Source organism: Heloderma suspectum, chromosome 1 (assembly GCF_057233095.1).
Source record: "Heloderma suspectum isolate Gila_16-S chromosome 1, 16-S_ref, whole genome shotgun sequence".
NCBI lineage: Eukaryota > Metazoa > Chordata > Lepidosauria > Squamata > Helodermatidae > Heloderma > Heloderma suspectum.
In genome coordinates this window covers 18,044,325-18,332,682 of record NC_139458.1, presented here as the reverse complement: position 1 = coordinate 18,332,682, position 288,358 = coordinate 18,044,325, and the positions used below count along the sequence as shown (strand labels likewise).

The 288,358-nt window shown below is 45.7% G+C and overlaps 4 protein-coding genes across 8 annotated transcripts; 1 reads left to right on the top strand and 3 right to left on the bottom strand.

The window, feature by feature from the left end:
- Positions 1 to 9,470: 9,470 nt before the first annotated feature.
- ZBTB42 (zinc finger and BTB domain containing 42) lies at positions 9,471 to 20,958 on the bottom strand. 2 transcript variants are annotated; one of them, XM_084837455.1, is made up of 2 exons: positions 20,422 to 20,958; positions 9,471 to 18,786 (listed from the first exon to the last, which is right to left on the bottom strand). In XM_084837455.1, exon 2 carries the CDS (start codon positions 18,770 to 18,772, stop codon positions 17,339 to 17,341), a length of 1,434 nt encoding a protein of 477 aa, XP_084693581.1. In that variant the 5' UTR covers positions 18,773 to 18,786; positions 20,422 to 20,958; the 3' UTR covers positions 9,471 to 17,338. The 2 variants fall into 2 exon arrangements, with proteins under 2 accessions (XP_084693581.1, XP_084693590.1); XM_084837464.1 differs by having other exon boundaries at positions 9,471 to 18,805; positions 20,422 to 20,955.
- A 67,654-nt stretch (positions 20,959 to 88,612) lies between these two features.
- Positions 88,613 to 229,201, top strand: AKT1 (AKT serine/threonine kinase 1). 2 transcript variants are annotated; one of them, XM_084837429.1, is made up of 14 exons: positions 88,613 to 88,909; positions 122,411 to 122,558; positions 175,257 to 175,385; positions 190,909 to 191,020; positions 192,873 to 193,020; positions 195,540 to 195,671; positions 196,488 to 196,553; positions 198,445 to 198,513; positions 200,481 to 200,606; positions 204,884 to 205,012; positions 214,078 to 214,292; positions 215,951 to 216,038; positions 225,146 to 225,248; positions 227,242 to 229,201. In XM_084837429.1, the coding sequence occupies exons 2-14, from the start codon at positions 122,513 to 122,515 to the stop codon at positions 227,319 to 227,321; spliced, it is 1,443 nt and encodes a 480-aa protein (XP_084693555.1). In that variant the 5' UTR covers positions 88,613 to 88,909; positions 122,411 to 122,512; the 3' UTR covers positions 227,322 to 229,201. The 2 variants fall into 2 exon arrangements, with proteins under 2 accessions (XP_084693555.1, XP_084693566.1); XM_084837440.1 differs by having other exon boundaries at positions 204,884 to 205,016; positions 214,082 to 214,292; positions 227,242 to 229,199.
- Positions 229,202 to 238,090: 8,889 nt separating this feature from the next.
- On the bottom strand, positions 238,091 to 244,009 carry SIVA1 (SIVA1 apoptosis inducing factor). Of its 3 annotated transcripts, none has more exons than XM_084837394.1 (4): positions 243,732 to 244,009; positions 241,131 to 241,343; positions 239,822 to 239,963; positions 238,091 to 238,721 (listed from the first exon to the last, which is right to left on the bottom strand). In XM_084837394.1, the coding sequence occupies exons 1-4, from the start codon at positions 243,847 to 243,849 to the stop codon at positions 238,664 to 238,666; spliced, it is 531 nt and encodes a 176-aa protein (XP_084693520.1). In that variant the 5' UTR covers positions 243,850 to 244,009; the 3' UTR covers positions 238,091 to 238,663. The 3 variants fall into 3 exon arrangements, with proteins under 3 accessions (XP_084693520.1, XP_084693541.1, XP_084693530.1); XM_084837415.1 differs by having other exon boundaries at positions 239,897 to 239,963; XM_084837404.1 differs by lacking the exon at positions 243,732 to 244,009 and adding an exon at positions 243,272 to 243,658.
- A 12,260-nt stretch (positions 244,010 to 256,269) lies between these two features.
- Positions 256,270 to 285,847, bottom strand: ADSS1 (adenylosuccinate synthase 1). The gene is made up of 13 exons (XM_084826594.1): positions 285,603 to 285,847; positions 277,145 to 277,247; positions 275,418 to 275,480; positions 273,339 to 273,389; positions 271,159 to 271,225; positions 266,998 to 267,105; positions 266,527 to 266,608; positions 264,557 to 264,683; positions 263,508 to 263,662; positions 260,627 to 260,751; positions 259,715 to 259,812; positions 258,793 to 258,942; positions 256,270 to 256,840 (listed from the first exon to the last, which is right to left on the bottom strand). Exons 1-13 carry the CDS (start codon positions 285,813 to 285,815, stop codon positions 256,788 to 256,790), a joined length of 1,395 nt encoding a protein of 464 aa, XP_084682720.1. The 5' UTR covers positions 285,816 to 285,847; the 3' UTR covers positions 256,270 to 256,787.
- Positions 285,848 to 288,358: the final 2,511 nt, after the last annotated feature.

Sequence of the window (288,358 nt, the reverse complement as noted above, 5' to 3'; positions counted from 1 at the left end):
TCCACCTTCAGAAAAGTTGTAATTACCACCTTGCTTCATTGGGCTTTGCCCGATATGCTCAATACGCAGGGGGTGGGGGGGTCTCTGTGCCATACCTGTCAGTTTGAGGGCAGAGTCCACCTCCCATAGCAGGGAAGGAGATCCTTTCCCCAATGGCAAGAAGCCAACGCAGCCTCTCTCTTCAGTAGTTGGCAGTTCTGGTCTTTTGCAGAGACACCTTTTTGGGACCCTTGAGTGAAACTTGTCATGCCTACTTGTGCTTCAGATGCGGTTATGAAAAAGTCTTTGTTGCCTCAAATATCTCCTTGTTCATCCACGTTGGTATCTTGATGATGTTTTCCTATCGGCAGTGGAGGCTGGTGACTCTGATGCCAGTGGGGAAACAAATCAGCTCTGGGTTTCAGTCAGAACTCCTTTTAAAGAAGTTCTGGATAGCTTTAGAGTACTGACTGAAACCAGTGTGGTGTAGTGGCTAGTGTTGGACTGGGAGCCAGGAGATCCGGGTTCTAGTCCCCACTTGGCCATGGAAGCTCACTGGGTGACTTTGGGCCAGTCACAGACTCTCAGCCCAGCCCACCTCACAGGGTTGTTGTTGTGAGGCTAAAATGGAGAGGAAGGTTACGTACGCTGCCTTGGGTTCCTTGAGGAGGAAAAAAGGCAGGATATAAATGTAATAAATGAACGAATCCCAAAGCGGATTCACTGCCCCACTGACATCGGAGCCACCAGCCTCCACTGCTGTCAGGGCACCGCTTGGGGAGGACAGAGAGAGACCGTTGCCCTCCTGCATTTTACACCATGCAAGATCTTCTGCCACGTCCAACTAGCCTTCTTTTGAGGAAATAATTTTCCAGTTTACTGGGTTGGCACAGGCTGAAATCTTAAGGCTTATATACCAGGGGTGCACAACCTTTTTGGCCCCGAGGGTTGCATCTAGATGTTCATAGGCCGCACATGCATGCACACATACATACACACACATATATACAATACACATTTAATTCTTACTAACTTAAGACATTTTCTCACTAAGCATGCAAAGCACAGCTCAGTTCTATGCATGTCTGCGCAGAAGTCAGCCCCAGAATTATTTTTTTTTGGGGGGGGAACCCCAGACCTCTTAAGATACAAGCCTCTGATTTCCACATCTCCTTGAGCAACTGGTTTAAATACCCTGACCTTTAAATACCTTTAAAATGTAAGCCTTATAGGAACCTGCACAAGATTGCTGGGTAACTCCAAAACTGCCTCCGTATGCCAGTCACTGGGGAACCTGAGTGGGAGGGTCTGTTGCACTCAGGTCCTGGTTCACATAGGGGCATCTGGTTGGCCACTGTGCAAAAAGAATGGTGAACGGTGTTGGCAGTAACCTTTAAAGCCCTAAATGGCTTCCGGCCTGGTCATCTCCCTATCTTGGTATGAACCTCCTCGGTTAGTAAGATCCCAGGTCATAGTCTGAAGGCACATGAGGCAGCCACCTTGCTGAAGCGAAGCAGGTCTGGGTCTGGTCAGTGCTCAGAGGGGAGACCACCTGGGAACCACATGTAGCCACGAAAGGTGGGGTATAAATGTAATGAATGAATGAACGAAGATAAGCAGGAGGAGCCCTTTTAAAGACTCCCTCACTTACAGAGGCCAGCTTTGGGGGCATGTGGGTAGGGGCTTTCTTCTGTGTTGCTCCCAAACTCCAAACCCTTGGAGAGCCTGGTCCCTCTGTGTGCGTGTTCAGGAAGGTGGTCAAGACACATCTTTTTAACTTGACCTTTCACATTTTTAAGGTTTTTACTGTTCTGCTATGGTTTTATCTATGGTTTTAATGTTTGGGGCCTTTGGTAAACTGAACATAAGAGCCATGCTGGATCAGATCAAGGGTGCATCTACTCCAGCACTCTGTTCATGCAGTGGCTAACCAGCTGTTGCCCAGGAACACACAAGCAGGACACGAGTGCAAGAGCACCCTCCCACCCATGTTCCCCAGCAACTGGTGTACATAGGCTCACTGCCTCTGGTACTGGAGGTAGCACATAGCCATCAAAACTGCTTTGATTGGTCTTAGAAAGGGAATATAGAAATGCTAGGAACAGGCACACAGAGCAGGGAGGCCTTTAGTCTGCTCCAACAGGGCTGTCCTTCTGTTCTTAAAACAAGTGCAGTGACATCCTACCAAGGTGCAAAGAAGCCACTTGGCATCTAAGCATTTGTCATGTCTCCCAAGGCACCCTAATCAATGACATTGCACTGCATTTGTTTAAATTTTCTTACTATCTTAGAGCCCTAACACCCATTTGCAAAGAACAGAGGACTGACTGGAAGCAAAAGGAAGCCGGGGTGGGTGACGTTCGGAGGAAGGGAGATGCAACTACAGTTTACCGGCAGCTCTCGAGGAACCAGAACCATCAGACCATCGAGAGAAGTAGCCCTCCGGCAGAGGGCAAGAGGAAGAGGCCCGCGATGAATTCAAGCAGGTGGCTGAATTTTACTTTGCCACAAGTGACCCCTTATTCTTTGGAAACGCTGGCCAACATAAATTGTTTTTGGCTGGGGACTTGCTGCTGCCTCAGACTTTCCTCCTCCTCCGGCTTGTGCCAGCCTCCTCTTATGGAGACACGGCAGAAGCCGTCACTTTCAAGCACATAAAGGCCCAAGAATATTAATGGTTCCCTTTGCTGTTGTTTTGTTGAAACCAGGTTGGCAAGTCTTAATTTTCTATGGCAAATCCCTCTGAAAGGACACGAGCGCCAGCTGTGTATGCAAAAGTGTGCAGCTGTGCTAAAGGAGGGGTGGAAGACCCAAACAGGGGGGAGGAAAGATCACAATAAGCAAATTGTTCGGCTCCCTCAATTAAAACCGGGTTAGCAAATATTTTTAATGTGTGATGAAAGAAGCTAGTCAGTCGCTTGAGGAGACCTTTGTCTGGCTGCAGGGTTGAGAGTGGTGGAGTTCCCAGTGTTTTGGGGCAGTGCCTAACTGCCCTGCCATCCCAAGATAATAAAACAGCCTCTACAGCTTCAACTGATGAAGGCAAAGCTCTCTGGGGTTGAGCTCTTAACCTATCTAGAATAACATGTGTCAGTCTGGGAAGATAGGAAGTTGCAGCCATAAAGAAATAATGGTTCCTCGAACATGTGCAAAGTGATTTTTCCTCACCACTGAAATATCACAACCGGCCCCATCTTGTTTTTCAGACTGGCCCCTCCCAAGCAAGCAACTTCAAGAGTGGCAACTATCCCTCTTGTTATGGCATCAGCTTAACAGGAAACCTAGAAATTGCTTACATCTCATCTATGTATTTATTTATATGTAGGGAAAACTACAATGGACCCCAAGAACAAGATCTCGTAACCACAAATCTGCAATTCTTTCCAAAAAAATGGAGCAACCTGTTGCAAGACATTTCAACTCTCCTGCACAAAGTTTCTTGGATTTACGGTTGTTACCAACAGAACAAACAAAAGACCCTGATATGCTTGACAAAAGGGAAAATTTCTGTAGCTAGACAGAACTCTTAGTCCCAATGGCCTTAATCTGGAGGACAATTCGTAAACATTACAGCAATCATATCTCTGTTTTTTCTCCTAAGGAACTTTCAACTCCAGGCATTCCAAACTGCCACTCCTGATATCCAATTAACAGCACAGCTACTGATGAGGGCGGAAACTTTTAGCTTAAATATATTTTTGAATACTCTGTTGTTAGTTTATCGTGTGTGTGTGTGTGGGGGAGTGTGTGTGTGTGTGTGGGGGGAGTGTGTGTGTGTGGGGGGGGGAGTGTGTGTGTGTGTGGGGGGGGAGTGTGTGTGTGTGGGGGGGAGTGTGTGTGTGTGTGGGGGGAGTGTGTGTGTGTGTGTGGGGAGTGTGTGTGTGTGTGGGGGGAGTGTGTGTGTGTGTGGGGGGGGAGTGTGTACGTGTACACACACACACACCTGAATGTACTGAAAAATGTCTCTAAGCGGTATTTGAAAACACTTAATATTTAAAAATATCCCATTGATTGATTGATTGATTGCATTTATATCCCGCCTTTTTTCCTCCTTAAGGAACCTTTTAGCTACTTTCTCTGGAGGTCCACCCCACCAAGTTATTTCTGGAATTCTATGAGGATGGGATCCCATGTTGTAAAGAAAACATGCTTTTCTGAACCCCAAATTTTCCTCATAAGACAAATGCAGTGGGCATGTGCATGGGACAATCAGCAGTTGAAGGTGCTTAGCCCTTTCCCCACCGCCACTTTCTCTCCCCTACAAACAGACCCCACCCAGAGCATCTATAACCATTTGTAGTGCCTACTCCTATGATATTATGGCATGCAAGGCATGGGAAGGAAAGGGCCTAGAATGTTGGGGGAGGAATGGTGGTTAGGAGGGGAAACAGAAGAAAATGAAGCTGTAAACTGTTACTAATTTGTGTCCTCCCCTGTTTGTTTTTCAATGCTATATGGTATTATTGTGTTTTATTGATTGTAATCTGCTTTGGGATTATTTTATAATTAAAAGCTGGCAATAAATACATGAGGATGAGGATGGAAAGACAAAATGGAGGCGCAACCTGAGGGTGGAAAAGAAAGGAAGAAGTTGATAAGCAAGATATCAGAAAATGTATTATTTTAAACATGCATACCCCCACGCTTCAGAGATACTTTCTCAGGGCAGCTTACAAGAATAAAAGCAATGAAAATACAAAAAATTAAGTGTCAAAGCAGCAGCATAAAAAACAGCCATCAGGAACTAAAGTTTTTACTTTCCCAGGCCTTTGAAGTGTGAAAATGAAAAGGTCTTCCGCTGGTGGCGAAATGACATCAGAGTGGGCACCAAACCAATCTTCATGGCAGGGGAGCAGGGAGTATTTCGCAAAGGTGTGGCACCACTACCAAAAAGGCCCTTGTACCACCACAACTTGTAGCAGCAAGGCGGAGCGGGCGGGGTGGGGGAGACTTTAGAAGATGATCTCAGGTTGCTTCCAGAGGGATTGCTCCTAGCACTAACAATCAAAAGACATGCAGCTATTCCACCTTTTCTTCCTTAAAGGATTTTCTGCGGTAAGAAAAAAGAAGGAAGCAGCGGTGGGGAAACATGGGAGGGTTACAAGTGGAAGACGCTGCCCTCTGAAACCCCCCCCCCCCAATTCCCTGGATGAGACAGGATGATAGTGCAATAAAAGCCTCGTCTAGAAGCACTCTCAGTGTAGGAGGAGGCTGATGTGGTACCACAGTCTCAAGTTGTGTAGGGCCATATAGGTGAGCCCCAGCTGTTAGAGCTGAACCTGAAAATGAACAGGGGAGCCTAATAGATGGAAAAGAACTTAGAGCCAGGACTGACTGCTATTCAACTACCAACAGTTAAATGACGTTGTTGCCCCATAACCAGATGTGATTTGGGTCATGTATGTGTATATAGGATAGGAGTGGGCAATTTTGGGAGGTCCAGGGGCCATTCCCAAAAAAATATTTTTAAAAATAGATTACAAAAAAATGGGATAGAGTATACAGAGCACAAAAAAGTCAAATTGAGCTTGTAGTGCTGCGGACATCATTTTTGTCGTTAATTTTTTTTTAAAAAAAATGGGTAATGGCTGGCAGGGGCCATATGTGGCCTGCATGTAGCCCACCCCGATATAGGGATTATTAATTGTTATGCAATGGCTGACTGATTGTGTTAACTATTTTTAATTTTTAGAATTGTTCATATTCATTGTTCAATATCGAACAAATAGGACCTGTACTAAAACGTCACAGTGTAAAGCGTTCCTGTTCGGTGTTCCTGTTCAGGGTTCCGTCCAGCCATGCCCTCTTCCAGGATACTCCATTCCATTCCCCCTCCCCTTCCAACCGTCAGCCAGCATTCCACAGCCACTGAGTATGCTCAGTTGTCAATGGGCTTCCCCCCCCCTTAAGATTTTATGTACTTCTGCAAACCTTGAGCGTCCCACCCCCACCCCATTAATACCTCCTTCCTGCATAAGATGCATTCCTACAGCTTTCATTACATAAGGATCCATGCTCAGAGAACTGAGTTCACTATTAACACATCTGTGTCCATTGCACATTTTCCCCCTGAGGTACGCCAAAACTGGAAATAGGCCTCCCTCCTGCCACCCATTCCTCCCCATTTGCATTCGTCACCCTCCTCCCCGCCCCCCCGGGTTGTATTTAGGAACCTGCATTTGCCAAGATAATATTTAGTTCTACCCTGAAAATGTCAACAGACATATACGTGGGAGAAATTCAGGAGGCTCACATACTTGAAGTTTCAAAAAGCTTTTGACAAAGGCCTTTATCCAAGATAGCTAAGAACTCATCCAGTAGTGACAGGTGCTCAAAAACAGGAAGCAAAGAGTAGAAACAAACAGTTCATGCAGTTGAGGGAAGTAAACACTGCCCCTGTCCAATGATACTGAGAACGTTTCTATTTCACAGTCATAAATTCAGAGCTGCCATCAAGGGTGGGCATGGCTGAGCACCTGCCAAGGGCCCACACTCCAGCAGGGGCCCACTGGCACGAGCTCCCTGGACTTGCTCCTCTTCACCATTGCAACCTGCTTGCTCACCTGCCTCTTGCTCTGGCTCAGACAAGGGAGGTGAGGGTGAGCAGGAGATGCCACGGCCTGCTTGCTCCCTGGCTCTTTGCCTATCAAGCAAGCAAGGGGTAGCAAGGATGAGAAAGAGGAGGAGTAGCTGGTGAAAGCGGCAGTGAGAAGGTAGGCTCAGGAAGGGAGCGATACATTGAGGGTGTCTTGCCCAAGGGCCCTCCAAAACGTGGAGCCTGCACTGCATAAATTATCAGATATCTAGGGTGAACAACGAAGTAGCCAAACCCAACCGTTTCTTAGTAGTGTCTATAGCGGAAGGCAAAAAGGGTTAATTTTTCACTTGGTGCCTAGGGTGGCCATTTAGGATTTGCCCCGAAAGAGGAAATGCATCACCAAAAAAGAAGACAAAAGAGGATTGCATTTTGCATAAAGCGCAAAAAGTATGGCCCATCATGCCATTTCTGGCAACTCGCCAGAATTTGCCACTGTGGTGGCACTGCCTGGGGTTTCCATGCTAGCAAGAGAATCCCTTCCCTTATCTTCCATCTGGCACTACCAAGGAAGTTGCCAGGCTTGTGTGTGTGTGTGCGCGTGTGGCCCCCTGATCCTTCCCATGCAGCCCCCTAGGGCCAAAAAGGTTTTGCACCTCTGCTGTGAAAACTACCATGCAATCAATAGTTACGTAGATAGGTCCCCAGCACCTGATTTTTAAGTAATGATTTGCCTTATTGTGAACTGTCTGAATAGGGGAGGTAAGCGCAGATTTAAATCTCCCGTGCTAAAATTAATGAAACCATGTAAGCTTAACTGGATTACGCCCGTAACTTGTTGTGGAAGGAAAAGGAAAAAAAACCCTAGTACAGCCTTTCCCAACCTGGGAACTTCCAGATGTGTGAGACTACAACTCCCATAATCTCATACCAGCATGGCCATGATGGTGGGATGGTGGGACTTGTAATCCAAGGCACTGGAGGGCAACAGGTTGGGCAAGGTTTGTTTATTCCATCATTCTGTTGAAGCAGATAGGAAAGGATATAGGAGAGAAACAGACAGATGGTCAAGAAAAAATGAAAAGGTGGAACAGTGAAAGCAAAAAGGAGGTTTAGGTGAAACAAAATATTAAAACCTGAAAGTTATCAAATGTGTATTTGATACACATTTGTGGCTATATGGAAAAGAGTTGCTGAAATCAGATAATACCACCACATAAATTAGAGGTGAGGAGCCTCAGTCGCAGCAGCCACATCCGGCCCTCCAGGGTTTCCCAGATGTCTATACCCCCTTTCCCTGGCCCTGCCCCCTTTGCCCCAACCACCTATTGTATGGTGGTCGCCTGGTTTTTCCGCAATTTTTTTCCTATTCCAATAGGTTGAAATGTCTCTAAGGCTTAGTAGCTGGCAGTAAGAGTTTTAAGCTAAAATATGCTAGTATTTTTTTGCCCTGCCCCTTCTGCCTTTAGCCCCACCTGCCACCGGAGCGCAACCCCCGAGAGGTTCTCCAAACCGGAATTTGGCCTTCAGGCTGAAAGAAGTTCCCTACCCTTGATATATTCTTATCACTAAGGATCAAGTATTTGATCCAAAGAGAGATGTTGCAGCTGCACAATGACCTTAGTAAACGTAGAGCAATGCTGCATTTTCAGTCTAATATACTTAAGTTGTCCTCTGTGGAAGTAGTTTTTCTGACAACGGATAGTCTAGAAATGTAGTGGGGAGCCTTCCACCCACTCCCACACCCTAAGGACCAGAGTTGCCGCCAGTGCCCCCCCCCGCAACCTTCCACATATACCCCATCCATCGTTCTCACACACAGATAAAAAGGGTCACATCTAACAAAAGGTACACCTCTTGAAAGTACTTTTAAAGCACTCAGCTCTCCTCGCCCACAGAAGGAAGCCCCCCCCCCCCCCGCTCAGCTGCTCCTGACCAATCAGCAGCAGGGAAGAGCCGTCTGTGGAGTCTTGCTGCTCAGCTGACTCTGCAATCACACACCCTCTTCCCCAGTTCAACTCCCCCACTCCCCCATCAGCTGAGGCATGCAAGGTGGGGTGCTGTTGGTTTAAGTGGGATCGGAGGAGGTGGGCTTCAAACATGTCCTTCCCTCCCCCCCCAACAATCCCAAAGAAACCCCCACCCTAGACAGCTGATCAGAGAGACTTTGCAGCCACACTCCCTTTTCCCTGTTGCTAAGACAGGGATGCTGCAGGCCACGTAAATGCAGGCAGTGGCTGCAAATTCCCCACTCCTGCCCGATAAATGTCTCAGATTTATTAAGTCCTGGAGAACTCGGAGGAATAAATTTCTCAGCTGCACCTATGCCCCAGGTTTTACTGGACCGCTGTTTTGGAGAGGAAGGTTTGAAATGTGCTTTTCACATGTCAAAGCTAGCTGCAAGACTTCCTGGGACAGGAGTAGGCAGCCTGGTGCTCTCCAGCTGTTTTGACCTACAACTCTCAGAATCCCTGACTGGGGCTGATGGGAGTGGCAGGCCAACACATCTGAAAACGTGCAGAGGCTGACACAATTCAGGGGCCTGATCGGCGGTGGGGTCTGTGTGTTAAGAGGAGCAAAGGAGCTTTGGACCAGTGGCACAGTGGTAGATTTCAAAGCGCAGTCCCTCATCATAAGAACGTAAGAACGTCGGAGGAGCCCTGCTGGATCAGACCAAGGGTCCATCTAGACCTGCACTCTGTTCACACAGTGGCCAACCAGCTGTCGACCAGGAACCCACAAACAAGGCATGAACGCAACAGCACCCTCCCACCCACGTTCCCCTGCAACTGGTGTACATAGGCTCACTGCCTTTGGTATTGGAGGTAGCGCACAGCCATCGAGACTAGTAGCCTCCAGGAATTTGTCCAACCCCCTTTTAAAGCCATCCAAATGGGTGGCCATCACTACATCTTGTGGGAGCGAATTCCATAGTTTGACTATGCGCTGTGTGAAGAAGTCTTTCCTTTTAGATGTCCTGAATCTCCCACCAATCAGCTTCATGGGATGACCCCACTGGATTCTAGTATTTTGAGACAGGGAGAAAGATGTCTCCCTATCCACATTCTCCACACCATGCATAATTTTGTGCCCCTTTATCATGTCTCCCCTCACCCTCCTTTTTTTCAAGCTAAACAATCCCAGCTGTTGGAACCTTCCCTCATAGGGGAGATGCTCCAGCCCCTTGATAATTTTAGTTGCCCTTTTCTGCACTTTCCCCAGCTCTACAATATCTTTTTTGAGGCATGGCGACCAGAACTGTACACAGTATTCCAAGTGTGGTCGCACCATAGCTTTGTACAGGGGCTGTATGTTATTGGCAGTTTTATTCTCAATTCCTTGTCTTGTCATTCCCCGTAGCCATGCCCCCAAAGAGGGTCCAAAATTGCAGGTAGCTGTGTTGATCCATATCCGCAAACAGGTTCTAGGAGTTTGTGTCTGCTAGGAGCAAGTCCTCTGAAAAGCAAATGGGTTTTAACTACCCATTCAAGCCAGCCCAAAATACTTTATGCAACAATAGGGAATTATATATTGTTGCTGGAAAAATCCATCCCCATCAGCTACTGTGAGAACTGCAGCCAAGATGAGAGGGAACAGGGAATTCTGAGGGGTGGCGGTGGCAGATGACATCAACGTCCCTGCTAATCAAAAGGTGCTGGTGCTGCATCCCTACAAGTTCTGGCTCCAGTACACCACTGCTTTGGATCCAGGCCATCAAAGACTGCCCCTGCCCCCATTTTTCTCCAACTGCCCATACAAACACTATCGGTGGCGCTCCCTACAGTTGCAGACCTTTCCATGGGCGCACTAGTGGTTTCTAGCGTGGATGGGCTGCCCTGTTGGCACAGCGGTCCTCCCGGCTCACCCGAACACCCCTCCAACGTAGGGGAGTTCTCGGGGTCACACAGGCTAGCCCTATCCACTGCTCCAACGGCATGACACCTCCCCTGACAAATGGCAGCATCCTTCCTCGACTATAGATGCTCTCCACGCGTACGTCAGAATGTGCAGAGAACACTCACAAACCTCCAGCAGATGTTCATCGGGGAGGACACAGTTTTGGGGGGCAGGATTAGCTCACATGGCTCTGAGACCCCCTCAAAGGTTAGCAGCGAGTGCTGGGTTTGCAAACTGCAACAGAATGCAGGCCACGTCACACACATCTTTAGGCATACACCTAACACATGTCAATTATGAACGAGACAGACATGGGTTTGCAAGCACCTGCATCATACAGGTAGCCAGCCAATCAGGGAGCTGTGGTTGGCTGTAACCTCCTCCAGAGTGTATGCTCAGCAACAAAACCAGCATGGTGTAGCAGTTTGCATGTTGGACTGGGAGTAAGAGATCCATGTTCTAGTCCCAACTCGGCCATGAAACTCACTGGGTGACATTGGGCCAGTCACTGACTCTCAGCTTGACCCACCTCACAGGTTTATCGTGAGGATAAAATGGAGAAGACAGCAACCATGTAAGCCACCTTGGGTACCCTGCAAGAGGAAAAAGGCGGGATATAATAAATAAAACCAGCCTTGCTTCCAGATAATGTGTGAAATGGCCCATCTTTATACGCTGGCTAGGGGCAGTTAAGTATGTTCAATGGGGAAGTGTCAAAGTCGCCATGGCTCCCAACAGTTTTTCCTCTGTTTTAAAGTGTTTCTGGGCCAAAACATTAACCTTTATAGTCCTAAATGGCTTGAGACTGGGTTACTTTAAGAACTATCTTCACTTGTATGGTACTACACATAAACTGACATCTTCAGAGAGTCTGTTTATGTGCCCACTGGCAAAACTATTTAGGCTGGCAAGCATGAGAAATTGGGTCTTCTTGGTGGCAGCCCCACAGTTATGGAACTCCCTTCCGGTTGACTTACACTTACCCTTCTGCACAGACCTTTATGCAGTTCTTGAGAACTCTTCACTGCAGCAATTCCTTAAGAACGTGAATCGCTTGTGTGTTCACAGGAGTTTCTCTTAGTACACCTCTCTGATGTAACCAATGTATCTTCTGCCATTCCTTTTTGTACGTCACTTTGTGAGGGCTTAGGCCTTACAAGTTGCTTATAACTACTTTGAACAAATAAAACAAAAAGAAAAAGGATTTATAACTCTAACTTGTTTTATTTAATAGACAGCAGTTCTAATCACGATTGTCACAGTTTTTTCTCTTTTTTAAAAAACAGCACATACCAACACACAACTGCAAAAAAAAAAAAAAAAAGGAAGCGAATGAAAAAGTCTCCACACAGAAACTAAACACTACGGGAAGTTTGTCCACGTCTTTCTTTTTAGGCGATTGTCAAACCAAGCCTAAACACAGCATACAACTAACACTGAGGGAGATGGGGGAATAGTTCACTATAAAACAGTGAAAGAACATTTTTTAATAAAATATAGTTCAATCCAATAGCTTTTCTACATACTGTATACTATAAAAACTCTCCCACAAAAATTAGTGTCTTTAAATATACATATTTTAATCTGAACTGTGCCAAGATTAAAAGCAATTAAAAATAACTGATTTCGCTCTTTTTGTTTTTCCTTTCAAAACATTAACTTCACAGTATCGGTTTGGAGTAGAAGACAAATCCAGTGTTTTGTTTAAGTAAAGCAGTATTAAGGTAAAATCCCGACTCCAGTAAAACCAAAATCAAAATGGAGCCAAAAGTTTTCCAATTATGCTCTCTGCAAGACACAGCATCTGCTGCATAATAATGAGCAAACCTAGTGTGCAATGTTTTAGTACTTTTCTGTAAAGAACCTTTAAAAAAAATGCTCAGAACTATTGCAACCTTTTAAAAAAACCAAAGGACAAATAACAAAAGTTCTGAAAATAAAAGTGCAAACTTTTTTTTTAAAAAAATCAACCCACAAAGGTTGAGAAAGAACGATACAAAAGACGATGCTTCAACAACGCACTTAAGCTGAACACATCTGCCACCTTTTTCATTGCAGGCCAGACCATCACTAAAGTTTAAATGTCTACACAAAACTCAAGATGCAAACTTGTTTGAACTTTCTATTACACCAAGCCACTCCAATGGTGCGATATGGCACTTAACGTTTTTTATTTTCATTTAAAAAAAAAAATCCTTCTACAAGTAAAAGTAAAAGGAAGAACAAACCAGAGGCCCAATCTGGAGACCCAGGCATGTAAGCTCTTGCACACGCTGCCCCATTCTTTACAATAAGAGGAGCACATCTGCTCAAGCACCACTTCCTCCAATGCAATTAGTAGGGTAGCTCTTGCAACACCCAAATTCCCAGGTGCATATGGGAGTTCCTCCATCCATTATACTCACTGGGATCAGCACACAAAAAAAGTGTGCCACATTCTATGCACTGTTTCACACCTTCACTCACTCCATTTTTAAACATGTAAAGAAATAAAAGTAAAAATTACAGAGATTTCAAGCTTGTTATTCTGAAAAGCTCTGAAGTATGCATTCCATTAACCAAAAAAATCTAATAAATACTATATCAAGTATCATCAGGAGGAAACAAATATATAACTTAAAATTTAAACAGAAAAGAAATAACTTAATTTTTGAAGGTTTTGTTCAGTGCTATTTCCAATCCAAAGGAAAAAAAAAAAAACACACGAAGTAAGACCACAGTACCAGTTACATATCTAAGGCATATAGTGCTCTGACATGCCTTGCATGTGTTACCAAGATTTGTACAGTAACAAATGAATTCAATTTAGACGTACTATAAATAGAAGTAAAACTTCACATTTTATGTGCACTCATCATTTAAGAGGAAAAGAGGAGCTAAAAACAAAGCAGTTCTTATTTGAACAAAAAGGAGTTGGTTTCCCCACCATTCCACCTCCTTTCTACAAAAAATAGCATTGCTACATTGCTGTTAATATTGCTCCTTCATAGCAGTACTTCCTACATGCACTGATTAGGAACCAAAGAGGGAAAACATGTGCGGGTGGGTGGGTGGGTGGGTGGGGGAATCACATACACAGCTCTGCGTTAATTCCTATAGTTGAAGAGGCAAGTCTCTTAAGCTAAGAGGCTTGCCTCTTCAATAGCGGGAACCATTGTGGCAAAAAACGAACAGGACTTTGGCTGGGCACATTATTCTCCTATGGCAACATATCCCTCCCCCCTTTTGTGGGGATCCCAGTAATTGAAGAAAACTGCTGGACAATGTTTTCTTCTGTAGCATAAGATAACCTGCCCTTTAGGACAAACTATTTCAGTGCTTCCAAAATTTTAAAATCTAAAAATTGCAAAAAAAGATTGCTTCACTTTAAGATAACCTGAATCTGTCAGTAAATTTGATTTAGCGCTCCTTCAGTCCCACTCACTGGACATCAATCCAAAATAAATATATTCAACCAGTGATGTTTGTTTTTAAATGGATATCAGAAGGCATAACCTGATATTTAATGATGTATGCAGACTAAGACACACTCTGGAATTATCAGGCAGAAATATGTGAATACTCCAAATTTGTTCTAACTGTACAGCATTTCAATCTCTCTTGACAAAACTGTACTACACACACAACCCAAACACTGTGACAATACTTCACTTGTCTGTAGTGAAGCATGTGAATGGCCAAGTTTATCTACTTTTATAAGGCAGCATGCCTTTTACAGATCAGAACTTGGCTAAATTTGACATGTAAAAAATGAACAATTAACACCAACAAGAACAAAAGCAGTTTTATGCTGGAGAAAACTGCTGGGGGACTTAAAATTTTACAGTGCAATCTTATCAATGCCTACTCAGAAAGAAGCCCCACTGAGTCCAATGGAGCTTACTACTGGGTAAAATGTGTATAGGATTGCAGCCTTAGTGTAGCAAAAACACTTCATTTAACGTGATTTCTAGTGTTGGGGAATGGTACTGTGCAACATGCAAGACTACACTATCCGGCATACAACAGACCATCCTAGTCATTTGAAATGTGAAGGCTTCTCTTTGAAAGTATTATTTAACTGCCTGCATATTACAAAAACCTTATACTTTTTTTCCTGGAGGAAATTATATTGTTATGCAGCTCTCAGCTGTCACCTCCACTTGCTCATCTTGATCCCCTTAAAGCTTCCTTGAGGCCCCATTCTTCCTTGAAACCCCAGGCTGGCCTCTGCCAGCTGTTCCAGCCAGATGTGCTCTCTTCTCAGGGTCAGGCATGGCCCAACTATTCAGTGAGTTTCCAACACGTGGTGAAAAGAAGACAGAGACAGGAAAAGCCATGTTCTGCTGCCTATTAGTGCCCTATTTCCATACTCCCAACTTGCAGGTACTTTTAGAGATCCAACCCAAATGGGTGTTAATGAACAGAAAGTGTGTGTGTGTGTGTGTGTGTGTATGCACAGGCAGACAACTGCGCATGTGTGCATAAGAAAGAACATGCATGCTTAGTGTAAGCATACCTATGCATATCTGTATGAACAGGAGCACACCAACATACATCAATGCTTAAGTGCGTGCAGGGGGATGTTCATTGATCTGGCTCACTGCTGGAATTTCACCGCTGGAATTTCACTTGTGAACCTAGACTTGGGTTGCTCAGCTGGCCAGGAAAAAGAACAGCCTCTTCCTGAGCCTTTAGCATACTCTTCTCCAACCTGGTGCCCTCCAAATGTTTTAGACTTCAGCTCCCATCAGCCCCAGACTTCAGCTCCCATCAGCCCCAGCCAGCATGGCCAATGGTCAGGCATCCTGGGAGTTGAGGTCCAAAGCATCTGGAGGGCACAAGGTCAGGGAGAGAAGGCTGCTTTCTCAGAAGTCTGAAATTAAGGCATCAGCCAGGGCATAAGCTAACCATTACTACCGGCTAATCGATCAAGATGCTGTTAAAGAGAACCAGAGCAATAGCTCAACGCTGGCAACCATAACCTAAACCCCAGGAAAGGAGTTCACCAGCAAGTCACCTCACTATCTGCAGCAGTGGTGAACAACCCACAGTGGCAAAAAAAAGATAGGTGGCGAACCGCTAGAGATTCAAGCGTGCCACATATTGCTTGAAATAAGCTAAATTCGGCAGTTTTGAGTCTCTGTAGTCAGAAAGCTCTGGGTTGTTGTTTTTTGTCACTCTGCTGCCAAATTTCAGCAGGGCTGTGGCAGCGGTGGCAGGGACCACACTCAAGGTTATGCGGGGCTGCATGCTCCCCACCCGGGACCTACAGCAATGGAAAGCAGGAGGGGGCTAGAGTGGCACTCCACACGCAACACAATATAGCAAAAGAGTGGAAATGGTCTGCACTCAGTCCCACCTGTTGCCAAGGACAAGGCTTCAAGATACCACTATTGCTGAATGAACAGCGCTCAGCAACATCTTGGCTGTGAAGCTTCCCCTACCTTTTCCTCCCTTCGCTACGCACACCATGCTTGTCATTCATGATGAAGGGAAGTGGGGAAGAGGGAATCTTTTGTGGATTGGTGCTGTGGAACATCCCCAATGGACAACCAGGGCCTGATCTCACTCCCAGTGGGAATTTACTTGCAAACAAATTGCTTTTGTTGGAAGCCGAATTAGGAAATTCACTAAGGATAGCGGGTTTGTTTGTTTTACCCATGTGGCATGTCTGCACTTCACCAAGCACTGTCTTCCACTGGACGCTGAACTTTTGGAGAAAAGCAAGGCCTACAGAGGTAGGCTTCTCACACCATCTGCACGCCCCTTTTCTGCAGTGAACAGATCACAACAGCAAGACCTGGATGCGTGGGCTTTTGCGCATGGAGGCCTAATTTCACACTGAAAGTTTTATATGGTGGGGGTGACAGGGGCATCCCACTCCACATAAAACCTGCACTCCGGGGCCACGTGTAAACCAGACACTCCATAGGTGGAGAAAAATATTTCAGTGTGATTCACAAGAACGGCAAGTTCATCTGGGAAACAAAACAAGAATTTGTAAAGGCAAAAGAATAGCAGCAAGGTGAGGTTGATCCAGCAGAAAAATTTCAAAAGACAACAAACTTTTACAACCTGCTGATAAAAGGAATTTTCAAACTATCCTATACTGATCTCAAGGCCTGAGTTATAATAAGAATTCTAGATCACCCCATGAGGCACACAAAATTTAAGATTTCTCTTCTGACATATGTTATAAATAATGTGAGGTTTGTTCTGGAGATCACACACACACACACTGGGGTTTTGAAAGTCTACATATCAGGAGCATATTAAAATAAAGAAGCTGAATTAGGGCGCAATTCTATGCATGCTGGCTGGGGAATACTAGAAGTTGTAGGACATTTTTCTGCCTAAACATGCTTGGAATTGCACCCTTAAAGAAGTTACAGCCAGAGCGGGAGGGAAACTGAGGCCATTAACATCCAAAAATGCTATTTGAGGCACTTGTAATGCAGACATGAGTGATAATTTGGTGGGAAGGGGAGGCTGCAGTATGTCTGTCCCACTCAAGGTGCGCTTTTGGTTAAGGTTCCTACCTTCTCTCTCAATGGGACTCCTTTACTACACTTCCAGCTTTGTGAGAGAGCACCCTCCAACCCAGATGCACACAAAGTAACCTTAGCATCAGAACACTCCATTCCATACACCAATTAAGTCAATCAACAGGATTAAATCAGCTTCTATCCAAGGATTTTGGATTAAGTAATTTGCAGATCAAGATTCGTCTTACCTGTCACACAGAAACACACACACAACACTAAGGGTAAGTAGTTGCAGGCCTACAACAGGCCAGGGGACAGGAGTGGTGGGGTCAAGGTTGCTCACCCCCATGAAATGTAGACCTACATTTCCCCACCCACCCCCTTTTACAATATCATTTGCCCGAAGTTAATCAGCAGAAAGTCAAACGTTGACGGCATGTCTTTTGCAACACAACCTCCTTCAAACCACCATCGACTTTACAAGGCCGCAATGAAACTTGCGGATGTGTCTGTATAAGTCACCAGACTGCGTGAACCGCCTCTCGCACCACTTGCAGCCGTGTGGCTTCTCCCTTGTATGCACCACTGCATGGCGGCTAAGGTTGTGAGAGTACTGGAAGCTCTTGCCACACTGGCCACAGGTGTAGGGCTTCTCGCCCGAGTGAGTCCTCTCGTGCCTTTTCAAGGTGTACATGCAGGAGAAAGTCTTGCCGCAGAGGGTGCAAGTGGGCACCGAGCCGTCGGGGGACAGCCTGGTCCTCGAGCCGTCTTTATCGCGGAAGTGAGAGCTGAGATGCAGCTGCAGGACATGCGGAGTAGGGAAGACTTTGCTGCAGAGCGGGCAGATACAGATGTGGCCCGGGGGTACCAAGAGACCCGAGGACGAGATGTCGGAGGAATCCAGGTCGTCTTCGCTCGCCTCCCTCTCTGGATCAAGGTCTTCGTCAGGCACGCGGGGGTCACCATTCGCCGCAAACACGCTCCCTAGCCCCGCCATCAGGGTCTTGGCAGAACTCCCGAAGTGCTGGCTTTCCGGGCTCCTCGCATCCTGGTCCTCCCCATCCGACAGAGGCTCCGGTTCCTCTTTGACGAGGGGCTTGCCGCCCTGCTGCAGGCTGTCGGAAGCCAGCTGTCCAAAGACATAGGAGGGGTGGAAGGAATCTCTCCCGGTCACAGGCTTGAAAGACAGATCTAACGCACACTCTACATCACTCGGAGCCAAGGGGCGTTTAAGAGACCTTTGGGACAAAGGTCCCACCGAACTACTCACATTTGCTCTTGTTTTCTCAGCTGCCGCGGTGTCCGATTCTGCCCCAGCTAACCCCGAGTCAATACTTGCAAGATCAGAGGACCAGCCAGGGTAACAACCGCTGCCTTTCTCTTTCCCGGCCAATCTCTCATATTCCGTTGCAATTGATTGCTGTTTATTCCCCGGGCTGAGCTGGAGCCCCAAGGGCGCTCCACTATCCAGGACCGGTGCATCCTTTTCCAAAAGGGCCCCGCTGCCATTCATCTTCTCGTCCACGGACAATTCCTTATCTTTCAGCTTGCCCTTGCAGACTTTCACAATGTCGTACATGTGAAGGTAGCTGGCTGCAGCCAGCACATCTTCGACCGGAAGGCTCTTGAACTCCAGCTTGCCTTCGTACATGAATTCAAGCAGCAAGCCAAAGGCTGGGGCCGTGACAATGTCACTGTTCAGATGCACAATGTCCCTTTTGTCTAGCTGGTCTCTGTAGAAAAGATGGAAGTACATGCTGCAAGAGGCGAGAACAGCTCTGTGGGCTCGGAACTGAGCGTCTCCAACTAAAACAGTACAGTCACACAGGAAGCCCTGGTGACGCTGCTGGCTCAGACACTGCAGCAACTGCCGGCTATGGTCTGGGAACTCCATTCTTCCTTCATAACCTGTTCAAAACAGGAAAAACTTGAATGCTATTATAAACCACAGGGCCTCTAAGCAGCTGTTAACAAGCAAACAGATTGGCTTTGGGGGTAACTGGAGCCTTGGAGATAACAGTCCAACTGTTCATTGCCTGTAATTTTTGTTCATTTTTTTTTTTTGAAAAACAACAACATGCAGCCTCCCCACGCCAGAACACCTGCTTCAAAAACAGGAAAAACTTGATTCTAAGTAAATCAGAGCTTCTAAGGAAGTAACTCCAAACCTTTTGTCTTAACATTGCTCAAAGCTCTACAGAAAAAGACATCAGAGTTTCATGCATTCCTGGAAAACTTAACTCGAGGGCACCGTGGTGGCTACTGTAGAAGAACAAAATGTATTTTGCATGCCCCCTCCCTCTACACACACACACACACACACACACAGAGAGAAACGCTTAACTTCATACATTAATAATAATAAATGTACTGTTTTCGTCTTTTTAAGAATACCTGGTCTTTTGAAAAAGAAAGTGTGTGTGTGTGTGTGTGTGTAAAGAGACTGCCCTGGCAGTTATTAAAAGGAAAACACATCCCAAAAAAAGTCTACACGTTCAACTACCTGCAGTCAAAGCTCCTCTTAAATTGGGGGTAATTTCTCAGACACCTTACCTTGAACAGCTGCAGAGCAGGGATTGAAGGGCTCATGGGGGAAGAAAATGTACCCTCCTCCCAAAAAAAGTTCTGGAAGAGGTCAAGCGCCCCCCCTTCCCCTCTTTGTTTTGCAGTGGGGGTGGGGTGGGGGATCAACCCAGGGACCGGGAAGCAAAGGGGCTTCTGCTAGCCAGTAACGGAAGAATGCTTGTATGTGTGTGGAAAAGGGAGAGCGAGAGGAAAGAGTGGATGGGAGGGAGGGAGGGAGGGGAGAGCTCCGTTTGCTAATTACACCGCAAGCTGGAGACTCAGCTGCTCTGACTTCACTGCGATGAAAATGCTACCTCCAGCTGTGCCCCTTTTAATGCCATATGTTACTTCAAATCTCGCTACCAGCCAACCACAGCTCGCTGCCTTTTAAAGTTCCAGCAACCCCCCCCCCATTTATAGCCATCTATTAAATCCCAAACTTAAAGGGAGTCCTTCTTCTAAACCCTGCCCCTGCCGCCGCCGCCTCCCCCCCCCCCCCGGGAAAGTTGCTTAAATAACTATCTTATTACTTGTTGCTCTTAATGGAGGACAACGCAGCTTGACCTTTGGATGGATGGAGGGAGGGAGGGAGGGAGAGAAAAAGAAAGTTTGGAACTCGCAGTTTTGCAAACTCCCCCCGCCCCCGTTTTGGTAAATCCCCCCCAATCGCATCCCAGATTTGGAATTCCTTCGGATGCTCCCCTCCCTTGCGCACTCCCCATGTACACTGCGGACCCCCCCTCCCCCCCGTTCTTCACAACTTTGGAAGACAATCCGCTTGCCCCCCCTCCCCCCCCTTTGTGATCAGAGTCTAGTGGCGCTCGGGGGGGAGCCACACGCATCCAAACGGCCGTCCAAAAATAGCGTGGGACCCAAACTCCCAGGAAAGGGGGGGCAAGCTCAAACCCCCGCCCACACACCCACACACTTTGAAAGCGAGGGAACGTGCAGGCTTCGCAAGCGGGGTCTGCTACTCACCAGCCCGCCCGGGTGTTGCTCAGGGGTGCCGCTGGGGCGCTGCATGTGCTCGAGTCTCCGCTCTCCCTCCGCCAGATGTAGCTCTCGCCTCTCCCCACGCCACCCCCTTCCCGGGCTTCTCCGTGGGCTGCTTCTTGTTGCTGGCAACCCAGCAGCAGCGCTCCCGTGTGTTGTGAAGCAGGTTGTTAGCCAGGGCGCTCTCGCGATACTTTCCCCTCGGGGTGTGTGTGTGTGTGTGTGTGTGTCCATGCGTGTGCGCGCGGTTTCTTTTTCGCCTTCTCAGGGCGCGCACAATAGCGCAGCTCCCGGCCGAGCTCGCGGCTCTGGCGGCTGCTACCGACGTCTCTGCGGCCGCTGTACGCGTCTCTCGTCTGGCTGCTGCTGGCAAATCCCCCCTCCCCGGTGGGGTTATCCCCCCCCCTTCTTCAACAACCCACCCCAGTCGCCAGCCTGCCAGGGCTTCTGTTCTGGGCAGCGGCGGGAGCAGCTGCCGCTGTTGCGTCCTCAGCTGCTTCTTTGCATTTGTAAATCCTTTCCCCTCCTCCCCCCCCCCCGTCCCGATCCCAACTCTCCGGCTGCTGCAGCGACTGGAGGAGGAAGGCGGCTGTGTGGCCTTGTGGGTACTACGTCCGCACAGCGAGCGAGCGTTCGTTCTTTCTTTGCAAACTCCGCCAAAGCTTTGCAGGAGCCCCGCGTTAAGGCGCGCGCGCGGCAATGCGTTCGTCGAGAATGGTTTTGCAAACGGATCATTAAAAAATCGACCGTGCCCACCCCCCCCCCCAAAAAAAGAGGTGTTGTATCATGCCAAAACAAATGGGTTTTTGCAACGTTCGGAACTATTGCCACAAGGCTTCGCAAAGGGAAGCCCGCATTAAAGCGTGCGCGCGCAGCAATGCATTCGTCGAGAAGTATTTTGCGAAGGAGTAAAACAAAATCGGCCATCCCAAAAAAGAAAAGCTTTGTATCATGCAAAAAAAAAAAAAAAAGCAAACACCGCCCCAGCGGAGTTTTGCAACGTGCAAAAATAATAAAAGTATTATTATTAATTTCCACTGGCGCCCAAGCCAAATGAAAAAGAAGGGGAACAGCTACCCTCCTCTTCCTCTCTCCAGAGACTTCGGAAAGAAACGGGTGCTTGTTTGTAAACACAAAGGGAAGGAGGAGACGAAACGCCGAGACGAGTTCTTGTTTTTTCGCCCTCTTCCTCCCCCGTAAGCGAGGAACTGCAAGGAAACGTGCCGCGAAATGATATAGGTGGGCGAAGGGAAGTTGATTCCAAAGAGTCTGTGCTGTGTGGCTGAGGGGCGGTTGGTTGCTTGGCTTGTTTATTTGCATTTCAATTGGCTTTTCGTATCGAGGATCTGGCTGCGGATTCAGATTAAGGTTTTGCGCGCCGGGGAACGCTGGAAAAAACCTGCCAAGTGTGAGGTGCACTTAGTCGTGAGGCAGTATTTCGGGGAGCTCAAGGCTGTGACCCTGTGTGCGTGTATTCGCGAGGAGAAGGCCCATTCAAGTCAAGTGCGGCTTACTTCCGCGCAAACCTGCGTACCGATCCTAACCAGCTTTGCATTTCTTAGCAAGGCGGCACACCTTCCTTACCTGGAAGTAATCCTCGGTGAAATCGGTGAGGTTCAGACGTACTTCAAAGGAGGCAGGTTTAAGGATGGTAGAATAAACATAAAGCATCCCGTAATTGGGAGTAGGCCTGACAGACCACAGTGGCAGTGAGTTCTGAGTAAACGTGCCTAGGGTTGTGCTGCAAAGTTGCAATCCTACGTACACTTACCCTAAGAGTAAGCCCCATCCAAAACAGGAGACTGACTTCCAAGTAAATACATACCAGGTTGCACAGCAAGGTGGGAGCTCATGCATAAGAACGTAAGAAGAGTTAAGTTGGATCAGACCAAGGGTCCATCTAGTCCAGGATTGTGTTTACACAGTGGCCAACCAGCTGCCCACAGGACATGAGCGCCCTCCGCCCATCTTCCCCAGCAACTGGTGTACATAGGCACCCTGCCGCAGATACTGGAGGCCCCATATAGCCACCAGGACTAGAAGCCATTGATAGCCTTCTCCTCCATGAATTTGTCCAATCCCTTTTTAAAGCCATCCAAGCTGGTGGCCACAGGCTACCTCTTGCCGTTGTTGTTGTCGTTCAGTCGTGTCCGACTCTTCGTGACCCCATGGACCACAGCACGCCAGCGGTAACAAATTCCATAGTTTAGCTGTGCGCAGCGTGAAAAAGTCCTTTTATCTGTCCCGAATCTCCCCCGAGTCCGCTTTATGGGATGACCCAGGGATCTTAATATTACGACAGGCCGTGTTCCCTGAAACCTGATCCATGTGTTTACTTGAAAGTAAGTGTTTCTGAGGATAAAGCTTTGTGTAATACCCTAACCCAATTTACAATGCTGATGACTGTCAGCAGTTCGAGGCAGTTAAGAGTCCCTTGGAGTAGAGACACGCCTGTGAGGCTGCAATTTTTAAACACCCTTTCCTGGGAGTAAATCCCGTTGACGTCAATGGGGCTTACTTCTGAGTAGACATGCACGTTGCACTGTTAGAGGTGAGGACATACACCAGGAAATATAATACTTAATCATTCTTAATCATTTGCAAAAAAAATTATTTGCAAATTCTTCAGCAGCAACTGTATTTGGGCCAAAAGGGTGCATTTAATTTAACGTTTGTTCCTTTTTACTCTAGTGTAAGCTCAGAGGCCCCGATTTGAAACGAGGCCCGAGCGTGGGTAGGGGGCTTTAACACCCCCCTGCAGGTCCCGATCCGAATCGGAACTGCAGTTTATAGTGCAAAATAGTGACCTATTTGGTTTGCTTTTTCAAATCTAGGAGTTTGAAGCAGTTTCTACAGGACTTCCTGTAGCAACCCGTTTTCTTCTGGGGCTCGTTTGAGTTGGCAATTGCTCCAAACTGCGCACAAAATCTTGGCTATCCTGCAGTCCTAGGCACACTCCTAGGCACGTTTACTCGGGAGTAATCCCTGCTATTGAGTTGAGCTGCAAACATTCCATGGGACTTATCCCCAGGAGGTGGGGCTGTGTATCCATTCTGGGTTTCAGTCAGAACCAGCCAGAACTCTAAAGGAACTATCCAGAGCGCTGAACTCTAGTCCCAAAATGGGTTCAGCGCCTTGGATAGCTCTGCCTGAAACTCAGAATGGATTCCCAGCCTTCTGACTAATCAACGCGCACCGGGTCTGGTCCACGGCTGCGATCCTGCATGTTACTTGGGAGCAAGCGTCATTAAGTTGGGCTTGCTTCCGAGTAAACACGCTTAGGACCTCGCTGCGAGGCTGTCTCACGTGGAACCATCCCGTGGGATTTGCAACGAAGCGTCCATTCAGAAAAACTGGGGCCTTGAGGTGCAATCCTATACATTTCTACACAGAAGCAAGTCTCGTCGAGTTCCGTGGGCCTTACTCCGAGTAAGTGGGTATCGGATTGCAGCCTGACTTTCTCTCTCCTCGCCGCCGTTTTCCACCACCAGGCACGAAGCGCAAGAGTTTTGTTAAACTTTTGACACGCACGATCCGAGCGCTCTGCGCGTTTCCGCTACGGTTGAATTAGACACCGGGAACAGGGAGCGACTCGAAGCCGCCCGCGAGCGACTTTTAACTAGCGTGCCAAGCTGGCCACTTCCATTGTTCTTTTGCCCAGGAGGGAGGAGCGAAGAGGCCGGGCCGTGATCCGCCATTGGCTGCCCCAACGTGCCCCCTCGCCTGTCTCCCCTGGAGGAGAACCTCGTCTGAAAGAAGAGCGCTGCCTCTTTGGCACGGGAGAAGGGAAGTCGAACAGGCGCCTTGGGAGGAAACGACGGGGAATATCGGCAAACGGGGCCATGTGGCTGGGATTGCGCCATGTGGCTGTCCTCGCACAGGGCTGGCTTGCCGGCCGGTTGAGACAGGCATCTGAGAATAACCGGGATGCAAATTCGAGATCATCCCGGTGGTGGGTTTGCTGGCTGGCTGGCTGTCTGGCTGGCTCGTTCGTTTATTTGGCCCAATTGCTAGGCGCATTTGATTGCACGGCTGAAGTTGCGTTTACCAGGTCAGGCTAATTGTCCCTCTAGGGCACTCTTCCTCAACGTGGTGGCCTCCAGATGTGTTGGACCACAACTCCCAGCATGCCTGCTTGGGGCATGCTGGGAGCTGTACTCTGCGTGCAAAGTATGTGCTTTACCACTGACCTACAGACCATCTGTAAAAAATGGGCTTGCTCTTCCCCAGCTCCCACAGGCTTTAATTAGAGGGGAAGCTGAGCGCTTTCCATCTCTATATTAGGGGAAAGCTGCACCTGTTGAATTTCTGTTTCTCTTCTGCTTCAGGAGCGCTACTAAAGAAAAGGAGGCAATCCTCTTTCAATTGCATTAATCTTACCTTCTCCTCAGCAGAGCTCCTTTAACTTTGCAGCTCCTTGGCAAGCGGAAAATTCAACAGGTGCAGCGCTTTCCAGCATAGCGATGACTACGAAGCCTTCAGCCACTGCATTTCAGCCTATCACGCAGTCGTTAAAGGCAGAGGAGCCCTACTGGAAAAAGAGGTAGTGACAATACATTTGCTGTATTTGTGGAACATAGATTGTTTTTACAAGGTATGAGAGAAATTAATGCCGAAGAGCAGCTTTCATTTAACAACTTGCCTGATCACCATAGGTGAGCAGAAATTCTATGCAGGCGAGTGAGTGGGCTGATGGAGGAGAGACTTTTGCTGAATGCTGGTCTAGATGAATCTTCAGTCAGATCCAGCAGCACAATTTTGATGTATTGATATACATGGAGACTTCTTTTTTTTAGCAATTACACTTTCAGCTTGATCCTCCCTGTATTTCCTTAGAAGTAACATTCCATTCATAGGACTTATAAGTTAGTAAGTTAACTTTACAAAAAGAAGCCACAGCTTTTATCTCTCCCACACCCCCTCTCTACTTGAACTGCCCTAATTTTCTCGCCGCCTCTTCTGATTGTCACTGCAGGATTGGCTGAAACTTTATGCTTGAAAGGATGAATTTTCCTGACTTTCTCTCAGTAGCTGATAACTACCAGTTGCCTAGGGATTTGTGTAGGGATGACTGTTTTAGATAGGTAACTTGAATTTTACATTTGGAATAACTAATCCCATCCAAAGAAGGGACTCATTCAGAAGTTCCTTTTGGGGGGTCCTTGGCTGCTATGCATGGTGCTCCTTACCCCTGTGCATGCAACTGAGTGTTTGGAATGTAATAATGCACTATTTTTAAAGTGCTACCAGCCCACAGAGCAGGTTTTCTACAACAGGCCAATATGTGCAAAGTTTTTGACTTGCATATTTCCAAGTATACACCAGGAGATGCACTGTGGTGGCATAGTCTTGTACTGGATCACAGCTTTTAACTCTAACCAGCAACACAGAACTCACTTTGTGTGTGTTTTCCTCTCTTCCATCTTGTCCCCCCCCCCCCTTCAGCAAGGGAGATTTGCATGCAGAGGCCAGCTTGTGTATCGATGATGCAGACACGGATGTTATTATCCACATTGAAATGTGGATAATAACCACATCCCCATCCAGGGTCGTAACACGTTACGTGTGCGAAGCACTGAGCTACTGGGCACATGTAAGGATTTCATTATGGCGATCACTCGTAACCGAGTAAGATTGTCTTCCAGGGGTAGAGTCTTAGCAGTGGGTCTGCAGGTGGCTGTAAAGGCCGATTCTGGATCCACACAGCCTCCCACGGTGAGGACATAGGTTTCCAGGTAGAAGGCAATCACGATGAGGATTTGCTTGACGTGCCTTCCATTGAGCTCGTTTCTCCCTTTCGCCCTGTATTCATGCTTCTTCAAAGTCCACAGCGCCTTTAATATAGGCTGACCTCCAGTTGGAATGCTCATGGGTTAGAGCTTCGCAATTCTCAATGCTTATGTTACAATTTTTTAGATTAGCTTTGAGAACATCGTTAAATCTCTTTTGCTGTCCACCAATATTCCGTTTTCCATTCATAATTTGGGAATAAAGTAGCTGCTTTGGAAGACGATCAGGCATTCGAACAACATGGCCAGTCCAGCGAAGTTGATGTTGGAGAATCATTGTTTCAACGCTGGTGGTCTTTGCTTCTTCCAATACGCTCACATTAATCCGTCTGTCTTCCCAAGTAATTTGAAGAATTTTTCGGAGACAGCGTTGATGAAATCTTTCGAGAAGTTGGTAGGGATGGCGGAGAATTTCTCCCCGAAACTTCGGGGGGCCGAGCACCAACGTGTTCGGCCCCCCGAACAAGTTTTGGGGAGAAATCCTCTGCACGCCCCCCGGGACAGGACTTACCTTTGCTGAATGTCCCTCCCGGCGGCGGGTCCGGCCGGCGGTTCGGCGGGTGTTCGTGCGGGGCGGGAGCGACAGCCGCCATTCCAATAAAAGAAAAAAAAAACGCCTCCATGATAGGCTACGTGACGATTAACGTAGCCTATCACGGCTAGATTTGCAAAGTCAGCCGTGATAGGCTACGTAAATCGTCACGTAGCCTATCACGGGTGACTTAAAAAAAAAAAAAGCGCATACGGATAATGGCGGCCCCCATAGGGAGCCGCCATTCCCATTCCTTATTTGGTCGCTGTAGTCTACGTAAAAATTTACGTAGACTACAGCGACCAAATAAGGAACGCGAATGGCGGCTCCCTATGGGGGCCGCCATTAGCGTACGCGCTTTTTTTTTTTTTTTAAAGTCACCCGTGATAGGCTACGTGACGATTAACGTAGCCTATCACGGCTGACTTTGCAGATCTAGCCGTGATAGGCTACGTGACGATTAACGTAGCCTATCACGGCTGACTTTGCAGATCTAGCCGTGATAGGCTACGTGACGATTAACGTAGCCTATCACGGGGGCGTTTTTTTTTTTTTTTAAACTTTCGAGTTCGCGGCCGGGTGAGGCGGGAAGCCTCCCCCCCGGCCTGAATTTCGGCCGGGCGAGGCGGGAAGCCTCCCCCCCGGCCTGAATTTTGGCTGGGGCGAGGCGGGAAGCCTCCCCCCCCGGCCTGAACTTCGCTGCTCCCCCCCCCACCGCGAACAAGCTTCGACGAAAGGTAAGTGACTTTCGTCCACCCCTAGAAGTTGGAGGTGGCGTTTATAGATGGTCCATGTTTCACAAGCATACAGTAAGGTTGGTAGTACAATGGCTTTGTAAACAAGCATTTTGGTCTCCCTGCGAATGTCCCGATCCTCGAACACTCGACACTTCATTTGGGAGAATGCTACAGTTGCAGAGCTCAGGTGATGCTGAATTTCAGCATCGATGTCAGCTTTTGTGGAGAGATGGCTGCCAAGATAAGAAAAGTGATCGACATTTTCCAGCATCACACCGTTAAGCTGGATTGATGGTGCCACAGAGGGGTTGGTTTGTGCTTGCTGGTAAAGCACTTTGGGTTTTGAGGCCGAGCTTTTCATATGCTTCTACAAAGATGTCTAGGATAGTTTGGAGATCTTCCTCTGAATGTGCGCAGATTACGTTATCATCAGCATATTGAAGTTCTATGGCAGAGGTTGTAATTACTTTTCTTTTTGCTTTCAGCCTACTGAGATTAAAAAGTTTTCCATCTGTACGATACATGATTTCTACACCAGTGGGAAGTTTCCCTTCAACAAGGTGCAGAATCATAGCGATGAAGATAGCGAATAAGGTTGGAGCAATGACGCATCCCTGTTTAACGCCTGATCCCACTTTGAATGGATCTCTTTGGGAGCCATTGTTATCCAAGATTGTTGTTGTCATCAAGGAGCTGCAAGATGTTCACAAATTTATTAGGGCATCCGGTTTTCAGAAGGATGGTCCAGAGAGCATTTCAGTTTACAGTGTCGAAGGCCTTAGTCAGATCAATAAACGCCATGTACAGAGGTTGGTTTTGCTCCCTGCATTTTTCTTGGAGCTGTCGTGCGGTGAAGATCATATCCACTGACGCCCTGGAGGGGCGGAAGCCATTTTGGTATTCAGGGAGGATGTCTTCTGAGATAAGTAAAAGGCAATTTGTGAGGATCCTTGCCAGGATTTTGCCTGCTGTAGCTAGAATTTTACCTGCCATAGGCCTTTGTGGCATTAAAAAAGCCCTGTACATCATGGGCATCTGCAAAATGCTGGATTTCTTGAGCTTTCTTTATCCACCAGGTGTTCTTAAGTTCTCTAGTTCTTCTTTGGACCTCAGCCTTTGCACTGGCGTTGATTTTTTTCTTAGCGGCACAGTTGATGTCTTTTTGCCATATTTGGAAGGTTTTCCTTATCAATAATATGTTCAATCTCCCTATCATTCTCATCAAACCAATCCTGATGTTTCTTAGTTTGGTATCCGATAGTTTGTTCAGAGGCTGTGATAATGGAGGTCTTCAGTTCATTCCAGTGTTCCTCGACATTTTCAGGGGTTTCCATAGGTAGGTGTTCCTTAAGAGTTGTTTGAAAGCAGGCTTGCTTAATAGGATCTTGAAGGGCCTGGGTGTTGATTTTACGCCTTACTTTTCTTCCTTGGAGCCTATGTTGAGGGACAATCTTAATGGCCATCATGGAACGAATTAATCAGTGGTCTGTCCAGCAGTTGTCAGCACTCGTCATGGCTCTGGTGAGGAGTACATCACAGCAATCTCTGGCACGGACAATTACATGATCTAGGAGATGCGAGTGCTTCGACTGAGGGTGCTTCCATGATGTTTTAAATTTATTTTTCTGGCGAAAGAGTGTGTTGGTAATAACAAGATTATGCTCTGCACGTTTAGTCAGAAGTAGAATTCCATTCTGTTTGCTCTTGCTGACTCCTTCTTTCCCGGTGGTCCCCGGCCACAAATCAAAATCACACCCAACTCTTGCATTGAAATCACCCAGGAGGATAATTTTGTCGTCCTCAGGTATCTCTGATAAGATGGTGTCCAACTGGGAGTAAAAATTTTCTTCATCAGCATCTAAAGTTGGTGCATAAGCACTTAAAATAGTTGCCTGCTGGTTTTTGGCGAGTTTTATTCGAAGGGTTGAGAGTCGTTCGTTAATGCTAGTAGGAACTTCTGACAACAGCTTCATAAGATCATTTTTAATAGCAAAGCCTACTCCATGTATTCATCATTCTTGTTCAGGCAGTCCTTTCCAGAAGAAGGTGTAACCTCCTTTTTCTTCCTTCATTTGTCCCTATCCTGCTCTTTGGGTTTCTTGGAGTGCTGCTATGTCAATGTTAAAATGTCTCAGCTCCCTTGCAATGATGGCAGTCCTGCATTCAGGGCGTCCACTATCTGTATTGTCCAGCAGTGTCCGTATATTCCATGTTCCAAAATTCATTTGTCTTTTGCGACCGTTAAGCGGTGACCCCACTGGATGCGGTAATCCAGTCAGGGAAGTGGTGAGGCAGACTATGTTTAGGGCACCTTTTCTGGCCCCCTCCCCATACGGGGTGAGCAGAGTGGATCCTAAATAGGACTGCTCAGTCGTGGATACAGCGCCTGAACTACTCAACTGCCTCAGTCCTTGAGTCAGAGGTCTGTATCCACCGCCCATGTGCCGGTCCATGACTAGGGGCTTCCGGATTTCACAGTCGTGCCCCCGTTGCCATTCACCGATCGCCACAGGGCTTTTGGTTGTTTGGGTTTGGTTTGGATTGGAAGACGCCTGTGCGTGAATTTGTTTTATGTGTGGAGATCAGTGCACACAAATTTACCTGTGTAGGCTTCCCATGTGGCTAGTTCCACATTCTGAAGTGTTCTTAATCCATGTGCCCAATATGTGCACAGCATTTTCACATCAGCGTGGCTTCCATTCAGGACAAGAATTCTAGCATGTGAGCAGTGCAAGTATAGGAGCCTGTACACAGGTTAAGAATCCTTTGAGTACAATGACTTGGATTCCTGCATTGAGCAGGGGGTTGGACTCGATGCTCTTGTAGGCCCCTTCCAACCCAACTATTCTATGATTGTATGATTCTGTGATGAGCAACATAAGCAACAGTAAGAACCAGACATGGAACAACTGAGTGGTTCAAAATTGGGAAAGGAGTACGACAAGGCTGCATATTGTCACCCTGCTTATTTAACTTATATGCAGAGTACATCATGAGAAACACCGGGTTGGATGAATCACAGGTCGGAATTAAGATTGCTGGGAGAACTTTATCAACAACCTCCGATATGCAGACGATACCACCCTAATGGCAGAAAGCGAAGAGGATCTCAAGAGCCTCTTGTTGAGGGTGAAAGAGGCGAGTGCAAAAGCTGGTTTGAAACTCAACATTAAGAAAACTAAGATCATGGCATCTGGCCCTATCACTTCCTGGCATATAGAAGGGGAAGAAATGGAAGCAGTGACAGATTTTACTTTCTTGGGCTCCAAGATCACCGCAGACAGTGACTGTAGCCATGAAATTAAAAGACGCTTGCTCCTTGGGAGGAAAGCTATGGCAAAACTAGACAGCATAGTAAGAAGCAGAGACATCACCTTGCCGACTAAGGTCCGCCTAATCAAAGCTATGGTTTTCCCAGTAGTAATGTCTGGCTGTGACAGCTGGACTATAAGGAAGGCTGAGCACCGAAGAATTGATGCTTTCGAACTGTGGTGCTGGAGAAGACTCTTACGAGTTCCCTGGACTGCAAGGAGGTCAAATCAGTCCATCCTCAAGGAAATCAACCCTGAGTGCTCATTGGAAGGACAGATCCTGAAGCTGAAATATTTTGGCCACCTAATGCGAAGAGAAAACTCTCTGGAAAAGACCCTGATGCTGGGAAAGACTGAAGGCAAAAGGAGAAGGGGACGGCAGAGGATGAGATGGCTAGATAGCATCACCGATGCAATGAATATGAACCTGAGCACGCTCCGGGAGAGAGCGGAGGACAGGAAGGCCTGGCGTGCTATGGTCCATGGGGTCACGAAGAGTCGGACACGACTGAACGACTGAACAACAACAATGATTCTATGAATGCCACGGATCTAAACTGGTTTTGAACCTTGATTCAATTAAGACGCGGTACTTTGTGGTTTTAATTTTTGTGAACTACGGCTATTGGCCGGTATACAAATGAAATAAATAAGTAAATAAGAAATTTGTGATTCTACAAGTCTCAGTACACTGGAAGCCGCATTATACCAAGTCAGACTCTTTGTCCATCTAATATAGTATTATCTACTCTTGCTGGCAACAGGTGTCCAATGCCTTGGTTAGAGAAGGGTGTTCCCCATCACCGGCTTGCCTGTTCCTTTTACCTGGAGATGCTAGGGATTTATGTTCTGCACACAACCATGTACTCTGCCACTGAGCTATGGTCCCTTCTGGTATAGCTCTAATTATTCTGGGATTGAGACCACTGTTTTGTAATATGCTGTGTCTGGCCAGGGGTAATAAGGGAGGAACTTAGAGGTAACCGGAACCTCTTCCTTACAGCTTCACTTAGTTCCATGTGTGCTTGTTGCAGTCCAGTGCAGCACAGGGAGTTCCCATATGAGCAGCCCTACATCTTGTGTAGAGACTTTTATCCAAGCTGTTGCAGCAGGGGTAGGCAACCCGTTTTGTAGTCCTGATGTTTTGGACTACAGCTCCCATTATCCCTACCCATTTGCCATGCTGGCTGGGCCTGGTGGGAGTTGTGGTCAAAAACATTTGAAGGAGACTGTGTTGCTTAGCTTTGTGTGAGCAGTGATGGAGAGGGAGGATCCATTTTCCTCAGGGTACTCAGGGCTTCTCCACATGGAGCTTTTATCCCGTGATTGAGATTGGTTACTCACGGACGTTTGCGGGTCCTTTACATGGCATTGTCAACCTCCAGGGCGTCTCCTGTGCTAAATGACCTTTATCCCATTTTTTAAAAGATCGGAGATAATGAGCTATCAAATTACAGTGTGTTGAGTTCCCTTGTGAAAAGAGGAAATCTCACAATAAGAGGCGCTAGACCACAGCACCATCTAGTGGTTATATAGTAAAACTTATAGAACGCAGATAAGGGGGGAAAGGTGTAGGGGGGAAGGAAGCGCGTGTAAAGGGACCCCATCACGATCCTGCATTTAAAACGGAAGCAGAAAGCCCCGGTAAAGTTGCGGGAGTTTAGCCTGGTATAGAAACTCTCTCGGTGAACTGGCAGGCTTGGGGGCCTTCCTCCATTTCACTGCTGCCCTTTGCAGAGGCAGGCTGATCATCTCAGTAGATTGCCTCGGCACCAGGCCATGAGTGAGGATGGTGTGGAGATTAGAGTGAGGTGGGCTTGGCGGAATATGGGACCTTCCACTGGGCCAAGGGTAGACAATGGGGAAGTTGGATCATGAGCCTTCCTCCCACCCTCTGTCTGTCACGGACAGCAGTATTGATTATCAAAGTCAGGTAGTCGCGGAGGCCTAAGCCTAGCTGGTCTGCAGGGAGTGGTTCCTTTATTTGCCTCTCCCTGTGAGGAGGGGGGAGCTGGGGAAGACATTCAAGGAGGCATTTTGGCTCCACCAACTCACAGCTACACCAACCATTCTGGCATTTCATGCACAAACGCGCAGCAGAAGTGCAGCGTGTCCAGGGCTGGAATCAAGGGTAGGCATGGTTGGACAGCTGCTGAGGGCCCAAGCCCCCGCAGGGGCCCACTAACAAGAGCCTCCTGGGCTTGCTCCTCCTCTTCACCATTGCAGTCTGCTTCTTCCCCTGCCTCTCACACTGGTCCAGACAACAGTGGTGGTGAGAAGGAAGAGCAGTAGATGCTGCTGCCTGCACGGCTCTCTGCCTGGCAAGCAAGCAAATGGGAGCAACGAAGAGAAAGACGATGAGGAGAAAGAGCAGTTGTTCACAATGGTGGAGAAGGCATATCCACTGAGGGAAGGGACCCACTGAGGGTGCCTTGCCCAAGGGCCTTCAAAAACCTGGAGCTGGCACTGAGTGTGACTAAGTCCCAGGCCATGGTCTGAAGGCACATGAGGCAGCTGCCTTGCTGAAGCTAAGCAGGTCTGGGTCTGGTCAGTGCTTGGAGGGGAGACCGCTTGGGAACCCCATGTAGCCACCTTGAGTTCCACGATGGAAGAAAGGTGGGATATAAATGTGATAAATAAATAAAATAAATAAGTGACGGAACTGCTGCACTGCCTTTTAGATGACGTGGGACCCACAACAAAATATTACAGTAGTGCAGCGCTGTTGTTAGGGATCCAGCCAGCCATAACTTCTTCCAGGATGCTCCATTCCATTCTTCCTTCCACCCCCTCCATTCCATTTTTCCTCCTCCTTTCCATTTTCCAGGTTTTTACTCCTCCAACAGCCATTCTGCTTTCTATGGCTGTTGAGCACGCTCAGATCTTATTGGGCTGTTTGGGGGGTTTCTTCCCCACCCCTCTTAGGGTTTTTTCTCTTAAATTTTTTTTTATGCTTCTGCAAACGTTGGGTTTCTCCCAAAGCTGCTAATATCTTCCTGTTGTGCGTGGATGGTGCTGTTTTGTCTACATATAAGGATCCCGGCTTAGAGAATTAAGTTTGGCATTAGGTATATAGGATTGGTTCCATGATTGCCACTGAATGCCAAATGGAAGAAGTATTCAGTAAATTTTTAACATTTGATTAATTTGCCACTTTAAAATGCCACCTGTTGGGACCTGGGATTTTGTTTATTTACCCTTCATCATGCAACTGAGATTAAACAATCAACATTTCTCTGATTTAACACCAGGGAACACTCAATTGAATGGATAATAAAGTGTACAGATGATGTGAACAAACAGCAATAATGAACAAATAAGTGAATAATGAACATCTGTTTCTTAGAGCTGCAAAAAAAAACCCAAACACTCAACCCTTGGACTCCAACCAATTTGAGATGAACATTCAAAAAGTGGCAAATTCAAAGTTGCATCAAATTAATGTTAATTTCAGCGTCATTTGGGGAAAGTCTTTTATTATGTCTCTGTGGTTTCTGAAGCTTCAGTGAAATACTATTTAATTTATGATAAAAGCAATAGAAGGGCTTACCCTCCTCCTCCTTCTTCTTCTTCTTCTTCTTCTTCATCTGAAATGGTTGTGATATGTTGGTGCAGTAGAGTACTGGACTTTGGAGAGATCTGGGTTCAAATCTCAACTCAAGCCATGAAGATTATCAGGTGGCCTTGGGCAAGCCATCTCTTAGCCTGTTTGTATTTATCTTACCCTTACTCCAAAGAGCTCAGGGCAACATACATAAATTTTCCTGCTTTATGTCCTCACAACGACCCTGTCAGGTAGGTTAGGCTGAAAGAGAGAGAATGAGCTATTGGCTCAAAGTCACCCCATAAACTACCTCATTGAGTAGAACCTGGACCCAACTTTTCCCAGTACAAGTCTGATACTCTGCTCACTACAGCAAAATGTCTCAGTGGCTTGAAATGATAAAAGGCATTTCCCATATGAACCTGCCCGCCCACTAAGATCTTCATCAGAAGCCCTTTTACAGGTGCCCCCATCATTGAAGGTTAGTCAGGTTAGGCTGTCAGAAGGAGGGCCTTTTCTTTGGTGGCACCCTGCCCTGTGGAACTCCTTATCCGGCACCAACATTATTGTCTTTTAGACACCAGGCGAAGTCTGTCCTGATTGTTTGAGCCTTTATTAGCAACTGATTTTAATGAGGCAGAATCATCTTTTATTTATATCTTAGACAGCTTTTACTGCTGCAGTTTTGTTGTTGTTGATTATGGTTTAGTTGGCTCTGAATGATTCAGCGTGATATTTCCGATTGGTTTAACTGATCCATGAGCTGCCCTAGGGTGACATCCTATGGGGATAGGCGGCCGCCTCCGAACTCGTAGGTGACCGCCTATCCAATGCAGGGCAGAAGAAGCACAGAAGGGATTGTTCCCTCCCCACTTCTCCTGTCCTGCATTTGCAGCTAGACAGCCAATTTTGGCTATCTAGCCTCAGGAAAGTGGAACAGGGGAGGAGGCTGCTGGACAACACATCGGATGTGTCGTACTGGCAGTTCCGCCTTCCCTGCTGTGGAATGCCCGCTGGAATGCTCCGTTTTACGGGGCTGTTCCGCGCTGTCTGCAAGGCAGTGTGGAAGGGGGTGGGGGAAAGTTGGTTCTCTGGGAACCAACCTCGGAGTGTGGGCTCTGAGGTCAGTACCCGGAAAACCAGGTATCCTATGGCCGTTTAGCCGCTGACTAGTGGCCATAGGATTGCTCTCCCCATTGCTGAAGTGCAATTTTAGCAATTGTTTAATGGGAAAAAACGTTGCATAAATAAAAAAAGGTCCTCCTCCTCCAGTCTTTCCCAACCTGAACCCCTCCAGATGTCTTAGACTACCACACCCATGCTGGATGGGGGGTGCTGGGAGTTGTAGTCCATCACATCTGGACAGCACCAGGTTGGGGAAAGCTGACACATATGCTGTAGGCATCATACTGGCAGTATGTTTCACAGAGCCGTGGGGATAAAAGGGGATAACCCCAGATACATCACCATCTCGGAGGAAGAATGGGATAGAAGTGTGATGATATATACATTTTGAAAGCCCGACATAGCAGGTGCAATAAGTGCCCCAGCCTCATTTACTGCTTGTTTATTGATGTTTTATTATATAATACTAAGATCAGATTAATGCCAAAGGAAAGGAAAGAAACAACCAAAAACAAAAAGATAAAAAGGCAAGGGAAAAAGAGATAATTTACAAGCAGAAGCTTCAACAAAATGTTGCCGTGTGGAATGTTCAGGGTTCCATTGACTCCATTCCATTCATCCTCCCCACCAATCCCTGCCGGTTCTCTGTTTTTTCTTCCCAGAAGCAGGCAGTCCCACATTCTGTGGCTGCTGAGCATGCTCAGTCTCCACTGAGCTGTTTTGCGGTTTCCTCCGTAGGTTTTGTTTCACAAATATTTTTTTTCTACTTCTGCAAACCTTGGGGATCCCCCAAGCCTGCTGATACCTCCCTCTTGTGTGTGGGTGGTGCCATTTTGTCTACAAATGCAATGGCACGCACGCCTGAACATCTGAAATAGAGGGAATGACAGGGAAAAGTACATCTGAGGTTGAGTATTTGTCCATATACTTACTGTTCCAGAACTTTGCAAACAAAGTCTGTCTTTCAGTCACTCCCATTACGTTGCCATTTTCTGGGCTCTGTAATGCTGGTAGTGATATTACCAAGTGCTTCTGAAGTCATATAGTGTGGTTGAGCAGGCTGGTATCATGATGCTCCCAATATCCTTGGGCATCTCCTAGGGCCCCAGAACCCTGAGAGGGCCCACTCCTGATGGCTGCCCTGCGCGCGTGCACACACACACACACACACACACACACCACTTTACATTTTTTTTCAGCCTAGCACTCAGCACCAGGCACCATTTAAATTCCTCACAATGCCCCGACATCGCATCTCTCCATTAGGGTGTAGGACTAGGGAGACCTGGGTTCAAATTTCCCACTCATCTCACTGGGTGACCTTGGTTCTGTCAACCTAACCTACCTCGCAGGGTTGTTGTAAGGATAAAAGGGGGAAGAGTAAATGCCTCAGACAAAGGGCAGGATAAATTGTGAAAAATGATATGGGTATTAAGGGTGCAATCCTATGCATCTTTAGACAGAAAAAATCCTACAATTCTCAGCATGTTCCAGCCAGCCATGCGAGCTGGGGCATGCTGGGAGTTATAGGACTTTTTTCTGTCTAAACATGCATAGGTTTGCACCTGAATGACTGATGGTTTTGATTATGGTTCAAATGACTTATTGCTTTTCCCATTGACAGTGTTGATATTTATTTATTTGATTTGTACCCCACCTTTCTACCAAAAATGGCACTCAAGTCAGCTTACAATCGCTAATAAAACTTGATAAAAAATAATAATAAGCAAATAGATTAAAGGTGCAATCCTATGCATGTTTAAACAGGAAAAAAAATCCTATAACTCCCAGCATTCCCCAGCCAGCCGTGTTGCTTAGGGCATGCTGGAAGTTATAGGACTTTTTTCTGTCTAAACATGCATAGGATTCTGCCCTAAAGGTGCTGTCCTATGCAAGTTTAGACAGGAAAAAAGGCCTACAACTCCCAGCATGCCCGAGCCAGCCTGACTGGCTGGGGCTTGCTGGGAGTTGTAGGCCCCTTTACTGTCTAAATTTGCATGGGATTGCGCCCTAAAACAATTAAAAATAATTTAAAACACAACAATAGAAGTGTAAAAATAGCATCAATATAGCTGATCTCAATACATCTCGCAGGTGCTTTCTCCTGATGTGCACACCCCTTGCTGTATCTGAGCACCACATCATTTTGTTCTGGCTTCTGTGTTGCTTTTGGTCCGCCAGTACCTACCTGTCATGACACAGGTGAGCAAATTTGGCTCATTGCTGCAGTTTGTCCAGGTGTGCCACGTAACTGTGACTTTCCATGGCATTTCATTTTCGGGACACATCCTGTCATGGTCTGAGGCTACTAGTCAGTGGTGCTGACTTGAGAACCATAGCCATCCAACTTCTGTTCAAACTACAGCAGTGTGGCCTCTCAAAATTCTCCACCCTATTTGTTGGCAGAGAAATTGGGGGGATCTTTTCACCAAATTCCTCCAGGGGGATGAGAAATTCTCCAACAGTTTCTTGGAGTGGGGCTTACCATTAACGGTTGTTGTAGCACAGCTTCTTTTCATCGAAGGATTTTTGGTTTTTGCGCCGCCACCTATTTGCACTGTTTTTGAACATCATTGTGAGGTGGCTGAGCTTCCTTCCTTCCTTCCTTTCTTTCTTTCTTTCTTGGTTTCTGCTTCATCACACTGTAACCTCTTGGCTACCTGATCTGAAAAGCCCCATCGGAGTGGAGTTACCTCATAATGTCTTCCCTTCCCTTGGACTTTAATTGAAGTGAAGGAAGCCAGGGAGGCTGCCCGATGCCAGAGATTGTACAATGAAAGATGGGACACTCACACACACTCCTTGGCCCCTTCCTAAGCAAGGGAAACACAAGAACCCCGAACCCCACCCATGAGAATTTCTCCAAAATGTTCTTCGTCGTTTTCCCAAAAGCAATTTCTTTTCTATCAAATTGAATGAGAATGGCCAAAGGAAATTTGGAAGAAATGTTCTGCACCACACTAGTTCAAACCCATGAGCCAAGTTCCTCAAGATCCTGACTTTGCTTTGGAAAGAATAAGATTTAAAGCTGTAAGCGCTAAACACACTTAGAGAGCAATCCAGTGGCCCCTAGACAGTGTCTGGGGGCCATATGATAGTTTGGATTCCTGGATCCAAGGTTGGAGACAGTGCTCTGAGCTTGGAGACAGGAGTCCAAGCTCCCCTCCCATCCTTGCAGCCGGTGCAGAGAGAACCACGCCGGCTGCCTCTCCAAGGTCATGAATGCAATCTTGGAGAGGAGTGAAAGGGAGAGGTTCTGTGGATGGGGAGGGAACTCCTTCCCTCCCCACCGCAGAGCCCTAGCTAGACAGGCGAAAACACCCGTCTAACTTAGGATGCTGTTCTGCATGGGGTGTTCTGCACTGGATGTCAGTCAGTCTCTGGGTTCAGAGGCTGACAGGCATCCGGATAAGATTGCACCCTTACTGTGGTGTAAGACCCGTTGAGCTCTGCTGGACTTACTTCTGAGCCAACATGTTTAGGAAGTGTCAAAACAGTTTTATTTATTTCAAACATTTCTTTCCCGCCCTATATCATTAAGATCTCATTCAGTTGCTTGTTTGAGAGAGAGAGAGAGAGAAAGAAAGAAAGAGCCATTGCAGCGTTAATTGAGCCTCCCCCCACTCCCCACTCCCGTGGTCTCGTCTACAGACTGGATGTTCTTGGCTTAAGTGCAGGGGGATAAAAATACATCCCAAGAGAAGGAAAAATATATAATTGGTTTGAGTAACAAATCAAAGACCAACCACAGTCTTCTCAACTTCCTAACTAAGTAGTTATTTGGGGGATGGATTGGGGGGGTGGCGCCCTGGTAGTTATCTTAAGGCGAAAAACCACACCTTTCTCTCTGAGTGGAGACAACCTTTAAACATGACAGAACATGGTGTCTGGAACAGATTCACACAAGTGAATAAGCTGAGGGTTACCTCCCCTTTACACCTGTATGTAAGTGTGTAATTCTGAGCCTGTGTTCTGCTTCAGGAACACATTCTTATTAGCCAATCATCTCTGGGCCCATTTCACAAGTGACAAGTTATTTATTGGTTAGTTACCTTATAAAACAGATCCTCTAGGTGCTGTATAAATTGTAAAATAAAAAGCAAATCTCCTAAAAAATAATCTCCAGAGTCAGTACAAAAAACACAACTACCAGCACACTATGTGTGGTTTGCACAATCAGTCAAGCCATGGTGGCTTGTTTAAATCGGCAATGAATGCCGTGCACCATTAGCCTAATTACCTGTCCAGGTGGGGCTTGTTGTGTTGTCCAAACCCGGGCAGCATGGCTTGTTGGAGGGAGAAACAGTAGGCCCAACAATAGGCCATGGGTCAAGCCACCTTGGCTTAAAATATGTATGTATGTATATATATATATAGAGAGAGAGAGAGACCCGGTTCGCACAATTTAAAAGAACCCACCGTGGCTGTGGCTTATTTTGATCGCGCGAACCAGGTTTCTCTCTCTCTCTCTCTCTCTCTCTCTCTATATATATATATATATATATATACACATACATATATAGCGGCTCTTCCTCGTGAGCCCCTGTCAGAGGAAGTGAGGTGGGTGGCTACTAGGAGGAGGGCTTTTTCTGCTGTGGCACCCCGGCTGTGGAATGAGCTCCCTAGTGAGGTTCGCCTGGCACTGTATTCCTTTCAGTGCCAGGTGAAGACCTTTTTATTTTCCCAGGCATTTTAGTTTTCTAGACTTTTAGCTTTGCTGTTTTAAATCTGTATTTCAAATACCTGCACTGCTGCTAGGTTTTATTGTGGCTGTATTGTTATATTGTGGTTTTAATGTTCTATATATTTTATATTGTTTTATTGTGTGCCATTTGGTTTTAATTTTTGTGAACCGCCCAGAGGGCTTCGGCTATTGGGCGGTATAGAAATGAAATGAATGAATGAATGAATGAATAATAAAATACACAGGCACATGCTAGTGAATGGTCCTAGCTTCACATGGGTAGAAATAGTCCTTAGTTTGATACAGCAGAGCCTTCAAGCAAACTTATGCAGCTGTTAGAGTTGGACATGTTGTGCCCGCCCTATTTGAACGTAGGCACACCCGCTGGCACCTCTAGGCATATACCCTGCCATGATCCACCCCTGAGGGAGGGGGCTGTCTACTCCATTCCCCTAAGGGGGGCTGCCCTACAACAGTAAGGAGGGGGCAGGCATAAAACTCAGTCCCTCGGCCTACTAATCCGAGTAATCCCCCCAGCTTCAGACTGTATGGACTGCAAAGTTATGTACTAGTTAAGGAAGTCACCCCCCAGTGGCTGAAGGTGTTATTGCAGGCTTCAACCACACTGACACATTGACAATTAATGTGTTTTAAAAGCAAAATAACGCCAAGGCGCACACCCCTAGGGCCCCCTTAGTATGCTTGCCAAGTTTCAGGTGTCAACGTTTTACGGTCTTGGCAATATGGCACTGACAGACAGACACAGATAGACATCCTATGGGGAGAGGCTGTGACTCAGTGGTGGAGCACGTGTTTTGTGTGCAGAAGGTCCAGGTTCAATCCCCAGCGTCTGCAGGTACAGCTGGAAAAACTCCTGCCTGAAACCCTGGAGAGCCGCCGCCAGTCAATGTCAACAATAGTGAGCTATATGGACCAGTGGTCTAACTCAGTATAAAGCAGCTTCCTGTGTTCCTGTCCTCTTTTATTACTATAAATAAATATCCACACAATACATATATCCACACACACAAGTCATAGGAGTTCAAACCATTGAAGCAAATAACAGGAGAGAGAGAGATAGCATTGTATGCACTTTGGTGGGGGTTTTTTTCTCCAACACTAATGCAAACCTCATCTTCAAAAAGGTACCAGGGACGTGGATAACAGGATCAGAAATTGTGTAACAGGCAGAAATTCAACAAGGGAAATTTCCCCCTCCATGCAGTGACAGAAAGTTTAGGGAGCAATCCTATGGCCTGTAATCAGCGGCTAGACGGCCATAGGATATGTGGGTTTCCAGGAACTGACCTCGGAGCGTTGGTTCCCGTAGAACTGACCTTCCCTGCCCTTCCGCACTGCCTCACAGGCTGCGTGAAATGGCCCTGCACTCTGCGCGCGGAAGAGGAGCCTGGAGTGGCCAAAACAGGGTGTTCCGGGGCGGGGAAGGCGGAAATGCCAGTACGACACATCCTACGTGTTGTCTGGCAGCCTACTCCCCCGCTCCACCTTCCCGTGGCTAGACAGCCGAAATGGGCTGTCTAGTCGCAAATGCAGGGCAGGAGAAGCACAGAAGGAACGACCCCCTCCGTGCTTCTCCTGCCCTGCATTGGATAGGCGGTCACCTCTGAGTTTGGAGGCGGCCACCTATCCCCATAGGATTGCGCCCTTAAGTGCTGAAACTTTTGGCATGCAACGTAACTATTAAAAGGCACAGTTGATTAAAAGGTGTACTCCATGTCAGTGAATGCTACGTGACAGCAACAGGTTGATGATTTAAACCTGGGAAGCAGATTTAGCAAAACAAGCCCAAGCAATTAATTATTTTATTTTTATATATATATATATATATATATATATATATATATATATATATATGGCTTTCCAAATAAAGTTTTGACTGAGTTTATTTTTAAAAAATCATGAAAAAACAGAATACGTGAACAAAGTCCAGTGCATAGACCCATGTGTAAAATCAAAAAAGCTGGCTTAAAACCTTGCACGCCTCAAAACAAAATTCAGATTTAAATAAGAAGGCAGAAGTACAACATCTAAAATGGGGCTAAAAAAGTCTTCTCTAGGAGGTCCAGAAAAACGTAACAACAGAGAAGGTCTTAATCTAGCCTGAGATTCCCTCAGCCTAGCTCCCCGAAGAGGTGGGGTCAGTGAGAGCTTCAGGTGTTTTTTTTTTTGAGGGGGGTGGGTGCAGCTTGGGAAAGATATCTGCAGGGGACACGTCCCTGAATAGCCCTGCTTCTCCTCATTGCTGTTGCTGCCCATTCACTTACTCTGTTCCTCTGGGCCAAATCTGCACCACTGTCGAGAAGGACAGGGCCAGGTAAGCCTGTTTCGGCTACATAAGCAGTGGGATGGCACAAATGACCCGAGCATTGGAAATAGAGGGGGATGATAAAAAAAAACAGCATCTTAAGTTGAATCATGCCCAGAGTATCACAGGTGGGAGATGAGAACTTAAAAGAACTGGTTTTATATATTCACCCCATAGCCAGCTATAATAATCATTTATATGATTTGACCCTTAGACAAGGGGGTCCCCAATGCAGTGTCCGTGAAGGGGTCCCCAACGTAGCACCCACGGGCACCAACAAAACTTCGTTTGTAGTGGTGCCCAGTGCAGTTTTTCAAATTCCCAAATGTGCCCACAGGCCCAAAAAGGTTTGGGACCCTTGCTCAGACTGCGATCCTAACATTCCCTTGGGAACAAGCCCCATTTTGTGTAATTTTTATCTTGTATGCTGCCTTGAGGGGGTGCCATCCTTAAAGGCAGCCTAGAAATAATCTTAGATAGATTGGAGACACAGTGGCACTTACTTCTGAGTAAACATCCATAGGATTGTGCTGTTTGCCACACTGCGGCACTAGCTCTCTGCTAGCAAACAGCTGCATTTTGCACCGGCTGAAGCTTCCAAGATCATTTTTCAAGCACAGTCTCAAGCAGAACACTCTGCAAGAAAGACCTTTTACATTATATGGCATAACATGTGCAAATCAGCTAAGCAATAAAGAGAGACATGACGAACACATCCTGTTGAAAGACGAGCTCTTAAAGCGGTGTTGCTATATTTAAAAATTGCATAATGCATTGTGTTAACAATTCCCAGGAGCCTTTTTTAAAAAACAAAACAAAAGGCGTCAGGCTGGATGGAAGATGCTACGGTGTACGCGGAGGAGTTCAGCTGTCTCGGTAAGTGTTTTGCCATTCCAGAACTATGTGATCTTCTGAAAGGTGTGTGCTTCAAGAGCACTGATGCTATTCCATACTGCACTTCTTAAACCCCTCTTATACTCTCAGACTGCATCGAGATAAGGCGGAGGAGGAGGAGGAAGGGGGCAAGAAAAGAGAAAATGCAAGCAACGGCTGTAAGAAAAGATAATACAAACTGGGGGGAGGGGTTTGCAGGAAAAGAGAGAATGCAAACAGGGTGGGCAAGAAAAGAGAGAATGCTGAAAATTAGGGGTGCACGAAAGCCACTTACCTGGTCTCGCAGCTTGCTTCACGGTGGGGGGGAGGCGCTTCGCTGCTCCCCCCGAAGTTCAGGCCGGGGGGGGGGGGAGGCTTCCCTCCTCGCCCGGCCGAAATTCAGGCCGGGGGGGAGGCTTCCCGCCTCGCCCGGCCGAAATTCAGGCCGGGGAGGAGGCGCCTCGCCTCACCCGGCAGTGAAATAAAAATTAAAAAAAAAACAAAAATGCCCCCGTGATAGGCTACGTGACGATTAATGTAGCCTATCACGGCTAGATCTGCAAAGTCAGCCGTGATAGGCTACGTTAATCGTCACGTAGCCTATCACGGGTTACTTAAAAAAAAAAAAGCACGTACGCAAATGGCGGCCCCCGTAGGGAGCCGCCATTCGCGTTCCTTATTTGGTTGCTGTAGTCTACGTAAATCTTTACGTAGACTACGGCGAAAATAAGGGAACACTATTTGCGTTGCCCTTATTTTCGCCGTAGTCTACGTAATCTTTACGTAGACTACAGCGACCAAATAAGGAACGCGAATGGCGGCTCCCTATGGGGGCCGCCATTAGCCGTACGCGCTTTTTTTTTTTAAGTCACCCGTGATAGGCTACGTGACGATCTACGTAGCCTATCACGGTTGACTTTGCAAATCTAGCCGTGATAGGCTACGTTAATCGTCACGTAGCCTATCACGGGGGCGTTTTTTTTTTTTTTTACTTTTATTGTAATGGCGGCGGTGGCAGCCGGTCGAAAGACCAGCTGCCGCCTCTGCCCCTGTCGAAGACCTGCCGAACCGCTGCCGGGACCCGCCGCCGGGAGGGACATTCAGGAAAGGTAAGTCCCATCCCGGGGGCGGGGGCGGAGAAACTACTTTGGGGGGCTGAATACGTTGGCACTCGGCCCCCTGAAGTTTCGGGGAGAAATTCTCCCCCATCCCTACAAATAAATGTCTGTGGTTACAAATGACTGTGGGACAAATTTGGAAATTTGGAAAAAATGACAAATGTGCCCAGGGGGCTGAAAAGGTTGCCTGCTCCTGATGTAAGTAGGGATGTTAGAGAATTCTGCCACGGATCCCAGGGAGGCCGAATTCCAGTGAATTTGGCCCCCTGGAATCCGGGGTGGAATGGAGCAACCCGCCCCACCACCCCGCGAAAGCCCCGCGAAACGGAGCCTACCTCTGGCTGCTGCCGGGCTGCGGCCGCCACTTGCATCCCTGGCAAGCTGTGATAGACTACGTAAGTATCTACGTAGCCTATCATGGCTCAAGGCAGGGACACAAATGGTGTAGCGGCCGCCATTTGTGCCCCTGTCTTTTGCCATGATAGGCTACGTAAATGGCAATAGGAAGGAATGCAAATGGCAGCCGCCATAGCCACCGCCATTTGTGTCCGTGTCTTTAGCCGTGATAGGCTACGTATATATTTACGTAGCCTATCACGGCTAAAGACACGGACGCAAATGGCAGCAGCTATGGCAACTGCCATTTGTGTCCCTGTGCAGCCCAGTGGCCGGATGTCCGGCTGCGGGCGGCCCCGGCTGGCGGCTCTGCGGAGTCGCCACAGAGTGGAGCCGGCCAGGGAGGATTCCAGGGGGAGGGACAGAGTGCCTCCCCGCCACTGCGGCTTGCCCTGCGCGGAGCCAGGTAAGCGTTTTGTACATCCCTAGATGTAAGCAGTTTAATGAGGCAGCAGTCTCTGCCATTTAAAACTGCAGATGGAAAATCCCATTTTTGAATGCTTCCCAGAGTTGAAAACTCCCCACAAGCAGAAAACTAATACTGCAGGTTGAGCTAAGGACCTCGCTGTGCAAGTTTTCTACTTGCAGGGAGATTTTTTTTTTAAAGGAGGACAATACAAAAAGGTATGAAATGCTTCAGTTCACTACCGCCTCAGGTCGCTACCACCTGATTCTGTAGTGTATGTAGTCGACCCAGCATGTGTAGCAAATACATTTGTATTGCTCTGAAAAACAATCTGGAAATGCCCTTAGGAAGAACGGTTCCATATGGCGGTCCTGCAAATCTAGCGATAATACAATATATCATAAGGGTCAGCTGAATTAGATGTTACCGTGGTGGGTCTCTGTCTTAGGACACACCTGGTTGCCACACAAGTGTAAAACAGCAGAATATGTGATAAAAGTGATAAGGGGTGGGAGAGGGGTGTTGCACATTCTTCCTCAACTGCTGGTCTGTTGTTTGTATGTATGTATGTATTTATTTATTACATTTCTATCTATCCTGCCTTTTTTCCTCCAAGGGACCCATGGTGGCTTACACAATCCTCCTCTATTTTATCCTCACAACAACCCTGTGAGGTAGGTTGGGCTGAGAATCAGTGACTGGCCCAAAGTCACCCAGTGAGCTTCATGGCCAAGTGGGGACTAGAACCCAGATCTTCCAAGTCCCAGTCCAATACTCTAACCGCTATATCACATTGGCTCTTTTTTCTCCAACTTGGCTCATTTCTGAAGACTGCCCTCTCTCGAACGAATCTCCCTTTCTGCTGCAATCTTCAGCTAAGACCCTGTTCCCAGTGCTCCCGCCTTAACAATTTCGGTGTGCGGCCACCAGGGAACAGAGCCTTTTTTGTGATGGCACACCTATTATGGAATGCTGTCTCCCAATGTTCGCTTAGCACCACTCTACTATGTTTTAGGTGCTGGCTTACATCTGTCCTGTTTCCCCAGGGGTTTGACAGGATGCCAAATGGAATTGCATTCTTATTTTTAGCTGTTCTCTATTTTTCAGTTGTTTTGCCCATTTTTTTTTTAATTTAACCTCAGTTTTTCCCTGTTTTAAATCCTTTTGTATATTTATCATGATTTTAAAATTCATCAGTAAGGCTGCAAGCCTATACACAGTTACCTGGGAGTAAATCCCATTGAATTCAATGGAACCTCTGAGTAGACATGCATAGGATTACATCATAAGCCAAGACTGATTGGTGGAAAGGCAAGGTAGAAAGCTTTTAAATGCAGTTGTTGTTGTTGTTGATATTTTGTTGTTGTTGTTCAGTCGTTCAGTCGTGTCCGACTCTTCGTGACCCCATGGACCATAGCACGCCAGGCCTTCCTGTCCTCCGCTCTCTCCCGGAGCGTGCTCAAGTTCATATTCATTGCATCCGTGATGCTATCTAGCCATCTCATCCTCTGCCGTCCCCTTCTCCTTTTGCCTTCAGTCTTTCCCAGCATCAGGGTCTTTTCTAGGGAGTTTTCTCTTCGCATTAGGTGGCCAAAATATTGGAGCTTCAGCTTCATTATCTGTCCTTCCAATGAGCAGTCAGGGTTGATTTCCTTTAGGATGGACTGATTTGACCTCCTTGCAGTCCAGGGGACTCGTAAGAGTCTTCTCCAGCACCACAGTTCGAAAGCATCAATTCTTCGGCGCTCAGCCTTCCTTATAGTCCAGCTCTCACAGCCATACATTACTACTGGGAAAACCATAGCTTTGATTAGACGGACCTTTGTCGGCAAGGTGATGTCTCTGCTTCTTACTATGCTGTCTAGGTGTGCCATAGCTTTCCTCCCAAGGAGCAAGCGTCTTTTAATTTCATGGCTACAGTCACCATCTGCGGTGATCTTGGAGCCCAAGAAAGTAAAATCTGTCACTGCTTCCATTTCTTCCCCTTCTATATGCCAGGAAGTGATGGGGCCAGATGCCATGATCTTCGTTTTTTTAATGTTGAGTTTCAAACCAGCTTTTGCACTCTCCTCTTTCACCCTCAACAAGAGGCTCTTGAGATCCTCTTCGCTTTCTGCCATTAGGGTGGTATCGTCTGCATATCGGAGGTTGTTGATAATTCTCCCGGCAATCTTAATTCCGACCTCTGATTCATAAGTTAAATAAGCAGGGTGACAATATGCAGCCTTGTCGTACTCCTTTCCCAATTTTGAACCAATCGGTTGTTCCATCTCTGGTTCTTACTGTTGCTTCTTGACCCTCGTACAGGTTTCTCAGGAGACAGGTAAGGTGGTCTGGTACTCCCATCACTTTAAGAATTTGCCACAGTTTGTTGTGATCCACACAATCAAAGGCTTTAGCGTAGTCAATGAAGCAGAAATAGACGTTTTTCTGGAATTCTCTTGCTTTCTCCATGATGCAGCGAATGTTGGCGATTTGATCTCTAGTTCCTCTGCCTCTTCGAAACCCAGCTTGTACTTCCGGTAGTTCTCGGTTCGCATACTGCTGAAGCCTAGCTTGTAGGATTTTGAGCATCACCTTGCTGGCATGTGAAATGAGCGCAATTGTGCAGTAGTTTGAACACTCTTTGGCGTTGCCCTTCTTTGGAATTGGAATGTAAACTGACCTTTTCCAGTCTCGCGGCCACTGTTGAGTGTTCCAGATTTGTTGGCATATTGAATGCAGCACTTTAACAGCATCATCTTTTAGGATTTTAAATAGCTCGGCTGGAATACTGTCATCTCCGCTAGCTTTGTTGTTACTAATGCTTCCTAAGGCCCACTTGACTTCACTCTCTAGGATGTCCGGCTCAAGTTCAGTGACCGCACTCTCATGGCTATCAGGGACATTCAGATCTTTCCTGTATAGTTCTTCTGTGTATTCTTGCCACCTCTTCTTAATCTCATCTGCTTCTGTTAGGTCCCTGCCTTCTTTGTCCTTTATCATGCCCGTCTTTGCACAAAACGTTCCCTTGAGATCTCCAATTTTCTTGAAGAGATCTCTAGTCTTTCCCATTCTGTTGTTTTCCTCGATTTCTTTGCATTGTTCATTTAAGAAGGCCTTCTTGTCTCTCCTTGCTATTCTCTGGAACTCTGCATTCAGTTGGGTATATCTTCCCCTTTCTCCCTTGCTTTTCGCTTCCCTTCTTTCGTGAGCTACTTGTAAAGCCTCATCAGACAGCCACTTGGCTTTCTTGCATTTCTTTTTCTTTGGGACGGATTTCATTGCTGCCTCCTGAACAATGTTACGGACCTCCGTCCATAGTTCCTCAGGCACTCTGTCTATCAGGTCTAATCTCTGAAATCTATTCCTCACCTCCACTGTATATTCATCAGGGATATGATTTAGGTCATACCTGAACGGTTTAGTGGTTTTCCCGACGTTCTTCAATTTAAGCCGAAATTTTGCAAGAAGCAGCTCATGATCTGAGCCACAGTCAGCTCCAGGTCTTGTTTTGACTGACTGTATGGAGCTTCTCCATCTTTGGCTGCAAAGGACATAATCAATCTGATTTTGATATTGACCATCTGGTGATGTCCATGTGTAGAGTCGCCTCTTGTGCTGTTGGAAAAGAGTGTTTGCTATGATCAGCATGTTCTCTTGGCAAAACTCTATTAGCTTTTGTCCTGCTTCATTTTGTACACCAAGGCCATGCCTGCCTGTTATCCCAGTGATTTCTTGGCTTCCTACTTTAGCATTCCAATCCCCTATGATGAAGAGGACATCTTTTTTGGGTGTTAGTTCTAGAAGGTGTTGTAGGTCTTCATAGAACCGATCAACCTCAGCTTCTTCGGCCTCAGTGGTTGGGGCATAGACTTGAATTACTGTGATGTTGAATGGTTTGCCTTGGATTCGTACTGAGATCATTCTATCATTTTTAAGATTGTACCCCAGTACTGCTTTTCCCACCCTTTTGTTGACTATGAGTGCTACTCCATTTCTTCTAAGGGATTCTTGCCCACAATAGTAGATATGATGGTCACCTGAATTAAATTCGCCCATGCCTGTCCATTTTAGTTCGCTGATTCCCAAGATGTTGATGTTCAATCTTGCCATCTCATGTTTGACCACCTCCAGCTTACCTTGATTCATTGATCTGACATTCCAGGTTCCTAAACAATATTGTTCTTTACAGCATCAGATTTTCTTTTCACCGCCAGACACATCTACAGCTGAGTGTCCTTTCGGGTTTGGCCCAGCCGCTTCACTCTTTCTGGCGCTACTTGGAAATACCCTCTGCTCTTCCCCAGTAGCATATTAGACACCTTCCGACCTGAGGGGCTCATCTTCCGGCGTCATCTCTTTTAGCCTTGTGATACGTTCCATGGGGTTTTCTTGGCAAGAATACTGGAGTGGGTTGCCATTTCCTTCTCCAGTGGACCACATGTTGTCAGAACTCTCTGCTATGACCTGTCCGTCTTGGGTGGCCCTGCACGGCATAGCTTATGGCTTCACTGAGTTATGCAAGCCCCTTCGCCACAACAAGGCAGTGATCCATGAAGGGGATGTTGATATTTACATACTGCTAAATATAATACAATCCCTAAGAGTTTCACATAATACATGCATGCAGACTTATATTTCTAGTCTCAGCAATTCTAGGGTAATGGTGTGGAGGTTGCTGGAGAAAAGTGGATGCAATCCCATGTATGCTTACCCAGAAGCAAGGAGCACTGTGTTTAGTGGGCTTATTATAGGAGTGGGGAACCACAGGTCTGGGGACCAAATCCTGGCGTCCCCAGATGGCCACGCTCCCTTTCCCCCAACTACCAGTCAGTTGATAGTTTCCTGGTTCTTGTGCAGTTTTTCCCCCAAGTTGAAGTTCCTCTCCTAAGGCCTAGGGCATCTCTACACCAGCCTAAAATCCTGCATTTAAAACAGGGCTTTCTGCTTCTGTTTTAAATGCAGGATCACGATGACTCCCTTTTTCACCCACTTCCTTCCCCCCCTCCCCTTTCCCCTCCTTCTCCCCATATCTGAGTCTTCCGTTATCTTTCATTGATCTCTTCTTACCGCTTTTCCTCTTTACATGGAGGGGACTCAAGCGGAATACAATGGGTTAATTTGATAGCTCATTATCTGCGATCAATTTAAAAATGGAACAAAGGGCATTTAGTGCAGGAGACGCCTTGGAGGTTCACGGCGTCATGTAAAGAGCCCGTGAACTTCTATAAAGGAGCAATCTCAGTCGCAGGATAAAAGCTCCGTGTGAAGTGTTCCTGAAGTGTAAGAGCATTAAACTACAACATGCTGGAATTTCTTTGTATTTCTTTGTCCTTTTGCCCCCATCTGCTTTGCCTTTGACTCCACCCACCACTGGAATGTGGCCCCAGAGAGCTTCTCCAAAATTGAATTCAGCCCTGGGGCTGAAAGAGGCTCCTCATCCCTGGCTCATTCCCTAGTAATTGTGTTTAGGATTGCAGCCTAAAGATAGGAAGCGAAACCATCTCATGTCTGCTTCTCAGTGTGAGAGTTCTGCCATCTTGCAGGCTCAAAATAATTCTGGTTACTAACGTCCTCAAAGTAGAGAAATGATGTAACTATAAACCTTATATCAATTATCTTTGAAATGGCATCTGTTTTGTCTCTTGCCACCAGCGTCTCAGAAGGCAAGCAGCTCTGCTAAGGATCAGTGTTGTAGTTTATTTGCTCAGTCGCTTCCGACTCTTCGTGACTTCATGGACCAGCCCACGCCAGAACTTCCTGTTGGCCGTCGCCACCCCCAGCTCCCCCAAGGTCAAGTCCGTCAACTCCAGAATATCATCCATCCATCTTGCCCTTGGTCGGCCCCTCTTCCTTTTGCCTTCCACTTTCCCTAGCATCAGCATCTTTTCCAGGGTATCCTGTCTTCTCATGATGTGGCCAAAGTACTTCAGTTTTGCCTTTAATATCCTTCCCTCAAGTGAGCAGTCTGGCTTTATTTCCTGGAGTATTGGACTGGTTTGATCTTCTAGCAGCCCAAGGCACTCTCAGAATTTTCCTCCAACACCACAGTTCAAAAGCATCTATCTTCCTTCGCTCAGCTTCCTTATGGTCCAGCTCTCACAGCCATAGGTTACTACGGGGAATACCGTTGCTTTAACTATGTGGACCTTTGTTGTCAGGGTGATGTCTCTGCTCTTCACCATTTTATCAAGATTTGTCATTGCTCTCCTCCCAAGAAGTAAACGTCTTCTGATTTCCTGGCTGCAGTCAGCGTCTGCAGTAATCTTTGCGCCTAGAAAGACAAAGTCTGTCACTGCCTCCACGTTTTCTCCCTGTATTTGCCAGTTATCAATCAAGCTGGTTGCCATAATCTTGGTTTTTTTGAGGTTTAACTGCAACCCAGCTTTTGCACTTTCTTCTTTCACCTTCGTCAGAAGGTTCCTCAGCTCCTGCCCGCTTTCAGCCATCAAAGTGGTATCATCTGCATATCTGAGATTGTTAATGTTTCTTCCAGCGATTTTAACTCCAGCCTTGCCTTCATCAAGCCCAGCAAGTCGCATGATGTGTTCTGTGTACAGGTTGAATAGGGAGGGTGAGAGTATACAGCCCTTTCCCAATCTTAAACCAGTCCGTTGTTCTGTGGTCTGTTCTTACCGCTGCTACTTGGTTGTTATACAGATTCCTCAGGAGGGAGACAAGATGACTTGGTATCCCCATACCACCAAGAACTTGCCACAATTTGTTATGATCCACACAGTCAAAGCCTTTAGAACAGTTAGTAAAACAGAAATAGGTGTTTTTCTGAAACTCCCTGGCTTTCTCCATTATCCACCGGATATTGGCAATTTGGTCTCTAGTTTCTCTGCCTTTTCGAAACCCAGCTTGTACATCTGGCAATTCTCGTTCCATGAATTGCTGGAGTCTACTTTGCAAGATCTTGAGCATTACCTTACTGGCTGTCAGGGTGGACACTGAGCCCATAGAATCCCAGAGTAGTTCTGATTCTGAGGAAGAGGAAGAGGAGCTGCTCCTGGGAGAGGCGCGCGCTCATCTTGCCCAGGGCCAACAGCTGACAGAGATTCCTCCCACCGGCATTCCTAGCTTAAATAGCAGTCCTGGGAGTGACAGAGCGCGGGAAGCAGACTTGCTGGACGCGCAACGCCGACGCAGGGTGCGGTGCCAAATGGAGGGCGCAGAAAGGAGGCGTAGTGCCCGGTTGGCGCGCAAACAACGGTTGCGCCCAGAGGATCCAAGGGAAAAGGGGAGGGACTCTCCCTAGCCCATAAGTTCAGGGTCTGCCAGTGATTCCCTTTCAAACGGGGACCAACTGTTCCAACTTAGGGCATAGGTACTCTGCTGCTCATACCTAGTTGCTAACAGTAGAGTTGTTAAGTTGTAAAAGAGGAATAAAGCTTTGAAAAGAATCCCTTTGTCTGTGTCTGGACTTGGCTACTGGATTAGACTGAGAGAGGCCTCCAAGGAGCCCTTGACACTAGCATGTGAAATAAGTGCCACTGTGGATAGTTTGAATATTCTTTAGTGTTTCCTTTTTTTGGTATGGGGATAGAAGTTGATTTTTTCCAATCTAGTGGCCATTCTTGTGTTTTCCAAATTTGCTGGCATATGGGATGCATCACCTTGACAGCATCCTCTTGCAAGATTTTAAACAGTTCAGCTGGGATACCGTCATCTCCTGCTGCCCTGTTATTAGCAATGCTTCTTAAGGCCCATTCAACCTCACTCTTCAGGATGTCTGGCTCTAGCTCACTGACCACACCGTCAAATCTATCCCCAATATTATTATCCTTCCTATACAGATCTTCCGTATATTCTTGCCACCTTTTCTTGATCTCTTCTACTTCTGTTAGGTCCTTGCCATCTTTGTTTTTGATCACACCCATTTTTGCCTGGAATTTACCTCCGATGTTTCTGATTTTCTGGAAGAGGTCCTTCTTATTCTATTATCTACTTCCATTTCCGTGCATTGCTTGTTTAAAAATAATTCCTTATCTCTTCTGGCTAACCTCTGGAATTTTGCATTTAATTGGGCATATCTCCCCCTATCACTGTTGCCTTTTGCTTTCCTTTCTTGGGCTACTTCCAGTGTCTCAGCAGAAAGCCATCTTGTCTTCTTGGTTTTCTTTTTCTTTGGGACGTTTTTTGTTGCCCCCTCCTGAACAATGTTGCGAACTTCTGTCCATAGTTCTTCTGGGACCCTATTTACTAAAACTAGTCCCTTAAATCTATTCTTCACCTCCACTGCATGTTCATTAGGAATATTAGTGAGCTCATATCTAACAGATCTGTGGGTATTCCCTATTCTCTTTAGTCTGATTCTAAATTGTGCAATAAGAAGTTCGTGATCTGAATTACAGTCAGCTCCAGGTCTTGTTTTTACCGACTGTATAGATGTCCACCACCTTTGGCTACAAAGGATGTAGTCAATCTGATTTTGGTTTCAACTATCTGGTGAAGTCCATGTATAAAGTCGTCTTTTAGGTTGTTGAAAGAGAGTGTTTGTTATGCACAGTGAGTTGTCTTGGCAAAATTCCATCAGCCTATGTCCCGCTTCATTTTGTTCTCCCAGACCATGCTTGCCTGTAATTCCAGGTGTTGTTTGACTAACCAACTTAGCATTCCAGTCTCCTGTAATGAAAATAACATCTCTTTTTGGCGTATTGTCCAGTAGGTGCTGCAGATCCTCATAGAACTAATCTGCTTCTTGAGCATCTGTGGTTGGGGCGTATATTTGGATCACTGTGATGTTAAATGGCTTACCCTGAATTCAAACTGAGATCATTCTATCGTTTTTTGGATTGTATCCAAGCACTGCTTTAACCACTTTATTATTACTTATGAAGGCTACTCCATTTCTTCTGTGGTCCTCTTGTCCACACTAGTAGATCTGGTGGTCATCTGATGTGAAGTGGCCCATTCCAGTCCATTTTAGTTCACTGACACCCAAAATGTCTATATTTAATCTTGACATCTCCCCAATAACCACATCCAATTTGCCTTGGCTCATAAATCTTACATTCCAGGTTCCTATGGTGCGTTGACCTTTAGAACATCAGATTCATCATTCACCACCAGCACCGTGGGCCGCTAACCATCCTTTTGGCTTTGAGCTAGCTGCGTCATCCCATCTGGGGCTAGTTAAACTTATCCTCTGTTCCTCCCCAGTAGCATTTTGACCATCTTCTGACCTGGGAGTCCCATCTTCCGATGGTATACCGACATATCTCTGGTTGTACTGATCCATTTAGTTTTCACGGCAAGAATACTGGGGTGGGTTGCCATTACCTTCCGCAGGGATTGTATTTAGTCTGACCTCTCTGCTGTGACCTTCCCATCTTGGGTGGCCCTTCATGCTTTAGCTCATGGTGTCATTGAGGTGCTCAAGCTCCAGCACCACGACAAGGTAACAATCTCTTTTGCTGGAGAAGGATCAGTAAGTGTAGTAAATAAAGGGCTACATTCAGCATCACAGAAGCAGACGTCTGCTCTCACAATGGGACTACCCTTTGCTGTTCCCTACACCCTCTGGAGTAGATTTGGGGGGTGCAGAGCGGAGTGGGGGGGTGTTCCACCAGTGGTGTCCATTCTTCTGGTGGATGGACACGATTGCATCCAATCCACTTACATTTTAAATTGTGGTCCTTCCACAATGATAACTACTGGTTCCTGGTTTTCTCTTCCCAAATTATGATCTTGTTTACTGAAAAGACACAATAATAAAGTTGCCCACCCCAGTTCCAGCCTAGATCCAGAATGGGCCACATCTCTTCTTCCAGGGTTTTCTCTTGAGTTTTAGACTCTTGCTAGAATGCAGCTAATCTTTATTTCCTTTTTTAATTTCTTACTGTCATGGTCGTAGAGAGGCGATTGAACGAGGCTGCTTCATAATACGATAAGAGGCAAGGAAAAGACAAACTTCCTTCTATATTAGGAGCTTGCCATGAATACACCAAATTTAACCAAAGTAGCGTTCTTCTAGGGAGAGAAGCAGGTGCTAAAAAGACCACTCTAGCCATGAAACTCTGTTGTTGTTGTTCAGTTGTTAAGTCGTGTCCGACTCTTCGTGACCCCATGGACCATAGCACACCAGGCCTTCCTGTCCTCCGCTCTCTCCTGGAGCATGCTCAAGTCCATATTCATTGCATCGGTGATACTATCTAGCCATCTCATCCTCTGCCGTCCCCTTCTCCTTTTGCCTTCAGTCTTTCCCAGCATCAGGGTCTTTTACAGGGAGTTTTCTCTTCGCATTAGGTGGCCAAAATATTTGAGCGTCAGCTTCAGTATCTGTCCTTCTGAAACTCTGTAGCTCAGAGGAAATACCTTCTACACTCCTTGTTCCCTGCCAATGCAGACACCCACAGGAAGCTGCCTTATACTGAGTCAAACCAGTTGGTCATCTAGCGCGGTATTGTCAACGCTGACTTGCAGTGGCTCTCCGGGGTTTTGGGAAGGAGTTTTTCCAGCCCTACCTTGAGATGCTAGGAATCCAATTTGGGGCCTTCTGCATGCAAAGCAGTAATGGGAACCAACTGAGTTGTTCTCATTACTGCTTTCTGATCCTTTTTTTTTTTTTATAACCCTGGAAAGGTCGAAGATTGAACTTGGGACCTTCTACGTGCAAAAATGTGCTTTATCACAGATCTGTGGCCCTCGCCTGTCCACATGGTGCATTAACTATTAAAAACAGAGGAGTGCTCACTAGAACTTCCTAAACTTGGGAACCATCTGCCAGGAAATAAGTTCCTCTTCCTTGTTTTTTGCTTTGCTTATGATTGTTTTTATGCTGTGCTTTTATTGGGTATTACTATATCTTCTCCCTTCCTGCCCTGGGACGGGAAAATGAGACCTTTGTCTTTGTTATTTAGCTGTTTGGCTTTCAGAGCTACCTAGAGAAGCAAACAGTAGTTAGAAGGGCAGATGTCAGATTTTCCAAGGTCAAAAATGATACCAAGGAACCAGTTAGGGGTTCCATCTTTCTCACTCCCCATTTTTTCTTTTTGCTGGCCTTGCTTCCATGTTTTTGGCAGCAGCCTGATACAGGTATTTAAGCAAGGGAGCAGATAAAGTGGTGGGTAGGTTAGTCAAATGACCAGAAAAAAAATGTGGTCCATAATGCTCCTATGCCTTTGACTGTGTTTTGATCTGCAGAATTCAGAAGGTGAAGCTTTTCACTGCATGATGGTAAATATTACCTCCCGCTAATTGCTGCAAGTCAGATCTTGGTAAAATGCAGCATTATAAGGACTGCTTCAAAGACAGGAAATTCTAGCGGTGGGGATAGCAAAGCTCCCTTTGCAAAAATATCTGTCTTAAACAGGCTGCTGTTGAAGGCACAGGAGAAGTTACAGTTTTAAGATGTGGCAACCTATCACCATGTCACCCCACAATACACTTTAATCATATATGTAACTTACAGCCCTATTCTAAGCCTGTTTTCTCAGAAGTAAATGCTGCTGATTTCAGTTGGAACTTTTCCCAGGTAAATGTGCGGGATTGTAGTGAATCCCAGGTAAATGTGCAGGATTGTAGCGAATCCCAGGTAAATGTGGGATTGTAGTGAATCACAAGCTGAACATGAGTCAGCACTGTAATGCGGCTGCAAAAAAGGCTAATGTGATTTTAGGCTGCATTCATAGAAACATAGTGTCCAAGTCAGTGGCAGTAACAGTTCCTCTTTATTCTTCATTAGTTAGACTTCATCTGGGGTATTGTATCCAGTTTTGGGCATCGCACTTTAAGAAGGATAGGTATAAATTGGAATGGGTTCAAACAGGGGCAGTGAAGGTGGTCAGGGGTATGGAAAACAAGTCTTATGAGCAAAGGTTGAAGGAACTGGGCATGTTTAACCCAGCAAAGAGAAGACTGAGGGTGAATATTATAGCACTCTTCAAATATCTGCAGGGCTGTCACATAGAAAAGGGGAATGACCTGGGGTGCTTTCAGATGGGGGTGGGGGGTGTCCATGAGCCTCTAGTAGCTACCTAGTGCTTTTATGTCTTATTTATCTATTACATTTCTATACTGCAGTTCACAACAATTAAAACCACAAGATACTAAATGACAAAAAAAAAAACTTCGAAAGTTTAAAAGTACCACGTAAAACCAAAGAAAAACCCAGCAACCATTACAGCCCAGGGAAAGCTTGGGTGAAAAGGTGCATTTTTAGGAGGTGTGTGAAAAATGCCACATGTTCTGCCTCATGAACTGCACGAGGGAGGATATTCCAGAGGGTGGGTGCCGCTACCTAGAAGGCCCAGTGTTGGGTTCTTCATAGGGACATTCCATTCACTTTGGAATGACCAGCATGGCCTCCTCTGATGATCTTAAAGGTCAGCTGGGTATATATAAAGGAAGGTGGACTTCTAGGTATCCTGGTCCCAAGTTGTTTAGGCATTTATATGATAATAACATAACCTTGTACGTGGCTCGGTAGCTGATAGGCAGCCAGTGCAGTTCTTTTAACACAGGTGTTAAGTGAGCGTAGCTGGGTGTCCCAGTGAGCACCTCAGCTGCTGCATTCTGCACTAGCTGAACCATGCACATGGGTAGCCCCACATAGAGCACATTGCAGTAGTCTAATCGTGAGATTACCAGTGCATGGATCCCCATGGCTAGGCTATCCCTAGTTGGCGTCTCAACCAAAGTTGGTAACGGGCGCTCCGGCCTACCAAGGCCACCTAGGTCTCCAGTGTCAAAGATGGATCCAGAAGCACCCCCAAGCTATGGACCTGCTCCTTCAGAGGGAGTGCAGCCCCATGCAGAACAGGCAAACACCCCAATTCCCAGACCTGGGAACTGCCAATCCTTAGGGTCTCTGTCTTATCGGGATTCAGCTTCCTTAACATTTTTTTTTCTGGTAAGAAAGGCAGAAAAAGCAGAGCACAGACATGGCAGGGTTACAGATAGAAGCCAGTGTCATCTGGATCCCCTGTAAAATTCGATGTTTGAGACAGGTCGATTGCATGGTGAAAGCCTCTTCTGGAAACACCCTTGTTCTCTGCTGCCCCTGGGGACAACACAGAAGTAGATCTAAGGGGCTTGAGTTGCAAGAAGGTAGATTGTGGTTGAACATTAGGAGAAAGGTCCTGGTGGTAAGAACAACAATGGAATCAATGATGTAGAAGGGCTCTGGGCTCTCTCTTGCTGGAGGCCTTCAAGCAGAGGTGGGACATCCATCTTTTGAAGATGCTGTAGCTCTGGATTTTCTGTATTGAGCGCAGGGAGTTGAACCAGATGGCCTACAAGACCCCCTCCAGTTTCTCTTCTTTGTGACTAGCTATGGCCAATGGACAGAACCAATGCAGTTTTGCATACGGACCTATTTGAGTCTAGTTAGTGGAAAAAGCATTAATCTCTTACCATGTCACAGACTGCACAGTCCCTATGGTGATCTTACCAGACACAGGGAAAGAACCAAGTCATCCCTCCTTGAAAATTAAAATAGCAAAAAAAAACCCAAACCTTTGGCATCTCCGATTGCTACTGAACATGTGCAAACTTATTTCCTGCCCCCGCCCCCAACAAGGGAACAGTTTTTAAAAAGAAAAGAAGCTAAGGGCAGGGTAGTCTGCTTTGCTTGTGTTTTGTAAAGGGAGTGACTCCCTGTCTATCCAGAGATTGGGCATGCTCTAGAGCAACCTTCTTCAACCTGAGGTGTCCGACTACAACTAGCATTATCCCCAGCCACCATGCCGGCCAAAGATGATGGCAGTTGTAGCTTAGCACCTGGAGGGCACCAGATTGAGGAAGGCTGCTCTAGAGTTTGAGATCTGTGCCTCTCCCTTAGCTTGCCAATCCATGTGGTGGTCACTCAGCAAGGACAGAGGGACTCTCAGCTTTTGTTCTGTGCCTTATAGATGGATCATCTGCACAGCAGTCACTGGGAAGCCAAGACAAGTATGTAGTCCCTGTCCATGTGCCTGTAATATAGCGCTAGTCACGTCTGCACAGCCTTTGTTAAGCAGCAGAGCTCCACACGGCAGCAAAGGCTGCGTGCATTGAGTTCTGCTGCATGTAGCATTCCGGGCACACGCATGCACAGTAGGACGCATGCACAAACAGAGCCACCACCCACATTACACCTTGGTGTTGGTGCCAGCAAACCTGGTTTATTTGTTTGTTTGTTTCCTTCTTCTTCTGGCTTTGCTTGGTACAATTCTGACTGCCAGCCAAGTGAGCCAAATTCTGTTTGGGATCATAAAATTCGGGAAAGGGACAACTCTGCCACCAACACGGGCAAATGTTACTGGTATGCGTGGATCACAGGGCATCCATATCCTACTTGTTTTATAGCAGTCAACATAGAAAAGGGGACGGTATTCCTGTTCGTAGGTAGGTTACGTCCAGCTTCTAGAAAACCCACCTCAGAATAAAAGCCTTTATTCTGACTAGTCCCCAACTGTCCCCAACCTAGTGCCCTCCAGATGTGTTGGACTACAACTCCCAGCACCCCCAGTCAGCATGGGGATGCTGGAAGTTGCAGTCCAACACATCTGGAGGGCACCAGGTTGGAAAATCATAGAATAGCAGGGTTGGAAGGGGCCTATGAGACCATCGAGTCCAACCCTGGAGTTGGCAGGGGGAGTAGCCATGTTCTACTCCCCCGCCTTCTTCTCCCCTGGAGAAGGGGGGAGTAGAACATGGCTGACCTGAAGACCAAAGTAGAACATTTGTGAAGTGCATGACTGCATTTCATTGTCTAGTTTTTTCCTTTAAAATAACAGTCATGGTTGAGGGGGAGAGCAGGATTGGGACCATAGGGAGGGTGCAGGGAGCCTTTTCCTCCTGTGGCACAGTCCAAACAGTAATCTCCCTCCCCCATGCCCGAAGCTGCCTTTTATCTCCATGCTGTGATCAAGTCTCCCACTTAAAAGGCACAGCAGCAAGGGCTCATTAAAAAGTTGGCAACCCTGCATACAGCAAGCAGAGATGAGCTTTCGGTGGTTTGTAGTAGCGGAAGAGTGTGTGAGAGTGAGACCAGAAGTGATCCTTTCAGGGAAAATAGGGGTGCTAAAAGTACACCAGGGTGTCCCTGTTTTTCAAGGGGACACCCTTATATACTTTTAGCAACCCTATTCTCCCCCCAAAAAGATTATGCTCTACTGCTCTGTCCGTTGGCAGAGGGAAGTCTCTCTTGCCTAGGGAAAAACTATTACCATGGCAAACTTGTACAAGTTGTTTTGGCTGTCAGCCTGTAGTAATACTGGGCCGTCATTTCCCTTTCGGTGCTAAGCACAGGACAATGTGGGGTTTTCAGTTTTATGCACAGAAAAGAACAAAGAATAAAACGATTATGTTCCCCACTCTTGCACTGGTGTTATCCCCAGAAAAGCTGTTCTGGCAAATGTTTATTCTTTAGAAAAGAAAAATTAAATGCAGAATTGGCAATACCCCTCCTTGAAAAGGGCACAAGAGGCAGCTGTGAGCGGAACTGAGCACCTGTAATAGAAAATAACAAAAGAAGGAAGTTATCAGGGGGGCATGTTTAAAACAGAGCTTGACAAATATGGTTTGCAAAGGGCGTACGAACCGGCTGTAAAAGTGAGGAAGGAAGAACATGGAGGTAGAAAAGCCAGTGAAGGGATTGGGATCCATTTTTCATTGAAAGGGTGGCTGATCCCCTAAACAGATCTGCACGAAACACTTCTGTAAGGTTTATACCATTTTAACTGTCATGGGGTCCCCCAAAGCACCTTGGGAAATGGTAGTTTTTTGAAGATGCTGAGAATTCTGTGGGGGATTGATTGATTGATTGGTTGGTTGCATTCGCTTCCTTCCCCACAAGACTATATCTCAAGGATCCCTAGGGAGTAGGAATATTTAGTGTAGAGACCCTGCCACCTCCACCTGAAAGACCGCCTTCTCCCATACGAGGTTGCTCTGATGTTAAGATCTTCAGGAGAGGCCCTGTGCTGCTGTCAAAGGTGTATGGTGGTGATGCAAGACAGGGCCTTCTTGGTATCCAGCCCCAGGCTCTGGAATTCCCTGCCAAGGGAAGCTAGGTTGGCCCTTCACTGTTATCCTTTCACCATTCAGGCAGGCCTTTGGCATGTAAGCTGGTCTGTTGCTGAAGAGGTTTTTAACTGGTTGGATGCTGTTTATTTTTATTGTGTTTTTATTGTATGTATGTATGTATTTATTTATTTGTATGTTACGTTTTAATTAAGACTTTGGTTTTGATCTGTATTTTATTGTGAGCTGCCTTGAGAGCCATTTTTTGGCAGAAGAGAGGGATATTAAATAAATAAATAAATAAATAAATAAATGCTCATTTTTATGTTTGGGAATTTGTGAAGGACCAAATGTTGGCTCCCCTCCAGGACTGATCCAAGATATTTCGCTTCCTGAAGCAGATGGAAAAGCGTAGCCCTCTCTTCAAGTCAAGGTGTACCGTACTCAAGGCTAGCTAACAGTGCAGTCCAAAATTGGGCAGTGTGAAGGTGTGACGTGGCAGATCCTTGCCACTTCCAAATCCTGACTGCCAGGGCAGTCAAGGAAGGGGGGGTCTTTACCAGGCTTTTTAGCCCACTGAAGCCTTAATTTTTTTTATTAAAACCCTCATTGGAATCATTGGGAGAATTAACTATAACAGCTCTTAGCTTGTGTAGCTGGGGGCCCCAATGCCGCAGACCCTAAGCCACTTCTAATCTGCCCCCATTTGGGGGACTACGTAGAGATGTGATGGTAAGTGGAAGAAATAGAATAAATGGGGGAGGACATTTCCCCCAAATTTTCCAAAAATCCTTGGGGAAAAACTCTGGTGTTTGTTTCACTTTGATGGCGTGTGTGTCCCCCTCCCCGTCCCCCATTTTTCCAGGTTTTTTTCTGGGCCTTCACATCTCTAGGCCTACCACCAGCAGTATCTTTACACCCATGGAGCTTTCTGTGGGTATATTGGGAGCCTCCAGGGCAGACCCCCTCTCCTGGACCGAGAGGCACTTCTGTTGCCTCCTAACCCCTCTTGGATGGCTGTCCCAAGGGGGTTAGGATTTCTCTGCATGTTATTTTGGCACCTGAGGCAGAAAATCCCACAAGTGCCTCTTCTGCTGATGGCAGACTTATGCTCATGGACTTTTCTGCCGGCGTGACTGGGGTGTCCAGGGTGGACATAAACACACAGACACACACACACCCTCCATTAGTGTAGCTTCTCTCTGCCATCGGATCCTACCCTCTTTCAGTCAGCAGTTCTGGGAATTCAGCTTGCCCTGTTTGCTAGATTTTGCTTGTTTGAACAGAAACAATGGGAATTATAAGATGTTGCTATGTAAAGATTATGCATACATTTCTGTGATGGTCTTTTTAAGTGAGACACTGAGCATAAAAACAGACATTACCCCACCACCCAAGCACCCACACAAACACCCACACACACCAATAAAACATAATACATCATATAGTTATTCCCCCATTGAATTTGGGCATTTATCCCATATTTGGTGTCCAATATACTACTGGAGTTCCAAAGAAGGGTAACGCCAAAGAGTGTTCAAACTACCGCACAATTGCGCTCATTTCACATGCCAGCAAGGTGATGCTCAAAATCCTACAAGCTAGGCTTCAGCAGTATGCGAACCGAGAACTACCGGAAGTACAAGCTGGGTTTCGAAGAGGCAGAGGAACTAGAGATCAAATCGCCAACGTTCGCTGGATCATGGAGAAAGCAAGAGAATTCCAGAAAAACGTCTATTTCTGCTTCATTGACTACGCTAAAGCCTTTGATTGTGTGGATCACAACAAACTGTGGCAAATTCTTAAAGAGATGGGAGTACCAGACCACCTTACCTGTCTCCTGAGAAACCTGTACGAGGGTCAAGAAGCAACAGTAAGAACCAGACATGGAACAACCGATTGGTTCCAAATTGGGAAAGGAGTACGACAAGGCTGCATATTGTCACCCTGCTTATTTAACTTATATGCAGAGTACATCATGAGAAACGCCGGGTTGGATGAATCACAGATTGGAATTAAGATTGCTGGGAGAATTATCAACAACCTCCGATATGCAGACGATACCACCCTAATGGCAGAAAGCGAAGAGAATCTCAAGAGCCTCTTGTTGAGGGTGAAAGAGGAGAGTGCAAAAGCTGGTTTGAAACTCAACATTAAAAAAACGAAGATCATGGCATCTGGCCCCATCCCTTCCTGGCATATAGAAGGGGAAGAAATGGAAGCAGTGACAGATTTTACTTTCTTGGGCTCCAAGATCACCGCAGACAGTGACTGTAGCCATGAAATTAAAAGACGCTTGCTCCTTGGGAGGAAAGCTATGGCCAACCTAGACAGCATAGTAAGAAGCAGAGACATCACCTTGCCGACAAAGGTCCGTCTAATCAAAGCTATGGTTTTCCCAGTAGTAATGTATGGCTGTGAGAGCTGGACTATAAGGAAGGCTGAGTGCCGAAGAATTGATGCTTTCGAACTGTGGTGCTGGAGAAGACTCTTACGAGTCCCTTGGATTGCAAGGAGGTCCAATCAGTCCATCCTAAAGGAAATCAACCCCAAGTGCTCATTGGAAGGACAGATACTGAAGCTGAAGCTCAAATATTTTGGCCACCTAATGCGAAGAGAAAACTCTCTGGAAAAGACCCTGATGCTGGGAAAGACTGAAGGCAAAAGGAGAAGGGGACGGCAGAGGATGAGATGGCTAGGTAGCATCACCAATGCAATGAATATGAACCTGAGCACGCTCCGGGAGAGAGCGCAGGACAGGAAGGCCTGGCGTGCTATGGTCCATGGGGTCACGAAGAGTCGGACACGACTGAACGACTGAACAACATATTTAGGATGAATGCCCAAATATTCATCCATTTAGTATTTGTGGTGCAGTGATCATTGCACCATCCTACTTTGGTAGGCAAAGATATTTAGATAGATATTTATTATTAGAAAATCTATAATAATAGTAACCCATCCGTGACATGCGGAACAATCCTATATTTACATCATCATCATCATCATCATTATATTTATTTATATCCCGCCTTTTCCCCAATACTGGGACTCAAGGCGGCCTTACAATGTTAAAACTTCTACAGTTAAAACCTATTATTAGAAATATAAATACAACTGTACAAAAGTTTAAAATATAATTAAATCATCAATATTAATTTAATATTTAAATTAATATTTAATTAATTTATTTAATCATCAAATTTAATATCAATATTAAAATTGTAAAAATATTAAAACATTAAAAGACAACCACAACAACAAAAATAATATCCATACGTCACATTTTCACAGATCCAGACTAGTTATCCCCAAAGGCCTGTTTTGTTGGAACAAAAAAGTTTACATTGCACTGGGACCAGAATTACTCTGCTACTATGGCAGCAGAACAGCTGCTATACTAAGACCTGGTTCGCATGACCATTGCAGCCCACTGGGGCTTATTTGCCATGGAGGGTTGTGATGCCTGTGGGCACCAACTCGCCAGTCCAAGCCCTCTCCTCTGCAGTGTATTGTTGTTACATGTAAACCCAGCGAGGGCGGTTTGTTGGGGTGGTTGACAAGCCACCCAGAACTCATGTGCTGTTTTAGGGTTGGGGGTGGCTTGTCAACCACCCCAACAACCCACGCTCACCGGGTTCTCATGTAAGGAGAAGCTGCGGCGAGCCCCTGCTGCACCCTGAATATTCAAAATGGTGGCCACCATCACAGAAAGAAGCCCCACAGGGGAATAGCTTCTCATAATGTGTGAACTGGGCCAATATGTGTGTTCAGCCCAGGAGGGAAGAGAAAAAACTTACACATAAAATACAGAAATAGTGGGGAAATGACAGACACCCACACACACACATACACAAACACCCACATCCCTGGAACATCACCACAGCCCATCAATCTGGGACTGTGCAGTGACAATTCTCATATTCTACTCACAGTGACAGGGACATGCGCCCAGCACTCACCCTTGCATCTTCGTCGTCACACACCACACAATGACATCAAAGTACCCACTGCAATCAGCCCAGTGGTACAGCCAGCAACAAACCTACTACTGGAAGTCCCTAGGTCAATATTCCCCAACCTGGTGCCCTCCAGCTGTGCTAGACTACAACTCCCAATATCCCCAGCTATGTTGGGGAAGGATGGCCTAGGCATTCCTGCAGGCAGGAGTCTGAATCCCTTTATGTGGCGTAGTGGTAAATTTTGAAGTGCACGTGCTTATCATGACAGTCCCTGTAGCCACGTCCCGAAGGAGAGCCCCAAAATACAGGCAGCTGGCTTGATCCATATCAACAAATCAGTTCTATCAGTTTTCATCTACACTAGGAGCTGCTCCTTTGTAAAACTCATGGGTCTTAGTGGCTCATTCAAGATCAAGGGTGTCTCTACAGAAGCAATTTATTGCACACTAGTGATTGGCCACTCATGGAAGTTTGCGGGTCCTTTACACGACGTCATCAACCTCCAGGACGTCTCCGGTGCCTTTTCCCATTTTTTCCGCTTTCAAAAAGATCACAGATGAGCTGGAATATTAAAAAAAAAAAAGTGGGATAGCAGTGTGAAATGCTGGTGTAGCACTATGAACTTGCTGAGGAAGTACTTTCCTTGATTCAAACCACATCTGCCATGTAAATGCTTGAGCACATTTCTCCATCGGCAGGAAGAGGAGGGTAAAATGCCTCCCTCCAATGAAGGGAGGCAGATCTGATCCCCCATCCCACCAAGCTCAGAATCAACGTCCTCTGTTGTTTCAGAGCATTCCATTAAGTTCAATTTCGGCTTACTCCCAAGTCAATGTGCCTAGAGTTGCAGACTTACAGCACAATCGTATGTCTACTTAGAAGTAAGTTGCAGCTTTCCAGGGGGCTGGAAGGAAACAGTGCAGCACAAGTTAAGTGAGGAAAACAAGACTCCCCCTACCCCCGGCCACTCCTTTGCACACATGCCAGGGAGGGAGGTGCTTCCTCAATTCAAACCACGTGTCTGCTGTGTAAAGGAGCCCCCCTAATCCCACAAAGAAGCAGAAAGCTCCAGTAAGCGTGCGGGTTTGTTTTGCTAATGTAGAGACGCCCCAAGCCTCCCAAAAATACTTTGCATAGCAACAGGGAAAGCACCCAACAACATTGTTGCTGGGAAAATTCATCCCCTCCCCCCGGCCACGCACACACACAAACACAGCTACTGAGAAGTTTCATCTAAGCTCAGAGGGAACAGGGAAGTCTGCGAGTGATGGCAGATGATGTCAGCATCCTTGGTAATAAAGACGTGTCAGTGCTGTGAGCATCCCTGTAAGCCCTGGTTCCTCTACACCACTGCCTTGATGCTCCTCACAGGAAATCTCTGTTGCTAAGCAGCCAAAGGGAGGGGACAGGATATGCCCTAAGGGCAGCCATAGGGACACATGGACAACAGCAACCTCCAGTGGCACGTTACAGCACAGGGCTGGGAGTTTGAGCCCCAGCTGGAGGAACTGGGGATTGGTGAGAATGTTTTTGATTGGTTTTGATACAAATTTACCAAAATTTGCAAAGTTCTCCATGTTTGGGACAAAAAGAGCAGGAGATTTAAAAAATATGAATATGAAAGAAACTTAACTTGACAGATTTGTCCATGCAGGTTCAGGGCTGTGAGTGCTTTGCTTTGAAAAGTCTGGGTTTGAACCCTTGTGCATTCAAGCATGTTAGTGCTGAATTAGGGTCGCCACCTCTTTTTTCTGGCAGGCTCTTCATCTTTAACAGCTGAATGCAAGCAGGTACAACGTGGGCCTCTCCATGCTGGGAGTAGCTGTACATATTGAAATTGTCTGTGCAAATGGGTATGAATTTTGTTTCAGTTCATTTTCGATATGAATTTACCAAAACTCACCAAGTCCTTCCTATTTGGGAAAGAAAGAACTTGAGCCTTTAAAAATCCAAACACGGGAGAAAGCAAAACTGACAGATTTGCCCCTCCTTCAGGGGGACACTCACATCTTGCATGCCTGAGGGAATAAACATGGCAGGGGCTCCCAGGACTCAAACCCACACTGTAAACCATGCAAAGCAACTCTCTAACCACTCAGTCACAGCAGCAGAGAGGTATTCAAGACATTATGGGGCATTTGTCTTCTTCCCTGCTCCTAGTCCCCAATCATAGATGGAGAGCACAAGAACTGCAAGTGAGAAGGAAAAATAAAAGTTGAAAACGGAAACCAACTTTGTGGTAAGCAAAAAAAGGAAAATATACTGGGCTTAGAAATAGGTGATTACATAAATACTATTCATAAGTCCACTTGCATGAAAAGGGTATCTGGTGAAGGAGGCAATAGGGCCACGTGTTTAGCTCCACCCGCAAAGCCGTGGCGCTCCACTCATGCCTGCCATTACTGTGTTCAGCATTGCTTTTGCATTTCAACATTTTTCCTATTCACTGTGTTCTCCTGGCATGGACAGCGTGTGAATAGGGCCATAGACATCCATATTATTGTGCAAAATCAAAAACGTGAGAGAGGGGGAAAGGACCTCAGAAATAACCATACCTACAATGTAAGCAAAATAATGTCACTTGTTCTGAAAGAGAAAATATTCCATAGAAAATTTTGTTTTCAGTTTTTCCATATCAGATTTGAGAGGGGGGACCCATTCCTTCCCCCCCTCAATTGTCTGTCCCCACCTCCCCTGGCCTTCACATATCTTCCAACCCCCCCCCCCCACACACACACACACACATGGAAAATTTTTGTTAACTGATTTTCACAAAAACGTGCATTTGAAGTTTCAATCTCACTGAATATGAATCTACAAGAAATTTCCGATTTCCCAAGCATTTATGAAAATCCTTTCAAAATTCCACCCCCAAAATGGCAGCAATATTTGGGTAAACTACTTTCTAAAGAAAAAGAGATATCAGTGTACTAGTAATAATTTTTTTAAAGCAAAATAGGCTTTCAAATAGTGATTGGAATCCTAAACAAGGTTAATGGGTTAATTAAGAGAAACTTAGAAACAGAAAATCAAAGGAAGTTTAGATGACAATTGGCTGCGTAACTTATTAGACGAACGTGAAAGTATATATAATATTGCTGAAGCATGCCATTTGACTTCCTAAATGACAGATACCTTAGAAGACATCCCTGAAATTAAGTTGAATGAAGACAATGAGCCCTGAGAACCCAACCCTAAGCAGAGCAATTGACAAATGTTTGACCCTATTTTCAATCTTCTTTATCAGGGATAAAGGCAAAGCATCCCAAATGTCTTGGTAAATTGTCCAGAGGGAGGCTGATGAGCTATGAATTAATGCCCAACACGGTGGGAAATGGAGACCCTTAACCTTTCCCATGGCATTGCAAAAGGAACAGCATCAAGGAGACTTTGACCAACCTCAAAGGATGCTTCTAGGCAGTAATTATTCAAATGGCTTCAAAAGTAATTATTATCTCAAGTGATATGGTAAAGCTAACTTGACAGAAGGCTGGTTGCTGTAAATGGCATGGACCATCTTTGTACTTTCACCATCATAGGTGATGGGCAAAAGATCAGAATCTTTCACGAAGGACTGGATATCTCAGCAGCCTTTTTATAGTTCAGTTTAGATTTGACTATTTATATGCTGCTTTTCTGTTGAGATAATTAAAGTGGCTTAGAGTTAAAAATCAAAAGACATTAAAATAGATCAACAAAACTCCCTGGAAAAGACCCTGATGCTGGGAAAGACTGAAGGCAAAAGGAGAAGGGGACGGCAGAGGATGAGATGGCTAGATAGCATCACGGATGCAATGAATATGAACTTGAGCACGCTCCGGGAGAGAGCGCAGGACAGGAAGGCCTGGCGTGCTATGGTCCATGGGGTCACGAAGAGTCGGACACGACTGAACGACTGAACAACAACAACAACACAATAGGAACCCAGGGAACTGCCTTATACTGAGTCTTAAGATTGGTCCATCCTGCCCAGTATTGTTGACCCTGACTGGCAGCAGGTCTCCGGGTTTTGGGCAAGATTGGAGATGCCAATATTGAACCAGAGACCTTCTGCATGCAAAGCATGTGTTCAACCACTAAGCTACGCCCCCTCCACCTTGACATGTCTACTTGGAAGCAAATTCCATTGAGTTCAATGGGGCTTATGCCATGGAACTTAATGGGTCTCAGTTTTGAGTAGATGTGTATAGGACTGCATTGTGCAATCTTAAAAACAATAGATCCAGTATATACCATCGAATCAGCAGCAATTACAATATTTAGAAGACAGCAGCAGCAAACTAAACATTCCAGTACATCAACCTTCCCCACCTTGGCACCTGCTGGATGTGTTGGACTACAATTACCATGCTGGCTGGGGGTGAAGGGGGTTGTAGTCCAACACATTTGGGTTGATGACAGTCTATATGAGAGAAACTGCAGTTCTGAGACAGAGAGAATGAGACAAGGACAGAGGATGCAGTAGATCAGCCTTCCCCAACTTGGTGCCCTCCAGATGTGTAGGACTTCAAGTCCCATCTCACAGCACATCTGGAGGGAACCAATTTGAAAAAGGATGCAATAGATCATACAGTTGCATGCTCCCCACTTCCCGAGAGGTGAGAAGTTCCAAGGGCAGCGCTTCCCAGGGTAACTGGAGACTTACGTTTTTTCTGTAATATTTGATTTGTATGCAAATAGACAAGTGTGGGGAACGTGTTCCGCCAGTTGTTGATGGACTACATCTCCCATTAGCCCAGGCACACATGCCCAACGGTGAGGGATGATGGGAGTTGCAGTCCAGCCACAGAGGGCCACATGTTCCGCATCCCGGAAATAGAGCATAGGTAGCCAGTCAGCATAGCACTCCCAGCAGGGCAGAAGCCATACCCTAATATCTGCTGCACTAATAAGTTACTAGAATGGGCTGTACCAATCACCGCATTCACATAATGTCACAACTACTATGATACTGTTCCAGCACAAATAGCTAGTAGCTTGTTGTTGATGTGCCAGGATTTTTATGAAAACCTCTGGAAGCTTGGATTTAAATGTCGGAGACATAGCAAGAAATGTGCACTTCTGCACTCAAAATCCATACAAGTGTGGTTGCTTTGCAGAAACCTCCTGCGCTTTTGTGCCACACTGAAAACTATCCTGGAAGAAAAAGCATGAAGCCGCTTGACCCTTTGCTTTCAGGGACACCTGAAAATCTGTTTCAGTATTATAGGCAAATGCACATTACCCCCTAGGGCTGAGGAAAGCTCTACAAGGAAGGCAGGTTAACGTGGCAGATGCAAGAGAGGCTCCTGGACCAGAAGCCTTGGAAGAGGATTTCAGTCGGTGTTACTTTTTCACCATTGTGTGACAAGATGTCTCTGCCCCAAATTCTTTCCTCTGTGTAAACATTAAAGGTGCTCTCATCTGGTCACCCTCAGGAAGACGCCTTTAGGTCAATGCGCAATTTATCTGAAGATAAAATTAATGTCAGAAAGTGGACACACGTTGTGACCTTGTTGGAGAACCAAGGCACAAATCCAGAGAGCGCAACAGCCAGATGGACAGAATCTTGTGACTGCCTGTGGGAATGTGGCAATCCGTCTATTTTGGAACCACCGCGGAGTCATTTCATGGCTGCTAAGGTGAATCAAGGCACTTCAGTTGCCATTGCTGTACTGAAACCAGTGATTTTAGTCAGAGGTGTAATGCTGGGACATAAAATACTCTTGATCATTGGCAACAAGAAAGGGTCCAACCTTTGCTACAAGTATACAGTAGCTTCCAAATCCCGGGAAGTGCTAGTTCCCCTCTACTCAGCACTGGTTAGGCCTCATCTTGAGTACTGTGTCCAGTTCTGGGCACCTCACTTTAAGAAGGATGCAGACAAGCTGGAGAGGGTTCAGAGGAGGGCAACAAAGATGATCAGGGGACTGGAAACAAAGCCCTATGAAGAGAGACTGAAAGAACTGGGCATGTTCAGCTTTGAGAAGAGAAGACTGAGGGGAGATATGATAGCGCTCTTCAAGTACTTGAAAGGTTGTCTCAGAGAGGAAGGCCAGGATCTCTTCTCGATCATTCCAGAGCGCAGAACACGGAATAATGGGCTCAAGTGACAGGAAGCCAGATTCCGGCTGAACATCAGGAAAGGTCCTGACTGTTAGAGCACTGCGACAATGGAACCAATGACCTCGGGAGGTGGTGGGCTCTCCCACAGCAGAGGCATTCAAGATGAAGCTGGACAACTCTCTGTCAGGGATGCTCTGACTTAGATTCCTGCATTGAGCAGGAGGTTGGACTTGACAGTCTTATAGGCCTCTTCCAACCCTACTATTCTATGATTCTATGATTACGCATAACTGCAGAAAGTCCAACAAGATTCAAAGCTGTTTTGTTTATGCAGCAGGCCATGCAAACATCTGGCAAAACATCTGATTGACATGTTTCCAGCAGAATCAAGTCAAAGCATCTGTTGGGAAGAGGAAGGAGCCCCAGGGGATGTTTAACTTCTTACTTATGCTTAAATTTGGTAAAGTGATATAGATCATGATAATAATAACATAAGATTAGTGTAACTCTTTGTATCCTGAACGGGCAACAGTGGCACTTCAAAACAGCAACCTGCTAAAACCCCTGACAGCGATAATATAATCCATTAAAATATGAAACATTGCACATGAAAAGAGGTCGACAGCACAGGCCTATGACTGTTTAGTCAGGTGTAAGTCCCACTAGGCTCAGTGGGGTTTTCTCCCAGGTAAGTGTGCTCAGGAATGCAGCCTTCAGATGATTCCATGTCTGTTTAAGCCCAGCCATTTAAAAAGACAGCTGAAATAAGAAAGTCTTAGAACAGCAGGATTCTAGAAAATGCTCACTTAGACTTTGAGAACAAATCATGGAATTGGAAGGGACGTCTATGGTCATCTAGTCCCACCCCTGCAAATGCAGGATCTCCATCACTACAGCATCCCTGAGAGGTGGGCATCCAGCCTCTGCTTAAAAGCCTAAAATGAAGGAGAGGCCACACTTCCGAGGCAGTTGGTTCCGCTGTTGAACAGCTTGTTCCATTCAGAAGTTCCTCCTAATGTTTAGTCAAAATCCCCTTTCTTGTAATTTGAACCCATTGTCTCAGGTTGAGCAACAGAGAACAAATTTGCTCCATCATCTATGTGATAGTCCTTTGAATATTTGAAGGTGGCTATCATATCGCCTCTTAATCAAGTCTTCCCCAGGTAAAACATAACCCACTCCTTCAACCTTTCTTCAGAGGACTTGGTCTACCAAGCCCCTCACCATCTTTGTTGCCCTCCTCTGGACATGTTCCAGCTTGTCAACATCCTTCTTAAACTGTGGTGCCTAGAACTGGATACAAGTACTCGTGGGAAGCTGCCTTATACCGAGTCAGAACATCGGTCAGTATTGTTGACACTGACTGGCATCAATGGCTCCCCAGGGTTTCAGGCAGGATTCTTTCCAGCCCTACCTGGAGATGCCGGGGATTGAACCTCGGACCTTCTGCATGCAAAGCGGGGAACCTTCTACCACTGAGCTATGTGGTGGCATTGTTACCATCCCATTCACCTAAGATCGGCCTCACAAAAGTCTCCGTTCTTCTCTGTGCTGATGATGCTGTTCTGATTTCCCAGACCTGTTTGGGCCTGAAGAGATTATTGAGCAGCTTTGCTGAGTATTGTAAAAAAACAACGCACGCACGCGCACACACACGCACCTTAATAATTAATTGCACACAAATTAAAGTACTGGTCTTTCCTAGGAGGAAGGTCAGATTTCCTTGGCTTCTGGGGAATTACAGAACTGAGCAAGTTGATTCATACAAATACCTGGGCATATGGTTCCATGAAACTGTAAGCTGAAGAGTACAGGAAAAATGTGCCAAGGCTAAAGCTGAGCAAAACGTGGGTGTGATATCCTGTTTCTTTTTTACAAAGGGTGAGAAATTATTACCAGCAGCTATCTGGGTTTTTAAAGCCAAAATTGTTTCTCATATTCTTTTGGGGGCACCAATTTGGTTTCCCTATTCTAGGAGGATCCCTACACCTCAAGTTTATTGCTCATTCATGGATGCTCACTCACTGAATTGTGCGGGTCCGTTACATGAGGTCTTCATTGTCCAGTCATTATTCCACAATTTCCTCCCACCTATCCCGTGTTTTCCTCAAATGGAAAAAATGGGGTATTTTTCCAGATATGCGCAAATGGAGCGCCATGTCCTCTCCGTGTATTTCTCTCCTAGTGTGAATGAAGCGCTGAGTGTGGTTGTTGGGAGCATGGTCATGGTGTTGAAGGTGGTGACGAAGCTCTGATGGGCGTTCAGCCTTCCTGCTCCTGTGCCATTTTGGCTCCTCGCCATTTTCAGCCTGCCTGTTCAAAGCAGAGTGGTGGTGCATGGTGGCAGAGTCGGCGGGGGGCAGAGCAGAGGAGCAGCGGAGGGGCTGAGCGGCAGGGACTGGCCAAAAGCATGGAAGAGGGAGGCGGGGCCCAGGGAGATTGGTGGTGGGGGGGGGCTGTCCGCATGTCAGTCCTCATCCACCAATAATGTACAAGGGAAAGGAACGGGGCAGGAACCCAGGAGCAAGTATCGCTGAACCTGGAGCGTGTGTAATGCCTCTTCACGGAAACATAACGCTATGGGAATGGCCATCTACAGAGAAGGAAGCACGTGTAAAGGGATTCAGTTGTGATCCTGCATTTAAAACAGAAGCGGAAAGCCCCATTTTGAATGCAGGATTTTAGGCTGGTGTAGAAATCCCGTAGAAGTTCTTTTGAAGGAATTCAATCTGACTTAGGTTAATATTTGGTGTTCTCAGGTGTGTTGCTGGAGCTGCCCTTAATCTGGAGGCTGAGTTGAACTCCGTAAAATGCTTGGCATGGATTTATTCTGTCCATTTTTGGCTCCCCTGCAGTCTTGTGCTTACTTCTAACTCCTTGGCTTCCCAGGTATTGTCTGACTGTGCTGAATCTCCTTGGAGGAAAGGTGTGGTGCAAAGAGTCACCTCAGTAGGATTATCACCCCCCTGTCTGTTATCTTTGCACCTAGAAAGTGCCAAATCGGTTGTTAAACAGAGATTATCACGCATAGGTTATCAGGAGCTCCAAGGAGCTGCTTGGAGACCAATTTCCCCTCAGTTAATGGGTCTATCATGCCCCCCACCCCCCCAGTAAAGATAGAATGCCCTATTTAGGATGGTTAACTATTCCTAAATACAGGCAGTGGTGTAGTGGAGGCAGGGCTCGCAGGGACGCAGCCCCGGCACTTTTTCACTAGCAGGGACTCTGATGTCATCTGCCACCCCCCTCGGAATTCCCTGTTCCCTCTGAGCTTAGCTGCGATCCTCACTGTAGCTGTGGGGGGAATGAATTTTCCAAGCAACAATATATTGTTCCATGTTGGAATGTAAAGTATTTGGGATGACTTGGTCTGGAATGGGCAATTCAGACCTATTCACTTTACCAAAGGCATGCTGCTGGTGGAGATGAAAACTCCTAGAACTGGTGTGTGGATATGGATTGACACAGCTGCCTGATATTTCTGGACTGCCCTTGGAGACTGTCACAATGAGCTCCTGTATTTCCAAATTTACCACTACACCATTGTGTGTGTAGTTCAGTCCAGCTGAGTGTGTGACGTTTCTGCTGGAGGGGGAGGGGGGAGATATAATGAAGGAGCTTAGGGAAGACTAATGGGTAATGTTGAGGCACTAAGGGTGTTTGCAACAGGGCTGTTTAAATGAGAAGGGATCAATCCATGAGGGCTGAGTTGAGAAGATGAAGCTTCCATAGAGTGTCATATTTTGAAAACCTAAAATGTTTGTGTGTGAATGAGTGAGTGGGTGGGTGGGTGGGTGAGTGAGAGTGAGTAGGTGAAAAAGATTAACACCCCTGCATTTTTCCTCAGACATCCAGCTGAAATACCACTGCCTTATTCTCAGCTGCACCGTTTTTGGATCCCAGTTGAAGGCTGTATACTTTACAAGGTTATATAATCTTAGAAGGAGGCGTGGGTGTGAGGGGGCTTGGTGTGACTGTCACGAAGGGACCCTGTACTTCTGAATTTGCCATTACACTACTGAATACAGGAAGGCATTGTCCTTGGCAGGGTTTAATGTTCTCCCCTCCAAAGTATTAGAGGGCGGATTTAATAAAACTCCGGTGAATAACAGACACTGCCCCATAACAACGCTGAGGTGGAATCCATCTTGCATGTTCTATTCCGCTGTAGCTATTATCAAGAGGCCAGCAAAGGCCTCATATATCCCATCACACAGTTTTTCCCCGGATGTTTTTCTCTGGCAGTTTTTCCTCTTTTGAATCTCTTACAATTATTTCACTCCAGGCTACCAACAAGTTAATTACTGAGCAAGTGGCTAAATTCCGTAACCTGATTATCCTCACTAGACCACTTATGATTGTGAAGCCAAATTTACTGTTCAGTTCTTTACAGATTTTGTATCCCTCCATTTTACTAATATGTATTGTATTAACACATGTCTATTGAATGTGATGTACTAATGGTCTGTTGACTGTAAATAAAGATTGGATTGATTGACAGAGCTATGTCCCTTCCTCTAGGTGAGGTCTGGCCAAAGCAGAACAGAATTACCAATGTTTCTTTGGCAATCTCATGCCCCTTTGAAAGGTTTAACCTTGCAGGATGAGTCCCTTAACAAGTATTTTGATTTATATCTTCTTTCAGGAACTTTGGGAAAGGGAGATATCCTTTCAGAGAAAGGTTCCCCAAAGAATTCTCTTAGAAGAAAAAGAACAGCAGCCTGACAGGCAGAAATTCAACAGATGCAGCTTTAACCAGCAGAATGGGGGAAAGCTTTGCTTATTGTATTTCAGAAGGTTATGGAGCTATAAATAAGGCACAAGTGCCTTGCTGGGGAAAAAAGGTGGCATCCCAAGTTAACATTTGTTCAGTGCCAACAGTAGCACTAAGTCTCTAGGAATTTTGATAGCTTTGTTTCAACATTTTAACTAATTCCAGAAAATAATTCCTCCAGTCCAGATTGGTCTGCTTCAGTTAGCTGTCAACAGGCACATACAGCCTGATGGAGGGTTAGGGCTTCACAGGATCTGACTTTCTCAGCAATTGGAAGAACAAGACCAGAATGTTGATTAACTTCTTAAGACAACATGTGAATTGGGGTTTGGGGTGTGTGTGTGTGGAATTCCCAAGAACCTCATACTTCAAGGTGACTAATTCAGTGTAACTCTGTGTAATGATTCAGCAAATGATGGAAGAGATACATTTGGAATTTCACAAAGGATTGGAGGGGGAATAAAGAACTGAAGAATAAGAAAGAAGTAGAAGAAAAGTTTAATTAGTGTTTTGCCAGCATTACAGACCTGTAGTAATTGGCCCTTTTGCACAATTGCTGGCTAGCCTAAGGAAAACTTTGTGATGTTTTGGCCAAAGTGATGACTCTGCAGTGATCCAAGATCTTTGTCCAGCCCCCCCCCCCACACACACACACACTCACATCCTGGCTCTGCAGTTTGATGACAGCAGCTGGATTCCCAGAACTACACGTTTATTATTTTCAAGGGGAATGTTTGGGTGTGTGTCTGTGTGTAAGGAGAATGATGGAGTTGAAGATGAGTCAGGGGGGAATTAGAACAACCTTGTGTTACTTAGCTAGTTTTTGTGTTTTGAGCAAAGGCAGCAGCTAAGGTTTCACTCTAGGAAAAAAAAAAAAACCTGCAAGATTGCCGCAGTCTGCTCTTGGCTACAGGATTCTGGGAGGTGGGTGGGAGCCAGTGCTGTGTGGCGGGCGGTAGAGGAAAAGAAAAAAAATTGTGGAATTTGTCATCAAATAACATTTGCACTGTCTGAACTAAACCCAGCTCAAGCTGTTTTGCTTTTCCCATCATCCCTTGCATCTAGTTGTCTGTGACTGGGGGTGAGATGGAGGAGCCATTGTTTTACTGATCTTAGCCAGTTCTTGTCCATAGGGCAGGGTGTTAAACTGAGGCCATATTCCAGTGGTGGGTGGGGATGAAGACAAAAGGGGTGCCCCCCCCAACTCAGCATATTGTAGCTTAAGGCACTTACTGCCAGTAATAAGCCTTAGGAGAGGCATTTCAACCTGGAATGGGGGGCGGGTGGGGGGAGACTGTACAAAAGCCAAGAAGGCCAGGATCTCTTCTCGATCATCCCAGAATGCAGGACATGGAATCATGGGCTGAAGTGACAGGAAGCCAGATTCCAGCTGAACATCAGGAAAAACTTCCTGACGTAGAGCAATACAACAATGGAAACAATGACCTAGGGAGGTACTGGGCTGTCCCACACTGGAGGCATTCAAGATGAGGCTGGACAGCCACTTGTCAGGGATGCTTTGACTTACATTCCTGCATTGAGCAGGGGGTTGGACTGGATGGTCTTATAGGCCCCTTCTGACCCTATTATTCTATGATTCTGTGAAACTACCAAACTGTCAACAGTTGGAGAAAAGGAGGCGGAGCCAGGGGAAATAGGCATTGCCACGTGAAGAACCCCAGGAGTCTGGATTTGGATCCCAGGTGGGCTGGATTTAGCCCCTGTGCGTGAGATTCTGCACCCCTACCATGAAGGTTAAAAGGTGGGGAGAGGAGTCGGAAAATGAGTCCACTACATTTATTGGTAGAGCTTGAAGGAAAGGGAAAATAGCAGAGCACAATGGAGATAGGAAGCTGGCTTATATCAGGCCAGTCACAAAGAAGAGAAACAGGTTCTCAGGATGCAAAAAAAAATTGTAGGAAGCCCAACTCGTTTCAACTTTTTTCTTATTTGTAGGCCTTCTTCAGGGGGGAGAGAATCATAGAATCATAGAATAGTAGGGCTGGAAGGGGCCCACAAGGCCATCGAGTCCAACCCCCTGCTCAATGCAGGAATCCAAGTCAGAGCATCCCTGACAAATGGCTGTCCAGCCTCGTCTTGAAGGCCTCCAGTGTGGGAGAGCCCACCACCTCCCCAGGTAATCGGTTCCATTGTCGTATTGCTCTTACAGTCAGGAAGTTTTTCCTGATGTTCAGCCGGAATCTGGCTTCCTGTCACTTGAGCCCATTATTCCGTGTCCTGCACTCTGGGATGATCAAGAAGAGATCCTGGCCTTCTTCTCTGTGACAACCTTTCAAATACTTGAAGAGTGCTATCATATCTCCCCTCAGTCTTCTCTTCTCAAGGCTAAACATGCCCAGTTCTTTCAGTCTCTCTTCATAGGGCTTTGTTTCCAGTCCCCTGATCATCTTTGTTGCCCTCCTCTGAACCCTCTCCAGTTTGTCTGCATCCTTCTTAAAGTGTGGTGCCCAGAACTGGACACAGTACTCCAGATGAGGCCTAACCAGTGCTGAGTAGAGGGGAACTAGTACTTCCCGGGATTTGGAAGCGATGCTTCTATGAATGCAGCCCAAAATAGCATTTGCCTTTTTTGCAGCCACATCACATTGTTGGCTCATATTCAGCTTGTGATCGACAACAATTCCAAGATCCTTCTCGCTTGTAGTGTGGTTGAGCCACGTATCCCCCATCTTGTAACTGTGCATTTGGTTTCTTTTTCCTAGGTGCAGAACTTGGCATTTGTCCCTATTAAATGTCATTCTGTTGTTTTCTGCCCAGTGCTCCAGTCTATCCAGATCACTTTGAATTTTATTTCTGTCTTCCAAAGTATTAGCTATCCCTCCCAATTTTGTGTCATCTGCAAATTTGATCAGCATTCCCTGCACCTCCTCCTCCAAGTCATTAATAAAAATGTTGAAGAGCACTGGGCCCAGGACTGAGCCCTGCGGTACCCCACTCGTTACCTCTCCCCAGTTTGAGAAGGTCCCATTGATAAGCAGTCTTTGAGTCCAATTCTGTAGCCAACTGTGGATCCACCGGATCGTTCTTTCATGTAGCCCACTTTGAGCTAGTTTGCTCATCAGGATATCATGGGGCACTTTGTCGAAAGCTTTGCTGAAGTCGAGGTATATGATGTCTACAGCATTCCCACGGTCTACAAGGGAGGTTACTTGATCAAAAAATGAGATCAGATTTGTCTGGCAGGACTTGTTTTTGACAAATCCATGTTGGCTTCGAGTAATCACGGCATTGTTGTCAAGGTGCTTCCAGATGGATTGCTTTATGATCTGCTCCAGAATTTTCCCAGGGATTGATGTCAGACTGACTGGTCTGTAGTTCCCAGTTCCCAGGAGAAAAAAGTCTGCAGAATTTTTTCAGCAAAAGATTGTCTCCTGTATCTACAGGAGACAATCTTTTGCAAACAAATATTCTGAGGACTTTTTTCTCTACCCCCTGAAGAAGGCCTGCAAATAAGAAAAAGGGCAAAATGTGTTGGGCTTCCTATAATAAATGTTTTTGCATCCTGAGAACCTGTTTCCCTTCTTTGTGATTTACTTTGGATGCTCATCTCTGTGTCACCCCGGCCATGGGCATTGAACTCTTAGGATAGAGGTGCCAAGATAGGGAATCAGACACAGGGGTGTTTTCCCAGGCTAGTCCAGATATGAGTAGGCCAGTTTCTAAGGTTACAAACGTACAGATGGTTGATCTTGAGGGGCCCTCCTCACCCCACCCCAATCAGACTCAAAGGTTTGCTTAGAAGGAGACTTTATTGAGTAACTTACAGCACACAGGCGTATCCAATGGTTGGATCAGACAGCTTCTCTGAACCCCGGGCCATTGGGTACAATGGGTCTTAGACTCTACAGGTTAGCAATAAGCAGCGTAACAGCAGCATAGCCCCTAGTGTTCATTCTCAGCATAGGCTAGTAGTGTTTGGTTCTCAGGCACAGCCACCTGTAAATAGACTTTGCTTCCCAAGCACATCAGAGATGAAGCCATTCTCCTCATTAGTAAGGAATGCACTGAGAAGGCTGATCTCGGCCTTTTGACTCATCTGCACATGCTCAGAGGCTTACTAGCATGGGAATTGCACCAATAATGAACTTAAGCAAGCATTATGGATCTCTAGGCCCCCCTAACACTACAAATGACTTGGCTATGCTCCTGGGGCCAATACAACCTCCTTCTTTTTTCTTATATTAGGCCAGACCACTAGTCCATCTAGGGCAGTTTTGTGTACTCTGAACAGCAATAGCTGTCCGCGACTGCAGGCTAAAGTCTTCCCATCACCTGCTACAGCTCGGTTCTATTGTCCACTCTGCTGACCTGGGCTGGATTAACCATACTGCCGAGTACTCTACAGAGACATGTCCAGGGCAAATTAGGACACTACAGTTGTCTCTTTAACCATCCATGGTCCTTGTCTTTAACAGCAGCCTGTCATGCAGAAAGTAAACAGGTGATGTTTGCCTTGGCATGGAGATAAAAGATGCTCCCAGACGGATGGCTCCTAGTGCTACCCATGAAAAGGCATTATGCAGTGATTCTGTCTTTGTCTCCCTAACATATTTTCTGTGGCAAGAAAAAAAAACGGAGGAAGCGGTGGGAAAACACAGAAGGATTACCAGTGGAACACAACATCATCTGGACCCACTGGAAAATTCAGTGAATGAGACAGGGCGATTGTCCAATAAAAACCTTGTCTGGAAGCACCCAACTTAATGGGCAAAGATTTTGGTGCTTCCTTTATGCTTGTTCCACTGCTGGGTGTCAGGGGTGTTTCTGAGTGCAGGGAGTGGGATAGCAGTTGAGATTCTGAAGGAGAACCATCAGACACAGGGGAGGTGTTTTCCCAGGCTAGTCCAGATATGAGTAGGCTGGTTTCTCAGGTTACAAACGTACAGATGGCTGATCTTGAGGGGCCCTCCTCACCCCACCCCTGTGAGAGGCAGCGAACAGGAGGTTGACCTAATAGTCACCAGGCGCAGGTGCAGAGCAAAGAGAGAGAAGGCAGGGGTGGAACTTAGATGGTCTACTCGATCGGCCTTGTGTGAGAGAAGCTGCACTTAGAAGCCTCACGAGAAGAGAGGGACCTCCCCCCTTAAGTTAGGCTAGCGAGACCGCCTCCCTCTTCAAACTGGCGGGCAACTCTCGTAAATTCTATTTGGATCCCCTGAAGGCATTCCTTGTAGACGGAGAGTTTCTCTGAGAATTTGCATCTGTACAACCCTGTGAAGTAATGGATTAAAAGCTGCAGACTGAAGCCTCTCGTTCTGCGTATGTTTGGGCATTTGAAGTGAAGTGGGGGCTAAGGGAATCGTGATACTAGGAAAGACACAGTAGCAGGGCCAGATTAAAAAAAAAAAAAGATGAAGGTGACTCCAGTGGTCAAATGATTCAGGACTTGAGAAACCATGAGTGGTCAGGTTTAAGCTTCCGATCGTTATGATTTGAAACAATTACACAGTGATCATTAATAGCAGTTTTCCCCAACTTGGCACCCTCCAGACTTGTTGAACCACACCTCCCATCCTACCCAGCCATTGGCCATGCTGGCTGAGGATGATGGGAGTTGGGGAAGGCTGATTTATAGTATGCTCTCTATGCTCTAAGAACATAAGAGCCAGATGAGATCGCTACAGAGGAAAGTGAGGGTCTCTAGCTGCTCCCATCTTTTCCCACAAATGCCACTGAGTCACACGTGGGGCTCAAGAGACATTCTTAGGAAAAGAAGATGGTGGGTGGCTGCAGACCAATGCTTTCATCTGCAGTGTGTCCATTTTGTGGTGGTGCCCAGGACAGTTTCTCAAATTGCCAAATGTGCCCACAGACTCAGAAAGTTTGCCTTCCCTTGTCTTAAAAGCACATTGGGCAAAGCAAGATTATAGCTGACCTCAGCCAAGAGGCTGGAACTCATACTGAGTTTTGGACTGGAGAGGTTAGGTTTCATACAGGGAAAGTTTATTTTAATAGGACAAAGTCCACTGAACCTTTTCTGGATTTTCCCTTGTTACAACAAAGAAAGCTCTGCCAATTTTGGTTGAACTTGCACACGAGAGTGCTTCAGATCTCAGCCAAACAAATCAAGGGGGAAATTTGGAAAACATCTTATTTCATTGAAATAGAGAGCCAATACACATTAAAGCCAGTCGTGCTCTGCAGAGACAGCCCCCTGAGACATGACCATGGTATGGCTTTGGACAGCCAAAAAGCAATCAAGAGAGAAGATTGTGTCACCGGGATGCTAAGCACAGTTGCCCCAATCTGGAGTCCCCATGTGTGTTTTAATACACGCTCAGAGCTGCTGCCCTGGACAAGCACTTTAACAAAGTGCTTCCTGCGGTGTGGCACAAAGGGCTGCCTCCTCCATTGAAATGACAATTCCCTTCTTGGCCAGGGAATTCTTTGCACCCTCAGGAGACCTCATGCCTGCAAAAAATCAGGATGGTGAGCTAGTAAATCAAGTACAATCTGTTATTTCACCTAATCAGCTAAGCTCAATACAAGGGTTGCACAAAAGAGAGTTGTGGTATGGATGAAAGTACTGTTCATAATCCTAACAAGAAGAGAAGAAAAAGAACAATAACAAAATGATAAAATCAGAGCCGGCAGCTGCACCAGGTTATGGTCAGGCAGCGTTGCTGAAAACCCACTGCCCCAGGCAGTACGCCTCTCACTACCAGTTGCTGGGGAACCTGGGCAGGCAATTGTGCTTGGGTTCATATCCTGTTTGTAGATTTCCTACAGGCATCTAGTTGGCCACTGTGAGAACAAAATGCTGGACAAGATAGGCCTTTGGTTTTATCCAGCACAGATCTTAAGGCCCATTGGTGCTTGAGCTTGGCTCTCCAACCCACCTATGCTCCTCGGCTCAGGTTCACCAAGCGGCAGCAGCAGGTGGGCAGGAAGCCGCCATGTTGTTGGTCCCACAATGAGCAATGTTATGACAAAATGGAGAGCTGGCAGGAGCCCTTTGAAATTCCAGTGCGGGGGGGGGGGAGGGTGCCAGCAGAAAGAACAGTGGGTGAGTGGGAACCTGTGTCAGGGTAGGCCTGCTAGGTGGCACTTTAGCAGGGGTCCCCAGCCCCTGAAGCCAGCTTTGTGAGAAAGAACTAAGACAAGAACAAAACGAAGATAAAATGCTAGGACATGAATAAGAAAATAATGAATAATATATAATAAACTTGGGACTTTTCACTGTTAGTAGCTTTTTGTGCAATAAATGTGCGCGTCTTCTCATTTGTTGAAGGGCAATACAGATATCTTGCCTCATGGAGGGGCTTCTATTGTGGGGTCATCATATTTCCCATTGCAACATTTGTTCCTGGTAGATGTGCTACCAAATATTACCTCACACAAGAGTCTGAGGCATTATGCCTCTAATATTGCTCATATTAAGCTTTCCCAGTCTCAAATGGCACATATTTAAATATGCACATTTTTTAAATTCCCTTATTTATGCAAAAAAGAAGGTGGCAAAATGGTGGGCACTCGCCAGATGGGATTGCGGTGAGTCTGGGAGTGCATGAGTGGGCATGAGCAAGGACAGGGGCTTGATGGGTGCAATCCCGGCGGTTACGGGGGGGGGGGGGTCGACAGACTCCCAGACCCAGTTGGGCGTCTGCAACATCCCTAGTGGTGTAGCTAAAATGGCCCAGAACTTCATGGTCTTATGGGGGACCCCTTTAGAAGGCCATTACATTACTTCATTTGTGATACACTCTTCTCCCCTATCCCCTACACCATTCCATGCTTTATAACTGCTTCTGCATTCCTCTTCTGTTGGAGTGATGAACAAACAAATATACTCTGTTTTCTAACACTGATAAAACAAGAAATACTCTGAGTACGTGCTGAGTATGTACTGAAATCGTATTGCTGTCATAACTGTAGGAATAAAATGGAGTTTGCTTCTGCTGCTAAAACACATTGACTTGAAAATAAGCACTATTTTGTTGCAGAAATAATATTTTTTTAAAAGTAAAAACAGTAAAAATGAGCATCTGTAACCATGTACACGCCAGGCTGACTATAAAACAGAGGAAGGATACTGCAGCAACAACCCCACTGGGGCATGCTCATGTTGGCTGAAGTGTTGACACCAGACCTGTTTGACGCTGCCCCATCACCTGCCACTCTCTGGGTAGTCATTTGGGCAACCCCTGGCTTGCGGGGTCCTGGACTTAGGTCCCGAGGTGCAACGCTACCACCACTGTTTTTCACCTAGCCTACCAGAAATGGATCCTCCATGTAGGGATGCTGGAGAAATTTGGGACGGACTAAAATGAGCTTGGATTTCTAAGAATCTGACCTGCGGAATCCGCTGCGGATTGACGTCCTCAGGCCTCGTGGAGTCCGTGGACTTCCGGATCTTTTTCTTCTTTTTTTTTAACTTTCCTGAAATTTACTCATATTTCTTCAGTTTCTGCTGAGCCTGGAAAATATGCGTGAGGAAAAGTTGAATGGAATGGGGGACAATGCGCTAAATATTAAGTACTAAGGTAAATTATGTAAACGAGGACAAAAGAGGACTGCAATTTGCATAAATATTCCATATGCTAATGTATAGGTATAGATGGACATTTAGAATTTATTATTACAATTTAAACAGAAATACAGTACATCTCACCATACTGTGGAAGACGGTGACCTGTGTGCCTGCCTGTTCCATCTGCTGCCCAGCTGCTACCAGGTGATGGGCAACAGGTCTTACGGTTCTTTCTCTTTAAAACCAGAATTGGACAGGATAGCCCTTCAAAGAAAAGAAAATAGAGCACAGTCCTCAGGCAGCTCTTCAGGATTGTCCTCTGTAAAAGAGGACACGTGGCCACCCTATGAACATAAGAACATAAGAACTGCTGGAACAGACTAAGGGTCCATCTAGTCCAGCATTCTGTTCACACAGTGGCCAACCAGCTGTTGACCAGAGACCCACAAGCAGGGCATGAGCATAACAGCACCCTCCCACCCATGTTCCCCATCAACTGGTGTACATAGGCTCACTGCCTCTGGTACTGGAGGTAGCACATAGCTATCAGGACTAGTAGCTGTTGATAGCCTTTTCCTCCAGGAATTTGTCTAACCCGCTTTTAAAGCCATCCAAACTGGTGGCCATCATCAATTCCTGCAGCAGCGAATTCCATGTCCAACTATGCACTGTGTGAAGTCTTTCCTTTTATCTGTCCTGAATCTCCCACCAATCAGCTTCATGGGATGACCCCACTGGGTTCTAGTGTTTTGAGAGAGGGAGAAAAATATCTCCCTATCCACATTCTCCACACCCTGCATAATTTTGTAGACCTCTATCATATCTCCCCTCACCCTCCTTTTTTCCAAGCTAAACAATCCCCGCTGTTGTAACCTTCTCTCATAGGGGAGATGCTCCACCCCCTTGATCATTTTAGTTGCCCTTTTCTGCACCTTTTCCAGCTCTGAAAACCTACAGAATCATGGTTAACAAGACTGGTGACTTACGTTTCCTTGGAAATGTCTTCATCAAATTACAAAGAATAATAATAATTTTAAAAAGCTGGTGAAGTTTCTCTTGGCATGGAATTAAGCAATATCACCTGCCATCCTTCCCCAACCTGGTGCCTTCCAGATTCCAGATGTTTTGGACTTCAGCTCCCATCAGCCACAGCCAGCATGGCTAATGGTCAGGGGTGCTGGGAGGTGTAGTCAAAAACACCTGGGGGGCACCAGGTTGGGGAATGCTGTTTGTTACCTGCTATGAATTCCTTTGAAAGGCAAACAGGTGATAAGTGCCAACAGGACTGTAGCTAAAATGGGGGCCACTGAGGAACAAGAGGGAGGTATCGGCATGCTTAGAGGAACCCCAAGGTTCCACTTCTTTATTTCTCATTTCTCACATGTATATCCATCTTTCCTCCAAGAAGCTCAGCATGGCATTCATGGGGTTTGCCCTGCTTTATCCTCACAACAACCCTGTGAAGTAGGTTAGGCTGAAAGCGTGTGACTAACCCGAGGCCCAGGGAGTTTCATGGCCTGAGCAGGGGATTCAAATGGAAGAGCAGGTCTCCCCAGGGAAAGCCCAGCACTCTACCCATTACACCACCTTGATTTGTAACCTGCTACTGCCTGTGGATCAATTCTGTGCTGGAGAGACAGTGGCTGTTTGAAAAGCTGGCAACCTGAGATGTCATCTATGTGAATATTGCTCCGTTCACAGAATAACAAAGCTGTCCCATAAAGAAATGACATTAAGTCACAGAGCATGTGTTTTGGAGGCAGAAGGCTCCAGGTTCATTTCAGAGAAAGTCTCATTGGTGGGGTTTGGGGTTCTTATGCTTAACTTACTTATGAGGAGGCCAAAGAGTGTGAGTGAGTGCCCTGTCTTTTAGGGTATAATCCTATACTTATTCGGATAGAAAAAAGTCTAACAATTCCCATGCGGGGAGTTGTTGGACTTTTTTGTCTCTAAACTGGCATAGGATGGTACCCTTATTGTAGAATCATCTCTCCAGCAGCACGCAGCCTCCCTGGCTTCCCGCACTTCAATTAAAGCCCAGGGGAAAGGAAGACATCATGAGGTGGCTCCTCCCACACAGGGCTTTTTCAGATCAGGAAGCAGGCAGCCAAGGAGGCTGCAGAGTGATGGAGAGAGGTGTAATAAAAGGGAAGTGCACACAAATCTCCTTCAACCACCTTGCAATATTAGGTAAGCTCAAAAACATCACCAAAATGGTGGCAGTGCAAAAAACCCCAAACCCCAAAACAGAAAGAAGCTGTGCTACAACCACTGGTAATGGTAAGCCTCACTTAGTGGAAGCTGGTGGCTCGGATTTCAGTGGGGTGGTAAATCCTCTCCGGGTTTCAGTCAGAACCAGTCAGAACCAGCCAGAACTCTAAAGGACCTATCCAAAGTGCTACCCTGAAAATGGGATAAGCACTTTAGATAGCTCTGTTAGAGTTCTGTCTGGTTCTGACTGAAACCCGGAATGGACGTACAGCCCCACCGAAATCAGAGCCACCAGCCTCCACTGGCCCCAGAAACTGTTGGGAGAATCACCCAGAGAAATTTGGTAAAACGATCCCCCCAGTTTCTCTGAAATTGAGAAATTTTTGAGAGGTCATTTGTGCATAGTTCTAGAAAGAATCCAGCACTCTGTGTTCCTAAAAATGAAACGCTAACAAGGAATAAGTATCAGGGTTGATTTTAATCCTTATATCACAGGGGGCTTTTTGGAAGGGTACTGGGGGGCATGATTTGACTAATACTGGGTATGTGTGTCAGGGATCGAGGCGTGTTAATTAAAGCTTCCTCCTTCCTACATAATTGTGGCCTGGCTGCTGCTGATTGTTTCCCACTGCATCGCTGCCACTTTGTTTGGCTCTATTCGATGTTGTTGCTTTCACTTTGTACACCGCTGTGAAACTTTGCATGAAGGGAGCTATCGTTTTCTGTTTTAAAACAACAACTAACAGTGCAATCCAATGTATGTTAAGTGCTGTTGCGCACAATAGGGTTTATCGCTAAGCGTGCATAGGATTGCAGTTTTAACTTCGGGATCCTATGGATGTCTACTCAGAAGTAAGCCCCCCGACTTACTCCCAAGTCAGTGCGTTGCAGCCTACCAGCGCAAGCCTATTCACTTTTACTCGGAAGTACGTCCCTCTGAGTTCACTGGGACTTACTCCCAAGTAGCGCACATAGGATTTTAGCCTAGTAGTGCAACCGCATCCGCGTGGACTCAGAAATAAGCCCCCATTGAGTTCAGTGGGGCTTACTGGTAGGAATTGCGTGCATAGGATTGCAGCTGCTAATAACAACAACAAAACAAGGATAATAATAGGAATGATGATATAATGCGGTATCCATGCCGAGGAAGTAAAGAAATACTACGATAACGGGGCGGGGAAAAGGAACTTTTTTTTTTTTAGTGCGTGTGTCTTACGCCCGCGCGCGAACGGACCCTTATATGGATAACTGGCCTGCTTTTGTTGAAGATTATGTATCATTTGTAGAAATGCACACGTACATTTCATATGCACGCGTTGAAATGATCTCCAGATCTATGTAGCTACATTTTTTTTCACCCTTTCCTCTTTTTTGTTTCCTTGACAAAAATAATTGAATTAAATGTTGTGTGTGTGTGAGGCTGCCGTTGATTAATTAATTAATAAAGTTAATTAATATACTTTTCATTTTATTTATTTATTATTAAATTTATTAATCGCCCATCTGGCTGGTCACCCAGCCACTCTGGGCAGTGTACAACATACAATAAAAACAGTTTAAAACAATAAAATTCTACAATAAAAACATTTTCTAAAATACCCTAACCCACCCCCCAAATGCCTGCCTGAACAGCCACGTTTTTAATGCACGAGGGAAGCTCATTAAAGAAGGGGCATGACGGAGTTCCCTAGGGAGGGAGTTCCACAGAGTGGGGGCCACCACAGAAAAGGCCCTCTCCCTCGTCCCCACCAGTCTAGCTGTCCTGGCTGATGGGACAGAGAGAAGGCCATCCGAGGCTGATCTTGTTACATTCTTGTTAGGTGTAAAAATAATGAATGGAGACTGGCCCAGGAGCACGCCGGGCGGTAGGACCCGGCGGCCGTCCCGGGAAGAGCCAAGGAGAGAGTGCGTGCGCGAGTGAGTCAAAGAAGGGAAAGGAAGGGAAGCTGGAGCCACCGGGAGCAGCGGCCGCAGCGAGCCTGCGTCGCCCGGCCAGCCGCGCTCGCGCCGCGTCTGCGGAGGTGGCCCGCCGAGAAGGAGCCGCGGCGGCTGGAACGCCGCTGCTGCGCGCCCGCTCAGGCTCCATTCATAGCCCGGGCAGCTCAATGGGCTGATTCCCTTGCGAGCTCGGCGGCGGCGGGAGGCGGCGCCAGCAGCAGCAGCCCGCGTAGGCCTCGGCTCCGGCCAGCGGCTCCGCTTGCAACCCTTCCAGGCATGTAAGTGGCCCGCCGCGGCGTTCCCGGGCGAAGGGATGGGGGCGCGGCGGCGGGGCCTGCGCAGCCCTCTGGAAGCTTTATTGGGGTTTTGGTGCATTGTCTGGAGCGGGTGTCCATGCAGCGCCCTGCCCCTCTCTCTCTTCGCTCTCGCTCGCTGTGCCTTCTGGCTGTTTGTTTGGTCGCTTGCAGTCCTCCCGTTGCAAAAGTGACCCTCCTTCTTCTCACAGGCCTCGCCTGAGTAAATTCTCTTTCTTTCTTTCTTTCTTTCTCTCTCCCCCACCCCTTTTTTAGTGCATTGCAGTAGCGGCTGCTTTTGCTCCTGCAGATGCAGTGGGGCGCCAGGCTTTGAACCTGCTTTTTGCTCCCCCCGAAAAGAGAAGGAGAAGAGAAAAAAGAGCAGAGCAGAGCGTTTGCTCCGTGCCTGACCGTAACTCCCCCCCCCCCACACACACACACACCTCCACTTGGTGTTTTTGTTTTGTGTGTGTGTGTGTGCATCCCTGGTGAAACTCTCATCTCCCCCCGCTTCCCCCTCTCTTTGGGACTGTGGGAGGCTCAGCTTTGCAAAACATCTAGCTGGGTGAAGCTTTCTGGGGCTCCTGGGTTTGCACTCTCAGATGCAAAAAAATAAAAAATGACTCAGTTTTGCTTCTGCCCTGAAAGGCAGCCTAGAAATATTTTAAATGAATAAAACTAATTGCTCTGTTTCCCACCTACCCGCTACCACCTCTTTCTCCTCTTCCCCTTCTCTGTGCGGTGTTTGTTTACCTCTGGCTTCCCCCATTTTCTGGCCACAGCTCTTTGAGAAGGAAGGAGACGGCATCTCTGCTTGTCTTCCTTGTTCACTTCCTAGGTATTTGGGTCTCTGCCTACATACACTCCAGCATTTAAGGAGGGTATCCGTTTTCAGGATGTGTTTTTAACGGAAGATTCCCCCCCTCCCAAGCTGCCGGACACCCTTGCTGGTAAAACCAGATCCCCTTCCTCTCCATCCTTATCCATGCCCCCTGCCCCTTTTAGTTTTGATTTGTCAGTTCGTTTTTTGTTGAAAGATACAGGACTGTTTTGTGGGGGGGTGTTTGTTATTGCACACCTATATATAGATAATGGTTACATGAGGCAAGGCCGTACAGGGGCACTTTTCGGATAGCCAGAATTGGCCGAAATGTTCGCACACAAGTAAGGTGTCCACTCAGTTGCAAACCCAGCTCTGTATCTGTGTGACAGCCCCCTAAACTAGTCTCTGGAGGGAGTAAAACAGCCTCTCTTAAAAACTTCTCTAGCACTTCAGTATGCGTGTGTTTTAATTTTGTATACAAAGTAGCATTTGTGGGCGTTTAAAAACAGTCAAATTTCCTTGGGAAATGCATTTCCTGTGTGTCTAATCATGGACAGAACATGTGTTTTAATATTCTCGTAAAATATCTATAAACACTTTGGAAAAGACTAGGTACATGTTAACTGAGGGGAAACCCCCATGGGTTTCTGCAGAAGTAACTTGGGCATGGCTCTAGGTTCCTACCAGTAAGTCACCCGATATATTCTTCTTTCCATGCAGGCAGTCCTGATGACCTCTAGATATGCATTTGTGTGGGCAAATGTAACATAAGAGGTGATTGTGGATGGGGCAGGCCAAAAGTGTAACGGCCATAGCAGGGAAGGCAGGTGTTACTACTTGTGGCCATAGAGAACCTTTCCCCAAACTGGTGCCCTCCAGATGTGTTGGACTACAACTCCTATCATTCCCAGGCAGCATGGCCTGCCATGGTTGGGAATGATAGGTGTTGCAGTCCAACACACCTAGATGTCATCAGGCTGTGACAGTGTCTTCGGCCAGGATCGAATTCTTGCTCTGTTATGAAGCTCGCTGGGTGACTCCAGACCAATCTCCCTATCTCTGTCTAACCTACTTCACAGGGTAGTTGTGCTGATGAATGTGGGGAAAGGGCCATGTGTGCTGCCCCAAGTTGCACAGATGAAGGACAGGGTAAGCATGTGAACAGTGATGTTCCTTTTGGCTACACAAGTGCATGTCCGAAATTCAGTGTTTTGAAGAAAAACCTTATTGTCCCAACAGGAGACGATGGCAGTCAAATTCTTAACGTTTATGTGTTATTACTGTAGCATTTAACACGGAGGATCATTTTCCTTCCATTTTCTTTCTAAAGGCTAGCCAGGTTAATTCTCACCATTGTGTTTACCTGAAAACAAACACTTTTGATAGGCTGTGTTGCTGGTAGAACAGAGCTCTTAACATCCTACTTCAAGTCCACAATAGTTTCACTTTAATGATCTCGCACCAACTTTCCTTTTGAATGTGTAAAACCTTAGTTTTACATCCTTGCTTTTGGAGTAGGTGAATTATTGCTTCAGAGGCAATAAAAAGCTGTGGGATGAGGTAAGCGTTTTAAAATTGAAATGAGTTTAGCCTGTCTGATCTACCTGTATCTAACTTTTATCCTGCCAGCCTTCAGAGTTGCGCAGGGTGGTATACTGGAGCTTCCCTCCATTTTATCCTCACAACAAACTTGAGGGGGAAGTTAGGCAGGCAGAGAGAGGTCTGGTTTGCACGTCATGACAGCCCACTGTTTTTTAAAAACGTAATGAATTTATTTTATTTATTGCATTTATATCCCACCTTTTTTCCTCTTGCAAGGGACTCAAGGCGGCTTAACGTTATCCTCCTCCTCTCTGTTTTATCCTCACAACAACAGTCCTGTGAGGTAGGTTGGGCTGAGAGTCTGTGACTGGCCCAAAGTCACCCAGTGGGCTTCCATGGCCAAGTGGGGACTAGAACCCGGATCTCCCGGCTCCCAGTCTGTCTGTCATTCTGCCTAATTGCTCCCACTGCAGGCAAGAGTGGCTAAGCAGACCTATGTACCTACCATCTCTGGTTTGGTTAGCGTTACAGGCAAACCAGGAACTCCCCCCAACAAGCCAGAGAAATAACCCATGGTTTATTTTATATTTTCAGCTGAGGTATGAAAAAGATCAGGGTTTCAATGGCAAAATCCATGCACGGTGTCATCAGTCGTGACTGGGGCAAGCATTTTAAGAGACCAGACTTGCGCACAAAATGTGCAAAAGCAATAAAGGAAAAAGATGGGACACCTGTTTCTATGTCTGTTGAGGGGAAACCCAGCAATTAAAAAGATTCGTGTTAGTTTTAAAATCGCATCCTTGGGAGTTCAAAAATTAAAAGTGTAAATTAACCTTTTGATTTTTTTCTTTTCGTACCGTATTTGCAAGATAGTGTAACATTTTACTAGGAGTAATTACTTTTATAATTAAATAGGTAAGGTTTCGTTCTGCCCAAGAAAATAAAATGGATATGATCTTAATTAAACAGTTCTCCATTCTGTCAGTGTGCATTCAGCCTGTTCACCTCAATGAAGGGAACTGATCAATTAACACACGGGGCTTTCGTGCAAGAGCTTGAGTGTTCCCCAACTCATAGAAAAGAATAGGGAAGTCCTTGTGTATTTTGAGCTCCTTCCAGGCACCAGAAGGGCTCAGTTACACACTGTATGCTGCTGCTTAGGGAAGGAGCTATAGCTTGGTGGTAGAGTGCATGCTTTGCATGTAGAAAGGAACAGTTTAAACCTCTTGCATCTCCAGGTCAAAGATTATTTGGTAGCATGGCTTGAGACTTTTGCTTGAGGACTAAATGCAGCCCATCCTCACCATTTTGGTTGTTGTTGTTGTTGTTGTTGTTCAGTCGTGTCCGACTCTTCGTGACCCCATGGACCACAGCACGCCAGGCCTTCCTGTCCTGCGCTCTCTCCCGGAGCGTGCTCAAGTCCATATTCATTGCATCGGTGATGCTATCTAGCCATCTCATCCTCTGCCGTCCCCTTCTCCTTTTGCCTTCAGTCTTTCCCAGCATCAGGGTCTTTTCCAGGGAGTTTTCTCTTCGCATTAGGTGGCCAAAATATTTGAGCTTCAGCTTCAGTATCTGTCCTTCCAATGAGCAGTCAGAGTTGATTTCCTTTAGGATGGACTGATTTGACATCCTTGCAGTCCAGGGGACTCGTAAGAGTCTTCTCCAGCACCACAGTTCGAAAGCATCAATTCTTCGGCGCTCAGCCTTCCTTATAGTCTAGCTCTCACAGCTATACATTTGTTGTTGTTCAGTCGTTCAGTCGTGTCCGACTCTTCGTGACCCCATGGACCATCGCACGCCAGGCCTTCCTGTCCTGCGCTCTCTCCCGGAGTGTGCTCAAGTCCATATTCATTGCATCGGTGATGCTATCTAGCCATCTCATCCTCTGCCGTCCCCTTCTCCTTTTGCCTTCAGTCTTTCCCAGCATCAGGGTCTTTTCCAGAGAGTTTTCTCTTCGCACACCATTTTGTTTACCTTTTGGTAAGTGTGTGGGGGCTTGTTCTGGATTGGGACTACTTTGTGTAGGAGAAGTTTAAACCTTCCCACCCAACTCCAGGGGCTAACTGCAGAGGGCAGAAAAATGTTGGTGCTATTGGAATTTTCTTCTTATTTTTAGTCACCATGGTGGGTGCATGGAGGTGAATTTAGAGGAGGGGAAGTGGTTGGGTGGGAAGGTTTAAACGTCTGCTACGTGTTCATGGTGGTCCTGATCCGGATCCCCCCCAGCATGTTTACACTAACGTAAACAAAATGGTGAGGATCGCTTTAGCCCTGAGGCCTTGAAGAGGTGCTACCAATAGGACTAGCCATCATTGGGCTACTGATAGGCACCGTGCATGTATTTTGCCACTTAAGCATTGATATTTTCCATTCCCCAGCTGAAAATATATGATACACAAGAAACCAGCCCTTGTAGAAAGAGCCCCCTCTTCCTGGATGAGCAAGGTTCTCCATTCAGTTCCATGTGGTGGTGATATGCACATCCCCACTGAAATAAATGGAGAAAACTTCATCTTACAAGAGAATTGTATGTGTGACAGATATCCCTATGGCAGTGTGGTATAATGGATAGAGCACTGGAATAAAACTCAGGTTCAAGTCCCTGCTTGGATATAACGCTCACTCTGTGACCCTGGACCAATTACACTTTCTTTTGCCTCCCTCCCTCCCCCCTCTCTCTGCCTAACCTTCCTCACAGGGTTGTTGTGAGGATAAAATGGAGGGAAACCCCAGTATACCACCCTGAGCAACTTTGAAGGCTGGCAGGATAAAAGTTAAAAATAGGTAAATATAAGGCAACTTCATATGTTTGGATACTGAAAAGCATCTATATGAGGAATTTTTGCAGAGTTTGTAAAGTTATTCTCTCCCCTGCTTTCAGTTGCAGAATGAAACACCTGTCTGCTAGCATCAACCTCACTTTTCTTATGAAGTCCCTCAGCTTGGACCATTGGGCTTGTAACCCTTCATCCTTGTGTCTCATCATCATGATCATAGTTTTCTACTGATGCTGATAGCATTTGAAGGGCTGTGGAGCTGCAGCGACTAAGGGCGCGATCCTATCAGGATAGGTGGCTGCCTCGGAACTCGGAGGTGACTGCCTATCCAGTGCAGGGCAGAAGCAGCACAGAGGGGATCATCCCCTCCGCGCTCCAGCTGTCCTGCATTCGTGGCTAGATAGCTGATTTTGGCTGTCTACCCGTGGGGGCGGGCGGCAGATGCCAGATGATGCATAGGAAGTGTTGGAACAGCACTTCCGCCTGCCCTGACCCCAGGAGTGCCCTGTTTTCGCTGCTCCGCGCTCCTCTTGCGAGCACGGAGTGCGGGGCCGGTCTGCGCTGCCTACAAGACAGCGCGGGAGGGAGTGGAGGTCAGTTCTCAGGGAACCGACCTCTCCTATGGCCACCTAGCTGCTGACTAGCAGCTATAGGTTGCGCCCTTAGTTGAGGACCTGCTTTTTTTGCAGAAGATCCCAGCATCTCCAGGTAGGGCTGAGAGAGAACCCCAGGCTGGAGCCCTGGAGAGCTGCTGTCTGTCAGTACCGTGCTTGATGGCCCAATGGTGCAACTGTGCATAAAGCGGCTTCCTACGGCTTCTTCGGGCTGCAGCTTTACCAGCCAAACCTCAGGCTCTGAGGTTGCGGGCCGGCGCTCTGATTTCTGCAAATCTGCCCTGGCCTATCTGCAACACCTCCAGAGGGCTGCTGCAGTGCTGGCATATTGCCTTGATTTGCGATGTGCTAGGGCAGCGTCTGCTGTGCTCTCTTCTTTGTGTTCCTGTGCTGGGGATGCAAGTTATTCCTAACTGTACTTAAACGTGTGATCGTCTCGTCAGTAGAATATTCTTGCACGTAGATATGTCTTCTAAAGTGTGTTCTTCTGCCTGGAGCTGCTTCTCCTTCCTTTATTGTCAAACCATTTTGCACTTTTTCAAGTCCCTTCTCCAAGGCTTACGTTAGCATTCCTCAATCGTTCCAGCTTCACTGCTCTTCTGACTCAACGGTCTCTATCCTTAACTGTTCATTTCTCTGACTGTTTCTTCATACTTGTCTTGTCACTGCATGAAGAGTTATTCCAAAAAACCTGACCTTCACACACAGCAGAATGAGGTGGGAATGAAGCAGTAGAATGGACTTCACCATGTCAGGTAACAAGTGTGGGGACATCGTATCTGTAAATGCACCCCTATACAAAAAGCCCCCCTGCTTGTGGTAAAGTAACATGTAGGATGAATGTTTACGCTAAAACCTATGTGCTGTTTTTCTACATGCAAGTTGATTTTTCCTGATGTGTTACTTTTCTACATGCAGGGTGGTTTCCCCTTACATAGAGGAGCATTTAAAAAATACAATCATGCACTTGCAATCTGAGTCTAGAATTCTTCCACCTTCTGCCATTTCATTCTGTGTAATTTGGGGTTATTTTAAATGTGACATATTAAACAAAAAGCTCACTTATCCAAGAATGGCCCTGGTTGCATATTTCAGCTATGCTGCTAGAGTCTATACACACAGTGGTAGCACACCAGTACTGCATACCCATGGCCAATATATCCTTGAGTTTTTCATGTTACATGCATTGGCACTACCAGAGTGGTTGAACATGAAGGCAAGTGTGTAGAACCCCTCATGGGTTAGGTCATTTTTTATGTCTGGCTGGGGCATCATATTTAAACCAGGCCTTGTCAATTGTCCAGCAGCAGCAGCAGCAGCAAAAAATTAGTACAGATGTGTGTCTTTGCTGACACTCTTGTTCTTAAAGCTGCAAGGTACCCTGTACAGTAAGTAGAGCTTCTCTCTCACCCTCCAAAGTGTCAGCGTCTTTGCACGATCCTCCACATCTGAACCTTGTCTTGCCCTACCCATGTGCAAACTCCTTTAGTTTTATCAGAAAAGCCTGATATATCCAAATGGTGTTTTCAAGTGCTCAGATAGTAAGCGTCCCAGGCTCCCTACTCTTTTGTGATGGGCCCCTTAGTTACTGTTCTTATAAGGTTATGGGGTGGGACATGGTTTGGCAAAAAAAGAATGAGGTTCCGGGGCTAGGGCTCGTGAGTTTCATTAAGGGACTCCCTGTCTTTTTCCCCATAATGCAAGTACTGATGTCTTCCCAGATCACTTAAAGATCAGCATCTGGCTCCCCCAAGGCCAAATCTGGTCCTGTGATGAGTACTAGCTGGCCCTGTTGGTTGTCAGCCCAGAAGCAAGAGTGATATGTGTAATGAGTGGTGGCTGTAGACTTGGGACTTGCGGTCATCTTCTTTGGTAGAATGAGATGGCCCTGACCTTCCAGTCTTCCATAAAAACCTGTTGTGTACTCCAGGTGCTTGATTAAAGACGGTTTAACATGGCCTTGTAGATATGACCACAGAGGTTACCCATCTGCAACATTTTTACTAGTCTACCTCCTCACGCATATCTGTGGTGGTCTTCTTGTGTGTGCCATAAAATAGAAGAACAGGCAGTTTTTGTACAGCTTCCTTGCCTAGTCGCCTGGGGGCAATTCTTGCTTTCCGCAGGTGAGTGGCTGTTTATAAACCTATTTTAACGGGGAAAGAAGATTCTTCAAACCCAATGTTTACAGTCAGCTTTTATCATATTACTGTTTGCATTGGGGACAGCAGGGGGTGGGTGTTTCTGTGGTGGAGAGGGAGGGGGCTAGGAAATTACATTAATCGCCATGTTTAATTGATAGGATTTTGATAGCTAAAATGAGCCTAAGAACAATCTAGTGTTTTCAATTAAGTTCGCTTCTCTTGAAAGCAAGTCCCATGAGGCCCATATACGATTGATGAACAGGAGTTACTGCTCCTGTTAGTTAATACTTACTCAGCAGTGGAACCTTGCCCAAATTATAGTGTAGAGAGAAGGGGTGTGTATGTGTGTTCCTTTCCTTCCAGGATATTTCCCCACCCCGTTTTTCTATGCTAAGATGAGCAGCGGGAGTTACGTCTCTTTCGCACACATCCCTGTATGCACTCTTTTGCGTTCTCATGTTACATGAAAGTTCCTGGTTGAGCCAGCAGGGTGTATGGAGAGGGGCCACACCTGAGTGGTGGAGCGTATGTTTTGCATGTGGAAGGCTCCAAGTTCGATCTCTGGCATCTCCAGCTCAAAGGATCAGGTTGATAGCAAGTGAGTAAACAATACTTGGCTAGATGGACAAATACTCTGACCTGATTTAAGGCAGTTTCCTATGTTAAGGCAGCTTCCTGTCTGCGGGCCACCAGAGAAAGGGAGTCTCAGCGGCTGTCTGTTTCCCACCTTTGGGACTCCCATGTTAGGTGACTATTGATGTGGTAGAGGGGCTCATTCTTTGGCAGTGTTCAGCAGGAGAACCAGTTATACCTACAGGGGTGGTGTGCACCACCTTGCTAGAGACCTTCAAGCAGAACCTGGACAGCCATCGGTTGAGGATAATGCTGTACCAAAAAGTTCTTCCACATCTTGTTTTGGCCATTCTCATTCAGTTTGATAGAAAAGAAACTGTTTTTGAAAAACTATTTGAAGGAGAAGAAGATTTTGGAGAAATTCTCAGGGGAAGAATTGAGGATTCTTTTGCTTACCTTACTTTTGAGGTGGCCAAGGATTGTGTGCAAGTGTCTTATCTGTCAGGATTGGGCCCAGGCTCCCTTGTTTGGCTTCTGACTCTGATTTGGAGGCAGAACTAGAAGGAGCCCAGCCTAGACAGGGAGCGGGGGAGGAAATTCCCCAAGACTCTCCAGGAGTCAGTGAAGAACCTTCCCAGGGGCTTATTGAGCAGGAGGGCCAACCTCAGAGACCCTCTTCTCCCCTTCCCATGGGAACCTGGTCTCTGTTGGAGGGGGAGGAAGGACCAGCATTGACAGACGCCAGAGCGTGCTGCCAAGTTAAACGGCGGAGCTGAGAGGAGGAGGGAGGTGTTTTGCCAGATTGGCTGCCTATCAGCAGTTGAGGATCCCCCCTGGAAGGAGGAGCCCAGAAAAAGCCTGTTGAGCATGGTGGGAAACCCATCCATTAGTTGAAAGGCAACTGCCTTACTTTTAGTAGCTCCCTTAACAAAAGCCCTATTTAGTTAGTTAGGCCTAGAGGGCAGCTCCCAGCCCTTGTGGACAGTACAGTTGTGAAGAGGTGCTATTAACTGAATAAAAGCATCTGTGGATTGCACAGGGGGTCTGTGTTGCCTCACCACTTGGAGGGCTTAGAATCCCTGACACTATTTTTTTCATTGCACAATCAACTCTTTGGCTGCCTGCAGCCTCCCATGCTTCCCAGACTTAAATTAAAGCCCAGGGGAAGAGAAGACATCATGAGGTAACTCTTCCCCATGTGGCTTTTTCAGATCTGCAAGCGTGGTCAGCCAAAGTGGCTGCACAGTAACGGATAGATCTGTAATAGAAAGAAAAAACACACACAGCACCCTCAAGTATTCTTCCACCGCGCAATGATAAGGTAAGCTCAAAAACACGGCCAAAATGGTGACAGGGAAAACCCCAAAAAGCCTTAGAAAAAGCAAGAAGCTGTGCTACAGCCACTGCCAATGGTGAGCCCTCTCCAAGAAACTGTTGGAAAATTTCTCATCCCCCCCGGAGTAATTAAGTGAAATGGTCCATCCATCCCCCCAGTTTCTCTGCCCGCAAATAGGGTGGAGAATTTTGAGAGGCCATTTGCACGCAGCTATAGTTGGAGCTTCTCTATTTCTGGATTTCCTGCATTGAGCAGGGGGTTGGACTAGAAGGCCCCCTCCATTTCCATTTCTGTGGCGATAGATGGGATAAAACTTAATCGCTGTGAACCGCCCAGAGAGCTTCGGCTATGGGCAGTATAAAAATGAAATAAATAAATAAAACCCGTCTGAGCCACCCCACGCTCCAGGGAGCTAAGGGTAACATTCCAATAGGATCCCATGAGAGCTGGGTGGAAGAGTACTTTCCATGTGAAGGGTCCCAGGTTTCTCCTCTTAGAAAGGATCTTGGATAGGAGCTTTAAATGGGACCCTGGAATACTTATGTGCTCGCGATAGAGAGAACTGGCCTAGATGGACCAACTGTCTGAACTGATATAAGGCCTTTCTTATATTGGGCAGTTATTCTTTTAGACTGGGATGAGCAGTTGTTTCTTTATATGAAATAAGTAATCCAGATGTGAAAGACCTGCTGAGTATCGTTGCAGACTGGCTGGACCTCTGCAGGGGTTCTGGGTAGCGGAGGCTGGTGGCTCTGATGTCAGTGGGATGTTGAATCTGCTCCAGGTTCAGTCAGAACTCTAAAGGAGCTATCTGAGGTTGGATAGCGCCTTTGGAGTTCTGACTGAAACCCGGAGCGGATTCATCCTCCCACTGACATTGGAGCCACCAGCCTTCACAGGCTAGTTAAGATGGTCTGCTCCAGGTGGCTGATGAATCCGAATGGTTTCCTGAATGCATTTGGGGAGCTTCCTCCTTTTTCATCAGTGGTGCTGTCAAAGCTCTGGCTGATTTGTGCAATATGGAAATGGTCTGAGCAGTTGACACTATCACTCCTAAGCACCCTTTCCCCTCTGGTAGAGCCCGGCCAGCACCCTGGTTTCTCAGGAAGCTGAGGGCAATGAAACGGGGAGGATGATGGCTAGAAAGCCAGTGGAGAAAAACTCTGGACGGATTGAACGTGACTTCGGCTAGAGTCCAGTGGGGGACCTTACTGCTCTGCCATCATCGTGTCTACACAGACTAGACAGGGATGCGTTTCTGTACTGTGTGATTCCTTCCTTGTCGGGATGTTGGCAAGGGGGAGCCAGAGCAGCCAGACTCTTGAGAAATTAGTTTCATTCTTTTCGGATAAGGTTGCTCAGACCTGCCTTGACTTAGAGTCCAATGTTGGGGCGGGTCAGATGGTTGTAACTTAAGCAACCTCTTGTCCGGTTGGTTTGGATACTTCACAGCTTGTAGATCTCAAGGGTATGGACAGGGTGTCTGGAAAGGTGAGGACTACCCCCTTCCTACTTGACCCTTGCCTTTCTTGGCTAATGAAATTGGCCAAGGCTGGGCTGGCCCGATGGTCAAAGGAAGTGATTAATGCCTCCCTGCTGAAGGAGCTTGTTCCCTCTTGTTTAGAGGAGACAGTAATTGGGCCGCTATTAAAGAAACCTTCCCTTGACCCAGTAATCTTGGGAAATCATAGGTCAGCCTCAAAACATACCATTTTTGGCCAACGTGATTGAGAAGGCAGTAGCCTCACAACTCCAGAAACATCTGGATTATACTGATTACCTGGACCCATTTCAATCAGGCTTTTGGCTGGTATATTGGTCTGAAACGGCTTTGTTTGCTTTGGTGGATGGCCTACACCAGGAACTGGATGGACATGCCAGTGTGGTGTAGTGGTTAGAGTGTTGGACTGGGACTCAGAAGATCTGGGTTCTAGTCCCTGCTCAGCCATGAAGCTTACTGGGTGACATTGCGCCACTCACTGACTCAGCCTAACCTACCTCACAGGGTTGTTGAGAGTATAAAATGGAGAGGAGGAGGAGGAGAATCATGTACGCCAGCTTGGGCTCCTTGGAGGAAAAGGCAGGATAAAAATTTAACAAAGAAATACATGCAGCCCTACTAGTTCTCTTGAACCTCTCTGTGGCTTTTGCTGCTATTAGCCATGGTGTACTTCTGGACTCTCGGGTGGGGTTCAGCTTGGGGTCATTGTATTGCAGTGGCTCTGGGGGACTGTTATTTGGCATCACGGCTGTTGGCCTATGGCAGGGGTGCAGAACTAGTTTTGGGTGGGGGCCAGATGACCCCCATGCGCCCAGCCCTCCGTGGGCTTTATGAAGTCAGGTGGCTATGACCATGACATATACTATGGTGGGACATGGGAGAGGGCCTGCTCTGCTGTGGCACCCCAGTTGTGGAATGCCCTTCCCTTGGAGGCCTGATTGGCGCATACATTCGTTTCATTTCGGTGCCAAGTAAAAACATGGCTTTTTACCAAAGCCTTTGAGGGCTAAATGCATCCCCTAAAGTAACACACTGTTTTAACTGTTTTAGGTTTTAATTGGTAGTAGCTTATTTAATGGTTTAATATGTTTTTAACTGTTTAACTTATTTATTGCTTTATACTGGTTAAATTGATTTTATCTGTATGCCAGCCTGAGATCTTAATGATATAGGGTGGGATAGAAATGTTTTACATAAATAAATAATGTCCCCCAACATCATTTGCTGCCTGACCCAAACCCTGGGTGGATCTGCCACCCAGCATTTGGACCCAGGACCCGGCTGCACTCTGCATGGTTTTTCCCGGTTAGGGAAGTCCCCCACACAGCGAAGTTGGGCCAGCCTATTTTTGTTTGTTTTATTTAAAAGTTTTATGGGAGCTCTCCCAAGGCGGTGTACAAGAATGAAATGCATACAGTAAAATTCATAATAAAAAACCCACTGCGGTAATAAAAGCAGCAAGAGTTCCACAAAACAACAAACACCAATGTAGGACAGAACCTAAAACACAATTGTAGCTATATCTGAGTGTGATAAACATAATTGGAGGAATGCCAGAGTAAGCAAGGAAATTTCAGGGCCTTCTTTTTTCTTCTTTTTAAATTAATATTTTATTGTGAATTTTGACAAAACAAAACATTACAAAACCTAAAAGAACGAAAACAAAAAAAACACATTGAAAATCCTCAGTTTCTAACATTACAATATTTGAGAAAAAAGGGGGGGAAGGTTACACATAAACTTCAGTAAAAGCAGACCAAATATCCACATATAAGTCCATTTGCAAGTTACGCCTATATGCCACTCTTTCAAATGTTGCTAGTGTTGTTAAGTCTTCAGTCCATTGTGTTATAGGTGGTGAGCTTTTGTTTTTCCAATATCATAGTATCAGTCTTTTAGCAACCAAAAGGGTGCGAAAAATCCATTTACGCTGACCATGTGTTACATTCCAAGAAGCAGGTAAGTAGAGAACATTTACATCAGTAAATATTAAAGAGCTTTCTAATACAAAATTTATCTGTACAATAACTTCTTCCCAAAAGGAGGTGGCCACTGGGCATTTCCAAAACATATGAATAAAAGAAGCATTGACTGCATTACAGCCTCCAACAATTAGCTGAATTTGACAAGCCTTCGCTAAAAAGGCGTTGTGGCGTTCAGTAGACCCGAAACAAGAGCTTTTGCTGAATACGGCGTAACCGAAGATCCATTGAAATGTCCGATACAGACGTCAAAACGGCAGTCCATTGATTAAGCAAAATAGGACGTTCCAATTCCCTGTTCCATTCCTGCTGTAAACCACTTGTGTCATATTTATTCATTGATAATAAATGTTTATAAACATGAATGTAGGTCAATACATTTGATCAGCTTCAATAAGTATTTCCAATAGCGAAAGAAACTCTGAGGCAGTAAAAGCAGCAGGACCGAAGAAGTTTCAGGGCCTTCTTAAAAGTCTGCACTGATGGGGCTGGGCAGACCTAAGGTACTAGGTATTTACTAAAACCTAGGATTTAGTAAAGTACTTTGTAAAGGTATTTACTAAGGTAAATTATGTAAATTATTACAAAACGTCTTATGTAATTACTTGTGTATTTTCCACATGACGAAAAAAGGTTCGCAAATGTCTGTGAGCGGACAGTGGAACAAAAGGCGCCTGACAATCTGCGAAACACAAATGGAGCGGATTTTATACAGTCCATACATCCCTAACTGCAATGCTCCCTTTAATGTGGTGTCCAAAGCATGCTTGCCCAGACCCAATTCAGCTCTTGGACTGAAAAGGTTCTCCATGCTTGTGCTATGGGGAGGAATCCATGTAGCCCAATCAGACTGGTCACAGTTTTAATTTGCGGACATCCAGAGATCCCATTCTATTGCCCATGGGCTTCCCAACTAAGTGGGATTACATGTGGCCATGCCTACAATTCTATCATCACTGGAAGGGTGTCCCAGCCACCGCAGATATAGCCTATCTCCCTCTCTGCAGGTGGTGGTGGGGGGTCCCTCGGACCTTGTTCACTGACGTGCTCATGTTCCTTCGTGTGTTTTGGACCTCAGACTGGGCAATGGACTTCTCTTTGCCTTGACGCTTTGGATTCACTGCCCCAGTAAAATATTCCTTGCTACAAGCCTCTTTTTCGCTTCCTCAGCCTTGGACAGGTTTACAACCCTGTTATCAGCCTGTGATTTATTGCCACCAGCGGTGGTCAGCTGGCAGGAGCCGACAGTGTGTGTGTAATAGAGTCTCCTAGAAGAGGTTATGGCTGGCTGGAACATTGAGCAGGAGCAGTCTACATTCCAGTATTTTGTAAACTTTATTGTATTGCTAGCTCATGTGCATTTTGGAAAGGCAGGGGATCGTTACCAAGCAGCCTCTTGAGGGGATCTTTCCCAACACTTAGATGCTCTTTGGTCTGTCCCCCAATGATGACCTCATAACTATTCACATGCATATCCTCTATACCAGTCTTTCCCAACCTGGTGCCCTCCAGATATTTTGGGTCAGCGTTCCTGACCATTGACTAAGCTGGGGCTGGTAGGAGTTGAACTTCAAAACATCTGGAGGGCACCAGGTTGAGGAAGGCTGCTCTATACCCATGAAACCCTGATTGCTAGATGATAACTTCTATAAGAGTCTGACCATCCTTGAAGTGATGGCTAGATGTTGTGGTTCTCAGGTTAGAGTACAGTGGACTGCTGGGAATATGAAGGTTGGCTGTTCCAGGCTTAAAGGAAAGGAAGACGATAGCTTCTTGCCCGGAGAAGATTTGCCAAGTGCCCTTCTCTTGTTGCTATGCTGTCTGTCCCTAGGGTTGAGTGAGAATTTTGTTTCAGTTAAATTTTGTTAAGAATTTACCCCAATTTTTTTTAATTATTTATTAAATTTCTTAATCGCCCATCTGGCCGGTCACCTGGCCACTCTGGGCGATGTACAGCAGTACAATTTAAAACAGTAAAATTACACGTTAAACATTATTTAAAAATACCCTAACCCACCCCAAATGCCTGCCTGAATAACCAAATTTCAGTGCGTGGCGGAAGCTCATTAAAGAGGGGGCATGGCGGAGTTCCCTAGGGAGGGAGTTCCACAGAGTGGGGGCCACCACAGAGAAGGCCGTCTCCCTCGACCTCACCAGCCTAGCTGTCCTGGCTGATGGGACAGAGAGAAGGCCATCTGAGGCTGATCTTGTTGAGTGGCCTGTCTAGTGTTGTTGGAGGCGCTCCTTGAGATAGGCTGGGCCAGAACCGTATAGGGTTTTAAAGGTCAAAACCAACACCTTGAATTTGGCCCAGAAACCAACTGGTAGCCAGTGCAACTCCTTCAGCACCGGAGTGATGTGATCACGCTGGCGGCTGCCTTTAATCAGGCAAGCCACCGCGTTCTGCATCAGCTGCAGCTTCTGAACCATCTTCAAGGGTAACCCCTTGTAGAGCGCATTACAGTAGTCTAGACAAGAGGGGACCAGGGCATGTACTACCGATGGGAGCAGATGGTCGGGAAGGTAGGGGCGCAGCTGCTGTATCAGATGGAGTTGATACAACACTGTTCCGCTCATGGCTGACACCTGAGCCTCCATGGACAGCTGGGAGTCTAAAAAGACCCCCAGGCTGTGGACCTGGCCTTTCAAGGGTAGCTGTACCCCATTCAACACCAGGTCAACATCCCCCAACCTCCTCTTGTCTCCCACCAAAAGTACCTCAGTCTTATCAGGGTTCAGCTTCAGCTTATTTCTCCCCATCCGGCCACTCATCGTCTCCAGACATTTAGACAGGGATTCTACAGCCAACGCTGGTGAAGATTTGAACGAGAGGTAGAGCTGTGTGTCATCTGCATATTGATGACATCACACCCCAGACCTCCTGATGATAGCCCCCAGCGGCTTCACATAGATGTTAAATACCATCAGGGAGTGGATGGAACCCAATGGCACGCCACACGTGAGCGGCCACGAGTCCAACACCTCCTCTCCCATTGCTACCCTCTGGTACCTGCTAGAGAGGAAGGACTGCAACCACTGTAATTCGCTGTCTCCAATGCCCATCCTCTCTAGGCGGTCCAGGAGGAAACCGTGGTCAATGGTATCAAAAGCCGCTGAGAGGTCGAGGAGAACAAGGAAGGTGTATTCACCCTTATCCAAAGCCCTCCTCATATCATCCACCAAAGCGACCAAGGCTGTTTCTGTCCCATGCCCAGGCCTGAAGCTCTACTGAAATGGATCTAGATAACCGGCTTCTTCCAAGTGTGCCTTCAACTGCATTGCCACCAATGATCTTGCCCAAAAATGGCAGATTTGAGACTGGGCGAAAGTTGTTCAAAACTTGGGGATCCAAGGAGGGCTTCTTTAAGAGTGGTCTTATCACTGCCTCCTTGAGGACTGATGGCATCACTCCCTCCTCAAGGGAGGCTTTCACCACCGCCCTGATCCCCTCACCCAATCTCTCTTTGCAGCTTATAATGAGCAAAGATGGGCAAGGATCAAGTAAGCAGGTGATTTGCCACAGGCCGCCTCTCGCTGTCTGTAACTGTATCCATGGTGCACGGAATAACACTCCTGATCCAATCAATTTTATCCACCTTGCCAAGGCCTCACAGGAGGCCTTAGAATACTCCAGCCATTCCAGAGCAACTGGACCGACCAGGCTCTGGACCAGTTGGAACAGCCTCCTGGGACAGCACTCTGCAGACGCGATAGAGGCAGCATAGTACTCCTTTTTTGCTGCCTTCATCGCCACTTGATAGGCTGAAGATACAGCTCTAGCCCGTGTCCGATCATCTTTGGAGCGAGACTTCTGCCACCGGTGCTCTAGGCGTCTCACCTCCTGTTTCAGGGCCCGTAACGGCGGATTAAACCATGGTGCAGTTTGAACCCTGTTCAGGGGGAGAGGGTGTTTCAGAGCCACCTGATCTAATGCCCCAGTGATTGCAGCATTCCAGCCACCCACCAGGGTCTCAACGGAGTGGCCATTTGCATGCTCCAGAGAATCCCCAAGCGCATTCAGGAATCCATTTGGATCCAAATGGCCATTTGGAGGACCATAAGGTCCTCCACCCCTGTAGAGGGGTTGTGGAACCAAGAAGTCCAACATCACCAGATAGTGAACTGACCATGACAAGGGGGTGGTGGATATACCCCCGACTTCCAGATCACTCCCCACTTCTCCAGAAACAAACACAAGGTCTAGTGCATGACCAGCTACATGGGTGGGCCCAGTTAGAATAGGGTGCAGCTTCCAGGAAGCCATGGTCTCCATGAAGTCCTGAGGTGCCCCCGTGAGGACAGCCTCTGAATGTACATTGAAGTCCCCCAACACCAATAAGTTAGGGGACTGCACACAATTCACAAATTTCTCCATATTCGGGACAAAAAGAAGTGGAGTGTTTTTTTTGTTTGTTTTTTAAATTGAGTGTGGGAGAAACCCAAACTGACAGATTCGTTCATGGCTTTGAGTGCTTAGCTCTTAAAAGTCTGGGCTTGTATCCTTGCGTATTCGGTGATATTATTGCTTAATTAGGGTTGCCACTTTCTTTTCTTCCTCATGGGCTCGTGGTCCTTTCTGTGTTGGGAATAGCTCTACCTGTCTGGTGCAGATGGATGAGGATTTAGTTTCAGGTTGTTTTTGAGAAGAATGTACCAAAATTTGCGAAGTTCTTCACATTTCAGAAGAAAGAACTTGAGATTTTAAAGCTCCGAATGAGGGAGAAAGTGAAACTGATAGATTGGCCCATCCCTACCTGTCTTCCATGTGCTTACTGGAAAGGGTTGGAAAAGCACCATGCTGAACATATGGGCATTGGGGCTGTTCACGCAACATACTAACCCACACTCAGGGGTTGAGTGTGGGTTGTTGTTGAACCATGGGTTAGTGTGTTGTTTGAACCTCAGACATTTTCCACAGGGTGGCTTGTTAACTATGCAGTGTGACTTGTTAACCACCCTGAACAACCCAACAACAAGCTATGGGTTCTGAAGGTGGCTTGTTTGAGAAAAATAAGCCTCACTACATGGTTAACAAGGCACCCTGTGGAAAATGTCCTTGGTTGAAACAACATGCTAACCCCCTGGTTCAACAACAACCTCCAGTTCAACAACAACCTACACTCAACCACTGAGTGTGGGTTAGCATGTTGTGTGAACCTAGTCGTTGTGGAGAAGAAAACCCAAGGAGGCTTAAAAAAACAAATCCATGACTACCTTCTGCTGCCAGAGTGCAAATAGTTGCACTCCTAAGTAGGTAGAGGCGGGGAGAGCTCATTGTCTCTCCCTCCACTGAGATGGTTAGATTGACCTGGAGAGATTTTGCTGTACTGGATTGTCTCTTCAAAATAACTCTCTTCGGTATATCTATAATGGGAATACTTTGGTCAACGCATGAATAAATTAACACAATATAAACCGTGGTGAGCTGTAAGCACCACTTACTTCTTGACTGTCCTTTTATTAAGCTGCAAAGTTACCAGGGAGGGTGGTGGAATGTTGTTGTTGTTTTATACCCAGGAAACGGTCGTAGAAGCTGTTCATATTTTTGCACTTTGATTTACTTTTACATCTTTGGCACTGCTCTGTCACATGGTCCCTGGCTAGACAAACAAGCCCTGGTCACCTCAGGTGACCCCTATTCACTGTAACTCGAGGGATGGTTCTCAAATGAGGTCACTACTCTCTATCCTGTTTTATTTATTAATTTATTTTTTTATAATTTGCCCTGTCACTTGTCCAAGAGTATTCTCTTTCTGTTAGATAAATGACTGCGAGGGGTGAGAATGTCTTGTAGCGATAGATGCTGCGTGGGAAACACATCGTGTGCTTGCAAGGCTAGGCTTGAATTTTGCATAGTTGCATATTAACGAACATACTCCTTTATAGCCTATTCAGGATAAATGATTGCTGTTGGCCAGCGTGTTACATTGGTTCTGCAGCATTGTTGATCTGAAGCTCTTTCTTCTTGAACATGAACTGTTTTGACCCTTGTAAACTATTTAATTTAGAGCAGGGCTTCTGAAAATGTGCTTCTCTCCAGTCCTGAGACAGTTTCTAATGCAAACAGAAGGTTAGTGGTCCGGTGCTGTGCATGTCTACCCCGGGGTAAAGCCCATTGATCTTGATGGTACTTGCTTCCATGTAAGTTTGTACAGGATTGCATCCTTGCGTTTGTAGCCTTCACTACTTTTCCTTGAGTTAGGCTGTGTGAACTGAATTCTGAATTGTGTGCTGCACTGTGATTCTGTTCAAGAGCCGAAACAAATAGTAGGCGCAGAATTCAGCATCCAGAGAACCTTTCATTTTGAAAATTAAAAAACTGAATTAGTTTCTCACCTTTAAAATAGTGAAGTGTGTGGGCAGGCATAATAGGTGGAGGAAATGAATGAGTGAGTGTTGTGATCAGAGAAAGGGTTTTTTTCTTCTTCTTGGTTACACTAGAATTTGTGGAGAGGGGTCACTCAGTGAGACCTGGAGTGGATTCATGTCAGACAAAAGGAATGGAAGTACTTTGCACAATTTGGAACTCACTGTCATGGGAGTTGGTGATGACCACTAGTCTAGCTGTTTTTAAAAAAAGGTTTAGGCAAGCTCATAGGGGATAGGTTGGTCTTTCAGCATATGTTGGTTATGATAGCTGAATGAGAATTCCATGTACACAACTTCTGGCGACAAGCGTTGGGAAGTTTACCCCCCAAAACCAAATTCTAAGAGGAAAGGATTGCTTTCATGCTCTGTTTGAGGCTTTCCCCAAGGCCACTACTTGGGAACAGCATGATGGGCTAGATGGCTTCTGTGACTGATCTAGAATGAGTGTTCTTATATTCTTAGGTTGTCTAAGGGTGTTTCCAGATGGAGGGCTCATAGCACGAATAGTCAAAAGGCATCTTGCAGCTATTCCATCTTTTCTTCCTTAACTGATATTTTTTCTGGTAAGAAAGAAAACAGGAGAAGTGGTGGGGAAACACGGGAGGGCTACAAATCAAAGATGATGATGTCTGGGCCCCAAGTAAAATTCCATGAATGAGGCAGTGTGATTGTACAATAAAACTCTTGTCCGGAAGTACCCTAATACTACATTATATCCGGATACAGCCTTGTATTTAACGACTCATCTAGTAGCCATAGGCACCTAGGACTTTGACGTAGGTGAGTGAGTGGGCTGGCAGAGGAGGAAGGGAGGGATTTCTAGTGGAGGGAGGAGGGACAGAATGATCTGTCCCTTGTCCTCCTCCAGTCCACAAGGTAGAAACTCAGGCTACTAGCCTTTTAGCAGGCTACTGCTGTTTGTGGACTTTCTTACAAGGTTGTCTATTTAGTACAAGGTGTCACGTTCTTTCGTCCTCTCCCTTTGCAACCAACACACTCCAGGAAACAAGGCTTCAAGCTGCACTACTTTATTCGTTAGTTAACAGCTAGCTACTTTACAAATGCAGATTCTAGGAAACTCTCAGACTGCAATGAAACAGCTAATCCATACATCTGAGTATCAATAGAGGAGCTGAAGCGGAAGTTAGAAATGTTGCCCGCAGTCTGGGTAAGAACTTCTCGGTCAGACTTGCTTCGCAGGGATGCCCCTCCCTTAGGGTGGCTCCCTCCTACGTTGGCTTCCACAAGTGGCCAACCTGGCAGAGCGTCTGAGCCCTGCCCCTAACTTTTCTCACTTAGCTCTGCAACAGACCCTAGCATCCTTCAAGTCACACCCCTCACCCTCCGCCTCTGCAACCTGGGTTCTCATGGTGGTGGAAAGGGGGAGCCATTCAGGCTGGGCCATCTTGTGTGTCAAGGTCTTGAGAAGAAAGTCTGTCTGTATCTGGGCTCACTGGAGAAGTTGCCTCCCTCAGTTCTGGCTGTTCTCATTCTGAATCTGAGCTGCCAGACATCTCCACACGCTCAGATTCATTGCTGACGCAAGGGTGCAGAACCTCAGGCACAGGGGCCAAAACTAGTTCTCTTGGGGGCTCAGTCCATCACTCCTGGGCTCTCCAGCTGACTGCATCCCTTTTGCTGACTCGACTAACTTTCACCTGACCGCTGATTTTTAGGTGGCTTCCTGGCTTATGTGCAGTTTTCCCCTATTCTAAATGCTTCTCCTAAGGTTTAGTTATTTTATTTATTAGATTTATTAGCCGCCCATCTGGCCAGCTACCCAGCCACTCTGGCGGTAAGAGCTCTATGTGAAAATATGCTGGGTTTTTTTGGTTATTTTTGGCCCTGCCCTGTTTGCCTTTGGCCCTGGACACCCTTGGAACATGGCCCCCATGAGCTTCTCCGAGATGGAATTTGGCCCTTGGGCTGAAAGAGGTTCTGCCCCCTGATTTAGCATGATGTTCAGAGTGTCTTGTGTTATATGTAATGTACACCACCCCTGTATGATAGTCCAGCGTTGTGTACTGGAGATAGGCAGGATGGGAGAGCTGAGGCTTTGCACTCTTTGGGCCTATTCACCCACGCAGTGGGGGAGAGTGGTTAGGGTAACTAAGGAGGTGAGGGGGGGTTAGAGAAACAATGACATGTGGGTCCATGAGATGACTGGCACCCACATGGCGCCATGTGCTTCCGCTAACCCAGCCCCATCCATAGTTACCAGGCGAGCTTAGCCGAGTGGTTAGGGCACATCCCAACATCCTCCACGGTGCGAACATGCTCCTGGCTGCTGCTGCCGCCGCATCCTGAATGGCTGCGCAACCATAGAGAAAGTCCATGGCAGCTAGAGCGTTGCCCACAGCAGCAGATGCTCTAGCTGGCAGACTCTATGGTCATGGACTAGAAGTCCTCAGAGCCCCTTTAAGCCACCAGGGAGCCTGCCAGACAACATGGTAAGCCTCCCAGGGCCTCTTAACCCTTTTGCAGGGGGTGGTTACCTGGGGTGGCTTAGTAACCACGCGGAACGTGGTTTTCTCTCCCCCACGACACACTAAGCCACTGCGTTTACCAGAAACTCCCCAACCACCATGGCTTAGCATGACGCCTGAACAGGCCCTTTGTGTTACTCCACTTCTTAGTTTCTAGCAGTCAAAGTAGAGTGGGGTTCTAACCCCTTCATATCCATCCTTGCCCCTCCAGAAGCACTACAAATTATGTAAAATCAGCCAATATTTGCAGTCTTTCTTAAGACTGCAAGAAGAGGTAAGGCAAAAGGTTAGGATTTCGTTTACATATACATCTATGTAAGTTTGGATTTGGTTGAAAAAGCACAGGTGAAAGTGATGTGATGTTTTGCATGATGCTATAGTTATCAAATAGTCAATTTTGTCATGGCTTGCAGGTGGTGCTTTTTTATTAGCAGGGATGCTGATGGCATCTTCCACCCTCCCTCAGAATTCCCTGTTCCCTCTGAGCTTAGCTGCAATTCTCACAGTAGCGCGGGGGGGGGGGGATGAATTTCCCAACAATAATATATTGCTCCCTATTGTTTTACAGTATATTCTCTAAATGTGTTTGTAGACTCTTTATTTTTGTATGCTCCAAGTCTGGTTGGTGACCGTAATAAAGGTGATGATATAAGGGGACGACAGAGGATGAGATGGCTAGATAACATCACTGATGCAATGAATATGAACTTGAGCACACTCCAGGAGAGAGTGGAGGACAGGAAGGCCTGGCGTGCTATGGTCCATGGGGTCACAAAGAGTCAGACATGACTGAAGGACTGAACAACAACAACGTATCACAAAGAAATAAATAATACACCAAGAAGGGAGTAGGGGAGGGGCTGTGTGCACAGGAACAAGACTGGTTTGCACCTCATCTTAATAAGCCAAGATAGGCCTGGTTCAGATGATCACATCTTGGCTTAATACGCAGAGATATGATCATCTGAACCAGGCCTGTGCCTATGTAAATTGTTAAGGATGAACAGGAAAGTATCTGGTTTTGGATCTCCCCTCTGTTTTCAGCTCACTGTGTGGTTTTAGGCAACCCATTCCCTCTCACACACCCCCATCTGCAGCACAGGGGGGAAAATGCTTGACCTCAAGTCTGGGCCCACCACTGACAAGGCTCTGTTAGATGCTGGAAGACAATCCAGTCTCTAGAGGCAGTGCTCACGACAAATCAGGGGGCTTATATATGGGAGAAGTTATTTCTGAAGATGGGCAAAGTCGAGGGAATTGTATGGCTAGACCTCGCTTAAGATTTAAAAGTATAGGAGTAGTTCCCAGTGGAATCTAGGAAGTGAGAAAGGGCGAGGAGGCTGAGCAGGCATTCTAATGGCCAGGGTGCTGTGCCTCCTCCCCCATGATTTATAGTCGAAGAAGAAAGCAATGGAAATTTGCATACCGGTTGCAAAATCCAGCTCTTCTTCATTTCGTTTCTGTACTACCCAATAGCCAAAGCTCTCTGGGGGACTTACAGAGATTAAAACCCTCAACAATACAGTCTGATGCATAATATAAAAACAGTTCAGCTACAAGCATATGAACAGAGCAGATACACAGGACTGGCCACTCTGCACTGCTGGACCGGGGAGAGAAAAGAACTGAGGGGAGAGGATTGGTCCACCGTTTACAACTGGCTGGTTGCTTGCTGCCTGTAACCCCCCCCCCCCAAATATCCCAGTATCCTGCCTGCGCTGATTGCAGAGCGAGTGGGAACACCTGCCAAAGTTTTCTCCAGCCAACCCGAGCAGAGTGCTGTCTCTGAGCCTTGAGATCTCCAGGCATCGTGGAGATTTAAAAACTGCCCTGCTACGAGGTGGCGGGCTGCCCCCAAAGGGGGCACGCCCCTTTGGTTTGCCCCTTCGGTTTGCCACGAGGGCAAGGGTGCCTTCCATCTTCTCTTCCTGTTGGATTACTTACATCCTGGTCATCTATTGAGTGCCTGTATTGTGTGAAGTGAGGTGTGTGAAGTGAGGTGTCCCTGAGTGAGAGCAGGGACCCTCTGCCAACAGCAGTTCTTCTTATGTTATTGTTGCCCACCCTGGGTGAGAGACAGGGGATAGAGGCTTCATATCCCACAACTACTTCTCTGCACAGGGTGGGGGCCTGTGGGAGCTTGAAGTGGAGCTTACCCTGGGTGAGGGCCGGGTGGTGGGGGGAGATCTGCTTCGCCACCTTCCAGGTGAGATAGAATGAGCGTGAACCAATGGAAGATGGTTACGTGGCTAGGAAATAGCACTTTACTTGTTCTCTGCTTTATTTGGTTGATTAACAAGCCTGATGTCCCAACTGTGACCAGCGGCTGGTTACAACCACAATTACAAACTATGACTGTATTAGTTTGGTTGGGAGTGATTGTTGAATGAGTGGAGTGTATGAGTTGAATGGTTAATTGTATATTTGAATGGTGGGTGGCTGTGGAGAGTGTGTGGGTATTTTACGGCGGTAAGGATGTGCCTAGGAGACTCTAATGTGGGGACCCATGGAGGAGGCACCACTATTCCAGTGACTTGGGGCAGAAGGAGATAGGACAGGAGGAGTGGGTTGGGACATCAAAGGAGAATGGGCCACAGGTGTTTATACACTGTTCCCCTTCTACCCCCTTCCTCTAGCTCTCATGTAGCTGGTAGCTCTTCCACTGTGCCCTGCTGTCTTGCGGTGCTGCTATTTAATGCCAGATCGGTCTGCAATAAGACCGCACTCATTCACGATTTAATCGTGGATGAGAGGGCTGACCTGGCATGTATCACTGAGACTTGGGTGGGTGAGCTGGGTGGAGTCAACCTGACTCAGCTCTGCCCACCTGGGTACTCAGTGCAGCACCAACATAGGTTGAAGGGCCAGGGTGGGTGGGAGTTGCCGTGGTTCATAGAACTTCCATCTCTTTCACCAGGAGACCACTCCACCTTGGAGCGGGCCTTGAGGGGTTGCACCTGGTGTTGGGCCATAAAGACAGATTGGGGATGCTGCTGGTGTACTGCCCACCCTGCTGCCCGGCATCCTCCCTGACTGAGCTGGCGCAGGCAGTCGCAAGTGTGATGTTGGAGGAACCCAAGGTGGTGGTTCTGGATGACTTCAACTTCCATGCTGAGGCTGTCTCCGGAGTTCTAGCTCAGGACTTCATGGCCTCCATGACAACCATGGGGCTGTCTCAGTATGTCATTGACCCAACACATGAAGCAGGGCACACCCTTGATTTGGTTTTTGCTCCAACTTGTGAGATGGGTAGGCTGAAGATTGGGGGGCTCCAAGTAACCCCATTGTCATGGTCAGACCATTTCCTGGTGAGATTTGAACTTACGGCATTACTCTCCTCATGCGGGGGTGGGGGACCTATTCGGATGGTCTGCCCTAGGAGACTGATGGAATCCAATGGATTTCTGAATTCTCTTGGGGATTTTCCAGTGGAGAGAGCTGGTGATCCAGCCGAGACCCTAGCCTCACTGTGGAAGAGTGAGATGTGGAGGGCCATCGACATGATCACACCTGAGTGCCCTCTCCGGCACTGTGGATCCCATTCTGCTCCCTGGTATACTGGGGAGCTGCAGTCAATGAAACAGGCTGGACGTCAGCTGGAGCGCAAATGGCGCAAGACTCGAAGTGAAGACGACTGAGCAAGCTTGAGAGTGCATAATCATGCCTATTGCCTGGCAGTGCGGGCAGCAAAGAAGGTTTATTTTGCTGCCTCCATTGTGTCCTCAAGTAGCTGTCCAGCGGAGCTCTTCCAGGTGGTCCGACGGTTGTTAACATCTTCCCCAGTAAATGGGGCCCTGTCCCTGTCGAGGACCCGCTGTGACCTTTTTGCATCGCACTTTGAGGACAAAATCGCTTGTCTCCGCAGCAACCTTGATGCTGTTGTTAGTGCAGTACCAGTCGAGGTGTCTGATGCCACCATCTGCTCGATTTTGTGGGATCAGTTCCAGTTGTTACGGCCTGAAGATGTGGACAAGATGCTTGCATTAATGTGACCGACCACATGCCCTCTTGATCCCTGTCCTTCCTGGCTAATAAAAGCTAGCCGAAGGGGTATGACTGGGTGGGTCCAAGGAGTGATAAATGCTTCCCTACGGGAAGGGGTGGTCCCTGCTGTTCTTAAGGAGGCAGTAGTGCGGCCACTCCTGAAGAAGCCCACCCTGGACCCAATGGTATTAGACAACTACTGCCCAGTCGCAAATACCCCTTTTCTAGGGAAGGTACTTGAGAGGGTCGTGGCAAACCAATTGCAGGCACTCTTGGAGGATACTGATTATCTAGACCTGTTTCAGTCTGGGTTTTGTTCTGGTTATGGGACTGAATCAGCCTTGGTCACCCTGATGGATGACCTTCATCGAGAGAGGGACAGGGGGAGTGCAACTCTGTTAATTCTCCTCGATCTCTCATCGGCTTTTGATACCTTTGACCATGATATCCTCCTGGATCAACTCCGTGGGATGGGTATTGGAGGCACTGCGCTACCGTTGTTCCGGTCCTAGCTACGGGGCCGATTTCAGAGAGTAACATTGGGTGACTATTCCTTGGCCCCTTGGCAATTGAGCTATGGAGTGCCGCAGGGCACCATCCTGTCCCCAATGTTGTTTAACATCTATATGATGCTTTTGGGAGCGGTCATTAGGGGATTTGGAGCTAAATGCCATCAGTATGCTGATGACACGCAGCTCTATCTCCCTGTGACATCTGAATCAGGAGAGGCTGTGCAAGTCCTGAATCAGTGCCTAGACTCAGTGATGGGCTGGATGAGGGCCAATAAACTGAAGCTGAATCCTGGCAAGACGTAAGCCCTGTGGGTGAGTGGTTCCCGGGTCCAGGAGATAGGCTCATTGCCTGTTCTGGATGGGGTTGCGCTCCCTCTGAAAGATCAGGTCCATAGTCTGGGGGTACTCCTAGATCCATCATTGTCGTTGGAGGCCCAAGTGGTCACGACAGCTCGGAGTGCCTTTTCCCAGCTTCGGCTGGTTTGCCAGCTACGGCCTCTCCTGGACAGGGATAGCTTGACCACGGTGGTACAGGCATTAGTAACCTCAAGACTGGATTACCGCAATGCACTCTATGTGGGGCTGCCCTTAAGGCTGGTCCAGAAGCTGGAGCTAGCGCAGAATGCAGCAGCTCGGCTGTTGTCGGGAGCTGCCCCTTTTCAGCATGTAATTCCTCTGCTGAGGGAACTGCACTGGCAACCTATTCGCTACCAGGCCAGGTTTAAGGTATTAGTACTAGTGTACAAAGCCCTAAACAACTTGGGACCAGGATACCTGAGAGAGTGCCTCCTTCCTTACCAACCTGCCCGGTCACTGAGGTCATCAGAGGGCATGTTCCTGGTGGTTCCACATGGCCCTGTGGCCCTGTTGGAGTCCACCAGGAGAAGAGCCTTCAGTGTGGTGGGAGCCAGTGTGGTGTAGTGGGTAGAGTGTTGGACTGGGAATCGGGAGATCCGGGTTCTAGTACCCACTTGGCCATGGAAGCTCACTGGGTGACTTTCGGCCAGTCACAGACTCTCAGCCCAACCTACCTCACAGGGTTGTTGTTGTGAGGCTAAAATGGAGAGGAGGATTATGTACGCCGCCTTGAGCTCCGTAAGGAGGAAAAAAAGCGGGATATAAATGTAATAAATTAATGAAATGAATGGTGGCCCCCTTCCTGTGGAATTCCCTGCCTTTAGAGGTCAGGCAGGCGCCAACATTGTGTTCTTTCCGGCGCCTCCTGAAGGCGTTGTTCTTTCAAGAGGCCTTCCTTGCATGACCAGCCGTGGTTTGTTGAACTCCACTTCATTGGGATTTGTCTTTTTAAAAAATGTTTTAACTTTTTAAAACTCTTTTAACCGTTATTTTATTCTTATGTTGTTCACCGCTCTGAAATCTTCTGATGAGGAGTGGTATATAAATATTGTAAGTAAGTAAATACACACACACACACACACACACACATATACACACAGCCATATCCAAACAATATTCCATGGCGTGGTTAAAAACCTGTCATATGCTGCATACGCCTGGGTGTAAAGGAAAGTCTTAACCTGGTGCTGAAAAGATAACAATGTTGGTGCCAGGCAGGCCTCGCTGGAGAGTTTGTTCCATAATCCTTGTCACAGAATGTGGACTACCTTGCCCTGGAACTTTCTAATATTTTTTTAAAGTACCAGACCACCTTACCTGTCTCCTGAGAAACCTGTACGAGGGTTAAGAAGCAACAGTAAGAACCAGACATGGAACAACCGATTGGTTCAAAATTGGGAAAGGAGTACGACAAGGCTGCATATTGTCGCCCTGCTTATTTAACTTACATGCAGAGTACATCATGAGAAATGCCGGGTTGGATGAATCACAGGTCGGAATTAAGATTGCCGGGAGAATTATCAACAACCTCAGATACGCAGACGATACCACCCTAATGGCAGAAAGCGAAGAGGATCTAAAGAGCCTCTTGTTGAGGGTGAAAGTGGAGAGTGCAAAAGCTGGTTTGAAACTCAACATTAAAAAAACGAAGATCATGGCATCTGGCCCCATCACTTCCTGGCATATAGAAGGGGAAGAAATGGAAGCAGTGACAGATGTTACTTTCTTGGGCTCCAAGATCACCGCAGACGGTGACTGTAGCCATGAAATTAAAAGACGCTTGCTCCTTGGGAGGAAAGCTATGGCAAACCTAGTCAGCATAGTAAGAAGCAGAGACATCACCTTGCCGACAAAGGTCCATCTAATCAAAGCTATGGTTTTCCCAGTAGTAATGTATGGCTGTGAGACCTGGACTGTAAGGAAGGCTGAGCGCCGAAGAATTGATGGTTTCGAACTGTGGTGCTGGAGAAGACTCTTGCGAGTCCCCTGGACTGCAAGGAGGTCAAATCAGTCCATCCTCAAGGAAATCAACCCTGAGTGCTCATTGGAAGGAGAGATACTGAAGCTGAAGCTCCAATATTTTGGCCACCTAATGCGAAGAGAAAACTCCCTGGAAAAGACCCTGATGCTGGGAAAGACTGAAGGCAAAAGGAGAAGGGGACGACAGAGGATGAGATGGCTGGATAGCATCACCGATGCAATGAATATGAACTTGAGCACGCTCCGGGAGAGAGCGCAGGACAGGAAGGCCTGGCATGCTATGGTCCATGGGGTCACGAAGAGTCGGACACGACTGAACGACTGAACAACAACAACACACAGGATATTCTCCAAAGTTTCTGCTATCCTTCTTTCCCCCTCCTGCTCCCAGTATCTGTTCCCTTTTTTCTTCTTTAGAGTTCTGCTCCTCAAATTTGTACAGAAAAGTTTGACTATGTGGCTCTTAAGAGCTGGGGGCGGGGGGATATGCTGAAAGTAAACATATTCCAGTCTAATCCCCTAACTACTGAGCTCCGTTTGGTGCAGAGTCCAGACCGCCCTGCGTTTAAAACATATATGTTCTTATTTACTAAATGACTCATAGCTTGGTGTTTGTCTAGCTTCAAAGGGCAGATGAGTTTAGAACTAATTTCTAAAAAAACAAAAAAAACAAACCCACCCTCATTTTTCATGTGAAGCCAACCGTGGTAGCTTTGTAACACCTCGTTCTCTTATGGACAAGATCATGAACTGAGAACAGATGAGAGTGTTTCAGAGGAATTGTTTACCACCCCATTCATGTGTTCAGCCTTTTGGATGCAAGGACAGATATACATGCACAGAAAAAACTTGTATCGTGGTCTTACTGAGACTATACCACTTCCCAGTAGATTACTAATTGGGGCAAAGTAGATGGAATGCATCAGGAGAAAGGATTCTAACCAACCATTTCCCCGACATGCTAAAGGGGTCCACTTTAGCAGAGGGGCAGGGGAATCATAGAATAGTAGGGTTGGAAGGGGCCTACAAGGCCATCGAGCCCAACCCCTTGCTCAATGCAGGAATCCAAGTCAGAGCATCCCTGACAGATGGCTGTCCAGCCTCTTCTTGAATGCCTTCAGTGTGGGAGAGCCCACCACCTCCCTAGGTCATTGGTTCCACTGTCATATTGCTCTAACAGTCAGGACCTTTTTCCTGATGTTCAGCCGGAATCTGGCTTCCTGTCATTTGAGCCCATTATTCTGTGTCCTGCACTCTGGGATGATTGAGAAGAGATCAATCTCTGTGACAACCTTTCAAGTACTTGAAGAGCACTATCATATCTCCCCTCAGTCTTCTCTTTTCAAGGCTAAACATGCCCAGTTCTTTCAGTCTCTCCTCATAGGGCTTTGTTTCCAATCCCCTGATCATCTTTGTTGCCCTCCTCAAAACCCTCTCCAGTTTGTCTGCATCCTTCTTCAAGTGTGGTGCCCAGAACTGGACACAGTACTCCAGATGAGGCCTAACCAGTGCTGAGTAGAGGGGAACTAGTACTTCCCAGGATTTGGAAGCTATGCTTCTATTAATGCAGCCCAAAATAGCATTTGCCTTTTTTGCAGCCACGTCACATTGTTGGCTCATCTTCAGCTTGTGATCTACAACAATTCCCAGATCCTTCTAGCTTGTAGTGTGGTTGAGCCACATATCCCCCATCTTGTAACTGTGCATTTGGTTTCTTTTTCCTAGGTGCAGACTTGGCACTTATCCCTATTAAATTTCATTCTGTTGTTTTCTGATAACAATATTATCTTCATCATTGTTACTATTTACATTTCTATACCACCCCATAGCCAAAGCTCTCTGGGTGGTTTACAGAAGTTAAAAACATTAAAATACAATATACAAAGTTTAAAAGCCAGTTACATAAAAGCATGCAGACAGTATACACAAACAACATATAACTAAAAACAACTTTGAACAGTTAGCCATAACTACAGACACATCCAGTACTGATTAAAACTCAGCATGTGCTGTGAAGTGCCTGGGAAAAGAGATGGGCCTAAACCTGGCTCTGAAAAGATAATGTTGGTGCTAGGCGGACCTCATTGGGGAGCTCATTCCACAGATGGGGGGCCACCACTGAGAAGGCCCTCTCCCTTGTTGCCACCTTCTGAGCTTCCCTCGGAGGAAGCCTGAGGAGGCAGTAAACATATTACATGTTTGCTGTTCTCCCCCCACCCCTGACTCCTTGCTTTTTAGAAAGCAAGTGTGTGTGGGGGGATGGTTAGACTAGAAACATTCTGTCTGACATGTCCAATCCACCTGATCCCAGTCATTGGTCTAACTTCCAAATCCTGTGCCAATTAACAGTTTCTGAACTATCTTCAAGGGCAGCTCCATGTACAATGTATTTCAGTAATCTAAATAGGATATTATCAGAGCATGAGTTACTGTGGCCAGGCTATTCCTGTGCACCATCCTTAACTGATGGACGATGGCCCTTGACTAGCACTCTTAAACTCTGAACCTGGTCCTTCAGGGGGAGTGCAACCGCATCAAAAATAGGTCAAGTACTATTTGCTGGCACAGGTGAGCTACCCACTCCTTGCATCTCAGTCTTATCAAGGTTGAGCTTCAGTTTATTGATCCTTGTCCAACGCATGGTGATCCCAGACACCAGTTTAAAGAAACACTTCCACAGCTTCACGTGAATTTGATGAGACAGAGAAATAGTAAGGTATCATCAGTGTACTAATAATGCCACACTCCAAAACAGTAGACCTGCTTTCTTCAAGCTGGTGCTCTCCAGATGTGGACTACAAGTCCCAGTACCCTAGACAGTGGGAGGCATGCTGTCTGGGGATGGTGGGAATTGTAGTTCACATCTAGAGAGCACTAGATTGAGGAAGGCTGGTATACAACATCAGCTTGTTGGCCAGGTTAAAGAAATCTATGTACCACTTGGAAAAGCTCAGTTGGATGGCACTGCTGAATTTTAGGACATAGCCTTTGCAAGGCAACTTGCGTATAATTATAACATAAAATGTGTAATAAAATAACGAATTCTAAAACAGTGAAGTATTGATTCTTTGTCACCATCACTTCCATAAGAGCATGAGACGAGCCCTGCTGGATCAGACCAAGGGTCCATCTAGTCCAGCATTCTGTTCACACAGTGGCCAGCCAGCTGCCCATGGGAAACCCACAAGCAGGACATGAGTGCAACAGCACTCTCCTGCCTGTGTTCCCCAGCAACTGGTGTACAGAGGCATATTGGCTCAGGTACTGGAGATAGCATATAGCCATCAGGAGTAGTAGCCACTGATTGTCTTCTCCTCCAGGAATGTGTCTAACCACCTTTTAAAGCTGTTCAAATTGGTGGCCATCACTTCCTCTTGTGGAAGTAAATTCCATAGTTTTTCTGTGCCACTTAGAGTAAATTCTAAGGTGAGCTCTTGCTGGGTTTTTGGTTGGATTAGTTCTGAGTCTTGTCCACTTGTGTCCCATCCATTCTGTGTGCTTCATCAAGCTCTATCAAGAGCAGGGGTGCACCACCCACTGCTCTGGTGACTGCATGCAGCCCTCCAAGGCCTTGACTGTGCCATGCCCCCCATAGGGTTAGCCTACTCTCTACCCCCTCCCCAATAGCTCTTTTTACACCACTGATTCCAGCAAGGAAAGAGCGATCTGTATCAGGATTGGTGGTGTGTGCATGTGCATTTTCGCACATGTGTGGCCCCTGACCCCCAAGCCAACTTCACATGTGGCACCTATGGCTGGGAAGGTTGTGCCTCCCTGATGTAGAGAGAGGAGGGATGCTTAGGAACTAGCATGCAATCTACTTGGGTCATTGCTGTATCCCACAGAGCAACCTGGGCATTCAGTTGTGCTAGGTGGAAATTCCCTGAGGGCACCCAAGAGTCTTTCTTGATCCACCAGCCTCTGGAGATAGACCAAGTTGCTGCATCATGTGACTTCAGACTATGTCCTGTTTACCCAACAGAACAGTTTTGCTCATAAGACTAGTGTGAATAGTACAGAAGTAAGACACACCCTTCTGAATAACTCTTACAGACGTATCAAACACCATTTCCTCATGTTCATGTGGATGCAGCCGCGTTGAAGCCTTGCTATGTGAGATGGCAATTAAGTGTGTTTTAACTACATTTAAAGACTAGAGTTAAAAAGCCTTGCTGGGAAAATCTGCATTTTGATAAACTTTTTAGTGCAGGATCTTATTGAGGAGATCTCTTTGCCCTCTCTCTGACTGAAGTGGCTTGTAATAGTGAGGCTGCTTCCATATTTTGCCTGACCACGCAAATACGGAGGAATCCCCAAGTAATTTTGTTTGCTTCCCCATTTGTTGTAGATCGTCTTCCTTCTGTTTTTGTGTGTGTTGTAGGGTTGTTGTTTTTCAAGCAGAAGAACTCTTATCCTTATTTAAAATTGCCTTCTGTATATTTTACTACCCGTTGGTGTTAAATGACAGTGTGTTTGTGTTTTTTTCTCCCCTCCTTTCACTAGGAATAGCTGAAAAAAGGGAGTCAGAAGGGGAGAAGAATTATTTTCTGTGCAGTGTCGAGGACTTCTGGCATTGCTCACTAGCTCAAGACACATTTTGCCATTATGAATGAAGTAGCAATAGTGAAGGAAGGCTGGCTCCACAAAAGAGGTAAGTGTAACCTTTTCTTCTTCCTTAACTGAGGGAAACATGGATTACTTGGGTCACCCAATTTGGAGGCTTCCAAATGGTTGTATGAAGGCAGCTCATCCACAGATGGTTTTCGATCTCTTGTTTTAGTTAACATCATCCATGTATGTGACTGGGGGGACAAGTCCCTGCCCCAAGGTGGTTACATTCTAGAAAATAGTACAAGGGAGAGCAGGGGCGAGGAATGTGTGACCCGCCAGATGTTGTTGAGCTGCAGCTTTCATCAGCCCTAGCCAGCATGGCCAGTAGTGAGAGGTGTTGCTGTCCAACAACATCTGGAAGACCACATGTTTCCTGTCCCTGTAATAGAGGAAGGGGAGGAAAATGGAGTTATTTCAGTTACACATACTTAGTAACTCCTCCATTGGCCCATTAATTAATTAATTAATTCATTCATCAATTGCTCTTATTCCTTCTAACCTTCCTCTCCATCACATTTTCTATAGCACGTTGGGCATCATGTGATGAGAGAGACTAAATTTGTTTGTATACATGCAAACCCATGTAGTGAAAAGCAGCTGGAACTGGGGGGAAAGGTACAGTTGTCTCTTTTCTTTACGTTGGTGGGGAACTCTGTCGTATTTCTGCTACTTCAGTAAACTGTTCACATTTATAAGAACTGTCAACCACAGATGAATGACAGGAGTTTCCTTACTCATGGTGAGATTTCTCTGAAAAACAAACAAGACAAAACTGTGTAATGTGTTAAGCCTACCTTATTTGGGAGAATAAACTCTAAGAGTGGAAATGGTATTATTTCTTGTGAATGAATCTAGAGTAAAACCATTTTTGAGCAAAGAAGTTCAGAAGGGGGCAGTTTGGATGGCAGTGTAACAAGTTTGAATGGGACTTAAAATGAGTATCAGGAGCCTCGTGTGGTGCAGAGTGGTAGGTGGCAGTATCGCAACTGAAACTCTCCCCACGACCTGAGTTCCATCCCAGCGGAAGCCGGGTCTCGGGTAGCCGGCTCAGGTCAACTCAGCCCTCCATCCTTCCGAGGTCGGTAAAATGAGTACCCAGCTTGCTGGGGGAAAGGTAGTCACGACTGGGGAAGGCAATGGCAAACCACCCCGCTACAGTGTGCCATGAAAACACCAGTGCAAGCGGCGTCCCTCTAGGGGTCAGTAATGACCCGGTGCTTGCACAGGAGGAACCTTTCCTTTCCTTTCCTAAAATGAGTATCACAGGGTAGGGTGCTTCAGAGTTGTGAAGAAGCAGGTGCATTTTAGGCAAAGCTTTGGTGAAGATGGGGGGCTTAGAGGAGAAGGATATGACATGAGAGGAAGTACATGTACACTGGAAGCTGCCTCATACCAGGTCAGACTCTATGTCCATCTAGCTTGCTGTTATCTGCTCTGATGGGCAGCAACTCTCCAGGGTCTCAGAAAGAGAAGGGTCTTTTCCATCACCTGCTACCCAGGATTCTTCTAACTGGAGATAGTAGGATTTTTAACCTCAGATCTTCTGCATGCAAAGCTTGTGCTCCACCACTGAGCCATGGTCACTCTGTGGAGATATCAGCGGGGAAAAGAGATGTGGTTAGAGGGTTGATGGCCTATAAGGCTTGGGCAAAATGAAAGAAGCGAGGAGCAGTGTTAGCAGATGTGATGGAGGAGGAGAAGAGACCGGGGAAGAAGGTAGGAACTGGATGGAGTTAAAATATCAGGTTTGAAGGTCTTACGGTGGCCTGGCTCACACATTACGATAAGCCACTGTGGGTTAATTCAACCATGGGGCTCAAAGTCGGCCAGCAACAGATTGTTCTAGGGTTATCCGAGGGCTGTTTAACCCTCAAATAACCCATGACGCCAGGGTTCGCACGACATGACAAGCTGTGGCATGCGCCTACCGTGTCTTGCATGTTCAAAATGGCAGCCAGCACGCATCTTGGAGCCCCGTGGGGTGAATTAACCCATGGTGGCTTACTGTGGTGTGCGAACTGGCCCAGTGTGTGACAGGGAGTCAGTATATTTGGATATCCAGAGGAGAGGCCATGTTAGTTTCAGCATAGAACAACAACCAGGAGTCCTGTGGCATGACTTAATGAAGAGTTTAACACAGGGGAGCTGTGGCAGTAATGACAGGGGAGATATGCCTCTTAATGCCGCTATAACATAAGGAGTGAACATCTGTGTTAAAAAAAAAACCTAATGTAAGCCTGCTTTTATAAGAGTGATTTCATTCATATGGTGTAGGAGAGGGGAATGATTTCATGGTGCCTTTAATTTGCATGTTGCAAGGACTGCAGTAGAGGAAGGGGCCTGTGTGTTTCAGGTTCCCCCTCTTCACGTTGCACAGTTGGGAGGGGGTGTAATGTAGTCCAGAGACATTCTTTCCAGAGTAGGTCCCCCACTGCATTGCATTATGGAAACCCTTCTGCTCTGAATGTTGGCTCGTTTGAAATTCAGCAGCATCGCTGATTTCCCTGCATCGCTTTTGTAATGTAAAATGACCCTCTGGCCCTCCAGATGTTGGTGGACTACAGCTCTTACCATCACTGACCGTTGGCCATACTGGCTGGGGTTGATTGGCATGCAGTAACATGCTTGCTTCATTGTGTTCCTGGTTTCTGCGATGACTGTCCTGTAACATGATTCTAACAGTGTCCAGGATTGTGGCCTGTGTTCTTCTTTTGTTTTGTATTTTTGCAAAAAAAGAGAGTGCCTTTTTAATGGTGTCTTTCCGTTCACAACAATGGCTGTGTAAAAATATACTCTGAAAGAAAAGAAAAAACTCAGAGTGGCTTTGAAAGAGCATCAAGGTTTTAAGTACACCACCACAGGATGTTTCCAAAACCAATGTCTGATATTCTGAGCTTGTGAAACATGTTCAAGCTATAATTACAACAAGGGAGGCTTACAAAAAGAAAATGCAGATTAAGGACTGTATTTTTCTTAGAATTCTCTCTCTCTTTTTATGGAGTAGAAAACTGTGGACCTATGGTTTTTAGGATCTCCATGCTTCCTTTTCCATTTAATTTCTTTAAAAAATTGAGTGCATAAAGGGAAATAGATTGAATTCCAGTGCGTGAATTAATGCTGAGCCTGAGTTTTAAGGCTTTCCCATCCATGCACAGGCCATCTTTAGGGATCATTGGATTAAGGGATGCTTCAGTTTCCTCTTCTGAACGGTGTAGCATTGTGGCTGTTCAAATATAGTGCTTCACCTAGTTATAGCTTTATTAACATAGCTACTGGGGGTTTGTGTGCCATTCAGGGTACAAAATGCTTTGACACCCTTGTGGATCGCAGGTACCAGTTTAAGGGTTCTGTATCTAGGCCACAAGTGTTGGTACTGATAGCAACAAATCTGGAATTTAGTGCAGCTCTTTTTTTTTCTTTTCAAATGTGTATCAGTATTGAAATCAAAGACATGCAGCATATCGGCTAAACTATGTTCCCTAAGCTTTTGTTAGAGTTTTTCAAATTTCATTTTAAAATGTGTAGTCCTTCTTGTTCTGCACTTTGTTGCAAAAGTTTTAAGAACTCCTAGAGTGTTTATATTGTCAAATCCTATAATTTTTGCATTGTAACTTCATTAAGGAGCTAAATATAGGCAGTGTTCGGGGGCACTAATATGCATTCGTTGGGTTATCCAAGCTAATTAAGGACTCAGCTGATGACTGGGCTTGCCCATGGCCAGTAGCCTGATGCTGTCTGCAATTATGCAAATTTTATGCAAAGTCAGGTAGGCTGTACATCTAAATATATTGCAGAATTTTATTTCTTGAGCGCGGCAGTGTAGGAAGTTTCCACTGTGGCCTCCTGTGTGCTTTTCCCCTACACTAAATGGAGAAATGAAATGAGACTCCTTCCTCTGAGTCTGTCTTGGTAGTTCCTGGCAAGGCCATGAGTCAGTCGCTTAAAGGAAGTGCTACTTCCAGGACAGCAGATGTTTTGTTTGTGGAAAGACGAGTCATCTCCCTGACCTCAAGCCAGCCGCTTGCGGATCTTATGAATGAACTCTTCTGCTCTGAATGGCCATTGAGTTAGCCCTGTGACCCTAATTGCAACGGCCCAGGGTTTAGTAATCGGTAAAGATACAGCAGCAGTAGCTGCAAATCACTTCCTCTGTTTCTCTTGCCAAAGGCATAGTGCATGAAAGCATGTAGTAGGGGCTGCAGTGTGTGGAGGGGGGCGGGGGGCTGGTGTCATTGCAGTTGCTAAGTCTGGAGAAGATGGTTGGAGCACAGGGAAATAAGAAAAGTCTTATTTACTCCACCATGAGAACTCAAGTTTCGAAGGGAGAGGGGGAGGAGAGTGAGGGGCATGACTTGACAGACACTAGGACCCATCGCAGAGTGGAGCGGGAAAAGTTAGGGGCAGGGCGCAGACGCTCTGCCAGGTTGGCCACGTGTGGAAGCCAAGGTAGGAGGGAGCCACCCTAAGGGAGGGGCATCCCTGCGAAGCAAGTCTGACCGAGAAGTTCTTACCCAGACTGCGGGCAACATTTCTAACTTCCACTTCATCTCCTCTATTGAAAGTCGTAGATGTGTAGGTTAGCTGTTTCATTGCAGTCTGAGAGTTTCCTAGAATCTGCATTTGTAAAGTAGCTAGCTGTTAACTAATAAAGTAGTGCAGCTTGAAGCCTTGTTTCCTGGAGCGTGTTGATTGTGAAGGGAGAGGATGAAAGAACGTGACACCTTGTGCTAAATAGACAACCTTGTCAGAAAGTCCACAAAGAGCAGTAGCCTTTATTATTTACTAATAAAGTAGTGTTGGCCTGAAGCTTTGTTTCCTAGAGTGTGTTAATTGCGAAGGGAGAGAACGAAGGAATGTGACAGATTTTACCTTATGGACCCTGAAATAATTGTCGTGGAAGCTACCCTGGGATCTAATCCTATATACCAGGGCTACAGAGGCTCTTTCAGCCTGAGGGCTGGATTCCATTTCAGAGAAGCTCTCGGGGGCTGCATTCCAGTGGTGGGTGAGGCCAAAGGCAAAAATACCAGCATGTTTTGGTGTAAAGCTCTTAGGGGAGGCATTTCAACCTTTAAGAATGGGAGTGGCTGTGGGGGGGACTGCACCAAAGCTGGGAAACCACCCCAAAATCAGTGGTGGGGGGAAGGGCTGGGGCCAGGGTAAGAGAGCGAGGCCAGCTGGTCCCCCAGGAGGGCTGGATTGGGCCCCCAGGCCTGAGGTTTTACACCCCTGCTACATACTAATAGCGAACTCATTCCCTGAGTGTGATCCTTACATAGCCAAAATGGGACCATCCTTGCACAAGAGGAAGGGAATAGCAGGCACTAGGAAACTCCAAGGTTTGCAGAAACTTTAAAAAAGATCTTTAGAAGAAAAACTAAATGAGCAGTGGGACCATAAAACAACCCAGTGAGGACTGAACATGCTCAGTAGACACTGACTGCTGGCTGACTTGGGGGCGATGGATGGGGGATGGAATGGCGTTTCCTGGAAAAAGGCTGGAACTCTGAACAGGAGCAATCCATGTTGCAGCCTTTTATTGCCGGTCTCACTTGCAATGGTTATAACAGCAGTGCATGTGGGTTATTTTCCTGTTGCTGCTGTTCTGGAATTTCGTGGTATGATTGTAATATTACAGTCATGGCTTGCAATATCATGACAGGCCTTTTTGTTCCCGTTGGCTTTGGAATGATTTGAGGTGCTGTGACTGCTTTATCTGCTGCTGCTATTTTTATCTGATTGTTTTATCTAATTTATTTGAGTTCTGTGCTATTTGTTGTTTTTTGCGTGTAATCTTATATTGTTTTTCTGACTGCTATAAATGGTCTTGGGGAGGATAATTTATCCTGAAAACTGGTTTAAAAATTCATGAAATAAATAATATGAGAAGAGATGTCAATATTGTAAATAGCCACACACCTAGTTTGCCCCTGGCAAGCAAGAATCAGCACGAGGCTACCAAATGGGGAAGTCTAATTGGAAAAGTGTTAGGTCCATCACCAGTGGCTATTTATTTATTTATTGCATTTATATCCCGCCTTTTTTCCTCTTGCAAGGAACCCAAGGCAGCTTACATTCTCCTCCTCCTGCTCCTCTCCATTTTATCCTCACAACAACAACCCTGTGAGGTGGGTTGGGCTGAGAGTCTGTGACTGGCCCAAAGTTACCCAGTGAGCTTCCATGGCCGAGCGGGGACTAGAACCTGGATCTCCTGGCTCCCAGTCCAGCACTCTCACCACTACATCACGCTGGCTCTCAGTATATATGTTTAATAACATATTTAGCATTTTTTATGGCACGTTTTATTTACTGTTTAGAGTGCTTCACATACATGATGTGTGGAAGCAACAACTCTATAAAGTAGGTCAGTATTATTATCCCTGTACTGCCTTGTTGTGGCGAAGGGGCTTGTGTAACTCAGTGAAGCCATAAGCTATGCCGTGCAGGGCCACCCAAGACGGACAGGTCATGGCAGAGAGTTCTGACAAAATGTGGTCCACTGGAGAAGGAAATGGCAACCACTCCAGTATTCTTGCCAAGAAAACCCCATGGAACGTATCACAAGGCTAGAATAGCAAGGAGAGACAAGAAGGCCTTCTTAAATGAACAATGCAAAGAAATCGAGGAAAACAACAGAATGGGAAAGACTAGAGATCTCTTCAAGAAAATTGGAGATCTCAAGGGAACGTTTTGTGCAAAGACGGGCATGATAAAGGACAAAGAAGGCAGGGACCTAACAGAAGCAGATGAGATTAAGAAGAGGTGGCAAGAATACACAGAAGAACTATACAGGAAAGATCTGAATGTCCCTGATAGCCATGATAGTGCGGTCACTGAACTTGAGCCGGACATCCTCGAGAATGAAGTCAAGTGGGCCTTAGGAAGCATTAGTAACAACAAAGCTAGCGGAGATGACAGTATTCCAGCCGAACTATTTAAAATCCTAGAAGATGATGCTGTTAAAGTGCTGCATTCAATATGTCAACAAATCTGGAACACTCAACAGTGGCCACAAGACTGGAAAAGGTCAGTTTACATTCCAATTCCAAAGAAGGGCAACGCCAAAGAGTGTTCAAACTACCGCACAATTGCGCTCATTTCACATGCCAGCAAGGTGATGCTCAAAATCCTACAAGCTAGGCTTCAGCAGTATGCGAACCGAGAACTACCGGAAGTACAAGCTGGGTTTCGAAGAGGCAGAGGAACTAGAGATCAAATCGCCAACATTCGCTGCATCATGGAGAAAGCAAGAGAATTCCAGAAAAACGTCTATTTCTGCTTCATTGACTACGCTAAAGCCTTTGATTGTGTGGATCACAACAAACTGTGGCAAATTCTTAAAGTGATGGGAGTACCAGACCACCTTACCTGTCTCCTGAGAAACCTGTACGAGGGTCAAGAAGCAACAGTAAGAACCAGACATGGAACAACCGATTGGTTCCAAATTGGGAAAGGAGTACGACAAGGCTGCATATTGTCACCCTGCTTATTTAACTTATATGCAGAGTACATCATGAGAAATGCCGGGTTGGATGAATCAGAGGTCGGAATTAAGATTGCCGGGAGAATTATCAACAACCTCCGATATGCAGACGATACCACCCTAATGGCAGAAAGCGAAGAGGATCTCAAGAGCCTCTTGTTGAGGGTGAAAGAGGAGAGTGCAAAAGCTGGTTTGAAACTCAACATTAAAAAAACGAAGATCATGGCATCTGGCCCCATCACTTCCTGGCATATGGAAGGGGAAGAAATGGAAGCAGTGACAGATTTTACTTTCTTGGGCTCCAAGATCACCGCAGACGGTGACTGTAGCCATGAAATTAAAAGACGCTTGCTCCTGGGGAGGAAAGCTATGGCCAACCTAGACAGCATAGTAAGAAGCAGAGACATCACCTTGCCGACAAAGGTCCATCTAATCAAAGCTATGGTTTTCCCAGTAGTAATGTATGGCTGTGAGAGCTGGACTATAAGGAAGGCTGAGCGCCGAAGAATTGATGCTTTCGAACTGTGGTGCTGGAGAAGACTCTTACGAGTCCCCTGGACTGCAAGGAGGTCAAATCAGTCCATCCTAAAGGAAATCAACCCTGAGTGCTCATTGGAAGGACAGATAATGAAGCTGAAGCTCCAATATTTTGGCCACCTAATGCGAAGAGAAAACTCCCTGGAAAAGACCCTGATGCTGGGAAAGACTGAAGGCAAAAGGAGAAGGGGACGGCAGAGGATGAGATGGCTAGATAGCATCACGGATGCAATGAATATGAACTTGAGCACGCTCCGGGAGAGAGCGCGGGACAGGAAGGCCTGGCGTGCTATGGTCCATGGGGTCACGAAGAGTCGGACACGACTGAACGACTGAACAACAACAACAATTGCAGATGGGCAGGAGGGTGGGCTGATTTTATGGATGTCTTGCTTAAGGCCTTGCTGGTCATTCCAAAATGAACAGAATGTCTCCATGAAGTACCCAGATGGCAAGCCGCCTCTGTAGCGGCACCCTCCCTCTGGAAAACCCTCCCTCGTGCAGTTTGGGAGGCAGAGAATATGACATCTTTTAAATGCCTCCTGAAAACCCACCTGTCCACCCAGGCTTTCCTTGGGCTGTAAGTAAATTTATTATGCCGCTCTGTGTTAGTGCTCCATGAATTTTTACTGTAGTTGATAGTGTTTTAATGCTGTGTTCCAATGTTGTGTTTTTAATATTGTATTTAAAAGTATTTTAATATATATTGTAAACTGCAGAAAGATGTTATATTCAGCAGTATACAATTGTCAAAAATAAATAATAATAATAATAATAATAATAATAATAATAAAATAAAGAAGACCACGTACTGAGCTTATGACAGAGGTGGGATTCGAATCATAGTTGTCTTAGCAACTATGCTACACTAGCTCTCAAAGGTAGAAGGGCCAGAAAAAACAACAGTGGCCTACTAACTTCTATGAACTTCTTTGCAAGGCTGTTGCTATTGTTATTATCTTGGCAGTGACGCAGATTTGACATTCCCCTTCCAACAACAGTCTTATTTGTTTAGGCTGAGAGATGGTGATTGGCCCAAGACTGTCCAGTGAGCTTCATGATTCAGCAAGGATTTGAACCCATGCCTGCCTAGTCTAAGGCTCAATAGTATTGATTGGGAATATGCCCAAGCCGGAGATAGGTATTCAACTTGTATTGGTCAGGGTTGCATTCTCTTTGAAGATGGGCAGACAAAAAGAACAAATTTCATTTCTCTACAGCCTCCTTATCCTCCTTTAGTACGCCTTTAACTCCATTGTCGTACAGCTGCCTCCCTAGCTGTTTTCCTGCTTCTAATATATCTAAGGAATTCTTTATTCTTGGCCTTAATGTTATTAGCAATATGCTCTCAAAATACTTTTTTGCATCTCATATTGTCTTCTTGCATTTCCTTTGTGCGAGGTATCGCCAGTATTAGAGGCAGTATGCCTGTGTACACCAGTTGCTGGGGAACATGGGTGGGAGGGTGCTGTTGCACTTGAACAGAATGAACAGAATGCTGGATTAGATGGACCCTTGGTCTGATCCATCATGGTTGTTCTCATGTTCTTAAGTGTGTGTTTCTGTTTGATCTCCTCATCTGGGCAAGACTTCCAATTTTGAAAAGAATTCTTTCTCTAATACAGCCATCCCCAATCTGGTGCCCTTCATATGCTTTAAACAACAAGTCCCAACATTCTGGACCATTGGCCATGTTGGTTGGGGCTGATATTAAGTCAGAAATATCTGGAGGGCATCGGGTTGAGGAAGGCTGTTCTAATAGCTTCCTTGATGCTGTGTGTTAACTTTGACACTGCTTGCACCCTGGGAAAGTTTGTTTCTCTTCTTGTCTGCTGCCACTGAGGTTCCGGACCAAGGTGTCCCTCTTCTAGGGGGCTTCTGAAGTGTTCTGACTGCTCTCTTATGAGAATTGATGGTAGCCAGAATTTTAAGTGTGCCTTTTACTAATGTGTGTTGTGTTGATTTTTTTTTTTTTAAACACCTTTAGTAAGTTGCCTTGGAGAAAAAGGTGGGCTGCAGCTAAACAAATGAACTCTAAGCGCTCTTTCACAAGCTGTCTACAAATTAAAAACTGAGTCAAATAAAAATTAGGGAGGTGCCTGAGGAGAAAGGTAGGTGTGGAAAACTTTTGAGAAGGAATTTGAAGGTGAGCATGGGAAACTGAAGAAGGCATAAAGTCAAATTAACTGCCAAGGAACGTGCCATTTTATTACAAAAGGATGAAAGGAAATCCAGCGGTTACTCAGGCTGTGGGAAATTCTGTGGAACCTTGGACAAACTGACTAACCACCCAAAGCTCTCCTTGTAGCCACACTGACTCACACAGGGAGTGGCGGAGAGGTACTTGTAGTGGAGGTGACCTCTGGTGACTGGTACAGTGCTGGAGATCTTTAAGTGAAGATGAGATCACCAACCCTCTGAGAAAGTTGGGTGATAATGTCTTGACTTGACCAGGTGCTCTCCAGATGTTTTGGACATCCAACTCCCATCAGCCTCAGCCAGCATAGCCAATGGTCAGGAATTCTGGGAGTTGTAGTCCAAAACAGGAGGGGCCTTTGCTCAGTGGTAGAGTACCTGCTTTGCATTCAGAAGGTCCCAGGTTCAATCCCCAGCATCTCCAAGGACGGCTGGAAAACTCCTGCCTGAAACCCTGGAGAGCCGCTGCCAGTCAGGGTTGACAATACTGGGCTAGATGGACCGATGGTTTGACTAAGTATACGACAGCTTCTTGTGTTCATAAAACATCTGGAAGGAACTAGGTTGGGAATGGCTGCTGTACAGTATGAAAGCCAGAGTTTGAAGGCATCATATTATACCTTAGCAATGACTACAGTGCAATGTTTGTGAACACTTAGCACTTAGAAGATTCATGTCTTCTAAGTCTGCATTTCAGTAGTAGTTTCTTTAAACAAAAAAGGACTAGCAAGACAAGTTAAAGCTAATGAACAAGATGAGTCACGAAATATCCACTGCTGTCCATTTTTAATATTGGACCTAGAAGGAGAGCAGGTAAAGGAGGATACAGTGTACCTCATTCCCACCACATTATGTTGCCCAAGAATGTAGAACTAAGAGAGTCCACGGCTGTTCATCATATGGACCCTCACGCAGGCCTGGAGGCCTGTATATGCTCTTGGGGATAGGACAAGGTTGTGGAATCCTCCTCTCCCTCACATAACTTCAGAGCAGTTGGTGGGTAACACAAGCCCTGCCACTTTCCAGTGTCCCCCCGCCCCAGTACCGCTCTCTGCCACGCTGTCGAATTTATTTTAAGAAAAAACACATCTTAAGGGGTGGAAAGAGGTGTCTGTAGTGCTACGGAACGCTGCAGGTGTCAAATTTAGTTTGCAGATAAGCTAAATATAACCCTTGTAATGCTCCGTGCTTCTACGGAGCAGTTTGCTGCTGAATTTCAGTGCCAAACCACCCATTTGGGTTTTTTTTTTAAAAAAAAAAGGTGGAAGGGGGAAGTGCAGCCCATGGGAGGGGGATCCTGGGGGCAAAAATGACCCCTGGTTCTCCCTCAGATGCTCACCCCTGCTCTTGAGCTTTATGTGAATTGGTAAGATTGTTGAGGGAATTGGGCAGATTTTGCAAAAGAGGGCAAATACTTGTTCTGTGCTACCCTAGAGAGCTTAAGTTACAGGAGGGTAGATATTGGTGGTTATAAGACACATCTTAATGGTAACAGCAGTTTGACAATGGAGCCAATGACCTAGAGGTGTGTTGGAGGACTTCCAGCAGAGGCTGGAAACTCGTCTGTTAGGGGTTCTCTCACTCCACATGTCCTGCATGGAGCGGGGGGTTGTACTAGATATAAATAGAACAATAAATAGATGGCCTACAAGGCAACTCTGTGATTCTACCTTGACCCTTTTCTCAGCTGAACTTAACCTACCAGGCAGGTAGTTAAGCTAGGAATTAGGCAGGCAGGTGAGCCATCCAGCGGCTGTGTCTGTACCTGACAACATGTTGCTCAGACTGAGGAGACAGGCTGGAGTCAGAAGCTTCATAGGAGCAGGTGAAATCCTATGGCTCAAAAAGCAACAAAAGAGGTCACACCAGGTGCCAGTGTATTTTGTGTCACTTTTGGTGCCTCTCTGTTGTTGGCTGGAGATCCAGTGGGTCCCTTGTGTTACCTGACCCCTGCTGGGGCGGATCGCTGCAATAGCTCTTTCGGCCACTCACAGTTGAGGTGGTAAAGCGCAGCGAGGAGCAGGACATTAGCTTCATCACCTGGTAGGCTACTTCTTTGACAGGGAGAATATGATCACCTGAATCGTGTTGCTACAGGCTTTGTTTTGACAGCTTAACTAAAAGAGGGAGGTGTGGTACAGCCAATAGTTAAATTACTTCACTAGTGTGTAGGTCATGCAACAGAATGTTGTAGCGTGGAGGGCTCTATTCATGCATCCAGAATGTTGTAGCATGGAGGGCTCTATTCAGGGTTCCAGAAAGCTATGCCCTTTTCCAGGACACTCTATTCCTGCTTTTTCCCGTGACATACCCCGACAGATACTCAGCATTCTGTGGCCACTGAACATACTTTTTTTTCCCTCCTAAATTCTTTTGGTGGTTTTGTGAACCTTGGTTTCCCCAAACCCAGGGCCAACCTGTCAGGGTGGACACTGAGCCCATAGAACCTCAGAGCAGTTCTGATTCTGAGGAGGAACAGCCGTCCGTGGGAGAGGAGCATGTTCATCCCTCCCAGGCCCTGCAGCTAGCAGAAATTCCTCCTGCCGGCGTTCCAGAGATAGATAGTGGTCCTGGGAGTGAAAGAGCGTGGGAGGAGGGCTTCCTGGATGCTCGACGCAGACACAAAGAGTGACGAGCTATGGAGGGCACAGAAAGGAGGCGTAGCGCCCGTTTGGCGCGCAAGCAACGGTCGCGTCCAGAGGACCCAAGGGAAAAGGGGAGGGACTCTCCCTAGCCCATACGTTCAGGGTCTGCAAGTGATTCTCGTTCAAACAGGGGCCAACTGTTTCCAACCCGGGGCATAGGTTACTCTGCTGTTCATAGCTTAGTCGCTGGTGATAGAGTTATTAAGGTGTAAAAGGAATAAAGCCTTGAAAAGAATCCTTTGTCTGTATCTGGAGTTGGCTCCTGGAGTAGACTGAAAGAGGCCGGCTAGGGCCCCCTGACACAGCCCTGCCATTACATGAACTGAATTGAGGGGGAAGGTCAGTTTGTGGTACGATTGGCCTATGACACGGGTGTTCCCTGTCTTTCCAAAAAAGCTGGATACTGCCTTTGAAGACAGTTCAGAAGCTGCAGCTTGTGCAAAATGCGGCAGCCAGACTCATAACGGGGACCAGAAGGTCTGCACATATAAGACCAACTCTGGCCCGCTTGCACTGGCTGCCTGTATTCTTCCAAGCTCAATTCAAGGTGCTGGTTTTTAACCTATAAAGCTCTACACGGCTTGGGACCACAATACCTGGTGGAATGCCTCTCCCCAAATGAACCAACCCGTACACTGTGCTCTGCAACTAAGGGCCTCCTCTGGATGCCTCCTCTGAGGGAAGCTCAGAAGGTGGCAACAAAGGAGAGGGCCTTCTCAGTGGTGGCCCCCCATCTGTGGAATAAGCCCCCCGACATTGCTATCTTTTCAGCACCAGGTTGAGACCTCTCTCTTTTCCCAGACATTTGGCAGCACATGATGAGTTTTAATCAGTTCTGGATGTGTCTTTAGTTATGACTAACTGTTCAAAGTTGTTTTTAGTTGTATGTTGTTTGTGTATATTGTCTGTGTGCTTTTATGTAAATGGCTTTTAAACTTTGTATATTGTATTTTAATGTTTTAACTTCGGTAAACCGCCCTGAGAGCTTCAGCCAAGGAGTGGTATAGAAATGTAATAAATAATAGTAACAACAACAACAACAACAACAATATAATAGAAAGTTGCCTCTAAGAGCATCTCCATAAATTCAGCCTCTGGGCTGAAAGTAGTTCAACACTCCTGGCTTATGACATGCTCCTTGAACACCGCTGTAAATTCCACCTTGTCATATTTCTGTGATGCTGGTAAATGTCCTCCAAGTGTTGCTATATAGATCAAGATTTAGCTTGATTTCTTTCCTTTTCCCAAGGATGGACAATATAACTGCCTTGTTTTGTCTTTGCATGAGCTACAACATAGGCTTTGATCTATAGAGACTTGGCCCAGTCCACCCTTCCATTAGGCATCATAGCTGCTGAATAGGGACAGGGACCCCCACTTCCAAACCCCTCGCTCAATAAATAACTGTAAAACTAACCTTTCAGCGGGATTGGGGGTGGGTAGAAAAAAGTGTTCATTTTATACGGGAAAAATTTAAGTAACCCCACGGCATAATGGCCTTTTGTGATGCGGGAAAAGTGTACTTTGCCAAAGTTATGGTAAGAATTTTGGGGGTTTGCTGGCTGCTGAAACAGTTCCTTCCTCTTTTAGAAGTTTTTCCAGCATTTAAACACACAAGAGTAGAATAGCTTATTTTTCTTTTTACTAAATAAAAAAAGCACTAAAGAACTGACAGTGCCAAACATTCATTTTCAAAATGAAACCAGCCATTCACACGACTCTGCTAATTTGAACATAAACATGCTGTTGATAGTCTTGGTCCTCCAGAATAACTCTTTGAACTTCCTGCTTCAATTGGAGTCCGCTACTTAGGGTTGTATGAGGAGTTCGTTTCACTTTGCTTTTGATCAGGATTTACCCAGTTCACACTTTTGTGCCATTTTTGGGTAGAAAGGCAAGGTATAAATCAAATACATAAATATTATGGATTTGGACACAATCTTCAGTTGACGTCCGTATATTTCTGAGCTTGCAGTGTGATTTATGGACCCCCCAAAATGCAGTCAATGGCATGTGCTCATTTGAAAAATGCACATAAAAATGCGTACTTCTGAAAAATGTGTACAAATATGTTTAATCAATGGGAGGAGAGTGCGTACGTTTCAAAGATGTGCACAATTGGTCCGTATATTTGGAAAAATATGCACGGATTTTCGTGTGAAAAGGAAAAAAAATGAAGCTTGTGATCTCATACAGACTGAAGTTGGAGCGAGCTTCAAGATGGAATTTGGAGAACTTTGGCGAGCTCGAGTTTTGCTGATTCGCACATCCCTGCTGCTTGGAGCAGCAGTGTAAGTGTGGTCCTTTGAATGCTGGATGGAGACATGGGCTTTAAAACAAAAGCACTCAACTGTAGATTCTCTGAATAGTCTTCTGGCAAGTGGAGACTGCTTTAACTTGCTCCCTGTGGCAACTGCCTCTGTTTTGAGCAGTGGTGACAATAGAATGCCATCGTGTTGATCACTGTGACCCTTATCTATTTGTCATTTTTAAAACTAATCTGAAAACACTGATACTTTGCCTTTTGACCCGTTGGTCCTCAAGGTAGCTTACAATAATTTCTTAAAACCCTCATAGTGTGATGATGATAACAGCAACCAAAATCCACTTTGTCACTAATAAACCAGATCGCAGCTCATATACTAGTAGCTAAAAGATTGTTAGTAGAAACCACTAAATTTCAAAAAGTTGCTGAAAGCTTCTGTCTAACTGGCATCCGTCAGCCCTAGCCAGGATAGCCAAAGGTGAGGGATGGTGGGCATTGTAGCCCAAAACACCTGGAGGGCCACAAGCTGCCTGTCCTGGTCTCAATGAAAGTCATGTAGCACCTGATGTGTATGCTTAGGGAGGGAATTGCACCGATAAGGAGCCACCACAAAGAAGGGCGCACCATGTCACATAGGTCAAAGGCAGGACTTGCTGCCTTGTTCCTGCTCCCCTGGACACACGTTCATGGTACACGCAATAGTCCTCCTCAGGGTGCTTTTGGTGTACTTGCCCTTGTCCGTAGGCTTATGTACATCTAACCATGCTTGCCTGTGCTCCTCCCTTGCTTCACGCCTTTATTGCTTTTTCTTAGCCCTCACATTCTGCAGATGAACATGAAAACTGCAACATTTTTAGCGGTTTGAAATAGCAAAAGGTGGGCGGCATGAGTGAGTTCATAAGTAGCGATGGGAGAAGGAGCGATGTTCGAGATCGGCAGGATTCTCCAAACATCATCTCATCACTCATCTCGTGCCTGATTCCCATTTGCGGTCACTGCTCACTCTGTTTGAACAGGAAACTTGTGCAACTCGAGCAGCGATTGAATGGGAGATCTATGCAAATCTCCCCAAATTTGCACACATTTCCTTCATAGATTAAAGTGGAGCTGATTCAGTCTACTGAGAAAATTTGCACACATTAGGCAAGAGATGTCTGCGGGCTCAGTGCCAGTGGGCACTGCATCAGAGATCCCAGGCTTCATGTGACAAGCCATCTGCATACATTGGGGTCGCTGCACAGTCGTCCAGCGGCTTTTCCACAGTGCTCTCCTTCTCCAAAAAATGTGGGTATCTCTACAAATGGCTTCTTCACGCAGTTGCCGGAGTGTACCTCAGCCTGGTGATATATGTTTTCCGCAGCCTGGCTAGACAGGGCGTGACCTTGGAAGAACTTTTTGTGGTCCTGAAGTCTTCCTTTTTCCATGCTCCATTTTAAAAGCGACATGGCCCTATGGCAGGATGTGGTGGTTTAGAAATACACATTTGTGCTTGGGCATCTGTGTGTGTTTTTCACAGGACCCTACTCTCTGCTTCTATTTCCTGTCTTGATTTCTGTGGCTGGAATAAAAGTGGGAGCAGGTGGTGGTGATGGTGGCGGTGGCACAGAATTCATGGCTGCTTCATATTAATATTTGGCTGGTGCTTGTCCAAGCATTTGTTCCTACAATTAACTTTTTATGTCCCCAAACAAGGACTGGTTTTAAGAATACAGTGAGTGTGTGTGGCCAGGCCGGCTCGGGCAAAAACCACATCCAGATTTCATTGAAGTGCCTTGCAGAGCTTGCAAATAATTGGCTGGGTGAATTAGGTTTTTCTGGTTATGGGGATGCCGCTTTAGACACTTCAAGCCAAAACTCTGGAATCTAACGAAGCCAGACAGATCTCTAGTTAAGTGTTCTTTTTAACTAGTTTTGTAAGTTATGAATTTATCGATGGGCCCACAAATTTTTGCTGGGCACAGCCGCCAAACAGTCTTTTTTAGTAGGCAATGAAGGTCTGCTTTCTTGCCTGCTGCTCTGCAGAAACAAAGTAAGTGCATCTTTTTTGTAACCTGTTGCCTGATGTGGGGAGAATTGTTGGGCAGCGGCGGGCAGGGTTGGGTTTTGGGGTAAGGAACCCTTCCCCTCCGTCCCATGAAGCTGACACTGTCTCCTGCCACATGATGCAACCCAGTGTTGTTTTGAAAATTGGACTTTGTCCCTCTCTGTTGCTAGCAGCTTAAAAAACTTTGTTACTCCTCTGCTGGAGGTTTTGCATGCATGTGTGTTGTCTTGGTTCCCCACTACTAGCGCACATGAAATTTGCACATGGAGAGCTCATGTGCAAGTTTCCTTCCTGGTCCTGCCTCTTTCTTTCCTTTCTTCCTAGTATAACTGGCAAGTAACTAGCAAGGTGTACACGATGATGATGGTGATTATATTACTTTACCATTATTAGTTAATTACTATTAAATAATGATTAAGATTAATAAACCTTCATAGATGCCTTTCTAAAATAAAAAAAGACTCAAGGTGACTTACAGCAACATTAAAACATACTTTTAATTAATTTTAATTAAAGGTGCAGTGCTATGAATGTTTAGAAAGCAAAAGAGTTCTACAACTCCATCATTCACCAGCCAGTTTCTGTCTAAACTTGCATAGGATTGCACCCTAATTAATTTTATTTTATTTAAATTAATTAAAATGTGCTTTTAGCTGTCGGAGGGGAAAGGAGATGCAAGGCATGTGGGTGTTTATGCAGAGCAGATTTGCCTGAGAGAATGTGGGCCAGCATTCCTAGGGGGTGGGGACAGGACAGTAGCTCAGTGGTGAGTATGTATTCTACATGCTGGTCAGTCCCTGGTGACTTCTGCAAAAAGGATCAGGTGCTTGGGGAAGATTGACTTGCCTGAGAGCCTTGAGAAGTGCTGCGAGTCAGAGCAGACAAAACTTGGTTAGATGGACAAATGTCTGCCCTGGTAATAAGGCAGGTTCTTTATGTTCCTATAGCAGCAGTACAGCGGGGAAGATGGGTTTGGAAGCTGCATAGGGAAAAGAGGAAACCAAGGAGGAGGAGTAGAGAAGGCACTTTGGTGCGTGTGAGTGGGGAGGGGGAGATAGAAGAGAAACCAGTGGTAAAAGATGGGGAGGGGGGAGAGATTGTGGAGGAGGTATTATTATTATCGTTAATATTATTATTTATTACATTCCTATACCGTCCCATAGCCAAAGCTCTCTGGACAGTTTACAAATTGCAAGTTAGGTGCAAATTGCAAGGGAGAAGACAGGAACTGTGAAAATGGAAGTTGGGCCAGGAAAGTGAAATGGAGAGAGATTGGGGAGAAAGAGTTGTACAGAAGATAAGAGACTTTAAACGGGGCCATCTTCAGAGGGTGGCACGTTTGGGCATTTGACAATAGTACGGGACAAGCAGTGGGTTCACATGTAACACAAAACCATGATTTCCCGGCTTACAGCAAACCATAATTTGCTGTTGCAGCTGTAGTAGAAACTCTGGCTCGGATGTGCCCTGCAAACTAGGATTGTAAACTGGGATATGATCCTGGTTTACAGAACAAATCATAGTTTGCACGTTCGTACATTAGTTCTTGCAAATCAGGAAGTGTGATACTGGGTTATGACATTTTGGATGTATCAAAATGATAAAGTAATATGGAGAGATGCAAAAGAATGGATTCTGGGTGTGGAAAGACATAGCACATGCATTCAAAGGTATAACATGTTCAAAGGCAACCTCAACATTTTTCATGTTTGATTTGATGGGAAGAGAAGAATGTGCCTTGTCTGGCCCTAGAAATGGCTTTTTTAAGTGTATTTTTCAGTTTCCTTATATTTACTTGGTTTAGCGGGATTGTTGATTAGTTAGTTGTACGGATTAGGTCTATGGAATGATTATGATGAGGGTTCATTGTAATGGACAGCAACCAAAAAGTATTATCTGGAGGTACAATTATGATACTTTCCCCCCAGATACATTTGTGTGCACCACTGATTTTTGTGGAGTACAAGGAGCACACTACACAGTGTGTGTGTGTATGTGTTGGGGTGGGGGAGCAGGAAATGGGAACACATGTACACACCTTTTTGGAATGTCCTCCTCAAGTGCCAAAACACTTTGCTCTGGGGGTTGCTTCATTTGTTTCAATGGAAACAGTCAGTCCATCTGTACAAAGAAATGCTCATGCGGACTGGCTACTAGCATTGAAATTAAAGGAATGCTCTGTGAGTGTGCAAGAGCTGGCATGTGTCTGGGAGCGCATGCAGAGGCTGTGTGAACAAGCATGAGAGTTCTGTCTTTCTCTTGATGTCGTGGCCTTTAAACAAAGAACCTCTTTAAGGATGTTAATTCCTTACTGCACAAACGAAAACGAGAACTTGGATTGTTTAGAAGCAGGGTGAGCATTAAAATGGCATTCTTCTCCCCCCCCCCCCCCCCGCACAGCCATCCAAATGTTTCAAGACATAATGTAATCTTTTTCATACGTTTGGACTGCGGAGAGAACGCTGGGACTGGCCGGGATGTCTCATCAACATCTGCTTTTTCTGCCTATTGCGTCAACTCTGCTCTCTTCCAAACTGTAATTTTCACTGTAATGATGGATTGTGTTTGTCATATGTGATAGAAATCTGGCTTGTGTGTTTTGGTTTCCTCTTTCCTCTCTCCAACCCCCACCCCCATTCCCCCGGTCCCTTTCTTCTTAATAATAAAACCAATTCTCTGGTTTACGACTCCAGAAGTCAAATAAATCTGAAACTAAGGCTCAACTTGTGCAAGAAAAACTGCTCTTTAATTTTGCCATTGTCTGATGGGGACCCGCGTCGTGGCGATTTATTTGTTGTTCCTTCCCTTTTAACGATGCTGCAGTCGAGAGGCGCTATTTTGCTAAATGTTGTGTAAAAAGTAAATTGTGGTGCAGCAGATGTTGGTATTTGGATGGATGTCTGTACAACAGGGGGACAGCCACAGTCATCTCTGTCAGCTGTCTTCAGACTCCACAGGCCCGCTGCGTGGTTACTTTGGTGTGTAAAAACAGCTCATTTCGCAACTGGGGAGGTTTGGCATTATGCTTGGCGCAGAGCCATTCCGCCGGGTTTAACACAAGTGTTTATCCAGCAATTTTCTTAACACTGGTAGCTCCATGATAATGTGTATTAAACTTCAATAAGGAAGAGGAGGGAATTAGTGCAAAGGCTGTTCGGTTTTGTTTGTTTTCATTTTGTTTGCTTATTTGTGTGTCTCTTCCCCTCTTTAAATGAGCCATCAAGTACACTTGTCGCAATACAGCATCCTTTCTCTTCTTCGCTGTTCTTTTATGGCTGAATGTTCATGTAAATCAGCCTTCCCCAACATGGTGCCTTCCAGCTGTTGTGGATGCTCAACTCCCATCAGCCCCAGCCAGCATGGCCAATGGTCAGGAATCCTGGGAGTTGTAGTCCCAAACCTCTGGCGGACACAAGGTTGGGGAAGGCTAAGCACATGAGGAGAGCCAGTCTGGGTCACACCAAGGTCCATCTAGTCCAGCATTCTGTTCACACAGTGGCCAACCAGCTGCGCACAAGAAACCCACAAGCAAAAGCACCCTCCCATCCATGTTCCCTAGCAGCTGGTGTACACAGGCATACCAACTCTGATACTGGAGGTAGCATATAGCCATCAGGACTAGTAGCCATTGATAGCCTTCTCCCCCCTGAATTTGTCCAATCTCATTTTAGAGCCATCCAAATTGGTGGGTACCACTACACTTTATGGAAGTGAATTCATTGTTTAATTATCTCTCTATTTTTTAAAATAATCACATACATTAGTCTTTGGGTAAAGAAAACTTAGTAGTATGGTGGACTTTTTTTATCCAATTGTGTGGACAAATTGCAGTGTCTGGGTTTCAGCCTGGTCTAAAATGCAGTCTGCACTTGCTCCTGGGCCTTGTCGTTGCCTAGTGATATACTGGCATGGTTTTCTTTCTGCATCTTTGGGGACTTCGTTCAAAAATTATATGACACCATGCTCTCTAAGCTCACCTACCTCAGCTTGGTGCCCTCCATGTGTGTTGACCACAACTCCCATCATCCCCAACCAGTATGGCCATTGGCCAGGATGGTGGGAATTGAAGTCCAACACCTCTGGAGGGGACCAAATTGAAGAAGGCTGCTTTAAGAGCTTGGTAATAGTATTCAGTTTGGCTTCGATGACCCCTGCAGCCAGTCAGCTTTCGAAGTTAATCTCTTACATTGCTAACATGATAATTGATTACTTGTTGTCTGCTCTCCACTGTTTTCTGCACTTCGTAAGGAACTTTACAAGGTTCAAAACAGTGCCATGCTGCTGTTTTGTTTTGTTTTGTTTTGTTTTGAATATTTCCAAATGGGAACTTTTTTTTTATTTTACTACTGCTCCACCAGCTTCCCCTAGGACCCTGTGTCACTTGAAACATTACTCAGCAGATCCCATTTAAAAAGGGTTGTGCCTGAGATTCAGATGAAGCCTGAAGCCCAAGCAGAATCTGGTCCCTTCAGACCATTTCTGGTGCTTCCTGAGGTGAAAGAGGTACCTTGAGCCACCAGAACCAAAACCTGGCAAGAACAAGGCTTTGTTATCCTTTCGTGGTCAGAGACACAGACATTCTGGGCAGTATCCAATATTAGTCCTACGTAGAGCAGGCCCATTGAAATGAATGGGGCTGAAGATAGTCATGACTAACATTGGATACTGCCCTCTATCTCTTCAACAAATAGTGTAATTTTATTTCGTTTCTCTAAAATGCTGATGAGTGGGGGGATGAGAGGAGTGCGGCTGAGTGACTGACAGGTCCATCTTCTAATCCTAGAGCACATCTTACCAGCAGCTCCAATCACTGTATTTTGTTGGAGGGCAAGGATGGGACCATGAGAGGGCCTTCACTATTAAAAAAAGCCTTACAGTGGTTTTCAATCATTATAACTTTGTAACCCTTGCACCTATCCTTCTGAAACTTTCCAGGTTTTTGGCCTGGAGACACCTCTATGATGTGTGCCATTTTCGTACAAAGTACCCCAAAACCCGGCAGGGGGAGGGAAAGGGGAAGTGAATTACATCACTCCTTGCCCCCTCCAAAAATGGAGGACTTTCTTTCACCATGAACAGCTGCACCTAACCTTCTCAAACTTTTCAGCTTTCTTACTTAGGCACACTTCCAGGATGTCTGTCATTTTCAGAGCAATGGTCCACAAGGAACATAGGGGGATGTGTGACCACTTTGGGGCACCCTCAAAACATCAAGGCTACTTTTGCACAAAACCCTCCATGCCTGTTCATCTGAAACTTGGCAGGCTCAATCCCTTCAGTTGAGGCAACGATCCCCGCAAATTTCACCCAATTCTGCCTAGAATTAAAATAGTTATCTGCCATTCCTTATAAAAATAAATCAAAACAAAGGTGCATAGCACACCAAAAATGCACCTACTTTTGTGACATTTAGCAGGCCTAATCCCCTCCTTAGGGGCAACTGTGTCTGCAGATATCCAATTCTGACAAACAGAAAAAAAATTGAAGCTGTTTTTCTTTACTTTCCATGATAGTCAGTACTTCCCAGATAGTCAGTCAGTCAGATTCTTGGCTTGAGTTTGGTACCCGTGTTGAAGCATCAACTTTGGATTTTATATTCCCCCAAACTGAGGATGCGACATTCCCCCTCTCCTCCTCCTCACCGTAACCAGAGGCAGCCAAGCCCTCCTGCAATCATCACATGGCCTGCTGTTCTGCAAACTCCTCTTCCCACGCTACACCTGGAACTAACTAGTCTGGATTTACAGAAAATGTGTCTATACCATCTAGCCACCTTCCCCTTTCTCTCTGCCTTTTTCACATCTTGCCTTAAGAAGACATCTGGGGATCTTTTGCACTTTTTTTTTTTTTTTGGTGATCTTTTGGTTGGCCTAATAAAGGTATTACAGAAATATGGATTTTGGGATTTTTGTTAGGGTCAACATGATTGCCATTGCTTTTTAATGAATTCAGATTCTCCTTTTTGCCAAATCATAGTTAGTGCATTTTGAGTTAGGGTTGTCTTAGGGCTAAACTAGAGGCTATATTAAGTATTTCATTTCATTTATTATATTTCTGTACTGCCCCATAGCTGAAGCTGTCTGGGCGGGTCCCAAAAATGTGTAGCATTCAGCTGATTTAAGCCCGTTTTGTTTTCCTTAGTGTAACCACACAGGGCCTGATTTGGATTGAGGCAACCACGCATGGGTAGGGCAGGCTTAAATCTTCTCACCCAGCCATTTCAAGCCCCCCCCCCCCCATTCCCTACCATCGTCACAGGGACTAAAAGAGAGTCAGGGGAAATCTTTATTGACGCCAATGAAAGGGTGTTTATTTTTTATTTTTTTAGGCCCTGGGCGTGGTGTGAATTTTATGGGGAAAAGTGGTTGAGGGGGAGGCTTAAACCCCCTTTTCCCATGTGCGGTGATTTTGTTTACTAAGATAAACAAAACGGTGAGGATCAGCTGCATGCAGTGTATGTAACTAGCGTGTAGTTTATCCCTTGGCTCCCATACTTTATAAACAGAATCCAATTCATTCTGAAGATCTCAAATAATGGAATAGCTGCTGTGAGTTCCATTTTTGGTAGAAAGGCAGGACACAAGTCAAATAAGGGCACAGTCCTATGGACTGCACCCTTGCCGCTTGGATGTCCCCAAACTCAGAGGCTTCTGAGATTCCTGTGCCCCGCCGGGATGAAGCTGGCAGGGCAGGAAGAGTGGTGGAGCTGATCTTTGCCTCCCCATTCTCCATTCACCTTTCTTTTTTGCTAGATGGGCTTTTTAGCCTGTCTGGCGGGGGCGCTTTGGAGGGGGAGGGAAGGAGGATGGAGGAAGTTCAGGATATCCTGGCCTCTCTGGTCGCCTCTCTGGTCTCCTCCCCTCTCACCGGAACGCCCCCTTCTCCGAAGTTGCTTTTCTGACCTTGGAGAGGTAGCCAGTACAGTTCTCTCCACCGGCTGTGAGGGGTCGGGGGTTGGATCTCTGGCTTCCCCTTTTGAGGTCGGAGCGCTGTCAGAAGGAGCTTTCCGAGCCTTCCTGTGGTCCCTGGGATGCTCACCCAGGGACTGTAGGATTGCTCTCTAAATAAATAAATAATAAATGTTCTCTTCCCAGAGATGAGTTTTTTTCCTAGCATAACGTCCCATATTTTACACAGCCGAGTCACCAAAGGTGGTTGTTGTGCTGTTCTCTTTGCTTCTATTTGCAAAATCCGTGCTGCTGTCAGCATATAGGTTACTGTAACCTCATGATTTCTTCCCCCGCCCCTCGTTTTTCTCTTTAAATGTCCCAGAAGTGCAGTTGACAAATCTAGAGAGTTGGAGTTCCAAGGAGGGCAGATGACTTATTCCCGGCTTCTGCTCCAGCAGCAGCTGCAGTCAAAACAGCATCTTTTGAGGGAGGGGTGCAGGGGATAGCCCTTTGTCTGATTGGGGCTGGCGGGAGCTCTCTTCACTCCAGTTCCCCATTCCTTTTACAGCAGCAAAAGCAGGAATTGTGGTGCAGCTGATCCCGGCTGGAGAAGCAGCAGCAGCAGTTAGAATATCTTAGTCAGTCTGTACCAGGCTTATCCCCACCCCCACCCCACCTCTTCAAAGTCACTGGCAACAGCAAGATTCTTCAGGGTGGCCTCCATCGGCTTGACCCCTGCAGCAGCAGTGAAACCTTGAGCAGCTGCAGCCTGGGAATGACTGGAACCAATTGGGAGCAATAAGAAGAGAATGTTTGGTGTCCGAAGAATTGAGCTGCATAACAGCAACTTGCTTTTGCCCCCCTCCCTTGCTGTCTTCCCTCTTCCCCTCCCCACTTTTCAAATTTCCTTTCATAGAGCAAAATTTAGTAGAGCATCAGCCATGTGGCTCCACGTTTGCCTTTTGTCATTCCTTTCGTAGCACGGGCAGATTTTTTAGCAGTTTTCTAATTCTGTACAAACCATAGTAAAGCTCAAACTACCAGAGAAAGTGACGTTGATGATGGCTTTCTTTGACCCCACCTTTACCCAAACCATCTGTTGAATGTTAATATGATGGCTTTACTACACTGCCAGCAGGGTGTCTGTTTATTCATTATTTAGTATGTCTGATTTGGCCTGAGATTCCCCTCATTCGGTTTAATATTTTTATATTCTGCTTTTTCTGTAAAACAAAACAAAAACAAAACACTAGCTGTGGAGTGACACGTGTGGAGTCTTCCTTCATAGTTGTGGTCATACTCTTGAAATATACAGGCAGCTTTTCTTCTTTCCCTCCATCCCAGCTTTTAGCAGCTTGAATATATATGCATGAACACTTATGCTTGTATGGAGATCCACTTCAGGGTACTTTTCCCCCCTGAGACAATGCCCTGTGCCTGCATTCCTTGACATTGCTTGGAAGCAGCTCTGTGTCTAGTCTATGCCTGCACTCCCTGACGTTGCTTGAATGGAGCTCCATGTCTAGCCTGTGCCTACATTCCCTGACATTGTATGGATGCAGCTCTGTGTGTAGTCTGTGCCTGCGCTCCCTGACATTGTTTGGATGGAGCTCCATGTCTAGCCTGTGCCTGCACTCCCTGACATTGCTTGGATGAGCTCCATGTGCGCCCTCTGCATATACTCTCTGACATTGCTTGGATGGAGCTCCATGTATACAATGAAGTCCATTGGAGACAAATATTTTTAGCATGTTTAGTTTTCATATATTGAAGGAGTGGAAGAAGGTGTGTTGGCAGTACAATTGCAGTAATATTAGGGGGAGGGTGTTCGCAGTGTACAGGAGACAGGGGAAGGGAGTAGCAGATAGGCATGCAGAGAACAGAAGCCACTTCATAGGCATTGCCTGTATGTATTTTGCTAAAACACATGGGGTCAGTGTCTTTCTCCCCCATCTAAACCCCCAAAAGAGGGGGGCTTATTTGTTTATATTCTGCATTTATTAGATGCTGCTCCATAAAATGTTCAGGGCAACACACATGTGACACAAAATCTTGCATAATAAAAAGACACTTAAAAAAATAACACAACCTTAAAAGCCAAGACAAACTAAGAGGCTGACATCAGTTTTAAAAACAAAGTAGGGAAGGGATGAAGTTTCTTGGGAAACCATATTTTGGGCATAAAATTGTAGAGTTGAGCTCCAGTATCCCTTTTGTCTTTTCTTCTTGTTGCAGGTTTGTAGCCTTTGGTTCCTCCCACCCCAATATATTGGAGGCAAGGTAGACACCCAAACTCATGTGTTAGAACAACAAAAACAGTTTTAAGACTTCTGATATATTTAAAAAGGGAAGGAGAAGGAAGCTACTCATAAAATGTTAGTGCTTAATGAGACTTCATTTGCATCTTTTTTGCATCGGAGTCAGCTGTAGATTAAGGACTGGTCTGCGTAAGATGTGCCAAAGGTAAGTGTCAGGAGTTCTCTATGCTGATTAATTCTCTTTCACTCCTTTGGGAATATCTTGCATTGGTGGAAATTGATTGCTGTAAGCAATATGGCTGAAGTTGGTGTGGTTTGTTTTTTTTACCTTCTAAACCAAAATACTGCACAAAACAAAGCATGCACAACCCTAGATCTGTCTTCACTCTGTTTGCTGTAAAACAGAATTACTTGCTTTTAAGATCAGTTCATTCCAGGTTGTCTGTCAGACACAAAATTGGATGATGTTTCATTTTTAACTTCTTGTCTTCTGAACGTAAAAGCGTGGAGGGAAACAATCCATCAGCAGCTCAGTTGCCCTCTTCATTCTGATAATATCTAGCACAGCCTTCCCCAACCTGGTGCCCGCCAGATGATTTGGGCCACAACTCCCAGCATTCTTTACAAATGGCTGATGGGAGTTGAAGTCCAAAACGTCTGGAGGACTACAGGTTGCGAAAAGCTGGTCTAGAGAGATCTTACTTGTCCTTTTCTGGAGTGTTGGCGAGCAGGGTTGGTATGTATGTCTTCTCCCCACCTTCCACCTCCGATGTTCAGAGTATTTGTACCTGTGTGTCTTATCCATAATTTCACATTATACATTTCACACGTATTACTTGTTAGAGCATTTCAAGTGTTCAAAGTGCTTTTGGGGTCTGAACCAAATTTTTGTGGAGTTTGTGCTTTGCACTGAATGGTGATGTGCCAGAGGCCACATGTAAGAGTCGGTGTGATGTAGTGGTGAGAGTATTGAACTGGGACTTGGGAGATCTGGGTTCTAGTCCCCACTCAGCCATGAAGCTCACTAGGTGACTTTGGGCCAGTCGCTGTCTCTCAGCCTAGCCTACCTCATACAGTTGTTGTGAGGATAAAATAGAGAGAAGGAAGACCATGTAAGCTGCCTCAGGTTCCTTGTAAGCAGGGAAAAGGCAGGATATAAATGTAATAATAAATAAAATAACGTTCTGGCGGGAGGTGTGTGAATAGATTTTTACTGCCAAATTTAGACTTCCCCCTCTTGTCTTGCCCAGCCGCTGGCTAAGAGAAGGGATGGATATTTGGGGTTGCACATTACCACTGAGGGTTTTTCTCTCTTAGGCTGCAATCCCAAGCAGACTTGCTGGGGGGTAAAGCCACATGGATCAGGGAGTGTTTTACTCCTGAATAACCATGCACAGGATTGTATTGGCTGTAGTATTCTTGCCATTTATGAGAGTTGTAGTCCGCCACATCTGGAGAGCAGCAGGTTGAGAAAGGCTGGCTTAGACAATTGGGAGCCAAACATCCTTCCCAGTGTACTGCAGTTCTTTCTACAGCATCCACATTACCTTATAGATGTATGTGAACGCTTACAGGGGGTTTGGTATCTCAGCATAAACAAGCCTCTCCCCTTCTATGTTCGCATCCTCCGCTCCCCCCCCCCCTTCCATATGATATCTCCAACTCCATAAGGCTCTGGGATTGCTGATCAGCAGTTCTATCTGAATGAAGGTTTCCTTTTTCGTCGATACCAGACCTTATATTTGTTTCCCCCTACAAGCCATAACATACCATAGCAATACTGTGTGAAAATGCTTGGTCATGCAAAGAAGACATCAGGCGTGACCAGTCATTCCACCCCCCTCCCCGATGTTGTTACTAGAACATTTGCCTACACATGCGTGCGCATGCCTATGTTAGTTTCAGTGGCAATCAGTAGATTAAGCAAAAAATATACAGGACCCACACTACCCTCACTTGCCTGATTGCCTGGAAGCAATTCTTACTCTCCATAGGTGACCAGTGGAGTGGCAATCCACAAGTCTGTGAACACTGGCTTATGGCACGATCATAATTAATTGAGGTTTTTCTTTTTGTTCTGTATTTAAAGATGTAGCACGGGCCTTCTAATCCAGATGGCTGCAAATCCATGGAGCAGTTATCCGTGATAACTGAATGGAACCTCCACGTTCAGAAGCAGTATATATCTCTAGAAACTAGATGCTGGGGACAAACAGGTGGGAAAGGCTGCTGTGCTCATGCCCTGCCTATGGGCTTCCCAACTAGCAAGTGCTGGACTACTGCAATGCACTTTACGTGGGGCTGCCCTTCAAGACGACTTGGAAGTTGCCGCTAGTACAAAATGCAGCAGCTAGACTGTTGACCGGAACATCTCATACAGATCATATAACACCAAGTTTAAAGGAATTGCAGCGGCTGCTAATATGCTTCTGGTTGGAATTCAAAGTGCTGGTGATGACATTTAAAGCCCTAATCGATTTGGGACCTTGATATTTGAAGGAGCACGTCTCCCTAGAAAAAGAGGGCTTTTTCTGCTGTGGCACCCCGGTTGTGGAATGCCCTCCCCTTCGAGGCCTGATTGGCACAGACATTGGTTTCATTTCAGCGCCAAGTTAAAACACGGCTTTTCACCAAAGCCTTTGAGGGCTAATTGAATTCCCTAAAGTTGCACACTGTTTTAACTGTTGTTTTAGATTTTTTTAAATTGGCATTAGCTTGCTTAATGGTTTAATATGCTTTTAGCTGTTTAAGTTATTTATTGTTTTATACTGTTTAAATTGATTTTATCTGTACGCTACTCTGAGATCTTAATGATATAGGGCGGGATACAAATGTTTTAAATAAATAGTAGATGATGGATGCTTTTTTTGGCTATTCCAGGTGTGGGCCACCTGGTGCCTTCCCAAATGTTTTGGTCTCCCATCAGCCCCGGTGGTCAGGGATTATGGAAGTTTGCCGTCTAAAACATCTGGAGGGCACCAGGTGGTCTACCCGTGGTCTAGCCCGGGGGTGTGCAACATATGGCCCTCCAGATGTTGCTGGAATGCAGGTCCCATCATCCCTCACCATTGGCTATGCTGGCAAGGGCTGATGGGAATGGCAGTCCAGCAATATCTGGAGGCCCACCCCAGTAGGGGATTTAACCTGTTCTTAAATGCAGGTGTGTGCTGGTGGCAGAAGAGTTGTCGCCTCCATTTTTGAATGAGCTTGTTTCCAAATACAGTAGAACAAGTCCCCCTGTCCCCCCTCAACCCTGCATCTGCCTTTTTAAAATAAACGTTGCTCTGAACATAAGACTGTTCAATCATGCCCTGCCCCTAACATCTCCACTCAACACAGACACACGCCTTCAGATACCCTGAAGATATGATAATGAAACAGGTGTCCGCGTATATTGTTCGCTTTCCATGGGCCGTGAGAAACAGCGGTCGGTTCGGAATAGCCAGAGGAGCACATGAGGTAGAGGCGGTCCTCCTTAACCTGTTGCCATTCCCATCAGTCATTGCCTTGTGAGCTGGAATTGGGGAGGGAAGATTCCGGGGCGGGGGAGGTAGCCAGCAGCATGGACCAAACCAGAGGGAGAGCGAAAGATAGATTTATTTGGCCTTGCTCTGAATGATCCTGTTGCGACAGCAGGCGTCCCATATATGGTCACTGAAAGGCAAAGAGCCAGGCTAAAGCTCTTGGGCGGGGGGGGCACCAGCTTTGGGTGCAGACAGTCTGCTGACTCGGGCCTGACCTCGCCTATTGGGGAGTGCCCTCGACAGCGGTCTCACCAGGCTCATTGAAATGCAAAGCACAGCCACGGCGTCCGCAGCTGTCCGCTCGAGGCCAGATCTGAACGTGCATCCAAAGGGAGACCAGGCACAAAAAAATTAAAATAAAAAAAATGGCAGAGCCGTCACTTTTGTGTGCCTCTGTGAATAGGTAACTCAGAACTCTTCATTGCTTCAGAAGCATCTTTGGAGCGACATTAGCATATTTTGGTCTTTGCTCTCTTTTTCTCTTTCTCTCTCCCCCCACCTTCCCCGTTTCCAGCTGCCTAAACAAAATAGTGCTGAATAGCTGTCCTCCGCAGGGTTTTCTCCTTCCAGCAGCTACCCATGTAATGTCGTCCGGGGGAGGGGGGGATGCATGCACACCACACAGTTCTCAGGAAAGTAAAATAGAAATGCAAATGTGATGAGAAGTAGGAATTTTGAAACGAAAATGGTTTAGTTTTTACAGCCGGTGAGCGATGAAATCCAGTCTGAGAACTGGGGAGTCCCTGGTTCAAGTTTTGCCTCTTCTGTGAATGAAGGGCTGGCCTAGATGTGATGGTGGCAGCTGTGCTCGTTCAGGTGTTGAGGTTTGGGATGTGTCTGTGCGAGGGAAGTGGAGCCTTCCCCCTACCTTTCTCCCAGCCCACCTCCAACAGTGGGACCAAGCCACTTTAGGAACATAGTCTGGTGGCAGGGGACAGTCCAGCTTCCCTTATCCACATGACCCTCTCATGATAAGATGCCTCCTTCACATCTAGTTTGGCCCTTTGTAGGCGGCTGTAAGCATTTATATACCACTTTTTTCCAGCCCTACCTGGAGATGCTGGGGATTGGACCAGGGACCACTCACTTTTCCCTGTATTAGCAGCAGGGAAACAGCGATCCTAGTCAGGATTGCTGAGGGGCAGATAGAGGTTTCAACCTCACCTCCTCCCCAGAGATACTGAGATTGCTGGGGGAGGGAGGAAGTTAAAGCTCCTCCTGTTAGCAGCCAGGAAACGGTTTATCTTCATGAGGATCACTGAGAGGAGGTGTGAGGTTAGAGCCTCTCTTTTCCCCCCAGTGATCCTGATGAAAATTGCTAGGTGAGGTAGGAGAGGGTGTCTTTGTGTGCGCGAACACCTTCCCGAGAGTGTGCATGAGTGTGCAGATGAGTGTGCATGTGTTGGGGTGTGGCCCCCGGGTCACTGGATCCACACTCCAGCAGGGGCCCACTGACAAGAGCTCCTGGACTTGTTTCTCCTCTTCACCATCGCAACCTGCTTGTTCGCTTGCCGCTCGCTCTGGCCCAGCCCACGGTGGTGGTGCAAAGGAGGACCAGTAGATATGCTGCCCGCGTGCTCATTGGCTCTTTGCCTGGCAAGGAAGTAATGGTAGCAACGATGAGGAGCACTAACTGTTGACAATGGTGGAGAAGGTAGATTCACTGAGAGAAGGAGCCCACAGAGGGTGCCTTGCCCAAAAGGGCCTTCAAAAACCTGCAGCTGGCACTGCCCTTAGGGGCGGAAGGTTTTCCCACTCCTGCCCTAAACATAAGGAAGGGGCCTTTTTCCAGGTTGGACTATTTGCCCAACTAGCTGCTCTGCAGGGCCTCAACCAAAAGATCATTCCCATGTCCTGCTACCTCATCCATTTAATTGGAAATGCCTGGGATTGAATTGGGAACCTTCTACATACAGTGGAGGCTGGTGGCTATGATGTCAGTGGGGTGGTGGATCTGCTCCGGATTTCAGTCAGAACTAGTCAGAACCCTAAAAGAGCTATGAACGGTGCTTCTGTTCTCTAGCTTCAGCTTCCACCCCATTTGCAATCTGGGTTTTACCCTTAAATTTGGCCTAAATATAATTTTAAATAAATAACATTTTAAAATATGTGAATAATAATATTGATTTATTATATTTCTATACTGCCCGATAGTGGAAGCTCTCTGAGTGGTTCCCAACTATTAAAAGCATGAAATACAACATGAAATATAATATAAAACACTACAGTATAAAAGTAAAACCAAAATAACACCTAGCAGCAATGTAGAAATTTAAAATACAATAAACAACAGAATTAAAAACCTACAGACCTGTCTTATAGGGCTGTTGTTAATAAGAATAAGAATTTTTAAAATTAAATAGATGTTATTTATTAACTTAGAATGAATAAATAAATATATGGGCTTCCCAGAAACGCTTAATTTCTTTGTGCCTTTGTAAGTAGGTTTTAAAAGTGAAGGTTCCTCGCTGCTTTGTTGGTAGAAATTACATGCAAGAATAGAGCCGTAATGAAGTTGTTCAACATGATGCTTGTTTTAGTATGGCTATGTAAATTGTATTGTTCTAATAAAGTAAGAAACTTAAATGCTAGAGAGATTGAGAGAGAGAGAGAGAAAGAGAGAGAGAGAGAGAGAGAGCCACAGGAACTCCTGTTCTAAGCACTTCAAGCACTTTGACTTTTAATGGGGTTTGTGAATGGATGTGTGTGAGGATGTAGATGAGTTTAACTCTCAGCAAGCTACAAAGCAAAAAGGGGCCAAATACAAATAAATGTGTAACTTGGTGCCAGTCTATATTGGAATACATGGGGTGTTTGAAACCTCTACAGCTATCAACTCTGAGAACTCTGCATTCAGTTTATTGAAATGAACTAATCCTAGCCATTGGCTGAGGTGCTATGGAATGTTTATGAACATTCCAATTGCTCAGATGTTTAAACAAACTGTCAGCACACAGGGCCTAGGGACAGATGGTAGGAAAGGAAGTCAACCGTTAGACTGAGTAGTTTCAACAGATATCTTTGTGTGAGAGGGAGCGGTTTGTGAGTGGGGAGCAGACACAGAGAAGGGATTGCAAGCCATAAACACATCTTTAATTTGAACTTAGTATTTATACTGCCATTTCCATCAGTACTCAAAGTGTCTCACAGATGTTCTCCTTGGCTGAATCTACACATAGCAGTTATACTGTTATCATACCATTATTGTAACTATTGGTACACATGACACCAGTGGGCACCAATAGTTATGATAACAGTATAACTATTATGTGTAGATTCAGCCCAAGTAATCCTTAAGAACAACTCTCTAACCGAACTCATTATTGACATCCTTATATTACAGAAAGTAGCAGGGGCGTTGGTGGTCATAGAATAGTGGTGGGTTTTGCCAGAGGCCACTCAGTGAATGTCATGGCTGAACTGAGATTTGAACCAGGATCTTTCCAAGTAAATAGCTCGTGCTCTTAATCATTGCATCCCTTCAGTTCCGGTGGAACTTAGTAGGTCAGACCCATGCTTTTTCAAATAACAGAATCATTAGTGGTTGTATCGCTCTAGTTTTCTGTGTGCAAGATAGTGGTAAAATTATTGCTTAGTGGCTATTTCTTATAAGCACTTGCTATGAATTGGAGGGTGCGGTTTTGGCTTTGAAATAGGCTTGATGCAGCAACAAGCTTGCAGCAGTTGGTAAATAAAGATGGATTTCCTTTTGTTCTGCTGGTGCTTTGCTGTTCATTATTCTCCACTTACTTCCCAGGGAGTGGCAGCTGTTTCCGATGTTCAGCACTCGATCAGTTGTAGACAGCTCCTGATTTGGTTAATACACTGTAGTAGAAAGTTGGGTGGAAGAGAATGTATCACAACTCTGCATTGTTGTCCAATTCTCAGCAGAATTAACTTTTCATGGAACAAAAGAGTTTCCTGTTCTGAAATATTTAAGTGCCATGCATGTGTACTTCTTTGGTAGCACATCTTATTAGGATAGTGACTTTGGGTGGGAGGGGGGTTGGCACAGTAAGACTGGCAGTAAGCATGAATTTAAAATTTTAATGTGCTGTGCATATGGGGTAAATGCGAGAGTGGAACCAGATCTTTTTGTGTGTATGCGCGCATGTATTCATGGGAACGTACGGTCTCAAAATTATTTAGCAGTTTGAAAATTTGCTTTGGGGCAAGTACTGTAGTTGATGGAGATCTTAAATCTTCCATTTTAAAAGCAGGCAGGCGTGGGGGGAGTAGGCTTCAAAGAAGTGTTTTATAATTTAAAATTATACTCCCTCTCTCCCTCTCACCTGGTTTCTTTGCACGGTTAGCATTTTGTTTGTGAAAACTAGCCGAGGCATTACAAAACCATGAATCACTGAGGGGAAATATGTTTTACTTAGCAAACTGTTCAGCTTCTTCTTGCAGTTTGTTGATAATATTATATCTTTGTTTTACACCTGCGGGCACCTCCAGTGGCACCCATGAAGGGGGTCCTCAATGTGGCACCCGCAAAACTATTTCCCTCCATTTTGTACATATACGTGCATAGATTTGTGTGTGTGTGTGTGTATAGCAAATGAATACATATGAAATGCATACAACTTTCTAGCAATTATACATAGACTTCAACAAAAGTGGACCAAATATCCAAATAGGTATCCATTTGCAGGTGCGGTCTGTGTGCCACCTGTTCAAATATTGAAAGCGTTATAAAGTCCTCAATCCATTACATTATAGGAGGTGAACGTTTATTCTTCCAATGTTGTAGTATCAGTGTTTTAGCTGTCACGGGGGCACAGAGAATTCATTTATGTTGACCATTTGTTTCTATGAAGTAGCTAAATAATTTAAAAGAGCATGAGCATCAGTGGGTATTAAAGACTGTTCCAGTTCAACATTTATCTGTGTAATAACCTCCTCCTAAAAAGAAGCATGTTCTGGCAATATCCAGTAGCTATGTTTAAAAAACGCATGAGTTGTATTGTACTGCCAGCAATTCATCGTGTTAGACAGTCACAATCCCTTATTAAAGAGATGTTCCAGTAGACATGAAACAAACGTTTTTGCTGAATAAAACATAGCCTAAGATCTATAGATGCAGCAGGTAGATGCCAAAGCAGTGATCTGCTGATTAGGCATTTTGTGGTTGTGCCCACAGCAGTTTCTCAAATTTCCAAATGTGTCCACAGATTCAAAGAGGTTGGGGATCCCTGATCTAGAACTGCTAGTTGATTACTTCTCCTTCCCTTCAGATCTGTCCTCAAAACCCATGTTTTCCTTATGATCTTTGGCATATTTCTTTAATCCTCATTCCCAATTGTAACCAGAGTCTAAAGCTTGTAACTGCCTTGAACTCCATTCATCCCTTCATACCCATCTCTCTCTAACTTGCTTCTGTTTTTATTCTCTTAAGACTGTAAGCTTGTTGGGGCAGAGATATGTTATTCTTCACAAACACCAAGCACTGTATTCATTTCCACATGCTTGTGTATAGTTGTTGCATATACAACTTAACCTTGCAATTTTGTCTTTGTGTTTGAAAACCGAGTATATGGAACAGTATAACTACTCTGGCAAACCACATGAAAAGAACATCTTCCTTTATCAGGTAGATGCCTTAAACCAAGAGAGGACAGCTAGAGCATGAGATATGCAGTTTCTAAACATGCAGGATATGATCCAGCCAGAGTTGAATGTTTTTTGGAGTGAAATCCTGTTGACTTCAGTAGTAGAGTTAGGTGCAAGTTGAAATCCTATTGAAAATTAAGGAGACTTGAAATTGCTTAGCATTGGCTGGATCATGTTAGAGCAATACGACAATGGAATCAATTACCTAAGGAGATGGTGGGCTCTCCCACCCTGGAGGCGTTCAAGACGAGGCTAGACAGCCATCTGTTGGGGATGCTCTGACTTGGATTCCTGCATTGAGCAGGGGGTTGGACTCGATGGCCTTGTAGGCCCCTTCCAACCCTACTATTCTATGATTCTATGTCCATAAAATGCATTTTGTAGACTGCTTTGAATGCTTTCTCCTAGTCCTGGAGGGTTCATGCATGTCTAGATCTAATGAGCCCAGAAAGCCATTGTAGCAGGGCCGTTATGGGGATGGGCTGCAGTTCAGAGACCACTGGCAGAAACTCTGGGGAATCACTGCCAGTCATGAAGACAGTAGGAGTAGGGATGGCGGAGAATTTCTCCCCGAATCTTTGGGGGGCCGAGCGCCAACGCATTCGGCCCCCCGAAATCAGCAGTGAAATTCTCCGCCCCCGCCCCGGGATGGGACTTGCCTTTGGCGAATGTCCCTCCCGGCGGCAGGTCCCGGCGGCGGTTCGTCGGCCTTTCATCAGGGGCGGCAGCCAGTCTTCCAACCGGCTGCCGCCGCCGCCATTACAAAGTAAAGTGTTAAAAGAAAAAACAACCTGTGATAGGCTACGTAACGATTAACGTAGCCTATCACGGCTAGATTTCCAAAGTCAGCCCTGATAGGATACGTAAATCATTACGTAGCCTATCACGGGTGACTTTGAAAAAAAAAAGCGCATACGCAAATGGCGGCAGCCTATGGGCGCCGCCATTTGTGTTCCTTATTTGGTCCCGGTAGTCTACGTAAAGATTTACGTAGACTACGTAGTCTACGTAAATCTTTACGTAGACTACCGGGACCAAATAAGGAACGCAAATTTCCTTACCGGGACCAAATAAGGAACGCATTTGCGTACGCGCTTTTTTTTTTTCAAAGTCACCCGTGATAGGCTACGTAACGATTTACGTAGCCTATCACGGCTGACTTTGGAAATCTAGCCGTGATAGGCTACGTTAATCGTTACGTAGCCTATCACAGGTTTTGTTTTGTTTTTTAACACTTTGTTTCGCAGCCGGGGAGACGGGGCGCTTCTCCCCGGCCTGAATTTCGGCCGGGCGAGGTGGGAAGCCTCCCCCCCGGCCTGAGTTTTGGCTGGGCAAGGCGGGACGGCTCCCCCCCCTCGCCTGAACTTCGGGGGGAGAAGCGAAGCACCCCTGCGAAAAGGTAAGTGACTTTCGTACATCCCTAAGTAGGAGCTAAGTGGAACGATGGGCTGAACTGGTATATGTCAATTTCCTGTCTTCTGAACGGCACCTGGATTATTGCGTTCACTGCTATGGGAGAATCAGGTGTCAGTTGTAATTGCAGCAATGCTCAGACCATATCTGTCTTTCGTGTGGCAGTTGTGTTTTGCTAGGGCAGGGGTGGAGAACCTCTTTCAGCCAGAGGGCCAGTTTCAATTCTGGAGAAATTCTTGGGGGCTCCATTCCTGTGGTGGGTGGGGCCAAAGCGGGCGTGGTCAAAATACAAACAAAAAGCCAGAAAATACCAGCATATTTTAGTTTAAAGTTCTTCCTGCTGGTAACTAAGTCTTAGGAGAGGCATTTCAACCTTCTAAGAACATAAGAAGAGCCATGCTGGATCAGACCCAAGGGTCCATCTACTCCAGCATTCTGTTCACACAGTGGCCAACCAGCTGTCGACCAGGAAACCACAAGCAGGGCATAAGGGCAACAGCACCCTTGTGCCCATGTTCCCTAGCAACTGGTGTACGTAGGCTCACGGCCTCTGGTACTGGAGGTAGCACATAGCCATCAAGACTAGTAGCCATTGGTAGCCTTTTCCTCCAGGAATTTGTCCAACCCCCTTTTTAAAGCCATGCAAATTGGTGGCCATCTCTACATCCTGTGGTAGCAAGTTCCATAGTTTAACTCTGCTCTGCGTGAAGGAGCCCTTCCTTTTGTCAGTCCTGAATCTCCCACCAATCAGCTTCATGGGATGACCCCACTGGGTTCTGGTATTTTGAGAGAGGGAGAAAAATGTCTCCCTATCCACATTTTCCACACCACGCATAATTTTGTAGATCTCTATCAGCTAAACAATTCTAGAATGTGGAGGAAAAACTGCACAAAAGCAGAAAAACCTCCAAATGAGTGGTGGTTGGGGGCAGGAAGTGGGGATGAGGAAGGGGTGTGGCCATCTGAGGAACCTTGGAGGGCTAGATTGGGACCCCGGGAGGGTGCTGATTTGGCCCACAGGGTTGAGGTTCCCCACCCCTGTGCTATGGGAACATTGACATTTCCCACAATAAATGCATGCTGTGTGAGTGATAGCCGCGCGTCCTTTTGTGCCCATGCATGCCTGTTTAAGAGCCTTAGATGTACTTGCTGCAACTTTCCTCTGTGTTGTGGATGGCCTTTTAAAAATGTGAGCCTGTCTGTTTGACACACGCTCACATGCTCCCGTGTGTTTGCTTTAGGGAGACTGATGTACCACTGCCAGCACATGGAAGTACTATAATGTAAAGAGGTCTGAAAATGTTCTCATTTAGAACTGGATGCATATGACTGAAGTGACGAAGTTTCATCATACCAGGTCAGACTTACTTGTCCATTGAGCCCCGTATTGTCTGATCTGACTGCAACTCTTGTGGTCTTGGGCAGAGGTCTTTCCTGTCACCTGATCCTTTTCAAGTGGAAATGCCAGGGGACTGATCTTCTTTGTAAAAGCATGGGCTCTTCCACTGAGCTACACTCCCTCCCATAACGTAAACTCGACCTGAGTCATTTTCCAGGATGTGAAAAATACCGACCTCCCCATGTTGAGGCACCATTTAAATCAACAAAAACGCCCTCTTTGCCCTATCGTATTTTTGCATGGTGAAGTCACCTTGTGAGATTATCAAGGGGAAAGAGGGGTGGGGTGGGGCTGAAACGGACTGACACATGCACCGTATACACTTGGAATACAATGGCCGGGATCCAAAGATAGGGGATGGGGAAGGATTACTCATGGAACTAAACTGCTGGCTTTAAAAAGAGTAGCATTTTTTTCTTTCCCTTCAGCCATGAGAACTGCTGCATTGAAATCAGAAATCAGAACAGTAACTCTGCACATTTTCTTACTGGAACATCATGATGCCTTTGGATACTGGCTAACAGCATCAGAAGTAAATGGGTTGTAAGTAACGCAAGCACAATGCAGCATCAAATAGAACACTCAAAACTATATAAACATCATTATTATCATCATCATCATTAAAATTAAGTGGATGTTCTTTAACCTACAATAACCTAAAAAAAAAAAGCCTCTTAATTTCTTTGTGCCTATGTAAGTAGGCTTTAAAAGTGGATATTCCTCACTGCTTTGTTGGTAGGAATTACATGCAAGAATTGGACCATAATGAAATCATTAAACGAGATGGGTGTGGAGATTGTATTGTTCTAATAAAGAAAGCAGTGTAAATGCTTGAGATACGGGAGAAATACCTATTCTAACTGTTATGAATAAGCAAGTTTTGCTGGCTTCTAATGTGATTTGTGAATGGGTGTGTGTGTGTGTGTGTGTGTGTATGAGTATGTGAGTAAGTGATGGAAGCATCAAGTAGAATTTAGTTAACCTGCAGTGCAGATGTGGCCAAAAATAGCATGGTTCTGGTTTCTGTTGCCTTGTCTCGTGGTACTCTGCACTACCCACAGTTAAAACGGATAACCGCTTTTAAAAAGAGAGAGAGGGAGATTGGTTGATAGTCAAATTGAACAATGAAAAAGAAAGATTAGAGAGTGAAAGCTAGCTGAAGAAAAAAGGAAGGCTGTTGTGGCGAGGACATGCTATGATATTGAGGCTGCAGATATATGACCTCCGCTGCCTATCTGTCTTAAATCCTTGGGATAAAGTTAAGAAGAGAGCAATTCTGTAGGTAGAATGTGGGGGCGATGAAGTACACTATTAAAGTGTGGTAGGGTGCATTCTCCTCTGTGACCAGGAGAAATGTAGGCGTGAAATATACAATGCATCTGACTTTCTCCAAACAGAAGCTACTAGCAGAATAGATCCCCCCCCCCCCCCGGTGTGTCTCCCAGATTAGCTGCAGAGGGTTGGAATCCCTCTGGAGCATATTTGGGGACTTGTGCAGAGGTGCAAAGGAAGGAGAGCAGGGGGAAGTCCATTTGTGCAACTGCAAGTCCACTCACGCGGCGTCAGGGGTAGCCAGCCTTTTTGAACCTGCGTGCGCATTTGACATTTTTTTCTAGGCCCCTGTGTGCATTTGTCACTTTTTTCAGGAGTCCCCCCCCCCCCGTTTATTCTCTCTTTGCTGCCCCTCTCCCAGTAGATTCTCTCGTTGTGTCATTTTTCCCAGGCCTGTGAGCACATTTGGCATTGGGGGTGGGGGAGTCTCTTCACACACACACACACGCACGGAATCTCTCTTCCCGCCCCGTAGATTCCCCCCCCCCGGTGGATTTTCTCTTTTCTGCCCCCCCTAGAGTTTCTGTCTTCCTTCCCCCCTTTCCTTCTTCCCACTTGGTCTCTCTTCTTCTTTCTCCCTGTTACCGCACTCACCTCCTCCCACCCACAATTTCCTTTCCCCTGCTGTCATGCTAGAGCTCACCACCTCTACTGCCTACCTGCGACTTCCTTCCCCCTGCCACCTCTGTGCTCACCCCTGCTGGCCTGCCACGGCTTCTACTCCTGCCTACCAGACTGACCGGGCACTTCTGCTCCCCCTCTTACTTGCACTGCCACTTTACCGCTTCCTTGCCCTTCGCCACCTCTATCATCATTGCCATTGCCGCGCTTCTGCCGACTTGCTGCTTCCTGCCAGTGGAGGTAGGGGGAAGAAGTGGTGGAGAGAGAGTGAGGGGTTGATGGTGAGGACGGAGGCAGGGATGGTGAAGACAGGGTCTTGTCAGGCACCATCAGCGGTCTTGGTGGGTGTTGGTGCACCTGCAGGTACCACTTTGCCGACCTCTGCCCTGTGTTCCTGGTCGCTACCACATATCTCTCCCTCCTCAAATCCAAGACAAGCTCCAAGTGTTTGAAGGGAAAGCATCTCCATTTCTCTACTCTTGTCAAAGGGCTCCTTCACACAGAGCTTTTATCCTGCTATTGAGATGGCTCAGTCACGTAGGTTTGCGGGGTCTTTAAATGACGTCATGAACCTCCAAGGCGTCTCCTGCCCTAAATGCCCTTTGTTGCATTTTTAAATAGATCGCAGATAATGAGCTATCAAATTACCCCGCTGTGTTCCACTTGAGTTCCCTCTGCGAAAAGAGGAAAAGCGGCAAGAAGAGGAGCAAGTTCAATTAAAGATATGGAAGACTCAGATATGGGGAGAAGGAAGGGGAAATGGGTGGGGGAAAAGAAAGTGCATGAAAAAGGGAGTCGTGATCCTGCATTTAAAATGGAAGCAGAAAGCCCCGTTTTAAATGCAGGACTTTAGGCTGGTGTAGAGATGCTCATAGCATGTGGGTTGGCTTGCTCTGTGCTGGAGTGCTAGCTGCTTTTATATGTTTGTGTTGTGGGTTTGACTTTACACTTTTCTAGTAAGGTTTGTATGTATGTATTACATTTATATCCTGCCCTTTTTTCCACTTGAAAGGAAACCAAGGTGGGTTACATGCTCCTCCTCCTCTGCATTTTATCCTCACAGCAACCCTGTGAGGTAGGTTAGGCTGAGAGTCAGTGACTGGCCCAAAGTCACCCAGTGAGCTTCATGGCCAAGCAGGGACTAGAACCTGGATCTTCCAAATCCTAGGCCCACTCTAACCACTACCCTACACTCTCCGGTGTGTCTTGGCAAGGTGTGTGCTAAATTAGTCTTCATTTATGATACGATACATAAAAAAGGTAAAAACATCTATTGTACCAGCGCTATGCATCATTATTTTTTTTACCTTCCTTTTCAGGTAAATTGCATAATACAAAAGTGAGTTGCTTTACAATTTAAAACGTGGGTTTTCTTGTGAATAGGATAGCTGTTGGGATGGCTTCCCACTTCCTCTTTCCTCTAAGAATGCTTGTGACTAGAAGAGGAACTCAAGGGCTTGTTTGGATTTCATCTTTGCTCAGTGGTACCAGGTTTGGTAACACCCACCCAACCCCGGGACTTCCCACACTGCTAAAGCTGACATCTTTGGGTTGTGTTGATCAACTGAAGTGTCTCCACATTTTTTTCTGTGAAGCAACTGCCCCCCCCCCTTTGTATATCAGGTGACCATTATATAGGTCATAACACATGCATTGACTCCAGGACATTCTGTGCATCTCCTGGGTAGTTATTAGACTCTCATAAATGCCAGCTTGTAAGCTTCTAGCACTTGTGGATACAGACAAAAATTGCGTGGAAATAAGAGAAGCAAATAAAAATATAAGCACAAGGCCTTCCTTCTTGTGAATTCCTTCACTGGCCCATTCCGTTTGTCTCCCTTTCCTGCCACTCACTCTTCATATCTTTTCTCATAGTATGCCCCAATAATTGGAACAGACTCCCCATTTCTCCTTCTGCTCTCAGAACCCATGGATTCTTGCAGTCTTTGTTCACGACTGCCTGGCATCCTGTACTGTTTGCAACCGGTCAGTCTGACCTCATGTACCCAAGTTCTACAAGCCCTGTTCAAGACAACAACATCTCAGCTTAATAAACTGAGATTTGAATGAGCCTTTTGCCTGCGCACTCAACATCTCTGTTCCTCCCTTCGTGGCACAAGACACCAAATCAGGACACCTCTAAGTATAATTTCCCATTTTGTCCAAACTGGGAAACTATGGTTATCAGCTTCAGAAGAAGCCACGATAGTAAATCATGGTTTGAGGTTAGTTTGTTCTGGCTTGTTCCAAAGCTGAGGTTCCATGCACAGGCAAAAGGCTGGTATTAAGCTGAGTGTGGCTTGTATGATGTGTTCCATGATTAAGCTCTACCTGTTTTTGTTGGTTTGTTTTAGCTGAAACTGGGCACCATCTTGTCCTGTGAACAAGAAAGCAAATTACACACTTGCCAGAGCACCAAAGTGACCTTCCTGTTTTTCATCCAGTAGATGTGGGGGAACAGGGAGGGTGAGATGATGGGGAAAATCTGAATTCAGGAGATGATGCAAGTCAGTGCAATGTAAAATTAAAGGTTGGTTGGTATAGCTGGGCAGGATGGTGGCAGTGTTAATCCGTCATGCTGCATATGTCCCCCCCCCACACACACACACTAAATAGTCTGACACTGCTGACTGGAAGGAAGCTCTTTTTTGCAAGGTTAGCTAAACTAATCAACCCCTGTCGGTACGGCGATGGGTACTGCTGATGTGGTTGTCCTTCCCTTGTGTGATGCACAGATACTTCCCCACCCCATTTCTTATGGCTGCTGTATTTATTTTCTAGTACATGCATAGCGCTTCCTGCTTTCCATTGTTGGTCTACCTGCTCAATAGAATCCAGAGTTGATGGCCCCAGATCTTTCCACATCACTGTAACAGACTGTTTAGTGTATCTCCAGCCGTGGTCTGAATAGACAGGATGCAGCAACTTTGCTGAAGCAAAACAGGGCTTGGTGGGTTCGGGGTTTGGATGGGGGACTGCCCGGGAACCCCACAGACATAAACTTGAGTTCCATAGGTCAGGGGTGGCAATGTCCCAAGGTCCATGGGCTATTTTTGCCCCCAGAGCCCCTCTACAGCCCATAGTCTGTGGGGTGCCATGCAGTCTGTGGGGCACCCCCCCAAAAGGCCATAATTGTCAATTTGCTGCCAAAATTAGTGGTTTGGCCGTCTGGCCGTAGTGGTTTGGCCCTTTTGATGCTCCATAGCAACTGTGGATGTCTATTTATGGGGGGGGGGCCTGCATGTGGCCTGTGGGCGGCATGTTGCTCACCCCTGACATAGCTGAATGGTGGGATATAAATGAAATAAAGAAATAGCAGAAACAGCTTTGGCCAAATTTAATGATGATGCTGAATGCATGTAGCAACCTCCATGTGTCCAGTTTCACATTTTGAAATGTTCTTAATCCATGCTCTAGTCACTAGGTGTGCGGCTTCCCTGTGTGACAATAGACTGCTAGTATGTGAACTCTACAAGTGTAGAGTCCTGTGCACAAGTTTAAAACTGTTTACATATAATGCTGGGGATATAATTGGTTTTGAACTTTTATTATAGTAAGATGTTCATGATTCTTCAGGTCTATGAATACAGAAAGCTGCTTTCTTACCAGGTCAGACTATTTGTCCATCTGTTGCTGTCAACTGTGACTGGCAGTGACTGTGCAGGGATCCCATGCAAAATCTGTTCGGAGGGACTTTAGCAGAGTCCCTCCAGTTAAAGGGACTTGCTTAGCAGACCCTTTTAGCTGGAGATTTCTGAGTTAACCTGGGACCTTCCACATACATAGTATATACTCTGCCACTGAACTATGGCCCCTCCTCGTGAATTCCTCTCTTTATTAGATCTTAAACGTTTGCATCTCTGAGAAATGCATGACGTTTGAGATAATATTTATATGATGTTCTTCCACAAGCTGCAAAGCAGCTCACAAAAGATAACAGTAACAATGCCATAAGTAATCTGTAAGTGACATTTCTACCAGTATAACAGCAATATAACAGCATTCTACCAATATAACAGCAGCAGCACCAATCTAACAATATCAAAAGCATGATAGCATATCAGTCAATCAATCAAAACCCATTTTAAACAATCCTAAACAGTGCCTGTTGATACATTTTAATGCATTCTTATTTCCTTAAAAGAACAAAAGTCAGTTATGCAGCAGGTTATGGTTTGTTGTGGCAGTGTTCTTACAAGGTGCTAGACCACCCATCTATGTGTTTCCTTCCAAGGCAGCCTTTTTTCTACCCATCAACAAAACACTTTTCTTTTAAAGCAAGGCAGTGTTTTAGTTGAATGTTTTTGGGGGGCGGGAAAGCAGAGAGTGTTTTAAATAAAACAAGCTGATAGTGTGCATAAAATTAACTTGCTTCCCTGAGGACCACGTCTCAGTTTCTCCAGCTCTAGTATATTTTTTACCTCCTAGAGGGACTTATGAATTAAAATAACCAGAAATGAATGTGATGTATTCTCCTGTCTTTGTAGGAATGCTTGTTTTCAGTGTTCAGCGCAACTTGTTTCTTAAGTAGGAGAGAGAATCCCTTGCTCTGTGCAACTGTGACACACACGCATATATATTCACAAGCAAAACTAATGTTGGGAGACTCGAATAAGCTGAGGGAACCAGCTGGTCCTCTGTGTGGAGGGGAGAAAGGAGGGTCAGCACTGATGAGGAGGAAACGGCCTTACAGCAGGTGGAAGAACTGGTGGCAGGCTGCACCACAGAGGGAGGGGAGGTCTGTGTGAAGGGAGAGAAGGAGGAGGGCCATCTGCAGGGGAGTGTCTGGGGCAGAGTCCATGTTCTCAGGGGAGACATTTATTGGAAGAGGACAGAACAGCTGGAGTGGGGGGGGGGATGTAGGAGGTGAGGAGGGGTAAGGGGGAAATGTGATAGAAGTTTTGGCTACTCAGCTCAGGGTATTATTTCTGAATGCATGTGTACGTTTGGTATTTTGCCTGTAATTATGGCCATTCCTAATAATAAATGGCAGATGCATTATCTCCACCGCCCCCTTTTGTGGTTACATCTTTCTCTTTGATAAAGTAAAATAGGAATTGCACCCGGGATTCAGGAATGGCAAGAGGCATTTCTTCCCTGTGTGCTGTAGTAATTATTACCATCCCAGAGGTCTCGAAGGACCTTGTGGTAGGACTGAAATTTTTCTCATGAAGATGCGTACTATGTTTATGTCTTCTACTTTGTGTTTATTACCCTTTGCTTTTTCTATCCAGCACATAAGGAATGGACTCTTCCCTCATCACCTTCAAAAAGTACCTAAAGACCTTCTTTTTCTCCAGGTGTTCTCTCTTTTCTGTATGAAAGAACAATAGGAGCTCCTGGCCTAGAGTTTCCCAGTGAGGAATTGAAAAGGGTTTGGGTGGGAAGTAACTTTGGGTACTTTCCGATGGCTCAAAAGAGCCCCTGATAAATATGACACTGGGAAATGTGAAGTTGGTGTTGGTTGCTTTCATTCTATGTGTGCAGTATTTGTCTGCTGATGGACACGCTGCTGCTGCTCAATTGTTCTTGTGCAGTTGCCCCCAGAAAAATACGGAATGAGACACAAAATGATGGCTGAGCAGGCAGTACGTGTATTGAATGGAGAAAACTGGTTAGCAAAGAAGCTCTGTATTGAGCAAGTAGGAAGGATAGGTTTTGGCTGATATGCTACCTGACTAAACCTGCCTCAAATATTTGTTCTTGAACTGTTCTTGAACAAAAAAAAGTCCAGGTTTTGTATATGGGGGATGAAAATTGAACCCCAATATTTGTTCTCGTAATAATTCTTCAAATCAACAGATTTGCTTTCATTTCACTTATTTTTACCATCCTTGGCATGTTGCATGTCTGTTTTATTCTGATATTTTGACTTATTTGCAGAATTTTGACTTTTCTTTCTATTTTTGTTGTTTGTTTTTGGCAATGTAATGGCCAAGAGGCATGCTATGGGGGAGTAAAAGCTGGTAGGGATATACAGTAAAGGCACTGTGGCAATTTATATAACCTATCAGTCCTCAGTTCTTGTATTTGCTGCCCAGACTGCTACTAGTATGTCTTCTGAGGCAGCAGTCCCCAACCTTTTTTGCACCAGGGACTGGTCTCGTGGAAGACAATTTTTCCCGGACCGGGGGCGGTGGTTCTCAAGCAGACTTAAAGATTCACATAAAGATTTACGTAGCCTATTACTTGAAGAACAGGGATGCAAATGGCATCCATTATGCGGATGCCATTTGCGTCCCAGTGGCCGGAAGTCCGCCAGCGGCCAGAGCTGGCTGGCAGTTCCATGGACTCGCTGCGGAGCAGAGCCGGCCAGGGCTGGCGAGGATTCCGGGGGGGAGGGATGGATCGCCTCCCCCCCTGCAGACCCCCGTGGACCCAAGGTAAGGGGATTTCACACACCCGGTACCGGTCCGCCGCCCAGGGGTTGGGGATCCCTGTTCTAAGGCATCTCCATAGCCATGAGGACTAGCGACCTTGTTTCTTTTAAGCAGGAAAGACAATATTTTTTCAGGGCTGCAACTTAATCCAGACAAGACAGAGGTACTGTGTTTGGGAAACCAACTACTTCATATGGAGGTTTACAACTGGTCTTAGATGGGTTGCACTCCCCTTGAAAGACCAAGTGCACAGGCTCAGGGGAGTCCTGGTCTCTGAGCTAACTGGGGAAGCCCAGGTGGCTGCGGTGTCCAGAAGTGCTTTTTCCCAGCTTAGGCTGGTACACCAGTAGTGGCCCTATCTGGAGAGGACAGACCTTGCCTCAGTTATCCATGCACTAGTCACGTCCAGGTTGGACTACTGTAATACTCTATACGTGGGGCTGCCTTTGAAGACAGTTCAGAAACTCCAGCTTGTGCAGAATGCATCCACCCGAGTATTGGTGGGGGCGAGGCGATTCGATCACATCACGCCTATACTGCACCAGCTGCGCTAGTTATCGGTGCGTTTCTGAGCTCAATTGAAAGTGCTGGTTTTGACATTTAAAGCCTTAAATGGTTTGGGACCAAGTTATTTGAAGGACTGCCTTAACCCATATCAGCCTGCCTGCACTTTAAGATCAGAAAGAGAGGCCCTTCTCATTTCCCCACCCGTGAGAGCAGTCAGGTGGGTGATCACACATCAGAGGGCTTTCTCTGCCACGGCCCCACCCCTTTGGAACAAGCTGCCATCGGAGGTCCGCCATGCTTCATCATTGCAGACTTTTAAGAAGGCCATGAAAACATATTATTTTACCTTGGCCTTCTCATGATACAGCTGCTATTGTTGCTGTTACTGCTGTTAACATTGTTGCTGGTTTTATGGTTGGCTTTTATTGTGATTTTTATTGTTTTGATGTTTTTATCACTTTTAATATTTTAACTGTTTTTATGTATTTTATTGCTGTAAGCCGCCTTGGGAGGGCTTCTGCCTTGAAAGACGGCCAAGAAATATTTTAAATAAATACATATATACGTATCAGGATGAAGCTCCATATGTGTGTGGAATCATGGGAGGACTTCTGTGATCCAGTGAGTCATCTGTAGACTGGCTATTTCCCCAGCAGATGAACCTGTTTCTGCTCTGAACATGGGTTGTAGTTGTTGTTTGGCTAGATAAAAAGAAATACCAGTTAACTACATACACTGTGCTTTGGTGTTTTCGAGCAGGCATGGGACCTCCAGGTGTGCTTGCAAAGCTCCCCTGCCCACAAGGGCTGTCCCATTTACTTCAGTGGAAGAAGCAGATCTGGGTGAGCATTTGTTTGTATGAGTGTTTGTGCTGCCTCCACTTACTTCAGGGTGTTGTGTGCAGTCTGTATCCGGCTTAAGGCTGCAGTCAACTTCAGTAGCTCCACATTGCTCCCAATGCATAGGAATACCTCCCTGCCTGCCAGCACCTCACATCTAAAATACATTTTCCTGCCATCAGAAACTTTGAGGGTCAGTAGTGATGACCTGTAACTGAGGGCCAAAGCACATATTACATTAAGCACATTTTTTAAAAAAAAGCATGCATCCATTCCCTTTCTTTTTCAAGAAACCTAGACCAGGTGCATGGGACGTGGGGGGTGAGGGTGGGATTTAGCCTTTTCTTTCCTGCACCAGTTTCCAGCTGAACCTCCCCCATGCCCCGCTCCTCTTTGTTCCTAGAAATGTTGTATGCTGTAACAGTACCTTCGGAGGCAAGTTTCCACGGGTGTGATTCTGGCACAGGGATGAAAGAGTTAAGCCCCTCCCCAGGTGACCCAATCTGGATCTGGGCCCCTGAACGACTCCTTTTTCTAGAAAAAGCAACCAGCATTAAGCATGCTTTTAAAAACGCATACCTCACATTTGGCCCTCAAAGTTCAGGTTTGTTTCTCTCTTACTTGTTTAAATTTGACTTTTGGTTGGAGAAAACAGCAGGCTAATTAGAGAAACAAACCATTGTTTTAAAACACTTGCACTGCAAAATGTAAATGTAAAAAAAACCCCTCCACTTGTCAGTATGAAAAATGACAATAGCAGAAAAATAATCTGTAGGACATCTGCTGTTACTTTTTTTGTTGTTGGAGGTTACATAGGATTTTAAAATGCATTCCAGGCAAATAATATAGAATGGAAAACCTAAATTACAAGCCAAACATGAAGTAAGATGGAACTCTGTTAAAGTTTTACAAGATCTATTTGCTAGTTAACACCAGTGTAAATCTCTAACCCTTACCTGGTATGAAATAATTTTTAAAAATCTCCTCTTCCATTGCAATGTGAAAACAGCATGTAAAATCATAGGCTGTGGAAGTAAAGAACCTGGGCCTTTGAAATAAACATTAATGTTGACAATTCTCTTTGGGAAGTCTATATTCACGTTGCCGGAATACCAGGTGCAGCTTGTGATGAGTAAACAAGAGCTGTAGCTCAGTGGTAGAGCACCTGCTTTGCACACAGAAGGTCCCAGGTTCGATTTCCGCCATGTAGGGGCTGGGAAAGACTCCATGTCCAAACCCTGGAAAGTTTCTGCTGCCAGTCAGCGTAATCAGTACTGTGCTATAGATCATTGGATGAGGCCAGAAACTACATATTCAGCAAGTGTTTGTACACAAGATTTGCCCTCTAGCTGGATCAAGGTACAATTCATCTTCAGGTCAGAATCAGTTTGCAGCACTGTATTCCTGTGGTTTTGTGCGTACAAGTGAGATGCTGCAGTGTGAGATAAGGATGCCACCAAATTTTGTAATTAATTGGCTCATTGGTTGAAATTCGTCTGTTCGCAGTGGTCACCTTTGTAGCGAGCCTGGAGCGATGTATTACGAATTCACTGTTAAGTTCGGAATTGACTGCAAGCTTTGGAATATGCACAGTAAAGTAATACACAGATTCCACCACCACGACGAAATTTTCAGTCCTACTACCAAGACACGCCCCCACAAACCTGAAGGAGTCTCGTTAGCTGTTTCCCTTGTTGTTGCTGCCGACACAGGTCTGGCTCCTCAGAGGAGGACTCTGTAGGTCCATCTTCACGCCCGCGGTTGGCAATCAAACATGAATGACACCATCACACAGGCAGACTGTGTGAAAACAACCAAGCCAAAGGGGGCCACATAACGTGGTGATGCATGATGTCATGCTGCACTACGTTATTCGAAAGTACAGCTCCCAAGATGCATCTTGATATTGCACATGTGCAAAGGCTCTTATTCACGGAACAGTGTTTCGTATTAAAGGAGAACTCTCATCTGAGCTCACGTGGACGAATTTGTGCCTTTCCGAGTAAATAACGAATTCACTTGAGGAATGTTCTCCCATCACTAGTGTGGAGTGCTGCTGTTCAGGATGCTGGCCCGCCAATCATACCGCTTTCCAGGATACTCCATTCCTTTCCCCGGACACATTTTTTTGTCCCCCACAATGGCATTCCATGTCCACTGAGCATGCTCAGACCATAATGAACTGTTCAGGTGGGGTGATTGCCCCTCTTAGGTTATTTTTTCTAAAGGGGGCCTTCTGATACCCTCCTCTCATGCGTGGGTTGTGCCCATCTGGCTACAAAAGGAACCACATTCACAGCATGAGTTCATGAGCCAGTGTGGTGTAGTGATTAGAGTGTTGGACTGGGGAGACCCGGGTTCTAGTCCCCACTCAGCCACGAAGCTCAGTGGGTGACTTTGGGCCAGTCACTGACTCTCAGCCTAACCTACCTCTCAGGATTGTTGTGAGGTAAAATGGAGAGGAGGAGGAGAACCATGTAAACCACCTTGGGTTCCTTGCAAGAGGAAGAAAGGCAGTGTGTAAATGTAATAATAATACAGAAGTATATACCAGCAGTCCCGAACCATTGCCCTACATATGTGTTGGACTGCAAGACCCATCATCCCTAGCTAGCATGGCCATTGGCGATTATGGGCATTGTAATCAAACACATCTGGGGACACCAGTTTGGGGAATGGTGGTATATAGGGTAGAATTGCACTTAGAAACTGGTTTCTGGTTCAGAGTTTGGAATCCAGGATGGATAAATTTCTTAATTACACAATTTTAACTTCAGAAATAGTATGTCCTGTATTTCTTCTCACTTTATACATCATCTAGCTATGTAAGAGATGCTGTCCCAAATAATATGCCACAGTAGGAGGAGGAGTATTTAAAAATAATGTGCTTTATAATGAAACCTGCATTTTGGGTAAACATGGCCTATGATCAAGCAAACTGAGAACAAAAATTACTTTTCTGTGTTAAAAGCGAACTCTGGGGAAATTGTCTGACCATCCTTATGAAGTTGAGCAATTATGGTGAAATTATATCATTTATTTCATAGATGACTATGGGCTTGTTGCTGAATGGAAAAACACATGCAGACGATTTTTCTCCCTGTTCAGAAGGCACTTCTCTAGAAGTTCTGAACACTTCCTGTATTTATTTATATTTTTAAAAGCAGTTTCGGGATTAGTCATGATTGCTGTTCAGAGGGAAATATTCCCCACCTGCTTTTTGGACTCTGATGCTTTAAGTAAAACTTAGGGAAAGGGGATGCAAAAATGGTCTTGCATTCTAAACTGGAAGTTGTCAATATGACAATATGGTTTTTGAATTACATGGCCACAAAACAAAAGCTAATTACAGAGTATTAAAGCTTTTCTATGCATTTATAATTGCCAGATAAAGACAGCAGTCCTGTGGTCCCAGGAAAGCATCCCAAGGGCCATAGGACTCTTTGATGTCCCCAATCCAAGGCTGTAGATTGGTATTACCTCGGGAGGGGGGCTCCAGCATTCGATCCCTCCCTCTCACAGCTACTGTGGGAAGAACATGGCACCTGCTTTCTGAGGGTGCAAAAGCAGCCTTGGAGAGGTCTAAAAGGGTATGTGCCAGTGGGTGGGGACCGGAGAGGGTAAGGCTAGGATATGAGGAATCCGATGGCCTCTCCCATCCCCAGTACCACCAGCACACCCTCTCTAGATGGGCTCAGAGGCCCATCTAGAGAAAAAAAAATAACATGGGAGACGGAGAAGTGAAAACTACCTCCGTTGCTCCTTCTGCCCTGCTGGCAACAACTCAGCAGGGCTTGGTTACATTGAAGCCTCCGAACTCGGAGGCTTCCATCTCATGACAGCGCAACCTCTAGGATGGCGCCCAAAGTCAACTCTTATGCTATAAAAAATCTGTTACTCTTTAAGGCAGTTTCTCCAACCTGGTACCCTAAATTCCCAGCATCCCCTAGTAATCCAACACATCTGGAGGGCACCAGGTTGTGGAAGGCTGCTCTTGATTTTGCACTCACAAGACCTATGTGTGGAGGGAGGGCCCCTGGTGGGACACACTGTGCCATTGCACTAACAGCAGGATTCCTGTCAGTGGGGCCAAGTCACCTGGTGCCAGGGTTGAAGGACACATTTCTCCACTACTGCCACAGTGTATCTAAATACAGCGCTTCGCTCCCCCCCCTGCCCCTGCAGAAGGGAATACCAACTAGTTACTTATATGGGATACTCACTTAAATGACGCATTCAGACATCACCATACACCTACACCTTACTTCTTGTTTACCTCACCCCCCCCTCCGAATTATCGAGCCTAATCCGATCTTCATCCCACCACCCTGAGTGCTGTCTGTTGATGGAATATCAGGTACTGGCTTTATTATTCATAGTTTGCTGTTGGATTTCCAGTAGCTAATAAAAGGAGACTGCGCTCCTTCATAAATTTTATACGTTGCATCGTGTCCTTCCTCCAAGGAGCTTGGGGTAACATCTGGCTGTACCCCTGCTCCCATTTTATCCAGTCAACCTTGTGAGGTAAATTAGGCTGAGAGTGAGTGACTGATGCAAGGTGATCCACTTAATCTCATGGGTGAACAGGTATTTGAACTCAGGCCTCTCTGGTCCTACTCTGACAGCATCTGCTGGCTTCTCTTGTGGATTTTGCCATGGAGATCCACTCCAATGTGGGTTGAAGGGACTTTACTGTTCGTTTATTTGTAGTGAGAATTTTGGCTTTGCTTAAAAACTTCCATACTTACCAGTCATTTTTTATTTTTGTTTCTCTTCTCCCCTCGCCCCCAGGAGAGTACATTAAAACGTGGAGACCAAGATATTTTCTGTTGAAGAACGATGGAACCTTCATCGGTTACAAGGAGCGGCCACAAGATGTGGACCAGAGGGAATCCCCCTTAAATAACTTTTCGGTGGCTCGTAAGTATTTTCTCAACATGTCTCCTGCTTACTTTGAAACTAGCCTTCCCCAGCATCATGCCTTTTGAAGCATGACTTGGCTAATTTGATGATGGGGAATTGTTTTTGTCACAGATTTGATCACACCACCTAGATATTTTATTTATTTAATTGTACTTTTATCCCACTTTTCAGACAAATATTTGAGTTGCTTTGTGAGGCAATAAAGAAATAAATAAAATGAGAGGATCCTGTCAAGGATCAAGGAAGGCTGATCTTCGTTTGCTGGTGGTCTTGCTTATTTATTATTTATTTATTTGCGATATTTGTATGCCACCCCGGTTCCCTGGGCAGCTTACAAAAAACAAACATAAAAATAATTTATATACAAAATGAATACACAAAACGTTAAATTCAAAAGCAATGTAAAACATTGCTTAGATGGAGGTGCCGCAATAACCCACCAACCCTTAGTTTTTTAGCCCATCAGTGGGGCCAGCGTGCGCTTCTCCTCACATCTGCAGTCCAAGGGCAATTGGCTGTTGGAACTGGGTGTTCTTTCTGTCAGGGAGGGGGACAGCAAGCCTGCTGCAGCTGCTTTTTCTCCGGCTAGTGGATGAGGTCAGTCTGGTCTTCTCCTTACTGTGATGCGTTTTCTTGCTTTAATCAGTGTATGTTTGTTAAAAGTACAACAAAATCTCACCTTGGGTGAGATCACTGGTGTTTTTCCCTTGTCGGTGTTTTTCCTCTTGTTCTTTTTGGGTATAAAGGAATTGGCTGGCACAGCGTAGTCTTCACTGGAAAATGGGTTATTATGACAGCTTTTTCTGTACTAAAAGCTCCCTTAAAAGTTTCTAATATTAAATACTGGAAAACAAGATTAATATTTGGTGGGTAGAATCAAACATTGACTCAAATAGTATATAGTATCCACAGTCACAAAAATAAAAACTTAAATAAAAACACATGTGTTGACATACGGTAATTAAAACAAGTAATGTAAAATTCCTTAATGAAGAAACTTAAAGATGCCTAACAGCGCGGTCCTATACATGTCTAGTCAGAAGTAAGTCCCACTGAGTTCAGGGAAATTAAGTGAAATTGATCATTGAGTAATAACTGAATCATGAAAGTGTGTGTGTGTATAATAGCAAACTCATTATCCAATCATTGTGTAGCCAAAATGGTACCAACCATGTGCAAGAAGGAAGCATCAGCATGTTTGGGGCAACCCCAAGATTTGTAGAAGAACAAAAAACTTTAGGAAAAAACTTTAAGGGGCGGGGCAGTAAATCCCCAAATAGCCCAATGACAATTGATTATGCCTAGTGGACATGGAATACTGGGGGAGGAAGAAAACGAGGGTGTGTGGTGAATGAATGGTTGCAAAATACCATGTGAAAAATAAAGCACAATTAAAAAAAAAAAGATCTGTGTTGTAGGACTAGAAATCAGGCGACTAACAACTTCTAGTCTCGGGGGCTGTTTGCTTGTAATAACGGCAACTCGTGGGTTCATTAATTATTTAATTTGCTGTGGCATGTGCTGGGCGCGCTCTGCAGCCTTTTAAAATATTCAACCCCTGATTGGACCAATCGGGGGTTGCCTGAACCTGATGTTATCGTTTCATTATGGGTTAAACAATCCATAGTTAACCTCGTTCCTAATTGTAGCTAAACTGTAGGTTGTTTAACTCAAGACTAACTTGTAGTATCTGGGTTCGGGCATCATGTAGCAACCCTGAGTCGGGGGCTGAATACTGAAACTGTGCCATGACAAAACGTGGGTTAATGAACTCACAATTTGCAGCCATTTGTCATGGGTTCATTAACCCACGATTTGCCACCATTACATGCGAAACAAGTCAACCGGTCACCAAAACTTCAAAAGAAAGTGGAGAAGCAAAGCTATAATTTACTTGCTGAAACATGTACAATGTTTCATATCTCTTATTAAAATTGCCTACATCTTAGCACTGTTTTGAGGCTGTCCGCCCCACCTCTTGACCTCCGTTGCTTGGAACGTAGCCAGAAGACACAGACAACCCTTTCTGTGTGATTAGAGCACATGTGTGAGACTTTAAAGCAGCCCTTACCATGGAAAATGATCCTGTTGATTCCACCATTTCAGCCTTCCCCAACCTGGTGCCCCCCAGGTGTGCTGGACTACAACTCCCAGCATGCCCCAGCCAGCTGGGGCATGCTGGGAGTTGCAGTCCAACACATGCTAGAGGGCACCAGGTTGGGTAAGACTGCACCATTTGTTTACCTTTCTGAAAGCTGACTTTACTAGGGTTCCAACTGACTTCCCCGCCTACCTCAATCTCCTTGAAAAACCCCTAGTGGCAATTGAAGATTCTGGCATTTGACACCTCCATCAGTTTGAAATCTGACTCTTTTCTTTCTTTTAATGCTTGGAGGAGAGTTGTTTTAACATTCTAGGAAGTCACTAGAATAATGCTGGGTGTCTCAACCACACAACGGCAATTTGCATCTGAATGCCTAGATGTCTCTACATCTCAGAAACACTGGCACTGCCCTACTTACTTCTGAAAGACCCAACCAGTGGGAGCATTGCTAGGCCTGAGCCCATGGGACCCTAGGCCCAAATCTATTTCCCACAGCCCCAAATCTATTCCCCAGTGTGCCAATGGAAGGTTTTTTTCCTCTCTGCTTAATTGCCATGCAGGGGGCAATTTTCAAGGGGAATTGCCGCTGGGGAGGGAAGGATTTACCCACCCCCTTCCCAGAAGGGAAGGCAACGCCCCCCAACCCAACTCCCCTGCATGACAGTTAAGCTGAGAAAAAATATGGGATGGGAGTTTTTTTTTCCTAAGCTTCACTGCTGTGCTACGGGGTGGGATTTCCAAGGGGACCATAATTGGGGAAGGAAGGGCCTGGCTTCTTTCCCTGTGCACTGTAACCCTGCAAAATCCCCCCTCCACATGGCAACTAAGCTTGGGAAATAAAAACCCTTCCATTGATATCGATGGAAAGATTGGGCCCCAGATCTTTTAAATGCACAGTATTGCCCCTGCCAACCAGCATAAAGGAATCAAGGTTTTCTTTTGAGTCGTTTAAAATTTATATCTTTTTTAAAATATATTTTTATTTATTTTATCTTTATAAATGAAATAAACAATACCAAAATTACCAACAACCTGATCAATACTACAATTTCCCAACAATACAATATTCTGATGAGGACACCACAATAACAAAGAGAGAAGGAAAAAGAAAAAAAAAGAAAAGAGCGGAGAGGAGAGGAGAAAAGGAAGTGAAGAAAAAAGAAAAAGATTCTTTCCCCTTCCCTTCCCCTCCCCCTCTCCCTCCCCTTTAAAGAATTAAGTTTAAACTCCAATACCCCTCAGCCTCTGATGCCATTCTGTTTTAAAAACTATATCTATAACCTTAACAATCTTACAGTTTAATAAACAACCTTACATTTCAATATCATATCATCAATCTTATATCAAAGAAACAGGTCTACAATTCATTCCCAGAAGTCTATATTATTATTATTAATTATATTAATTAATTATATATTAATTAATTAATATTATTAATTATATATAGTGTTATATAATAATAAAACTTAATATAAACCTTCAACAGTAATATATTTTATACTAGGTATATCATCTATTTTGAAATAAAAACTATAAAGAAAAGCAAGAATAAAAGGAAGATGAAAGAGAGTAAACAAATATATGTATAATCATTTATCTTCTGAGCTAGCCTGGATCATGTAGACTAAACACAAACAGTTAACAAAGCTTGTTTAAAGATTCCAGTTCATGGGGTTGTAACAGAATTCTCTCGCATGTTTACATTCAGCCATGCCTCCGCCATTTCATGATTTTGAAACTTCTTCATCTGACCTTCAGACACAATACAAAGTGTAGCAGGATATTTTAAGTAATATTGTAAGTTCATTTGTTTTGCCATATTTTTTGCTTTGATAAATTGCCTTCTTTTATTTGCCACCTCTTTGATGTAGTCTGGAAATAACATAACATTATCTTGTTTCCAGGAAAGGCTTCCATCCTCTCTTGCCAAATGCAGGATATAATTTCTTTGTGGTGATTTTTGCAAATTGGACTATGATCGTGTAATCAGTCCCTTTAGCATTTGGTACACGAAATGTCTGCTCAATATCAAGTAAATAATCAGATGGGATAAGGAGTATCTCATGCAAAAGTTTACCCACAAAAATTGGCAATTTTACATCATTAGACAGATTTTTAATCCCAATAATATGTACTTTGGATCTCCTCGTGAAAGCCTCCAGTTGAGAAATGCTATTAGAGGTATTTTTAAAACAAATTTGTGTTGTAGTTTCATTTCTTGCCACTCGGTCTTCTATCTCATGAATTTTCATCTCCATTTTTTGCCATGATGCATTAATTAAATCTACAGCTCCTTGCAAGGTGGTGATGGAATTTTGGATTAAATCCAACCTTTTGGCTTGCTCCGTAAATTGCGAAGATAAAGTCTTTATCAGAGTAAATAATTCTCCTATATCTTCTGTTCTTGAAACTTTTGACACATGGGGTGCGGGGGGAGTTGATGCCAGCTCATTTCTTCTCCTCAGCGCAGACTTGTTTCTCTCAAACAGATCTTACAGGTCCTCAGATGTTCTCAAGTATTCTTAACATTTCTTAAATCATCCCTCAGAAGTTGTTGATATTTCTTGAAGCATATATTATTATGGAACACGTCAGCCCTGTTTTCTTCTATGAAATAGGAGTCTCAGTATAGCTTTTTGCATTGGTAAAGCTCTGGGGAGATAATCCTGGAATCCATCCCCCCCACTATCTCATGGGGGATACTTTTCTCCAAGATGTTATCCAGAGCTGCCTTGCCCCCCCCCCTTTAATTCCTGGGGGAGATGAAAAGGTTTTTCAACCTTTAAAAAAGCTGTTTGAGAAAGCTCCCATGGAGAACCCGTGGGGAAGCTGCCAGAACGACATCGGTTCCAACCAGAAGTCCTAAAATTTATATCTTTTGAACACTTGCACTTCTAAGGGGGAAACGTGTGTGTCTGACGGGGTGGTGATAACAGATAGGAATCATGATCATTTTTACCAGTTTCTACATTGAAAAGTAGAGTTGAGTCAGTCTTGGCCAAAGATGTGGGTTCAACCCCCTGCTGAGTCTGAAGGGGGCGGCTTTGCAGTCGTCACTGTCTCTTAGCCTAACTTACCCCCGCAGGGTTATTGTAAGGAAGGGCTGGTGGAAATCCAATAAAATCTTGTACTGCCTTGATCGCCTTGGAAGAAGGTTAGGATAAAATATCATAAAAATTCCTGACCTTTCCCTACACCTACACTGTGTTGCTTTAATTTAAGCAGCAATTCATTTATCTATTATGAACATTTATATACCACCTTATCTACTAAAAAGCCATCAACGTGGCGCACAACAATTTAAAACAATGAAACGTGAAAATAATAAAGAACAGAACAGCAGAAACACTAAAATGTTAAAGCTAATCATTTTAAAAGGTTAAATTGAAAACATGTATACTCTTTCTAAAGGCCAGGGTGGGGGGCAATCAGAGTTCTTGAGGGAGCGCATTCCATAGCTTGGCGGCGACATAGGAGAACGCCCTTTCACACGTGCCTGACAAATGGTTATCTGCGGGTATTGGTACCCTCAAATGGGCCGTTGCTGCACATCTTACTACCTGGACAGGTTCATAGTAAGACAGGTGGTCTCTTAGATAGGCAGGTCCTAAGTCATTTAGGGCTTTAAAGGTTAAAACCAACACCTTGAATTGATCCTGGACAGCAATTGGCAACAAGTGCAGGTCTTTCAGGACAGGTATAATATGGCCCTGATACTGTGCACGGGTTAGCAGCCCAGCCACCTCATTTTGCACCCATTACAGCTTTGGGCCAATCTTCAGGGATAGCTCCACAGAGCACACGTCGCAATAGTGTAAGGGCAGGATCCAGTGGTGCCATTGTGTGGGTGGCCAGATCTGCCCACCCCAGTGCACTGCTGGCAGCCGTGATGTACAGCTTCTGGGGGCATGCCCCGAAATGACCAGAAACACTTGTTTCTGGAAGGGGCGTGACCTGCCCTTTCCAGGAAGGACCGTTTCCAGTCATTTCGGGGCTTGCCCTCAGAAGTGCTACATCGCGGCCACCAGTGGTACGAGTCATACATGCACTGGGTCAGGCGGATCTGGCCACCTGCACAACGGCAGCCTTGGATCCTTCCCTAAATGTGATACCTCCTAGATGTAAAACTAAATGTGATGCCTCTCTCTTTAGCTTCCAGCTCATTCTGATTGACAAATGGGGGGGGCAGCCACAGCAGCATGGACCTGCTTTCCCATGGTGCAATGCAGCTGCAGGGTCTGTAGGAATGACTCTACCACATGGGTGGGGCTGATCAGGTGCATGTTTCCCACCTTGCACTAGCACTATTAGCTCCAGCCACATGATTGCTTCTTTCACATCCAGCCACAGGAGTTTGAATTGACAGAAGCCATTCCCACACTGCTGTAAAGGGGGACCTGTTTTCCTTTGGTGCTCCCATCTTAATGCCCATGAGTTTCAGCTTCTTAGGGCGGGGGGCGAGGGGTGAGGATGCAGAGCAGGAAATGACTTCGGTAAAGCATGGTGTGATTTTTCTCTCCCTCTCTTTAATGTACTGTACAAGTTTTTCAAATGAAGCTTTCTTCCTTTCTTGATGTGTTCTGTAATGATTGAGCAGGGTAATTAGACAGCATATTGTTCACTAAACAAAACATTTCTGTGTGACATACTTGAATTATAGTGGTTATTAACTGACAAATCTCTTATTATTCATCTTGCTGTGTGCTTTTAAAGATTGCTGGATCAGCAAGCTTAACAAATATCAACGGGGCAGTGCTGATTTAGAGGAAACTTGTCAATTTTAATTGGTCTCGTTCCTTTCCTTGTATCGAAAAACAATAATAGAAAGTCATACTTGAGGTCAGAATAATTTTAACTGTTCGCATGTTCCCCTCTGATGTCACTCCCCCCTGCTTTCGTCTCTGCTTGTTTCGACCACTGGAAAAAAAAGGCAGCAGGTAGGCCAAACTGGGGATCAACAGTAGATGGCGGGGTTAATTTTGGCCTTCGTGTCTCCACCTCACACAAAATAAAGAGAGATGGGTTCCCCTAGTGCAGGTCCTTGGTTGGCACCACGTAAACAGCAACTTCCTCCGTCCATAAGTCATCACAGCAAGCAAAAAAGGCAAGAGATTGGTTCCATGTAGGGTTGATGCTGGATTCCTCCCAAACTGGAATTTGGTGGTAGATTTGGGCCTTCACCACCATGAATCTCAGGGTAGAATTGCTACTAGGGATGTCAGAGGATTCTGTCACGGATCTTGGTGAGGCCGAATGCCAGTGCATTCGGCCCCCCGAACTCCGTGGCGGAACGGCCTGCCGCCCCGCCCCCCGCACATCCCCCCGGGACAAGACGTACCTGGGGCGGATGTTCCGGGCGGCGGCGGCTCTGGCGGCGGCGGCTGGTCTTCCGAACGGCCGCCGCCGCCATTTGCAGTCTGTTGTTGTTGTTTTTTTCTTCCCCATTCATGATAGGCTACATAAAGACTTACATAGCCTATCACGTCTGGGTTAAAAAAAACCAAAATGCGTACGCAAATGGCGGCGGCTACAGCCGCCGCCATTTGCGTTCCTTATTTTTGGCCGTCTTAGTCTATGTAAATATTTACGTAGACTAAGACGGTGAAAATAAAGGGGAATGCAAATAGCGCCTGCTACGCTATTTGCGTTCCCCCTTATTTTCGCCGTCTTAGTCTACGTAAATATTTACGTAGACTAAGACGGCCAAAAATAAGGAACGCAAATGGCGGCGGCCATAGCCGCCGCCATTTGCATACGCGTTTTTGTTTTTTGTTTTAAGCCAGACGTGATAGGCTACGTAAATCTTTACATAGCCTATCACGGCTAAATACAGAGACGCAAATGGCGGCAGCTACGGCAGCCGCCATTTGCGTCCCTGCTAGCCAGCGGCTGGATGTCCGGCTGCTGGCAGAGCCAGCTGGCGGCTCTGCGGAATCCCCGCAGAGCGGAGCTTGCTGGCCAGGATTCCGGGGGGAGGGACAGAGCGCCTTCCCCCCCCCCGGCGGAACCAGGTAAGCGGGGTTTCGTACACCCCTAATTACTACAGGACTTAAAAGAGTAGGTCTCGCTCCCCCTATCTGTCATCCCTATAATAGAACTGAGCAGGCAGAAGCCTTGAAGGAGGCATAAACTGGGCATACCCAGGCAGTGACAATATGGGAAATGTTGTCCACCAAATGATTGGTGGTTGGGGGAAAGGGGGCGTAGCCTTCTTGGGAGAGCCAGAGACCCCAGGATTTGGCCCATAGTCCAATCTATTACTACTACTACTACTATTAGTTCCTTCCTTCCTTAGGTCATTTCTATACCGCCTGATAGCCGAAGTTCTCTGGGTGGTTCACAACTATTCACAAAATAAAATTCAGCATAAAAATTTAAATATACCAAAGTAAAAACAATTTAAACAGCTAAATAATAATTTCAGTAAAATACTAGACCTGTTCAAACAGCCAGCATAAATGCCCCATCATATGCCATTGAATGCCTGGGAGCAGAGGACAGTCTTTACCTGGCATTGAAAAGATGACAGTGTTGGTACTAGGTGGGCCTCATTGGGGAGATCATTCCTCAATTGGGGGGCCACCACTGAAAAGCCCTCTCCTTTGTTGCCACCTTCCAAGCCTGCAGTAGGCAGTACCCTGCAGTAGACAATAATGGGCAGAGATCAGTGGATTTCAACCCATAATCCATGAAATCTTAGTTCCTCAGTTGGGCTTATCTTGATGATAAAGTCAGTAATGTTGGACAAAATTCTGGAATAAGCTTTATTCCTCATCCCCCACAATGCACAGCTGCCTGCAGAGGGATGTTGGGTGCCCATGTTTCTTGACTTACATAGGGTGACAGCTGAGCCCAACCATTCTGGCCAGAACCCAGTATAAACTGCAAGCCCACCTTTGAACTTGCTTCAGAATCTTCTGCATTGTGCTCTGTGCCACAAAGGTGTCCCTGAGGCTCATGAGTTTGAAAATGGTTGAGCTAAGGCCCCTTCTTGGCTGCTGCCTCTCAGTTCTTGTTTTTCCTGTTGGGTGTTTTATTGATTTTATGTTTTGTTTTAATTGCTGCTTTGTAAGCTTCCTTGGGGAGCTGAATGGTGAGGTGTAAATATTTGGGAAAAACAAATAAATAAAATAGGTGATCAGATCTCCCACATTTTTTAAAAAAGATAACTGCACCCATGGGGGAAGCCGATTTCAAATGTGGCATTTTCATCCTTTCCATGTTGGTTTCCCAATTCAACTCCTCACCTAATCAGAGTTGCAAGTTGCCCTGTAGGGGGGGAAAAGACATATGACAGGAGTGCAGAACCTCAGGCCAGGGGACCAAATCCAGCTCTCCTGCGGTCCCCAGAAAACCACATCCTCTTTCTCTGGCATTGACCCCTTTCCCCTAGCCACTGGTCATTGGCTGGTTAAGAACATAAGAAGAGCCCTGCTGGATCAGACCAAGGGTCCATCTTCTACTCCAGCATTCTGTTCACATAGTGGCCAACCAGCTGTCGACCAGCAACCCACAAGCAGGACACGAGTGCAACAGCACCCTCCCTCCCATGTTCCCAGCAACTAGTGCATATAGGCTCACTGCCTCTGGTACTGGAGGTCGCACATAAGCCTTCAGGACTAGTAGCCATTGATAGCCCTTTCCTCCAGGAATTTGTCTAACCCCCTTTTAAAGCCATCCAAATTGGAGGCCATCACTACTTCCTGTGGTAGCAAATTCCATAGTTTAACTATGCGCTGTGTGAAGAAGTACATCTGTCCTGCATCTCCCACCAGTCAGCTTCCTCCAGGTTCTAGTATTTTGAGAGAGGGAGAAAAATGTCTCCCAGCCCACTTTCTCCACACCATGCATAATTTTGTACACTTCTATCATGCCTCCCCTTGCCATCCTTTTTCCAAGCTAAACAATCCCAGCTGTTGTAACTTTCCCTCATAGGGGAGATGCTCCAGCCCCTTGATCGTTTTAGTTGCCCTTTTTTGCACTCTTTCCAGCTCTACAATATCTTTTTTTTAGGTGTGGTGACCAGAACTGTCCACAGTATTCCAAGTGTGGCTGCAGCATAGATTTGTATAAGGGCAGTATGATCTTGGCAGTTTTATTCTCAGTTCCTTTTCTAATTATGCCTAACATGGAGTTTGCCTTTTTTACAGTGGCTGCACACTAGGTTGACATCTTCATTGAGCTGTCCACCACAACCCCAAGATCTCTTTCTTGGCTTTTGTGCAGTTTTTTCCCACTCTAAAAGGTTGAGACATCTCTCCTAAGGCTCAGTTACTGGCAGTAAGTGCTTTAAGCTAAAATATGCTGGTACTTGGGGGCCTGCCCTTTTGCATTTGGCCTCCCCTACCACTGGAATGTGGCCCCTGAGAGCTGCTCCAAAATGCAGTTAGGCACTCAGGCTGAAAGAGGTTCTGTGTGCACACGCGCGTGTACGCACGCGCACACACGGCCTTAGGGGTTCCATCACAAACCTCTTGATTGGCCCTAAATCATGGGTGGGCAACATGTAGGTGAAAACCTTTGGAGGGCCACATCTCCCAGCATCTCCTCATCACTGACTAGACTGGCTAGGTCTGATAGTAGTTGTGGGCCAAAACATGTGGAGGGCCATAAGTTGCCCACCCTTGGGTCTGTGTCAGTAAAACTCAACTCCTTTATATCAGAAAACTCTGGAATAATAGTTTAATGTTTAGTTTAGTCCCCAGTTTAGTTTGTGAACTGACACCCACGACTGCAGACTTAAGATGACAACACCACTGTATGCTGTGACTCTTCCCGCATTCCACGCAATGGTGGTTTTAACAAAATTGGGGAATTGTGCAGTTATCTCACTAAAACTTCTTTTCATTACTTGTTTAATGCACTCTTTAAATCTAATTGCATTCCTTTAGTAGGATGTGTTGTAACCTTGGCGTGCCGTGAATGAAAAACTAGATCATCTTGTCATGAAAAAAATATATAAAAGTACTCATTGAGAAACTTCACAATTTCAGCAGCAAATGAGGCATAAAATATATGGCCCCAAATGCAGCCACTCTTAAGAGAGGATGAAAGGGGGGAGGGAGGGGCAGAAATCCAGCCAATGGTAATAAATATTTAATCTCACTCTGTGCAAATTAAACACTTTTAGTTTTAAAAGCAAGCATGCTTTTAATTTTAAAAGCAAGTTGCACTAATAATGCCACCCTTGACAGTGCCAGAGTGTAAGCATGGAAAGCAGCCAAAATGTTAGTGACTGCAGGTTCAAATGAGTTATATTCTCTTGGTAGTGGATCATGTCTGTATCTTCATTAATGCTCTGAGATTTCAAGCACACAGAACCGCTCTCCGGGGTTAATTTAGCACTTGGTATGTGGGAGGCATTTTTCTCCCTCCCTCATAATACTAGAACCCAGCGGGGTCATCCCATGAAGCTGAGTGGTGGGAGATTTAGGACTGCTAAGAGCAAGTGCTTCTTCACACAGCACCATAATTAAATTATACAGTTCGGTACCACAAGGTGTAGTGATGGCCACTAATTTGGGTGGCTTTAAAAGGGGGTTAGACAAACTCATGGAGGAGAAGGCTCTCAATGGCTACTAGTCCTGAGGGTGGCAGGGTGCTGCTGCACTCATATCCTGCTTGTGGGTTTCCCATGGGCAGCTGGTTGGCCACTGTGTGAACACAATGCTGGACTAGATGGACCCTTGGTCGGATCCAGCATGGTTCTTCTTAGGTTATTAAAATAAAAAAAAAGAAACGCTTAAAAAATCCACCTTACATTATTTCTGTTACATCACATTATAGGGAAGAAGATGGGGAGCTTGACATAGGGTCTACCTGGCTTTTCATCACGTCGGCGTTTCAGCCCTCCGTGATCACTGTCAGGATGTACAGGATCACAATGAGTGGCATTGAGGTTCGTCTGGTGGACCCACCCAGCACATCTTGCCTATGTAGCACTATGGTCCGATGCTTCCTGTGGCCTTTAATCCCCAGTTGTGGCAAGCAATTACACAGCACACATTTGGGATGAGGAAGTAGCTGACTCACCTTGCCTGCCTTTCATACCACCAAGGCAATGTCTGTATTGGTGCAAACCAGTGCGACGGCACTTACATTGGTGCAAGCCACTCTGTTCATATGTCCACTTATTTTTCTCTTTTCGGATCTGAGAATTGCAACTATCTGTGGAGCTAGGTGAAGCATGTGTGTGTGTGTGTGTGTGCACTTTTCTAGCGGACCTTCTTTGTAGTGTATTTTCAGTCCACCTGTGGATCTTGTAATGCAGTGCGTCTACATTAGTCTTCCCCAACCTGGTACCCTCCAGATCTGTGGAACTGCAACTCCCATAATTCCCAGCCAACCTGGCCAATGGCTTCAATCCTGACTGGGAATTATGGGAATTGAAGTCCCAACATACCGGAGGGAAGGCACCAGGAAAAGCTTGGTCTGCACTTAAGGAACTGCTATGCACGGCTTTCCCTACTTTCACAGCAGCTCTCCGAGACCCTCTTGTTGAGGGTGAAAGTGGAGAGTGCAAAAGCTGGTTTGAAACTCAACATTAAAAAAACGAAGATCATGGCATCTGGCCCCATCACTTCCTGGCATATAGAAGGGGAAGAAATGGAAGCAGTGACAGATTTTACTTTCTTGGGCTCCGAGATCACCGCAGACGGTGACTGTAGCCATGAAATTAAAAGACGCTTGCTCCTTGGGAGGAAAGCTATGGCAAACCTAGACAGCATAGTAAGAAGCAGAGACATCACCTTGCAGACAAAGGTCCGTATAATCAAAGCTATGGTTTTCCCAGTAGCAACGTATGGCTGTGAGAGCTCGACAATAAGGAAAGCTGAGCACCGAAGAATTGATGCTTTCGAACTGTGGTGCTGGAGAAGACTCTTACAAGTCCCCTGGACTGCAAGGAGGTCAAATCAGTCCATCCTAAAGGAAATCAACCCTGAGTGCTCATTGGAAGGACAGATACTGAAGCTGAAGCTCAAATATTTTGGCCACCTAATGCGAAGAGAAAACTCTCTGGAAAAGACCCTGATGCTGGGAAAGACTGAAGGCAAAAGGAGAAGGGGACAGCAGAGGATGAGATGGCTAGGTAGCATCACCGATGCAATGAATATGAACTTGAGCACACTCCGGGAGAGAGCGCAGGACAGGAAGGCCTGGCGTGCTATGGTCCATGGAGTCACGAAGAGTTGGACACGACTGAACAACAACTCCGAGACCCTGAGCAGTGCTTTTCCAGCTCTGCTGTTCTTGTTTCTTTTAACTAGAGATGCCAGGGATTGAACTTAGGACCTTCTGCATGTGCTCTGCCCCTGGAGTGTGGCCCCTTTCTGCACTCAGTTGCTGTTTTTGTGTTTTATAGTGCTGAACTATAGATGTATAAGCTGGGGAAAATAGCAACTATCTCCTTGCCAAGTCTCTTAGAGATTTGCAACCCCTCACCCCAGCTCTGCATAGAGATGCCATCTAAAAATGTGATACTACCTGTGTCAGATAATGCAAGCGCTTTCTGATCTTGAAATATTTCACTAGCTCTGCCCCGTGACCCATTGTCATGAGGCTAAATGTTTCTCTCTAGTATTGAGAGCTGGAAGTGGATTTCTTTGAAGCCTATAAAGTTAATCTTTCCTACAAAGAATAAAAAGGGTCCCTTTTATAAAGTGCTTCCTTTCCTTCCCCCTCCAGTTAACTTCAGGGTCGTCTTAAATCCAGTCTCTCGATGCACGTACACGAATCAAGGCTGTGATTCTGCGTGTTTCTAGCCCTTATGCTTGAAGGATATGCTTAAAAACATCTGGGGAATGCCTGCAGAAACCGCAGAAGCCAGAGGTGTGGCTGAAAAACATGTCCAGTTGCGGGTGGAGAGTTGGAGCTTCTCTGCCTCTTGACTAGCAGAGCCAGGATAAATCATGCAAAACAATAAACATTGTAAATTAAAAGTACAAATTAACTCAGTTTGTGCGGGTTGAAGAATTCCGTTTTTCTTGGTCCAGGTCTGAGGTTGTGTGAGAGCAGAATTGTATTTATTGGAGGGTGTGTGTGTGATGATTAAGCATGAGGAACTAGACAAGCAGGACATCTGGTAGCCATTGGGTCTACACAGAAACCTTCTTGTACTCCTTAAACTTGCTACACTTCTGTCCTGTGGATAATTAATATGCACAACACACATTGTGCCTTTCGCTGGCCCCTCACTGTTCTGATCTTTGGCCAGGCAGTGGTACTTTCAGCCTTCTGTGGTATCAAAGTTCCATCCACTTAGGGATATACAATAATCTTGTTTCAGCTCATTAAACACCAGAACTTAGCCTGTTCGCAATCCCTAACTCAAGCGTATTTTTTCAGGCAAAAATCTCATATTTGCGATCACATTAAAAAAAATGTGCATTAGAAAAGTGTGCATTGGGGAGTGAGGGGAGTATTTTCATGCTTTAGTTAGTTTTTTTTTAAAAAAACCTATTTCTTTATTATCACATTTATATCCACCCTTTTTCCCTCTTGCAAATAACCCAAGGTGGCTTACATGACCCTCCTCCTCTCCATTTTATCCTCACACCAACCCTATAAGGTAGCTTAGACTGAGAGTCAGTGACTGGCCCAAAGTTACCCAGTGAGCTTCATGGCCAAATGGGGACTAAAACCCGGATCCCTCATTCCCAATTCAAAACTTTAACCACAGTGGTTCTTGATGTGGGAGCAGTTTGCATTCAGGTACACACCTTGGAAAAGAAAGTGCACCCAAGCACGCACTTTCCCCATTTGAACAACAAAGGCTTGCATTTGGGAACAAGGTGGATCAAGATTCAAGGTGAAACTCGGAAAACCTCAAAAGAGCTTGGGCCTTGCTTATTTTCCCATCCCTACAGCCACTAGGTTAAATAAGAAGTTCTTGCTGGGTTCACACAACACGCCAACCCACACTCACTGCTTGAGTGTGGGTTGTTTTGAACCGTGGGTTGTTTGTCGAACCATGGGTTAGCATGTTGTCCAAACCCAAGACATTTTCCACAGGGTGGCTTGTGAACCATGCAGCATGGCTTACTTTTCTCAAGCCACCTTGAGAGCCCATGGGTTGTTGTTGGGTTGTTCAGGGTGGTTAACAAGCTACACTGCATAGTTAACAAGCCACCCTGTTGAAATGTATTGGGTTCAGACAACATGCTAACCCACAGTTCGACAAACAACCCACAGAACAACCCACACTCCCAGAACAACCCGAGCGTGAGTTAGCGTGTTGTGTGAACCCAGCCGGTCTACTTTTCTCCAGCAGCCCGGTTCGCTGTCTCTCTCCCGAAGAGCTACTCTCAGAGATTTCCATGCCTGATTAATTGCAACAGTTTGCTAGATAAGAATAAAGACAAATGATTATTTAAACCTGCTTACATACCATGACTTTCCTCCCTCGATCTGTGGTAGAGTGCCAGTTGATGAAGACAGAGAGACCTAAACCAAACACATTCATCATCCGATGCCTCCAGTGGACCACAGTAATTGAAAGGACGTTTCATGTGGAGACTCCGGAGGAGCGGTATGTTTCCTTCAGACTTAAACACAAAAGCAACTTGCAAAAGCAGATGTAAATGTTCAGCATTATTAGTGTGCAGCATTGTCTCAAAACTTTTTTTATTGCTTTGGTGCGGTGGGTTTTAGAGTCTCATTTCCCAAGAAGTTCACTTTTTGTCAAATGGGTGTGTGTGTGGAACAGGAGTTCTTGCACAAGGAACAGATCTCTCTCTCTCTCTCTCTCTCTCTCTGTGTGTATGTGTGTGTTTCTGTGTTTGGGAGTGGGTGTTATACTGCATATCAGACTTCCCTAACCTGGTACCCTGCTGTTGTCTTGGACTACAATTCCCATTATTCCCAGCTAGCAAGTCCAGTGGACAGGAATGGTAGGGATTGTAATCCAAAACAACAGGTCGGGGAAGACTGCCGTATATATGCTTGTCTCCGAAGTAGGATTAAAAATATATGAAGAGTAAAGATAGCGATTCCTGTGGATATGCCAGTTAGCGTCTTTTAAAGCTTTAAGATTACCATTGTCCAGAGTAGTACCTTTAGGGAGAATTTTTCTCCAGTATATTCCTCCTCACCTTCCCCCTCAATTCAGAGGGAGAGGCTTTGATCCGCAGTCTTCACTTCTGAGATATGAGATTGGTTGTCACATAGAGTTGGGTTTGGTTCTCCTCTCCCCACCCCTCATTGGTGGTGCCCACTCGCTTGAATTCCTTGCTTAGGTAAATCTGTCAAGCCACAGTCTTGCTTTCCACCTCCCAGTACAAATGTTATGTAGGAAAGTGCCTTATACTTGGCACTGTTTGTCAGTCTAGTCCAGGGAGTATTGGACTTCAGCCTGAGGGCTGAATTTCATTTTGGAGAAGCTCGGGGGGGGGCACATTCCAGTGGTGGGTGGGGCTGAAGGCAAAAAAGTTGGGGCGAAAATACCAGAAACACCGCTGTCGGGAACGAATCTAAGCATGTGGAGATATATGGAAGCTCAGATTCAGAATGGGGACAGCCATGACAGCGGGAGGCACCCTCCCTAGTGAGCCCAGATACGGCGAAACTTTCTTCCCGAGACCTTTGCACACAGATGGCCCAGGCGGAACGGCTGTCCATGAGAACTCAAGAGGAGGAGGAGGAGGGCAAGGGGCGTGACTTGAGGGATGCTAAGGTCCGTCACAGGGTGAAGCTGGAAAAGTTAGGGGCAGGGCTCAGATGCTCCGCCATGTTGGCCACTTGTAGAAGCCAACGTAGGAGGGAGCCACCCTAAGGGAGGAGCATCCCTGCCAAGCAAGTCTGATGGAGAAGTTCTTGCCCAGACTTCTGGCAACATCTCTAACTTCCAACTTCAGCTTCTCTATTGATATTCGTAGATGTGTAGATTAGCTGTTTCATTGCAGTCTGAGACTTTCCTAGAATCTGCATTTGTAAAGTAGCTAGTCGTTAACTAATAAAGTAGTGTTGGCCTGAAGCTTTGTTTCCTGGAGTGTGTTGATTGCAAAGGGGGAGGACGAGAAGGAACGTGACACCAGCCCATTTTAGCTTAAAGTTATTACTGCCTGTAAGTAGGACTTAAAGTCATTTCAACCTTTTAGAATGGGGGAAAAACTGCACAAAAGTTGTTAAACCACGAAATGATTGGTGGTAGGGGAATGGGGGTGGGGCCAGGGAAATAGAGGTGGGGCCTTCTGGGGAACCCTGGAGAGCCGGTTTGGGACTGCAGGAGGGCCAGATGTGGTCCCGGGGCCCAAAGTTCTACACCTCTGTTCTAACTCAATATTGTCTACTTTGGCTCCTCCACGGTCTCGGCCAAAGAATTATTTCACATCACCTCCTATGAGAATCCTTTTAAAACTAGAGGTTATTTTTATGTTCCTTAGGGAAGAATGGACAAAAGCCATCCAAACAGTAGCAGACAGCCTTAAGAAACAAGAGGAAGAAATAATGGATTTTAGATCCGGTTCCCCCAGTGATAATTCGGGTGCTGAAGAAATGGAAATATCCATGACAAAACCAAAACACAAAGTAGTAAGTATTGGGTTAAGATGTCTCCCCCTGCCCCAAGTGTTTAATTCCATATGTGTTTAATTCCTGCACCTCCCAAACAACCCCAGCCAGCACGGCCAATGTGCAGTCCAACACATCTGGAGTGTACAGATGCTGTGGCCTAAGTTTCCATAGCAATGGGCTTATAAGCTGTGCCCCAGGAACTCCTGAAATTCCTTCGAAGATGAGCAGGGGTTCCTTGGTGATAAGATCCATCACAGAGGACAAGCTTTTCTGAAGGGTTGTTCTGAAAAACCCTTTAGAGGACAAGCTTCATGGTTTTTAAGCTTGCTTTTAAAAAATGTTTTACTATGTTTTTATTTTATTATGATTTTTGTCTTCTGATTTTTTTTGTAAACTGCCTTGGTTGGCTTTGGAACAGCAATATAGAAATACAGTAAATAAATAAAGTATTGGGTTAAGATGTCTCCCCCAGCCCCAAGTGTATAATTCCATATGTGTTTAATTCCTGCACCTCCCAAACAACCCCAGCCAGCATAGCCAATGTGCAGAAATACAATAAATAAATTAAAAAATAAGGGCTGTGTCGGACCTCAGCAGGGTCAGAGGCAAATGGCATGGCAAATATCTGGTGGTCAGGTTCCAGACCAAGCAGACCAGGATCCAAAGGACCAGAGGCAGATGGGGTGGTTTAAGGTGGGTTGGGAGGTCAGGCTGCCACAGGCAGATGAGGGGATGAGACAAGGTGGGACAAGCCTGTCTAGCATCTTCTCTCACGGATGAGTGGCTCAGGCTAAAGAGTTAAGCCTGGTGCCACTAGGCTCCAATTGGTTACTCTGGCTGGGCAGACAAAGGGGTAGTACTGGCTCTGGCCATTACAGGGGTGGCGCTGCAGTGGGGCAGAGAGTTGCTAGAAGACACCCTCTGCCTGGGAGCTGCCCCAGTGGTGCAGGGAGAGAAATGCGTGGCCCCTGCTTTCAAGAGTCCTGGTTCGAGTCCTCGGCACCTCTCAGAAAGCTTACCCCATAATGACTGATCTTCCCCTGCAGTATGCAGCTACAGGGGTGCATTTAAGAGCACACTCTTTGTCCACATGGGAGTGGCAGTAAAACCTCTATGGCCTGGCTGGTGCCTAGGATGCATTGGGTTGGGAGCACCTGAATATGCCATCAGCATCCTGCATGACATTTTTGGGGTTCCTTGGCAGATGAGTCCATGTAGAATATTGTTCCCTAAGGTTAGGAAGTCTAAAAAGCATATTACTCCCTTCTTGATGTGCCTGTCATGATCTTAAATAAGAATTGAGGGCTGGCCTGTTGAGGCAGCAGAATGACTCTTGGGCAGTGGTGTTAATGGTAAATTTGGACATGCAGGCACCCATCATGACAGTCTCCATAGCCACACTCCCAAGGCCAGTCTGAAAATTCAGGCAGCTGTGTTGATCCATATCAAGAAACCTGCCCTAGCCATTTTCATCCCCACCAGGAGCAAGTCTTTTCTGAAGCTCATGGGTCTAAATTGCCCATTCAAGACCAACCCACCCCAGAATACTTTGGATTACAACAGGGAACAATATATCATTGCTGGGGAAATGAATACCCTCTCTTACAGCTCCTGTGAGAACTGCAGCTAGGTTCAGAGGGAGCAGGGAATTCTGGGAGAGGGCAGATGACATCAGTGTCCCTGCTAATAAAAAACTGCTGGTGCTGCGTCCCTCCGAGGCCTGGCTCTACTACACCACTACTCTTGAGGTGGTCAAGCAGATTCAACCACTTCAGGCAGGGGGCGGGGGCGGGGTGGGAACATACCCTTATGTAAAAATCTGCTGTGGTGAACTGCAGCATGAATCAGGATACAAACATTCCCTTGATAAAGAACAAGTTGGGAACGGCCAGTCTGTGTGGCTGTTAGGCCTCCCCACCCCATGGCAGGGTCCAGCAGACACGGGCCCACGCTGGTGCTTGAACCTATCGGCACACTGTAAGTGAAACAAATGCTATGGTTCCAAAAATATGGTAGTATTCCCTTTTTTTACCCACAATGTACTGGAACATCTGGTATACTGCATTGCAGCAAAATATAGATGACAGCCGCCATGGAGCCTTGGATGGCATCCTGCTACGAGGTCCCAAAATCCTGGAGCTGGTCCTGGTCACTGTCTTTTGATTTCTTCTGTTTTTTCTCCAGCTGTATTGACCTCCTGTTTTGCATCTCTTGTCTTCATGCCATTCTTGTGGGCTTCCTGGAATCATCTGGTTGGCCTGTGTAGGGGAACAGGATGTAGGACTAGATGGTATCGTAATCATTCAGACAAGTTTGATTCATATCCTTGGATCACGTGATTAGCTCGATCAAGTTGAGGCCACTGTTCAGTTGAGAGGGACGTTTTTGACTTGCGCGTTCTGGAAGGTAACTGGCCAGGGATCCCCCTGAAGTCTCTGTATAAAAGGAGGACCTCTCCAAGCTGTTGGTCTTCTCGTATGTTTTTGGAAATGTTGGCCTGTAAATCTCTCTAACCCTTTTAAACATATCTCTGACAGACTATGAATGAATTTGAGTATCTGAAGCTACTGGGAAAAGGTACATTTGGAAAGGTCATCCTGGTGAAAGAAAAAGCAACTGGACGGTATTACGCTATGAAAATCTTGAAGAAGGAAGTAATTGTTGCAAAGGTAGGAGAGCCAGGTTCATCTCTGTCAGTCCCTGTTCGGTTGAGAGCAGAGTGGGAAGAGGTGACTTCCCTTTGGGGAGGCAGTCTGTAGCAAGCAAAGAGTAGCGAGTTTAGGGTCAATTTGGGCATCACACCAAACTATGGCTTGCTATTATATGAGTGGCCCATGGGCTCGCATGTGCCTTTCTCTCCCTCCTCTCTTCATGCATTCTCAGATTTTCTCTTTCATGACAAACCATAGTTTGCTGTAATATCAAAACCGGGCAAACTACAGTTTGTGCAACTATGGTTGGCCATGAAAAGAAGCTGTGGGGAGGGAAATCTGTTCCTGGGAACCTGTTGGAAAGCCGGGTATGAATCAAATAAGTTTAAAAAACACAAATAAAATCTGAGCGCACAAAGGGAGAAGTCGTGACCCAGGATGTCATAGAATGCACGCGTACACTTCACTCTGGTCTTTTATTCAGAGCTTTGCTTACTGGTGTGGGTGATCTCCTGCAGTTTTCTCCTTAGGGCTAGAGTTGACTGGTCATGCATGAGCAGAATCCTCACCTGACATCCCCCGGGTTCGAGACCCACCGTAGGCTTACATTCTGGCACTCTCTCCCCCTGCTGCTTAAACATACTGTCCTAGGGAGAAAGTTTTACTATGTCGAAGGGATTTGGATTTTTTTAATGCTTTAATTTCATTTCGTAGGACTTTTTGCGAGGGCTAATCATAATCATAATTGTCAGTTACTTTTGCTTATATATTTAGCAGAATTATATCAATCCAGGAGTTGTTGCTTATTCATGACTTAACTGGGTTGTACTGCAGGATGAAGTGGCTCATACCTTGACGGAAAACCGTGTTTTGCAGAACTCTAGGCATCCTTTCTTAACGGTGAGCATTCTCAAAGAAAGTCTGTTATATGTGAGATGGGGGTTTGCCTGGGCCACATGCATTCATGGAAGCAGATCTCAGAGGTGTAGGGTTTGGGGTTTTTTTCCAATTTGGTTTCCATTTGGGACTGAGAACCAGGAATGCCAGTGTGGTGTAATGGTTAGAGTGTTGGAGTGGACTCGGGAGATCTGGGTTCTAATCCCCACTCAGCCATGAAGCTCACTGGGTGACTTTGGGTCACTCACTGATTCTTGGCCTAACCTACCCCACAGGGTTGTTGTGAGGATAAAGTGGAGGGGGGAAGAGGACCACGTAAGCCGCCTTGGGTTCCTTGCAAGAGGAAAAAAGGCGGGTTATAAAAGTGAGGATAAATAAATAATAATAAACACCAGCTCACTGATCTTGAGTAAGCCTCCACTTCCCATTCTTCATTTTCTACCTGCTGTGTGGGAATCATAGTGGCTTCTGAAAATAGCAATGCAGAAATGAAATAAATTAGGATCATTGGTACCTTTTTGACTTTAAAAGATGATAAATGCATAATTAAGAGAATCAAGGTGATTCATGATCAATAATTAATTAGTAACCAGTTGTGAATCTCCCATAGGACTTGCCAGGGGTGGAGGAAAAAAAAATCTTGTTACAAATCCTGAAAATGGTGTCTTGTAAAATCCATTATTATTTATGGATATGTTTATTTTTATCTAAAGCCAAAGCCGTGACTCCTTCTCTGGCTCTTAAAACCCCAGCTGTAACTTCTGGGCCGCAGCCCAAGCAAAACAAAACGGAGGGCAGTTCTCGTGATGTAGGAATGTGCATGACGCAAGAAAGCACCAGCGTTTTGTGGGGCGGGGGGTGGGATGAAGAAGGGAGGGAGATTCCTTCCCAGCTGGCCTTCTTTGCACGTTCTGTGTTTGTGACTTCAGTGTGCATTTATATTGATGGCTGGCTGGCTGCTGTCCATGGAGCTGAAGGGGGATCTGTGATGGACAAATTACATGGACAGTCTCAAATAGGGATAAGCAACTTGGTACCCTCTAGATGTTTTGGACTACAAGCCCCATAGTCCCTTACCACTGGCCAAGTTGACTGGGGCTGATGGGAGTTTATGTATGTATGTATATACTGATTGGTTGTTTGTTTGATTATTTATTATACTGCCCAATAGCCAAAGCTTTCTGGGCGGTTCGCAACAATTAAAATAATAAAATACAACATGATACAATACAATATAAAAGTTTAAAAGTACAGTATAAAATAAGAATAATAACCAAATAGAACCTAGCAGCAGTGAAAGATTTAAAATACAGTACCAGATTTAGAACAGAAACTGAAAAATTAAAATGCCTGGGGAAATGAAAAGGCCTTTACCTGGCGCCAATAAGAGGACAATGTAAGCGCCAGGCAAACCTCTCTGGGAAGCTCATTCCTCAACCAGGGTGCCACAACAGAAAAGGTCCTCTTCTTAGTAGCCACCTGCCTCACTTCCTTTGGCAGGGGCTCCTGGAGAAGGACCGCTGAAGACGATCTTATGGTCCAGGCAGGTGTATATGGCAGGAGACGATCCTTCTGGCAACCTGGTCCCAAGCCATTTAGGGCTTTGAATGTTAATACCAGCACTTTAAATCAGGGCCGGAAATGGACTGGTAGCCTGTGCAGAAGGGAAGGTACTGGCATAATATGATCCCACTGCCCAGTCCCCATTAACAATCTCAAACCAGTGGGATAGAAGGCTTGCTGTAACCCTCATTCCTCAGCTGTAATGTGGAACTGATGGCAACCAAATAATTGTACCAATAACTTGCTCTGAGCATGCAGGTTGGATGCAATCTTTAACAAACGCACGAAAAATAAAAACACTTCTTTTTAAAATATTTATCTATCTTTATAGGCCTTGAAATATTCCTTTCAGACGCATGACCGTTTATGCTTTGTTATGGAGTATGCTAACGGAGGGGAGGTAAGGCTCACGTTTGCCTCGATCCAGTGCTTTTGGTGTTTGACCTTGTGTGCTATTTTAGCGGGTCGGGGGTTTTTAAAGTTTGTCATGGCAAGCCTCTTTAAGAAGCACCTAAGAACAGACGATTGCTCAGTGGCAGAGCATATGCTTTGCCTATATAAGGCCTCAGATCCTGGCATTTCCAATAGAAAGGATCCCAGGGAAAGACCTGAGACCCTGGAGAGTTGTTGTAAATCAGTCTGGTCAGTACAGCTTCAGTGGAGATATAACTCTTTTTTAAGAGAACTTCGGGTGCGTTGGTGAGTCTCCCTAAGTGTCGCTAAAGTGTAACGGGCTGTAGACGTGAGCATACTTACCAAGAACTATGCCCCATTGACTTCTGGGTAGCCATGTTCAGGTTGCAGTGGAAAGGCAGCCCTTGATTTACACGTGGCCTAGGGGAAGGGTGTGAAAATAGCGGCCTTTCCACACTCCCTGCCTTCCGGTGTTGTGAATCAGTGTAAAAGGTAGAGGCTTCAATTTCTTATCTCATAAAAGTGGGTATAAGCTGGCCTTCCGCTAGCCGGGCGGCCTCCTGATGTGTTGGATCCATAATTCCCAGCCAGCATGGTTGGAGCCCGACACATCTGTGCAGGCGAAGCTGCTGTGTTATCTTCTGGGAGCAGTCCCCATTTCGATACATCAGCTTTTGAAGAGGCTGAGCCATCTCCTCCTCGTGTAAAGCTGCAGCCTGCGAGCCCGGTCCAGCCCGGGAGGTTCCCTGTCTGGCCTGCGGAGCTTTCACAGAGTCCTCCAAGGGGCAGGACTTGGCTTCGAAGCCCTCCCTCCTGGAGGAATCTCCACTGGATCTCCAATCACAGACCAGAGATAACAGTGGGGGGCGGGGTGAAGTATCACTGGCTGAGCCAGTGCCTGGACTGCTCCCCCAGCTGCTGACTCATCAAAGCGCCCTCCCAGTGGGAAAGGCGCCATGCAGGCAAAGTGTCACCAGCTGAGCCAGTGGATGCTGCGCTCCTCTCGCCGCCGACTCAGTCAGAGTGTCTTGAATGCATACCAGCCCTCCCCAATGGGGGAAGCTGTCACACAGCAGTGCAGGGCCTGGGCGATGTGCCGGCCACCCGGGACATCTGCCGGGAACCAAATTACGTCACGGGCGTAACCAGTGCCCCTTGATGTCATTTGGCCGTGGAGAGCTGGGTGGGTGGGTGGTCATCCGTCCCCCACCACAATTTAATTGCCCACCCCTGCATTATGCAAAAGAAGCACGCTTCTGTCACTTATCCAGCTGCATAATTTAGACGGATTGCAGAAATGTAGCTTCTTTTAAGCCACAATCCTATGCATGTTTACGCAGGAAAAGAGGCCTACAACTCCCAGCATGCCCCAGCCAGCATAGCTAGCTGGGACATGCTGGGAGGTGTAGGCCTTTTTTTCTGTCTAAACATACATAGGATTAGGCCCTAACTATATAATTTGGATTATCATGGTGCAGAATTTCAATTTCTTAACATAGAATAGACAACATCTCACTTGTGTAGAGTTTGATTTCAGTGTAAGGCAAATGAAGGGAGTTGAACCAGGTGGTTTAAGCTGAAAACCACTTGAGTATCTTTGCAGTCCCTGGTTTGGGAGCTCTGACTGCGGCAAAAAATTATTTCTATTATTTTGTGTGAATCTTGCACATTGGCCAAAATATCTGGAGGGCACCAGGTTGTGGAAGGCTGGATTACAGGATAATGCTAGCCCAGTATTGTCTTTTCTGATGGGCAACAGCTCATCAGGTTCTCACATAAGGTTCAGTCTTTGCTAACTATCACCTTCTCTCTGGTCTTTTTATTTGGAGGTGCCAGCGATCAAACCCAGGACTTGCTGTTTGTTCTACCACTGAGCTACCGTCCCCCCTTATTATAGGTCTGTTTAAATGCTGTAGTATGCCAACTAAGGCTAACAAGTGGTTAACCTTACAGCTGTTCTTCCATCTATCGAGAGAGCGTGTCTTCTCTGAAGATCGTGCCCGGTTCTACGGAGCTGAGATTGTATCAGCGTTAGACTATCTGCATTCAGAGAAGAATGTGGTTTATAGAGATTTAAAGGTATGTAGATGGAAAGTGGTGAGTTTGGGCAGCCAGCCTTGTTTGATCATTTCATAAGAACATAAGAAGAGCCATGCTGGATCAGACCAAGGGTCCATCTAGTCCAGCATTCTGGTCACACAGTGGCTGACCAGCTGCCCATGGGACATGAGTGCAACAGCACCCTCCTGCTCATGTTCCCCAGCAACTGGTGTACACAAGCATACTGTCTCTGATACTGGAGGTCCCATGTAGCCATCAGGAGAAGTAGCCATTGACAGCCTTCTCCTCCATGCATTTGTCCAATCCCCTTTTAAAGCCATCCAAATTGGTGGCCATCGCTACCTCTTGAGGAAGCGAAATCCATAATTTAACTCTGCGCTGTGTGAAGAATTCCTTTTATCTGTCCTGAATCTCCCATCAGTCAGCTTCATGGGATGGCCCCATTGGGTTCTAGTATCCTGAGAGAGGGAGAGTAATGCCTCCCTGTCCACTTTCTCCACACCAAGCATAATTTTGTACACCTCTATCATGCCCACCCTTATTCACCTCTTTTCTAAACTGAACAATTCCAGCTGTTATAACCTTCCCTCATAGGGGACATGCTCCAGCCCCTTGATCATTTTAGTTGCCCTTTTCTGCACTTCTTCCAATTGTACAATATCCCTTTTTAGCTGTGGTGACCAGAACTGGACACAGTATTCTAAGTGTGGTTGCACCATAGATTCGTGTAAGGGGAGTATGATCCCCTTATACAAGTATGATCTCAACCATGATTCTGAAGCAAATTGTGATGCCAAATCGATTAAGAGCCTTGGAATATAGTTTTGATCAGTGTCTTTCCCAGCCTTCAGGATTGCATAAGCCATCTTTCCCCAATTCTGATGCCCTCCGGATGTGTTGGACTGAAACTCCCATCACCCTCAGCCAGCAACACCCATGCTGGCTGGGAATGATGGGAGTTGAAGTCCAACACATTTGGAGAGCACCAGGTTGGGGGAGGCTGGCCTAAGCTACTCAGCACTGGTTAGGCCTCATCTGGAGTACTGTGTCCAGTTCTGGGCACCACACTTGAAGAAGGATGCAGACAAACTGGAGAGGGTTCAGAGGAGGGCAACAAAGATGATCAGGAGACTGGAAACAAAGCCCTGTGAAGAGAGACTGAAAGAACTGGGCATGTTTAGCCTTGAGAAGAGAAGACTGAGGGGAGATAGGATAGCGCTCTTCAAGTCCTTGAAAGGCCTTGTCACAGAGAGGAAGGCCAGGATTTCTTCCCGATCATCCCAGAGTGCAGGACACAGAATAATGGGCTCAAGTTAACGGGAAGCCAGACTCCGACTGAACATCAGGAAAAACTTCCTGACTGTTAGAGCAATACGACAATGGAACCAGTTCCCTAGGGAGGTGGTGGGCTCTCCCACACTGGAGGCATTCAAGATGAGGCTGGACAGCCACCTGTCAGGGATGCTCTGACTTGGATTCCTGCACTGAGCAGGGGGTTGGACTCGGTGGCCTTGTAGGCCCCTTCCAACCCTACTATTCTATGATTCTATAAGCTCTATGAAACTTCAAGCCCCAGGATATGGCTGGAGTTCGAATACTGCCAGTGATTGTATTCGGTGTAGCCTGTCTGATTTTAAAACCAGTACATGTGGGTAGATTTCCCTCTCTTGCCCCACCCCCTCTTTTTAACCTTGGCTCTAGTTAAGGAGCCAGTGAAGGCTGGTGGCTGCAATGTCAGCGGGCCATGAATGCACTCCTGGCTTCAGTTGGAACTCTAAAGGAGCTATCCAAGGTGCAGGCGCCGCTGTAAGAAGACATTTTTAAAATGTATGCCTCCTTAAATTAACACATGCAAATGAGCAGTGTCCAGTTTAATCTCTCCATGGGCAGCAAGCCCCTGTAGCATGTGGCAGACGGCTGGGTTATTGAGACATTTTCAGTTTAGTGTTGATTTTCATTCAGACTGTCTGCCAGTTAAAGCAGATGTTTAATCACCTGTCCTTTGTTTTTAGATGTTTAATCACCTGTCCTTAAAAAAAATGACTTGAATCGCTTACATTTAAACGTAGGCCCCTTTTTGAGAATTTGAAGGAAATGTGACCTCTTAATAAATGAAAGGTATCATTCAGTGGTAGAAGGAAATCATTCCTAATATTTTCTTTTTCACTTCGTATTACAGTAACACACCAGATTCAGAATTGACTTCAGAATAAAATAAACCAGCGTGCTCTTAACTTCCAGGCTCATGGATTAAAATTGGTCCCAACCAATTAATCCTGCTGGCTTGCTTGGTAATCACGTTTACCGATTAAAGCTTGCAGCCCTAATTTTTTATGAAGTGCAATGCAATGTATTAAGACAGACACATGGGTTAGGTATGGGGGCGGGAATACCTCATGGGTAGAGCACCTGCTTTGCGTGCAGAAGGTGCCACGTCCCATCCCTGAGCAAGCCTGAGACCCTGGGAAGCCACTGCCAGTCAGAAACGACAACATTGGGGTAGATGAACAAACAGTCCGACCTGGTATAAAATAGCTTGCTAATCCTTATTCATCTTGGCTTCATGGCTAAACAGTCATGCGACAGCTGCGCCGATCGCTCCGCCTACATTTTTTAGTGGCCAGCAAGATGTATATGGGGGGGTGGGGGAAATAACAAACCTCATTATATGCTGACAGCGACATTGGGCTTGGGGTCAAGTTGTGGCATCCCTCTTCACTGCACCACCAGCCCCGCCGATGCCACTTCAAGCTGTGCCAGAAGAGGCCGTGCGCATCACGTTTTGCTTGTAGATTACTGGAGCGCTGCCCCTGGCAGTCCTGAACGACCTGTACAAATGGAAGGCGTATGTACGTGCTGCTCAAACAGATCTTCTCGCCTCCCTCCCCCGCCCTTTCTTTCTTCTGTGTTTGTTTCCATCCTGAGAAAACCAAGCGGTGCGTTCTGTTCACCGAAGACAAGCAGCCGCGTTCAGCACCTGAACGTGCAGGTATTGTCATTGGTGGCTGCCATGGATACGCCTCATCAGCCTCGGAAATAAGTGGTGAAGAGGCAGGCAACCCCGTTCCCTGCTCTGCTTGCCCGTGCAGCTTGCCCTTGTCCCCCCCCCCACATCTGACCCTGCGTCCCCCATCCCCGGCAGCCAGGGAAGCTGCTGCCCCTACCAGCTAACTGCTCTCCCCTGCCCAAACCCTGGCCTGGGACCGCCAGAGAGGACAGACACATTCACGCAGCCACCATAGCGCTTTTCTGTATTTAACAGTGTTGTCTCTTTGCTAGCCATAAAGGGTCCCCCATAACTCAGTGGTGGGACGTGTGCATTGCACAGAAAAGATCCCCAATTCAATCCCATAAGAATATAGGAAGCTGCTTTACAGTGAATCAGACTGTCGATACTGAGTGGCAGCAGCTCTCCAGGATTTCAGGCAGGATTCTTTCCCAGCCCTACCTGACGATGCTGAGGATTGAACTGGGGGCATTCTGCATGTGAAGGAGGTGCTCCTCCGCTGAGCTTCGGTCCCTCCCCAGCATCCCCAGTTAAAATGACCAGGTAGCTGGTGGTGCAAGAGGCCTCTGCCTTGCCTGAGACTTTCAGGAGCCTAATCCAAGTAGACAACTGGGCTAGATGGAGAAAAATAATACTCTGTTTTCCCTTCTTGTCATACTTTATTTAAGGAAGGGTACAGTGGGAAATCATCCGCTTTACATGCAGGACGTTCCAGGTTTAATCTTTGGCCTCTCCAACTAAAATGGGTCTTGGGTAGTAGGATAGAGGGAGTGGGTGGTCATAGGTTAGACGGGCCAATTATCTATATCAGCCTTTCCCGCCTTGGCGCCTTCCAGATGTGTTGGACTACAACTCTAATCAGCAACTCTGTAATACAAGAGGATGATACTGGCCAGCCTGGCAAAACTCTGAATACTCAGAAAGCACTTCAGAAATGCTGCATATTATTATTAATAATACTTGAAGGGGAGACGTAACACAAACAATAGGAAAGCCCCAGGAAAGGGGTGTCTTAAAAGAAAATGTGCATATAGTTCTATAACATTCAATGGAATGTTCTATATATTTTAAATTGTTTTATTGTGTGTTGTTTGGTTTTAGTTTTTGTGAACCGCCCAGAGAGCTTCAGCTATTGGGCGGTATAGAAATGAAATGAAATGAAATGAAATGAATGAATGAATGAATGAATAAATAAATAAATAAATATAGGAGTGTATTTTGCAAACACATTGAAGGTTCTGCGGTGCACATCTAACCAATTACCTTCTGATGTGTGTTTTTATTTAAGTTGGAAAACTTGATGCTGGATAAAGATGGGCACATAAAAATAACAGACTTCGGGTTATGCAAAGAAGGGATCAAGGATGGAGCGACAATGAAGACTTTCTGCGGCACACCGGAATACCTTGCACCGGAGGTACCTTTTTGCGTTGTGCTTATTGTGTGGTCACAAATGATGCTTTCCTTAACCGAAAACAGATGCTGAAATGAGCTTTGTGTTCGGTAGCAACAGTCCAGGTGTGGGTGTGGAGGGCTATATATGTTGTCAAGACCTGGGAATGGGAGTATGAAATCTGCTACAGCATCCCTGTCTGTAAAGTCCAGGTCATTCGGGCATGGAGAGCAGGTTTGCCCTCACTGCAACCATGTCCCTACGTGCAGTGCTTTATTTCTACCTATGGAAGTGAATGGCAACCATTCACTTGCATGGGAGAAACTAAAGAGGTGGCTGAGGGGTGGAGTGGAGGATGAACCTCTCTCTGATGACCTTGGTTTGGCTTAATGGTCAGATTCAGTTCTCAACTGTGTCCTCAAACTGAAGTTTGCCTATTTTATTTATTTAAATTACTTTTTTCCTGTTTCTCAGCCAGAAAGGCTCCTGGAGTGGCTTACATGCAATCCATGAAACAAGACAGTCCCTGCTACAAGGCTTATAATCTAAAAAGACATGACACACAAGGAAAAGGAATGGGGAGGGAAGAGGGGGGAAATGTAGCTTTTATCAGGGCTGGTGGAATGGCCTTGCTTCCCCTCTCATCTGTTGGAATGGCTGCTGGTTATGACAGCTGAGGGTAGGAAGAGCCTGTCTTGACCCACAGAACTTAGTGGGAGCCACTGGGAATCAAGCTTGCTCCTGTTGGGTAGTCCGAGACCCTCATTAGCAGCCTGCCTGGAACCTTGGGAATAATGGGATTATTTAGTAATGATGCCTCCTGTTAGAGAGGCAATTAGCAGAGAAAAAACAAAAGGCAAAACAGAATGAGTGTTTACCAGTCCCACATCCACACAAGGCTATCTTAGAACAATGAAGGACACCACACCCTTCCTCAGTGGAGAAAACGTAAAATAGTTTTACTCACTGATATTCATACATAAAAATGCAGGTAGAACATAGAGTTTCAAAAAGAAGTTTCTTCAGTCCATTTTGTGTTCCGTTACACAGGCAGGAAGGAGAGGGCAAACACACATGCTCCCAGCAGTGGTGTAAGTCAGAGAAAGAGAGTGGGGGCGGGGGGAGGTGCAGAAGGAAGAAATCACAGGAAACCACATTGTAGGCTGCAGAGATCCTAAGGCTAGCTGTGATCAAAATTCCCGTGAACTAACTGCAACACTGGCCCTTTCCACTAATTTGCAGATGAAGTTGCAATATTCCCAACAGGGAACTGGCGGATGGACGGTAAAAATCACTGATGTGGACTTCCATAACGTGTCTGATCTACTTTTAAAAGCCTTCTAAGACAGTGGCCATCCCCACACGTGTTTCATAACTTCAAGTTCCATTATTGTTCTTCCAACCATTCTATAATGGTAGACACGTTCAGACAAAACCCTGGAAGTACAAGTGTTTGAGCTCTCACTCGTTACGAGCTGTGACCCCCCCCAAAAGTACCCAATTCAAATCTTGCCACAGCCATGTTCCCTGTGTGACCTTGAGCAAGACACAGACTCTCAGTCCCAGCCTCGCCTCCAAATTTAGTTATGGATTTAATTTTTTATCTCCCATCCCTCCTCCAAGGAGGAGTACATCCTTCTTCTCTCCGTCCATTTGATCCTCACAACAACCCTGAAGGGTAGGCTGAGATATTAGACTGGCCCATGATCATCCAGCGAGCTTCATGGTTGAGTTGGGTTTTGAACCTGGGTCTCCTTGGTCTGACACTCGCCCACCTTTCCCCAATCTGGTGCCTTCCAGATGTTTTGGACTTCAACTCTCATCAGCCCCAGCCAGTATGGCCAATGATCAGGAATCCTGGGAACTGTAGTGCAAAACATTTGGAGGGCATCAGGTTAGGGAAGGCTGCTCTAACCCGGAGGAGGCTGGTGGCTCCGATGTCCGTGGGGTGATGAATCCTCCCCATGTTTCAGTCAGGACTCTGAAGGAGCTCTCCATGGTCCATTGTCATGCTGGCTTGCTCATGTTTCGCACCTTGGATAGCTCCTTTAGGGTTCTGACGTGGGAGCCGCTGGCCTCCGCTGCTCTAACCACTACACCACACTGGCTCTCTGAATCTGCAGCACAGGGTAATAGTACTGTCTTATCTTCCGGGATGTTGAAACAATTACTGAGGTAATGGCTGTAGGGGAAGTGTTTTGAATGCTCAAAGAGTGCTATACGGCTCAGGATGGTTGTTGTTTTCCTCGCTTGGGCTCTGTCTCTCTTCATGGTGTGCAGTGTGTGTGTGTGTGTGTATGCGTGTAAAAATTCCAGTGGTCTTTGTCATCCAGTCGGTGGGTTAGCCTTCAAACCCTCCGGAGGGCCTGCACGAACAAATGCCCAGCGTCCATGAAGTCACTTGGCCTTTTTCAAGAGGTAAAGAAGAAGCGGGCCCTGCGTTCCTGTCATCTGTTTGTAATCGGAACCTGGCCTGCGAGGCTGTTTGTACAGTTGCTGCATGGTTGTTTTAAGGTCACGCTGGAATTTGGTCCATGGACGGCAGCGGCGGCACCACGTTGGCTTTGATGTGTCCAATGTATTGGTCACCGAGGTGTTTACAGCTGTTCTGCCTCCGCTTGCACATTCCACCCACGCAGCTGTTTGGAGCTGTTGGCTCCCAACCTGACAAGCCACTTATTTTAAGTAAAACAACCTTTTTTTATCCTCTTGCCTTCTGCTTCCCAAAGGGGGAGCCGTATTTGTCTGCTGCAGCAAAAACAGCAAAAAGAGTCTTGTGGCACCTTAAGAACGAATAAATTTAGCTTATGCCATAATAAATTGGTTCGTCTTAAAGGTGCCTCTGTTGTTATCCCGTTGACTCCTGTAAATCATGGCTGGATAATATTCCGCAATAGTGATATATGTAATGCTCACCTCCTCCCCATCTTTTCTTTGCTGCTCTGTTCCAAACTCTGACATTGTTGGAACTGCTTCTTGATACGGAGCAATGGCTGTGATCGGAATCTTTCCTTTTCCTGGACATGCCACAGGGTTCTTACAAATGCTCTTGCAACATGGGCCAGTCGCTCTCTCCCATATCTAGTTCCTCTAATCCAGCACAAGGGCAGCAATTTTGCCAGAGAGGGTCCAGCCTTCCAGGCTTAGCTGGCCATCACAGCCAGTAAACTTTGGACACAAGTTACAATAAAGGTATCAAAATCTGTTTTCCCTTTAAGAGTCAGCTTTGACCCAACAGTTTTGCATTTTGTTGAGAGCCTGTCAGCTTGACTTAGAATGGGGCAAATAAAAAATACCACCCCCCCTTCCCATTGCTTTCTTTTTCCTGGATCACAGTGCTGAAATTCAGATCCTGTCACACTTCTAAAGGCATTGTTAGGAGTGCGGCAGGATCCAAACACATCCCCAACCCTCCCTTTCTTTCCCACTTACCCAGCAGTGGTGGTGGAGAGATCCTGCTGGAAGCATCTGTGCAAGTCCTCCCATCTCTCCCTGACACCTTAAATGCTGCTGTAGCAGCATCCCAAGCACCAGAGATCCTGGGATATTGGATTTTCCCAGGGCACCTGAGTTGGTAGTATGGATGTCAGGCACCCTGGAAATAGATGTCCCAAGAGTCCTTCCTGGGACACAGCAAGTCAGGATCAAACCAGCTTCCAAGGACAGCAGTTTATGTGATTGATTGATTGACTGACTGACTGACTGACTGATTTAATTTATATCCCGACGTTTTGCCAAAAAAATGGTGCTCAAGGCAGCTAACAATAAAATACAGATTGAAAAGAAATCTTAATTAAAATATAACATAAAAACAAATAAATTGGGAACACACAGTAAAAGAAATAAACGGCAACAACTAATTAAAAAAAAACCTTCAGCAGCAGGCCAGCTTACATGCCAAAGGCCTGGCTGAATAGAAGCTTCTTTGCCTGATGGCAGAAGGATAAGAAAGAGAGGGCCAAACTAGCCTCCCCCCCCCCGCAGGAGTTCCAGAGCATGGGAACAGCCACCAAGAAGGCCCTGTCTTGCGTCTCCACCAAATATGCCTCTGATGGTGGTGGTACCAAGGGTCTTCCCCCAAAGATCTTAAAACCTAGGCAGGCTCGTATGGGATGAGGCGGTCTTTCTGATAGCCTGGTCCCAAACCGTGTAGGACTTCATAGGTCATTGCCAGTACTTCGAATTGTGTGTGGAAACAAACCGGTAGTCAGTGAAGCTGTTGGTAACAAGAGAGTCACGAGCTCCTTGAACACCCTGCTGAACAGTCTGGCCACAGAATTCTGTAGCCTGGGAACTACCACCAACAAATCATCTCAACATGCCCTTAATGACCTGAGATAGTGCGTGGGTTGGTACATCCAGGAATGGGTTTCACAGCAGAACTCATGGGGGACTGTGGGAAGAGGTAATCCTTGAGATATCGGCTCATAGGCACAGTCCAGTGCCAATAACTAGGAGGAAATACCATAGTCAGAATCATCTCCCCCCACACACACACGCACGCACGCTTCACTAGTCTTGTAGACACCCCCAGAAGTGTAACCCCTCTTGACATGCAGTAGTCACTTACACCCTCCGGGTAGAACTGACTGTAGAAACATTTTGGTTGTAGAAACATTTCTCTTACAGCACCCCATACAAATGAACGTTGCCGAACTCTTCCTAGCTTCATATCACCAAACCTTGTGGGAGGCTGAGGTCTGTTGACTGTTACTAGCCAGGACAACGGAATGGAGCCTCTGTACTCACAGGCTGTGTTAGCCCCACATACCAGTGGAGCAAACAGTGGTTGGACGGGGATGTCGAGGGAGAGAGAAATCTATCACCTTCATGCCGTGTTTGTGTGTTTCTTGGAAGTATATGGCTGCTGTCCATTGTTGGAAGCAAGACACTGGGCTAGACAGACCTATGGTCTTGAATTGGCAGGCCTCTTCTTGCATTATTACAGGAATAAGGTTTGGTGGTGTGAAGCCAGTAAGAATTCAGCAACAGCTGCTTCTATAGGGTGCCGTTCCATTACCCCCAGTGATCTGGGCCGCTCCAAGTCATGGAAGTGCTTCCCTTTTACATCGGTGTAGTGGTTAGAAGAAATACTGATGGTTACTGCAGTGGTGTGTTGGGTCAGGAATTATGGTGGTCTGACTGCTAGTACTGTCTTCTGTGAAGTTGTGTGTGTACATATGTATCACTGTAGAAAGCTAATTCCATAATTCAGGCTGTGTTCCCTTGCAACTGTAGCCCCCTTCATGTGTGAAAGGGGTTTGTTCCCCTCTGGTGACTACTGTTTACCCCTTAAAGTAAACTGTGCAGCCATTTGCACGGTGGTTTGGATAATTTCCTTTCGGTGCATGCGTGCCTTTTTAGCTGGCTGCCAAATAGTTTCGTGAATAAAACAGAGGACCCCGCCCCCCCACCACCACCCCGGGCTCAAAATGGATCTTACTCCAGATCTCAGAAGTCTATGTGGGTCATCCCAAGGGCGCTTTACAACTTTCGGAGTGCTATGGCCTTGTGAAAAGCTTTTGGGTCTTATAAACAGGGGGGATGGGCTTGGTAGTTTTCTGTATTACTGCCACATCTCCTGTAATAGCCAGATGCCAGCTCTTACTTGTGTCCGCTCCAAGGGGCTTGAGCTTGAAGGAAAAGCGCTGTCCGGGACTCGTTGATCGCGAGCGAACTGCATTGTTGCACAATCCCTGCGCACAAAGCTCAACAACCCCCCGATTGCTCATAAAGGGTGATGAGGCCGGCTCCTGGAATCCTGGCAGGCGAAGCAGCTGTGTTGGTCTTCTACATATATGGGGCAGCTGCAGAGCCAGCTGTCGCTCGGTGCGAATCATACGGCAGAAGTTTCTGTAAATAGACCTGCGTGGGGTAATCCAATACCTGGCAGCCTCTGGCTTGTCACTGCAGGCCGTCTTCCAGGTTCCAATTTTTTTTTCCCCCAAAGCAGAGTACTAAGCAGTTTGCAGACACAGAGGAGCGGACAGGCAGAGGAAAGAACAAACTCTTACATGTGATATATTGCAGGTCTTGGTGCGTTCAGTCCCCTGCATTTGTGAGGTCTCTGTAATGATCTTGGTGCCGACAGAGGGTGCTTCCGTGTACTTTGGGCTTGGGTTTTTAAGTGGAAAGGGACTTGCAGTCTATTAGAAGAATGTGGCACACACCATAACAATAAACCATTTAGCGGGGTTGTCACGGAGGTTTTACAGTTCCAACAATCTTGCTCTTTTGACTAGTTAGCTGATTACTTAAAGCCATGACAGTATTCTAATACTGCTGACATTCTGAGGATATTTAAAAGATAAGCTCATTTTATTTTTATTTTGTATTAACACTATCAAGTTCTTTTTCGTAGTCTGTGTGCATCACACATATGGGCTCTGCGCCTGCACAGAGCCTCTACTCGGGAAACTGCCATTGCTGAGAGACGCAGTTTTTGGTGGAACCTTCCCGCACCATCCCACTGTGCATGTCCTAGCAGGTTCCCTCCGATCTCAGTTCCTTTTCGACTGCCATTGCAGTTGCCTCTCCGGGAACTTTGTCCAGCTAGTTAGGACTTTAGTGCTGAGGTTTATCTTCGTCCTTCACTTTTTCCCCTTTTCTCTGGTTTTTTCTCACTGTTATTTGTCTTAAAAAAAAAAAAAAAAGTAGGTTAGAATAGTTTGTTTCCCTTCATCTCTTGGCGTATGGCAGTGAAGGCCCCCTTCAGAAAGTGTGTCCGCTGTGGCAGTAAATTGCCACCGTCTAATGGTCACTCTTTCTGCCTTCTTTGTCTTGGGGAGGCTCACATTGGCAAGACCTGCCACCATTGTCAACCTTTTGGCAGTGTCGTATTTATTTCATGATTTACATATCGGTATACCATCATCTTCCAATTGATGGTATATCAGTGGTTATTATTTCTATTTTTTATTTATTTACAACTGTTATAAATAGCTCTACATATGAAAAACAACAACCCAAGTGGTGAATAATAAAAAAAAAAATGAAAATACAGTGGAATGAAAACATTTAAAATCAAACCATACCGATTAAACTGTGGTTGGGCTTTTATTCAGGAATGGTTTGTTTAAAGAAGAATGTCTTTAGCAGACACTGTGAATAGAACAACGTTGACACCTATCTGACATCCAACTGGCAGAGGGTTCCACAGAGAGGGAAGGTTTGCAACAAGGCTGGCAACTTGTAGCCCTCCAAGTGTTTTGGGCTACAGCGCCCATGATTCCTCAGCATTGCCTACGCTGGCTAGGGCTGATGGGATTTGTAGGTCAAAACATCTGGAGGACCACAAGTCTCCCACCCCTGAAGTAGACTATTGCTATGCTGCAACAAGGGGAGCCATAACTGGGTTACAATGTAAAAATATAGCATACAACCTAATAGACACAATGGGAAAGGAAAAGGGGGTGTTGAAGGAAGAAGAGAATAAGCACATTAAGGTATCGGTTCTTATATAAAGTTATGTAATGGTTAAAATGACCAGGTGGAGTGGCCATGAAGGAAGATCGGTCTGGAAGGGGAGGAGCCAAATGGCCATTTTTTCTCTGGTAAGCTGGTGGAGCAGGCCTCGCTATCTCCACCTGAGGGAGCGGCGAAAGGTTGCTGATGGAGACAGTTCTGAGAGGAGAACCCAGACATTCAGGGTCAAAGGGGAATTGGAGAGCTTTCAGTTCTCTGGCCAGTTGGGTTAAGATGCTCTCAGTGTGGAGGAGTCAAGCTGAAGTTGGTTCTAGCCAGGCTTAACAGAGTAACAGTACCACATAAGGCAGGCATGGTTCAGGGATTGGGTGGGGTTCTTACCCCCAGTCCTCTCACGCCTCCCCCCAAGCTAAAGACGCCAAATATTTAATACTTGAACATTTCAGTTGTTCCCCTCCCATTCCGCCACCCGCTGTTTTTATTCTTTCCCCAACTCTGTTATATCCTTCTTGAAAGTGGGTACTACAAATCTATAAGTGATTCTAAAGGTGAAGACGCTGCAGGTGGGTGATAATATTACTATTTTTTAGTCATATGGGTGGGATTTGAAAGACACTTTCTCATAAAGACAGTTTTCACCTGTGTTACTAGATTCATATTTACTAAAACGTTTTTTAAAAAATTTAGGAGCTTCCAGTTGTGAGGGCTCGTGGCTGATAGGTTATGGGTTGTTTGGATTTTTTTTTTTTTTTTATGCACAGCAGCCGTCAACAGTACCAGGGTTTGGAGAGCTTTCATCTGTTTGGCCACTTGAGTTAAGATGCTCTCAAACGTCATTATGATGATCAAGCCTTTTAAAGCCTTCATGTATTCCAGCAATTCTACAGTATAGTGATGATTGGCAACCTCGTCATGTGATGCAAAATAATCCTCCATGTCTGTAAATACTCCGTGGCTCTGCACACAATCAACACACTGCTTCAAACACATCATTTTTTCTATATAGAGCTAAGAATATCTGGGTTGAACAGGTGTGCAAGCTACCACATATCAAGTGTGAACCTAGTGTTGATTTTATGTATTACTTTTTTTAAAATGTTAACCTGCCGTTCAGGCACACTGCCCTCACAAGGTGACTTGCAATATTACAAAAACAGGAACATAAAAATTACAATTAAATGCAGGCACACGCGTGCGCACCACACCCCACCCCCATCAGTAGGAGTAGCTAATGAATTTTAAGCACCGAATGCAGACTGGAATAAAAGTGTCTTCAACTTGTTTTTGTTTTTTTTAATCCAACAGTGATGAGGCCGTATGTATCTCTCTGGGGAGAGAGTTCCAAAGATGTGGGGCCACCACTGAGAAAGCCCTCTGCCTAGTATCTGCCAGCCTCATGGCTCTGATACTGACCTTAATCCTTGGGCAGGCTCATTTGCGTATATAAGATAGACAATGTGGAGGGGGTGGAGCTCTTTCACGTCTTATCCCTCCAATGCTGTGATCTTCTTTGGAGGGTGGGAAACTAAGAGGTGCATGCTAAAGATTTAGCGTAGTATCCCACACTTAAGCTTATCTGTAATAAGGCAAGGTCCAGACCCATTTAAAAAGAATGAGTGGGTGGCTTGCCATTGACCTAAAGCTTGGACACTGTACCTTTCCAGGTACTGGAGGACAATGACTATGGCCGTGCGGTGGACTGGTGGGGCTTAGGAGTCGTCATGTATGAAATGATGTGCGGCCGGCTCCCCTTCTACAATCAGGACCATGAGAAGCTCTTTGAACTCATCCTCATGGAAGAGATCAGGTTTCCCCGCACGTTGTCACCTGAGGCGAAGTCTCTTCTCTCAGGCTTGCTGAAGAAGGATCCTAAGCAAAGGTGAGGCTTTGGATTTCAACACGAGCACTTCCCAGACTTCTGTGCATATTCTAGGAGGTAGGCACAGTTTTACTGCACAATGCTCATGCTTGTTCCAGTGGAGTGGATGCCCCCACCCACCCTTTTCTCCTTCTCAGATAAGCGCAGCCACCTCTTTTGCATCACAGAAGGATAGATTCAGATCTGAACTTCGTGTACAGGAGACATCACCAAATATAGCAGCCAGGGTTAAAGCGGGCAACAGACGTATTGTGAGCCAGTGTGGCATGGCTGGAAACGAACCTGGGTTCTGATCCCCTCTCAGCCCTAAAGCTGCCTGTAGATGGCCTCGTTTAAATCACAGGGCCAGGTCGGAAGTAATATTCCTGGCTTGTTAAAACCTGGTTTAGCAAGCTGGGAACGAGCATCAGGTCCATGCATTCCTCCCTCAACCCTCCCCACCTCCTGTTGCATGTTGGCTTCAGCGCTCTGATGCTGGTTTGTTTAAACCTGAGTTCGCCATTACGTCCAAACAGGGTCACTGTCCAGGGTAGGCATGGTTGGCCACCTGCCAAGGGCCCACACCCCAGCAGGGGCCCACTGACCAGGGCCCCTTGAAGTTGCTCCTCCTCTTCACCATGGCAGCCTGCCTGTTCGCCTGCCTCTCGCTCTGGCCCAGACAGTGGTGGTGGTGAGAAGAAGGAGCAGAAGATGCCGAAGTGCTCATTGGCTCTCTGCCTGTCAAGCAAGCAAGTGGTGGCGGTGGTGGTGAGATAGACTTGCTGAGGAAGGGGGCATTGAGGGTGCCTTGCCCAAGGGCCCCTCAGAACCTGGAGCTGGTACTGCACCCGAAATTGCTTCTGTGAGCCCTTTAAAGTGAACCATTTTGAAAAGCCTTGTGCACCAGCGAGACGCCCGTGTACCCCTGGCAGTGTTTCTGCTAACTATATAATTGGCTACTTTAACAGCTCCTTTTATATTCCTTTCTTTAATAGAAAGTGGGGAAATGGAACCTCATAAAGCAAATGAAGATTCTTTCTCCCATAAAATCTAATCTACGGACTGCACTGCAGTTCAGGTTGATGATGTGACTTCGTTTCAAATCTGTTTCTTAATTATGATTTTTTTTTTAGGTGGCGGCAGCCTAGACCATCTACTGCTATTAGTAGTGTTTGATGTTTCTGGAGTATGGACCGTATACAAGACATTGTAGGCAGCGTGGAAGAGGCATCCTCGTCCCTCTTCCCACGGTTTAAGTCAGGGGTGCGCAACATGGACCTTGCTCTGCTGCCACTCTGCTGGATTTGCCACCAAAATTTGGCAGTGAGGGGAAATGGGTGGTTTTTCTCCACTACTGCCGCACCACCAAATTTCAGTAGCAAATTTGGTGATGTGGCAGCAGTTCTGAGGATGGAGCAGTCCCTGCTGAGTTCTGGTGGTGGGGGCGGAATTAGGCCCTGGACCAGTGGAACTTGCCCCCTTAGATCTTACATTTCTACATCATTGTTTAGCAATTTCACACCAGGCAAAAATAAATAAATAAATAAATGTATGTATGTATGTATGTGCCTCCCAATAGCCAAAGCTGTCTTCGAAAATGATGCATTATTAACCATGCAGAGCATGTGAATATAAAATAAGCTGCCTGTACTAAGTGTTGGTGACTTTTCTCCCAATAGGTTAGGCGGCGGACCAGATGATGCCAAGGAGATCATGCAGCACAAATTTTTTGCTGGCATTGTATGGCAGGATGTATATGAAAAAAAGGTATTTACAGTTGTGTCTTAAGATATGGTTTGTAGATAGGTTGTGTGAGAGGCTTCAAAACACTCTGTCTTTTAACAAGCTCTAGGAGCACGTACGTGTGTGTTTGTGCGTGCTTGTGCGTATGTATATGTGTATACACACACACACACATACACACACACACACACACACATATATATATATATATATATATATATATATATATATTCATGCAAACATCAAAAAACCTGCTGGTTTAAAAGACCAGAAGATAAGGCTATCTCATGTTGGTTCAAACTCCACAAAGCCAGGAAACTGGAAGCTAAGGCTGATGCCTTATCTGACGTGCCCTGTGATCAGTCATGATGTTGTGCAATGTCACAAATTGTGCTTGCTTACAACTTACCCTCCATGCACCCACACTTTTCCTGGATCTTTGACTCCCGAATCCAGATTGGGAGGATGGAGTGCCTGGGACCAGCTAACGTTCTCCATGTTGTCCTGGTCCTGTATTGCCTTATTTTACAGAACCCTTATTTTACCGATCACCTTATCTATTGGAGCCATAACTGTGGTTCCAATTATTTTTGAGCGTGCGCACACAGAGAGAGGGAGAGAGAGAGACTTAAACTGCTTTAGTAGCATTTCCTATGTGCAGGGAACCTGGGAACTATAGACAGGGAATAACAGAATTCTCAAACCCTAACCAGACTACAAACCCCAGGATTCTTTGGGAGAAGCTGTGTGAGTTTAACTGATAGACATTTCAGTGGAACTTGCGCAGGACAACTTCCCAGTGGATTGCACCCCAGACCACAGTCCTCCCACACCCACGTTATACTTACAAATCCCACTGGAAATCATGGGGCTGATCATGCAGAGTTTGGTGCAGGATTGCAGTCTGGAGATTCAACTGCCCCCAATGCAGCTAGATTTAATAACCGGTTCTTGGGCATCACCACTGCATACATTCCATTTCTCCTCTTTTTCCTAAGAAGTGCCTTTTTTTACTTTACACGTCAGCACCCCAGGCTATTTCATTTCACCTGTATGCAGCAGCCACATTGTGAGATAACAAGGATACGGTGTGAGGTTCCCCTTTGTAAGGTGATGCAGATTACCCTTTGTAAGGCTGCGGATGCTGGGAGTTGTAGTCCAGCATGTCTGGAGGGTGCCAGATTGGGGACAGCTGCGCTAAGCCAACAGGTGGCTAGGACAGTCTGAGCCACTTATTTCTGGGCTGGGACAGTCCTTTTAGCACAAACTCCGTAGATGGATACAGGGACCAGTGAACTTGTATCCCCCATGAACTAAATGTAGAACTTTTTATCGCCACACGTGGTATTGATGCGAAGTGCAAACAGACACCAGTGTTCTCTATTGTGCCCCGTCTCATGCTCTTCGGCTGTATTTTGTTCAACAGTTCTCTAAGAGCTGGTTTGCTCATGCCCTGCTTGGGGTCTTGTCTCTTGGTGACACGCACTGAAGTACGCAAACAGGTTCCACCAGAAAAACATGGTGTTTGAGTTGAAAGGCAGAAAATCCCAAAATTCCCTCTGGGCTTGATTGCCCTGGTGATGGCTTATCCAAGCATGCAGGTCATCATTTGATGCTTACAGACAAGTGACGAACGGGTTTGTTTGTGAACCAGCAATTATATCACGGGTAGGCAGCCTTGCGTGGCTTGGGGCAGATTTCCAGCACCCAGACTCCCCTGGGGGCTGCACCTGCTGCCACACTGCCTGCAGTGTCCAAAAAATTGATAATTTTAAGCCAAAATTCCGCAGCAAGCTTCTACGGAATCTAAAGAGGGCCATGTTTAGCTTGAAAACAAGCTAAATTTGGCACCTTTGGGTCCCAGTGGTTTGCAGTCAACTTTTTTTGCTGCTCCGTTACCAAATTTCAGCAGTGTAGTGGGGGCCACTGAGGCAGCAGGAGACACACTCAAGGCCATGGGGAGCTGCATGGAGTCCCTGGGCTGCGTTTTGACCACCCCCAAATTAAATGCTAGAAATCCTTGCTTTAAAATAAAGCCCACCCATCAGCCTTCCCTAACCTGGTGCACACCAGATAGGTTGGCCTGCAATTCTTAGGATTTTTAGGGTTGCAGTTCCATACATCTGGAGGACACCAGGTTGGGAAAGGCTGTCACCAGGGTCTGCTTCTGTCTTGAATCTGGTTCAGTGGAGGCTGGTGGCTCCGATGTCAGTGGGGCGGTGAATCTGCTCCGGGTTTCTGTCAGAACTCTTAACAGAGCTATCCAAGGTGCAAAGCAGGGTGTTCCAGATGAGGCTTTTTGTGGAGCACCGTGGATGGCTTCTTTAGAGTTCTGGTTGGTTCTGACTGAAACTTGGAGCGGATTCACCACCCTGCTGACATCGGAACCACCAGCCTCCGCTGGCCTGGTTCTAGCTTTGCAGCAGACCATTGGGAGCCCAAAGATACGCTGTGCCTTAGAAATCCCAGCCGTTACTTCCTCCACCAAATCGTGGTCATTTTTCTTCCGTGCTGCCTCCCTTCCTGCCTGCCTTGGAGTCTTTCTCTTTTCTTTTTACTCGTGATAGCTACATGAAACTTGGCCGGCTAAGACATTCGAGTAAACAGGAAAGAAAAAACGGCAGGGTCTCACTACGTCATCCTTGCTTGAATGCATCGCAGGTGTTCACCTTCACCACCATTCCCTGGTTTCCTCTCATTCCCCCATTTTCCACACACACACACACACACACACACACACACACACACACACAAAACCCCTGTCTTTCCTAGTGCAGCTCTCTGCCGCCCTCTAGTGTCATCACCCACAAATGCTTATACCTGGTGTGCTGTCTTTGAGCTGATGCAGGTGGGCCTTTTGGCTTGGGTAGAGGACGCCATTTGACCTGGAGCCTCCGAGGCTGGTTTCTTTTATTAACGTTTAATTGAACGTTGAGGTTGGCATAGACACGTCCAGGCATACTGCAATTCAGGTTAATTAAAAAGGCCTTGTGCAATCAGAGGGAGAAGACGGTAGCAGTTCCATTTAGCGCTACCTGTCCTCGTCTTTTTCTTCTGCCCCTTTAAAACCATAACACTTTCCTGAGTATATCTTCCCCCATCCCACCACTACACTCCTCAAGCTTATTGCAGCTGGGCTAAAAGAGGAAATATGAAGAAGTGTGTGTGTGTGTGTGGGGGGGAGTGCTGGCCATCATCTATCTGATTTGCACCCATTTCTGCTATGCCCCAATGCATCCTTAAAAAGCTGGGTCATGTCCTATTTTTAATGTTTAATTCCTAAATAAAATCTATCCTCTTTGTTAGCCAGGTCTTATTATTTCATTGGGGGCAGGGGGCGGTATGCATTCCAGTGTTAGGAACATCGGAAGCTGCCTTATACCAGAAGTGCAACATGTCAGGCCCAGGGGCTGAATCATTCAGAACCAGTCAGAACTCTAAAGGAGCTATCCAAGGTGCCATTTCCCCATATAAATGTGACCAGAGCAAGTCATGGCACAACATAAGAAGAGCCCTGCTGGATCAGACCAGGGTCCATCTAGTCCAGCATTCTGTTCACATAGTGGCCAACCAACTGTCAACCAGGAACCCACAATCCATCTTTCTTGGGGTTCCCAAATGCCACGCCCCTCCCCCTGGTCCTGCTCCCTTTCCTCCAACTGTTGATCATTGGGCAGTTTCCCGGCTTTTGTGCAGCTTTTTCCCCATCCTAAAAGGTTGAAATGCCTCTCCTAAGGCTTAGTTACCGGCAGAAAATGCTTTAAGCTACAATATGCTGATAATTTCTTTGTATTTTGGCCCGCCTCCTATTGCCTTCATAAGAACATAGGAAGAGCCCTGCTGGACCAGACCAAGGGTCCATCTAGTCCAGCATTCTGTTCACACAGTGGCCAACCAGCTGTTGTCCAGGAAACCACAAGCAGGACACAAGCGCAACAGCACCCTCCCGCCCATGTTCCCCAGCAATTGGTGTGCATAGGCTCACTGCCTCTGGTTCTGGAGGTAGCGCATAGCTATTAAGACTAGTAGCCATTGATAGCCTTCCCCTCCAGGAATTTGCCCAACCCCCTTTTAAAGCCATCCAAAGCCCTGCCATCACTGGAATGTGGCCCCTGATAGCTTGTCCAAAATGGAATTTGGCCCTCGAGCTCCCTGCCTTATACCAAGTCTGGCCATTGGTCCATCTTATTATTGTCAGTTCTGACTGGCACTGTCTCTCCAGGGATTCAGGCAGGATTCGTTCCTAGCCCTACCTGGACATGCTGGGGATTGAACCGGGGACCTTTTGCATGCAGAGCACATACTTTCCCATTGAGCTACGGCCCTTTTGTTGTACAGTCTGATCATACACATATTTAGGTGAGAGAAAGCCTCACTGAGTTCAGTGGAATTTTCTCGCAAGTAAGCATGCCTAGAATTGCATCCTTAATCTTTTTGCTACTAGGACTGCTCTAACAGACCACTCAACACCCTGAGTTACGGCCTGATGGCAGGCACACACCCCCTCCAGGAATGCCGCTGCACTGTGTAAGCAGGGGTGATGTTCTCGTTGCTTGTGTTCTGAAGAGACCCTTGCACACCTTCTGTTTTCCCCCAGTAGGCATTAATGGTCTCCCTTGTGAGCAATACATGCTCTGCACTGGGTTGAGATTTCCACTATCCTGTCGTCAGCTCACCATTGCCTTGTCATTATGAATGCAGATTTAGCATCTCTGGCTCTCAGGCTGGGTTGGGAAGTTGTCCAGCATTTTTATGAGTACAAAAAGTACTTAGTCTGTGCAGACGTGTGCAATCAACAGTACTGTAAATGACAGATTAGGGTGGCTGTGCCTTTGTTTTTCCTTTTCTTTAATAGATTTCTCTTTAAAACCTGCGTGGTAATTTTGTTTGGACTTTTTCTGCTGCATAGTCCCTTTTGCAGTTCTGATGCCAAAATTGTCACACCAGACCAGGGGTGGGTAACACTTGGGCTGCATGCTGCTCCCCACGTCATTTTTGCAGGGGGTCCTGCCAGAAAACACCACCGCCGAATTTGCCATGGCGGCCAAAACCCCCGTAATTTTCCTTGAAAGCATGGCCCGCAGGGAGCAGGCATTTTGTTTACAAGCACAATCATGCTCCTGGAAACCTCCAGGCTTCCGCGTGCCTTGTTTTCAAAGACGCCCTCACATGTCTTGTTTTCAAGAAAAATTGTGGGGGGTTTTTGTCGCCACTGCTGCAGCAGATCCAGCAGCAGCATTTTGGGTGGGGTGTATCTGCAGTCGGGGGGGGGTGCAATTTGCCCCTCCCCAACCATTCAAATTTGCCTAGCCCTGCTCTATTTATTTATTTTATTATTACATTTATTAATCACCCATCTGGCTGGTCACCCAGCCACTCTGGGCGATGTACAACATACCATAAAACAATTCAAAACAATAAAATTCTACCATAATTTTTTTAAAAAAATACCCTAACCCACCCCAAATACCTGCCTGAACAACCACGTTTTTAATGCACGACGGAAGCTCATTAAAGAGGGGGCATGACGGAGTTCCCTAGGGAGGGAGTTCCACAGAGTGGGGGCCACCACAGAAAAGGCCCTCTCCCTCGTCCCCACCATCAGCTGTCCTGGCTGATGGGACAGAGAGAAGGCCAGAATTAATCTCTAGGCTGATTAATTAAAGGAAGCAAAGTTGCCCTGTTGGTTACTTGCAAAATTGCTTCTCTTTTTGTTGCTACCACCACAACAAATTCGGTGGGGGTCCAGAGAAACGGCCACGGGCCATGTGTTGCCCACCCCTGATCCAAATAAACTTCTGCTTTAAAACTGACCAAAATTGCCCATTATATCTGAACTTGGGGTACTCTACTTAGTTTAAACTATGGTTAGCGAACAAACTAGGAGCATAAACCACGATTCCTGGTTTGTCTGAACTAAACATAGTTTAAACTAATTGGTGTTCCCCTAAGTTAGAATGTAATGAAGAACTCTTATTAGCTTGAAAGAGGAAGGAGATGCTTCCAGTCTCCTATTTGAAACCAGGCCAGCGGAAGAGGCGTTGGGAGTGGGGGTGGTGAGCACACACAAGCCTGAAGCACAATCCTCTGGCACGAAACCATAGTTTAGGGTTACAGCCAAAAAGGCCCCATGTGCCAGATTCTGTCACATTAGCAGCATCATGTTACAAATGGCAATGAGGGCAGACTGACTTTTAGAGCACCTGGGTAGGGAAGGCAACTCCCCTGCTTTGTAAACTGAAAGCGTCACTTCTCTTTCTGTTTTTGTTTTTCGTCTGCGCTTCTGTCCCTAAATCCTGCGTATATCCTTGTTTCCCTCCTGCCTCACATGGATTACTCATTTCAAAAAAATATAAGCGACATATTTTTGTATTAGTCAGTGAGCTGCTGTTGCCATCCAGTCTCAAACATAAGGTTAATTTGTCTGCTCTGTAGATCTTGAGTTCTAAATCACCCACCCATTCTCTCCTGTGCATCAGGCAATCATTTAAAAAGTGAGCGGAGAGCAAATCAAATGCCAAAACTACCATTATGTTAAGTGAAAGCTGCAAAATGAGCTAGCGATAAAGGAGAGAAACTAAGCCCCCTATTATAGGATGGTGAATTTTAATTAGGAAATGAAAGGCGAAATGCTTACCACAGTTTTTAAGCAGGGTAGCTGGGAACTTTGGCTGTCTCTTAATTAAAACAAGCAGGTTTAACTATATATTATCATAGTTAAGAGGCACCATCACCTTCTCAAATTCCTTTAGTAAAGCATAATCTTTATAAACCGCCCAGAGAGCATTTGCTACTGGGCATAATAGAAATGTAATAAATAACTAAATAAATATTTTGAAAATCTAGCAAATCATTTTAATTAATAAATTAACACATTTTAGGTGTTTCTAAGAGGGGACAGAAGATTCAACTATTTTCATGGCAGAAAAATACATATTAGAATAAAACAACCAACCAAATGTTCACTCTATCTGTGTTTGTTTGTTGCAACGTTGACTGTATTTAAAGATAGAGAATTGTTTTGATAGGTGTAAAGGTCAAAAAGATTGTTTAGAAAGATGTTAAGGGCACAATCTTATTGGTATGGCCATAAGTCTCTGAGCTCAAGAGACTTATGGCCATCCGATGCAGAGTTGGAGGAGCAATAGAGACGGTCTTCATCTCCGCATGCCTCCTGCTCTGCATTTTGGCTAGATGGGCTTTTTCGCTTGTCTAGCTGGGACAGGTCAGAGTGGGAGGGAAGGAGGCTGGGGAAGCCTGGGGATATGGGGTAAGCCAGCCTCCCCACTGTGCTCCCGTTCCCTCCTCTCTGAGGTCACCTTTGCGACCTTCGAGAGACAGCCAGCGTGGTTCTCTCTGCGCCGGTTGTGAGGGGGCGGGGAGCTTGGAGTCCTGACTATGAGGTCAGAGTACCGTCTCCATCCTTCGATCCAGAAATCCAAACTCCTATGGCCCCCCAGACTCTGTCTATGGGCCATAAGATTGCTCCCTGAGTTGGTATGTTTAGGCAAACATTTTTATTTTCTCTCTCTCAAAAATATACTGTGTGTGTGTGTGTGTGTGTGTGTGTGTGTGTAATAAAAGAGCAAATGAAATAATTTATCAAAACCAATTTGCCAAATAAGAGGTTCCCTAATTTTTCTTGGGACAAGTGCCTCCCCCTACATCACTCTCCCCACCATCACTCTTGTTATCACCTGCTGCTTTTTTTCCTTCCCATCATGTAGTAAAGTGTGATAGCACATAACCAGGTCTTCTGTGTTCTGTATCTCTGTTGTCACCACCAGTTAGCTGAACGGAATTCCAAGTTCAAATTCCTGTTCAGCCATGAAGCTCTTTCAGCCCTAACCTATCTCACAGGGATGTTGTGAGGATTAAAAAAAGAAGTCGGGGAAGCTGCATGTATATTACCCTGTGCTTCTTGGAGGAAGGGTGGGATACAAATGTATGTGTATAGGTAGATAGGGTGTTTGAAACTTCTGTGTAGGTGAGGCAGGGCTGGCCCAAGATAATTTGCTGCCTGAGGCAAAGGCAAGATGGCACCTGCCCCAATTCCATGTACAAAAGTCTGAGGAGACTAGCAGTCGAATGCTGGCAACTGATGTGGGGTAGGTTTAGGCCAAGGGTGCTGAACCTCAGGCCTGTGGACCAGATCAGGCCCACCTCGTCTGGGGCCCCAATCAGATGGCTACTGTCAGGAATGAATCTGATCATATGGAGATGTCTGGTAGCTCAGATTCGGAATCTGAATGGGAACAGCCAGAACAGAGGGACGCACACTCCCTAGCGAACCCAGATACGGCGAGACTTTCTTCCCAAGACCTTGACACACACATGGCCCAGCCTGAATGGCTCCCCCATTCCTCCACCATGAAAACTCAAGTTTCGGAGGAGGCGGAGGGCAAGGGGTGTGACTTGAGGGATGCTAGGGTCTGTTGCAGGGCGAAGCGGGAAAAGTCAGGGGCAGGGCTCAGATGCTCTGCCAGGTTGGCTACTCATGGAAGCCAGCGTAGGAGGGAGCCGCCCTAAGGGCTCCCTCCTGCCAAGCAAGTCTGGCCAAGACGTTCTTGCCCAGACTGCTGGCAAATTCTCTGACTTCCACTTCGTCTCCTCTATTGATATTCATAGTTGTGTGGATTAGCTGGTTCTGTGCAGTCTAAGAGTTTCCTAGAACCTGCATCTGTAAAGAAGCTAGTCGCTGACTAATAAAGTAGTGTTGGCCTGAAGCCTTGGTTCCTAGAGTGTATTGATTGCAGAGGGGAGGATGAAGGAACGTGACAGCTATGCCCCTTTCCCTTGACTGCCAGTCATTTGGGGGCTTCCCAGCTTTTGCGCAGCCCCCCCCCCTTCTTAATTTACTGATGGTAGGAGCTTTGAGCTAAAACTTGCTGGCGTTCCTGGTGTTTTGGCCCTGCCCCTTTTCTCTTGGCCCCTCCCCATTTTGCCTTCAGCCACGCCCACCACCAGAATGCAGCCTCCCCAAGGCCTTCTCCAACATGGAAGTTGGCCCTCGGTCTGAAAGAGTTTCAGCAGCCCTGGTTTAGGGTATCCTTCCATCATCCTGTTTTAAAGCTGTTCTCTCAGACAAGCAGCCTGCAAACTTATTCCAGGGCTGTCTTTTCTTTTCCTAGCTGGTGCCTCCATTCAAACCACAGGTGACGTCTGAAACAGACACACGCTATTTCGACGAAGAATTCACTGCGCAGATGATCACGATCACCCCGCCTGACCAAGGTAAAACCACTGTGGTTTCCTGTCCATAATTCCCCAGGCTTGTCTTAATAAAGGGACTGTGGGCAGTGACTCAGCCTACATCCTGTGGGAAACAGGCCAAACCCAGTTTGTGGGGTTTTAGCGAAAGCAAATCAGAACCCTTTCTTAGGGCAGATCCGGGGTGGGCAATGTGTGACCCTCCAGATGATGTTGGCGTGCAGCTCCCATCATCCCCCACCATTGGCTATGCTGGCTAGGGGCTGTTGGGAGTTGCAGTCCCAACTAGATCTGGAGGGCCACAAGTCATTCACTGCTGGCGTAGATGGACAAGCGATCTTTCACCATTTGTGTGTTTGTTCGTGACATGTATTACCCACTTTTCATATCAAACAATCCCAAAGCGGGGTACAAACCCACTAAAGCACAGTAGAATCATACAACCTTGACCATTAAAACATTAAAATGGGGGAGAACAGTAAGACACGAAGCATATAAGTTGCTGCAACGCAATTTCAGCCAAAAGCCTGAGTGAACAAATACGTCTTGAGTTGGTGCCGAACGTCTTTCAGACTCGGCGCCAGCCATATATGAGGCAGGAGGAAGTTCCAGAGTCTGGTTGATACCATCAAAATCAGCACAGCGGTTTGGTATAGACAATTGTTGCATGGTTGGAGCCCAGTGAATAAAGCTGCAATCCAAAGTACACCGAGGGCACAATTATACTACAGATTTTGACCTGTTTTACGGTCATTCCTTCTCCCCAGCAAATGGCAGCTCTGAGTGGGGAGGATGGGGTAGGGATCTCTAACAGAAAATTCTCAGCATCCTCACTAAATCAGAATTTCCAGGACAGCCACAGCACCTATAGTGGCAGAAGAGTGGTGCACATCTTATAGGTAAAGATAAACTTCCAAGTAACCATGCTTAGCCTTGGGGTGTAAGGAATGCAGGATAAGGGGAGTTAATAACTAGTTAATGGGAAGCCCACCTCCCATATATCCAGGATTAGCTGGACAGGCTTCTGTGTGAGCCATGCAACTGATCAAGTACATTAAGCCCCAGCACCTTTCTTCACAGATGTAAACACTGGTTCCTGTCCACTGAGTAGTTTTTCACCATTAATCAGCTAGCTCGGCGGTAAGGCCTAGTTCAACCAAAAACATTACCGTAGACTAATACACAACATAGGAATGCCAAAGAGGCATTATAGGAGCTGGCTGGGGTGTGTTGGGACTTGTAGTCCAACATAGCTGGTTGGGGATGGCTTCACTATAGGGTTTCTTTGGAAACTATTGTGATGATTTTCACTGCTAACGTAACACGAACAAGTAGTTACTATTCAAGACCCATTTAGCAGGTGAACATTCAGAATATTCTTTTCAGTCCACAGCTCCCTCCTCAGTACCTGTGAACTTTCTGATTTAACCCCTTAAATCCTCACCTGCGGTTGAAACAGACACTTAGGTGTGCATATTTATCATGCTTACCTTTGCCTCTCCCTTTCCAGCCTAGCTTCTTTTCACATTGTTGACTTCACAAATGGAGATTGTAAGTTCCTTGGTGGCAGGGAGTTGTCTTTTTGTTGTGGTGGTTTGGTAGAGTTACCCTGTAAAGATGCAATGGGCAGAAGTTAGATTTGGATCTACTGGTAGATCTCTGGGTGACCTACAGTAGACCCAGTAAGAATTTCTGAGCGTTTAACAATAACCAACAGCAACATGACTCATCCTATGTCCTAAAAACAGAGAGTTTGGAGTAACCAGGAGTGGATTTTTTTCTGCAAGGACTGTGAGCTCTGTTCTGGTAGTCAGAACAAATTTCTGGCTCAGAATCCAAAAATTTAATTCTAAAATGTTGCCTTTTGCAACAGGATCCAGTAGGTGGATCTCAGGGTTCTGGTAAAAGAACAAGTACATTCCGCATGCCTGAAGTCTGCCCGCCCCTTCCATAAAGCACTGTGTATATTGATAGTGTGGTTGAAATAATGTAATAATTTTTTTCCTTTTGCTTCCAGATGACAGCATGGATTGTGTTGATAACGAGCGACGACCACACTTTCCTCAGTTCTCTTACTCTGCCAGTGGAACGGCTTAATGTTTTGTTTGTCCATTTACAGCAACCAATCAGACTGCATTTTGGGGACCTTTAATTTCGACGGACACTAGAGAACTCTCTACGATACATGAATTACAAACTATGTTTGTACTACGGTTTAGTTGAATTTGTAGGAAGCCTCACAGGCTGTGTATTTAAAACAATCCTGATGCATTTTTGAGTTGGAATCTCTGATGCAATTTTGAGAAGGAAGACAAGAATCCATTCTTAAACCTTATTAAAATTAAAAAGCCTTTTCTTCTGAAAAAATGGCATTTTAGGTTTTTAAGAATATGCACCAAACTGTTTTCTTTCCGGAAGTTTAAGATTTTCAACGTAGCCAGCAACATTGACCATTAAAAACACCTCATCATTTTTTATTTATTCCATACAGTTCATTATGTAAGTAGAGAACCTGCACGCTGAACAATTAGATTTATTTAGGATGAGAGACAGACTTAGGTAGTGCAATAATACGAGCAACAACAAACAAAAACTGAACAAACTCTGGAGATGCAGAGGTTCAACCTCCATTTGGGCAGCAGTGATAATGTTGGCAACTCTAGGAACCCAGTTACAGGAATAGCATTAATGGCCTCAGTGAGGTAAAAAAATTAAAAATGAGAGTTACATTACCGCATCTGCTACAAGATAGTACCTATCAAACACAGCTGAATAGAATCTGGTCAGTTTCTAAATTACACAGAGAAGTGATTCCTCTGAAGACAGTGCATTTAATTCCATTTGAGTATATTTGGTTAGGGTCGGCTTTGGCAAATTTTGGCAGGCATCTGTTGGCAATTTCTCTTGTGTAAGCCCCATTGAAACCAGTGGAACCTAAGCATGAGCTCTGCTCTGCCCAAGAGTTCTCATTTATTCCTGTCCCAGACAATTTCCTGGTTGTTGTGTCTTTGAGAAATGAGCCAACCATGTTAGCGACTTCAGCTGAAAATGTTTTGTAGCCATCTTACGCAGCTGGCTACACTCCAGATGTATTGGACCATAATTCCCGTGCTGGCTGGGAATTCTGGGAGTTGCAGTCCAAAACATCTAGAGGACACTGGGTTGGAAAAGGCTGCTTTATTGTTTCAAAAATTGACTAGTGAGTTGGGGGTGCATTTCTATGTATTAAAAAACAAAAAATGCACAACACTCTTGAAGTGATGAAACATCTTACCGAACAAGTTGTTAACAGTCAAATTTTCAGCACGGAAGCAGTTGCCCTAGTTCATTATTTATAGAGACAGTTTTAAAATGGCAACATGTCACGCATGTTGAGATCACATCTGTATGTTTCTCACTCTCTTCAGTGTACATTTTTAAAGGTTATGGGGGCGGGGGGAAAGAAGCTCGATGGGTGCTACCGACGTTTGGAGTGCAGACTCCACTGGTTGCAGCAGCTGTGTGTAAAAAAAGAGAAAATTACGGTGAAACTTCACGTGTTCAACAAAGGGTTGTGTTCCAGAATTGATTCTTTTTTCCTCCCATGCTTATTTTTCTCTTCTCACTTTTATATTTTCATAACCACATCATTCTGCCAAACATGGTGACAGAAATTGTCTGCCTTTGACACGGGCCAAGATTTTAAGCTCTCGTGCTGCGAATGAGTTTATTCCGTTGTGGCTTTATGATCTTTTAGATATGCTTTTGTTTCTGTTCTCTTATCTGTATAAAATTGATGAACTATACTGCAGTTCCTTAACATTTTTTTTAATTTGAAAGGGAATGTATTTAAAATATCCTCCACTTTCCCTTTACATAAAATCCCATTGTTGTGCGTTTGTGTTGTTGTTTTTACAACATTCAACTCTAGCATTTTTACTTACAATATGAAAGTTTCCCTCAAAAATACTTCAATAAAATGTGCTTTAACAAGTTAGTTTGGTCTTGGTTTTGGTAGAACGTACAGATGACTGAAAGAGCAAAATCTAATAGAATCTTTAATTAATTACATTTCTATACCACCCTGCTAAATAGCTGAAGTTTTCTGGTGGTTCACAGCAATTAAAACCACAAAATGCAGTATAAAATGTAAAAGTTTAAAACTACAGTATAAAAGTGCACACCAAAATAAAGCTTAGCTGCAATGCAGAGATGTAAAATACAATAACAGATTTAAAACAACAGAGCTAAAAGATTAAAATGCCTGGAAAAATAAAAAGGTCTTCACCTGGTACCAGAAAGAGCGCAGTGTAGGTGCCAGGCAAGCCTCTCTAGGAGGCTCATTCCACAATCGCGGTGCCACAGCAGAAAAAGCCCTCTTCTTAGTAGCCACCCGCCTCACTTCCTTTGGCAGGGGCTCCTGGAGAAGGACCGCTAAAGATGATCTTAGGCTCTGGGCAGGTACATATTTTTTTTTCCTGCCTGCTCTTCCTTGAATAGCGGGCCAGGTTTGGTTGGCAGATTTGTGGGAATCTGGTGAGGGCCTTGTCAGGTTGCTAAAAGAAGGTGTTGGACACAAGAAGCTGTGGTGGAAAGAGGAAGGAACACATAGCAAGTAGGAGGAGTGTCTGATTTTAAGGTCTGAAGATAGATCACTGTTATCTCCATATTGCAGGTTAAGATAAAAATAGCTTGACTAAGGACTAGGAACATAATGGCAGAGTCAGACTTGTACGTTCATATCTTGCTTTGTATTTTATTTAATTCATTAGCGAATGGACACAGCTTTGCACAGGTTGGAATAGTCCACAGTTCGATAACAACAAAGCCTTCAAGCAAACTTCAGCAGATGTCAGAGTTGGGCATCTGAGTGAAGCCATGCCTGTGTGAAGCCATTCCCTAGGCATGGTCCCTGCCATGGTGCACCCCTCTGGCCCAGAGAGAGGAGTCTGTCCACTCCTTTCCCCTGAAGAGGAGGTTGCCCCACAGCAATGGGGAAAGTCAGCCTATAACTCAGTCCCTCAGCCTACTAATCTCCCAGGGCTTCCAACCGTATGGACTGCAAAGCTATGTGCTTGTTAGGGAAGTTTCCTAATGGCTGGAGATTTATTTAAAATGGGTGCTCAGACAGTACAAGCGTTTCTGATTCTCAGTAGTTTAACAACAGCAAGTAAAAATGGCAAGTAAAGAACAGAACCAAAAAAAAATTCTGCTGTGACTGTGTCAATCATGTATATCTCAGCCTCATTGTTCCACATCTGTAAAACCTGTGCACTGATGGTACTTGAATCCCTGATCCGTAATAACTCATGGATTTGTCTTAGCATATGCAAGTCAGCCCAGTCTATGGCTTACAGAGTGCAGTAGCTGATTGGCTCTGCTCTCTGACCCACCATTTTGCATTTGGCCTCACTCCCTTCCCAACCACTATTTTGCATCTTGCTCTCTTTGGTGGATCTTGGGGTTCTAGTGCAAAACAAAGGGGATCCTGCAAACCTGAAATCTGTCTGCACCTGACTTTAAAGCCGTTCATACCCTACTTTTCATACTTGGGCCCCACAAATTGATCAGTGTAACAGATGTGCAAAGCAATATATAACCAACCTTTGCATTAACGATGCAAGGAAAAAACACACAAGGATCCATCTTCCATGAGAGAAAGATCCCTCTACCTGATTTTTGGGCTCCCACACACACCACAGCTCACCCCATTCTGAGTGTCTCCTGACTGTGTGGCATTTTCAAGGGGCTGCCTTGGTAAGGAGAGGGCAAGGAAGTCCACATCCAATGCACAGTTGTGTAAATCAGGATCTAGCCCTATTAAATGGCAGGACACTTCCAACCTTAGCCAGGTAAATGCTCAAAAGCTCTTTGAAATTACCCCCCTCCCTTGATATCAAAGAGCCAAGGAAAAGGAGGAGGCATACACCTTCCCTTGGAGTTCCACGGTCTTCGCATCTGTGCTAAACAAGGCCCTATCCTGGGTAGTTCCTCACTGCATTGCATAGGGCGGAGCTTGGGGTCCTTGGTTTAGTATTCAAGGCCCATGGGGAAAGCAGAGTCTCCAAAGGACTTAAATTGCAATTAAGCTTATAGGGAAGCAAGTGGTCCTTTATCCACAGAGCCAGCTCCAGGTTTGTTGGGCAGGTCCTGGAGAACTTACTGGCTGTGATGGCAGCACTCTGTGATAGCACTGGATGGCTGGGTCTAGGCATGCTTTTAATTTCCCATAATGCCCCAGAGGTGACACTAGGTGGCATTGTGGGTAATTAAAAGCCAAGGGTGCCAGGTGCTGGCACTGTTTATCCATTTTGCTACTTGAGTTTCCAGGCTGAAGCTGACAATTGAGACATGAAATATCAAGTGGAAAGTCTTTGTTTTACTGAAAGTATCTGTTAGACACTCTTCAGCTGTAGTCTCAGAGGATCTTGCAGAACAAGACCCTAAAAACAAAGTTAAATCCATCAAACAAATCCCAGCAAGTAGTTGCAAAAATCCAGCATAAAAATAAAATAGAAAACAAATTTGCCCGGGCCTTTTGAAGTTTTCTCCTGATATTGAAAAAAGAAATGGAGAAGGTGCCAGGCAAACCTCCCTGGGAAGAGAGGTTTAGGGCTTTATCTGTTAAAAACTAACCCTTTAAACTGTTCCTGAAAACAGGAGGAGCCAATGTAGCTGTTCTAACTGTTTGTTCCCAGCTAATAATTGCTGTTGTATTTTGCACCAACTATCTCCAAACAGCCTTCAGAAGTACCCCTACGTACAATACATCACAATAGTTTACTGGGGCTGTAGCATCCCTCTTGGCATCCACCAGGCTCCCTGCTCTTGATTTTTATTTGATTAAAGATTTTTTAAAATTATTTTAAAATTTTGCATATTGCAAAGTGGAAGTTCTGCTCTCCGATACCACCTTTTTGGGCAGTTCAAAATAGTGGTTTTATGCTTTAGAATTCTTGGGCAAGTTACTTTTCGTCTCACCAGTTTACCTTCTGGAAAAAGAGTTTGGTGACTGTTCATACCCACCATGGCAGCCATTTTATGAATGGGAAACATACACACACACACACACCCTTGGGAGCCATTTTGTGAGAGTATCCACAAAATTCCAAATGTGCCCACTGACCCCAAAAGATTGGGGACCCTTGGTTTAGTAGTCAAGGCCCATGGGGAAAGAGAATGAATCTGTTTTAGTTTGAAACAAAAAGATGACCTCCTGCTGATTTGGTGTCATGGGCAAAGTGGAGAAGACTGGCTGCAAGAGCTGATGCGTTTGCTGAGAGCCATGCTCTAGCACAGCAAAACCAGCACGGAAGTTTCACAGTGACTCCGGGCAGTGCAACTGTGCTTTTGCGCTTGTTACAGCAGCCGCTCTTTGCAGGCACTTGTCACATCATGCTGCAACAAACAACTACTTGGAGCCTGCAGGGAAAGGACATGGCACAGGTCCAGATCCACCCCTCACAGTAGTACAGGCCAGGAAACCCTGTCCCATTTCCAGTTGCAGGTGGGAGCACTACCTGTTTGTGACTACTTGCAGAATGCAAAGACACAACTGGAGCAACTTTTAGACATATGCAGAGACGTGGCCAGAAATTTATTAGAGTTATATCTCACTTCATCTCTTAAGTGGCTGACCTGTCTGTGGTCCCTACCTCATCAGGACAGGATACTGGTGGTTCCCTCCAAAGACCTCTGATTCATGCCATAAAGTAACTCATATGTATGATGTAATGTCATAAGAGCTAGCTTCTCCCATATGGATCCCCCCTAAACGTTGGCACTGGAGACCCTGCTTTCTGTCTCATCACCATTAAAAGTACATAAGACAAATGAAGCACAAGAATGAGGGCTTTTTCTGTGGTGGCCCCCAAGCTGTGCAACAGCCTCCCAGGAAAGATCCACCTGGCCTATTCTTTGCTTGCTTTCTGATTGGCACTTATTTGTTTCAATGGCCTTTTGACTTCTGCCAATTGCTGAATTTTTAATATTTATGATCAGTATGTGCTTTATGATGTTTACTAGAGCTGAACAAAAATGCTGCCTCATTCCCACCAGAGGATTTCAGTGATTTTAGTGGGGTGAAATTAGCTAAAGCAGGGGGGTTCCTGTGGCAGCAGCATCCTAGGAGAGGTTGTGTTTGTCACATAGTAGAGTTCAGTGCAACCTTCCCCAACCTGGTGCCCACTAGATGTGTCGGATTAAAACTATCATCCATTACTTGTCCTTTGTGATGAGCCATGTCCACTCATGGCAGCCATTCTATGGGTTTGCCCAGACCAGTTTCTCAAATTTCCAAATGTGCCAGAGGCCGCAAAAGTTGCCAACACCTAGAATAGCCTGATCTGTCTCTGGATTTGGCAGGGCGGGGGAAGTTGGATATGTGCACAACTGACTCCTGTGAAGCTTCACAGCTGTCTGCTTGGATGGGCACACAAAGGGGAACTGACACCAGCCCTACATAAAAATTAGCAGTTAGTTGTACCAGCCCTTTAGAGGTATTCTTACTCTGAAAACTCCTCTAAATTCTTATCTAATGCAAATTCCTGCCTGAAAAATAACTTATGGCAGACTGGAAACACTGTATACAAAGAAAAATATAAATATACATCTGCCTTTAAGACTCATGGGGAGAGGCAGGGAGAAGAGCTCAGCTGTAGCAAGAACTACTTGCCAAGCAAAGATGGAAAAAATGCATTTAGGGAGTCAGATCCCTTCATGGGAGGCTTGGCAGACACGGTAGAAAAGCACAGACACGGTAGAAAGGAGGACGGGGGAAGTGCCAGATGACTGGAGGAGGGCTAATGTCCCTATCTTCAAAAAGGGTAAAATGGGGGAACCTGGGAACTACAGACCAGTCTGACATCAATCCCAGGGAAAATTCTGGAGCAGATGATAAAGCAATCCATCTGTAAGCACCTTGAAAACAATGCCGTGATTACTCGAAGCCAACATGGATTTGTCGAGAACAAATCCTGCCAGGTGAATCTGATCTAATTTTTTGATCAAGTAACCTCCCTTGTGGACTGTGGGAATGCTGTAGACATAATATACCTCAACTTCAGCAAAGCTTTCAACAAAGTGCCCCATGATATCCTGATGAGCAAACTAGCTCAAAGTGGGCTAGTTGAAACAACTCTCAGGCGGATCCACAGTTGGCTACAGAACTCAAAGAGTGCTTATCAATGGGATCTTCTCCAACTGGAGAGAGGTAACAAGCGGGGTACTGCAGGGCTCAGTCCTGGGCCCAGTGCTCTTCAACATTTGTATTAATGACTTGGAGGAGGAGGTGCAGGGAATGCTGATCAGATTTGCAGATGGTACAAAACTGAGCAGGATAGCTAATACTTTGGAAGACAGAAACAAAATTCAAAGTGATCTTGATAGACTGGAGAGCTGGGCAGAAAATAACAGAATGACATTTAATAGGGATAAATTTTGCACGTAGGAAAAAGAAACCAAATGCACAGTTACAAGATGGGGGGTACGTGGCTCAGCAACACTACAAGTGATAAGGATCTTGGAACTGTTGTCGATCACAAGCTGAAGATGAGCCAAACAATGTGATGTGGCTGCAAAAAAGGCCAATGATATTTTGGGCTGCATTCATAGAAGCATAGCTTCCAAATACCGGGAAGTACTAGCTCCCCTCTACTCAGCACTGGTTAGGCCTCATCTGGAGTACTGTGTCCAGTTCTGGGCACCACACTTTAAAAAGGATGCAGACAAGCTGGAGAGGGTTCAGAGGAGGGCAACAAAGATGATCAGGGGACTGGAAACAAAGCCCTATGAGGAGAGACTGAAAGAACTGGACATGTTTAGCCTTGAGAAGACTGAGGGAAGATAGGATAGTGCTCTTCAAGTCCTTGAAAGGCTGTCACAGAGAGGAAGGCCAGGATCTCGTCTCGATCATCCCAGAGTGCAGGACACGGAATAATGGGCTCAAGTGACAGGAAGCCAGATTCCAGCTGAACACCAGGAGAAACTTCCTGAGTGTTAGAGCAATATGACAATGGAACCACTGACCTGGGGAGGTGGTGGGCTCTCCCACACTGGAGGCCTTCAAGACGAGGCTGGACAGCCATCTGTCAGGGATGCTCTGACTTGGATTCCTGCATTGAGCAGGGGGTTGGAGTCGATGGCCTTGCAGGCCCCTTCCAAGCCTATGATTCTACCCTAATTTTTGCAAGGGGCTTCTGAACTGAAAATAATTTTTATAAGTAATAGTAAAGTATCAAAATCATTTTAGGGTGGTCCTGTGTATCACTTTATTCTATCGGAAGGGCTGTCCAATCCAAGGCCTGTTTAAAAGATAACTATAAGGGAACGTGAAGGAGTCTTGAAGTTGCCCCTCAACAGTTGCCAGCAGGACAGCGGACTGAGCAGCAGGTCCACAGCTCGCCTATGCCATAGTCGTCCCGCTATGAGAACACAGCAGCATTCCTCTGCTTCCCTGAAGCATGTATCACAATCCTTCACTTCCCATAGCAGTGAATAGCTGATATTATTCCCTAAAAGGAGAATTAAGCTCTGTACTTGATGCCTAGGCAAAACCTATTACTCACCCTTGACAGTGGAGAGCCAGGCTCCGGAATCCCAGAGGATCCAACCCCCAGACCTCAATGCAAGTCATCCTCTTCTCTAGACTGTACACAGCCTCCTATAATGGTAGGTACTCTATCACTTCCTGGCATATAGAAGGGGAAGAAATGGAAGCAGTGACAGATTTTACTTTCTTGGGCTCCAAGATCACCGCAGACGGTGACTGTAGCCATGAAATTAAAAGACGCTTGCTCCTTGGGAGGAAAGCTATGGCAAACCTAGACAGCATAGTAAGAAGCAGAGACATCACCTTGCCGACAAAGGTCCGTCTAATCAAAGCTATGGTTTTCCCAGTAGTAATGTATGGCTGTGAGAGCTGGACTATAAGGAAGGCTGAGCGCCGAAGAATTGATGCTTTCGAACTGTGGTGCCGGAGAAGACTCTTACGAGTCCCCTGGACTGCAAGGAGGTCAAATCAGTCCATCCTAAAGGAAATCAACCCTGAGTGCTCATTGGAAGGACAGATACTGAAGCTGAAGCTCCAATATTTTGGCCACCTAATGCGAAGAGAAAACTCCCTGGAAAAGACCCTGATGCTGGGAAAGACTGAAGGCAAAAGGAGAAGGGGACGGCAGAGGATGAGATGGCTAGATAGCATCACCGATGCAATGAATATGAACTTGAGCATGCTCCGGGAGAGAGCGGAGGACAGGAAGGCCTGGCGTGCTATGGTCCATGGGGTCACGAAGAGTCGGACACGACTGAACAACAACAACAACTCTATCACACCTAGATTCTGCTCCCTCCTGTTATCAAGCACCACTGGGGAGCCCATTGGCAGGAGCAGCAGCCCTTCCATTATCCAATTCCAAGAACTGCTGAACTATGCAACTAAGAATTTAATGCCTGAATTTTTTTTTCTCCTCCCTCCCAGTCCCCTTTCCTTTTGTATCGTGCCTCTTAGATGGTTAAGATGCCTTATTTCTATCTTTGTGAGTTATTGTGGGAGTCTTGGCTGAAGAGTGGGATAAAAATGCTTTGATAATTTAGATAAAGAACGTTGTCACAACAAAGCTCTTCCGGCCTGTTTCAGGGCAGATTGAAGGTTTCTATTTCTGCCTTGCTTTCTAAGTCATCTATGCTCTTGATGGGAAAGCGCATTCCCCATTAACCATGACGCCATCATCCACCATTAAGTAATCCTGGATGATCTTGCATGCAACTGTTTCTTTTTATCTTTACTGCCCATTTTCAGCTACTTCTCCAATTGCTTCTCTGCTAAATCTCAACTTTTTCCTTTGTCTGAAGGTGAGTGAGTTGCCCGTTCTCTCCCTTTAGGAAGACAGATGCTCAGCAGTCACAGCTCCTGAGCATCTGGCTTTGGTGGGCCAGTTTGTATGCATCTGTCACTAGCTTGCACCTGCCTGCAGGCAGAGCTAATAGAATGCTAATCTAGAAACCTTACCCTACATACTAGTATCAAGGGCAGAAAGAAAAGGTAAGCAACCATGCTTAGTAAGTCTCTTTCTGTGGATCAGGCTGAGATCCATCTTCAGCATTCTAGCTCTAGCTGAGAAATTTGCAAGTCAGCCATGAAGCTGATTGCCATTCAATGTGGGTTGTTCTAAAGGGTTGGTAACCAGAGGTACACTGCTTTTAAACGTGGAAGTTATATTTAGAAGAGCAGCTTCTGATAGACCACAAAGCAAATTCTCTCGGAAGCTGTGACCACACCTAGTTGTTCAACCAAGTTTGGTCTATAAATTGAAAAATACAGCAGAAGTACAGTTAACATAAAGAGGTGGCTCTTAGCTCACTGCCAGAACACATGCTTTGTATATATAAAGGCCCAGGTTCAGCGGGCACTTAAAACCTCTGCCTGATCTGAAAATGGCAGTACCAGGGTAGTCAATATTAGAACAGCTGGGCCAATGGTCTGTATAAAGTAGCTTCATATGCCTTGTTTGACTGACAGTCACCTAACCAATTACGGAATATAGCTAGGGAAGACCGACATGTTACCTTTTGCCTGACACTGTGAATCCTGGAGCTGATTTTCATGCCTAGATAAACATACACAATGTGTTCACATATGAAAACTGCAAACTCTGCAACCCAGCATGCAGTTCATGGGCATTACCACTTCACACTGAAGATGTGTACGTCTCCTCAGAAACCCACAGTCTTGCTTTATTTCTCAAAAAAGTAACTTCCTACTAATTCTTGTTAAAGGCAGTTGTGATGGGAGTTGAAGGCAGACCCTCAGGAGTTTCAGCTTGCCCAACAATACATACAATTCATACATGCCCAACACCTTCACTTGGGAGAAAAGAGTTAAAATACAGTCCTATGGGAACCAAGTTTATTTTTAAAAATAAAAATAATTAAATGCTAGCAGTACACAAGTGAGTCAAGAGTTACTTAAGAAATGGGCTAGAGCTAAACATTTAGAAACCAGATCCAGAAACTGCCTTTTTGCAACAAGTATTAGATGCAAACACAAGATGCTAATGAGGCCAAGCAACTTTTAAACAGAAGAAGCTATAAATAGGCAGGTTTATAACTAGTATGTTAAATCAAATTCTGACATCAAATTTACATTCTCCAGGGACCAGATGAAGCTACTCTTCATTTGCATTACCAGAACAGATGCAAGGCTAATACCCTCCACAAGAGATACAAGTTTTAAGTTTAACCAGGTCACACAAATCAGGTCTCATCAAAATATAAAATGTTTATTTCAGTAAACTACAGTTATAGAAATATATAATATTTTAGAAAAAGGCACTCCAACATGTCACTCTCTCACACACACAGATACACACACACGGGAAAACAACTGTAAGGCTATTTTAAAACAAACGCTTCTTTACAGGTCCCAATCTGTCCTCAAAATATAGCACTGCGTTTCAAGTATTTCAGTCCTTGAACATTGAGCAGCCATTGCAAAGGATTCGCTCACCAACATCATCAGACCTAGAAGAAAGAAGGAGGAAATCAGTGTACCTTTGCATTCAGTAGATTCTAGGAAGGGAACATTAGCTCTTCCATAAGCACTGCTACACACAACTGAACAAATTTTAGCCGGAGGAGAAGTATAAGAACCTAAGAATTGCCTTGCTGGATTAAATCAAGGTCCAGCTAGACTAGCCTACATGAAGAATCCATTTTGCTATATTGGTTAACAGATTTATGAAATCACTTGCATTCATGATGGATAGGTGTATCCATCTCTTGTGGCAGTGAATACCATACCGTGTGAAGTATTCCCTTCTATCAAGAGCCTACCAATGAAGCTGTTTTGTGGTCACCAAGTTCAGTAGTGACAAGAGAAACTTCTGCAGTCCCAACTCATCTCCCACCCACCTCCATTAGCCTTTTCCTACGTAATTAAGCCCAAACACTGTAGTGAGCATTTTCCCCATGTGGAAATGCTACAAATTTCTATCATTTGGCCTAAGGTTTGAAGTCAGAAAGCAAGGATACATTCCTACCTAAGAGCACAAGGAAATTCTATTAAGCTAGATTTGCCACTCCCTCCCAGATTTTTTTTTTTATTTTAACTGGGCTCAAACGTCAATCCAGGGTTAAAAGAAAATGGCATGTTCCATGATGGACCTTACAGCTTTTATCATGCCAGAATTATATGCCCACTCAGACAGAAATGTTGTTGATTACTACTGCCATTAAGTTAGCTGCAGCATGCACAATAGGCCAACACAACCTAAGGAAGTTTAACTCAAGCCTAATTTTCATGGGTCCATACTAAAGGAAATCAACCCTGAGTGCTCATTGGAAGGACAGATACTGAAGCTGAAGCTCAAATATTTTGGCCACCTAACACAAAGAGAAAACTCTCTGGAAAAGACCCTGATGCTGGGAAAGACTGAAGGCAAAAGGAGAAGGGGACGGCAGAGGATGAGATGGCTAGATAGCATCACCGATGCAATGAATATGAACTTGAGCACACTCCGGGAGAGAGCGCAGGACAGGAAGGCCTGGCGTGCTATGGTCCATGGGGTCACGAAGAGTCAGACACGACTGAACAACAACAACAAATTTTCATGGACACTTACTCTATAACTGAACACAAGGAACAAGCAACGGCATTACAGCAGCAGCAGAGTTTGCTGCAGTTCTGGCATATGTACCGGTCACACTGTGTGCAAGCTTCTTTGATGTCGACTGTTCTTACACAGGAGGAGCAGGCCTTGGAAGCTGTGTGGAAACACACAGTTTGTAAATTAGAACACACTTCAGCATCAAGTATTCCAGAAAAGCACCTTCTTCAGAAAGCAAGTCACAATCTGCAAGCCATCTACGTAGGAAGCTGCCTTATACTAAAACAGACTACTGGGTCCATCTATCTCAGTGCTGCCTACAATGACTGGCAGTGGCTCTTCAGGGCTTCAGATAGAAGCCTTTCCCAGCCCTACCTGATAGATACCAGGGACTGAACCTGGGACTTTTTATTTAGAAATAATTTGTTCTACCACTGAGCTACAGTCTTGCAATTTCACTACATCTGATAAGATTTATTGAGCGCCACTTCAAGGCTTTATCACACAAGCAGCCAACATATACAACCACTACATTTAGCCTTTGCATGATATTCTTACAAGCCCCTTTTCAGTGGCAATAGCACAATATCCCATTCTGCATACAATATTTGCTCTGTAGGGAACAAGTTGTCTTATTGCCATTTGCCTGCCTTAAGAAAAAGCCGCCCAGATGCACCCTCCAGCAAGGGGAGCCCTGTTCCTCTATTGTACCAATTGGAAACCAAACCAAACTCAATATTGTACAGGCAAGAGATGTCACTTGTTACCACACACGCACACAGGTAGTTGCACTGAATATCACAGGCACACTTCATTCAGCACAGGTTGGTATTGCATTCTTTTGTACAAGCAATATTGTGCTTGGAGAATGCTCTGAAAATGCAACAACAGAACAGTAACCATGAGAAAAGCAAGCTCATTATGCACAGCAAGTGGGAAACAATGCACAGAGCCTGGATGGCCACATATCAGGAATGCGGTGTCAGTGTATTTCCTGCATAACCAGGGGGTTGAACTAGATGGCCTTTTAGGTCCCTTCCAACTCTTTGATTACTTCCTACCATACCAAGTCTGACTGAAGAAGCCTCTATGAATAAAAGCTACATTACTCGCCTACAGCAGCTGCGCATAACACAACTAAGAATGCCGCTTCTTCCTCCAAAACAATGTAGGAAGTTTTTCCTTAAGTCCTTCGCTTTATACATGAACATAAGCTGCATCATAACTACACCTACTTTGTTCTCGCATCAACACTGAACCTAATAGTTGAAGACAGCAAACAGGAAAGCACATAAGCACTTAACAGCTGGCTAACCTCACTTACCTGTTTCTCTCGCACAAGGCTGTCGAAGTTTTCCATCCTGCCCAATTAACATTTGCCCATTACACTTATGCCGAGAACAATCTTCTGGTCTGTCTGCACGTGGTTCTGGATACTGTGCAATTAGACATGCTCCCACTGTGCTCTCACTGCACGTACCGCATGTATTATCCATATAAGCCTGGGCACCTCTGAAGAGCAGCTGTTTTGTTTTCTCTGCAAAAATGAACAAGGATAGAAGTAGAGACAGGAAAGTTATGGAAGACAATCTGAACTCGTGTCCTGCTACAAGAGTGGCAGTAATAAGCATCGTCTTTCTCAAGACAGAAGAAAGCCTGCAGAGATTATTTATAACAGCCCCTCCTTCCCAGGAAGGAACCTCCAGTCTGGAGGCTAGTTAGGAACATACAAAGCTGCCTTATACAGAGTCAGATTGGCTCAGCTAGCTCAGTATTGTTTATACTGACTGGCAGCGGCTCTCCAGACTTTCTGAGAAGAGCCTTTTCCAGACCTACCCGGAGATACCAAGGATTGAATCTGGTACCTGCACACAAAGTATGTGGTCTACCACTGAGCTTCTCCATTCCAACCTAGCATTTTATTAGTTGTCACAATAATGAGCAATGGCAGTCCATGCAAATGATAAATAGTAGCGGTAATTATGTTGTTCTTCCACGCTTCTTAAACACAGTCTCCCCCAACAGGAAGCATCAATTTCTGCAGCCTCACAGCCAGGAGCAAGGCGCCTCCCTTATATCTTCAACTACCCACAGATTATTTGCTAGGTGCTGCGAGTGAAATGGTTTCACACCTTGTCCAGATACTGCCAACCCAAGCAACAGACTTCTCTTTCCCTATAAGGTAACTCCTGTAGAACTCATCTCCTCCATTATGAGAACACCAGTCCACATCTCATCTCACCCACTGCTAATCGCTCAAGGCAAGGAAGCCTCTCCCCACCACACACAACAAAAGATTCCCTCATGGGGGAGCTCACACATTCACTTATCTGCACTTCTGTCATAATTACTTTTTTTTTTTTAAATGAGCTTTACACACACCCCCAGCAACCAGTTATTGTTGCTTTTACTGTCTGGATTTTTATTTGATAACCAGACAATGCCTTATCCATTAATGGAATTATTATACGATATGCTATGTTTTGAGACTGACATGTACGACACAGCTATGCCAGCGCTGACATCTAAACATTTTAGGGGGGGGGGGGGGAGATCTCTGTTGCTGTGTTAACACAGCGAAAACAGCAATGTGGCAAAATTAGAGCATGGGCATACAGGATCGGGGGTGAGGAAGTGCTAGCACTGAAATTTCACACACCAAGTCCTGCTACCCATTTTCTACACTTTAGATTTGCACTGTAGCATGAAGCATGTGCATTCAGGGCCATGCGAGCAGAGTCGTTTACCCAGGCTTTTCTGGACTACAACGTACTTCACCACATGCTTGAAGCAGACCAAGGCAGTGTTAAGGATACACAGATGAATATATAAATTCAAGAGGTTAAGGTACATTGGAGTCTCAACCATGCTAATAAGCCAAGGGCTAGAGATAGCAGCTATGTAAACAGCAGCACCCAAGTCAGCATGCAGAAAATTGGGGAGCTTCCCCATATGCAAATCGGAATCTACAGATATAAGTATACCAAGCTTCCTCTGGAATGCACCCAATGCTTGTGCATTTGTCAGGGGTGGAGGGAATTAACCAGGGCCAGCTCCAAGCTTTGGGGGCCCTTGGGCAACACCCACCCAATGGGTCCCCTCCTTCAGTGAGTCTACTTTCTCAGCAACATTGTCACCAGCTGCTATTACTCCTCATCCTCTTTCGCATTATTGCTACCACTGGCTGGCTTGACAGGCAGGGAGCCAGGGAGCAAGGAGACAGCTGCTCTGCACCAACACAGGCATCCAGTCCTGAGTGCGATGCAAGTGAACAAGCAGGTCCAGTGATGAAGAGGAGGCAGAAGTCCAGGGCACTCTTTCCGGCAGACCCCTGCTGGGGCACAGGCCCTCAGCAGGTGCCCAACCACGCCTACCCTCGACGCCAGCCCCGGAATCAGCTGTCACAACGTTGCCAGCAACCTCCTGTGTTCCCTTGACATGTGGGGGAGAGAAAAAAAAAGTTACTTGCGCCCCTCCGCCAAACGGCGCCTAGTCCTGTTCTCCTCTTATACGGAGGCCTCGGTCTCAGACCCTGAAGTATGGCTAGAACGTGCATGGCAACCACGGTACTTCTGGGCATGTGCAGAGCGCTCGTCCTTCACAAGCAAGCTAAACCAGCCGTGCTCGCGCCTAGGCGTCTCTGTGCTTAGGAGAGGAACACTTGAGGAAGGGGGGGGGGCTTCTCTTCCGTCAGTCAGCCCCCCTCAAGAGAGCCCCGCAGACCCTGAGAGGAGGCCCGCCTCTCTGAGGGGAACGGGGGGGGGAGGCAAAGGCCGCGCTCTCGCGAGAGGAAAGCCCCCGGCTCGAGAGGGGCTCTGCTCGACCAAGTTTCGTTCTCGCGAGAACAAGGCTGCGCGCGCGCGCTCGCTCGCTCGCTCGCCCGGCCTCTCTCTCTCTCTCTCTCTCTTCCCGCCCGTCGCCTCACCGAAGATCTCGCGCCGGTACCGCTCGCCCATGACGCCCTGGCTCAGCTCCCTCAGCCTCACGCGGGTCTTCAGCTGCGCCGGGGCCGAGTCCCCGAACGGGCAGGAGCGCTTCGGCATCCCTTTCCCTCGCCCAAGGCCGCCCGCCCGACAACAAGCAGGCGTTTATCTTCGCGGAGCTGCGCCCGCCCGCGCGGGAGACCGGCGTCGCCGTCGTCAACGGGCCTCTCGAGGCACCAACAACGCCACCGCCCGCCCTCTTTCGAAGGTCGCGTCGCTCGGAGGTCGGCCAATCAGGCGCGGCGAGGACGTGCGGGCGGGGGGGCGTTTCTCCGGGCTGGGAGAGAGCGAGAAAGAGCGCGTGGGGGCGGGGCGGGGCGCTTTCATCCGCGGGGAGTAGGCGCGCCGCAAGGCCGGTGGGCGGAGCTTCGCCAAGAGCGGGAAGGGCGGCTGAGCTATGGGTTGGACTACAACTCCCACAATCCTCCAGCCAGATGTACCAGCCAACGCATTATAGTCGGGGGAGGCTGCGTTAAAGCGGTGGGCGTGGGGAGGAGAGTCCGGCCTAATTGGGCACAAGTCCGTCTAATCAAAGCTATGGTTTTCCCAGTAGTAATGTATGGCTGTGAGAGCTGGACTATAAGGAAGGCTGAGCGCCGAAGACTTGATGCTTTCGAACTGTGGTGCTGGAGAAGACTCTTACGAGTCCCCTGGACTGCAAGGAGGTCCAATCAGTCCATCCTAAAGGAAATCAACCCTGAGTGCTCATTGGAAGGACAGATACTGAAGCTGAAGCTCAAATATTTTGGCCACCTAATGCGAAGAGAAAACTCCCTGGAAAAGACCCTGATGCTGGGAAAGTCTGAAGGCAAAAGGAGAAGGGGACGGCAGAGGATGAGATGGCTAGATAGCATCACGGATGCAATGAATATGAACTTGAGCACGCTCCGGGAGAGAGCGCAGGACAGGAAGGCCTGGCGTGCTATGGTCCATGGGGTCACGAAGAGTCGGACACGACTGAACAACAACAACTCATTCATTGTACTGGGATTTGGAGCAAGGCCGCCACGGGATGCGCGCTTACTTGGCAGCAACGGAGGCTGCTGGCCCCGATTTCAGTGTGGCGGCGGATCCGCCGAAGGTCACTTTGATCTTACATAGGAACGAGAGAAACTGCTTTATGGTGAAAATCTGCTTTACATTGAATCAGACCGTCGGGTATTCAAGCCCAGTATAGTCAACACTGGCTGGCAGTGGCTCTCCAGGGCGTTCAGACAATTTTCCCAGCCCAGTCTGGAGATGCCAGGGATCGAACCTGGGACTTTCCGCATGCAAAGCAGGGGCTCTACCACTGAGCTACAGGCCCTCATTTTTCTTAAAGTATGGCACCCAGAACTAGACACTGTGCTCCAGATGAGGTCAGGCTACTGCAAATAAAGTCAGACTATTACCTCCCATCAGTTGGAAACTGATTCTATGAAAGCAGCCTAAAATTGCATTAGCTTTTTTCTGCAGCTGCACCACACATCTATCTATCTATCTATCTATGTCTCATAGTCCTTTCCAAAAGTTCGCTCTCGTCATACAGTGTTCTCATGTGCTCTACCACTGAGCTAACCCCCACCTCCGGCATTTTGAAAGCATTTTGCTTTCTGGAGAGAGAGAGAGAGAGAGAGAGAGAGGTGTGTGTGTGTGTATATATATATATATATATATATATATATTCGACAATGGAATCAATTACCTAGGGAGGTGGTGGGCGCTCCCACACTGGAGGCATTCAAGACGAGGTTGGACAGCCATTTGTCAGGGATGCTCTGACTTGGATTCCTGCATTGAGCAGGGGGTTGGACTCGATGGCCTTGTAGGCCCCTTCGAACCCCACTATTCTATGATTTATGCGCGCGCGCGCACACACACGCATATATATATATATATATACACTTATTGTTATATTTAGGTTTTTTTGTTGTTTATTCGGTCAGTTGCTTCCGACTCTTTGTGACTTCATGGACCAGCCCATGCCAGAGCTTCCTGTCGGCCATTGCCACCCCCAGCTCCCCCAAGGTCGAGTCCGTCACCTCCGGAATATCATCCATCCATCTTGCGCTTGGTCGGCCCCCCTTTCTTTTGCCTTCCACTTTCCCTAGCATCAGCATCTTCTCCAGGGTATCCTGTCTTCTCATGATGTGGCCAAAGTACTTCAGTTTTGCCTTTAATATCCTTCCCTCAAGTGAGCAGTCTGGCTTTATTTCCTGGAGTATGGACTGGTTTGATCTTCTTGCAGTCCAAGGCACTCTCAGAACACCACAGTTCAAAAGCATCTATCTTCCTTCGCTCAGCCTTCCTTACGGTCCAGCTCTCGCAGCCATAGGTTACTACGGGGAATACCATTGCTTTAACTATGCGGACCTTGGTTGTCAGTGTGATGTCTCTGCTCTTCACTATTTTATCACGATTTGTCATTGCTGTCCTCCCAAGAAATAAATGTCTTCTGATTTCCTGGCTGCAGTCAGCATCTGCAGTAATCTTTGCGCCTAGAAAGACAAAGTCTGTCACTGCCTCCACGTTTTCTCCCTGTATTTGCCAGTTATCAATCAAGCTGGTTGCCATAATCTTGGTTTTTTTGAGGTTTAACTGCAACCCAGCTTTTGCACTTTCTTCTTTCACCTTCGTCATATGGTTCCTCAGCTCCTGCCCACTTTCAGCCATCAAAGTGGTATCATCTGCGTATCTGAGATTGTTAATGTTTCTCCCAGCGATTTTAACACCAGCCTTGGCTTCATCAAGCCCAGCACGTCGCATGATGTGTTCTGTGTACAGGTTGAATAGGGAGGGTGAGAGTATACAGCCCTGCCGTACTCCTTTCCCAATCTTAAACCACAAATAGCACCACTTTGTACCTTGGGGAAGGTGCCGTGGCTCGGTGTGTTAGAGCACTTGCTTTGTGTACAGAAGGTTCCTGGTTCAATCCCCAGCATCTTTAGGTAGGGCTGGGTAATGCTCCTGCCTGAAACCCTGGAGAGGCACTGCCAGCCAGTGTTCACAATACTGGGCTAGATGGACCCATGGTCTGATTAGGTATAAGGCAGCTTGCCATGTTCCAAGATCGCAGTACCTTACAGAGTGAAACTGGCTATTAAAATGGGACTTTGTGTTTCCCATTTACGTTATGAACAGCGCAACCTTATTCAACCGAGAAGTAAACCAGCGTCCAATGGGACTTACTCCCAGCTACTTGTGTGCTGCAGCCCTGTACACCAGCCTTCCCCAACCTGGTGCCTTCTAGATCTTTTGGACCACAACTCCCTGAATTCCTGCCCATTAGCCATGCTGGCAGGTGCTGGTGGGAGTTGAAGTCCAAAACATCTGGAGAGCGCTGGGTTGTGGATGGCTGCTGTACACACTCACTTGCTCCCTCTGAACTCAGTGAGGCTTACTTCTGAATGGACATGCAACAGGGTTGCACTGTAAGGCTGCATTATGATCAGATGGAAGAACAGTATGGATAGTTACATGGATGTATGACAACTGCACTTCTAGCAGGGAAAATCTCCATCGCGGCAAGGGGTTCACTACCAGGATATGGGCATGAGGCACTGCAATGTATGCCTGCTAGGAATAGGTAGATAGTGGGGGAGTTATTAGTGGCCGTAGCAGTCAAACAGAAGGTAGTACCGTGACAGGGGGCCAGATTCTTATATATAAGGCTCCTTCACATTGCACTGACAATTAAAGGGGTGCTGAAATAAAGCTGAATAGTTTCTTTAAGACACTTTATTATTTGATTTATTACAAAGATCTTTGTCCCGCCATCCACTAGGGGTGCCAAGACAGCTCTTTACTCTGTAAGTGTCCACTTTATGTAAATAAGCATAAATGTATGCGCTCACTGCTAGACACAGCTGAAGAAAACCTCATCAAAGCACACAAACTCTTTAAAATGTTTTAAGCAACAGTTTTCACAAGCAACTGCTTTTCCCTTTTTCACTCTTGATAGTGTGTTTGTCATATTGTTTATGTTGCGAGGCAGATGTGTTCCCTTTTTGTCTGTTTCTCCAGAACTTCAGACTCTTGAAAGTATCCAGATCGCTGTATGTGTGATGATCTCAAAAGAAGCGGGAGAGGGGGAATACAGTAAGGCTCACATTGGCAAGGCAATTCTCATATGTGTTGCAGAAATAAAGTTAAACAACCTGAACCCCACTCTACAGACCAATTCTATCACATGCAGAAATCTTCTTTGCCCAGCCTCCCACCTTTAATGAAAAGGTTCCCAAATTAATAAGACCATCAGAAAAGCCCTGCTGGATCAAACCAAGGGTCCATCTAGTCCAGCATTCTGTTCACGCCATGGCCAAGCAGCTGTCGACCAGGAACCCACAAGCAGGACACAAGTGCACGAGCAACCCCTGCCCATGTTCCCCAGCAACTGGTGTACATAAGCTTACTGCCTTTGGTACTGGAGGTAGCACATAGCCAGCAGGACAAGTAGCTATTGATAGCCTATCCAAATTGGTTAGGGAGCTTCGGCCATTGGGCGGTATAGAAATAAATAAATAAATAAATAAATTGGTGGCTATCACTACAATGTATGAATTAGAATTTATAAAGGTGCAAATAAACAATGAAAACCAAAGAGTCATACCTTGGCTAAAAGTGTGTGTGTGTGCGTATGTGTGTGAGAGAGCGCGCGAGAGAGAGAGAATGAATCAGTGAATGGGCCTTGTGGATATAATTAAGGCCCCCCTACCTTTCCCACAATTTTGAGCACTGGTAAACTAAGGGATTGTCACAGTATGCATCAATATGGATGGTATTGCCATTGTTCTCCCCAGCCATTGCTTCAAGTACAGAAGTAGAAGAGCAGAATAGGACTAATAAAATCTTCAGCTTCCATGGATTTTTATACATTTGGTACCCATTTTTAAAGAATGGATTGAGTTGCCACTGCGTGCCTTCTAATGCAACTGAATTTGAATGAATGTGGAAGCTCCCATTTGGTCAAAACTTCCAAGGAATTTAATGGAAGCCAAGACAGTTTCAACAAGACGAACAATGTTAAGACCACAATCCTGTGCCCGCTTACCTGAAAGTAAGCCCCACTGAATTCAATAGAACGTACTTCTGATTAGACATTTAGTTGTGCTGTTAGTTTCTATACTGCCCTTCATAAATATATCCCAGGATGCTTCACAATACGAAATTACAACAAGGTACATTTAGAACACAATCCTATGCATGTTTAGGCAGAAAAAAAGTCCTACAACTCCCAGCATTCCCCAGCCAGTCAGGGTGGTTGGGGAATCCTGGGAGTTGCAGGGCTTTTTTTCTGTATAAACATACGTAGAATTATACCTTTAACAGTTAAAATACAACAAAAGTCAACAGTTAAAAATGAGCAACGCATAATTGCAGATTCAACAATATTTCCCAGGGAAGGCATGTATTTCTGCCCGAAAGGAAGGACTTCTTCACACAGCGCATAGTTAAAACTATGGAATTTGCTACCACAAGACATAGTGATGGTCGCCAATTTGGATGGCTTTAAAAGAGGATTAGACTAATTCCTGGATAAGGCTATCAATGGCTACTAGTCCTCATGGCTATATGCTACCTCCAGTGTCAGAGGCAGTATGCCTATGTACACCAGATGGTGGGAGGGTGCTGTTGCGCTCGTGTCCTGCTTGTGGGTTTCCCGTGGGGAGCTGGTTGGCCACAGTGTAAACAGAATGCTGGACTAGATGGTCTCTTGGTCTGATCCAACATGGCTCTTATGTTCTTAACCCCCCACCCCCCAAACAGAATGGATTTATTAGTGTTCCTAATGAGCCCAGGGAAGGTCAGAGGAACTGGGTCTAAAAAATTTGTAATTTGTGTATCAGAATGAGCAAGAACCACAAGAAATGGTAGACCCATTCTACTATTAAAACATAAGGTTGTATAAAAATGGTTGCTCTGAAATGTGCTCAAAACTGAGCACCAGACAGCTACTCTGTGTTGCTTTTTCCATTAAAAATTTAGAGCAGGGTCTCTGTGGTGGGTATGTACCCCAGGGCAGCCTCATAGCCACATTATGAATATTTTGCAACATGCTGCCACTCACCCACTGCAGAGCAAACATAAGTTTCTGACAGAACTGCCCGAGGCGTTGACAACATGTTTCTTCCTTAATTATCGCCTCACAAGCCTCAGCAGTCTTGGCAACATCTGCTCCTGTGTGGGTTTTGTTTTGTTTTTTAAATGTGTGGGCTAAACAACCACAACAGCAACAACAAGTGCTGTTTTGTCTGCATCCACGTTTTTGACATGCTGTCAGAAGAGTGTGGGTTGATCTACTGCTAACTGGTCGAGATGTCTGCCAGTGGGTTCTCTGTACTGTGCCGGGGCTTTTGAAGACGATTTGCAGCCTGTCCTAGACAAGGTTGTGCTTCCCCTCAGAGGAACAGATTCGCCATACTGAGGTGCTATTAGATTCACCTCGTTACTTCAAATGCCCAGATAGCATATGTGGCAAAAGCATCTTTCACCAGATTAGATTGGGGTTCCAGATACAAGTACTCCTACACAGAGATAGCTTGGGCAGTTTTCCATGCCCTGGTTTACATCCAGATTAGACTACTGCAATGTGTCGTAGGTGGGTCTGTCTTTGAAGACTACCCAGAAACTTCAGCTAGTACAAAATACAAACAGCTGGACTGGCTAAAACTAGCTGCATGGAACCTATCTAACCATGGTTAAAACATCTCCACTGGTTTCCTGCATGTTTTCAGGTACAGTTCCAAATGCGAGCTTTGACCTTGAAAACGCTTTACGTCCTGGGACTTAAGTAGGGGTGGACGATCTTTTGGGGGTCGAGGGCTGCATTCCCTTGGGGAAAGTGGTGGTAGGGCTGTATACCAACAATAGGATTGCTGGTATACAGACCCTTCTCTCTTTGTCCTTTTCATTCCATTCACTTCCTTCCCTTCTTTGTACCCCACTCGCTCTCCTATTCATTCAGTCATCCACTCCCCCCACCCCCTCTACCCTCGACACTTATAAAACAAAATGACAGACTTGTGTCTGAGAGTCGCCAGAAATGTTGCTAGTGCAGCCAGGATAGCACATAAATGGCTTAAATGGCACATAAATTGACATTTGAGGTAAATATTAAAGATTAAATCTCCCTCGTTGTCACACACATTACAAGCATAAAGAATCTTTCTTCTAGAACTATTATTGGATTGTTTAACAATAGTGTATATTAATGCAATATGTTTTTGTGATGATTTAAATCTTGTTATTTGTAACTATTTAGAAATGTTGCTATATTTTATTGTGTAATTTTTTTGATGCTGTAAGCTGCTTTGAGTATGGTTTTTCCATGAAAAACTGACAATGATTCTACCACCCACATGGACCAAGTTGATGTAAAATACAGTACTATCCCTCAAAAATGCAATAGCTTGCCAGAAACTCTGCTATATACTTGTGGAATATGATCAACTATCAATTTCCTATGTATGAAAAAACGAGGAGACTCGAAGAGACCAAATCCTACACCCCTTATCTTATAAGGCTTTATTAAGCAAAGGAAAGAGCTGTAGGATGAAAGAGTATAGCTCCATTTAAACAGTATACAAAAATAGTCAAGAGAACACTTTTAGTGCAGTTCTTGAGCAATGTACACCCAGTGATATCAGCAACAGTGTGATAGAGAGCATCACAAAAGTGTTAGATGTAAAACCTGACCTTTTCACTGTACTTGCTGTGATGTACAATTAAGACATTTTCAGTGTCTTTTCATGCTGTTCCCCTCATTAATTCAATTATAGCATTTTCAGATTATTAATACTTCCATTTAACCCGTGTGCTGAGCAAAGTGACACTAAATTATAACCAATTCCAAGTGAAGGTTCAATATAATATTTAACAGGAAACAGTCAAGAGTAATATGCATTGTTCACATCAAACACATTTCTTATTAACGTTTGTATCACCAAGTAGCCTGTAACATAATTCCTTAATAAATATTTAAATCTTATTCAGCGCTATTACTTTGTGGGTACAGAAATTTCCATTAAAATGTCAACAATTCAATAAAGTTCTCTATAGATGTCAGTTAAACAGAATAAGGATACGGGAACAAAAGATGACCTGTGCTTTAGTGCAAACTAAAAGGCCCAATAAAGTTCACTGAAGGGAACAAGAGCTACCAAAACGTTCTTATGTAGCGCCCATTCATTTCAATGGGTCTTGCATAGGAACAGTTCCCAGTGGGTTGTGGCTGCAATGTTGCCCATATTTAGGCTGCTCAACTGCCGCCATCTTCAACAGTATTTAAGCAGCCTGTGTACAAGACCTTCTTTTGGAGATTTTCTTTTGCAGTAGGCTTTGAACACAACAAAGGGTCGTTTAGTGAAAAAGTGCATGAGGCAATGCAAAAATAGGTCAGTATGGGCAAGAAAATAATAATCATGGACTGCAGTGACATTTCAAATCCAAAGCTAGATTTGTTCAAGAGGCGCTGTAAACAAGCCACGAAGCCTAGTGAGCAAGCAACCGCTGATTTGTTATGGAGCCATTCTTGGTTAGTGCAGAGAAAAGGTCACACTGGTGAACCTTGCTCAGGTGTATATGTGCTGAGGCACAGTAGGTTGAGGGAAGGGTCCCAAGCCATTTTGGACAGGACTGGAGCTCATCAGAAATGTAAACTGGCTGGTAGTAGCTCTCCTACGTTCACACTAATAAACAGTAATTTTTTTAAAAAGTGATTTATAAAACGTTAAAATCTCAATAATGTTAAGTTGACCTGATCTATACAACAGAATTTTGCATCTTTTCAAAAGACACAGTGAGACATAGAGGATTCTCATAAAAACCATATATGAGGTATTCCAGAGCAGTCTGTTACAGGAAATACAAAGAATCCTGTGGCATCTTAAAGGACTTAACATGCTTATTATGGCATAAATTTGGGCTAGAGCCTACTTTTTGTCTACATGAGGTAGGAAAGCAAGTATTCTGTGCCATGTTATTCTCTGCAAACTGAGGCAGAGGCCAAGATCAAGAGATATACAAAATTGCTTCTGCTTACCCACGGGGTTTTTGCTTCCACAGCAGCCCCCACGAAGGGTTGCCACCAGAAGATTAGCAAATGTATCTTTGCACAAGTGAAAGCACTCCTCTGGATCCCGTTAATTAAGTGAAAGGGATTGATCTCAATCCAACACACCAGACCACGCTGGCTTTCATGGGGCTTAAGTGTGCTTGTTTTGTATGTGACCATTAAGCACAGGTCAGCAAGGGTCAGCGCAGTGCTTTCTGTGCCTGAGTTTCTACCAGTTATGAAGAACTAACCTACATCCCCAAACTGTCTTAAGGCAATTGTACTGCAGCTGAAAAAAAGACACACATACCCTGAGCAAAGCAAAATCAGGAGGAACTAAATAGCTGTAACACATTAGCTGTTCCCCTCGAAATCTTCTTCAGCTAACTTAAACCTTTCAGCCTTGATGAGTTTGTCAAGGATCATAATGCTTAGCATTTGGATGGTGTTTTCAAGTGTTCAAAGCACTTCACCTGCATTATGTAATTCTAACCCTTACAACAGCCCTGTAAGGCAAGTCAGTATTATGATCCCCCTTATTGCAGATGGGAGGGGGAGGGGGAGGACTGAGGCCAAGAGAAAGTGGCTTGCCCAAGGCCACCTAGTGAGTTAATGGCAGAGATAAAATTCAAACCAGGGACTTCACAATTCGTAGCTTGGTCTCTTAACTACTATGCTACAGCAGCTCATGACATTATGCCACGTTAAAAATAAACATTTGTTCATAGACTGAAATTTGCAAGCAAAATGGCCGAGTTTAGTTCTTTGCAATCTTTACAAAAGGTTGCCTTATTTGAAATAAACACCCCTGCCCCATCCACAAGCCTCTGCATGCACAGAGCTTCCACCTGTACAAAGATTTCCCTCCAGCAGTAAGGATATGCAGAGTGGCCACAGACAATGCTATGAAGAGGGGTATCTACAAGAAGCCTATGTGCATCCATCGATGTGCCTGTGGAGCTATTGTTCAGGGACAAAAACGAAGCCTGCAGCGCTCAGGATTCCAGGAGAAGTTTATATGTCATGTAGACATTCTGGGAATATGCATAGCCCATGAGCCTTATGCTGACCACTTCTGCCTTAGATGGGATATTTAATAGAAATGGAAAAAAGTAAGCTCTGTTCTTATATGTAACACCTCTCAAGCAAAAATAAAATAAAAATCCTCAATTTCTGAAGTGCCGCTTTAAGTGGGACAAAACTATAACATCACAGCTTTAGTGTGTTGGAAACTAACTAAACTCTCTAAATACCATCCTTACTAGTTCACATTCTCTCAAGACAACACACAGAAGAAAGTGAAAAAGCACTTCCACGATCTCCGTCCCCATTTAAAGGGTGTGGGGGCAGGGGCAGAAATTAATTCACAGAAAGTTCTACATAATAAAATATAGGTTGGCTGTGTGGTATGTACATGGGGGCTACAAAGAGGTACACGGTAGTCTGCTCATCACTGTGGAACCTGTTCTTCTCTCCCTCAAACCGCCCAGGCCTTCTCAGCATCTATGCTGACCTGGGCCACTCTCAGATGAGGCTTTTATTGTGCAGTCACACTGCCTCATTCATGGAATTTCACAAGGGATCCAAACAACCCTGTCTTCAGTTTGTAGTCCTCCCATATATTCCCAGTGCTTCTTCAGTCTTTTTTTTCTTACCAGGAAAAGAAATCTGTTAAGGAAGAAAAGATGGAATAGCTGCACAACACATTTTGACTGTCAACAATAGGAGCCCTCCACCTGGAAGCACCCTTCAAGGTTGGTGCATGGTCAGCACATCCACTAAAGTGCACCAGACACCTTAGGGGTTGTCCTAAGCATCACAACGATTGTGGTCTTAGTGCTGACTAGCAGCCGGTAGGCACATATGGCATAACAGTACCAAAAATGACAGTTTCTCCAGTCCCAACTCCCTGTGGTACTAGTACATATTTTCTGGAGGTGTTTTACCATTTCCAATGTGGCACTCCCTTTGCTACTGGAAGCAGTGACCTTACAGTGCATCTAGGCCAACGCCTGGCATATACTTCTTTTCATCTTGGCACCCCAGTGCCAACAACATACACTCTCATATCCCCCATGCATGTTGGTTGCAACAACAAAATTTTAAAAGATGAAGGCAAGCAGCAACCGATCTGAGGAATATACCCTCTTCCTCCCAAAACTACAAATCATATTAATGCTAAACCACACACACTCTGCCAATCCAGAAGCACCACCACGAACCTTCCTTTGCATGTTTTGCCTATTTTGTTGGGATTGTGGACATTCCTTGTATTTTAAAAGGGTTACCCATACTCCAGAACATCACATCTGCCTAGGACTTGAATGATTTCCACAAAGCACAGTAGAGAACAAGCTACTAGTTTTGGATTCGTTATTATTGAAAGACTGATGGAGCAAGCGCAGCGTTACTCTTCATATTCTGCCGAGGGTCAAGCAAAGCAGTGGTATCAATGGCTGAAGAGAATCAATACTATGACCTGGCAGCAAAAGGTTTCAGACTGGGGATGTACTAGACTGTCATAAAGGATGTAGTAAAGCCACTATGGAATTCACTGCTACAAGATGTTGTGATGTCCACCAACGGGGATGGCGTTAAAGGGGGGTTGGACAAATCCATGGAGGAGAAGGCTATCCATGGCTCCTAGTCCCGATGGCTATATATGCAACCAGTACCAGAGGCAGTATGCCTATGTACACCAGTTGCTGGGGAACATGGGCAGGAGGGTGCTGTTGCGGTCATGTCCTGCTTGTGGATTCCTGGACAACAGCTGGTTGGCCACTGTGTGAACAAAATGCTGGACTAGATGGACCCTTGGTCTGATCCAGCATGGCTCTTCTTATGTTCTTATGAAGGCAATAGGGGGCAGGCCAAAATACAAAGAAATTATCAGCATATTGTAGCTTAAAGCTCTTTCTGCCAGTAAGCCTTAGGAGAGGCATTTCAACCTTTTAGGATGGGGAAAAAGCTGCACAAAAGCCAGCAAACTGCCCAGTGATCAACAGTTGGGGGAAAGGGGACAGGACTAGGGGGAAGAGCGCGGTCATTTGGGAAATCCAGGAAGGATGGATTGTGGGTTCCTGGTCGACAGTTGGTTGGCCACTGTGTGAACAGAATGCTGGACTAGATGGACCCTGGTCTGATCCAGCAGGGCTATATTCTCACATATCGTGTCAGCATAGTGATGCACTGTAAACTGTTGCACTGGTTACATCCCGTCCAGTGCATTTTCTAGCTTTCCTGTGGTTTCTTTTATCTCTTTTGCCTATTGCACAATGGAGCGAGCAAGCAGTACCTCCGAAGAGCTTCGCGCGGAGCGCCTGCTGCAAAATACTTGAAGGGAAGCTCTTTATCCTGCGGTCACTCAGCTATCTCCAGTTTGATCCACTGCCAACAAATGACTTCAGCTACTGTCTTACTTCCTCCTTCCATGACATAACCTCTTTTGCCTCTCTTCCCCCTATTTATTTAAAGATCTTTTATTTATAAAAAGTACATGTTCCAAGGTAACATTTGCTCTGCCAGACTTGAGATGACTCAATTCTACTAGCTTTTAAAGAAATGCCATACTCCATAACCAGCCTAATTTTGAATGCTAGTACATACATCTTCTGCTGCCATTTTATTGCTCCCTGACAAAGGAATAGGAACGTACAGCCTTCTACAATCTTAGATAAATTTTATTCTTGGTAGCAGCTTGGCGAATAATTCCATATGGATTTTGTCACTTTTCAAAAGTGACCTTAAGATTCCGCCCTGCCCCTGAATCTCTCCTGTTCTTATTCTGTGTTCCTGATTTTTGTATATATACCTGAAAATATGATAAGTACAAGACATGTCTAATTATAGTCTAGGAAGAACATTTTGATTTTAACAGCATCTTCATCCAAGCTCGGGAACAGAAAGGAACAGATAGGAACAGATGAACACTAAACTGTGTTACTTGGCGCTGAGGTTCTTTGTGCCTTTAAAAGAGCTGGATCATTGATTCCCTTGATTTTCCGACTCCAACCCATTTAACTGAAGAGAAAGAAATAATTATTAGAACAATTACTTGAGGTGTAAACAACGCAATGAAATCTATTTTAGGTTGTAATCCTGGTGTGTGGACTCCAGAATCCCACAGTTTTCAAAAGTAAGTAAATTTACAACTGCAGGGCAGTTAACAGGTAAAATTAGTGTTTCAACTCTGACAGAAAATAAGTAGCAAAATGTAGTGTTTCCAACACGCTTTTCTTTTTTAGCATAAGGCAATTTATTCTTATGTTTCACCTTCCATGCAGGTTTAAAAAAACACACATAAAATTATGCCATAAACACTCCCCATCCACCGCCAGCTTCAAAGGCTACACGTGAAGCATGCTGTGCCATTCTTAGCTAAAGTAATCTTTGTGCTGGTATTATCTAGCTCAGCAAGTCCCAAAATGTTGAGCCCCAGCAGATACCTTAGAATCATAGAATAATAGGGTTGGAAGGGGCCTACAAGACTATCTAGTCCAACTCCCTGCTCAATTCAGGAATCCAGGTCAGAGCATCCCTGACAGATGGCTGTCCAGCCTCGTCTTGAATGCCTCCAGTGTGGGAGAGCCCACCACCTCCCTAGGTCATTGGTTCCATTGTCGTATTGCTCTAACACTCAGGAAGTTTCTCCTGGTGTTCAGCCGTAATCTGGCTTCCTGTCACTTGAGCCCATTATTCCGTGTCCTGCGCTCTGGGATGATCGAGAAGAGACCCTGGTCTTCCTCTCTGTGACAACCTTTCAAGTACTTGAAGAGCGCTATCCTATCTCCCCTCAGTCTTCTCTTCTCAAGGCTAAACATGCCCAGTTCTTTCAGTCTCTCCCTGTAGGGCTTTGTTTCCAGTCCCCTGATCATCTTTGTTGCCCTCCTCTGAACCCTCTCTAGCTTGTCTGCATCCTTCTTCAAGTGTGGTACCCAGAACTGGACACAGTACTCCAGATGAGGCCTAAGCAGTGCTGAGTAGAGGGGAACTAGTACTTCCTGGGATTTGGAAGTTATGCTTCTATGAATGCAGCCCAAAAGAGCATTTGCCTTTTTTGCAGCCACATCACATTGTTGGCTCATCTTCAGCTTGTGATCTACAACAATCCCAAGATCCTTCTCGCTTGTAGTGTGGTTGAGCCACATATCCCCCACCTTGTAACTGCAAAACTGTACCTTGACAAATTATGTAATCTCAAACGCAACCCCTCTTCCATGGACATTCACGCCCCCATCCATAAATCTAACTCCACTTGCTCTTCTCCGCTCTCTGCTGCCACTGCACATCAAGCTCATATGTCCCTAATTCATCTTTCCTCATCAACAAGGCTTTTTGAAACACATTATTCAAATCTAAAACCAGCCCAGCGATTCTGCAGCTGCAATACTTTCCATCTTGTAGCTGCTCCCCAATCACTAAGGCCACTATTCTCAATACTGCATCCCCCTAATCAGGGTAAGGCTAGCCAGCGAGTTAAGTGTAACATACGGCTGCTGCTGCCTCTTCCAACCCCCCCCCCCCTTCACACTGTTGAAGGGAGATTTGAAGATTTCAAGGCTAGAATCCTCATCTCCAGTGCCTATGTAAGGCTGGCACAGGGAGGGTGTTTTTTCCCCACACTGGAGGGGAACGGCAAGAACCGCACATGTGTCTTCTAGGTGGTGGGGGAGCACAGCCCCATGCAAGAGCACAGGCGGCTCTTCAGACTGGATGGGCAGAAGAGGTGTCCATTACTTCACGGTTTTCCTAGGGTATGAATAGTACTGCTTGGGAACCACTGATCTAATCAAATCCCCAGAAAGCTGAAACAATCACTCCGCCCAAGTGGAAATAATCCAACTGGAAATAATTCCCTGAGCGTAGCTTGGCAGACACATGGCATGCCCCATAGGAACAGCGCTGAAAAGATTAGGGTTCCACCCTTAAAGGCAACCTAAAAATAATTCTAAATTAATAAACAAAATTTGTACCTGCCACCCCAACATGGTTTTCCACAAACCGAATGTAATTTTGTGCCTTAGGTGGAAGGTCCTCCCATTTTCTGGCACTAGTCGTGTCGGTTTTCCAACCTGGCATTGTTTCATACTCCACCTCCACTTTCTGTAATATTTCCTGGTTAGCTTCAAAAGTGAGTCAAAGCAAGAATACAATCATTTGGCATTAACAACATTCAAAATATAACTGGCTAAGGGTGCAATCCTATTCAGATAGGCAGCTGCCTCTGAACGCAGAGGTGACCACCTATCCAATGCAGGGCAGGAGAAGCACGGAGGAGATTGTTCCCTTCACACTTCTCCTGCCGTGCATTTTCGGCTAGACAGCTGATTGTGGCTATCTAGCCATGGGAACGCAGAGCAGGGGCTGCTGTACAACACATCGGATGTGTCGTACAGTCACTTCCGCCCTCCCCGCCCTGGAATGCCCCCAGACACTCACCTTTTCGGCCGCTCCGTGCTCCTCTTGTTTGCGTGGAGGACAGGGCTGTTCCACACTGCCTCCAAGGCAGCGCAGAAGTGGGGGAAGGTCAGTTCTCCGGGAACTGACCTCAGAGCACGGGCTCCGAAGTCAGTTCCTGGAAAACCAGATATCCTATGGCTGTCTAGTGGCCATAGGATTGCTCCCTAAATTGATAGTAATTGTTTAATGAAAAGTAGTTTATTATATCAAGTCTTTAGTCATTAGCTATTTCTAGTGAATGGAGAAGGCAGTTCTATTTACAAATTCTGGCACCCATTTTACAAGTACAAAGCCAACTCTATAGGCTGGTTCACACAAGCAGTAGCATCACTGAATGTGCACATGCCCTGTAATAAGAGCAGTTTTTTTAAAAAAGTGTGGCCTGTGGGGGGTGGGGGGGAGACCAATACTTAAGAACCTAATTAAATAACATACCTGGAAAGTATGGAATTCTTTTCCCACTCAGCTTGTAAGCCACACCAATTTTTATTTCATCAAGGACATCCAGAATATCCAGTTTTGTTAATGCCAGCCTGCCCAGAAAACATTAGATAAAAGTTATGTTTAAAAATGATCTTCACTCAACACCTTCTTTAATCCCCTCCACCTGTTTCTGCGTTTTCTTACTTGTAGACTATGTCAACAGAATGAATAAATATGAACTCAAGTAATCACAGAACAAATAATCATAAGCAGCCACGTTACAGACACATTAATACAGACATTCAGAAACCCCTTTAAAGATGCAGTTCTGGACCACAGAGTAAATGAGTCAATATGTATGTCATATATCATGACATATAGAGTATGCATATCAGATAACAGGTTATGTGTGACCCATAAGTATTAAACGCATTTTAAGCTTTTGAAAACTGACTAGGAAACCACCTCCAGAGCATGTTCACTGGGCCAGTATAGATGTAACTTAACCAAGGTTAAGAGATCAGGGACAGACCATGGAATCACATGCTCTCCCCTCAACTCTCCTCTTCCAACCATGTATTCTCAGTGCCCTTCACCAGGGTTAATGATTACATCGGTACCCCATTAACCTTCGTTAATGCTAATCAGTATTCCACCTCAACTTTGACACACAGGTTGTCTCCTATATTGCTTCACACCTCCTAAAAATCTGTGCTGTAAATATTGCGGTCCTATCAGTACAGAAAATGTAAGTCCCATCACAGACAGACAGTATTTCCCTTATGACAACAGGGGCAATAGTCTCTTATCAATATACAGAACAGAATACTTTGCTAGGCTAGTCTTTATGTTACCTACATATTTGTACTCCACAGGATAAAAAGTTATGAGTTCCAACTGTAGCTCAAAATCTGTGATGCTTACGCAGTGAATCCATTGATCATATGAGCGTATCTCAAAATGACAAGGTCTAGCCAGCCACAGCGCCTTTTTCTGCCTGTGGTCACTCCCCATTCATGGCCTCGAGACTGTAAGAGGTCTCCAATTTCCTGCCAGGGACAAAGATATCCATGAGACTTCAGCAACATTGATCCTAACTATCAGTTGGCCAAAACAACTTGCAGAGCAATCTTACAAGGGTGGGAGAAGAATCCGTCTTGGAGGAACCACCACTTCCTAAATGCTGCCGGCTCATGTTGGCCAGTGCAGAAGATTGGATCCTTTTTCCACCTTCCTATTCAAATCCTCCACCCCCACCACCTATTAACACCAACAGGAGAGACAATCACTATGCCACCTCTATGTTTTCCTCCCTTGTTGGGGGCATACTGGGGGAGTGAGGAGGATGTATCCAAGGCCTCCTGCAATCCACCCCGGAATACCCTTACCCACTGCTCCCTTGCTGCTGGCAGAATGTCCATGCCGGCAGAACTTTCCACCAGAGTACTGGGGTCTGCTGGGAGCCCCTCCAGGGGGTAAGTGCCTCCCCATCGATGGAGCAGCACTTCCATAAAATCCTACAGCAGATGGGCTGTAGGACTGCAGCTTTATTTGTTTTATTTCAAAACAGATTTTAAGAAGTCAACAAGCCTGTGATGTACTAAAAACCAGACAGATCTGCTCTGTTCGAAAAGTTTGTACTAGACAGGATTCTCATTTCCATACTAACTACACATTTTTAATCTGAAATAGTGTCATCGTGTCGATAATTCAGAAAATGCACTTCTGGTTAATGTGGGTCAAGCCTCAAACAATACTGTTTAGGAATATTGGATAGACCGAGGTGCCTAAGGTTTGGCCTGCAGAAGAGAAATCTAACTGACATCACTGCATGTTTGCTCACCATGGCTTTCACAAAATGAGAACTAAAATAGATAAAGAAACACCTCATAGAGAGGTGGAAATCAAAATTAGGAACCGATCTGCAAAACTATTTTCAGACTGCCAAACTGAATCTACTGTATTTATCAATTACAGTTACTGATCTACTGAATTTGTCAAAGATGCCCTATGTTCTTTAAATGTTCGTTTAGAACAGGGTTGGACGACTTGTGGCCCTCCAGATGTTTCGGCCTACAAGTCTCATCATTCCACACCATTTCCTATGCTGACTAGGGCTGATAACAGTTGTAGGCCAAAACATCTGGTGGGCCACAAGTTGCCCACCCCTGGTTTAGAAGATAAAGGATGCTCAACTTGAGAGCTTAGTTCATATGATCCTCCAAACCATGGCTTGAGGATGAGGAAAGAGCTGTAGGTTTCCTCCTCCCCTCTAACAAGCACCTTCCAATTTCCTATTTAGTATTAACCAGAGTTTTCCAGACAACTACTTTGGCAAGCCATGGTTGAGGTTCCCCTCAAACCCAGAGTCAAAGACTCATTTCAAAGCATGGTTTCTGACTAACGGAGGGCAAGCGCAAAGCACAGTATGCCAATTTGGACATCACAGCCAAGAAACAAAGAAGAAAGCTGTGTGTGAGAGCAGTGCAGTGCAAGCATGCAAGAATCTAATCCTCATTCAGTCTTTCCAAAGTTTGGAGGATTGTCTGAATTGAGCCTATGATCTGGTTCACACATGACACTAACCCATCGTTTATTTAACTCATGGGTAACCATAGTTTGTTGCCCCACCCAGGGTTTGGGCCTGTTCACATGTCATGACAAGCCACCATGGTTTAATTAACCCTTGGGGCACTGCAGCATATGCCAGCCACCATTTTGAATATCCAAGCCCCAGCCAGTGGTTGCAGTGACTTGCATATTCAAAATGGTGACCTGCACACACCACAGTGACCCCAATGGTTAATTAGCCCATGGTGGCTTGTTGTGACATGCAAAGTGGGTCATCACCTGGCAGACAATTGAACAAACCATGGTTTGTTTTCTCAGTCTCTGGGTTGTTTGTTTGTTTCCCTTCTCCTTTGCCCTCTCTCTTCCTGTATCCCAAATGCCTTTGTGGCACTCTAGTACTGGTATGTAGAATGGCCGCCTTTTTTTTTTTTTTGCTGCTCTTACCCACTGTTCTACCAGGCTACAGAGGCAATCTATGAACTACCCACAGTTCTGGGTTCACACGTAATGACCACCCTTGGTTTAAACAATCCAGAGTTCACAACCCAACAACAAACCATAGGTTCTCTTTCTGGCTTGTTTGTGGTTAAACCATGGTTTGTTACCATGGCTGGATTTGCACATCACAACAACCCAGAATTCAACAACTCATAGGTTAGGATTATGTGTGAACCAGGTTTCTATGTTTCTCTGTTTTATTAATTTCTATGTTAATCATAGGTCTTTGATACAGATGACCTATGACCTATGATTTGCTCATTGTTTCTTTCTACATAAGTTTTGTTTGGGCTACCAGTTTGCCCACCTCTCCAATGGCCTCTACTAGCCATCAGCTACACCTATGGACAATTCCTGCAGAATAAGAACTCCAAATGAGAATCAGGGATTTTATAAGGATTACCAAGAGATAACTCTAAAATCAGGTTCAGTTCAGGGATGCCTCTTGGCAACAAAGACACACATAAGTACACTACAGAACATAACTGTGAGCATAAATCATGTATTACAAGAAAATCAAAAGCAACCAGAAGACTAAGCTATCACATGGATGCATTTGCTACTTTAGAATGAAGCTTGAGATTTGTGTTCAGTCAGTTGCTGGCCTCTAGATAAAAATATAGCCTCTTGGCATAGTCTTGGCACATATGCATTAGCACGAGGCCATCGTCTCGTTATAACATTTTATCCTATTTACTTTACTTTATTTGTTTGACTTTGGTAACACTACACCTACATTTATCTGTTCAGAGGGAAAGGCTCCAATTCCCACTCTTGTGGTGTAGGCCTTTACTACACCGTAGACTTCTCCAATGTACTGAGGGGGAATACCAAGCCCAGTGCACACACCTCCAACAGTGCAGTTCGATGATGTCACAAAAGGGTATGTGCCTACCAAAAAAACAAAAAGAACAAAAAGTTAGATAAATTGTGCATGGAGAAAAAATATTGCCTTTCCTTGTTTAATTTCAAGATGGTTCCTCACATGTGTTGTCACCTACTTTGATGAAGATGAACGTAATGGATCCCTGATCATATCTGGAAATAAGATGGGGGAGGTATGCATGGCAGAGTTTGTAAAATAGACTATTACAGCACTTCAAGAAGATGAAGCATAAGCAAAGTGTTACAGGCATACACTTACAGCAAAGGGCACCTTACGCCCTGCTATAGAATGGAAGAGGTTGAGCACATGACCTAGTTAAACACTAAAGTAGATAGCAGTGCCTCCGCAGCTGCAAGGTACCTTTCCTCCTTCAAACCCCAGCTATTTCTGATCTGGATACTAGAGGAGACAGTACATCCCACTCACATTAGCACAAAAATAAGACACATTTCAGGTTGCTTCCAATATTGGGTAGGATCCAGACTTAGTCATGCTTAGAGTAGACCCATTGGAATCACTGGGACAAGTTAGATATGGCAAAATCAATGCCCATTGATTTCAATAGGTCTTCTCCAAGCATGACTAAGTCTGGATTCAACTCATTATTTTCAAGACATGGAAGTGTTGCTAATATCTATGCATATTTAAGTATGTAAGGAAAGCCATGCTGAATCAGGCCCAAAGCCTATCTAACCCAGCGAACTGTTTCCTACGGTGGCCAGCCAGATTTCAGTGCAGACATGCATTCTCCTAATCAAGTTTGCAGAGCTGCTCCTTGCTAAGTGTACACCTTACCTGCAAAACAGATGTGTAACTGTTCCAAAATCTGCACCAGTCAGAAGAATTTTTTAAGATGCAGATGGGAGACTGACAAGTATATATTGCACAGGGTGACATACCAAAGTCAATGTCAAGCAGTGCCGCATTGGCACCCTCCACGAGAATTTTCTTTGGAGAGCCGTGCAGCGCTTCGTACATAAAATAAACACCATCTCGGACCATTGGTCTTATTTTTTCAGCATATCCCTGCAAGATTCAATACACAGCCAAGGTTAATCACAGATTTCTACTAGACTGGCTACAAGCCAAGAATAAACAGCATACCAAAAAACAAACCAGAAATTAACCCATTTCTGTACCACTGGGGAAGAGGGAGTTGATCCTGATTAAAATTAAGGTAGTGTACTGTAAGCCAAACCTCAGGATAGCACAGCTGTTGCAGTACAATGCCAGAACTGGTATACATGCAGTATACTTGCAGGGTTAGAACCCAATTATGGCATGACTCCAAAATGGTCTTCTGAATGCATGAATCATTTCAAACATAGCTTATAGTTTCAACATTATATTGGCATATGTCTTCTAAAATGTAAACATGAGAAAGACCCGACATAATCTCAGCTTTGCATCAAATAGATCAACCTCCCCCATCCTGGTGCTTTCCTACAATTCCCATCATCCCCAGCAAGCATGGCCATTGGCTGTGCTGGGGAAGGCCGAAACAAATGCATCTCTCTTTCTGCGTAATGTTCACTATGGCTGTTAAGGCACAGTAGAAAGCTCCTCGGAATCTCACAAGACTGTGACTCTCACACACACTCTCCCTCCAAACCCATGAACTCCCACTGACTCATTCACTGTTAAACAATTTGCCAAGCGTTCTTAGACCCAAACCTAAGCAGGACTACTCAGGCTCCACACCTTAACACAGAGGCAAATAGCCCAAAACCAAACTCCACCAAACTTTAATGTCTAGTAAGTGTCCAGGACTCCCAAACAAGAGAATGAGTGAGCTCTTTCATGGCTCCCGCTTTGCCACTTCCTGAAGGCTGCAGTCCAAGCGCTGTAATCCACTCAGAACATCTCCTGCACAAGGGCTGATTTACACACGCAGGTACATCACTTGCTATCTTATTCAATGACTCACAGTTGAAGAAAATTCTTTCCATAGTGTTGATCTGTATCACAAATGCAAGTCATCACTGTATACTGCCATCCAGTGAGGGACATGGAAGAGTTCCAGTCTCTCTGAAATGTTCTTGCTTAACTCCCACTCATATTGGTGGAGTTTTGAGCAGATGTTCCCAGTGGATTGTGACCCTAAGTACCAATATTATACAATGGACAAACTGGCCCTGAACATTTTGACAAAGAAAAATGTCAGTCGATGTAGTGCGGTGTAGTATCTTTGGATAGGGAGACATTTTTCTCCCTCTCTCGTAATACTAGAACCCAATGGGGTCATCCTATGAAACTGACTGGGGAGATTCAGGACAGATAAAAGGGAGGGCTCTTTCACACAGCACACAGTTAAACGATGGAATTCACTTCCACAAGATGTAGTGAAGGCCACCACTTTGGATGGCTTTAAACGGGGACTGGGCAAATTCCTGGAGGAGACAGCTATCAATGGCTACTAGTCCTGATGGCTATATGCTACCTCCAGTATCAGAGGCAGTATGCCTATGTACACCAGTTGCTGGGGAACATGGGCAGGAGGGTGCTATTGCACTCATGCCCTGCTTGTGGGTTTCCGTTGACAGTTGGTCGGCCACTGTGTGAACAGAATGCTGGACTAGATGGACACTTGGGCTGATCCAGCAGGGCTCTTATGTTCTTACCTTTTCTATTTAAAGGTTAAAATGCCCTTACATAAGTGGAAAGCAATATACTGTGTTTCTACCTATACTGTGCTTTGCATTCATAGCAATTCCATTTCGAATTCATATTCTTTGTTATTTCTAGAAAATTAAAAAAACCAATGTTATTAGATCACCTTGCTTTATTCCCACGCCCACCCCACCCCCAACAAACTGCAATTCTGTCCTATCCCAATCCAAAGTCTTAACACGTGAGTTACGAGGTTTACCTTTAGTTTTTTCAGTTGCCCTTCCGTGTCCACTTCCAAAGAAGGAAACATTGACTTGTACTGGTGAGCCAGATTCTTAAATCTGTAATATCAACAACTTAGTTAGCAGCACACATGCTGAATTTTTAAAGATAGTTTTCCTGGTTAGCAACCCTTGGTTACAGGTCACAGAACGCTATAAGACCAGGGATTCTCTCACAAAGGTAAGCAAAGTCCACATGGTTTCACACAATAGGCCGATTTGAATTGGTGGAGATGATGGTCTGAGCTGTATCCTATTAAAGCCAGCAAAGGACCTGGTATACTCATTTCCCAAAGATCGGATCATTTGAAATAACAGTATTTATAAAACTATCCCTCCACATCCCCATTTCTTCCTACCTGTGTTTAAAGGACATACAAGAAAAAATGTTCCCACGTAAAGCAGAAATTCCCACCCAAAAAGTCTCACTCCTGGTTTCAGCAGGATACCTTGAAGAAAATTCATCGAAGTCTGAAAGAAGATCACAAACACGAAGGCCTGTCCGTGCAGCTTTAGAAGAATAGGTTGGTCCAATTCCTTTCTTTGTTGTGCCAATGCTAATGAAAGAAGAAGATAAAATGAGTGGTTTCAGCTATTGGGCTAACAAATCTTGGGGAGATACAGACATTTTAAAATACCTTATAATAGGAATTGTTTGAAAGTATAGTTTCCACTTGACAACTAAAACCCTAACCACAATCCAAAAACACACAATCCTGTGTGTGTTTGGACAGAAAGAAGTCCTACAACTCCCAGCATTCCCCAGCCAGTATAGCTGTCTGGGGAATGCTGGGAGTTAACAGGACTTTTTTCTGTGTAAACATGCATAGGATTGCTCCTTAAAACAGATTTCTACCCTAACCTTATTCAAGGGCACATTTTAGGGTGTGTGTGTGTGTGTGTGTGTGCATGCATGCATGTGCTTGCATGTGTAAGGGGAGCATTCACCTACTCACTGCAAACCTTTCACAGATCCAGAACCCACCTTGACACCCACATCCTTATCGTTTTTACTTTATTTGCCCATTTTCCTCATCTCTTGGGTAGCCAGATGCAACAGAAAGGAGAGCTCCTGTATTTTTAGTAGTTGTGCAAAAGGGGGAATTTTTGGCAACGAGGCTCATCATGCAGGTGTGAAATGCCAGCACACACCAAGATTTAATATTTTATACGATCACTCAAGATAAAAAATAATTCTGTCCTTCATGCCTGATCCCTCTCTTACCGTGTTTCTCCATCTGCCTCTCACCTTCCCTTTAAGACATTTAAACCTAGACAAAGAAAATAGCAGCAATACCACTACAGCAACCCCACCTTAGTTCAGGGCTCAACTCACCAGTTGAAGACCAAAGGCGTATGGACAAGATACCAGGCACCCCTAAACAGTGCAGGCTCCAGGATTTGGAGGGTCCTTGGGCAAGACTCAATGGGCCTCCCTCACAGTGAGTCAACCTTCTCAACACCAGTGTCACCAGCTGCTATTTCTCCTCATCTTCTGTCTCCTCATTGCTACCACTGGCTTGTTTGACAGTAGAGCCAGTGAGCAAGTAGGCAGTAGCATCTACTGCCCCACATTCTCACCACTGCAATTGTCTGGGCCAGAGTAAGAGGCAGGTGAACAAGCAGATTGCAATGGTGAAAACATAAGAAGAGCCCTGCTGGATCAGACCAAGGGTCCATCTAGTCCACTTTTCTGTTCACAGAGTGGCCAACTAGCTGTCCACGGGAAACCCACAAGCAGGACACGAGTACAACAGCAGCCTCCTGCCCATGTTCCCCAACAACTGGTGTACGTCACCATACTGCCTGTGATACTGGAGGTATCATATAGCCATCCGGACTAATAGCCATGGATAGCCTTCTCCTCCAGTAATTTGTCTAACCCCCTTTTAAAGCTGTCCAGATTGGTGGCCATCACTACATCTTGTGGAAGTGAACTGCATAGTTTAACTATGTGCTGTGTGGAGGACAACCCCAAGGGGATTTTGTCAGAGGGCCCCAGCTGGGTATGGGCCCTTGGCAGGTGCCTAACCATGCTTACCTTTGACACTGGCCCTGCTCCTGAAGCCGGATCATTTGCATGAAACACTGGCAGCAGGAGTGATAGATGTCACTGCTCCCTTCTGAGTTATCCAAATGCCCTTTTTATTTCCCTGGTCATCCTATCTTACTGGGCACTCTTTTTCTGGAGGCCTTTTTGGCTAAAAGGCCACAAAGAGATAAACTATAAACATAACGGGAAAGATATAATCAAGTCCCCCAACCTCTCTATGTTGCTATCACATGCTTCTTAGCCAGATCTGTGGTGCTGTGGGGAAAGCCAGAAAACTACACATACACCCCCCCCCCCTTTACAATGCCTTCCTCCTCTAGACTTTACATTCACCAGGGCTCAGTCACCCATCTTTGAGAAATTCTGTTTCGGTTAGACTGCAATTACTTTATTTGAGCAAACGCACCAATTACCTTTACATTACCACACAACAGGCAGTGCACAGGGTCAGAAAGTAGTGCACATAACATTGACATTTCATGCCAAACTGTACGTGCCAACTTCCGAGGCTGCTGCGGGCTTGCTTGTTTTCATTACCTCACTGCCAGATCTTTCAGGGCTGCTCTAAATAAGTCAACTAAGTATCACTTTCCAGCTCACTGACCTATCTAATATAACATACAGGACAGAGGCATGGCAGGGGAGGACTGGGAAAAAGAGAAGCATGACAGTAACTTTTGCCAACCATCAGCTGTAGTAGACACATCTTGTTCCTACACAAGGGGAGCTTCACCCCAGAATAGAATTTTCCCTACCATGTGCAGCTGAGACACCATAATACCTTCGTGCACACATGCCTACTGGCGGAGACACTCCTAACAAAATTTGATGCAGGAAGTGTGCCTGGCAGAATAATTTGCAACGGTGAAGAATGGACAAAATGTATTGTGTGTAAGCATCCTTTTCCATAGGTAGACTTTGATCCATCTCCTCTTTCACAGGCGGGTTGATATTAGCTGTGATCAGGTCTGCGTTAGAGAACATGGAAGGGAAGGCCTTACGCTGCTCTTCCTATCAAGTATTCAGCTACATTTGCAACATTATTTCAGTGGAAGAGGAGTAGCTTCCCCCTTATCATTACCGTGCTTCTACTTCTGGTCCAGCAATAGCAGCTTGATAGCTATACAAGCATAAAGGGTGGGGCATTTGTTCTACTTTCCTAACTGCACCTGCTTCTCCAGGCCCAAAATTTAACCATGCGACAGGAGGGGGCAGCCCTGTTTTAAAAGGAAAAAACTGCGGTTTGAGGCTGAAATTCAGCAGTGCAGTAGCAGGGGAGTGGGGAGAGGCTATTTTGCTTTAATAGCCCCCTGCTGCCACCACATTTCAGCGGGAAACCACCCATTCTCTTTTAAAATGGGACTTTTTGTCCCCACAACATAATACTGGTCGGGGCGGGGGATGTGTTGCCCACCCCAGAATTAAAAGGACTGCCAGTAGGGACCAGGAGCTAATTAAAGCAGGAGTGCAGAACACTGTTGGGGGGCATGGCCCCCCTCCCAGCACCAACTGAGTCTCTGGATTTGCACACCACTTGTCATCCGGATGGGGACATCATGTACCAATGGGGATGTCCACATACTCCAGTGGGGACGACAAGCAGCCCGTGAATCTGGAGCCTCAGTCAGTGCTGGGATGAACCCCAAAAGGCTCCAAGGGCCAGACTGGGGAGCCCAGTGGGCGAAATTAAGCCTGCAGGCCTGGGGTTCTGCACCCTGGAATAAAAGGGTCCATTTAGAAAACTGTGGCAGACATGAAAGCAAACAACGAAAGGGTCAGTAGCCAGGAAGAGTGGGATCTTTGCCAAGTATGACTTACTTGCGATTAAACATGATTTTGCTCATGGAAACAGGCTTTGTGGAATTTCTATGGGGAATACAGTGCTATTTTAAGTGTTAGAAGGAACATTTATTTATGTATTTTTTGTTTGTACCCCGCCTTCCTACCAAAAAGGCACTCAAGGCAGCTTACAATCACTAATAAAACTCAGTAACAAGCAAATACATTAAAATACAGTTAAAAGCAATTAAAAACACAACAACAACAACATAAACACAGCATCCAGCTAAACAGACCCACTTACACGCCAGAGGCCCTCTTGAATAAAGCGGTCTTTCCCTGCTGGTAGGAGGACAACACAGAGGGAGTGAACCTAGCTTCCCTCGGCAGGGAGTTCCACACACAGGGAGCGGCCACAAAGGAGGCCCTTTCACATTGCCACCAAAATGCCCCAAGGCGGCGGACTCGCAAGGAAGAGCTCTCCCAAAGATCTTAAGAACTGCGCAGGCTCGTATAGGAGAAGGTGGTCTTTCATTTCCAACAAACTACTGTGGAACAACAGTCTCAGCAGCACTAAAGGAAACAACCCTGCGCTCCCTGCATGTCTAGAGCTCATCCCTACATAGACAGTGCCTGTTTATAAGTCAATATTTCAAACAAAAGTAGCTTGAGAGGTCAGAGTCATTACCAAGCATGCACTATTATGTTTGGTATACACTCTTATGGACCTATGCCATGTCCACTGCCAGAATTCACGTATACGAAGATATATAATTACTTTTTGCCCTCCTGTGCTTGCCGCTGCACTTCCTGAAGTCCATCAACTGCCTGGTGAAAATCAAACACTGTATGGCAGAGAAAGAAGAAACGAAGGACAAAAAAAGAGTTTTTCACTATTACACACATTTATGATTCTAGGAGCAAAGGAAATAAGTGAAATAAGTAACATCATTATTATCAGTAACGTAATTTTTAAAGATTTTATAGATGATATGGAAAAAATGTTGGGTTGGAGCCAAATTACATTAGTTATAGTTTAGTTCCATTCAAATCAATGGATCAACTTAGTCATGACTATACTGGCCACGTTCAGGTGTCACTTTAAGCTATGGTGGCTTAATAAGCTACTCACAGTAGCTTGTTTTTCTTGCCCTCACCCCTCCTCCCTCTCCAGTCCTCCCACTATACCAGATGGTATCGCAGCTTCCCTTGCATTGCGGTTGTCATAGAAAAGTGAGCAATGTCAGTCTCTTTGTGGAGGGCTGTAGATGCGACACTTTGCAGTAGCGGGATCATGCGATCAGGGGAGGCTGCACTGTATTGCACGCCTATGTTCCCCTATTCTGCAGTTGCCTCTTCTTTTTTCACAGTAGCAGTCAGGGAGGTCTGTCATGTGACTTAGCTGTAGCATGGCCCCATGACAGTGCATTCAGAGGAGGCTCTCATTGCACTGGGGAAGCCTGTACTGTGCTGCCCGACTTTGCTTTTTCACAGAGAAGTGTCCAAAAAAGGAAAATGGATGAGGGCTGTAACTCCTTGGCAGTTTGAAGGAATGGGGCAAAATTGCACAGATGAGGTGCCCTCATGGGGAGCCTTCAGATGCTGCAGTGGATAATTGTGCAATTTTGCTTCTTGATGGAGAAGTGAGCAGTTCCTCCCCTATTTCCCAAGTTGCGGTTTCAAAGTAGCGATCAGGGAAGCCTGTCATTGTGTAACTTTGCTGTAGCTGGGTAGTGCGATAGCACAAGGCTGTCATTTTTCTAGGGAAAGCTGTCATTTTGTAACTGTAGTGCAATATCAGGGACGGCTTTGCTTGTTTGGCGGCAGTTGTCTCTGGGCTGCTTGTCAGATCTCAAAAAAAGGACCCTGCAAGCTGGAGCAGAGCAGCCGCAGCGGTTTTGGCTGCTCTTGCTAGCTGACTCTGTAGGCAAGCGGAATAAGCCACAGTGAGTGCCAGACTGTCAGGGTGGAAACTGAGCTGATAGAACCCCACAGCAGTTCTGATTCTGAGGAGGATCAGCAATCCGTGGGAGAGGAGCCAGCTCATCCCTCACAGGCACAGCAGCTGGCAGAGATTCCTCCTGCCGGAATTCCTGAGATAGTGATCATAGCAGTGAGAAAGTGCGGGAATGGGGCTTGCTAGACGCTCAACGCAGACGCAGGGAGCGACGAGCAATGGAGGGCATGGAAAGGAGGCGTAGCGCCCGTTTGGCGCGCAAGCAACGGCCACCTCCCGTGGACCCAAGGGAAAGAGGGAGGATCTCTCCCTAGCCCATAAGTTCAGGGTCTTCAAGTGACTCTCCTTCGAACGGGGATCAACTGCCTACTCGGAGCATAGGCTACTCTGCTGTTCCTTGCTTAGTCGCTGGTGATTAGCATCTGAAAAAGTCATTAAGTTGTAAAAGGATTAAAGCCTTGAAAAGAATCCTTTCATCTGTGTCTTGATTTGGCTATTGGAGTCTACTGAAAGAGGCCACTAGGGCACTCCTGACACAGACAACACGATAACCCACAATCTGTAATAAGGGTTATTTAACCCACCATGGGTTATCAGAGTGGTTATTTCAGCTAAATAAGCCATGGTGGATTAAAAAAATTCTTGACAGACAACATAACCCACAATGACTTATCGTGATGTCTGAACCTAGTCACTGAACCCTATTGATTTCAATGGGTTGCATCCAGACTTAGTCATAGACGAGGCAGACCCAATGAATCAAGTTTCATTCATTTCAATGGGTCTACTCCAAGTCTGGATCCAACCCAATGGGACCAAAGCATGACTCAGTTTTTACTTTTAACTGTTATTTATTGCATTGGGTATATTCAAAGAAGGATTACTCAACTCCTATGTTACTAAAGCAAAGACACTACTCAGGGCAGATAACGAGTTTGGTTGGGCCAACACGATTTCCAGAACATGGAAAGGGTCTATTATTTGTTTGATTTGCCACTTACCAATGTGTGCTCTGTCTGATATGATGAGTCTTTTCTCCCAGTCTCTTAAACCTGCCAGAACAAATGCAGTGCCAGTTAGAAGGTTTCTGCTCCCAAGAGACTGAAAGAGTTTATTCACTTTTCTTGTCATTGTAAATGATTAAGAAGAAAATATATGTACATGTTAAATGCAGCTACTCATTTAACATATTGGCCCCTTAATCATGAGCAGAACCAGAACAAAATCGATGGCGGAGTTCAATACCAAGCAGGCTGTGTCAAGAGGGCAAAGTTCACATAGTAAGGAGCACCTGAGGTTTGTTACACATGGATTCCCTCTACTATTATGTCCCACTAACCAAAGTGTAGAAAGGCAACTTCAGTCTCACTCCCTAAACATCCCCCTTCGTAACTGGTGCTGTAAAGCCCATATATAAGAGGCACTGTTTCGTACTTGTTTCAAATGTTAATTATTATTTGCTGCATTCACAGAACCAGACTTTGTGGCAGCATTTCTACACAAGTGTGATTTGCAGTTGACCTCATGCAACGTTATCTCTGAATATAGCTGCAGAGGGAGAGATGTGGATGAAAATGTCAGGGGCCCTTTACCACATGAACTTTTGAGAAACCCTTCACAGTTCTGGAGTCTGCTCTGGCTCTAGCCACAATTAAGAAATCTCAAAACAGATTGCTGGACTGGATCACCATAGAGCAGTGCAGAAATTTAGGATCTGTGGAGCTTTCCAGAAACTTTTTACAGTCTGTTTATTCACTGTGATTTGGATGCTACAATTTAATATATACATACACACAGCCCATTATATTTTAATACATCTACATCAGGAGTGGGCAACCTCTGAGAGCCTGGGAACAATTTCTCCCTCCGCCCCTGCCCCAAACCCACCAGGAGCTGTACCTGCCCCCACCCCACCACCAAACTTGCCACCAAAATCTGGTGGTGCAGCAGCAAAAAGGGGTGAGTTTTCTTTAAAACAACCCTTCTTTGCTGCTACACGGGCATGCTACTGAATTTTGGAAGCAAATCACTGCTTATTTTTATTTTTATTTAAAAACACACACACACAGAAAGGGACCTTTTTTGGTTGAAGCACCACTGAATTTCAGCAGCAAACCACAACTTTTTTGGCAGCAGCAAGGGCTGCAAAAAAGCCGGGGGGGTGGGGAGCGCATGCACCATGTGTGTTCCCTACCTCTTGTCTAGATTATTCCCCCCTCCCCTCCTTTTTTTCCTTTGCACTGGAATCTGAAAAGCATGCAGCTACTTCTGCAAACCTAGGGATGCTCTGGCCTTGTGTTTCTTGAACACCAGTCCCCCATACCACATGGCAAGCCTTTTTTTCTTTTTAGCTGGGTGGATTTGCAACATGGCATGTGAATCTGCTGTCCAAAAAAAACTTTTTTTTAAATCCTGCCGGCCCAGCCAACCCCTTTGGCATGAATGAGATAGCTGTTTGGATCCCAGCTATTGTTTCTTGAGCTAAAAATAATTAACCTGATTTGGGCATGGAAACAGTTATAACATATTATATCACAGCATACATATTTTTGTTATGCATCCATTTAGTAATCCTTGAGTTCATTAGTTATGATGCTTGCCTTTTTCAGAACGTTAATACTATAAAAACTAACCTTAAAGATCTCAAGGCCGGTCTTGAGCACCCAGCAATCCTTTGCACAGTAAGAGATTGCATGAGGAAACTGAAACGGAACAGTGGGAAAAAGATTGTGCGAGGCAATGCTAAGGAGCCCATGCACAGGAATGAGCAGAGTTCTGTAGTCTCCAATCTGAACTAATTCTGTAGCTGCCTATAGAAAGAAACTAGTGAGGAAGGAAGAACTGTATTACTGGAATGCTTCGTTCATGTCAGATCCAGGGATGCAGTAAAGCTCACCGAAAGGATCTTTCTAGTAAACGCAGCTTGTCTCAAGGTATTCTTCAAACTCAGCCCCTAGGATACAGTCGTGGATTTATTGCTGCACCACTTTTCTCTACTACAGAACTATTAAAGGGTAAACTGCCATTGTATAGAAATACCCTCTTTTTAAAGGCAAAAAAATCCAGTATTAGATACAAACCTTTTTTCTCATTTTTTTCAGCTTCTTCAAATAAGCCTGGTAAATGTATAACCACCCCATTGCCTAAAAGTAATATACAAAAGGTCTGTTGTAAAAGCAAGAAATGAAACAGTCATCCTTCGAAGCTACACACAAAATATTAGGATACCAGCAGTTGCCCAGTACTTCAGTAAGACAAATGGGCAATGAATTGGATCAAAAAGGCTTTCCCTGCTCTTCTATTTGAAACCTTAACTTCGGATGGTAAGGACTGGGCCACTGAGCTATAACCTCTTCCAAATTTTCTGTAAAAATGTCCGACATATCTGCAGCATCTGCCTTCTCCTCCCGAGCCACACCGCCAATGTAGGCAGGAGATGCACTGTTAAGAAGCCAAGAGAGTAGTAAAGGCAAAACCACTCCTAGCAACCACGTAAGGAATATATCACTGATCTGTGTTGCTCTAGGGGGCATGTCTCTGTGACACCAGCAGCCATCATACCAATCCTCACCTCATCTTAGGCCTATTGGCATGCTTAGCAACAAAGAGTGTTTCCAGGTGAGGCTTTTATGATGCCATCACCCTGCCTCATTTACAGAAATTTTACAGGGGGAGCAGACAATAACGTCTTCCTTTCATGACCCTCCCATGTTCTCCCACAGCTTCGTCCATCTTTTCTCTTACCGCAGAACATTAAGGAGAAAAAAAAGACAGAATTGCTGCACAATGCCTTATAATTAGTAGTGCTAGGAGCCCTCTGTGTGGAAGCACCCACAGAGCTGATAAAAGTAAAGAAGAGTTGGCACGGCTCCCATCATGGATGCATTTGGCAAGAAACGCAAAAGTCCAATTAAATTCGATTAATTCTCATTTTAAATAGGCAAGTCATTCATCCAGCTTCAAAATACTAGGAAAGTATCTTTCTCACTTCAGGTATTGCAGTATACCATATATTTTGCATCCTTCCTCACGCACTCTTGAAAATAAGCACAGGTGTCAAGCAGATGTTTGAACACTGAAACTTAGAATTACAACCTGACTGTGTGCACCAAATTTCACTCTGATATCTCAACACTGAAGAGAGTTATGTTACAGACAGATGAGACTCCCAATAGGCTAGACAGACCACAGGCCTCACTTCACTCATCAATTGTAATAGATCTGCATGTGGGAAATATGTTTACTCCTCATGGCACACCAGCCCAAGATACATGTTGCTGCAATGGCATGTAAAGCGGCTTGTGCCAACACAGCTAGTGAATAGAAAATGTCCATCCTATTATATGGCACACCAGTCCAAATGTCATTACAAGAAGTTAGCATAGACTTCTATAGACTTGGTTCTAAACAGCTGCTTTGATACATGAATTTATCTTCCTTTTTATAAAGCTGCTAATTAAATTCCAGGAGCAACAGCAATCATCCTGAAGATGCAGAAGGATTAGACATCAAGTGGGATGAGGGCAACTGTTCCTTTTTTCTTCCTAAGAACATAAAAAACAAAACCAGGCAGTACTCCTGTTTGAACCTCATATGGAAAACAACAAATGGCCAGTTAAGAAGTCACATTTGCCTCTACAAAGAAAAGAAGCCGAGAGTATTAATGTTGTTGTATTATCTTAAGATAATCTGATTCAAGCCTCAAAAGCATAGTTACAAACATCACCACTCAAATGATGAAGAATTCATTTACAACTGAATTTCCCAACTTGGGTCTTAAGTCTCCAAATTGGACATTTACACTTACCAATAAGAGAAATTGCCTTAGGATTAATTATACCACTAGGAAAGAGGTGAAAATCATATTCCTTCCCATCAACAACCACAGTATGGCCGGCATTATTTCCACCCTGCCAAAAAATAAAACAATGAGTTAAAACATTTAAACCTCTGTTTACTATTAGAAAAGAACCTATCCTTTTGGTCTGAAAGGCTGTGCCCAACTTCTATCATCATCATCTTAAACATTTATATATTTAAACATTTTAAACATATTTAGCCCAATGAAGTCTACAGGATGCATCAAGACTAAGTTAATTATGTTTAAGCTAGTCATGACTAGCTTGAGCCCCATTCAGTTCAGTAAAGCATGATTAACTTACAGGACAATCCTATACATGTCTACTCAGAGGTAAGCCCCAATGAGTTCAATGGAATTTATTCCCAGGTAAGCGAGTAAAGAATTTCAGCCTTAGTCTGGATCAATTCCATAGAATTTCAGCATACCTATGTCTAGTTGAGGATATTTATTTAATTGAGCTTTGTTGTTTTGCTTTCACTACTTGCTTCATTATTCTCATGATTTTTATTTTATTCATTCCAATATTTATATGTCACTTCCCAAGACAGCTCACATAAAACAAACAAAGAATCGTGGAGTTCTATGGCTCCAACATCAGTGAGGCAGTGAATCTGCTCCGAGTTTCTGCTCAGTCAGAACCAATCAGAACTCTAAAGGAGCTATCCAAGGTGCTTCGCTTGGATTCACCACCCCACTGACATTGGAGCCACCAGCCTCCACTGTTTTGAAGGCACTTCAAAGGTCATCTAGTCCAACCCCTGCCAATGTAGGAAATCGGTGGCCATCCAGCCTCTGCTTAAAAACCTCTGCATAAAAACAATTCTTTAGGAAATATTTAAATTACTGTGCTTTCTTTATTATTTCTTTATTAGTTTTATTTGAATCCATATTAGAAGAAAATGTAAACAATCTCTCCCCTTAAAAAATCCCAAATCTTGTTGTTAGAGTTACATTTATTACAAGATGATTTTTTTAATAGAATTTTTTATTATTACAGAAATTACTGCAGCACCCTTCAATAGAAATTTGGTGGTTTACATAAAATGAAAATCCTCCCCCCAAAACCATACAAAATACAACATAAATCAGATCATAAAACACAGTGCCTAAAGAGGTAGCAAGATTTTAAGTGCCAGATAAAAACAATCAGCAGGGCTAAAATTAAGTCTAAAATCCTGAGGAAATAAAAGTCTTGCTCTTTTGGCACCAGGCAAAAGGTAGGCACCAGGTGGATCTCTCTGGAGAGATCATTCTGCAATCACGGAGCCACCACTGAGAAGGTCTTCTCCCTGATAGGCACCTGCCTCACCTTAGGCAAGTGATGATATTAAGTGGGATTATGGCAAATTCCCTCTTTTTAATAGGCAGCTCCTGCACAGAAATACAGAAAAATTGTTCTATGAGGAAATAATCTAAAAGAGGTAGGAAATTTGTCATTCAGCCAGAGTTAATTTGGGGGCATCTTCCAGACTCCCTTTCCCTTCTTCATTTCTCTTTTTCCATAGCTGTCCCTAAACAGCCTTCTAGTGCAATCTTTTCTAAACATTACTATTTCATTACTATACTAAATTGACCTTTACTTAGGATCAATAAATGGTAACCAATCATTAACCTATTAGTTAAATCCCTGAAAGTCCCACCATATTTAGTGCCTCAAAACTGATTTCTGGTAAAGCTCACCAATAAAAATTCATGGAAATTTTGCCTTTTGACACCAGTAGGATTGCACTTGCTGAAACATACACTTTAAACGCATAGCTAGAATGATGAGAAAAATGCCTCCTACTGTTGTCGCTTAATCTCCTCGCATGCTAATGATACAAAAAAAAAAAATGCAAAGCTCGCACTTTCTACTCTTCTCTTATAGTCATTAGTCTTTAGACACATTTCATTCCCATTAAAGGTCTCTTCTAAATTTTAAATGAGCAACACTTATAATGGATGTGCACACAACCATCAAGGAGATGTGGGAATAAATTTGACCTTTTACGAGGAAAAACAGTATGGAAGTATTCCTAAAGCAAAACATATTTACGGAACTGTGTAGAGCCTGCATTGTACCAGAAGGTTGTACAGTCCTTCCTTGAGATAGTAATCAGCTCAAACAATAATGCCAAATCTAAATTGTCAAAGGACTGTAGGAGAGCCCGGTCCTGAACCCTAGCTGTAACCAGATACTAGTTTAAAAACAACGAAACAGAATAGGCAAATATAGTCCAAGACGTCTATTCACTGTTACAGAGAGAGATTTCATAACAGGCGCCTTTATCTGCAAATCAAATGAAAAGGCCACACTGATCAGAATGTACTTTTGATTTCAAAAGAGCTCTTATCCACTTTCTCTCACATACACCACCATGAGGAGGAACAGCAGCACAGCAGCCTGGATTAAAGGGTACCGTTAGTACCACTGGTAAAAATGCCTTGCAAAAGGTCTGTGACTGCACAATAAGCTTTGATTGCTTGGTAAAACTGCCTCCGTTCTCTTTCACCAATTTATAGCAACACTCCCCCTCCGCAGGCACGTTATTACATGAGGAAGTGATCATAGCTATGAACTTGCCTGCAAGTTATCAGAAAAGCAAACAACAAGCAGCATAATAACAAGGGTCATTTGAACTTCATTTTCAGTTCATGGTTCTCCAATTGTTTCCCCGGGATAATAAACTTAGTTTTCCATGAAGGGCACCCAAAGCTGGCCTTGTTTTTCTTACAGAGCTTTGGTAACTTTAAACTTGACCTTCTCATATAATGCTGGTGATCCTGGAGTGATTTTATCAGTACCCAAAGGAGAAGCCCAAGTTTAAAATAGCAGTGTCACCATGTAGTTTTAAATCCTCCACAGATGCAAGGCCTTCCAGAAGTGAGGCCCACTCTTCAGATGCAAGCGAGTGCTGAACAGATGCTGTCAAACTCTTTATTTTGAACAGTTTACCTGGATTGGAAAAGGCTACGTGAAAGGAGTCATCTTCAGAACATTTTCTGTGGAGGGTTTGGCATTGTCACCTGGTCAATTTTTTTTAAATAGCCTGGCTAGGGGTGTGTGTGTGTGTGTGTGTGTGTGTTAATATCCTCACCTTATTCATATTTACTGTTGTACTTCTCAGGTTATTAAAGCAAGCATGGTTCAGTGGTGAAGAGCAGTGATCCAGAAGACCCAGATACAAAGCTTCACTCAGCCATGAAACTCGCCGGGTAATCGTGGACCAGTCACCATCGCTCATACCTCACAGGGTTATTAGGAAGATAAAATAGGGGAACCATTCATGCCATCCTGAGCTCCTTGGAGGAAGAGTGCAGTATAATACATAAGGTTACCTTTAAAACGTGTTAATACTATCCAGCTTTTTAGCCTTTCCAGTTTTAGTAACAAAGTTAAGGGGCCCATATCCAAAGACTAAAGAAAGAGATGGAAACAGGAAACATCCTCTCCCATACTTACCTACCCTGATGTTAAGATAATTGCCTGAGGCCATCCACCAGGTGCACTTGCCAAATGAGGCAAGGTGGGTGGCCTTTTTAGTGGTGGCACTAGAGAGGCTCACCTGGTGTCTATGTTATAGAAACATAGAATAGTAGGGTTGGAAGGGGCCTACAAGATACTTGAATCCAACCCCCTGCTCAATGCAGGAATCGAAGTCAGAGCATCCCCGACAGATGGCTGTCCAGCCTCGTCTTGAATGCCTCCAGTGTGGGACAGCCCACCACCTCCCTAGGTCATTGGTTCCATTGTCATATTGCTCTAACAGTCAGGAAGTTTTTCCTGATGTTCAGCCAGAATCTGGCTTCCTGTAACTTGAGCCCATTACTCCGTGTCCTGCATTGTGGGATGATCAAGAAGAGATCCTGGCCTTCTTCTCTGGGACAACCTTACAGTACTTGAAGAGTGCTATCATCTCTCCCCTCAGTCTTCTCTTCTCAAGGCTAAACATGCCCAGTTCTTTCAGTCTCTCTTCATAGGGCTTTGTTTCCAGTCCCCTGATCATCTTTGTTGCCCTCCTCTGAACCCTCTCCAGTTTGTCTGCATCCTTCTTCAAGTGTGGTGCCCAGACACAGTACTCCAGATGAGGCCTAACCAGTGCTGAGTAGAGGGGAACTAGTACCTCCCGGGATTTGGAAGCGATGCTTCTATGAATGCAGCCCAAAAGAGCATTTGCCTTTTTTGCAGCCACATCACATTGTTGGCTCATCTTCAGCTTGTGATCTACAACAATCCCAAGATCCTTCTCGCTTGTAGTGTGGTTGAGCCACGTATCCCCCACCCTGTAACTGTGCAAAACTGTACCTTGACAAATTATATAATCTCAAACGCAACCCCTAGTCCACGGACATTCACACCCCCATCCATAAATCTAACTCCACTTGCTCTTCTCTGCTGCCACTGCACATCGAGCTCATATGTCCCTAATTCATCTTTCCTCATCAACAAGGCTTTTTGAAACACATTATTCAAATCTAAAACCAGCCCAGCGATTCTGCAGCTGCAATACTTTCCATCTTGTAGCTGCTCCCCAATCACTAAGGCCACTATTCTCAATACTGCATCCCCCTAATCAGGGTAAGGCTAGCCAGCGAGTTAAGTGTAACATACAGCTGCTGCCGCTGCCTCTTCCACACACACCCCACGCTGTTGAAGGGAGATTTGAAGATTTCAAGGCTAGAATCCTCATCTCCAGTGCCTATGTAAGGCTGGCACAGGGAGGGTGTTTTTTCCCCATGCTGGAGGGGAACAGCAGGAACTGCATATGTGTCTTCTAGGTGGTGTCTTCTTGCCCTCCTCTGAACCCTCTCCAGCTTGTCTGCATCCTTCTTCAAGTGTGGTGCCCAGAACTGTACTCCAGATGAGGCCTAACCAGCGCTGAGTAGAGGGGAACTGGTACTTCCCAGGATTTGGAAACTATACTTCTATTAATGCAGCCCAAAATAGCATTTGCCTTTTTTTGCAGCCACATCACATTGTTGGCTTATATTCAGCTTGTGATCGACTACAATTCCAAGATCCTTCTCGCTTGTAGTGTTGTTGAGCCACGTATCCCCCATCTTGTAACCGTGCATTTGGTTTCTTTTTCCTAGGTGCAGAACTTGGCATTTATCCCTATTAAATGTCATTCTGTTATTTTCTGCCCAGCGCTCCAGTCTGTCAAGATCACTTTGAATTTTGTTTCTGTCTTCCAAAGTATTAGCTATCCCGCTCAGTTCTGTATCATCTGCAAATCTGATCAGCATTCCCTGCACCTCCTCCTCCAAGTCATTAATAAAAATCTTGAAGAGCACTGGGCCCAGGACTGAGCCCTGCGGTACCCCGCTTGTTACCTGTCCCCAGTTGGAGAAGATCCCATGGATAAGCACTCTTTGAGTCCGATTCTGTAGCCAACTGTGGATCCACCGGATCATTGTTTCATCTAGCCCACTTTGAGCTAGTTTGCTCATCGGGATATCATGGGGCACTTTGTTGGAAGCTTTGCTGAAGTCAAAGTATATGATGTCTACAGCATTCCCACAGCCCACAAGGGAGATGACCTGATCCAAAAATGAGATGAGATTTGTCTGGCAGGATTTGTTCTTGACAAATCCATGTTGGCTTGGAGTAATCATTGCATTGTTTTCAAGGTGCTTGCAGATGGCTTGCTTTATAATCTTCTCCAGAATTTTCCCAGGGATGGATGTCAGACTGACTGGTCTGTAGTTCCCAGGTTCCTCCTTTTTACCCTTTTTGAAGATAGGGACCACATTAGCCCTCCTCCAGTCATCTGGCACTTCCCCCGTCCTCCATGATTTCTCAAAGCGAATAGACCGTGGTTCTGAGAGTTGTTCTTTCTTGCACCAAGCGAAGACCTTTTTATTTTCCCAAGCATTTTAAGAACTGTTTTTAATTTTTTTAGTACTCTATTCTCCTGGTTTTAATTTGGTTTTATGATGTTGTAATGGTTTTGTAATGGTTTAATTCTTTGCTGCTGGTTTTCTCTTGGTTTTATTCTGCGCTGTTTTCATTTTTTTGTTTTAACGTTTGTATCGTATCTGTTTAATGCCGTACACTGCCTGGAGAACTTTGGTTGTTCAAAGTTGTATTTACTATACAGTAAATAAAAATAAACAGACAGCTACTTAATTCCACATATTTATGTACATCTCCATCATCCTTTTAAAGCCATTTTGCTCTCCTCTCTCTACCTTCCACACTGTCAAAAGTCAGAATGCAAGCTTCTTGCAGCAGGGATATATGGGTTTTTGTTGCAGCTGCTGCTACTCTGCCACACCATTTGTAAATTACAGAGCCAGCTTTAAGGTGGCAGATTTAAGGTATGTATTATTAAAGGGCTTTCAATAAGGGTCAGTTATTATAGGGCATCCTATGCATGTTTAACTCAGAAGTCACACTGTATTCAGTGGGGCTTATTCCCAGGTACATAGGATTATGGGCTCAGTTTATGACTGGATTTTTACCACCATGGGTAGCGCCACAAGGATTTTCGGCCCCTGAGATACTAAAATGTCTTGGACATTTCTGTACAACACCAGTGATGGACAGGATAAATGGCTTACTTACAATACTTCGGAACTCTAAATTTTGTCTCCGCTGGTGTTAAAGAACATACTTGCCAAGTTCTTACTTAAAGTTTTTTTTCCAGAGTTATTTAAAACTTTCAAATTGCACAGGTATACCATCACATAAATGATGGCATCATAATCAATACTAATGTGATTTCATTTGCATAGAAAACCACATGGTGCTCAAAAACCAGAAACCTGTTTCCACCCCGAGTCCCTTTTTCTAAAAAATGGCATTATGTTGACTACCTTCCAAACCTCTAGCAAATGAGTTAAATCCAATAGTGGACGAACCAACAATGGCTCCCCCAAATACACACCTACTTTATGTGCAAATGCGGCGGACACCTGAAAAAAACAAACAAGCCTACTTCCAACACCTGTAGCATGGCCCAGAAGAGCGCACAGGATAAGCAAGCGTAAGCCAATGGGACAAAGCAATGCCATGAGAAACTCTGCTGTGCTTCCCTGGTCACCTTCAGCAACCTTTTCTTGCAGAAGGCCATCACCAGACACCTGCTCTGCAAGCGCCTGCCCCCTGCAGATGCGTCACTGTCCAGACACTGCTTGTCTGGACCTCGGGGATCTTATGTCATTTACCGCCAAGGGTCAGCTTTTTCTATTTATAGTTCAGGACCTGTTTTTTTTCTCCTTCTCCCCAAGAGGCATTCAATCTGCAGCCGCTCTTAAAGGGCCCCACTCTGCTCTCTGCTGCAGCCATCCCTCAAGACAAGAGATGAGAAAAACAGCAAAATAAAGAGTGGGGAGAGAAGAAAGCATGAGAAGAGAGAGGGAGACAGAGGGAAACAGAGGAGTGGAGCAGGGATGGGGTAACAAACAAAAAAATATGCAAAACTAAAATGAAATTACCTCCCAATGACCTAGGGAGGTGGTGGGCTCTCCCACACTGGAGGCATTCAAGATGAGGCTGGACGGCCATCTGTCAGGGATGCTCTGACTTGGATTCCTTGCACTGAGCAGGGGGTTGGACCCGATGGCCTTGCAGGCCCCTTCCAACCCTACTATTCTATGATTCTATGAAAGGCAACTAGAGGAAGGATAGAGGATCGAGATGGGTTGAAATCCTGCAGAACTGTGAAGCTCACTGGGTGACCCTGGATCAGTCACCGGCTCATGGCCTAGCCCACCTCACAGGGCTGTTCTGAGGATAAAACTGGGAGGGACCCATGTACGGCACCCAGAGTTTCTTGGAAAAACGACAGGATAAAAATGTGAGCAACAGAAAAGATAAACCATTAAAACGCGATAGGGAAAAGCCAAAACGTTTGTGGAAGAGGAGGCCAAATAAGTGACAAAGGGGAACGAAACAGACAAAAAAAAGGTAACTGGGAAGAGGCAATGAGAGACCATAAGGGCCAGGACTGTGAAAGACACAGAAATGGACACATTTGGGCAGCACGGGGAGAGAGAAGTGAGGAGAAGCTTCAAATGGGGGGGGGGGCGGTGTTACGGAATACATTAATACACTGGAGGAAAGCACAGGGGTGGGGAATGTGTGCCCCTCCAGATGATGTTGGCCTCCAAATCCCATCAGCCCCAGCCAGCAGGGCCAATGGTCAGGGGTTGTGGGAGTTGTAGTCCAACAACGTCTGGAGGGCCACAGGCCCCACCCCCCTGAATCAGCGCAGCGTTGCCAACTTCTTATCAGGTCCCTGCTCCTGCGCCGTTCGCGGCACCTTGACCCGCAGCGACGAGCAAGCATTTGTCTCTCCCAGCTGCGCAAAGCTCTCCCCGCGGGTCAAGAAGGCGCTCTTGCAAGGCACAGCAGCAGGGCCCTGCGGGTAAGCTGGCAACCCCAGAGCAGCTCCGGAGGGGGGCGACGGCCGCCACCCACCTGGCACCTGCAGACGACGTCGGCCTCGGTGGCCAGGAGATCCACCACTTTGCCTTTGCCTTCGTCCCCCCACTGCGCGCCCAGCACCACCGTCACCCGGTTGCCGCCCGGCTCGCTCCGCAGCCGCTTCAGCCCGCCGCCGCCCGCCGCCGGGTGAGGGGCGCGGTCGTTCGGCGCTGCCGCCGTTGCCGCTTGCGCTCGGGAGCCGGACATCGCGACGGAGGCGCCTCTCCCGGGCCGTGTGCGCCCTCGCTCGCCCGCTCTCCGCCTTTTCAGGGAGCCCTGAGCCAATCCGCGCGGATCTGGGGGATCTGGGCGGGGGCGCAGGGCCCGCCCACTCCACGCGCGCCGCTGGCCGGCGTGCGGGAGGGGACTCGTGAGCGGCGGCGCCCCTGAGGGAGAGGGAGAGGGAGAGGGAGGGCCTCGCCTCGGGGGCCCGCGGGACGCGCGTCGCGGTGAGGGGGAGGCAGGGAAGTCCGTCCGGTCAGAATAGGGGATGCACGCACGCGCCTACAGGCAGAATAGCCACCGTCGTGAGTCTGTCATAGAAAAGCGGGGTATAAATGTTACGCTAGAACTCTTCAAACACACACACGCGCGCGCACGCTGCATGCCTGAGGTACAAGTCAAACCTTCATTTTATTACGCTACTCTAGCTCTCTCATAGATAGATAATGAGAGAGAGCTTGTTGTTGTTCAGTCGTGTCCGACTCTTCGTGACCCCATGGACCGCAGCACGCCAGGCCGTCCTGTCCTGCGCTCTCTCCCGGAGCGTGCTCAAGTCCATATTCACTGCATCGGTGATGCTATCCAGCCATCTCATCCTCTGCCGTCCCCTTCTCCTTTGGCCTTCAGACTTTCCCAGCATCAGGGTCTTTTCCAGGGAGTTTTCTCTTCGCATGTGGTGGCCGAAATATTTGGGCTTCAGCTTCCGTATCTGTCCTTCCAATGAGCAGTCAGGGTTGATTTCCTTTAGGATGGACTGATTGGACCTCCTTGCAGTCCAGGGGACTCGTAAGAGTCTTCTGCAGCACCACAGTTCGAAAGCATCAATTCTTCGGCGCTCGGCCTTCCTTATAGTCCAGCTCTCACAGCCATACGTTGCTACTGGGAAAACCATAGCTTTGATTAGACGGACAAAGTTGTCGGCAAGGTGATGTCTCTGCTTCTGACTATGCTGTCTAGGTTGGCCATAGCTTTCCTCCCAAGGAACAAGCGTCTTTTAATTTCATGGCTACAGTCACTGTCTGCAGTGATCTCGGAGCCCAAGAAAATAAAATCTGTCACTGCTTCCATTTCTTCCCCTTCCATAATGCAACATAATAAAAGCAAGGTGGTTTGAATTTTACTTCAGGCATGCAGTCCACTCAACCAAGCCATGAGCTTCACTGCGCAAGGCTAAAATCCGGCATCCTTACGGAGACTTCTGCTTCCAGATTCTTTGCGGGATTAGGATTGGCGCCTTTATACAGGCTGACTCGTGCTGTTTTTATTCCTTGGCAAATTCTGTATGTTCCACTTTACAGCCACTAGATGGCTCTGCTGTTGTAGTGCGGTTACAAAAGTACACCAAGCAAGTAAAGCCGTTTATATAGGTTCCTAGAGAAAACACAGACTTTCCCCGTGCTTTACAAAGGCGGGATGAAGGTCATAAATCATGGGAGGGGCCCTGGAGGTTGACGACGTTGTATAAAGGACCTGCAAACTTCCATGAGTAACCAATCATGATTGCACGATATAAGCCCCATGTGGAGAAGCCCAGTCTCTAACAGCATAACCCTATGCCTGTCTACTCAAAAGTAAGCCCCATTGAGGTTCATGGCACTTAGATATGTATGTATAGGATTGCTGTGCTTAGACCACCCTTTGCCAACTTGCAAGTGTGTTGGACAGCAACTTCCATCATCCTCAGCCAGTATACCCAAGGATCTGCTGGCTGGGAATGATGGGAACTGCAGTCCCAACACATCCGGAGGGCACCAGGTTGGCAAAGTCTGCCTTAGACAGACACACACTGCCTCCCAGGCCCAATATGGAGAGAGTACCAATGACCTTAGTCAGGGATGCTGTACAAATTACAGAAAGATTATGGATGACAAGCATTCTGAATGTTAGAAAGTGGTATGCAAGTAGCAGGATTACAGTAGGTTGAGGAAGACAACACCTCCCTGAGGCATATGGCAAGACTTCCAATGAGCAGTGGGTACAACTGACTGGACCTTGGGGTCCAGGGCCCCACAGCCCCCAGTGAACACCCAAGCAGCAGCAGGTGATGGGGAACAGCATCAAAGAGGCCCAGACTCGGCACCTAAGCAGGCATAGGCATACCAAAGATTGATGCTGCTTGCTGCACCATCCTCCTTCTTTTAAAAACATTTTATAGACAGGGGCAGCCGGTTGGACAAGTACATGGTTACACATGCTCATTTTATTATTTTTACTTTTAAAATATATTCTTTTCTACAACAGAATGATGCCTATTCCCGAGTAAATGTGTTTAGCATCAGGACAGCAGAAGCAAACTCTTTTATTCATGATGGTGCTATGATTCAAGTGAGTTTAAAATGCAAAACTGCACGTGCTCAAAGTATTCTTTTTTATTAGGGTTAGCAAATAGTATTGTTCTTGCTCTAACACGTCTGAACTGTAGATGCAGACGGTGCTTCTACATCCCTATGGGTGGGGGGAACAGAAATATTAGTTGTGTGCTTCACAACTGAAGTAATGTATAGGGCGGCTCCTACATAAGATTAAGT

Excerpts from the sequence above, each read along its gene's own strand:
- ZBTB42 (XM_084837455.1), bottom strand. The coding sequence starts at position 18,772 with ATGGAGTTCCCAGACCATAGCCGGCAGTTGCTGCAGTGTCTGAGCCAG.
- ADSS1 (XM_084826594.1), bottom strand. The coding sequence starts at position 285,815 with ATGTCCGGCTCCCGAGCGCAAGCGGCAACGGCGGCAGCGCCGAACGAC. Across the intron at positions 271,226-273,338 it reads ATCAGACAGAGCACACATTG|TGTTTGATTTTCACCAGGCA; the intron begins GTAAGTGGCAAA and ends TCTGCCATACAG. Across the intron at positions 258,943-259,714 it reads AAGAATTCCATACTTTCCAG|CTAACCAGGAAATATTACAG; the intron begins GTATGTTATTTA and ends TCACTTTTGAAG.
- SIVA1 (XM_084837394.1), bottom strand. The coding sequence starts at position 243,849 with ATGCCGAAGCGCTCCTGCCCGTTCGGGGACTCGGCCCCGGCGCAGCTG. Across the intron at positions 241,344-243,731 it reads GTACCGGCGCGAGATCTTCG|AGAAAACAAAACAGCTGCTC; the intron begins GTGAGGCGACGG and ends TCATTTTTGCAG. Across the intron at positions 238,722-239,821 it reads TCCTTGTGTTCAGTTATAGA|GTCTGATGATGTTGGTGAGC; the intron begins GTAAGTGTCCAT and ends TCTTTCTTCTAG.
- AKT1 (XM_084837429.1), top strand. The coding sequence starts at position 122,513 with ATGAATGAAGTAGCAATAGTGAAGGAAGGCTGGCTCCACAAAAGAG. Across the intron at positions 200,607-204,883 it reads TGGTTTATAGAGATTTAAAG|TTGGAAAACTTGATGCTGGA; the intron begins GTATGTAGATGG and ends TTTTTATTTAAG. Across the intron at positions 205,013-214,077 it reads CGGAATACCTTGCACCGGAG|GTACTGGAGGACAATGACTA; the intron begins GTACCTTTTTGC and ends GTACCTTTCCAG.